At 50.9% G+C, this 280,508-nt stretch overlaps 10 protein-coding genes and 1 long non-coding RNA gene across 24 annotated transcripts in view; 6 read left to right on the top strand and 5 right to left on the bottom strand.

Moving 5' to 3' along the window:
- The window catches only part of OSGIN1 (oxidative stress induced growth inhibitor 1), a 27,701-nt gene extending 6,133 nt beyond the window's left edge, over positions 1-21,568 (top strand). For 2 of the 4 annotated variants that reach the window (XM_084757502.1, XM_084757500.1), the window contains 7 exons: positions 9,828-9,909; positions 12,715-12,800; positions 16,244-16,330; positions 17,560-17,696; positions 18,047-18,238; positions 18,379-18,470; positions 20,243-21,568. In XM_084757502.1, the coding sequence (XP_084613628.1) occupies positions 16,264-16,330; positions 17,560-17,696; positions 18,047-18,238; positions 18,379-18,470; positions 20,243-21,191 (1,437 nt within the window). In that variant the 5' untranslated portion in view covers positions 9,828-9,909; positions 12,715-12,800; positions 16,244-16,263 and the 3' untranslated portion in view covers positions 21,192-21,568. The remainder of the gene's footprint in view (positions 1-9,827; positions 9,910-12,714; positions 12,801-16,243; positions 16,331-17,559; positions 17,697-18,046; positions 18,239-18,378; positions 18,471-20,242) is intronic. The other 2 variants (XM_084757501.1, XM_084757499.1) reach the window with 1 other exon arrangement.
- A 780-nt stretch (positions 21,569-22,348) lies between these two features.
- Positions 22,349-49,335, top strand: NECAB2 (N-terminal EF-hand calcium binding protein 2). 2 transcript variants are annotated; one of them, XM_084757090.1, is made up of 13 exons: positions 22,349-22,573; positions 25,248-25,272; positions 27,166-27,274; positions 29,270-29,295; positions 29,448-29,545; positions 38,343-38,479; positions 41,330-41,448; positions 41,586-41,659; positions 44,180-44,233; positions 44,669-44,781; positions 47,451-47,528; positions 48,301-48,392; positions 48,803-49,335. In XM_084757090.1, exons 1-13 carry the CDS (start codon positions 22,364-22,366, stop codon positions 48,829-48,831), a joined length of 1,164 nt encoding a protein of 387 aa, XP_084613216.1. In that variant the 5' UTR covers positions 22,349-22,363; the 3' UTR covers positions 48,832-49,335. The 2 variants fall into 2 exon arrangements, with proteins under 2 accessions (XP_084613216.1, XP_084613215.1); XM_084757089.1 differs by having other exon boundaries at positions 41,580-41,659.
- Positions 49,336-56,458: 7,123 nt separating this feature from the next.
- SLC38A8 (solute carrier family 38 member 8) lies at positions 56,459-78,400 on the bottom strand. The gene is made up of 11 exons (XM_084755801.1): positions 77,666-78,400; positions 77,199-77,389; positions 75,977-76,175; positions 72,098-72,230; positions 70,044-70,145; positions 68,739-68,796; positions 64,595-64,709; positions 63,257-63,404; positions 62,719-62,927; positions 59,813-59,864; positions 56,459-58,134 (listed from the first exon to the last, which is right to left on the bottom strand). The coding sequence occupies exons 2-11, from the start codon at positions 77,385-77,387 to the stop codon at positions 58,041-58,043; spliced, it is 1,299 nt and encodes a 432-aa protein (XP_084611927.1). The 5' UTR covers positions 77,388-77,389; positions 77,666-78,400; the 3' UTR covers positions 56,459-58,040.
- On the top strand, positions 67,840-72,808 carry LOC311582625. Its single transcript, XR_014774177.1, has 3 exons — positions 67,840-68,108; positions 70,397-70,515; positions 72,468-72,808. It is a non-coding gene; the product is annotated as an uncharacterized lncRNA (long non-coding RNA).
- Positions 78,401-84,447: 6,047 nt separating the features above from the next.
- On the bottom strand, positions 84,448-137,783 carry MBTPS1 (membrane bound transcription factor peptidase, site 1). Of its 2 annotated transcripts, XM_084757447.1 has the most exons (25): positions 137,614-137,783; positions 126,325-126,405; positions 126,001-126,221; positions 125,734-125,900; positions 124,434-124,691; positions 120,917-121,120; positions 119,978-120,088; positions 119,503-119,612; positions 116,511-116,627; positions 116,041-116,108; positions 112,988-113,090; positions 110,592-110,743; positions 108,377-108,538; positions 104,612-104,756; positions 101,862-102,050; positions 101,044-101,216; positions 98,949-99,064; positions 97,988-98,144; positions 97,220-97,344; positions 96,500-96,577; positions 94,346-94,486; positions 92,268-92,399; positions 90,363-90,489; positions 87,280-87,410; positions 84,448-85,275 (listed from the first exon to the last, which is right to left on the bottom strand). In XM_084757447.1, the coding sequence occupies exons 3-25, from the start codon at positions 126,009-126,011 to the stop codon at positions 85,079-85,081; spliced, it is 3,174 nt and encodes a 1,057-aa protein (XP_084613573.1). In that variant the 5' UTR covers positions 126,012-126,221; positions 126,325-126,405; positions 137,614-137,783; the 3' UTR covers positions 84,448-85,078. The 2 variants fall into 2 exon arrangements, with proteins under 2 accessions (XP_084613573.1, XP_084613574.1); XM_084757448.1 differs by lacking the exon at positions 126,325-126,405.
- A 2,876-nt stretch (positions 137,784-140,659) lies between these two features.
- HSDL1 (hydroxysteroid dehydrogenase like 1) lies at positions 140,660-156,171 on the bottom strand. Its single transcript, XM_084755989.1, has 5 exons — positions 156,041-156,171; positions 148,384-148,609; positions 147,261-147,706; positions 146,847-147,074; positions 140,660-142,713 (listed from the first exon to the last, which is right to left on the bottom strand). Exons 2-5 carry the CDS (start codon positions 148,601-148,603, stop codon positions 142,615-142,617), a joined length of 993 nt encoding a protein of 330 aa, XP_084612115.1. The 5' UTR covers positions 148,604-148,609; positions 156,041-156,171; the 3' UTR covers positions 140,660-142,614.
- Positions 156,172-156,248: 77 nt separating this feature from the next.
- DNAAF1 (dynein axonemal assembly factor 1) lies at positions 156,249-176,909 on the top strand. 2 transcript variants are annotated; one of them, XM_084755987.1, is made up of 12 exons: positions 156,249-156,388; positions 159,094-159,229; positions 160,619-160,710; positions 163,734-163,955; positions 164,059-164,225; positions 166,191-166,312; positions 168,510-168,667; positions 169,550-169,699; positions 172,824-172,915; positions 173,820-173,879; positions 174,718-175,078; positions 176,019-176,909. In XM_084755987.1, the coding sequence occupies exons 1-12, from the start codon at positions 156,283-156,285 to the stop codon at positions 176,105-176,107; spliced, it is 1,755 nt and encodes a 584-aa protein (XP_084612113.1). In that variant the 5' UTR covers positions 156,249-156,282; the 3' UTR covers positions 176,108-176,909. The 2 variants fall into 2 exon arrangements, with proteins under 2 accessions (XP_084612113.1, XP_084612114.1); XM_084755988.1 differs by having other exon boundaries at positions 174,718-175,088.
- On the bottom strand, positions 176,425-183,668 carry TAF1C (TATA-box binding protein associated factor, RNA polymerase I subunit C). 2 transcript variants are annotated; one of them, XM_084755985.1, is made up of 15 exons: positions 183,503-183,668; positions 182,238-182,376; positions 181,345-181,426; positions 181,024-181,121; positions 180,858-180,947; positions 180,702-180,775; positions 180,049-180,287; positions 179,825-179,941; positions 179,610-179,727; positions 179,449-179,520; positions 179,179-179,314; positions 178,936-179,073; positions 178,260-178,434; positions 178,026-178,163; positions 176,425-177,946 (listed from the first exon to the last, which is right to left on the bottom strand). In XM_084755985.1, the coding sequence occupies exons 2-15, from the start codon at positions 182,373-182,375 to the stop codon at positions 177,045-177,047; spliced, it is 2,517 nt and encodes an 838-aa protein (XP_084612111.1). In that variant the 5' UTR covers position 182,376; positions 183,503-183,668; the 3' UTR covers positions 176,425-177,044. The 2 variants fall into 2 exon arrangements, with proteins under 2 accessions (XP_084612111.1, XP_084612112.1); XM_084755986.1 differs by lacking the exons at positions 180,702-180,775; positions 181,024-181,121; positions 181,345-181,426; positions 182,238-182,376; positions 183,503-183,668 and having other exon boundaries at positions 180,858-180,942.
- Positions 183,669-190,147: 6,479 nt separating this feature from the next.
- Positions 190,148-194,330, top strand: ADAD2 (adenosine deaminase domain containing 2). Of its 2 annotated transcripts, XM_084756432.1 has the most exons (10): positions 190,148-190,548; positions 191,442-191,582; positions 192,229-192,276; positions 192,390-192,515; positions 192,599-192,749; positions 192,827-192,994; positions 193,100-193,329; positions 193,422-193,665; positions 193,919-194,039; positions 194,129-194,330. In XM_084756432.1, exons 1-10 carry the CDS (start codon positions 190,197-190,199, stop codon positions 194,231-194,233), a joined length of 1,686 nt encoding a protein of 561 aa, XP_084612558.1. In that variant the 5' UTR covers positions 190,148-190,196; the 3' UTR covers positions 194,234-194,330. The 2 variants fall into 2 exon arrangements, 1 of the variants encoding a protein (XP_084612558.1); XR_014774382.1 differs by lacking the exon at positions 194,129-194,330 and having other exon boundaries at positions 193,456-193,665.
- Positions 194,331-204,552: 10,222 nt separating this feature from the next.
- Positions 204,553-217,919, bottom strand: KCNG4 (potassium voltage-gated channel modifier subfamily G member 4). Its single transcript, XM_084757497.1, has 3 exons — positions 217,555-217,919; positions 214,863-215,659; positions 204,553-207,272 (listed from the first exon to the last, which is right to left on the bottom strand). The coding sequence occupies exons 2-3, from the start codon at positions 215,616-215,618 to the stop codon at positions 206,502-206,504; spliced, it is 1,527 nt and encodes a 508-aa protein (XP_084613623.1). The 5' UTR covers positions 215,619-215,659; positions 217,555-217,919; the 3' UTR covers positions 204,553-206,501.
- Positions 217,920-247,862: 29,943 nt separating this feature from the next.
- On the top strand, positions 247,863-268,588 carry WFDC1 (WAP four-disulfide core domain 1). Of its 6 annotated transcripts, XR_014774589.1 has the most exons (8): positions 247,870-248,253; positions 260,441-260,630; positions 261,293-261,376; positions 262,426-262,566; positions 264,999-265,040; positions 266,875-266,948; positions 267,148-267,270; positions 268,219-268,588. XR_014774589.1 is itself a non-coding variant. In XM_084757317.1 (7 exons), the coding sequence occupies exons 1-6, from the start codon at positions 248,134-248,136 to the stop codon at positions 266,931-266,933; spliced, it is 627 nt and encodes a 208-aa protein (XP_084613443.1). In that variant the 5' UTR covers positions 247,863-248,133; the 3' UTR covers positions 266,934-266,948; positions 268,219-268,588. The 6 variants fall into 6 exon arrangements, 5 of the variants coding, with proteins under 5 accessions (XP_084613443.1, XP_084613442.1, XP_084613441.1 ...); XM_084757317.1 differs by lacking the exon at positions 267,148-267,270 and having other exon boundaries at positions 247,863-248,253; positions 261,299-261,376; positions 262,429-262,566; XM_084757316.1 differs by lacking the exon at positions 267,148-267,270 and having other exon boundaries at positions 247,866-248,253; positions 261,299-261,376.
- The last annotated feature ends 11,920 nt before the right edge of the window (positions 268,589-280,508 follow it).

Below are 280,508 nucleotides of genomic sequence, written 5' to 3'. Positions count from 1 at the left end.
GCCTCCGCCCTTGGGAGGGAAGATGCAATGCCATCGGGAGCACCAGTGAGGACCTGGGGACTGACACGGGCCTTTATGGAGGCTATGTGGCTCTGCTTACATGACAGACACTGTCAATCTGTATGTTGCTTGCCTTTTAAGATAACCCTGATAAAGCCGGGAAATGGTGGTGCATGCCTTTGATCACAGCACTTGGGAGGCAGTCAAGCGGCCTCTGTGAGATTGAGGCCAGCCTGGTCTACAGAGTGAGTTCCAGGACAGCCATGGCTACACAAGAGAAACCCTGTCTCAAAACCAAACCAAAACAAAAACACCTTCCCCAATGGACCCTGCCGACCCCCAGCATCTCTTCTGTTCTGCACTACTCCTGGGTGCTGTGGAAAGCCACTGTGCCCTCCAGCATAGGCTTGGGATTAGTGAGTCCAGGGCTGGTTTGCATCGCCCGCATGCTGCTGATGCTGAAAGGGACCCACCTGTCCCTGCCCACTCTCCTGGCAGAGGCACTGTGACATCAGGCCACCCAGCACAGAGGGTGGCCAAGGGTGTTCTCCCTGTGGAGTGTGGTGATCGTGTGTACCGCAGTGTGTGATGACTACAAAGCCAAGTGAAATAGTGCATGACCACAGGGTGGCCTTCAGTGAGCAGCTGTGACAAGTATTATGACTCTGACTCAATATTTCAAGGATGTTCTGAGGCCCGGAATGTCAAGGACACCTTGTTGAGAACAGGAAGCTGGGGCCTTGGGGCCTGTCTACAGAAATCTGGAACTCCGTGCAAAGCTTTAGTGAGGAAGGAAACCAGAAGTCAGAAGCCAGGACAGAGCAGCCAGGCACAGTCTAAGGAAGAGTCCAGATGTCAGGCTGTGCTGGCCAGGCCCAAAGGATCTGCTCCTCAAGAAAAGAGCCACAGACCAAGGGAATGTTCTGGTCTCTGCAGCCCCATTTACACCAACAATTGAGAAGAGGCACTTCCAGCTGCTGGGGGAATAAACAGAAGGAAGATATTAAAAACAAAGTGAAGGCCTGAAGAAGTCCTCTAAAGGGCAGGCATCCCCCGCCCCCAATGCAGATGCACACACTTTACCCCATGGAATTAATGCCCCATCTTTTTGGACCTCTTCTTCCTACACTGTCCCAGAGGAGGCATGTGGCTTGAGAGTCGGCCAAGGGACACATGATGCCAGCTGTGCCTTGACCCACAAATGCCTGCAGAAATGGCTGTACAGGGCTTGTAGTCCATGTCTCCCCAGCTGGCATCAAACCACACTGAACCACACAGACTGGGAAGATGAGAGAGTCTCCAACTCTGGGCCACACCAGCATGACCTTGGTCCCCATGGCATATCCTGGTGCTAGAACTCAGACACTGCTGCTGGCCCACATACGTTCTTCACACACACAAACATGCTCACACCCACATGCATGCCACATGCACCCATGCACTGACAAGCTCACACGCAAGTACATGGGAAGTACAAGCCCATGAATAGGTTTAAGCATGTGGAACTCCCTGGAAACCAGCCTTCCCTAGGTAAGCTCCTTCCACTTCTTTCTGGGGACAATAAGTGACTGTGACTTTGAGGCTTTCTTGGGACAATCGCCAAAGCTCCTGACCCACACTGACCCTCCTCTTCTCCAGTCTTCAAAATATACATGACAGTATGTCACCTTCCTGGGCTCCATGTTTTACCCTTAGAAGAAATGGAAAGCTCCTCTAGTGCCTACTGGGTCTCATGTTATCGCAATAGCTCCCAAGCCTCACTTGACTCCCTCTCTCCAGCATTTACCTCAGCAAGTTCTCAAACTGCCAACCTCAGGGCATTTGCACTTGTGTGCTGTTAACTTGGCAGCCTTTTCTCTCCTCTACTCTTACCCATCTTTCTATCCTAGCCCAGCTGCTGACCCTCAGAAAGGCTCTTCCCAACATGGCCAGCCTGGCCAACTGGGGTATCTTCCCATTCTTACATGAGCAGTTACCTCCCTAGGAATCAGGCTTGAGAGGCACAGCACCTCTCAGGGTTTGAATTCCTTTGAGTTGTGGAGGAGAGAGCTTTATGCCTTTGTGACTCAGGGGAAGCACATAGGGCTAATTTGATCCCCAGAAAAGATTTCCCTGTTTAGACCTCAGCTTCTCTTCTCAGGAACTGGAGTATCACCTCCCTATGGGTCTAGATGTCCCTATGCCCAGGACTGTGCACCCTGCCATTGGCAAGCAAAGTTTGGGTCTCAACAAGCTCAGAACTCTCAAAGTAAGGAGGGCACAGGGTGAGGGATGCAATCCTGTCCTTGGCTGGGGAGATGGAGACTGCCCTCTTGACAAGGAGATGGAGGATGGTGGAGGAAGTAGGTCATGGAGGTCTGGAGTCAACCCAAAATCCTTGACAGCAGCAAGCAGGCCTGCTCTGGAGCACACGCTCATGGGAGCAGAGCCAGGCCAGCAAATGGTACCTCACCTCCATGCCTGGGTAGCAACACCCTGAGCTGGGAATGGACTGCAGAAGAGGATGGCTGGACCAAGTTCCTTTACAACCCCCAGGGCAAGGCTGCTCCCGCTCTCCACCCATGCACCAACCCTGCACTGCCTCCAAGCTTGCCCAGGCCCGACTGAGCCGCTGGCACGCATCTGTAGAAAGCCACAACAGCCAAGGCTGTAGGACAGGACAGGCTTGCCAGCACACTGCAGGAAAGCAGGCCAAGAGCCTGGGCCTGCCTGATCCTGCCTAGTGTGGCCATGTCAGTAGGGCAGGGGGTTCCGTTCCTCATCTAAGCGCCTCTTGTTCCTGCAGCCTCTAACTCAGCTCATCATAGTGTTCCTGCTGAAAGATGGGTGTGTCCTTGATCCCCAAGGGAACCTTGCAAATAAAGCTCAGACCAGTCCCCAGAGTTCTCACTGTGCATTGACAGTGACCTGGACAATGAACGATGATGGTGATGATGAAAATGAAGGTGATGGTGACAGTGATGCTGAAGGTGACAACTGCTTAGAAAGCTCTGTGACTGCACTGCTTCTGCTTAGGATGATGTGAAAGGAGACACATGGGTCTCATTTCCTCCTAGACCAAAAGCACCCTCAGAGAGGCCATGGTTTGAGTTTGGAGAAGGAACTGGGGAGCCTGGAAGTGGAATTGGCAGCTAGTCCCCCAGGGGCCAGATCCTCCCATCTCAGGTTTCCTTCTGTTTGGCAACCACAGCCTTGGTGGTGACCCTGTACCCCAGCCCAGTTTAATCTGCTTCATCCCAGTGTCTCCTTCCCTGGGCCAGCAGTCACCCTGGTCTGAGCCAGCAGGGCACTTCTAGGTCACTTAAGAGACCGGTGTGGTATGAGGACCAGGCAATGCCAGGATCACAGCCAGGGGGACTCCTAAGCCCTGGGAAGTACACTGAGGTTCCAGCAACAGACATTTTCCCAGGGTGGCAGGAATAAGCCACCTCCCAGCTCCATACGGCCCCCTTCTCTTGACTCTGGTGAGGCCTCGTGCCCCATCTCTTTGCCAGTGACTCCAGCACTCACTACTACAAGCGCCATGCTCTCCATGCCCTGGACTTCTGGACAGGTGGAAAGGTAGACAGGCTTCAAAGTCCCCATGAATGTGACCCAACTTCTGATCTCTCTCACTCCCTCTTCCTCTCCCGATCTGCCTTGCCTCAAGGGAGCCCTCCTCCCCACTTGCTCAGCCTCCCCTCCCTCCTGCCCACACCACCCATGAGAGTCATGGCTGCCCCACAGATTGCTCCACCCATCCACAGCTTGTGGTCAGCCACAGCCGACAGGCCAGTCACAGATAGTAGAGTCTACACTACAGGAGTCCGTGGTGGCCACTAATCTGGGCTTTTCTTTTGGGACATTGGTTGTACAACGTATTGTAGGATACTACTAACTACTCATGCTTGACCTAGTAGTCCATCCCCAACTCCACTGGTGCAAGCCACATCACTTTCTCACTGGCCCGCTGGAATCCACTCCATTTGTGGTGCCATGCCCACCTCTTAGGTCTAGCCCCCACACGCAGGCATCCCAGAAATTTCAAGGTTATTTTCCAACCTGGAAATCCCTGCCAGACTCAGGTTTCCTCTAGTGATCTGCCAAGCCCCAGCTGGAGCTTGTCATAGAGAGCCTGCCCTGCTGCCCTACCCACCCACCCTGCCCCTCCACCCCACCCCACCCCGCCACCTGGCCCTACACCACCACCACCTCCTACAGAACCTTCCCCAGGGCTTCCCACCAACCCACCACACTAACTCCTAACTCTCCAAAGCTCCCTTGTCTTTTTATCATCCTAACATACAAAATGTACGCATGACGCCCTTGTTGGCTTGCATGGTCTCCTTTGACAAAGGGGAGCCTGCTGGGTCATCGTAGAATGTGCTGGTAGATGACTTGGCATGAGCCCAAGGCACAAGCATCTGGAAATGCCACACCCGGGGTCATCCCTGCTCATCCCGACAGAAGAAACAGAGATAGATCCAGACAGGTGTGCCCAGAGTGTGTGAGGCTGGGCCTCTGAGGGCAGCAGAAGAGTGCAGGGGAGTCCCTGTGTCACCCCAGACAGCCTTGAGCAGTGGGGCTGGGCCTCTGGGTCCACTCCTGTGCATCTTCAGGGAACTACTGAGCTGGAGGTAGTCTAGAACAGAAGGGATGCTGGGGGTCAGCAGGGTCCAGTGGGGAAGGTGTTTTGGGTTTGGGTTTGGTGTTTTGTTTTTTGAGACAGGGTTTCTCTTGTGTAGCCCTGGCTGTCCTGAATCTCACTCTGTAGACCAAGCTGGCCTCAAACTCACAGAGATCTGCCTGCCTCTGCCTCTTGGTGCTAGGATTAGGGCAGGATAAGCCTCTCTTGCTTCCCACATCCTCCACAGGAGCCTGAAGCCTTCTATGCCTGGCATCGAAGCTCTTCTGCAGAGAGATGGGGAGGGCCCTAGAGCTAATTCCAACCCTCTCTGTGACCTCCTGCAGGTCACTGGCCTTACCTGTCCTAGAAGGAAGGTCTGCTGGGTTTACAGAGGCTGATAAAGGCAACAAACAACAGGCTGTGTTTAACCACCACACGTAAGACCAAAACAGGAAGGGGACCAATGGGCAGCAGTTGTGTGGGCTGGAGAGCAAACAGCTCGATGGCCCAGCTTCTTGGAATCTCTTGGCAATGAACTTGAGCAAGTCATAGCTTGTTAGCTGGGAATGGAAGTGGGGGAGAGATGCTGGTCAGAGAGCCAGCAGCCTAAAATCTGTAGACCCCTCATTTGCAAAGCAGCCACCAGCATGCCTAGTACCTGGATCCTCACTGCCCCACCCCTACCCCTACCCCTACCCCCACCCCCAGCCACCGTCTCGCTACTGAGGCACACACAGCAAGACCCTCAAGGGTAGGGACCAGTGAGGTGGGAGGCCTGCACTAAAACTTCAGGCCTGGAAGCTGATGTCGCTTCCAACAGAATTCCTTCCCATGGCCAAGACCAGGAACTATCATCCTAGGGCCTAGCCCATGTCCAGAGAGTAACTCAGTCAGGCAGCTGTCACTGTTTTGCATTTTGTCACAGATTGAGGCCTGTGGCTCCCATATAGCTGTGGCTCTCAAATGCTATGGAGCACCAGAACTGCCAAGAAAGCTTAAGACTGCGTGAGTGGCTGGGTGTTGCTATACCTGCTAGCCCACTAGAAGAAGGAAGGCCTAGGGATCCAGGGGCTGCCAGGCCTCCCTGGGCTAGGTGTTGGGTCACAGGGGGCTGGGGCGAGGGGTCATGTCTCTACCCTCTGCTGAGAACCTGTGGTGTGCTAGCCCGAAACCTGCCACAGTGGGCAAGCAGGTACTGCTGTTGCTGTCTTAAGAATGAGAGCACAGACATTCAGAGAAGTAGGCTGCCCAAGTGCGCACAGCCAACAAGACCAGAGCCAAGCTACATAGCCTAGGTTCTCTGACTTTACAGACAGCCATTTCTACTCTCCTGTGGCTAAAACAGGAGGAAGCACCTCATGGTGTGCCACAAAGCTGTCTTCACCTTTGGCCAATTCAAAATTGTTGCCAAAGATTTAATCATGGAAGACATGTCAATGTGACACGACACCAGCAGGATCATCCATACTCAGGAATGCTCTCGCACTCAACCAGAAAATCCAGAAAGGCACAAGACTTCTAGGGATGTGGCTCAGTTGGTAGCATGCCTGCAGCCTGAATTCCCTCCCCAGCATGGCATAGGGGTACAAGCCTGTGATCCCCAATACTCAAGAGGTGGAGACGGGAGGAGCAGAAGTTAAAGGTTCTCCCTGGCTCCACAGCAAGTCAAAAAACAGCCTGGGCTACATGAAACTGCTAAGAAAGGACCGAGGGCCAAAGAGGCAAGGCTGACCCATTTAGTCAGTGAATTTTTGATTGAATATTTGCTAAAGTACTACTCAAAGAAGCAAGGCTGACCCATTTATTCAGTGAATTTTTGATTGAATATTTGCTAAAGTACTACTGAACTTCAGGTCCTGAGTTGAGCAGGTGAGATACACCACATGAATGAATCTAACCAAAGGGCAGAAAACGCTTGTCTGACCAAATCACTTTTGCCTTTTTTTTTTTTTTTGGTTTTTTTCAAGACAGGGTTTCTCTGTGTAGTCTTGACTGTCCTGGACTTACTTTGTAGACCAGGCTGGCCTTGAACTCACAGCGATCCACCTGCCTCTGCCTCCTGAGTGCTGGAATTGCGCCACCGCTGTCCAGCTTGCCTTTTGTTTTAAAATTCTATTTGGGCCTGTGATTTCAGCCTCTAGAGAGACTGAGGCAGGAGGATTCCAAGTTCAAGGCTAACCTGGACAGTTTAGGGAAACCCTATCTCAAAATAAAAACTTTGAGAGAAGGGCTGGGGCCATGGCTCAGCGGTAGAGCACTTGTCCAGCATGGTGAGGCCCTGGCTTCCATCCTCATGCTGGGGGGGGGGGAGGGGCGGGGGAGCCAAAGCAATCCATGTGGAAGCTCTCAGCACCAGCGAACCACCCAGCTGCTCTCTCCTTCCTTCCCCTTTTTGACTCTTGGCATGTGGTACCAGTGCAGTTTCAAGATCTGTGCCTCTCGTGCCTGTAGCGAACACTGCGCTGCTGCCTCTGCCTTCATGCTTGCTTGTTTTGGTTGGTTGGTTGGTTGGTTTTTGTTTTTCAAGACAGACTTTCTCTGTGTAGCCTTGGCTGTCCTGGACTCCCTTTGTAGACCAGGCTGGCCTCGAACTCACAGAGCTCCACCTGCCTCTGCCTCTCCAGTGCTGGGATTAAAAGCATGCGCCACCATGCCCAGCTTGTGCTTGCATTTTTAACAGTTGCAAGACCCTGGCATGTGGACACAGCCAGTAGTGAGTGGCCTGTTTGCAGTACATAGCTGGGAAGTGGCACACAGTGTTTGCACTCAGTGGCATGACCCCAGTGGCTCGTGGGTCACTGCCCTTTCTGATTGGGGCTGCCCAGAATGATGAGATGCTCAAGAGGGCATAAGCTTTCCATTGAGTTCAGAATTCATTGTCAGGAGAACCAAACAGCTCTTGGAACCTTCCCCTAAGGCCTTTGAGTGACCCGTGACCCTCACTGTCAAGCTGGCCCAGCTCACAGAAAATGCTTTTCTTTTCGACCCCATTACTTCCTGTAATCTGTGTATGTGGTTGGCAGGGGGTGGCCTGCAGGAGGAGGGTCTGGCGCATGTGTGACCGCCTCCCCGGTGATTGCTAAACTGCAGTTGCTCATTCCCTGAAGCCCAGGCCTGTGGCAGGAGAACTCTGGAGGATTAGACATGAGCTCCTGGGTCTATCTGGTAGCACTGCCCCCAGTTAGGATGTGTGCCTGGGGGAGTCAGCATGCCCCTGAGTCTCTCCATGTGACTGCATGGACAGGGGAAGCAGCCTGGTGGAAGGCAGGCTCCCATCTCACGGGTGGGATAGCCCAGAGAACTTAAGCCTCCCTGAGGTCACACAGCTTCAACTGAGGGGACCAGAGGCCACAACGGAAGGCTTTTGTACACCTGCAGCCTTCCAGGCCATAGACCAGTCTCCTCACGCCAGTATGTCCTCCTGCTAAATAAGGGAAAGAGGAAGGAACCAAGCCAGTAGAGGAAGCTGCTGCTGCTGGCCTTGGAGCCTCCCCACCTCCCTGCTGTGTGGATAAGCCCCTGGGGCTCAGCCTCTCTCCTCCTCCCCCTGTGGGGGTCCTGGGTCCCCATCTTTGGCAATCTCCCTAGGACCCACAGTGGTTATCACTAAGTAGGCTGTTCTACCTGGGGCCAGGCAGGGACTGGCCACTCCCCCTGGGTCCCAGGTGTCAAGCAGTGTTCTGCTGGCAGGATAGGCTGTAATGGAAGCCCTGCGCCCCACTTCTGGCCTTGGGAAGCTTCTGTGGGCTTCTTTATCTGTAAACTATTCGTTGCTAAACTATCTGGCCACCTCCGGGTCACTGAAGGGGTTAAAGAATTTGAGGCTCAAGGCCAGCCAGACACCGAGCCTGAACAAATATTGGTAATGTGTCATGTGCTGGAAGGGCCTGGGATTTTTGTGACAGAGCCCAACCTAGGTGAGGTCACAGACCCAGCTCTGTCCCATCACTTCCATTGCTCTGGGCCTCCGTTTCTGCACTGGGGACTTAAGTAGAATGCTGCACCTGCCCCCATTGCTGGGCTGGCGTGCACCACGCCCAACCCACCTCGAATGTGGCAGTGCGTGAGCACAGCTCTGCTCACCCATCCGAGGGACTGGACACCCAGGACCTTCTGCACTCGCCCACCTAAGCCTCTTACTTTCTTCCTTTATTCCACCGGTGCTGTGACCCTTTAATACAGTTCCTCATGCTGTGGTGACCCCCCACACACACACACCATAAAATTGTTTTATTACTTCATAACTGTAATTTTGCTACTGTGAATCATAATGTAAATATCTGACATGCAATTCACAGGCTGAGACCACTGCTTTCTTCACTGTCAGCCTCTCCTTGGAGATGCCAAGCTCTGCCACCATTCAAGCTGTGTGACCTTGGGGCTTTAGATGAACTTCTCTGAATAGCCTTGTATAAGAACTATCTATTCACAGTGCCTGGGGCCTGGGAACAAGAAATGATAAAGCTGGGTGGAGAGAGGGTCTGCTGGGTGGTTCTGGGATTGGCTGGGGAGAGAGAAATAGTATAGTAGCCTGCGGGAGTGATGAGAGCAGCCCCCTCACCCCTCACCCCTCACCCACACCAGGCCCTCCCTTCAGCGCACACCCACTGACCTTTGCTACCTAGGAAGCTCCATGCTGGCTGCATTAGTGCTCACATAGGGAAACTGAGTCTCAGAGGTCACTCTACCCAGCCCCTGTCATGTTCCAGGTGGCTCACACTCCTGGGACTAAGAGGGTGTTAAGCACCTACCACCCCAGGTCAGATAACCTGAGGCCAACGAGGTCTGGGATGCATGCAGCAGGATTCCAGAACAGAGGGAGATACTTCACCTGTGTGCGAATATTTCCCTTATTTTATGTGTGAACTTTTTTCCTGTGGCTCTGGGGGCAGAACCCAAATCCCCAGTGTGCTGGGCATGTACTGTGGCACTGAGCTACAGCCCCAACATTCCCCCCTTTTTACTGACATATGTGATCCATAGTGGTGGATGTATGCCTAGCATCTACAAAGCCATGGATTTGATCTACAGCCTTGCAGGGGAAGAAAGAAATCTGTATGAAAAGTATTAACAACATTTTATGCTATTTGTGGGTGAGGTGTGAGTGTGCATGCGCACATGTGTACAGGTCCAGAGGCAGAAGTCAACATCAAATGTCTTTCTTCATCGCTTTCTACCTTGGTGTTTTGTTTTGTTTTGTTTTGTTTTGTTTTTGAGACAGAATCTCTCACTTTGAGCCTGGGGCGCGGCCTACCTGGCCAACAAGTCAGGATCTGCCTGCTACCACTGTGCTGGAATTTCAGGTGTGTGTCACCAAGTAGTTTTTACATAGATGCTGTGGAACTGAACTTAGGTCCTCATGTGCTCATGGTGAGCCATCTCCCCAGCCTTTTCCACCCAGCACTTATGCTCCCTCTTTGGGCTGTGGTTACCTTATGCACATTTTGTAGTTACAGAATGGAAGCCAAGTTCTCTGAGCAAGCTGAACCTTAGCTTCCTTCCCCGTGAGCTTTTAGTGTAAGCGGGTCTTCCAGGATGCACCTGTCCTAACGTCTCATTTCTCATGAGTCTGGAGTTTGAGTTTCCTAGGACCCTGTGTGGATTTCCTGGATAGTCTATTTGTCTCCCCAAGCAGGGAGGACTGTTAGGGATCCAGACACTCCCAGGAGCTCTGAGGAGCAGCCCATTCCTGTCAGCCTGCAGGGGCTGGCTACACAGGTCCCCTCTGCACCCTCTGACAGTGCCCTTTCGCCTGTTTTCTGTGGCATCAGTATCTATCTTCATCTTGATAGTGCTACTGCTGATAACACTGGACAGGTAAACAAGGAAGGGGAAAGTCCACAAAGTGCTTGCCATACGAGGGACCAAGGCCATAGGCAGGGCCAGCCTGGAGAAAGACCAGTCCCTTCTTTCTGGCTTTCCAGGTCATGGTCCCCGACCTCTCCCAGTTTCCCCCTTGGCAACTGAGGCTCCAAAGTAAGAATCCCTGACCCTGGGTTCATGCTCTCTCTGCCTCAGTTTACATATCTGAAAGCATGGGCAAGTTGCAGCCAAGCATGGGGAGGGGGCAGGATGCAGCCAGACCCAGTGGCACACGTGTGCCCTGCAACTGCACTCCAGCCATTGGGATCCCTCACTGAACTCAGGGCCCCACCCACCCCAGGTCCTGGTGTGTGAGAAGGACACTTTAAGACTGCCCAGGTCCTTCAGAGGGAGTTGCCTTACCTTGTCACAAAGCACACCTGGCCCTAGGGGCCACTGCAGCTGAGCCCTGGTTTAAACTAAACCTCTGTGGGGAGTGTCTCAACAGAAGAGCTAAAGCCAAGGCAGCTCCCACTCAGGCTGGGGAAAGTTGCTGGGCCTAGTGCAAATGGAAAACACAGAATGCATGTCCTTGTTCAAGAAGGAGAAGGAAGACGCCAGAGCACTAAGCCAGGATTCTCATCCTAAGCAACAATTGCATCCCAGAATCCTCCCAGAGGAGGATGCCAGGCAGGAGCTGTGGGCTTGCCTGCAGCCAGCCTTGCCCACCCCACCCACCACTGCCTCCTACCTACTAACCCAAGATGGCCTCCCTTTTCACCCACTCCTGCAAGAGGTGCCCCTCTGCCAGTTGTGGTTTGGACCATATACTCCTTGGGGAACAGATTCCCATTGAGACAGTGCAGACTAAGGCTTACAGTGTGTTTGTGTGTGTGTATGTGTGTGTGTGTGTGTGTGTGTGTGTGTGTGTGTGTGTGTGTGTGTGATGGGCAAATGTTCTGTCACTGAGCCATCTCCCAACCTGAGCCCAGGGTTTGAACATTTACATCTGAGTACATGCAGGGGTTTGCGGAGGGCCTATTTGCTTTTTAGTGGTATTAGGCCTTGAAGCTAGGGCCGCATGCGGTGCTACGCACAGGCTCTAACTGTACTATTCCCCTAGACCTATACGCAGTATTTTGAATAATATTTTTTTAATCCAGAAAAAACAAAATATCAAAATTTTAAAATAAAAATGCTGTGCTAGCAGCCAAGCCTCTCACAGCTGGAGGCTGTTCACAAGGTGGGCCTAAGGACTCTACCTTTCTTTACAACTCTGAAGAGTTCTCCATCTGGCATTTGTATTCGTCTTTATTTTTTATTTTAGAAAATTGCATCAAAGTGTCATTTTCTTGATTAGTGAGTGTTTGAAGTCCTTCTTAAAGTTGGTACTTAGAACAGGAGCCTGACACCCCCAGTCCTGGTCCTGGGGCAGAGAGGACCATGAGGGTGACAGCTGACAATGACATGAATAGGTAATGGCCACTGAGGTCCGTGCTCAGACCTAAACCCCTGTCCAACTTCCTTCTGTTGAGCAAATACTGAACACCTGTGTGGAAAGTGCTATTCCAGACCCAGTGTGAAGCAAGCAACACCTCCCCAGGACCCAGCTCCTGCCCAGGGAGCACAAGAACAGTGTAGCAGATGGGTGTGGCCCCCTACAGGAAGAGACATCTTTGAGAACCAAGGAGATCACATACATACACATACATACATACATACATACATACATACATACATACATACACACACACACACACACCGCACACAGAGGAGGGAGTCAGACTCAACCCCACTTTTCAGATGGGGGAACTGAGGTTTGTCCCGAGCCTTCAACCAGGAAGTTTCTGAGTGGGGATTGTGGGGATTGTGGGGGGTCAGGCTGGTGACTGAGGGTATTTTCTGCACCACCACCCCCCATGCCCCACACAAGCTGGGGTGGAAGCTTCGCAGAAGAGGTGCCTTCAGTTCTTCAGGGGCCATTTGGCCTGTCATTTCAATTGCACATGACAAAGGTCACTGTCCAGTAAGGAAGATACCAAGTGGTCTCGTTCAAGGGTCACTAGTTCCTCCTTCAGACTGAGCCTAGAAAGAAGGGAGCTGACCAGCAGGGGCCCTTTAAGGCTGGCCAGGGGCAAGTTCATTCACCCAGGGGCCCCTGCTGACTCACGCTTATGAAAGTGATTTTCCTGGCCCCGCCTCTGCCTCCGCCTCCTTCCAACCCCGCTGTGAAATACCCCTGCTAGCCTTGGGCCTCACACAGCCTCTGGGATCCCCAGGGCTAATTGGGCATCCTGTTCTTGCAGTGGGACACGGTGACAAAGTCTCTCAAGTTCCTCTGAGTGTCCAGCCAACCCAGGCTCACCAGCTCCCTCCAGCTACTGTCCATCAGGTGAGTGGCCTAGGAGAGGTTGTGGGTGGGAAACAATAGTCATGGGGCAGGGGCTGGGCAGTAAGTAGTCGGGTCCTGAGCAGGACTCGGGGAATTCTCCCTGCTCCTCCAGCCGTGTCCACGTCCAGGTATCTGAGGCCCTGCCCCCAACAGCCTCCAGCCCAGGAGCCTCATCTCAGCCCATGGAATAGCTAGCTGTTCTGACAGGAAAAAGTATTAGTAGCCTAGCTCCTGCGAGGCAGCCACAGTTACTGTGGCTACAGCCCAGTGAAGTGCTTTTCTGGTGTCCTGTGTAGCTGGCACAGATGGGCACAGCCAAGAGGTCCTGGGCACTTGGCATATGGAAGGTGCTTTGGAGAAAGTAGTGGTGGGCCATCAGGTATTCTCGGGCACAGGTGGGGCGGGCACTCAGAATGAGGGTGCAGTGTGACTAAGGCCAGGTAACACTTGGCTGACTGCGTACTTCCTTGTGCCCCAGGGCTTTGTGTTGCTAGCAGCTGTCACTGTTATTTGGGAACGGAGTGGCCCAACTAGGCTGTCTGAGAGGTAAACTAGATGCCTCCTCCACCCTGCATCAGTCAGTTTGTTCGTGCAGTGGGCATAAGAAACCCCAGCTGTTGGCTGTCTTAGAGGCAAACGGTACATGGCTCCCAACCCTCCCCAGTGTGACAATTTCATAACCTTAAAAATGTCTGCAGTGTAACGCCAGGGCAGCTATCGACACTTCTGAGAAATTCTGCTCCTCATTTTTATGTGTTCATACCTGTGGAGGTCAGAGGTCAATGTCTAGCATCTTCCTCTTTGTCCACCTTATTTTCTCCTCCTCCACCTCCTCCTCCTTCTTCTCTTCCTCCCTCCTCCTCCTCTAGAGCGCATGTGTGGAAGACAGCCACCATCAGGGGTCAGGGGTCAGTTTTTTCCTTCCGTCTTTCTGTGGGTTCTGGGGAAGATATCAGGTCACTATCTTTGTGTAACAGGTCAGCTGTCCCTGGCTCCCCTGGACAGAACCTGGCTACCATCAACTGGCTGGCAGGCAATCTCCAGGGGCCTTCTCTCTGTCTCCAGATGTGATTATAGACATCTGCCTTTCACAGGGGTGTGAGGCATCTGAACTCAGGTCCTCATGCTGTGAGACAAGCACTCTCCAGCCCCTCAAACCAGCAACTAAGAACGTTGACTGTTCCCGTCAGCATTGCCCAATCAGAGGGACATAGGAAGATACCAGCACTTTAAAAGTGGGTTATTTTAAGCTGGAGGTGGTGGCTCGACCCTGCAATCGGAGTACTTGGGGGCGGGGTGTACAGACAGGAGGGTCAAGAGTTCAAGGCCAGCCCAGGATTAGTCTAGTTTAAAGCCTGGACTACATGAGACTGTGTCTCAAATAAACCGGCTTATTCCAGCTGCACAAACTAAGCCTGTGGGTGGAACTGAAGTAGGGAGAAGGTGTTTGGCTTTACAAGTCTGTAGTAGGTATTTGTGGGTGGTTGTGAGGGTGAGCAGCTTGGGGATGAGATCTGTGGGGGGCCTGGTGGTGACCTCATGTGTAAGGCATCCCGCAGCTGCAGGTGAAGCTTCTGCCAGCTGGGAGAGGGAGCTGGTCTGGAGCGCAAAGTCCTCCAATGTATTAGTCAAGCCTACTTCCTGTGACGCAACTAGGGCATCCCCATGGATCTGGCCTGTGTGACAGGGCCTCCTGCTGGCCCCAGTGGGTAGCTGAATGCTGCTGGGGTATTAAGAGAAGGAAGGAGTCAGTGCCTCAGGTCTCTGGGGATGGTTGGCATGCTCTTTTCATGGGTTTTGGAAATGTCTGGAAGGGTTATGCCCACAGGAATCAAATTTCAGTTCTGTTCAGGACCTGCTCTGAAACCTTGGGGAGCGTGAATTTACCCCCCAAGCCTCAGTCTCCTCATCTGAGAAGTGGGTTGGTGTGAGGATTAAAGGAGATAGGAAACACCCTGCAGGGTGCTGATTGGAGGCGAAGCAGGCTTCTTGCAGACTATTGACATCTGTACAAAGCTCCCCAGCCTCAGTTTCTCTACCTGTAACATGGGAGTGATCACAGGAGTACTTTTAATCACCCAGATAAATATTAAAAGCATAAACTGCGGTGTGTAGAGGGTTTGGAACTTGCATGGCACCAGCTCTGCCATGCTCCAGAAGTCTGGAGACGCCTGGCACAGGCTGTTACAATTATTGCCATCGGTTATGTTACCTGGGTATCCTCTTAGGCCTTGTATGGGGAATGCCACGTGGTCTCCAATATCAGCAGGAAGCCACGTGCACTCTCCTGAGGAGGAGGAGGAGGAAGAGGACCCAGGGGAAGCTGGGGACATGGGGCCAAGCCTGAGCACAGCTGAGGCTAGAAAGATGGTTCCTGGGCACCCCAGCTGTGAGCCCACCATGAGGTGCAGGGCATATCCCACTGGCAGGGTCCTCCCTTTGTGGGATTCACCTCTCACAGCCCCCAGCAGAGAGGAGGAGCACTGAATGCCAGCAGGTGCAAGCCGCTGGGAGGTCAGTTGTCCCGTCTGACTGGTTAGACTTGCCTGGTGGGGGATGCACACAGTCACAGCTTCAGCTGTGTTTTGTTGGCCCGGGAAGGATTTGTGTAAAGGTGCGTCATTGTCTGCCCACTCTGAGAGTGCACAGATAACTCCCAGAATTCCACCTCCTCTGTAAGAGTTCTGGGGATGTAACCACAGACCAGTGTGCTGCCTCAAGGTGAGCATGCAGCTCTCAGGGACCACACAATGGCTGGGAGTCTTATTCATCATTAGCCAGCAGCAACCTCCCCAGGTCAGCAAGGGAGGACTCTGCTCCTCCATTGAGGTCCACCCCTATAGACACAGGGCTGCTAGCCTAGAGTGCAGCTCCAATACTTTGAACAATTAGGCATTGTGGCCAGCAGGGGGCCCAGGAACTCCAAAATCAGGGCTCGCTGGCATCTTTCCAAATCCAACTGTCAGTCTCCCCAAGTCCAAGGTCCAGCCCCGCCCTGAGCAAGAGGTCAGGCAGGGCCTTCCGGGCAGTAAATCTGTCCCAGTAGGTGTTCCAGAACTTTCTCCTACTTGCACAGCCTACTGAGGCTCAGGTCTGGGAAAGAGCAGTGTCATCAGAGAGGAAGTGGGGTGGTGGCACTGCTGTTACCAAAGAAGTCTTGCCTTGCCCCCCTCCTGGGCAGAGGCTCCTCTCCTTGAGATGAGGTGGGATATGGATGGCATAAGTCTCAGTGGAGTTAGTGGCTTCTGGTCCCCAGGCTGCTGGGGATGTGGCTGAGGACAGGCGTGTTGGATGCAGAGAATGGGGGAGGGGGGGGAGAGATGAAGCGCGTTGTGGCTGCCCTCAGGGGTCCTGCATTCTTCCCTGAGTTCCAAGGTGAAGCTGAGAATTGGCACATAGTCCTCACCTGACTGCAGGGGCTTTCTCGTTGCTCTGCTTCCCAGGTCAGCTGCCAAGCCCAGCTATGAGCTCCTGGAGGTGTGACTCCCTCAAGTCCAGCAGCTCAGAGCCCCTCCCAGTGGTTATCATCGGTAAGTGCTGAAATGTCACACTGGCAGGGTTGGGGATACACTGGTGCTCCTAGGACCCTGGGTCTGAGACCAGCGAAACCCAGGCTTCTAGACGGTTGTCTCTAAATGAAGCTAGCTGCTTACCGAGGGCCAGCACTATGTGGATAAACATTGTACCGTTGCCCAGTGACTACATTGTGCTAGATGCCCATTGGGGAAGATAGGGCCCACGGTTCCTGTCCTCAGCTGTGAAAACTGAGAAGGAGAATGTGAGCGTCTGGTAGACCCAATGAGTGGGCATTTTAAAAGTTAAAAACCGATGGAGGCAATAAGGACCGGGACGAATGGCTAAGATGGGCAGAGGGAGCTCTGATCCCAGCTAGGGGGAGCTGTGGTCCACTCAGCCTCGGAAATAGCCATCACCACCCCTCCACTCCCAATAGCACCCAACCCCCAACACCACACACACACACACACACACACACACACACACACACACACACACACACACACCAGACACACACATACACACACACAGGGCTTGAAGCAACCCATCCTACTGATAGATTGTCACCTCCAAGTCATTGTCACAACCCTCCTGGCATAGGCAAGCACTCTGCCACAACCCCACCTCCCTTTTACTTTACTTTTACTTTGGGGCTCACTAAGTTGCCCAGACTGGCCTTAAACCTCAGATCCTCCTGCCTCAGCCTCCCAAGTGTCAGGCTTGCGTGGCTATAGGGTCTGTCTCTCTGAGTGTGAATCCCTGCTTAGCTTTTTGTCAGCTGTGTGAACACAGGCCACTTACTTAGCCTCTCTCTGCCCATTTCCTCAAGCACAAAAAGAGGGAAGGCTGGCGCCCCTTCCTTCACTGGTGTCACTGCAGTGCTGCCCTTAGAAACTCTTCACCCCAGACCTGTACACAGGAAGCCTTTGAATATATATATTTTTTTGTTTTTGTTTGTTTGTTTGTTTTGCTTTTCCAGACAGGGTCTCTCTGTGAAGCCCTGGTTCTCCTGTACTCACTTTGTAGACCAGGCTGGCCTCGAACTCACAGTGATCTGCCTGCCTCTGCCTCCCGAGTGCTGGGATTAAAGGCGTGCGCCACCACGCCTGGCTCTGACTACTTTATTTTCTGATCAGTATTACACATGGCATCTGACACAGTTATGAGCTTGGTGAATGAACATTTTATTTCATGAAGGCATAGCCAGCCAGGCTGAGTCGCCCCAACCTTGCTGTCTCTGCAGGCAATGGTCCATCAGGTATCTGCCTGTCTTACCTGTTGTCTGGCCACATCCCCTATGTGAAACCAGGAGCTGTCCACCCACACCCTCTGCTGCAGAGAAAGCTGGCTGAGGCTCGAGGGATCTCTATTCTGGACCAGGTGGGTCTGAGACATGAGTTTGGGAGGGGCGTTCTCTTAGAGAAAAGCCAGGGGTACCTGGAAGAACAAGGGCAGAAAACCATAAAACTGGAAAAAAGACATTGGGCGGGTCTTCCACTGATGCATGTCTGCTGTCTGACCAGTCATTAGACTCACGGTTCTCAATGAGGGATTCCCTCCAAGATACTCATGGAGGACATGGGTTCCCAGAGGGACCACATGATAGTCCCCCAAAATACTCAGCATAGAGTTCTCTATGTGACCAGTCTCCCTCAGCCTCAAGGCGGGATTCTGCTACACTCTGGGGATCCCACTGACCTGTGCCCTCCCCCCACGCCCCGCCCCTTCAGGACCTGGAGTACCTTTCTGAAGGCCTTGAAGGCCGAAGCCAGAGCCCTGTGGCCCTGCTCTTCGATGCCCTCCTGCGCCCCGACACAGACTTTGGGGGCAGCATGGACTCTGTGCTCACCTGGAAGCAGCAGAAGGAGCGTGCTGTTCCCCACCTTGTCCTGGGGCGGAACCTCCCAGGCGGTGCCTGGCATGTGAGTGTCATCTGGGAGCCACTCCTGTTCTCCCTCACACCTTTTCTTCCTGTGTCTCCCCCATGGCCCCCTCAACCCTGGGGAGGGGAGGGAGTGGTGCTGGCCGTCCCAGCTGGGCCTGAGAGCTCTTTCCTCCACAGTCCATCGAAGGCTCCATGGTCACCTTGAGCCAAGGCCAGTGGATGAGTCTTCCAGACCTGCTGGTTAAGGACTGGATGCGGAAGAAATGCAGGTAAGGGGGCCCTGGGATGCTCGGTGGGCAGAGAAGATGTCCCTACACACAGACAGATGCACCTGGCCTCTCCAGGTTCTGACGCTGATGGACTCTGTCCCTGCAGATGAGGAAGGGGTGTCAGGTTTGTGTAGGGACAGAGGCTTGAGCCTCACTTACCTTTTTGCATAAGATCTTATGGTGAAGCCACGGTGCTTGTGCCTTTCCTTTTACACAGCTTTGTAATGTTCCTAAAGGGGCCATGTCCCTGATTCAGCCACTATCGCACTCCAGTGATCCACTACCAGCCACTTGCTCCTCTCTAGTATGCCATCGTGGTAAACAGCTCTGCAGGTAGCCTCGGGAAAGTTCTCTATTACAGTTTTCACACACAGACACAGACACACATGCATGCACACACACACACACACACACACACACACGCACACACAGGTGGGGGGGAGGGGCGGGGCAGAGAGGACTGGAGAAATGACAGACAGAAACAAAGCCTATAGCTCCCTTGTGGCCTGAGCGCATCCTGGCCTTTGGGTTACCCTCAGCCATTTATCCTGCACAGGGTAACTTCAGACATGTGGGGTCATACAATAAGGCACAGGGAAGTCTAAGGTTATGACAGGCCAACTCCCCACCAGTGTTACAGGCCCTGTAGCCACTGTCCCTAGAAAGGAAAGAGATACAACCAAAATGGCAGTGGAAATGATGAAGCAGCCCACACACACACCCCCATGCCCCCATACCCCCCCCATGCCTTTCCTGTGTGGCTCACAACCTGCTAAGGCCTTTAGTGAGCTTATACAAAAGATGTATTTATTTATAGTATACGAGTGTTTTATCTGCAGAAGAGGACATCAGATCACATTATAGATGGCTGTGAGCCACCATGTGGTTGCTGGGAATTGAACTCAGGACCTCTGGAAAGAGCAGGTGGTGCTCTTAACCACTGAGCCATCTCTCCAGCGCCTCCGTGGGATATTTTTAAGTCCACACTTCAATCAGAATGCGATTCACAGGGGTGGGGATTTAGCTCAGTGGTAGACTGCTTGCCCACCAAGTGCAAGGCCCCGGTTCAGTCCTCACTTGAGGGGTTGGGATGGGGGCAGGGACTCACATAGAAAAGGTAGAGAAGCCCCGAGGACCACCGAGGAACGCCTTGCCATGGCACTCGAGGCCACATTCTGAGGCCACCACCCAGCACCCCACAGCCCTCCACTCATCCTCCCTGCTCCTCCTCCAGCAACAGCCTCGGTCTTAACTCTAGCTGCCGTAGACTCTTGACCTCATTCTGAACTTTATAGATGTGAGATCTTACTGCATTTACATAGACCTTTTGAGCTTTGAGTTTTTGAGGCAGAGTCTGTCTTGCCATGAAAGGCTGGCCTTAAACTGTGAACCTCCTGCCTCAGCCTCCTGAGTGCCGGTAGTCACCAGCTTTTGGACCGTTATTACCCATTGTGATAATGGTATTATTGTCTGGCCAGCCCATACATGTCACCTCTATGCTCAAGTTCCAGTCAAGGCACTTGGTTTACACTCAACCTTGTAGGCTCTCCCAAGACCCTCAAGGGATGATCCTGACACACTCGCCACCCTGACTCACACATAGGGAAACTGAGGCACAGGGAGTCTCAAGCTTTGGGAGGTACCCTTGTTTAATTCCATTTTATACAAAGGACACCAAAGCCTGGCCTCAGCTGAGAGTGCTGTCCCCACTGGCCATTGCCCACCTCCCAGCCTGCCCCTGACACCCAGCCCCATATCTGCTTCCTCTTCAGAGGTCTCCGGAACAGCAGAGCCACAGCTGGTGACATCGCCCACTACTACAGGGACTATGTGACCAAGAAGGGTCTAAGTCACAACTTTGTCTCTGGTGCAGTGGTTACTGCTGTGGAGCGGGCAGAGTCCGAACACAGCAGCCCTGAGGCCCAGGCACCTGGCCCCCTCTTCCAAGTGAACGGCTACTTGATTGCCAAGGACCACAGCCGCCAGCCCTTCTCACTGTGGGCCCGGAACGTGGTCCTGGCCACAGGCACCTTTGACAGCCCAGCCATGTTAGGCATCCCAGGAGAGACCCTGCCCTTCGTCCACCATGAGCTGTCAGCCTTGGAGGCAGCCCTTCGGGCAGGCACTGTGAACCCAACCTCAGACCCGGTGCTGATTGTGGGAGCTGGGCTGTCTGCGGCCGACGCTGTCCTTTTTGCTCGCCACTACAATATCCAGGTGATCCATGCCTTCCGCCGGTCTGTGCATGACCCGGGCCTGGTATTCAACCAGCTGCCCAAGATGCTGTACCCTGAGTACCACAAGGTGCAGCAGATGATGCGCGATCAGTCCATCTTGTCACCTAGCCCCTATGAGGGCTACCGCAGCCTCCCAGAGCACCGACCGCTGCTCTTCAAGGAGGACCGTCAGGCAGTGTTCCAGGACCCACAGGGGGGCCAGCAGCTCTTTGGAGTCTCCATGGTGCTGGTTCTCATTGGCTCCCACCCCAACCTCTCCTACCTCCCCAGGGCCGGTGCTGACTTGGTCATAGACCCAGACCAGCCACTGAGCCCCAAGAGGAATCCCATCGATGTGGACCCCTTCACCCACGAGAGCACTCACCAGGAGGGCCTGTATGCCCTGGGGCCACTGGCTGGGGACAATTTTGTGAGGTTCGTCCAGGGTGGGGCCCTGGCTGCTGCCAGCTCCCTGCTGAGGAAGGAGACCAGGAAGCCACCTTAACACAAGCCAGAAACCCTGATACCCATGCCCTGAAGAGGAGGAGGAGGAGGAGGAGGAGGAGGAGGAGCTCACCACAGCCAGATGGAACATGAGCCCAACTAAAGAGTTCCCATGCGGGGACCAGTCTCCCCGCCAGGAAGTGAAGAATTGAGCCCTGTGGATGAACTATCTGCACAGAGGCACGGGGAACATAAACTGCCTTACCCTCAGGCTAGTCAAAGCCCAAGGTGGGAGCAGTAGCCATAAGGCAGAGGGACCTAGGCCCCCTTGAAGCTAACAGGTGTGCTGGAATCCCGGAACCAGCTGAGTGCTCAGCTAGGAGGCTCCAGGCCCAACCTTTCAGAATCAGGTCCATAATAAAACCAGCTGTGCCTCCACTGTTTGTAAGGTGTCTCTGCTTGGGGAGCGGCTATACCGACAGACCCTGCACAGGCCCTGGGTAAGGCCCATGGCTCCAGGGGAACAAGGGATGGGGCCCCAGGGTGGAGGAGCCATGGGCATGTGCCAGAGGTTCTCCAGAGTCTGGGCTGCAGCCCTGTCCACCCTGTAGTCCCCTGGTCTGTTCGTCAGTCTCCTAGTCCTACCTCCCTGTTGCCTGCTTCAGGGCCTCTGCGCAGGCTGGTGTCCAGCCTCGGGGGGGGGGGGGTGGGCGCGAAGGGGGGGAGAGGCCTTATTCGGGTCTCTCTAGTCTAAGTCTCTCTGCCTTCAAGGCAACTGGAGCCCGCGGGTGGAGGAGGGGAGGAAAGGACGTGAGGTGGACTGGCCTGCAGAGGGCGCTCTGGGCTCGCCGGACACCAGCACCACGGGGGAGGGGACCAAGGGTCAGCGGGACCCTGGAGGGGACGGGGGCACCATTCTGGGGGGGCCCACCCTCCTCCACACCTGCCCACAGCCCCACGTGAACGCAGCCATCCCCCTCTGCGGCCGTGCCAGGGTCCGGCCGCCAGGACCCAAGCCCCCGCGGGCAGTCCCCTGCCTCCGCTCCTGGCCGGCGAGGTGGGGGCGGCGGGCGCAGAGCACGTGGCTCGGGGTCCGGGGAGCCCCCCCCACCCCCCGGCACTGGCGGTCCCCGCGGTGTCCGGGCCGCGGGGCCGGCGGCGGGAGCGGCGCGCGCGGGCGGGCGCGGGCAGGGGGCGCGCGGGGGCGCGGCCGGGCGGGGGTCGGCGGGCGAGATGTGCGAGCGGGCGGCGCGCCTGTGCAGGGCCGGCGCGCACAGGCTGCTCCGGGAGCCGCCGCCGCAGGGCCGCGCGCTGGGCGGGCTGCTACGCTGGGTGGGCGCCAGGATGGGCGAGCCCCGCGCACCGCTCGTCCCCGACATCCCCGCCGCGGACCCCGGCCCCGGGCCCGCCGCGCCGCGAGGGGGCACAGCTGTCATCCTGGACGTGAGTACGCGCGGGACCCTCCGCCGAGCGCAGCTAGGTGCCGATCCGCACCCGGGACCCGAGCACCCTCTCCACCCTCCGCTCCCTGATCGGTTCCGCATTCCCGCATCTTCTTCGGAGCGGAGCGCAAGCCCCAACTCATTGCCACTGGGGCGCCTGTCCCCCAACCCAGACAGCACTTTCCCTCATCTCCACATCCCATAGCTAGGGTCTCTTCTTCCCTCAGGGACAACCCACCCCCAGCCCCCAACTCCACCCGGACCCTAACCTCCATCCTCTTCCTCCACTTTCTTGCATTCCCCATATCCCATAGTTGGGACCCTCTGCGTAGGGACCTCGAGAGCGAGCCCCAACCTCCATCTCTGCTGAAGCTCTGGTCCGCACCCAGACCTAGGACCCAGTAGCCTCCCTCCATGTTCCCGCTTCCACTGATTCCATAGCCGGGACCCTACTCCACTCCAATCGTGGCTGGGGTGACTGTCTGCCCTCCCCCGCCCAATAGCCCGGACCCCTAGAGCTTCGGGGCAACTATTCCCCTCTTCTGGTCTTAACCAAAGCCTCTCACTTGAGCCCCTAAGACTGGGATCAGAGCCCCTGGGCACCCCCAGCCCTCTCCTCTCTATCGCGGGTTTTTCCCTGCAATGATACTCGGGGAGCTGCCCCAGGCACAGCCCTGAAGCATCGCTTCTCTATTCTCTGTTGAGTGAGGACGCTAAGCCCCCGTGTTGTACCACTTTGCGAATGAAGCCCCTTCCCCACCTGCTCTCTCTTCATAGAATCAGAACCATGGCCTGGACCAAGGAGTCCTCACCCAGCCCCCCAAGCTCTGCCCTGAGCAGCTGTCTGTCTTTCACTCTCTTCCTGCCACCCTCCCCTTCCTGTACTTTCCTCCTGACTCTTGGACCCCAGACTCACTCCTCACTCCACCTAGCTCCCCATGCACCACAGCGCCCTCCCCACCCCCTACCCACTACAGAGTGAGGGTGCCACGTGGATGGTAGAGGGCTGGTGGTCCATGCATGGGCTTCTGGGGGGTTGGAACTGGTCCTAGAGGGGTGCCTCTACATGGTATGGGGTTCTGGGAGATTTGGGGTGTGTAAGCATGTGTGCACGCATGTGTGTGTGTGTGTGTGTGTGTGTGTGTTCTCCAGCACCATACACCCCTACAAGTGTGAGGAGACTGGATCTCAGAACCCATAGGTGTGTCCTGGCAGATGGGAGGTGGAGATATGGCTGTTCTAGTGCCTCTGTGAACACACAAACAAGACGTGCACACACACACACACACACACACACACACACACACACACACAGCAGGATTCAGGCAGAGTCCAGAGTAGAGGTGGCAGCTTGGCCCTGGCCAGCTCCTCCCTCCATGGTTGCTGTTGTGTGCTGGCTAAGCCTCTGACTTTTCACCTGCAAAGTGGGCTAAGGAGTAGGGGGAGAGTGTCCTTCATGCTGGTTCTAGGAGCCACCTTACGTAGCGTCACTTGGGGCCACATCAACCTAGTCAGTTCGACACCCAGGTCTTTTGGGGTCTGGGAGTACCCAGAGTGCACACAGCTCCCTTGTCCCATTACTCGTGGGGTGCAGGTGAGCAGAGGCACCTGTCCTTTGACTCAGGGATTCTCGTGGGGGGTGGCACCTCCTGCCTGGCTTAGCAGCTTCCCTCACAGACCTCGCTGAGTCTAGGAAAACCCAGGGAGTTGGCCGACCATGGCATGCTGTAGGCTGAAGTTTTCTTCTAGATAAAGGGAGCCACTTTCTCCAGGGTTCTGGGACCATCAGCCCCACAGGGAGCTGGTTTAAAGGCCAGCCTGATTCCGTGGGGCCGGGATTAGACATCAGCTCCCTTTTCCATGAGTTGGGTGGTCTTAGCAAACACCCGTGTCTTTGAGGAACTGGTAGTCCACCTGCCTGGGTTATGGCCTGGTTCTGAGCGGGTTTTGGAAGCATCCTACAAATTATTAGAACAGCTTCTCGGCCCTGGACACCCAGCACCTGCCATCAACTGACCTTGAGGGATTCAAAGGTCAGCAAAACATGGAGTGACTTTGTCTCAAAGTGCAGGTCCTAAGGTCTGGGCTGCTCCTCATCCCATCCCTTGCTAGTTGCAACCAGAACATTCCTGCCTGCCTCTCCCCCATCCCATAATGACACCATAATTCCTGTAGGCTGATCTTGTCACCAGGTTTCAAGATCACCTCCTTCAGAAGGAACCCAGGCAAGCCAGAGCAAGGGGGAGGCGGGTCCTGACAACAGTGGGAAGGCATGAAGCTCTCATGGCTTCTGAGCATGGCTGGGCGCAGCTGTGTGCTCCGCAGTGGGGGAGTCTAGTGGAATGAGTGTACATACACCTGCAGAGATGGCTGTGGGTGTGCATGAGTGTGCAGCACAAGTGTGTGTGTGTGTGCGCGCGCGTGCGCACAGCCGTGGGCAGGCTGGCAGTGCAGTGGGAGAGGGTGTGATGGATACTAAAGTGTGAGGAGGGCCTCTGCCTACTGCAGTCTCCCCATCCTGGGTCGCAGCCTAGGGGTCTCCTGGGGGAAGTTTGGGCTTCCAAGCCTCACCCAAGCTGCTCTCGGGAGAGGGAGCTCAGCTGGGTCAAGAGGTAGCTGCTGAGGGCACCTTCCCAGATTCAGCCCAGATCTGACTCCGGCTCTCCTCTCCGCAGATTTTCCGCCGTGCGGATAAGAACGGTGAGTTTCCTGCCAGGTGCTCCATTACCCACGCTCTCCAAGTCCTGTGCTTGGTGAGAAACAGTTAGGGGTGGGGACATGGATGACGATGAACCTGAAGGTGAAGAGCACAAGTCCAGAGGCCAAGTCCTCTCACTGCTCTGTGCCTCAATTTCCCCCTTCTGTAAGCTGGAGGGGTAACAGCTGTCCTGTGTGCTGCCCTGAGTTTTGGGGCAAGGTGAAGAGATGTGAGTGACCTATAGACACTTCAAAAGAGCACCAGACAGCAGTGTGTCCACCCATGAAGGAAGTACGCATGAGGCCCCTGTCTGTCAGCTGCCTCAGAGGCCCTTCCCAAGTGTGTTTGAATTCAAGGCGGCTCTGGCCTTATCCAGCTCCCAGGCCATTCCTAGGAGCCATTGTTGACTGCCCCCATGAGTTGTGGGGCAGGATGGAGCTCTTTGGGATATGACATGGCAGGGGAACAGGCTTGGGCTGGAATCATTGCAGAGGGGTGTTGCATCCTCCCAGGCCTCGGGGTGGGGTGAAGGGCCACCTACAGATTCCACATGGGACACAGGGATGTAGGGAGATCAGGTGGCACTGCAGGTATGAGAGCATTATGCAGAGCCTGCACTATCCAGGGAGACAGGCCTGGCCCCCACCCTCAACACATGTCTCAGGCGTGTCAGCCTCTAGTGGGCTTTAGACGTTAGCCCCCTGATGCCCGCTACTCCCATGGGCTGGGATTTTGGCCTTGTCTTCCCTAGTGAATTCACTATGCCCAGAGCACAGCAGGTCTTCTGCCTTTCCTCATGAGAACAAGGCTGAGTGTCCCTGCAAGGCTCTCTGTGGCAAAGAGCAGCTTGGCTGTGGTGGACACAGGGTAGCCAATTCCCAGGGGAAAGCTGGAATGAGAGGCCTGACTGGCAGCCCAGGGTATCAGCCAAGAAGACTGGCATTGACAGCTGGCAGAGGGGTGAGGACCAGCCAGCCTTTCCATCCAGGGCTACAGATGTGGCGGCTCACAGGCTCTTGCTATTTGAAAGGTCACTGCAGCAGGCTGGGCTTCTGCTCATTAGTAGCGCCACCTGCAAACAGCCTCACTTAGGTCGTTGGCAGAGGTGATGACGCTCCGGGACAGCTTGTCTTCTCTAATTGGACCAGAGGCCAAGTGCAGGATATTTTCCTCTTAATAGCTCACGTGTGCTCATTAGGCTTGAGGCTACCACCCAAGGCAAATGTCAGAAGGCTTGTGATCAGAGGATCTGCAGACCGTGTCTTCCACCTTCCTGTTCTCTCTGGGCACAGAGGACACTAAGCCTGTGGAAGCAGTGAGAGGGAAGCTTGGTCTGATATTGGCACACCCCATGCTGTGCCTCAGGCAGGCATGACTAATCGATTACAGCACACATTCATTGAGTCTAGTATTGGCCTCAGCTTTTCCATGCAGCCCAGCTACTCCATGAAAGAGGGAGCCACTGACTACCCCTCGCCGAAAGCGTGGGGGACACATGGGGGGCACCTACCATGTGTCACAAAGTCCTGTTCTAGGCTAGGTTGGAGGTCTGCAGACTGCAAGATACCTTGAGGAAAGACAGGATAGAGGGACTATCCCCTTTCCCAGAGCTGGGGTCAGGGTAGGGAGTGATCGCTGGTGTCAGGTTAAGCATGTTACTTAAATAGTGTCCGTGTCAGGTGACTGAGGGAAAAGCAGAAAGGATGATTGCCTAGTAGAGAGCGTGCGACTTAGCTTCCATCGTCTCTGTCGGCTTGGGATCACCAGCCAGCGAGGCCTCGGGCTGACAACTGGGAGTTTGTCAGCTGAGGCAGTGGTTCCGGAACAGGCTGTAGGCTACCATGTGCTCTTCTCGGAGACAAACGGCCGCTTGCTTCCTTGCCTGTTCGTTGCAGATGACGGGAAGCTGTCCCTGGAGGAATTTCAACTCTTCTTCGCAGACGGTGTCCTGAGTGAGAAGGAGCTTGAGGGCCTCTTCCACACCATTGACTCAGACAACACCAAGTGAGCCCGGGCTACTGTGGGGCGCCCTGGGGATGTATAGGCGCCTCCCTTCTCCACGGTGCCCAGGTTTTGTGTAAAGGCAACAGGCCTGGAGCTCCCGCTAATGCAACCAGTCAGATCTCTTTGGCCCCCATTGCCAGGCTGAGTGAGTCCTGTGTGGGTGACTGCCACAAAGTTCGTCTTTTCTGAGCCACCTTGGCCGAGCAGGGAGAGAGCCCCTGGGCTTGACACAGGACACACAAGACTGACGGGACATTGGCAGTGACTCTGTCTGCTGTAGCTCCGTTCTGTTCTAACCCCAGAATCTGCTTTGTAAGATTCTGTCCCCGTGAACCCCCCCATCCCATACCCCCTGTAATGTATATGAATCCTAACTCTAGCGTGAACCCCACTTCTGACCTTGGAGCGAATTGATTTTTTTTTTCCCTGCAACCCAATCATGACTTGGACCTGTAGCTCAGGCTCGCAGGACACCTGGCCTCTAGAGCCAGCGTACGTGCACTACCCATGCTCACGGGCCCTTCACCCACCTCTGTAAGTTGCTCCTGAATTCTGCCTGGGTGGATAAAAGACACCTACCTGGTCACCTTCCTCTGCCCCACTCAGGAACTGAGGACAAAAGTTTCTAGGGGTGCTAAGGCAGGTTGGATCACTTGGGGGCCCAAGACTTGGTGATGATGTGGACAAACAGTTCCTACCAGGCCAGTTTGCAGGCTTGGTACCCCGGAGCTGAGACTGGAGAGCTGACAGAGTGTAATTTTCTGAGGAATGCCACTGCAAGAGTGACTTGGGTCCTCATAGCAGAGCAGGGGACACTGTTTCCAGGCCACATGAGAGCTCGTGGTGTCCCTGCAGCCTCCTGGACACAAAATGAGTCACATTCTCACTGAGAGCCTCAGATGTCAGGCTAACTAGGTGGAGGAAGAGATGGTGCATGCCTGTAATCCCAACACTCAAGAGGCAGAGGCAGGGGGATCTCTGAGTTTGAGATCAGCCTGGTCTTTAGAATGAGTTCCAGGACAGCCAGGGCTACACAGAGACCCTATCTAAAAAAAAAAAAAAAAAAAAAAAAAAAAAATTGCCAAGGTTGACCTGGAGGTTGGAGTGGGAGAGAGTCAACTGACTTTAGGGGAGGTCAGAATTCTGAAAACCTTCTGGATCCCTTCCTCTAGTATTCCTGGAAGTAAAAACCTCAAACGTTAATCAGCCCCTTGAGGTGCTAAGCATTTCTGACCCAGATGCCTTACACATCAGAGGCAACATTCCAGGCTGTTGGAGAAATCCCAAAGCAGTCACTACCAGCCTTGGAATCTACAGAAGAAAAAAAAAAATTACCCATAGGTATTGCTGTGGAACATGGGAGCCACCAAATGTAGTCCTAGGCCCAGAAAGGAGAAGACATCAGACCCCACACAGACCCTGCCTGGTCCCTCTTCTGCAGCGTCTGGTGCTGATGCCTTCACACACATCCCCGAAACCCCAAGCAAGGACCAGATCCCTCTCTACTTTGCCATAAGGAGTGATGCCCAGGCCTAGAATGGAGGCTGAGCCAGGGTCCCAAGAATCCCAGGAAGAGCAGTGGTATTGTTTTGACAACCTGTGATAGTCACAGCCCACCCTGCATCCCTTTCCACCTCCCAGCTCCCAGGCTCAGCGCCCCACTAGTCCCACCTGCTTGTGATCGAGCCCATCGGCTTTGAGAGAAAGTTTGAGCTGCCAAGGTATGGTGGCATAGGTGTGTGACCACAGCACTCAAGACGCTGAGGCAGGAGTTTGAGGTCAGCCGGGATCACATAATGTAACTTTGTCTCAGAATAAGGAGAAAAAAAAACCAGAACATGGTGAGCAGGCAGGTGGCTCCTTTATGAAGTGGGGCTCATAATACCAGTGCCTAGGATGGGTGGGGGTGCGCACAGCAAGTGTTTTAAGGATAACACAGAGGGCCGGAAACAAGCCCACTGACTTTCTCTCCCTATTCCCTCCCTCCCTCTGCAGCCATGTGGACACCAAGGAACTGTGTGGTAGGTACCTACATCTACAGCAACCACGGTGGGAGCAAAAGTACCCAGAGGAGGGCAAAGCAGTGTGGACCTAGGTGGGGCTGGTGGGAGGGCTCCAGGGGGGAAGGGTGGAATCCTCTGTGACCTCTGACCTTTGCAACCTTCTTCCCCAGATTACTTTGTGGAGCACATGGGAGACTACGAGGATGTCCTGGCCTCCCTGGAGACTTTGAACCACTCAGTTCTGAAGGCCATGGGCTACACCAAGAAGGTTAGTGATGCCCTTAAGAACCTAGGACCCGAGTGCCAGTTGGTTCTAGAGTTTTCTGATCATTGTTGTTCAAAGGTATCTGGATTTGCAGTGACAGATGGTGGCCAAGGATAGCCCTATCCTTTAGGGTGTGTGTCAGAGTGTGAGGGCCTTTCCCACAGTCAAGCCTGGTCCTGGAGTGGAAACCTGCCAAGGGCAGGAATCTCTGAGTGGTTGATTGGCTCTTGAGAGTCAGCGCAGACCTAGGGATCTTGGGGTGCAGATTTAGGGTGTATCTATCTGAACTTGACCCAGGAGTGCAATGGTGTCTCCTGACTGGCTGGCCCACGTGCAATGGAGGAAGACCTAGCTGGTCTGGTCTGTTACCATGTTGAAGGACTGGAGTCTCACCTTCTCTGTCTGTGAAGTGGGAACGTCTTATCTTCCAGACCTTGAATGAACCGAAGGAAGTCGGTCCCCTAAGCTGCTGAACTCAGGGCTACATAGATCAACACCACCTCCCTCAGCTTCTCACATGCAGCCCGCGCCCTGCCTGCAGCGACTGGAAAGCCCCTCCTTGCCATGCACCCAAACCTTGCCTCACTGCCCCCTCTCATGCACACACACACACACACACACACACACACACACACACACACACACACACTCAACCACACTGCCCTTCTGGTGTTGCACTGTCAGGGGTCTTGCTGTTTGCAAGCATTTTAAGGCCCTGTTAGAGCTACTTTCAAAGACCGTCATCATTGCAGTTTTGGTGACAGCTTTGGTGGTCCTCTGGCAGCTGGGGCATTAGCAGGGTGTGCTAGACAATGGTTTCAGCCTGCTCTGATGTTGCCGGCTGCAAGACAGAGGGGAAAATGGATTGTGTAGCGACCCCCTCCCACCTGGGAGCAGAGCCCTGTCTCAGTAAAGCTGGAATGAGGCATTAGTCCCACATAGTGGTCCACCTGCACTTCCATCATGGCCATCAGAAGCAGAACCTCATCATCCTTGAGGGGGAGGGGCTGAACTCCTCCCAGGAGGCTCAGCCCAGCCTTAGCCATAGTACCGCAAGGACCTTGCACATGCGGCTTCGTGTGGACATGGTGGTGGCTTCAGGTGATGCAGGAGCATCCTTACAGGGCCTGACAATGGTAGCTGATTTTTGCCCCCTTCTTGGGTATCTCCTAGGTGGCCTGTTGTAGAAAGGCAGCTTGCTGGTGATCCTTAATGCTTCCCCTGTGTGCTGGCCAGTTTTAGTGTCAACTTGACATATAAGCCAGAGTCATCTGAGTTGCTCTCAGTTGAGAAACTCCCCCCAACAGATTGGCCTGTGCGGGAGCCTGTGGTGTTTTCTTGACAGATGGTTGATGTGAGAGATCCCAGCTCACTTTGGGTGGTGCCACCCCTGGGATGGTGGCCTTGGATGCTATAAGGAAGCAGGCTGAGCAAGCTATAAGGAGCAAGCCAGTAAGCTGCACCCCTCCATGGCCTCTGCGTCAATGCCTGAGTTCTCTCAGTGGCTAATGACTTGGAAACATAAGCTGCAATACAGCATTTCCTCCCCAAGTTGCTTTTAGTCATGATGTTTGTCACAGCAAGAGACACCCTAGGACACCTTTTGGTCCCTGGTTACTCTGATTTCTGATGCAGCAGCCTCTGTCTTGGTTAGCTGGGCTAGTCTCCCGCATGCTGGCTAACGTAGGCTCCTCTGGTGACGCTGATGCTTGCGGCATATTCCCCAGGTCCTAACACATTACAATGACACCAGGCCCCAGCTTTTCAAGTGCATCTCTCCCCTAATTGCAATATTAATGCCAGCTCTTATTTTAGAACTCTCTTCGGTTCAGCCTGTACAAAAAAAAAATGTTTTAGCCTCACGCTTTGTTCCATCTCGTCTTGGGTGATGGCAAGGAATCCGCTCAAATGCCTGCAGGATTTTTTTTTTTTTAATGATCAGATGATTTTGCCTCAGCTATCGATGGGTGGATTCTATTTTTAGATTCTCTCATATTGAATAGTCGGCGCTTAGTGATGAACTCTCGTCAGAGCGTCATTCTTTCATCATCCCTCACTTAGTTCTGTCACCTACTGGGTGTCTTCTCTCTGCATCGGGAGTTGAGGTGGGACGATGGCCTGGGAAGCGAATCATATGGCTGGACATCCTGCGTGTGACTCACCCTCCCTGGAAGTGTCCTTTTTTATTTCTACTCAAAAAGAAAATTTATTCAGACCTCTTAGGTCAAAGGGCTCAAGGGCTAGGGGCTCTCGTCATAGGGCCTAGTTTATTTTGTATGAGGTATTTTGCCTGCGTGTGTATCTGTGGGGCATGTGTATCCTGTGTGCCTGGAGCCTACAGGAACCAGAAGAGGGCATTGGGTCCCCTGCACCCAGAGTCACAGATGGTTGTGAGCCACTCTGTAGGTGCTGGGAATCAAACCCAGAGTCTCCTGTCAGAACTCTTAACCACTGAGCCATTTTTCCAGCCCCTAGGACAGGCCATTTACAGCCAGCCCTGATTTTAGTCATCTCCTCTTCAGTGTGCTCACTTCAGTACGCTCTTTAACAAACCTGGGAATGTTCACTTTATGATCAATTATGTACTGCATGTTCGTATGATTATTTTTAAAAGTCTAAGCCATTGTTTGACCAAGACAGATAATTCATGCAGAAAAGAACAATAAAAAGTCCTTAGGCGGTTGTGAGGTTGGGGCTGTCACAGTCTCAGCACTGCAGAACCAGTTGCATTTCCTCCAGAGTTTGTCCCCTCCCTTCCCTCCCTCCCTCTCTTCCTCCCTTCCCTCCTTCCCTCTCTCTCCCTCCCTCCCTCTCTCCCTCCCTCACTTCCTCCCTCCCTCACTTCCTCCCTCCCTCACTTCCTCCCTCCCTCACTTCCTCCCTCCCTCACTTCCTCCCTCCCTCACTTCCTCCCTCCCTCACTTCCTCCCTCCCTCACTTCCTCCCTCCCTCACTTCCTTCCTCCCTCACTTCTTTCCTCCCTCTCTCTTCCTCCCTCCCTCTCTTTCTCCCTCTCTCCCTCCCTCCCTTCCTCTTTCCCTTTCCTTCTCTTCTTCCCTCCCTCCCTCTCCCTCCCTCCCTCCTTCCTTCCCTCTTTCCCTCTCTCCCTCCCCCCCTCTCCCTTTCTTCCTTTCATTTTATTTGTTGACACCAGATCTTACTGTGTAGACCGGGCTGGCCTCTAACTCGCCATCCTTCTGCCTCCGCTTGGTTAGTACTGGGACTATAAGCATGTGCCATTTCCAACTGCTTCATACGTTTTACAAATCTTACATTTGACAGTGTTTTCTATTTTAATTAGCTGTTTCTCATAATCAGCCCCAGACACTAATTTAATATGTGTGTTATGTTTTGTAATTTATTTGTGCTTCTTATTATTATAATTCTTTCCTCTGTTGGGTTGGGTTCATTACCATGGCTGGTCTTTTTTTTTTTTTCCCTCCTCTGGGTAAATGGAATTCTTTGGTTAATATGAAATTTTGAAATACAAAACACTGACCTTTGGTATTCCCATGGCCACCACAGACGTTCCCAGGCAGTGTCTTTGTCCCCAGCATCTTCTGAATTCACTGTGTTGTGATAAAGACGGGTGACCAGTAAGCTTCCTTCCCCGTCATATCCTGTGTGGACCCACCTATTGCCACATGACATTTAGTCAGAGAAGCGTATGAAGGACAGTAGATGTTCCACAGAACACAAACCTGAAAATAGATGTCATGTCTTTGCTGGGAAATGCATGCAGCTGCTGAAACACACCCTTTGAAAAGACAAAGCTAGTCTCTTCTGCACGTGACAGTGACACCTCAGAGATGTTATAGCTGGCTTTGGAGAAGTCAAAGAACAAGAACACATGCGTGTGTGCATGCATGTGTGTGTGCGTGTGTGCATGCATGTTGCTTATTTCTTTCCACAACCATGAGTCCTGGGGATTGAACTCAGGTTATCAGAATTGACCGCAGGAGGCTTTGTCTGCTGAGCCAGCCAGCTCGCTGGCCCTTTTCCCTGCTTATGATTTTCCAGTTCATCTTGCTTGTGGGACAGCAGAAAGCTAACTTCTCGCACTAAATAGTCTCTTGTCATTTAATTCTTGTGTTTCAAATGCTTTTTTTTTTATCTCCTATAAATTTATATCTATTTTGTTTTGTGCATTTGGACTTTTATTGCACTTTTTTATTATATCAGATAGTATATTCAGTAAAGCAAAGTTCTGAAAACAAACTATGAAGTGCCAGGGTCAGATCACTGTTCACCCGGACCCTTGAAGATGGAGAAGGTTTTGGTGGATGATTCTTGCAACTTTTTAATGTGTAGTTCTCTCTCTTTTTTTTTTTTTTTAAATATTTTTTCTGGTACTCAGAGTCCAAAAGAGGGGGTCAGATCCCCTGAAGCTAGAATTATATAGGTTTATCAGCCCCCCTGTGGGTATCTGAGCCTTCTGAAGAGCGGCTAGTGCCCTCAATAGCAGAGCCAGCTCTCCAGCCCCAATGGTTTGTTTTGCTTTGCTTTGCTTTGCTTCTGTTTTGTTTCGTTTTGTTAGAGACAGGGTTTCTCTGGATAGCCTTGGCTGTCCTGGAACTCACTTTGTAGACCAAGCTGGCCTCAAACTCACAGCCATCCACTTGCCTCCTCCTCCCAAGTGCTGGAATTAGAGATGTGTCTCAGTTTGGGTTACTGTTGCTATGATAAAACACCGTGGCCAAAATCAACTTAGGGAGGAAAGGGTTTATTTGGCTTACACTTCCACACATTACTGTCCATCATTGGAGGAAGTCAGGACAGGAACTCAAGCAGGGCAGGAACCTGGAAACAGGAGCTGATGCAGAGGCCATGGAGGGTGCTGCTTACTGGCTTGCTTCCCATCTCTTTCCCAGTCTGTTTTTTGTTTGTTTGTTTGTTTTTGTTTTTGTTTTTTAATAAAACCCAGGACCAGCACCCCAGGGGTGGCAATGCCTACAACAGACTGGGCACATCTATCACTAAGAAAATGCCCATAGGCTGGCCCACAGCCTGATCTTATGGAGGCATTTTCTCATTTGCGATTCCCTCCTCTCCGATGACTCTAGCCTGTGTCAAGTTTCCGTAAGAGTATGGAGCACAAGGCATGTGCTACCACACTTGGCTCAGAGCGTCGCTTCAAATCTTCCTATTTGAATTTGCTAATTTTTCATTTATGATTGGGTGTTTTAATTGATTTCTGAGATTTTACTGTTATAAATATATTCATAATATACATATCATACCACAACTGTGACGCAGTGGGTAGAGATATGTTCACTCCTTACTCTATTCTTTTGTTTGTTTGTTTTCAAGACAGGGTCTCTCTGTGTTAGCCTTGGCTGTCCTGGACTCGCTTTGTAGACCAGGCTGGCCTTGAACACACAGCGATCCACCTGCCTCTGCCTCCTGAGTGCTGGGGTGAAAGGCATGCGCCACCACTGCCCAGCTTCCTTACTCTATTCTTAAGGACCAATTATCCGACCTGGAGGGGCTACTAGGCTAAAGACTATGAACAAGAGGCTGGAGAGATGGCTCAGAGGTTACAAATGCTTGCTGCCCTTCCAGAGGACCTGTGTTCAGTTCCCTGCTCACGGCCTCTTCTAACTCCTTCCTCTTCTGGCCTCCACAGGCGCCTGCAAACATATAAAAACAAAAGGAAAGTCTTCAGAAGAATACAAACAAGTTTAATGGAGACCTTCGCACCCACCAGCCTAGCTACTCCCCAGGCTTAGGCAGGAGGGCTGTCACGAGTTCGAAGCCAGCCAGAGCCCCTTTCTCAAAAAAAAAAAAAAAAAAAAATCAAACCTGATACTCAGCCTACTTTATGTAACAGCTGGGTCCCTGTCCCCAAGGTTAGCACGGCTCACAGCAACCTCTGCCGCAGCCCCAAGGATGTAATAACAGCCTGGCCTCACACGGCGTCCTCCGCCTCCTTATCTCTTGTCCTGTGTTTTCTCATTTAAGCTCTAGCGTCCTGGCGGGATTGCAGCTGGCCCTGTCTGCCTGATTGAGTGTGATTACAGAACCTTGTGCTCCCTCTTCTCGCTGCAGAGCCTTTGCTGCTCTGATGGGGTGCGCCCCGGCTGCCTCTTTTTTAATCAGCTCCTGAACGGTGCCTGCACCGCCCCCCTGGGAGGGGGAGACTGTGGCTGCCTTTCCTCCTTAGGAGGGTTCCATCTCTGCTGACGGCTCTTTCTCTTCCTCAGCTGCGTGCAGTCTTTCTTCGACTGTTTTACGCTCCTCTTCTTGACAGTCTGCTCTGCTTCATTGATGACGACTTGGGAGATAAAAATCTTGGCTTTCATCTTGCTAGTGGCTTCCAAAACAGCACATGGTGACATACACATGTAACCTCAGCATGTAAGGTGCAGAGGCAGGTGGAGCTTTGTGAGTTCAAGGCCAGCCTGGTCTACATAGCAAGTGCAAGCCAGCTACACAGTAAGACCCAGTCTCAAAACAAACAAACAAACGCACACACACACACACACACACACACACACACACACACACACACACACACGAAAGAGAGAGAGAGAGACAGAGACAGAGACAGAGAGAGACACAGAGAGAGAGAATCTCTAGAAGCATCCTCAATCTTATTCTTATCCTTAGATCATTACAATCATTTTCTATCCACTTTGGGAACGAGGGAATTCTGAGATAGGAAGATAGGGTCTCAGTAGTTTACCAACTTAATCTGGAAATTGCGATAACGGCTCAGCTGGCCAAGGAGCTTTACTACCAAACCTAACACCCTGAATTCAACGTCCAAGACCCACACATTGGAGGGAGAGAACAGACATCCACGGCTTGTCCTCTGACCTCCATCACGACACATACACACACAGTCACACACATACCTGAAGCTACTTGCTCACACAGCTTCCCGTGTGTGTGTGTGTGTGTGTGTGTGTGTGTGTGTGTGTGTGTCAGGTGTGGGGGGCGGGTGCTTTCCCTCTGGCTCAAGCCTGGATTTTAGGGGAGATTCTCGATCGGTGTCTGCAGAGCCGTCTGGCAAATGTGAGTGTTCTGCAGGCCCCGGGATGGCTCCTACCATCCTGCAAATAGCTTTGTCACAGGCGCATGCAGAACGGCCTTCTGACCCTTCCACTGAGGAGCTCTTGGCAGAGGAGAAAAGGGTTCTGTCTCCATTGCCCTCCCCACACACACACCCCAGAAGGTGGCCTATCTTTGGAATTCACATTTCTTGCATTTACTGACTGCCTTATCAGGCCCTGGTCCAACTGTTGGGCACATACATCCCACTCCTGGCCTCCTCAGAGCCTTTCTAGCAGCCTTTTTTTCTTGGGGGATGGTGGGGGTTAAGGTTTGTTTGTGTGTGTGTGTGTGTGTGTGTGTGTGTGTGTGTGTGTGTGTGTTTACCATGCCATGTCCCTTGCTCATTTGGAGGTATTCAGGTGTCAGCGTCCATTGCTCTCTAGGCCATGGGTGGCATCAGGTTGTTAGAAAGGCAGCCAGGAGATGCTTGTACCTCGAGCAAAGATGCCTTCTCCAGCAGGGTTTGCCCACAGTGGCCCTGAGCCAGGCCTCGGGACAGAACGTCCACATTCCTGTTCTCGTCCTGTGCTACCCCCTACGCCTTGTTCCTCGGGCTCTATGTCTCCCCATGTGTAATTATTGCTAATTAATTCCCCGTCAGAATGATGGATAGTTTAATTTGCTTTCCTTGAGAGTCTTGTTTTCCCCTAGCCTTGCCAGGGTCTGGGCAGAGTTCCAGTGGTTCCAGAGGGGGAGGTCTCAGCAGCTGAGGTCCAGCGCCTCTCCCCAGTGCCAGTTACCCTCGCTGATCCCCCAAAGCCAAGCTTCTCCCACCTTCTTGGCAACCGTCTGCAGAGGCGGGGATCTCAGTGAGGGATCTCAGTGCTGGTCTTGCCAGGAGAGGTGGAGTCTGCAGAAAACCCCCTCCCCCTCCTCTCTCCAGAGCGTGTTCCTCACCATGTGCACCTGCCCACCGCTCTGCTTCCCCCACTTTTGTCCTCCCACTCCCCTGAGCACAGGCTTCGGGGGATTTCCTTGGGAGCCATCTAACCCTCTTGGCTACATTGATTCTCTTCAGTTATTTGTCTGAATAACAACGTGAAGACTCAGGGGCTCAGAAGGAAAAGGGAACAGAGGCCTGAGGCCATCTCTCCTGGTGCTTTCTGTCTACTGCAGCAACAAAGCCACTGCCACCCATGATTGCCCGCAGGACCACCTTACTGTCACCACCACCAGCATCATCGCCATTACTAACACCATCACCACCATCATAATCATCATCGCCAACAGCTCCATTGCTGTCATCATCATCATCATCATCACTGTCATCACCACCCCCATTATCATCACCATCACCAGCATCACCATTACTAACACCATCACTGTCATGATTGTCATCACCAGCATCTCCATTACTGTCATCACCATCATCGTCACTAGCAACTCCATTGCCATCATCATTTCACCAACACTGCTGTCACCACTGTTATCGCTGTCATCACTGTTACCACCTTTATCACCGCAGCCATAGTTTCCTGTCTGTCCTGTGGTGGACACTGTGCCCACTATCTTATACAGATCTGGTACTGGTGCGTATGACGTAAGATGGTCCCACCGCTCTCTGGGCTTCATCTGAGTTGATCCAGATGAAACCGGAGGTCTAACTCTGAATCTGGGGACCCTGTTGGTATACTCTGCAGCTTCTAAAATGCAGGGCCCCACAGTGCAAACCAGAGACACCAGCCCAAGGGTCTTCAGCCCCTGTGCCAACCCACATCCAGGTTCTCTTCCCAACGCCCCCCAGGTGTATGAAGGTGGGAGCAACGTGGACCAGTTTGTGACCCGCTTCCTTCTGAAGGAGACAGCCAATCAGATCCAGTCGCTGCTCAGCTCGGTGGAAAGTGCTGTGGAAGCCATCGAAGAACAGACCAGCCAGATCCGGTGCGTCAGCGGGACATATTGGGGTACTCAGAGCAGCCTCACTCTTCACGCACCTCAGATCTGGGTGGCCTTGGGCGAGTTGCTGCACCTCTCTGTGCACCCCACCCCCAATCTCACCAACAACAATATGAGGACAAACCTAGGACCTAGTACCTGACTGAGGCTTACATGGGGACAGAACATGCTTAGGAAAATGGCTGGTATAGGACATGAACTACGGAGATTTACCACGGTTCTCTTTGTTCACACAACAGTGTCCTGATCCCTGGCCCGCTTCTGTGTTACCTGGAGAGCTGGGGAGGTGGAGGGATTTACTGAAAGTAGGCTAGGACCAAACTGATGCAGAAAGAGACTCTGATGAGGAATAAAATTCAAAGTGTTGCTCTTTTGGTCTCTGGGTACACAGGCAGGCACCCCAGGGGGCTTCTCTTGTGCACTGTGGGTGCTGTGTGTCTGGTGCCTGGCCTGGGACTCTTTAGTCTTTCCAGCTAAGAAGGGTCTGCTCAGCTTTGAGCCCACCTACATGCTGCCTATAGCTGGCTGAACAAACTCCCGTCTGCTAGGAGCGCTAAAGGGGAACTGGGACCCACACACAGGCGGGCAGCTGCCAGGAAGCCCATATACCCATGGGCTAACCAGCGTTGGCTTTCTCTGTATACAACTTCAGGGTGCCTGGCAGAGAGTCACAGTGTGGCCAGGATGATCTTTTGCTGTGGGGGTGGGGCTTGAGCAGGTGTCATTTGGACAGTGAGGACCTGAATCAGACAGGCTTGTGAGGGTTTTTGTTTTTTGTTTTTTTCAATGGTGAGGAATTCAATGAGGGTGTTTTCCTTGTTTGTTTGTTTGTTTTGTTGTTGTTGTTCATTTATTACACTTCTGTCTGCATGTACCCCTGCACAGCAGAAAAGGGCACCAGATCTCACTATATAGATGGTTATGAGCCACTACGTGGTTGCTGAGAATTGAACTCAGGACCTCTGGAAGAGCAGACAGTGCTCTTAACCGCTGAGCCACCTCTCCAGCCCCTTGTGAGGGGTTCTTAATGACCCTGTTGCCAAATACGTTTGCTGTCAGCACTTGGAAGGGCAGATGATGACTGCATATTTGGGCAGCCTTGCGATACAAGTCCCCAGTGTCAACAGCCACTATTCTGGGGACAGACAGCTTTTCCATTATTGATTTATTTATTATCATCTTAATCAAACTTACCCCTTTTCTCCTGTGTAGAAAGATAGCAGCCTTCAGCAGTTTTCCTGGCTGCCTTCCTACGCTACGTGGCTCCATGCATGGTTCCACCCGCCCGCCCCTACCGGGAGGGGATAACTCTGGGGTGTCAGTGCAAGGAGTGGGTGGTATATCTTGATGGGAAATCTGTTCCACACCCACAGATACCTCAAACTGCCCCACATCTCAACATTTTTGGCTCCAGACCTTGTGTTCCTCGGGGCTACCCCGTGTCCCCACCCTGAAGCAGCCCCCAAGGGTGTTGTGTTCCCAGAAAAAAAGCTGCTATATAGGCCTTGTTGCTTGAGGGGCCCCCCACTCAACTCTTCATGGTCTGAGGGACACTGAATTTGTTGCTGTTTTGTAGAGATGTGACTGACAGTTTAGAGCCTCCACTGCGCAGGGGGAGCTGAGCCTCAACATGGGAGACTTGCTTACACTTTCAAGGGTCACAGGAGACAGATTTCAACTGTGCTGAGGGGTTCAGGGATGTGGGTGGGTTGGGGGGTTGTCCGCCACACACCCTGTTGACTGGTATAAGGAACTGCCTAGTCACCCTGCATTTTTTGGAGACCCTGTGGTCAGGGCCCAGTGTGCCAGATACGTACACAGGTTGTGTGCATAGAGGAAGGACACATGGGACAAGAGATGGGGAGTCTGGTTCAGAGTTTTTTCTTGCTGCCTTGTTGAGGGGCCGGTGTGGGGGTATCTCACTGACACAAACCCAGGCCTTCCATCCCAGAAGTCACTCCTCAGGGCAGCAGCCTCTACTGAGGTAGGCAGGGAGGAAGATATAAGGGGTCTCCTCAGCCCGGGCCCAGCCTGCACTGGCTGGAAGCTATGAGCTATGAGGCCTCCCAATAGGCTCCTGGCCCAGCCTTACCTCAGCCATAGAAATAAGCCTGTGGGGGCACAGGGCCTGGGCTCTAGAGTCCCAGCATTGAGCTATACCCCAGCTGGCCACACGGCCTTGGCCAAGTCACCTGCCTTGTGGGTCCTGTTTCCTCCTCTGAGAAAATGAAAACCACTCTGTAGCTGGGCTTAGGTAATTTGTGGGTTCTAACTTTTCCCACTCTTTCTCTCCCCCCCTCTTTGTTTCACCCCCTCTGTCACTCGATACAAGGATAGAAGGGGGGGGGAGTGGGGGAGAGAGCTCCGATTCTAATTTCTTGTTTCCTCTTTGAACACCACTATTCAAAAAACCGTAACTAAGCCCCAACCAACAACCACCGGCCATACCTTTCAGGACCCTAGCATTTACGGACCCTCTGAACATTTCCCAGAATCCAAAGGCAGAAACTATCTGCAGCTGGCAAGACCACACCTCTGCTAGAGCACGGGGGCAAATCGCAGTCAGCTGCTGCGAAGCAGCCCCATAGCCTCACAAATGGCATTAAAACAAAACCTTTTCTTTACAATATTTCTGTGGGTTTTTTTATAAAAGAAGCCAAAATTCCAGGATTCTCACTACACCACTCTGTCCATCCTGCAGGCGTGGGGCCCACAGGGCAGATCCATGCACATTTCAGGACACGGTCCGTGCTTTGGGTACTTCAGTGCACAGTAAAGGTAGTAGCAGAGAGGCCGCGGCAGTTGCCCTCATCAACACTCTTTCTGTTTCTGCAGACAGGACCACTGCAAACCCAGCCACGGCATCACCGAGAGCCGCTACGGTGGCCCCACTCCTCCCTACATCGTCAACCACAAGCCTGTGGCCCCAGAGCCAGTGAAGAGCCTGCCTGTCGGTGAGCGAGCATCAGTGGGCACTGCCCTCCAAAGGGACCTGAGTAATCTGCCCTAGGGCCTAGCCTGGGAGGTTGGGGCTCAGCCTCCTCAGGATGGCCCTGCACACCGCCAAGGTCTCTTTCTTTCCCAGCTACAGGGGAGACAAAGGAGGAGGGGCTCGAGGGCCAGATAAGCCGGTTGGCCCAGCTGATTGGGAGACTGGAGAGCAAGGTAGGCCCGCCCCACCCCCATCTCTCCTTTCTACCGGCCCTGTCCACTTGAGACCTTGCTGGGAAGTTGAGACACTCCGGTGGGTTGTAGAGAGCTGGACTGAGGCCATGGTCCTGACTGTGGGAGGACAGGCAGCATTCCTGGTGCAGAGAGTGACCAGCAGGGTCTTGTGATTATGGACGTTTCCAAGAAAACGGGCTCCACCACCCGAGGTAGGGGGTGGAAAAAAAGCAGGTGGGAGTGGGAGCCAGGGTCAGGGCAGATTCCAAACAGGAGAATGTTGACAACGTACTATACAACCCGGAAGTGTGGAGCAGACCAGCCTAAACAGAGATGCGACTTAACAGTACCCGAAAAGGGGCTTGCAGGTGGGCGGGCTCGAGTGTTCCTCTGTTGGGGCTGGGTTTCTGCTATTTTTTCAAGTCAGTGCCTTACCCTCTCTGAACCGGAAAGCCCTGCTCTGACGACTGCGGAGACAGTGTTCCAAGTGTCACCAAGGCGCTGGTGGCTCAGGTCAGAGCCTGCTGTCCCAGATAGTGTCCAACATCAGAAGCCGGGGCGAAGTGGCGCACGCCTTTAATCTCAGCACTCAGGGAGGCAGAGGCAAGGCCAGCCTGGTCTACAAAGTGAGTCCAGAACAGCCAAGGCTACACAGAGAAACCCTGTCTCAAAAAACAAAAACAACCCCCCCAAAACCAAACAAACAAAAAAAGCATCTAACATCAGCCATGTTAGCGTTGCTAGTCACCCTTTCCCAAATTCCCCACACGTGTGCTTGCAGGACTCCTACACACCTGCCTACACCGAGCGACAGGTGTGTCAGAGCCTTGAGATTGATGTAACATTTCTTCTCTCTCTCTCTGTGTGTGTGTGTGTGTGTGTGTGTGTGTGTGTGTGTGTGTGTGTGTTTAATGTCTTTTGCAATGAGCGCTGGTATTTAGCGGAGCTTGGGGGTTCGTTCTGAGGGACTCATGGGAGTAGATCATGGGCCTTCTCGATGGGAGGAAAGAATACAGTCCGGTACTGTATTGCCAGCTGCAGGGCTGTGGCTGAAGCGGGGGTCCCCCCCTCCCACACCCCTTTTTAACCCTGCTGCCCGGAGTGAGAGCCGCGCACGGTGGGGACCTTGTGCCCGGTTGTCATAACAACTCAGCGGGGGCCCCAGGAGGGAGGCGCTTTGAACTTTATTTTTAGTACCCCGGTCGCCCTAACAACCAGGCTTGCTGGTAACCAGGAGCACCTAGGCGTCCTGGAGATGGGGCGGGGTCCTCCGAGGTCTCTGATTGGCCTAAGCATAAGCAAGGGCCACTTCAAGCCAGTTCCAGGCTCCGCCCCTAGCTGGCCAAGCACCGCCCACTGTGCCTGCAGGGCCAGGGCGGGCCCCGGGGCAAGGGGAACGGAGGTGCTGGGTAGCAGGTCTGGGTACTTCTAGATTCTCTCCATCTGACTGTGGAGAAGCCAAAGGGTTCCTGGTGGGGCCCCAGCCTTCCAGGATCTGCCCCCTGTGCCTGTTAAGAGCTCGAACGTGCAAGGGCCACTGGGCACTTTCTTGAGTCGTTTGGGCAAGAAGTCTAGGCTGGGGGATGTGATTCAGAGACCACTGCCCACACCCCGCCCTACTGCTTTCTTTATTGGTGGATGTGCCTCTTGGGGGCTTTTGTACAAAGTGCTTGGCACCTCCTGTCCAGGGGCAGAGTAGACAGGCTGGGAGGCAGTGATTGTTGAAGAAGGATGGAGTTCTGCCAGATGAGGGAGAGACGTGGTTTAAACCTAGACCCTAATGCTTAACCCATTGGGGAAACCTTTGAGGCCTGGGGTCCTGTGCCGTGATACTGTGATGAACGAACACCAGTGTGTGCTTGGGTGCCGGGTACTGGTGACCCGCAGAGCTAGCACGGCTTCTGTGTTTCTGGAAGCACACAGAAGGTAGCAGGGGGCCCAGGGAGGCTGGGAAATAAGATGTCTATGGAAAGCTTCAGGGCTTTGGGGGAGGCAGTGTGCAGGCCACCCCGTGCAGCCCATGAGTTCACAGGGAATCCGAAGTCACCACTAGGGGCGAGGTATGTGAGGTATGTAGTCTTAAGGCTAAAAGGGTGGTTTAAAAAAAGAAAAGGTATCCTGACTTAAGGCCCCCCAGTGCCTGTTACTAAGATTTCCCTGTCCTAGCCACATACCCTAAGTTTATTGGGGCCCTGACCTTCTCAGTGCTTCAGAGGCCTGGACCTTAACGAACTCTCTGCCATTTCCCTGCCTTGGATTCCAGGCTCCCCTATGAGGCTTCTCTCTGCCTGGGAGCTAAGTAGCCTTGTCCACTAGGCCTTGCCCTGGGAGCCCCACTTCCAGCCTGGGACTTCTCAGAACCCCCTGGCACACTGGGGCAACGGCTATAACTATAGGGGCATCTGGTGTCCCATGCTCTGGGTGTCATCTTGGGAGCCTCCCTGGAAATGGCCTACATCCCAGGTGCCCCACGCCTTGGGGGCCTCCCTGAGTCCCAGACACCTCTGTGTTTTGTTCCAGACTCTCTGGTTTGACCTGCAGCAGCGCCTCTCGGATGAAGAAGGCACCAACATGGTGAGGCCCTCTCCGCCCCTTTCCTCCGCCCTGTTCCCCCCGCCCTCTGAGGAACCGTGTAGCTCCAGGTCTCTAGCCACCTTTCTTTGCCCTCCCCTCCCCAAGGGGCATGGTGAGAGCCGAGGCTCCAGGACCCTGATAAAAAAATAAAATAAAATAAAATTTGTTCTGGCCCAGAGCAAGCATCTGGCCGGTTCTGTCATCAGGCTCTCGGTGGGACTCCCTGCAGCCTTCTTACTGCCCCATGTGTGGATGCCCCAAGGGGCCTTTACCCATTTGGCCTTGCCTCCTTTAGGGGATTTTCACATGTAAGGCTAAAAAATGTGGAGGTTGTATTCCAACCCTATTGTCTTGATCTCTCAGAAGCAAGGGTATAGGCTAGTGGGATTTGGGGAAGGGCCTGGCACAGATGTTCACACCCACTTTGGCTCATAGTACCTGCAGCTGGTCCGACAGGAAATGGCCGTGTGCCCTGAGCAGCTGAGCGAGTTCTTGGATTCCCTGCGACAGTACCTCCGGGGCACTGCTGGAGAAAGGAACTGCTTCCAGTAAGTGAACGATGGTTTTCTGTGGGGCTTGGGGGGTGGGGGGCAGGGGGTTGGTGACCAGGGCCTCTGGCTGGCAGTGGCAGGAGCTGGCAGAGCCAGCCCTCCCCTAGGGGAGGTACATGACAGAGCAGCTTGAGAAAGTGGGGCTCAGCTCCATCCTAGCTGTAGGAGAAAGTGGGTAAGTTCACCCCCAGGCCTGGGTTTATTCATCTGTCCAGCAGGCCGTGTGTGTGTGTGTGTGTGTGTGTGTGTGTGTGTTAGGAGGGTAAACAGAATAATGTGCTGGCTGAGGCAGGTCTGGCTCACACTCAGCTCACCCAGTGCGACCACGGTTACTCACACAACACAGCCCAACTCAAGTCAGCACCTGCTTGATTAAGGAGAGACCGGATAGCCTCCAGGAGGGTTCTGGATTGCAGGTCGCCTGCCCCCACCCACTCCTGTCCTGCTACCCTGGGAAGCTCAGCAAGGTAGAGCAGGGGCCACCAGTGAGGCGTATGCAATACCGAGGGTGAAGGCGTGCCAGGGGCTGTGGGCCGGAACAGTGTCACCAGGAGCCAGGTTGGTCCTATCTTCTGCATATAGACTGAGGAGTAGCTGGGCTGCTGGGAGAAGCCACATACTCAGGCAAGGAGGAGATCCCTGATCTGACTGAGGATGGAGAGAGAAAGGGCAGGGCAGGGGATGACTCCGCCTTTGGGCTTCACAGACTTGGTAAAGGATCAGCCCACCTATTGCATGGGAGAGGACAGTTCACATAGGCACACTGTCTGTGGATGTCACATCGGCTTCTTGGTGCCTACGGGTATGCCCCGATATCTCTCTGGAGGTCCCCAGTGAGGACACGGTTCTGTGAGGTGGTGTGCAAACAGGTGATTTTGTTCCCCCTGTTGCTGGGGTTGAACCAAAACTCTTGCGGATGTTGGACACATGCCATCACAGTAGCATCCCAGTCCTTGCCATGGCTTTTTAAAGGAAGACAGGGAAGAGAGCTCCACCCCTTTATCCTTACCTGGGCCTTCCTGGTTCTGTTGCCTCTCCCACCGGCCCTTCTTGAAGGATGGCACCATGGGACAGGGTCTGTACATCAGTGCACAAGGCTTCTCTTCCTATTGTGTCCTCCCCATCCAAGCCTGCCCTGCTGTGCCTTCCTGCCGGAAGTTCCCTCATAAGAGGCCATCCTATGGTAGCCACACTTCTATGGACCCAATTGTCCATGACGACCTTTGCTGTGCCTAGAGAGACACCAGAGCAGGCACCTGCACTAGCTTGCTTAGGGCCATGGGCTTAGGCTGGCACATGTCCCACTGTTTGACTCCTGAATGGCTTGACTTGGAATCGCACAGCCTTCACCCTAATAAGTCACTTCTTTGAGGGGCTCAGGGGCACTTCTGCCACATGGTAGGGGGGAGGCACCCACAGGCCAAGAGGAGCTGGGGACAGGGACAGAACTAAGTGAGCCATGGACTCCACCAGAGCCCACACATTCCCACCATCGCCCCAGCCACCAGGATCTGCCCCATCTGAGATGGAGCGACATAGCAGGTGACAGGGACATCCCTGGGCTGCAGGTCATTCAGTCTGGGATGGTACCTCTCGGAACTTCAGTTTCCTCTTGTCAGCCAGGTCTTTTTATTATTATGTATACAGTGTTATGCCTGTATGCACACCAGAAGAGGATTTTCAGATCTCATAGATGGTTCTGAACCACCATGTGGTTGCTGGGAATTGAACTCAGAACCTTTGGAAGAGCAGCTGGTGCTCTTAACCTCTGAGCCATCTCTCCAGCCCCATCAGCCCAGGTCTTCAGGGTGGAAAGAGGCAGGAGAGCAAGTAGGGCACAGGCTGGGTGCTTGGGTTAAAAAGACAGCTGTTTTGTGTGTAAGCGTCCATGCGGGTGTGTGTCTGTAGGTCAGAGGTCAATCTTGGGCGGGTGTTCAGGGAGGTCTGACTCAGGGTTTCTATCGCTGTGATGGACCGCTATAACCAAAGACAGCTAGAGAGGAAAGGGTTTATATTCCATTTATCCTTCGTATCACAGTTCGTCATAAAAGGAAGTCAGGATGGGAACTCAAACAGAGCAGGAGCTGATGCAGAGGCCGTAGAGGGGTGCTGCTTACTGGCTTACTCACACAGCCTGCTTTCTTATAGAACCCAGGAACATCAGCTCAGGGACCATACCACCCACAGTAGACTGGGACCTTCCATGTCAATCACTAATTCAAAAAATGCCCTCCAGACTTGCCTACATTATAGAGGCATTTCCAACTTTCAGATGACTGTAGCTTGTATCAGTCTAACATTAAAAAAACGAGCTAGCACCAGGTCAGAGGACAACTTGCAGGGGTTGGTTATCTCTTCCACATAGATCCTGGGAGTTGAACTTAGGCTTTCACAGTCATGAGCCGTCTTCTCCCCAACCCCTGCCCAGAACAGAAACTTTAAATGCATCTAAACTCCTGCCTCTCACTGTGGGCCGCGGTGCTGAGCCAAGTGGCCTGGTGGCTGCCCCTGGTGTCATTGTGGGCCCTGGTGTCTCCAGCTGCCATTGCTCTGTGGAGGTCCATTTGACCAGTATTTGGGAAGAAAGAGGTCGAAGACGGTGGTGTGCATCTGAGGGCAGTGGGCAGCCGCTGCCGGCCACAGATGTGCGCGTCTCTTCCCTGCAGTGTTGCCGCGGTGAGGATGGCGGACGGCCTGACCTTTGTCATCTATGAATTCTGGGAGACAGAGGAGGAGTGGAAGAGGTTTGTGCAGCCCTGTCCTTACCCTGTGCCAGGGTGTGGGGGCGATGGTAAGGTGGGGCTGACTGTTTCAAGGCTCCTGTTCCGTGACCCTGAGGACCGGCAGAGAGGATGGGGGAGGATGGTGAAGAGCCCGGCTTCTGGTTGCAGAGACGACTTCTAGACAAGCATGGCCAGCTTGTGGCTCTCACCCAGCGACAGCAGGGCTCTTAGAGCAGATATGGTGCCATAGCGAGAGCCGGCCGGCGTCATGGTGTCACTAAGGACTCAGTTTCCCACAGCCTCCCTGCCCTGCCAGCACCTGCCTGTGTCATCAAGCGCTGGGTCCTGGAGCCTTGGTGTCAGGAGAGCAGCTGAGTATCCTGGGACTGGCCACAGGCTACTGGGTTGGTTCAGCCCAGGGACTCTGCCCAGATGGAGGCACAGTACTGCGGCAGTTTCTAGTTCCCTGTGTATAACCCTGTCACACAGGAAGGACAGGGAGGGGTCACTTTTGCCCCCATTTGAGCCATGGGATAAGGACCCAGGTGCTCCGTGGAGTTGTCAGCACACAGGGCTGGCTCTCAGACACAGGGCCTCAAGTCTCCTGGGGCTGCAGCGCTGTCCCCTGATGCTGCGGCTAATTGGGAGCCTTCCTGGATGGATGCTCACAAGGCCACAGCCCCCTCTCCCACACAGAGCAGGACTAGACCTGAGCCCACACCTAAAGTTCCCCTCATCTCCAGCCCTTCCTCCCTCCTCCAAGCCTGAACTAATCTGTGGTCCTGGCTTGCAGGCACCTGCAGAGCCCTGTGTGCAAGGCCTTCCGACATGTCAAGGTTGACACGCTGAGCCAGCCTGAAGCGCTCTCCCAGATCTCCGTGCCAGGTAGAGGGCCATGGACAGACTGGCCACTGGGGTCAGAGATCAGGGTGGGGGTCTTAGCAGCACCAACCGCCCCCTCCTACGCCCCCGCCCCGAGCAGGAGCCTAGACCTACAGGGACTTTTTTTTTCACTTACCGCCATCAGGAATCCTAGTCCAGATGCAAGCTCCAGACCCAAGGCTTGTTGTGTGGACAGGGACAGGGTGAGGCCCGGGCACCACACGGGGTCTGATATGAGGAGCTCACCAAAGACCACCCCCATATGGCCTAAATGAGAAATATGGGGTCACAAAGCCTGGCCTGGCATACTCTGCCCAAACCCTCTGTGCATGGCCGTCTCAGCCCTCAAGGAAGGGACACTGATGCCCATAAACCCCAACCCCTGACCACTTCTTTCTCTCTCCCGCTTCCAGCTGCCTGGTGCACCTCGGGGCAAGACTGACCCCTCCCGAGGCCCTGTTAAGGAGCCTACTGCTGCCCCACTCCCCTCCCCTTCTTGTAAAGGACAATACCCCTTTTTTAGACACTTTGGTAAACAGCTGTCTTTTCAATATACTAATAAAAGGACGCGTGCTTCCCCCTGCTGTGGCACCGAGGAGGCCCCTCCCCTGGCGTCCCCACGCCTGACTTGACCTGGTAGAGTATATTGCTGTGATGCTGGCAAGGCTAGAGTTAGCAGGGATAGAGTCCAAGACTGGCCTTCAACCAACAGCTTCCCACCCCAGCCAACCTCTGGCCTCCCTGACTCTTACTAGCTGAGGCCCAGAAGGGCCCGCCTCCAATGGACAGGCTTCTTCCTTTACCGCCCCACCCCCCCTCCTCTGTGATGGCCCCTCTCCCTAGTAGGAGCTGTGAGACCCTGTAGTACCCAATCTAGGCTTGGGTAGAGCCCAGGTCCCCCAGCACCATGCTAGGACTACAGCCACCAAATAAAGTCTGATTAGGAGCAGTGTGTGTCGTGTCTCTGTCCCATTTCTAGCTGAAGACAGAGTGGGGGAGGTAATTTGGGCAGCACAAGAGCCAGCTCTCCCAGAGCCTCGGTGTTCCTAGTTGTCAGTGGAGCGATGGTATCTTGACAAGTGAGTTTGGGTAGCCCCTGGCTTACCTCAACTGTAGCAGTTCACTGGAAGGGTGCAGTGGAGCTGGAGGGTCATTCACGCCTTGACAAGACCACAGGACATCAACAGAAATCGGTAAGAGGAGGGCCAGGTACGGAGCCTCCAGCCAGGCCACGGGGCACACAATCGCATGTGACCAAAGTGGGACTATGGAGGATGGGCGGTCTTCTGCGTCCTCAGCCTAAATTGAATATCACTACCACACCAGGAGTTAAGCTGGCCTCCCAGGAGCCCAGGGCAGAAACCACCACCCACCCTCACTGCTCACCTGTCAGTCGGGGACTCGCAAAGATTCTGCCCTTAGGGAGCTGGAGGTTGGGTCTGGACATCCCATTCTGCCTCTCTCCTGGTCAGCAGGAAAGACTGTGGTGGAAGCCTCACCCGTCAAGGAAAGCAGCAGGTCTCCCTCTGCCTAGGAAAGAATGGGAGGCAGAGGCGGGCACTGCCTGGCCTCTGCTGGTGAGAGAGGCAGGACCACTACCTGTGCCTCCTTTCCCCTCTGCCAGCATCTGCCAGTAAAGAGCCTGTAGTACGATCTGTAAAAGCCCCGCCCCTCCTGTTCCCTGGCAGTGGCAGGTTCCACCCTCCCCCAGCTGCAACCCCCCTCCTCACAGTCAGAAACCAGCCACTCACAAACCACTCCACTCCTAGGTAGAGCGAAGCAGGTTCAGGTCCCAGCTTCCGGCTCTATCTGGAATATCCCACACCAGCCTTGGAGAATCAGAGGCCTCGTCGTGCAGAAAGTGGGCAGCAAAACTGCCCCGGGATGGGGTCAGGAATCCCCTGGCTCAGTGCAGGGAAGCCTCCTGTTGGCACTGTCAGTCTGAGCAAATATTGCCCTGATGGCCAAGGCTGCTACTTTCCCACTCAATTCAACTGCTTTGGGGGGCAGAGCACGTGACAACTCTTCCACTCACCACACTTTGCCCACATTCTTCTCCAAAGTGCGGCACAGCCAAGTGGCGGGCTTCAGGAGCCTTGTTCTTGGGAGGGGTGGGGACCGGCGCTGAGGGAATGTTTCCCTGACAGGTTCTCCCGCTCCCACCAAATTTACACGCTAGCCATATACAGAACCAAGCACCTGCCAGGCACCACCACCCAGTGTGCTCGCCGTACCAGAGGGGAACATGCAGACACACAGAGAGCAGATTACTCACCAAGGTCACACAATATGGTAGGACCTCAAGAAGATCCAAGCAGAGGCTACTGCCCATAATCCTGGGCCTGGCAGCACACCGCACAGCAGTCGCATCTTGGGAGAACAGCTCCAGAGTCCTGTTAATACCTGTGCTTGCTTCCTCAAAAGGTTCTTGACAGCCGGGCAGTGGTGGCACATGCCTTTAGTCCCAGCACTCAGGAGGCAGAGGCAGGTAGATCCCTGTGAGATCAAGGCCAGCCTCGTCTACAAAGTGAGTCCAGGACAGCCAAGGCTACCCAGTGAAACCCTGTCTCAAAAAACTAAACAAAACAAAAACCGTTCGTGACAGTAGCCATGTGACCCAGCGATTCTACTCCAAATATACACAAAGAAACTGAGATGGGCTGGGAGCATGCTCAGTGGGGACAACATTTACTATGTAAGCATAAGGATCCCAGTTCAAATTCCCAGCGCCCATGTGCAAAGCATGACGGTAAATGCACGCAACCCCTGCACTGTGGAGGGAAGGGGTTTGGTACAGAGACCGGCAGGGGCTAAGAACTCCCTGGCCAGCCTAGCTGACACAGCAAGCTTCTGGTTCCGTGCGAGAGCCTGCCTTGGGCAATAAGGTGACGATGGAAAGAGGAAGACACGGGAAGCCCTGCTCTGCCCTCCAGGTGCACACACTTTACCCCACATGCCGCAGACAGCACCCACACAGAGAAAAGCTATTGAGACAAACACTACACAGCATTCACGGGGAGAACTCTAGAATCATTCAGCTCGTGACCAGTTAAAATCCCATGTACCCTCGGGAGGCAGAGGCAGGTGGATCACTGTGAGTTCAAACCCAGCCTGGTCTACAAAATGAGTCTAAGACAGCCAGGGCTACACAGAAAACCCTGTCTCCAAAAACCAGCCAAACAAAAAAACCCACGTACCGGGGCTGGAGAGATGCTTCAGAGGTTAAAGGCATACTGCTCCTCCAGAGGTCCTGAGTTCAATTCCCAGCAACCACATGGTGGCTCACAACCATCTATAATGTGATCAGATGCCCTCTTCTGGCCTGCAGGTATATGTGCAGGCAGAGCACTGTATACATACTAAAAAAAAATAACTTAAAAAACAAAAAAACTCATGCACCAATCCTATAGCAGACTAGTGCAGTGGCCCTAGGCCCTGGATCCAGAACCCATGGTGTCCTAGGTTTCTGTTGCTGTAATAAAACACTTTGACCAAAAGCAACTTGGAGAGGAAAGGTTTTGGGTTTTGTTTTGTCTTGTCTTGTTTTGGCTTACATTTCCAGGTCACAGGCCATCACCAAAGGAAACCAAGGCAGAAAGCATTGAGGAAAGCCGCTTACTGGGCTTGCCCACTGGCTTTCTTATAAAGCCCAGCACCACCCGCCTAGGGAATGGTGCCGCCCACAGCTGGGCCCCCTACATCCATCCGCAATCAAGACAATTCCTCCCAGGCTTATCCACAGGCCAGTCTTACCTGGGCAATTCCCCAGTGGAGGGCTCCTCTTCCTGGTGATTCTAAATATGTTAAGTCGACAAAACTTGATAAATAACCAGCACACACTGTCCCCATCAGACCAGGCCCTGGTCTTCTGCATTCGCAGTTTCAAACCCCAGGATTCAGCCAACTGCAGGCCAAATAAAAATCCTCATTGCTGCTGACACGCTCTCTGTATTCAGGCTGCGGTGCTTGCCAGAGGTCTATGGGACGTACTCCCTAAACCATGTGACCGTTCAGGTGGTTCTCTGCTGACAATAATCTAAAGAGATAGTAAGTAACTGGCGGATGGGCACAGGTCATATTCTGTACAGTATCTTTTATGTGCGAGATGCCCCATCTACAGACACATCCATGGGGTCTGGAAGCAGGGTCCCATGGATCCAGAGAGATGGATACATTAAGTCAAAGTGAAGGGTGCTGACACCTGCCACAACACAGGTGAACCTGGAAAACACTGCAATAGTGAAGGACGCCAGACACGTGTGGCCACCTATTGTAAAGTCCACAGGCAGGTTGACAGGTTGTGGCTGGGTTGATGAAGAGAATGATCACAGGACAGAGGGAGCCCCAGGAGATGATGTCGCAGAGCGGAGGGAGCCCTGGGAGTGACAGGCTTCATCTCGCGTGATTCCTCAGGACCCCTTCAGCTCGGGAGCGTTGTGCCTGGCTCTTGCCAGCTGCCTCCCCGCTAGACTGACACACACCCGTGCTCTCTGCAGGCGGCGTGCAGGGCCAACCTGTTTGGATCCTGTGGGCCTGTGTCTTGGCCACTCCTGAGGTTGCAGGCAGCAGCTAAGGCACCCTGGCCTACAAAGAGGTTCCCCTGGCAGTTAGCACCGTCCCCTCCCCCCCCCACCCCCCTACAGCCCCATAGCTTGTGATTCTATGTCAGTGATGGCATGGGGACAGGGGTGCTCCATTCTCAACCACATTGTCACCTTCGATGGGGAGCTAGTGACCTCTGCCAGAGCTGTAGACCCTGTAAAGTCACCCCTCAGGGGGTCCTTCGCTGCCCTCAGCTTTGTCTCCTTGGAGGCCCTGAGAATGAGGGAGAGAGAAGTAGAAAGGCCAGGGAGCTTGGAATGCCACTGGCCAGAGCTTTTCTGTGCTTGTGACGAGCGAGGTTCAGAAAGGGTGCAGGCTTCAGGAAGGCCACACAGCCTAAAAGCCACACAGCAGGCTCAGAGGACACAGCCCGGGCCCAACGGTGCCCATCACACCCTTCCCATAGCCAGCAACTGTCCAAACCTGAAAGCCACTTATGGTAGGAATAGGGCGTCCCCTGAGTCCTCGCCCTCCGTTTACTGGTTTGCCATCAGAGTGCAGTGTCCAGTTTGCCTTTCTCTAATTGCATAACGCTATATCCTCTCACTGGGCAGACTTGTGACTTACATCTGATCCTGTTACAGGGTGGAGATGGGTACCTTTGTCCCCAGTAACAACATCCAGTCACCCTCCAGGGTTCCCCATCCTTACTCCACTCCTTATGTGCTCTCCTCTTGGGCAAGCCCTTGCATCCACATTATTTCCCTTTTTCCCTTGGCTGCTAGGAAACTCAGTGTTTCCTACCATTCTCAACCTCAGCTGGGTCCCCATATGACATTGTGCCAGCTGACTGGGATAACCTTTATACACTTATTACACACACATACATACACACACCCCTGTTCCATCTTTCTGGGGAGCGAGACATTACAACAGGAGCACATACCTCTCCCTGGGGAGCAGAGCCAGTGGCTCAACTCCAAAGGCATTTGCTCCCAGCCTCCTTCACTCAGGTACCTAGTACTCCTGCTCTGCCATTACTGATTGTCTTAGTCACAGTCTCCATTGCTGTGAAGAGACACCGTGACCAAGGCAACTCTTACAAAGGAAAACATGCAATTGGGGCTGACTTACAGTTTAAAGGTTTAGTCCACTGTCATCATGGCAGGAAGCATGGCGGGCAGACATGGTGCTGGAGAAGGAGCTGAGAGTTCGGCATCTTGATCGGCAGGCAGCACGCAGAGACTGTGTGCTACACTGGGCATAACAGCTTGACCCTACCCTGAGAGTGACACACTTCCTCCATTAAGGCCACACCTCCTAATAGTGCCACTCCCTATGGGCCAAGCATTAAAAAATGCAGGAGTCTATGGGGGGCCATTCCTATTCAAACACCACTGAGTACAACAAATGGTCTCACAGGGGCCCAGCCTCCCTGGCCAGGGCTGCAAACCTTCACAATGATAGGCTGCCTATCCCAAAGAGCTGAGAAGTCCTTAGACACTCTGCCCAGCTTATTCTGGAAACCAACCCTTCTAGGGTGATCCTGAGCCTATTGCTGAGGATGGAGAGGGACAGAAGGTCCACCCTTTGGGCCACTCACAGTGCAGAAAATCAACGAGGAAGGGGAAGGGAAGTCAAGGCCAAAGCTGTCTCATCTGATAAAGACCTTGCCGGACAGGTGGCTTTGCCTCCCCTGCTTTATTGGACTCTACTGTTAAACTTACGGGTGGGAATACATGACATCACACCAGGGTAGCCACATACGATCATCTGCTGCAGCATTCGCTCATGGGACAGCTAAGCCAGCAAGACACAGAGCCAAAGAGGTTCCTGGGAGCCTGGGGGCCCAAGCACAGGCACGGGGTAGGGTGAGTGCTAAAGGGCGTGGGAGTCTTTTGGAGGTGAGAGAACATATTCACTCAATTGGGCTGCTACTGTGGCTAAATTCTGAATATGCTGAACCACAGTCAGTATGCCTTCCGGGGGTGAGTCTTAAAGCATATGAATTGTCTCTTGACTTTAAAACTCCATGCCTGAGCCCAGCGTGGTGGCGCACGCCTTTAATCCCAGCACTTGGGAGACAGAGGCAGGCAGATCAATCACCACTGTTAATTCGAGGCCAGCCTGGTCTACAAAGAGAATCCAGGACAGCCAAGGCTACACAGAAAAACCCTGTCTCAGAAAACCAAAAAACAAACAAACAAATCTCCATGCCTATGAACAGGTGGGGAAAAGCACAAACCCAGAGACCAGTTACACCAACCTCATGAGGTCCCACACAGTACCTGACACAAGTGGGAAGGGACTGACACAGAGATTCTACCAAAACAGAGACAAGGATCTTGCTCCAGCTACACCAGGAAGCACTTGGGCCCAAGGAACAGCCAGGTCCCTACATTTACCCTCCCCCACCCCCAAGAAACAAGGTTAAGAATATGCTGAGGGCTACACTGAAGAGTTGGTGCCGATTTCACCTCAGCCCAATACTGAGTCTGTCCCATGGTTCTCAGGGATTATGCATATGCAGGTCTACAATGAAAAAGAGCAAACATGACAAAAAGAAACACAACATGTTTTTGTCTGAGGAGAAAAGAATGCCAGGAAATTCAAAGTCCGGGAGCCGTGATTTGTGCTGAAAGAGAGGAGGAGGGGCTGGGCGTGGTGGCGCATGCCTTTAATCCCAGCACTTGGGAGGCAGAGGCAGGCGGATCTCTGTAAGTTCGAGGCCAGCCTGGTCTACAAAGTGAATCCAGGACAGCCAAGGCTACACAGAGAAACTTTGTCTTGAAAAAACCACAAAAAAAAAAAAAAAAAAAAAAAAAAACACAACAAGAACAAAATAAAAAAACCAAGATAGGAGGAATGGTGTGGTTCCCTCAGGGTGAGGGCCCACCCAGATAATTCTGGAGTTTGTCAAAGGAAAAGGCTTGAACTGTTCTCTGTTCCTAAAAATCACCCACAAACCAAAGATTATGCAAATATAATTCACAGAAGGGGGCCAGGCTCCATCCCAAGCAGGCAGCAGAACTTGGCAGCGTTCGTTGTGTGGGTCTGGCGTTAGCCTCATGAAGGATACAGGAGTAAATAAATGGCTTGTGGAATCTTCTATGGAAAGGATGCTGAGGCCAGATGTGTTGCAGGGAGTTTCTGCACCGAAGCCCCAAGAAGCCATTGCATGGAGCTGGGATGGTGCAGCCTGGGTTGCATTGGAGACCCCAAGATGTTGGCGGTGCTAGGGCCATGGATGTCTGCCAGGGAAAGGTGCATGCAGGGAGTGGAACCAGCCAGAGAGAGAGAGAGAGAGAGAGAAGTGTGTGGCAGTTGACAAAGCTGGAAGGAGAGCGCAGCCCAAGCCCTTTGACATCAGACATGAAGTTTCAGGACTTGGAGTTTGCCCTGGTGGGTTTCAGTCTTGCTTCGGTCCAGCTTTTCCTCACTGTGCCCCTATTCCTGCCTTTGGGAACGGCAATATACACTCTGCGCCACTATACGTTGCAAGTACGTACATAAGAGATTGCCTTGGGTCTTGGAAGAGGGTTGGATTTTAAACTGTTGCGACTATTATAAAATATGGGTGGGGCATGTTGCCTGGAAGAAGTGAGCCAGGGAAACCAGAAGATTCGAGGCAGCCAAGCGCTTGAATGCAATTCGCCCAACAAGGCTCTATTTTATTATCACCGTTCCTTTGATAACAGGGTTAGGGGCTTACAGCCGTGGAGAAGCCTGCTTCACAGCCCAGCGTGGTCAAGGTTATAGGAAGCACAGCAAAGTTGTTTGCCTGCAGAAAAATGTCTGAAATACGATGAGACTCCCGTTTCCTGTTTCCTAGAAGTAGAGGGCGAGGTCATGCAAGCATTCCCGTGTTCCTCCCACCTGTTGGCATTCCAAGTTTACTTCCCGAGAAATAGTGATATCAGATGTTCACCTGCTTGTGTCACAGATTCGTTACACGCTCACATAACCTTAAAGCCAACCCCCAGCAACAGGGACTTTTGAAGTTGGACGGGATACATAATTTGTATTATGACACAGCTCCAAGCCTATGGGGGCCAGAAACTGGGATATGGTGGTTTGAACGAAAACAGGGCCCGTGCGTGAAAACAGCTCATATGTTTGGTCTCAACTGTTTAGGAAGGATTAGGAGGTGTGGCCTTGTCGGAGGAGGTGTGCTACTGGGAGTGGCTCTAAGCTTTCAGAAGTCCACACCATTCCCAGTCAGCCCTCCCTGTCTTCGGTTTGCAGATAAGGATGTGAGCTCTTAGCTATTGCTGCGGCATACACCTACCTGCCTGCTGCCGTGCTCCCTGCCATGGTGGCCGTGGATGCTAGCCCTCTGGAACTGTGCACCCCCAGTGAACATTACTCTAAGTTGCCTTGATCATATCTATCTATCTATCTATCTATCTATCTATCTATCTATCTATCTCTCTTTCCAAGACACAGTTTCTCTGTGTAGCCTTGGCTGTCCTAGACTCGATTTGAAGACCAGGCTGGCCTTGAATTCACAGCGATCTGACTGCCTCTGCCTCCCAAGTGCTGGGATTAAAGGCGTGTGCCACCGTGCCTGGCCGATCGTGTATCTCTTTACAGCAAATAGAACAGCAACCAAGACACACATCTTTAGCAACTAAGAGGAGACACAGCCAGTGCAGACAAGTGCTCATTAACTCAAGATGGGCCTAGACTGGGTAGCTGGCAGCCTGCTTGGAAAAGGGGGCTTCAACAGAGACACACAGGACAGGGTTTGACCCTGTGACTTATGAATGCAGAGACTAGAGTGATGCATCTACAAGCCAGAGACACTAAGGACTTCCTATGACCAGCAGAGGAAGATAGTGGGAGGAACATTCCAGAACCTTCTGAACCTGAGTGGCCCACCCCACTCTAGCTCACACCCTGGCTTTCAGTAGCAGGAGCTTCTACTGTCCCGAGTCACCAGCCGGTGGTGACTTGTCACAGCAATCCTTCCTCGACAGGATCCCGGGAGCCATAGGAGGAGCAGAGCTCAGGAGGCAGCCAGCAGGCAGGACAGCACCTCTGTGATGGCAAGAGCCCACAGGGGTCCTCCGGCCCGATGCAGGAGTGACAGGTCAGCCCCGAGGCCTCTCACAGCAGCTCCACCACGGCCACAGCTGTGCTCTGCCCAAAGATGAAGGTGCCCACCAGTATGGAGAGGGTGCCCCAGGCCTCCAGGCAGCACCTACAAAAGCAACACACCTGGTTGTGTGGCTGGCAGTATGCAGTGCCAGGTGGTGCTGACAGGCCAGGAGTGTCATTGAGCCAGACAAAACGCCCTGTGCTGGATAGCTTTATGTCAACTTGACACAAGCTCAAACCATCTGAGAGGAGAGGCAACCTCAGTTGAGAAAATGCCTCCATAAGATCAGGCTGCAGGCAAACACGTTGGGCATTTTCTTAATTGGTGATTGATGGGGGGGGGGGGGTTTCTGGTCCACTTTGGGTGGGGCCATCCCTAGCCTGGTGCTCCTGGGTTCTGTAAGAAAGCAGGCTGAGCAAGCCATGGGGAGCAAGCCAGGAAGCAGCACCCCTCTATGGCCTCTGCATCAGTTCCTGCCTTCAGGTTCCTGCCTTGTTTGAGTTCCTGTCCTGACTTCCTTTAATAAGAAACTATGATATGGAAGTATAAGACAAATAAACCCTTTCCTCCCCAAGTTGCTATTGGTCATGGTGTTTTATCACAGAAACGGTTGCCTTAACTAGGAAATCCCAATAAAGTCCCTTACTAGAATGCTCATTCCTTAATACTTTATCAAGGAAACGGGGAAGGGGAGGCACAACCTCAGAGCATCCACTGGAACAGAGAGAAGGCCAAAGCCCTGAGCCACACATAGTCAAGAAGGCAGTCAGTTAGGGCACAGGACCAGAGGAGCGTGGGGCAACCAGGACAGACAGCCACTGAGAAAGAGAACCTCCATTGAGATCCATAAGGCTATAGGCAAGCCTGTAGGGCATTTTCTTAATTGGTGATCAGTGGACCAGCAAGTGACAGGGTTTCCACTACAGCATTAACAGGAGCTAGAAGTGACCAACACCAGAGGGGGACATCTCTGGCTGAACAGCATTAGCACCGCCATAAGCCCACAGGACACAGTGCCACACACCAACCATGAGGGAAGGACAGAGAGCAGCTTCAGAAAATCATCCTAAGAGCCCATGAATAATCCATGTAGAACTTGGCCAGGAAAGATTCCACAGCCTGTTTCAGGGACCAGCCAGTGGGGACCAGTCAGTCAGCTTAGAGAAGTCCAGAGCAACTCCTGTCAGGATAGAGGGGTCTGAGCCATACCTGCTCCCCGAGGAAAAACAGACCTTGGGTTCACAGGGGTTAAAGGATGGGAACTGAGCACAGGCCTGGAGCAGGCACCCACATCCATGGCTACATAAGCCATGGGCATCTGAAATGGGCTGAGTGCCCCACACATTGCATGCTTACATGGGACTAGGGCCTTACCCAGAACAGGGTCTGCAGGCATGATTAAGTGCAAAGTGCTGGAGCCTGAGTCCATCCCTGGACAAATATCTTCTAAGATGACAAAGCAGATGGGTCTGAGTCCTGTCAGCCACCAGACCTTTAGACTCAGGACCAGCCTGTGCCCTGCTCCTACCCTGAGCCGAGCTTCAGAGGAGGTGTCGCAAGGGCCACCGGAAGCGAGGGAGTATACTTCAAACAGACAGGACATTCCAAGCACAGAGCCTGGAAGCTAATATGTACACACTGGTGAAGGCTGGCTGGAGATTTGTGCTGCTCTCACCCAGGCCACACCCACTGCCTGTAGTTTCCCAGGCCCAGGAGAACACATTGGAGGCCCAGCCCCTCAGTACACCCTACGCATCAGTCTCATCTTGGGGACACTCACTTGACCTTTGGTCCTATGGGCTCCGTGTCCACAGCACAGATGAGGCACAAACCTGCAAAGGAGACATGAGGTCACGTTGGCTCCCCCTTACCGAATTGGAGGTGCAAAGAGCTGCCAAAGCCCCACAGGCCTCAGGTGGCCAATGGGAAAGTGGTGTACCTGAAAAGGTGGTATGGCACAGTGGTTAGGGGGCCAGTTTAGGCTTCAGCTAAGCACCCCTAAAATGAATCTGCTGAACAGCATGGCCTCTCAGGCATATACCTTCCAGGGTCAGGAACTTGGTTGGTGCCTGTAGGCTCAATGTTCTTAACAAATATATTTTATCAGTAACTTATTAACTGAGCTTATGTCACTTATAACCCGATGAACTGAAACAATAGGAAAAGAGGGTTAAAGAACACAGTAACAAAACTGTAAGGCTATCAGTCCTGAGGAAGGATTCTCCTGGCATAATCATCAGGATTTCTTCTGCTGGAACCTGGAGTAACCAGAACCTGGAATCCCAGCAGGAGCCCAGAGCCCCGAAGCCTTCCCCCAGTAGTTCTCTCTAGGAGTATCTCGAAGTGGAGCGATGAACAGCCAAAACTATCCCAAGTCTCCAAAGGCCCCACCTCTTGTTTTTGGCTCATTTTTATACCTCCTCTCAGAATTTGTTCAAGGATGTTTTTCAGCTGGCTAATAACCAATCTCCCCCATGTGGTGGTTCAACTTCTAAAAGGATAAACATCACCTGTTCTCTGTCACAAGTCTTTTTCTCATCCCCAACTTGTGATCTAAACAAGAAAACATGTTTATCTCTCCTTCAGGTACCCCAGTCCTGGGATGCACTCATGGAGCTATAGTTGCCCCCGTTCCTTCTCTTTCCTTTCCTTCAGACAGGGTGTTGCTACACAGCCCAGACTGGCCTGGAATTCCTCATCCCCCTGCCTCAGCTTCTCTATTGTTGGGATGACAGGCAAGTACTGCTATGATCAGCTTCCTCTTCCTCCTCCTCCTCCTCTCCTCCTCCTTCTCCTTTGTTTTTTAATATTTTCAGAGGCTTGGAAGATGGCTCAGTGGGTAAAGCCTTTGCCATGCAAGGATGAGGACCGGAGTTAAGCTTCCTGGAATAGAACAGCTGGTGATACGCTGACCTGATGGCAATCCTGGCACATGGCTGACACCGTGCGCTAGCTAGACTAGCTGAAATGACAAGCTCTAGGGTTAGCAAGTACACAGGACGGGAAGCCATCCATGAAGACACCTGATGTCAGTCTTGGGCCTCCACCTGCATGCACACACACACACAAACACACACACACACATACACACACATCATACGAAGGGGGGACAGGTATGTGACACAGGCAGATTCCTGGCACTATAGCCTCCTTGGTGAGTTCCAGGATAATAAAAACCTTGTTGGGTTACCTGAAGAACAACACTTCAGATTGCTGCTGCCTCTTGCTCTCTTCTCTTATACGTGTGTGTGTGTGTGTGTGTGTGTGTGTGTGTGTGTGTATGTATGTATGTATGTATGTATGTATGTATGTATGTATATTTCTGGGGCTGTATTTTAGCTATAGAGCGCTGGCCTGGCACGCATGAGTCCTGGGTCCCACCTCCAGCATTGCATCAGTTTTGTTCCACTTCAAAGCCTGCCAGTTCTGCCTGGAGCTCCCAGGAAACTGCCCCCACACTGACCCTCCCTGGGCAGTTCTCTTGGGCACAGGCGAGAGCTGGAGCTTTGAAAAGGCTCCCCTGGGGCCTGAGCCAGAATTGAAAGAGGCTGCCTCAGACCAGGGAGTTGAAAGAGACAGGCACCATGAAACTCATCAAGCGACACCCAAAACCAGAGTGAATAGCGATGCTCTCCCACCTTGGCTTCCACACCCAAGGGTGCTGTCAGCCTTGGTGACAACCTGGGTTGGACATTCAGAACATCTGGCCATGGCTCAACACAGGGGTGTGGCCCCCCAAGTTCAACATTTGCCTAGTACGGATCTTCCCATAGCAGAATTGCAGTCAACATGTGGAGATACTACTGTGTGCTGTGCACCTATTGTGTGCCCGGGCTCCTATTGTATGCTGAAGCCTGGAAGCCACTCGGAAGCATTTCCTCAGCCTCACCCCTGCTGTGCCCCCTGGAACTTATCACCTTGGCTCTTGTTCACTGCAGAACGTGGTGTCCGCCTCCGGGTTGGGCCAGTGACAGAAGATTCTCATGGAATGCTCTTCTGGACTGTGAGTCTTGCGAGTTTCACAGAGACAGTATTTAAAATGACCAACCAGCCCTACCGTGGGAGGCCCTGGGTCCTGGGCCTCTGTCTTCCCATTTGTGGAATAGAATGACACAACACATCCACCTAGGATGTGGTTGAGCCACTTAGCCAGGATAGGTCTGAAAAGCCTGGCCCATACCCGGCTCAGTAACCTAGGCCCTCATCGCACAAGGGTCCCACCTCCAGGTCCTATAGACCAGGAATCTCAACCTTCCTGATGCTGAGACTCTTTAATGCAGTTCCTCATGTTGTGATGACCCCCAACCATAAAACTATTTTCTTTTTTTTGGGGGGGTGGGTTTTTTATTTTTATTTTTATTTTTATTTTTTTGGGTTTTTCAAGACAGGGTTTCTCTGTCTTGGCTGTCCTAGACTCACTTTGTGGACCAAGCTGGCCTCGAACTCACAGTGATCTGCCTGCCTCTGTGCCTCCCAGGTGCTGGGATTAAAGGTGTGTGCCACCACCGCCCGGCTCATAAAACTATTTTCATTGCTACTTCATAACTGTAATTTTTCTACTGTCATGGATTATAATGTAAATATTTTTGGAGACCACGAGGTTTGCCAAAGGAACTGTGACCCACAGGTTGAGAACTGCTGCTGTAGGCCAAGGATGGATGCCAGAGGCTGGAAGCAGCCACTCACCAGGGAAGATGAAGATGAAGAAGGAGCTGACACCACCGATAATGCTAATGATCTCGCTGAGGTCCGGTAGGAACAAAGCCATGGCGAGCGTCACTACCACCCACAGAAAGGTCAGTGGCAGCCGAACCCATGGCCCTGACGGGTCAGCCAGCACTGGGGGGCCCCGTGTGGCCCAGTAGCTCTTTTTCCAAAAGTCCTGCATCACAGACCTGTAGATACATGGATACCAGTGCTCAGCCAGCGCCTACGGCTGCTGAGCTCTTGGCTTCCATGAGTCTTGCACACTGCAGGGTCTGCCCCACACCCGGCTGTGTGCTCCCCAGGGCACCTCCCAGTGCCAGGATCTGTAGGGTGAGGGTAGAGAAGTCAAGATTGCAGGCCCAGTTCTGACGCTTACTCGCTGGTCAACATCTAATCTCACCATGCCTATGTGTACCCTGCTCTGGCTACCAGAGGTGACCTCAGCCCCACAGCACACACTTACACACCCGACACACGGAGAACACAACCTGTAGTGCGCTGGGCCGAACACACTCACCTCCCCAGGAACAACACAATGGGGTAGACAGTCACAATGGAGACAGCGAAGAGAATACGTGCTACAATGATGGCCGTGTCATCGCCTGGGTAAGACATCAAGATGTCCGCAGAAACTTCTGTCCCGAAGGTCAGGAAGCCATAAACCCCTGCAGGTGGGAAAGAAGGGGTCAAGCATCTGCAATGAGAAGAATCCCGCACACATACTTTCCCCCCACAATGCCCTAAGGATCCCTCTGGTACAGAGGGAAGGTTCTGGAAGGGTTCCTTCTGCATCCTAAACACTCCTGCGGACTACTTGGTTGCTCATGGCTGGTGCTAGGGTTTGAGTAAGGAAGCACCCAGAGCCTTGGGAAATAGGCACACTTTCCATGTCCCCCACTCCTGGGCAACAGCAGCCAAGGATGCAGCTGGTGGCTCAGAGGGGACAACAGAGTTCTGGACTTCTCCCTGATTCTTCAGTCACACAGCTGGCAGGAGCAGAGAACCAGCTCCTTCTCACAGCACCACACTACCTTCTCGTCACCCAGGTCCCTTGCCCTGTCCTGGGACGTTACCTCTGGTCTAAACATGTTAGGTGTCTCTTGGGGGCCTAGTTAAGGCCATCCTGTGATCCTATGGACCCTGACACTAGGGACATCCAGAGGAGATAATATAGTCACAGCCTTCAGAGCGTAGGGCTACAGAATGACAGATCCACTGTCTGGGGGAAACGTTCCCTGGCGAGTCTCTCAGGTGACTATAGGAGTCCAAGGCTGCACAGCATATCCCCTGCAGCCCAAAGCCCTCCAAGTCAGAGGCTTTGATAGATGAACACAGGAAGGACCACCAGGCGGTGGCCACTAAAAGTCACCTGTACTGGGACTCCAGTCTGTATACGTACATGCTGTGACCTCGGGCCTCTCACGGCCATCCTCTGGGTCCTGCTTTTCCCACCTCTGAGGACCTCTGCCGACCTCACAAAGTTTGTGAGCATTCGAAGCCAGCTACATTTGTGCAAGCATTTTATAAGCCACTTCCCAGATACAGCCACACCCCTCAGACTAGCTGGGAAGGCACCACACGTGAGGACAGGGCCTTTGGGACATGCAGAACGTGGCGTGAGACTCAGCTTTGCATATCTAACTGTGGGGGCCTTGAGAAAGCCACAGAAGCCTTCCTAGCCTCAGTTTCCCCATCTCTAGCCATTTCCTATGGGATGCTATGGATTAAATGAGAAAAGGTGTTGACAGCCCAGAGCATCATGCCAGCATGGGAGGGGGTCCTCTATGAACCTTGTTGCCTTTATCCACTTTCCATGGCCACTTCCTCCCCTCTGGGGCACCTTCTCAGACCCTACCTGTTAGGGAGTAGATAAGGCAACAGGCCAGCAAGGAGAGCACAGAAACCAGGGCCCAGTGGGAGAGGTTCTGGTTCCGCATGCTGCAGTAGATGGAGACAGCGGCCTCGTGACACTGGAAGACAGAATGTGCATCTCAGACCCTCCAGGGATGACTGGGGAAGAGCTGCACCCCAAAGTTGGGAAGTACCTGAGAGTCCACCAGCAGCATAGACAAATGTCAGGATACTCAATGACTGGAATATTATACAGCCCTCAAAAGGACTGACTGACCCTGACTCCCCACCTCAGTGCAGAAGAATCTCACAAAACCATATAAGGTTGGTGGAAAGAGGCCTGAAGTTCAGATCATAAGACAAACATATTTATAGCAGTGTCCAATGTTCCAAAGGTCCAAGGGTGCTGTCAGCACTGGGGAGGGGATAATTCTTCCTGTGTGTTAGAGGACATCAGGCAGCATTCCCTGTCTACACTGCTGGCTTCCCGTGTCTGTTAAAAACCCAAAATAGCCCCAGATGCCACCAAGCTGCTGGGACCCCACCTCTGTAATAACAGAGGACAGGAAAGCAGGCTACTGATGAGAACGTGGTGAAGGCCCTCTGGGGAGGCCATGTGGGACACCCACACTTATGATTTACACTTAAAAAAAAAGCAAGTTCTGGGCCAACAAAATGGCTCAGCAGGCAAAGGAGCCTGCCACCAAGGCTGATGCTCTGAGTTCGATTCCCAGAACCTGCAAAGTAGAAAGACAGAAGCAACTCCTACAAGTTGTCCTTTGACCTCCACACATTCATCGTCACATATGAACACACACACACACACACACACACACACACAAAGCAAGTTTAAAAATTTTAAGATGATATACTATACTATGGTGACAAGTTTCTGTGTAATTTGGCTTTCTTCATCTGGCACAACCCCAGCCCTGGTATCACACAAGCAGGTGAGGGACCCCAAGGAGCCCACAGGGTAGCGATGTACATCAGGATGCACCCTGTTACCCACCACAGTCACACCTCTGCCTTCATCCTAAACAGAACTCTTTCCTCCCACATGGCCCCCACCCCCGGCCGTGAGCATCCCTGGCTCTGTCTGTTCAGCCTCTATCAGCTGCCAAGTCACCATCGCCAGCTCAGAACCATACCTGGGCAACACATGGACATCTCTTGACTCCACAGGAGGCCGAAGGCTGGCAAACAAGCATCACCAGCTCCACCAGCAGCCCTCCCTTAGCCCATGCTTAGTGCCTATTTGATGTGAGGTGGAAGAGTCACAGGGCTCCCAGCAGCCCTGGAGTAGAGGTACAGTGGGGAGGCACATGGATGGGCCTTATTTCTCCTGGCCCAACCCACGGTCAGCACAGACACACTAACCCTAACCCATAAACCTGGGCAGTAGTATTACCCCCACCATCTGCCCTGGGCTTTTCTGGCAGTCAGGAGCCCCCGGGGCCGGGGGCAAGCTCAGCCAGGCAGTGGCAACTATACTAAATCTTTGGCTGACAGTGGTGGGCCTCAGGGTAAACCCCTCAGACCAGTGTCCAGCAGCACGTCTGTGTGTACCCTGTGTACTTGTCAGGACAGCCAATGGATTCTGCAGGACCACTTAACAGCCCTGTGGCTCCTGAAGGGACATCAGCACCTTGGCTCTGTCACAGGTCCTGATTTAGGAACTATAGACAATGCCCCATTTGGGGGACCTAGAGCCCCAGTTCTGCAGGCAGCAATGTAGCCAACACCCTATGCCACCCCCACACAACGTGAAGATGTTCAGGGGCACAAGCATCTCTTTATGCACCTATCTGAAGACAACCTCTGTAGACAGCAGGTGCAGCCAGGCTCCCCAGTCCCTAGTCAATGCACAGGGGAGGGGACACATGAACCAAAAAGTGCGACAGCTTCGGTCCACACAATTGAATGTCACCTGGCCTTAAAAAGGGCACACCTTCAAACACAGCACTCAGGAGGCAGAGGCAGGTGGGTCTCTGAGTTTGAGGCCAGCCTGGTCTACAGAGCAAGTTCCAGGACAGCCAGGGCTACACAAAGAAACCTGCGTTGAAAAATCAAAACCATACCAAGAAGTGACTTGATACCCTATGAGCATATATAGGGGTAGGAAGCCCCCCTCGGTCACAGTCATAGGGGAGGGGAGTAAGGGGAAAATGGGAAAGAGGGAGGAATGGGTGGATACAAGGGAGGGGATAACCATTGAGATGTAATATGAATAAATGAATAAAATTTTAAAAAAATGTTAAACAACCTAAAAAAAAAAAGAAAAAGAAAAAAGAAAGGGGCTGGAGAGATGGCTCAGTGGTTAAGAGCACTACCTGCTCATCTAGAGGTCCTGAGTTCAATTCCCAGTAACCACATGGTGGCTCACAATCATCTATAATGTAATCTGATACCCTCTTCTGCAGATAAAGTGCTCATATGCAATAAATAAAATAAATAAATCTTTAAAAAAAGAAAGAAAGAAAGAAAGAAAGAAAGAAAAATCAAAACCAACCAAACACACAAAAAAACAAAAACAAAAAAAGGAATGAGGCACCAAATGACATCCAAGACTCAGATGACAAGAGGGAAGCATCGCACAAGGCCACAGGCCACCCGTGACAGGAAGATCCACAGACAGAAGAGCCATGGTCACTAGAGGCTGAGAGGAAGGGGAGGGGAAAGAGGAAGAGGAGGAGGAGGAGGAAGAGGAGGAGCCACTCTTCAAGTTGCTGATGGCCACAGTGTGCACCTCTGACCATAGCCACACTTTTGAAGGGCAGTTGTATGAGCTGAACTGACCTACAGTGAGTCTGTCTAAATCAAAACCAGCAGGTGCCAAGGTGGCCAGGGTGGCTAGAGACACAGCCTGTAGCCCTATGCGCCCCCAGGCCCTTCGCTGATGCAGTTCAGGCTGGGATTCGGGGAGGAAGGTGGGGTAGGGGTGGTGGTACCCTATTTTTAAATGTGTTTGGGGAGAGATGGTATTTGAATCCTGTCAGAAGTCCTGACGGCCATAAGCCTTGCTGCCTTGTTTTTGTTTTTGTTTTTCCTCACAGCCCAACCTGCCAAGTTCCTCCACCTTGTCTCCTCACAGACTCTTGACTCTCCAGATCCTTTATCCACCCGTGGCCCCACCCCCACCCCCACACTCACATCCTGTCCTGCCAGGCTCCCCAATCACAGCAGCCCTGGAAACCCTGGAAACCCTGGAAACCACAGCTTGGTTGCTAGGAGAGCCGAGGAGGGAGCTGAGGTCAAGGTGGGGCCTGTGAACATTCAGAAGGGGCCTCGCACAGGCCGCCTGCCACTCCACGGTGACCACACCCAGGCAACAGCCCAGAGCAAAACCAGCCCCGTGTGGCCTTGAAAATATCAGGTGTGAGACCTTCTCAGGAGCCGCTCACCGAACCTCAGAAGTGACAGTGAGTCAGTTAACCAGGCTGAGAAATGGCAGTGTGGCAGCGGGTTATCAAAAACAGTTCTGAGAGAAAATGCAAGCTGGATAACGGAATCGGAAGGTAAGGGGAGGAGGCCCGAGGCCTCGAGGCTACCCTCCTCCAGATTCCTTTGGGTAGCTCTCACTTATCCTCTGCTCAGATCCTACACAGAACAGTGGCTTTGCTCCAGTGACATTCTACTGTGGCTTTGTTCCAGGGACGTTCTGCCTGTTTGGTCCTCTGTCCTGTCACTTGGCTTCCTATCTTATCCCTATACCCTCTAGGCAGTAACACCTCGAGAGGCATAGATCTTTCTTTTAGGCCCAGGGCAGAAGCCACCCACTCTGCAAGCATATGCAGGTGGCTCTGTCCCCAGGCCTTGGGGGCAGTTCTGTGATCACCCTTCAGAGAAGCAAGTCCCAGGTCCCCGCCCCTTCTCTGGATTCCACACCCAACCACCCTGGTAGTGCTGATACTGGGGGGTGTGAGGGAGAAACTCAGTGACAGCCCACGTCCCCTCTAGGTGGCCCAGATGTCACAGCCTCTGGAAGACAGCCCATAAGCACAGCTGAGCACTAAGAGAATAAGCACCCAGACTTCTCCCCAGGGGGCAGTGGCAGGGGGGGCACATGGCGGGGGGCCGGAGTGGCAGAGCAGAGCTGTGCCCTCCAGAGAGCTCGGAAGCCTGAAAATGTCACATTCTAAACGTACCTGAAATCCGAAGCAGATGGTAGGGAAGACGCTAAACACAGAGGTCCAGGGAGACGGGCTGGGAATAGACAGGGACAGGTGTTCATTAGGGAGTTAGAAACAACCTTCGACCTGAGAGCATCTGTTTTAAACAAAATGAGAGGAATGTGATGGAGTGTGGCTGCAAGATGTGCTCTGAACGACCGAGTCTGTGCGCATGCTCCAGGGCTGAAAGGAAGCATGTTCGATGCTGCACTTTTTAAATACATCTTTGTAGACCTTAGGTAACATGACACAGCCTGGGTGGGTGGGGTTTGGCAAGACACAATCCCCATCTTCCCTCCAGAGGCTGCCCATTCCCAATGTTGTGGGGGTGCTAGGGCACACACAGACTGTCTGACACATCTCCCCAGATGCAAGGTTGGTGGCTGTCAAAGGGACTTTCATTCTCCTGTTTGATTGTTGTATTGGAGGCTTACTGCCTCCTTCTGCTAACCTAGGCCAAAACCTCAGAAGGAATGGACCCACCCATGCCATGCTCTGATTGAACATATGATCTGATGTCTGACCCCAACACTGTGAGGGAAGACATACTCCTGGAGAGCCGAAGGAACATTCCTGGCTGTTTGGGCCCCTTAGTTTGTCACAGCAGGCCCAGGAAGCCCACCTGTCTTAAAACCCTACCCAGGCTCTTCCAGCTCCTCTACCTCCTCCCCCTGCACCCCAGCTCCACAGCCCAGCAGCACAGACATCAATACCCACAGCCTCCAACACTGTCCTCTGGACATCACAACTCTGCTCCCCCTAGCTTGGCTCCCTCAAACTGTAGGCACACACGGCTGACCAGCCACTGGGCATCTAGCACATGTCTCCAAGCTACTTCTACCACGCCCTGGCGCTCAGGTTTCACTCTGGGATGCTCCCCCGCCTGGGATGCTCCCCTGCCTGGGATGCTCCCCCACCTGGGATGCTCCCCTACCTGGGATGCTCCCCCACCTGGGATGCTCCCCCACCTGGGATGCTCCCCCACCTGGGATGCTCCTCCATGTGAGGCATCAGGGCTGGGCTGGCCTGGCCCCTATTCCTGCACCTGACTCCCAAAGCCCATTTAGCAATCCTTTTCAGGAATGAGCTATGCTCCATCCCTGTGGTGTTCAGAACACCAAGAGTTCCCCAGTTCTCCCATGGCAAAAGCAACAGTCTTCATAGTAGCTCTGAGTCCCTTCGTGACACCCTACCTCACTTTCAGCTCTAGCCAGAGTTCTGCAGCCCTCAGAAGATCCCTTTTCAAGAATCCTATTCCCACCTGGGTTTCCCCAGACTCACCTTGGCAAAGGATGAGACTGGCGCACCAGGCCCTGAGGCCATAGGTAGTACTGTACTGTGATGACCAAAGCAAGGTAGCAAGCAGCCAGAGTACCTAGGATGCTGGCGCACACAGGACAGAATCAGAGACGCCTCACCAGAGACACACAGCCAGCGCTCACATGGGCATCCCAGCTCTGCCCTGGCTAGCATGGAGGCAGGAAGCTCTCTTCCTCAGCCACCATTTCCTCTGCATATGTGGAGCACCAGGGGGTGGCTGGGCAGTGCTGTCCTGGTCTGGAGTTCAGAGGTATGGGTTCCAGGTGGCCTAGCATCCTTGGGGAGAGCAACCAGGACACCTCTTCTTTCACCAGGAGTGCCAGTCAGCTGCTGAAGTTTGATATCCAAAACAGGACAGTCTCAGACTTGGGCACAGGGGAGAGGAAGAAGAGTCTGGTGTGGCCTGAGGCCACAGGAGCCTTGTGGGCTGCAGGTATGGAGGGACTGGGTTCTGAGGCCTCTGCTCAGAGTCACAGGGTTACAAAGCACATTGCTACTCACACACAAGGCAGCAAAGAACCTGATCTTGGGCCAAGTCTGTCTGTCATTAACTTGGTTTTTCCAACACCATCCCTGGAAGCTTCAAGGTCAAAAATGAACTAAAAGCCATGCCCATCTGACTGTATAACCTGTGTGGCTGTGTGTGGGGGGGGGGGTGGGGGAGGAGCCTGCCACAGTTAAAGGACAACATGTACTATTACAATGGCATTTTAGTCATCTGTAAAGAACAGTGAAATGCCAGGCATGGTGGCGCACACCTTTAATCCCAGAAGTCAGGAGGCAGAGGCAAGTGGATCGCTGTGAGTTCGAGGCCAGCTTGGTCTACAAAGCGAGTCCAGGACAGCCAAGGCTACACACAAAGAGACCCTATCTCGAGAAAACCAACCAACCAAACAAACAAACAAACACAGTGAAATGAAGAAATGTGCAGGAAAATGCCAGGAATGGGATCTGTCTGTATGAGTCACTGGTCAGCGAGGTCCTAGAACACCTCTCCCAACAGAACCACAGGCTATTGCTGCGACTTTGGATGCACTACAGAACTAGATAGGAGGGCTGCTTTCTTGAGGAGGCTGTATACACCTTAGTCCAGGACATAAAGAAATAAATCTCCCACTGACTGGGGAACTTCCTTCTTGGTGACCAGCTTTCAGAGTGCTGGTGGGTGCTACGCAGGCTGCTGGGGAGGGGGAGATGTCAATGCCACACTGTGTGCTACAACACCAACCTGCTGGGCGGGATACATGCAGGCAATTCGTGTTAAGGGAGAGGAAGAGAGAGGTGGGAAGGGGAGGTTTGGGTCCAGGGAGAGAGGAAGGTGGGAACGAGGAGTGGATATAGTCAAGATACACTGTACCAATGAAGAAAATTGTTGAAGAATAAATTTATATCATCATCATTATCATCATCATCATCATCATCATCATCATCATCATCATCATCATCATCTTGGTTTTTTAGAGACAAGGTTTCTCTGTGTAGCCCTGGCTGTCCTGGAGCTCACTCTGTAGATCAGGGTGGCCTTGAATTCAGAGATCTTCTACCTGTCTCTGCCTTCCAAGTGTTGGGATTAAAGGCATGTGCCACTTTTAATCCCGGTGCTAAAATTACTACTGCTACTCTACTAATTTTTTCTTTTCTTTTTTGGTTTTTCAAGACAGGGTTTCTCTCTGTAGCCCTGGCTGTCCTGAACTTGCTTTATAGACCAGGCCAGCCTTAAACTCACAGAGATCTGCCTGCCTCTGCCTCCAGAGTGCTGGGATTAAAGGCATGTGCTACCATGCTCAGCTAAAATTATTATTTTTTAAACCTACTGTTAGTATTTCTTAGCTTATTTATATTTTATACTGTGGGTACATAGAACCTGTAAAATTTCCAATTTTCTTCTCAAATGGAAATAAACCTGTCCTTCCTTTCTCTCTCCTGACATAGTACTACCCAAAGCTGGGGCCCTGTCCCACAGCTGCCCTGCCCAGAAGCCACAAGGCCACCCCCTCCCCCCTCCCCCCCAGTACCTGGTGTACTTCTGGAAGGCGATTTCCCGCAATGCTGACAGGGGAAAGATGACCAGCACAGAGATGAGGGGCAGGGTGAATTGCTGGGCTGCATACCAGGGCGGTGGGACGCCAGGCAGGAGGGAGTCACACACTGTTAGAGACAGGGATAGGAGCTAGGCTTGGAGCCCACAGGAACCATAAGGCACAGACACATGGGCTGGTGGCTAAGTCAGCCTGGGAGTGAAGGGATCAGAAAGGAAATGGGGCCCATCTCATGTCCCATTGAAGGAAGAAACCCCATATTTTGTGAAGTCACTCAGCATACATATGCTGAGCTTCCTTCTCGGCCTTCGTGGCACTGCGAGCTGACTAGCTTTGCGTCCAACAGGACGGCTACTGGGAAGAGTGAGCCCCTGGGTGCTTGCCACAGCTCTGCACAGCTGCTCAGCTAACTGACCACTCCAAAGCTGGGGGACTGAGCCCTGTAGATCTTACGTTGTGAGTTGAAGGGTAAATGTTAAGGGGGGGGGCCTCTGCTGGCATGTCCATCCCACCAATGGTGGTTAGGACCCTTAGGAGCCACGAAGCTGATGGCAGAGCTGGTGTGGAGGCCCCTGGACAGCAGGAGCCCTCTCCTCATGCCTGCTGCAGACCCTAGAACCTTTGCCTCAGCTTCTGCCTCTCCTCATGGGCCTTCCTGCTGGCTCAGTTTTGCCCATGGCAGCCAGGAGTTCTCAAAGCTGGGAGGAGCTGCCCAGCCTCCTAAAAGCCATACCGAGAAGCCGGGCGTGGTGGCGCACGCCTTTAATCCCAGCACTCGGGAGGCAGAGGCAGGCGGATCACTGTGAGTTCAAGGCCAGCCTGGTCTACAAAGTGAGTCCAGGACAGCCAAGGCTACACAGAGAGACCCTGTCTCAAAAAACCAAAAAAAAAAAAAAAAAAGCCATACCGAGGACCTGCCATGAGGTCTCTTGTGCCATATGCTGCAGGACAAAGCCACACCCGAAACACCTGACTCCAGGACGGGATGCCATCATCAACAACCTCCCAGTGAAAGCACCATGGAAGGGAAGAATGGGAGGATACAAGGGATGGGATAACCATTGAGATGTAACAAGAATAAATTAATAAAGGAGAAAAAAAAAAGTACCATGGAAACCAGCAAGATGGCTTACGTGGTCTAAGGTGGGGGCGGGGAGCAAGGGAGTGGCAGGCAGCCTGAAGCAGGAGTGAGCAGGAACTACAGGCAAGGCGACCAATGGACAGAGGCGAGGCTGGGAGAGGGTCACAGGGTCACAGGGTCACACCACTGTGAGCAAACCCCTTTCAGAGCTCATCAAAGGAAGCCTCACAAAGAAATAACTGCCTTCGATGATCTACCCAATGGACAGAACATTCTCCACAGTTATGTGGAGAGCGGGGACTGACTTTGACATGAGCTCTGGTGCCCCATATTTGACCACCTCCCCTTAGTGGGGAGGCCTGGTGGCACTCAAAGAAAGAATAAGCAGGTTACTAAGATGAGACTTGATAGCCTATGACCATATAGTGGGGGAGGAGGTCCCCCTCGGTCATAGACTTAGGGGAGGGTTATAGGGTGAAAGCAGGAGGGAGGGAGGAATGGGAGGATACAAATGATGGGATAAAAATTGAGTTGTAATCTGAATATATTAATAAAATTTTAAAAAAGAAAGAACTGCCTTTGGGGAACAGCTCCCTCAGCTGGGGAGGCAAGGAAATGTCCTGCAGCCAGGTCACCCTGCAGAAGTTAGTCACCCCTGTGCTACCAAAAGGAGGCAGGTAGAGAAGGGCACATATAGATCCCAGGTGGGTTTTAGAATGCCACACTGGGTAGGGTGCAAACCCTTCACCCCCAGAGTTACCTGCAGCCAGGAAACACCAGCCTTTACATCATCAGTATGACGTCACCTCCTTCACAAACCTGAACTGTCTATACAGCCCAGGAAGTCCTTGGCACCAGTGGGGTCATTTTTGTGCTTAGCTCACACAGTGACTGTCCCTTCGTGCTCAAGCTCTTTTTAGCATCTTCTTTCTAAGAGTGTGGGATGTCAAGGACAGATACATCCCCAGGGGACAGACCAGAAAGAGGTGAGCATGCTCTGTCCCCTTCTCAGTCCACCGAGATCTGGGGTGGCTCATTTCTGGGCACAGTGTTCTATCCCCGAGACTCTGGCTTCTCAACCCAGCCTGGATCTGAGGTGTGGGAGGGGTTACACTTGCCGCTGCTGGTACCTGACTATTCACTCCCTGGGAGATTCCATCCTCCACATTCTTTGGCATTGGACAGTGTCAGAGGTTCTAAAATCCCAAGCCAGTAGCCTTGCCATGCAAAGGCAGGAGAGAAAGACACACACGGCAGTACAGACACAGGCTGCAATCTAACCCTAGCAACAGCTATATTCCAATTAAGCCTAAGTATTGCAATTAAAAAGCCTGAGGTTGTCAAGATAATTAAAGAAAAAAAAATCCCCACAAGACTCAGCCATATGCTGTCTACACAGAATACATTTACAATCCTAAAATGTAGCTGGCTTCAGGGAGGAGTAGGAGAGGCACCCATGGACGCTGACCTTGAGGAAGCTGGTGAATCTATTAACACGGAGAGAGAAGCTTCATGCCAGAGATAAAGCAGAATATTCCATATTAATAAAGGATGTGCCTAATCATGGGGCTTCAAAAGCCGCAGAGCGGAGGCCGGAATTAAAGGGTGAGCTGGCAAGGCCGAAAGTCACAGCTGGAGGTGTCAACACCCAGTTCTTAGATGGCGGTAGATTAACCAGGACATTTAAAAACTCAGAAGAGGTGGGCTGGGGATGTAGTGGAGTGAAGAGAGCACACGCCTAGTATAGGAGGCCCTGGGTTCCATGCCCCGTACTGCGTAAACCAGGCGTGGTGGTATATGCCTGTGATCGCAGTGCTCGGGGGCAGAGGGATGGGGCAGCGAGGAACATGCACTGCCCTTGTTTGGTCTAGTTTGGTTTCTAGGCCCATCTGCATCGGGTGCCTCACATCTGCCTGTAAGTCCAGTTCCAGGGGGAATCTGACACTTCTGGCCCCCATGAGCACTTGCACTCACATGTGCACATACCGCTCCCTCCACCCACACCAACACACATATAATTTAAAAAAATAATAAAAATAAATATTTTTAAGGGAAGTGGAACAGGGCCACTAGGAGCTCAAGGTTATCCTGAGCTCCTTAGAGAGCTCAGCTCTAGTCCAGCCTGGGCTACGTGAAGCCCCGTTTCAAAACGGAATAAAACAGCACAGCATGGAATGAATGGTCACCAAGACTGGGTCCCGACTCAAGACTCTAAATCTCCTCATTGTGCAAGGGGACAGTCTTGCCTGCGCTACAATTAAGACGGGAGCCGGAGAATCTGAATGACTCCCGAATGGAAATTAAGCAAGACAGGTGCAGCGATCCTGTGAGACAGGGTGGAAGGCACTGCAAGGCTCTAACTAAGCTCGTGCCTGTGTGATGCCAACAGAAGGTAGGAAAAGCAGGCCAGGTGCAGCTACGGCCTAGAGGAGAAGACTTAGTAGAGGAGCAGAGGCCAGGATCATGTGTCTTTTCTGTGTCCAGCTGAAAGGTGCTACCGGGAAGCTCTCAGGAGGGTCTGTCTGCAGTTGCCTTAGTTTTCCCATCTGTGAAATGGGTTGTCTCCATGAGCCATCCCATCTGCAGCCATGCCTTCGTGACTGCTCCCTTCCTAACTTCTGTTGGGTTCTCAGGCGAGGCCTTGACTCTGCTGTCCCCTTTGAGGCCCATCAACTACCCGCTGTCCTGTTCATCAGCTGGGAGCCCCCCATCCCCAGAGAGTCATTAACGGGGCCCGCACCCTGGATTAACCCAGTGCTAGGAAAGGAACTCACACTTTTCCAGCTGGTCCCCGATCACCCTGAGGAAGGCCACAGAGATCATGAGCAGGTTGGTCAGGAAGCAGGCTTCACACAGCTTCCCCATGGCTGCCCCACACAGCTCCCGGACCACACCCTGGTAGGTGGTCTGGCCACTGGCAGAGGCTGCGTAGCCCAGGATGACCAGGCCGCTGACCAGGAAGACCAAAGAGACCTGCAGAGGAGACGATGGGGCTTGCGCATTAGAAGTGTGACTCACGGGCCAGCTGGCCCAAGTGTGTCCACCATGGAGCCTCTGCAGAGAGCTGTGCATGGCTTAGGCTTCTAGCAGGGCCCTGCCCAAGAGCTTCAAGGGGGTGGGCACTGATGAAACCCCACAAAGCCAGGGAGTTGAAATTCTCTCCTGTTGGCTTGAGAGGTAAGGCTAGGAAAGTAGGGCAGAACAGGGACTCCTGGCTCAGAGCCTCAGGCCAGCCTGGTATGAAGCAAGTTCTAGACCTTGCTGTGTGACCTCGTGGAATGGTGACAGTCCCACCCACATGCCTCTCAGGGGTGCTGGGGGCTGATGCATTCAGGTGCAGACAGGGTGAGTGCTCTGCAAAGGGTGGGCTTTGTGGTTTGTATGTGGCAGTTGGGGGGGGGTCTTATTGCCTTCCAAAGATCTCTTTATCTTTATAGTAAACAATCTTCACACATACATGAGTTAGAACGCTGCCCCGAACCCACGATCTACGCTGGATCCCACAGACAGGCTCCCATCTGCAGCCATCTCAGTTTACAGGGTGTATGAACGGGCTGCAGGTATCGCTGTAATTCCCCAGGGTGGTTTACATGGAAGTGTCCGTGCGGCCCCAGGATGTGCAAGCCCAGCCCGTCAGCACATGGCCCGGCCCCACCCCCGGACAGTCCCGCATCTAGTACCGTGCCCGTGCTGCATCAGGAGGTACAATTGTGTGCACCTGCAGCTTGTGTCTTTTTCTTGCTAATACTTCAGGGTGGGATTAGTCTCATGCTAACCCTAACCCGTGGAGACTCAGTGGGACGGTACTTGCATGTGACCCACTCAGAGTGGGACATGTCTCCCAGGTACAGAGGCTGAAAAAGAAAATCCCTTGCCCCCCACCCCCACCCCGCCACAGGACAGCCAGCTCTGCAGAAGCAACCAATGCTAAAAAAATCCTGCCTGGAAGAGCCGGAGCCATCGTCCACCTGCCCCGAGACAACCTCTGTGACTTACCAATGTCACTAGGAAGGTGGGCACGGTGCCTCCGGCCTTGTAGAAAGCCCAGGGGAAGTTGAGCAGGCCGGCACCCAGAGCGGACTTCAGGAGAATGAATACGGCGCCCAGTGAGGACAGCGTGGGATTGGGGGTGACAGGGAGGGGCTTCTCCAGAAGACCTCTGCTCCCTCTGGGCTGTCCCTCCATGGCTGGGGCAGCAGAGGGACAGAGGAAGAAGGGCTAGCGTCAATTCTTCCTTTCCAAAGAGGAGAGCTCCAAGGGTGCTCATTCACTCCGGCCTCTAACTTACATTTCTTCTCTCTCCTGCCCTCCCTCTCACCCCAAGGTGACCCTGACTTCATCCCTCCTTCCCCCTACAACTAAAGTCCTGGTTTCCTCTCCCGGTAGATGCTTACTCCCCAACTCCCACCCACAACCGTGCTTCCAAACTCAGGTCCCACAGTGTCTGGAGCCCTAATCCTTACCAGACCCAGCGAGGGGCGCCACAGTCCTGGACCAGCAGATTGCAATTTAGGCTGCCTCTCTGCGTTTCAGCTGCATTGCTGTGGCCCTGCGGACAGAGAGTCTACCTCCTCAGGAATGGGCTGTTGAGCCATTCATTAGGGGGCCCTAAGGGCATGTGTCCAGTTAAAGCTCCAAGTCTGAGGGACAGAGGAGACAGACCAAGGCCACCTGCCCCAAGAGCTTGCAAATTTGGAGGCTTCTGGCCTGATCAGGATGCGGGCATTCTTGTGAGGGGCAGAAGCCCCTCCTTGGGGTGTGGCTTTGTTAGGCTTGCTGGATAGAGTTCAGCTGAGATCCAACAAGACCAGGCACTCAGAGCTGATCCCATCCACTGCAGGCCTGGGGTCAGTTTCCTCAGAGCCCCTGGCCTCAGCAGCCCCTCCTAGTCCCGTGTCTTGGGGAGGGTCATGGCAGGCTGAGTGTGTTTCTGGTTGGCAGTATGTCTCATTGAGGCCTTTCTGTGGACGGGCTTTCTAAGCATCCCTAGTGGGCCCTCTCACTCCCTGCCTCTTACAATTCCAGTGGTGGGCGCTCCTCAAACTAACCCCTGTGTACCTGGGGCCTTGTTGGAAGGCAGGTTGATTGCCTCCATGTTGGGGAAGCCCAACCTTGATTTCTAACAAAGTCCAGGCAGGGGCCACACTGAGCAGAAGGCAACCTTTATTGCTCTCTGAACCAATGTACGGCTGCTAAGCCGGCAGAAGACAACCCCCTGAGCTGGAAGACACACATCAAAATGTCAAGATCAAACCTGGCATTTTTCCTGGGCTTGTCGGTGGAAGCCTGGCCCCCACTCACTTCTTGGAAATCCCTGGGAGGACTGCTGCAGACCAGTGGCCAGTCCATGCCAGGAATTTCTGCCTCAGTGGGCCTGGAATGAGGTCTGAGACTCTTTCTGCCTGCCTAATACATTTCCTGCTGCCGGCCCAGAGACCCTGCTGAGAACTGCTTCCCATCAGACATTTTCTATGCCCAGAGCCCCGCCCTACCAATCAGCCTATCTGCCAGGGACACCCCCAAAGTGCTGTCTCCTCCTGTTTTTCCTAGTACCTCAACCCTGACTTGGTGACCTCCTTGAGGCGTCACACAGCTGGTGCTTACTAAATGCCTGACGGCATCTCAGCATGACCTCCTAGGAAGGCTGTGATTCTGCTTGGCCCCCTGCCCTGTGTTGACAAGAGTTAGCACACAGGAAGTACCAAAGGAAGGAGGAAGGAAGGAGGAAGGAAAGGACTCGAGAAAGATCGGGAAAGTCACTTGGTTCCCCCCCCCCCCATGAAAGCTCCCAGGGCAGCTGGAAGTAAATGCCACAAGCTTGGTGGCAGGAAACATCAGGGAGTTCTCTCTTATTCTGGAGACTCAGGTCTGAGGTCAGCCCTTGGTAGGGCCACCCTCCTTGAGCAGCATCTGGGCGGTGCTTCTTCTGGGGCTACTGGTGCCCCATGGCTATGGCCCGGTTTTAATAGGCTGGCCTGGGGTCCGTGGCTATGCTGAGCCAGATAAGGCTTCCCAACTCCATAGCCTTCTCACTACAGTGAGGCTGTTAAATCTGGGGAAGGTGGAGATGGATTCTTTAAGGTCAGTAGGCAGTAGGGCAGGGCAGGAGCTCAGGTTGCACACACAGGTGGTGGTAGGGGGGGGACACCTTCCAGGAGCCAGGAGGCTCAACACCCACCCCTACCCCGACCTCTGGCCTCCTAAGGAAAAAATATAAGAAGTACTTGGCCAGCCACTGGCTAAAGCTTTGTACTCCTTAATCAGGCTCAGGGGCTCAGGGCACTCCCTGGTCCCTGCCCAGGCTCCCTCATTAGCTGCCCATTAGTGTGCATGACTTAGAAATTGGCCACTGGGTTGTAAAATTCCATGATCTCTTAATTCTTTGGGGCTTTGATATCCGCCTCCTGCCGCCCTCCTGGGGCTCTGTGACCTTTCCTAAGCTGTGGAGGGGGCGCCCTGCAGGGCTCCATCTGCAGCCAGGGAAGGGTGGGTGGGAGGCCACCCTCTCTGCTCAGCCCAGCGCAGCCCTGCCCACAGTACTGGAGCAAAAGACAGGCGGGGAGGTGTGCACAGGCACCCTGGGGATCCTGCAGGTGGTGGCTCGAAGGGCACTGCTCTGGAGCACCCATGCCTTTGGGCTGTCTCCCTTCAGTCTGCTGCCTGTGCGCCTGGGGCTTCCTGAGGGCTGTTCTGCTCTTCCACAGAGAATGTACGACAGAGATTCTCACAGATGCTCAGAATGTCCTGAGTCATGTGAGGCAGCTTGTGGGAGTGGCCACTTTATTGGCACTGGCTCTCTGGCTTGACCACCTACGAAAACGGTGCCTCCTCCTATAGTCATTCATGACAAGCAAGAAAGAGACACTACAGTTAGTGCTTAAGTGTGTGTGGGGGGGTGCAGGTCACATGACATTGCCTATGGTTTGTTTTGTTGTTGTTGTTTTTTTTTTTCTTTTAAACCTCAGCCCCATAGGGCGCTTCTAAAAACTGCCAGTGCCAGTCCATCAGCACCCCAGGCAACACTGGTTTGACAGAGGACTCCTAACAGCTGTCTAAGAAAGCATGAGGTGTTGAAAAGGGGGCATGACACCATGCTGAGTAGGTGGGGCTTCCTGGGGCCCCACGGCCTGCAGAGGCAACCCAACGAATGCAGAGCTAGGGTTCAGCATCCACAGCAGGCCCCTCAGGCTTTAAGTGGCTGGCTGAGGAGGGCACAAAAATGGCTCCATCCTAACCCTGCAGTCCTTGTGATGTGACCGCACATGGCGAGAGGGGTCTGCAAATAAGATGAACACTCTTGAAATGGATGTGAGCCTGGGATGTCTTGGGACCACTGCAGGATACCCGCATGGAGGTCAGCCCTGCTGAAAATCTCCTTAGATGACGCCATCATAAGACCCTTATCTGAAGCCGGCTGCAGTGGCGCACGCCTTTAATCCCAGCACTTGAGAGGCAGAGGCAAGCAGATTGCTGTGAGTTCGAGGCCAGCCTGCTCTACAAAGGGAATCCAGGACAGCCAAAGCTACACAGAGAAACCCTGTCTCGGAAAACAAAAATAAACAAAAACAAAAACAAAAAGACCCTTGTCTGAGGTCCTAGCTACTCAATTCTTCCTGCAGAGGGTCGACTGGGGCAATGCTGGGCTCAGCACCCACACTGGGGTGAGCGGCTGAGTCATCCACACTTCTTTAACAAACTCTAGTGAGCTCACTGGTTCAACTAGGGCTTGGCGTCCTACCTGGGGTACACGGGTGGTTGTGTGTCTCCTCACCGACCTTCACTTAGAACAGGTGTCCCTGTAAGAGTTCAGAGCTCATCACAGATCGAAGCGCCTACCGTGCTGTCCTTGGGAGATGAGGCCAGCCCATAAATCTTTATGTGCAGCAGCCACTAGAGGTGAGACAGGCAGGAGACAGTCCTCTAGGAGCCTCCCCAGTGACCCTGCCACTCAGCCAAATAAGAACTCTCTGGAGCTTCCAATCTCAAGAGCCAGCATCAGGGAACAAATGTTGTTTACAGGCCTCTACCAGGTCCTTTGCCACCCTGATCTCTGAGAAATCTGAGAGCAGAGGCCTCAGGCTCCTGGGCGAGGGCCGGGTCTGTGCTTACAATCCTCCTGGGTCCTCTTGTCCCCCTCCCCTGACCATGAGGTTCCGTCTGCAGGAATAATCAGCAGTCCTGTCTCAGAAGTGGGGGAAGGGGAGGTGCAGGGAAGCCTTAGATTCACTTCCAAGTTCACCTCCCTCTTGCCAACAGTATGTCCAGGAAGAAAGTGGGAAGGCTAGGTAACCAAGAGGCCTGGGCCAGGTCACAGCTGGGGCAGGGCACAGGCATAGAGCTAGAGCCTCTGCCAAGCCCACAGCCTCTGTATCCACCACAGCCTGGTCACAGACTGATGCTCCTACTCAGGTCTGTAGGGCCACGGACCCTTTTCCATGCTCCCAGCTAGCTGCTCCCAGGGGCTGACCCAACCACAAGGATCCCCTGGGAAGGTATGTGGGAGCCTGTGAAAGGGTGGGGTGGGGTGCAGAATTAACGCAACTCAGCACCTCAGCACGTTAACCACGTTAACCACGCTGAATGCATCTCAGGGGCTTAAGTGCATTCCCAGCACGGTGCCACCATGACCACTAATTCCTGAGTATTTTCAACACCACCCTTCACCCCACCCCCCAAACCTCAAGCCCCTTCTTCTCTAGCCCTGGCAACAGTTAATCTGCTTAGTCTCCATGGATTTGTCTGTTCTGGACATTTCACGCCAAGGCAGTCACAGGAGATGCAGCATTTCACATCTCACCACGTGTGTTGAAGGTTCGTCACGCTGTAGCACGGGGCAGAGCATCCTTCAAGGCTAGTTTGCCAGTGGCCTCTGCTACTCAGCTATAGTAGAACCGTGCACATCTCCTGCAGCTTTGGTTCAGCCACTTCCGGCACACCTATGACTGAGGTTGCAACGGTTTTACTGTCTCCACTGATAGACTCTTCCAGATGCATTAGGACAATGGGGGCAAGGCACTAGAACTTGTGTTTCTAGGCCAGTCCTCTGTACTTTCTAGGCACCAGTGGATGAAACCAACATCCAATTAGTATACACAATCGAAAACAAGAACTTCTCTGGGAACCCCTACTTAATCCACAGAGGGAAAAATGGGACAGTCTCCTGCAATATGCAGCCCAGCAGATCGAAGGCCCAGCCTCCCTCACCTCAGTGGGCTTCCTTGCTCAGGCCAACCCAGGACAGCAGAGTACGGCAGGCTGCTGAGCAGCCTCAGCACGCTGCCCACTTCAGCTGGTGCCCAGGGCTTGGCAGGTCCCGTGCAGCAGCTGTGGAGCTAACTGGCCCCCAGGGCCTGTCCTCAGCTTCAGGAGGTACCGGAGTCCTCGCTTTTTGTCTGGTCCCAGCATGGACAAACCTGCTAGTATAGAGACTTGGATACGGGTGTCCAATACAGAGAGCAAACATGGGACCCAAGAGCACATAGCACTCAGGAGCTGGCAGGGCGGGGCTTGAGGGGTCAAATTGTCTAGAGACCCAGGAAGGAAGGAAGACTGTTGGGGACACTCTAATGCGGCGAAGTGATTTTGTGGCAAGCTTGTGGGTAGCAGCTGGGTGCAGGCAGGACCTGTCAGTCCAGCAGCCAGTATGCTGTCCTGAGAGCTGCACTAGTCCCAAGCCCACAGCAGCTCATCTTCACGTCAATGTGGAGGGGCTGTCACTGGCTGCTTCACACACGAATCAAAGTCCAGAGATGTGGCTTGCACTCATGACAAGTGGCAGAGATGGGACCTCAATTTGAAGATCTCATACATTCCACACTTCAGTGCCCCACTGCCTCAGCCCGCGGGCCATCTCATTCCTGCTCTGCTGGGCCCTGTGCACTAGTGGAATAACCATCCCAGTGGTCCCCGGAGCTGAGCGGTGATAATGAGCCCGTACCCTGACAGTGACAAAAGGCTCCAGATTAATCCCTCTTGGGGCAAGCGGGAGTTACATGCAGACAGAGAGTCCACTGTATGCTGACAAAGCCCACGCTGCTTGTGACATCCTGAAGTACCCCAACAGGGATCCAGCACTTCATGGGCCTTAGTGATACCTTCTAGACCAACAGCAGCCATGAGAGCAGCTACAGCTATGAGTAGCCCACTGACCTGCCAAGGGCAAGACACGAGGGGAGTTCTCCTCTTCTCTCCCTGGACTTTCTCTTGTTCACGACACATAGCAGCCCTGGTCACAGCCACAGGCCTCCAGGCAGCTGCTCTCAGCTATGGTGTAGAGCTGGTGCCTGGCAGCTGGCATGCATGGCAGGCTGGCTAGACACAGATTCCACGCTGAGGATGCTGGGACTCAGCATGCGTAAAGAAGCAATCTTAGGAGGAAGCCCAAACCTGACCAAAATTAATAATGTTCATGCTTTAAAGGGCACCGTCAAGAAGAGAGAGGCCTCTCAGGAGGGAAGACACTATAAGTCTGATGAAGAATTCCTACTTGGACATGTCAAGTCAGTAGCAAAGACTCAAATGACCCCATTAAACCAAACACAGGGTGGAAGCTGCACAGATGACTATTCCACCTCAGTCTCCAGGACTACACAGCAGAACTACAGGGATGCCTCTGCAGCACTGTAACCGAACACCAGAGACAAACATGGGCCAGACGTCACACTGCTGGCTAAGGTGTGGACTACTGTACTGTTCTGGCAAGTTTGACAGTTCCTCCAAACTCAGGGTTAGTCATGACGTCATCACTCCTAGGAAGACTCCCAAAAGAAACACAAAGATGCTGGCTTACCTACACCCGAATGAGGACACTGTGAACAGTAGCTGGCAAGTGGTCTACCCACAGCAGGGTATTATTCAGCCACAGAAAGGAATGGCACTGACACCAACTATACCATGAATGAAGCATGATGCAAACAGAAACCAGCTGCCAATAACCACACAGGTTATTTCATAATAGGAGACCACCAGACGGGCAAACCCTTGAAAGCAGACTAGCCGCAGGGCTGGGCAAGAAGACAGGTGACTGACTGCTCACAGGCCTGAGTTTTCCTTGGGTGTGATAAGAATGTTCTGGAGTTAAGGGTAAAGGGGCACTGGCCACATCACCTTGTGAGAAAGTAGGGCTCGCTGAGGCCTAGCCTGACATGGACATTTTTACAGTGTGTGAGCTAGCGAACGTAGACTCCACTCGGGGCTATCAGAGGATGGGAAGGGGGCAGGGCTCTGGTGTACAACACGTTGCAGCTTTGTAAGGTTATGCATATTTATTGAAAATTTCCTTCACCAACAACGGTGAAATCAAGATCCCAAATTACAAAACATGATGGCAGTTGATACTTATAAAAATAAAGCGAAGGCCTGCATTTCCTGGATCTGTGCAAGTTCCCTTCAGTTCAGTCTGTTCTCTCATCAAAGGGAGGTCCTGGAATCCAACTCCTTCATTGCAGAAAACTGCACTCAACTGACAAACAAAAACAACAGCTTTGCTTCCAAGAAGCACAAGCCTTTAAAGTGACTCTCCCCACAATAAATATAGAAAATAGCCTGTCACAAGCATGTCTTTGCTTGGTCAGGGTTGGAGCATTATGTAGAAAGTGTGTCCCGACAGCCCTTCTAGGCTCTGCGTCTTTGGTGCACTGTCACTGGGCAGCATGACACTGGAGGCTCAGCCACTACTGAGTGCCTCCTGCCAGAGCCCAGCACAATGAGGCACTAAGGGATGTACCTCAGAGATGCCTGGGCAGAACACACTAACCCAGCCACAAGCTGGAGATGGGATCCCTTGGAAACAAGCACCACCCAGGGAGCTCTCTGATATCTTGTGTGGCCACCAGAGTGGTCCAAGGCTTGTTGACTTCTGTGGCTGGCCGCTGTGATCACACTGATGGAGTCCTTGGGGGATGGGCCTGCTGTGTAAGTTGTGGGCGCTTTGCCCTGGGTCTCCTCCGCTTCGGCCGGCTCTTGGCCTTGCTGATCTGTACCACGAAGAAGGCCAGGGCCACCATGGCTCCAAGAAAGGCAAAGACAGGAATGGTCTGTCCCACCTCCTGGTTGTAGCGGCCAGGCATGATCCCTGCAAGAGGACAGTGATTGGTCAATGGTGCCACAAAACCACAGCTTCTCAGCCTTTCTGAGAATCAGCTCATCAGAGACCATAGGCTAACTGACCCCATTAGGTAGGCTGGCAAGGCAGATATTACTTCTGAGCCTGAGTGAAGTAGCCCAGGCTGCTAGTCATAGTGTGGGTGAGAGGGTCATGGTGCTTGTTTTCATCAGCTGAGCCCAAGCACACCTCTGTGTGTCAGGAGGGGCATCTCAGACTGTTTCTTTTTTCTTTTCTGTTTTTTTTTTTTGAGACAGGGTTTCTCTGTATAGCCTTGGCTGTCCTGGACTCACATTGTAGACCAGGCTGGCCTCGAACTCACAGGGATCCACCTGCCTCTGTCTCCCGAGTGCTGAGATTAAAGGAGTGCACCACCACCACCCCGCATCTCAGACTGTTTCTAATCCTGGCTTGTGAGGGAGCAGACAGGCCTTGATCCTGTCACTGCCAGCCTGTGTCAGCGGGGGCCAGGGAAGCTCAATGGACATACTCAATGGACTCAACCCAGAGAGAAAGAGGACAGTGCTTAAGTCCTACTAGCTGAAGAAGGATAAGTAGGCAGAGAGGTACGAAGGCCTGATGGCCATGTTCCCCAGGGGACAATGCCTCATGGAGTGGCCATTAGATGAGCCTCAGACTACAAGTCAATGACACTGTAACTGAGCAATGTCAAGGGCTCTGTTCACCAGGAGCTCACTATCGTCAGGCCTTCAGGATCTTGGCTTCATCAAGTTCCCATGATTGGCCTCCAAGGGCTGGGGTACCATTTCCCAGCCAATGCCTGAAACACAAAGAAAACCCTATTGGGAGCTATGAATCTCTGAGGAGGCCACGGGAGTTTCCAGGATAAAAGGGCCACACACAATCAGCTGGAGGGACCTGAGACCAACTCTCCCAGCTAAAATATGGGAACACAGAGTAAGAGATCAGGTCAAAGATCTCATGTGAACTGATGACAAGATGTATCACCTCAGGAGTCTGGTGCAGCTCAGCCCTGCGCCAGTCAAGCTGTCAAGACCCAAAGAGCCAAGGGGCCAGCATAACAGAGAAACCCCACAGAGAAAAGTTGTTCCCCAGGATTCACAATACATACCTGCTTGCAGAACTTTAGCAAAGAGCATCTAAATTACTTCAGAAAAATTTAAGTGTAGTTAACACTCTAAACACTGATATTTAAAACATGTATATAATCACCAGGTATTAATCACACCTGTAATCCCAGCACTCAGGAAGCAAAGTCAGGCAGATCTCTGTGAGTTCAAGGACAGCCTGATCTACAAAGTAATTCCAGGACAGTCAAGACTACAAGAGAAAACCCTGTCTCGAAAAACCAACCAAATAAAATAAATAAATAAACAAAATAAAACATGTATTTAGAGGAGCTGGAGAGATGGCTCAGTGGTGAGTGTAGCTGTTACTCTTACAAAGGACTGGGCTTGCTTTACAGGCCGGTATGGTGGCTCACATCCATGTATCTGTAACTCTAGTTCAGGGTCTGAAGGACAGGGTGACTCATCCTCGTGGGCACCAGGCAACAAATGATACACACACATACACGCAAGCAGACATTCACAGGTAAAAAGAAGTTTGTTTGTTTTTAATTAAAATGTTAGCCAGGTGGTGGTGGCACATGTCTTTAATCCCAGCACTTGGGAGGCAGAGGCAGGTGGATTGCTGTGAGTTCGAGGACAGCCTGGTCTACAAAGTGAGTCCAGGACAGCCAAGGCTACACAGAGAAACCCTGTCTCAGAAAAAAACAAAACCAACCAACCAAACCAAAAACCAAAAAAATTTAAAATGTCTATATAGAATTTTCTAAGAGAAATGGCATCTTTATTTCTAGACCTTGTCTTAACTTTGCCAATTTATACCACAAAGGCAGCCAAGATTACCACACTCCCAGGATACCTGGCTCTCCTCCACCTGGAAACCCACAGCAGGATCTAGCCTAGCAAGATGCCATTAAGGACTCACCTCCAGGAATGTCCCAGGCACCACTTTCTCCAGGGGACAAAGGTCTCACTTGGGGGCGATTCGATCGAAAGTTGGGTAACACTACTTTGTCCAGGTCAATGGAGAGCAGCTTCTGATGTTTCCAAAGATTACTTCCGGGAAATAGATTAAAACAAAAAAGATAAGCAGCTGCCCTCATCTAGGATGCTTAGCTGATACACAACAAACTGCAAGCAGCATAGAGGGCAGCATGAGACCCTCCACCCTTGGTCACCTGGTCACCTGGCCACCAGCAGAGCAGCCGGAGTGAGCATCTGCTTCTAGGTCCTGAGAAAGGTACAAGTCAAATCTATGGCCGAGACCACAGTACCCTGGGAAGGTCTGTCCTACAGGATATAACCCAGCCCACCAAGCCCATTTCTGTTCAACACTGGGAACACTGCCAAGCAAGGCCAGAGGACAGCCAAGCCTCTGCAGCAAAGGAACTCCACAACAACCACACTCGGGCATCTGTGCCAGACCAACCAGTCTGTGGACCGAGAGGTACCAGCACCCACAGTGAGAAGAGGACAGATCTGCCCAAGTACTCAAGCACAGGGAAGCAGGAAACACCTGCCTGCCTGTGATACAACCAACAGAATGTGTGCTGGACTGCGGGTGCTGGGGTGGGGGGGAGTGAGGCATCATTCGTCTTTGCTTCCTCTTTAGGAGGCAGCTTAGGCCAACACAGCTAAAGCTGAAGAATCCAGTGACTGACACATTGCGAACAGCAATGGGCAGCTGTTGGTACCTTAGCGAGAGCTAAGGACACCAAAGGAAGGAAGAGATATGGAAATGAAGAATTCCTTATTTTCCTGTAGTCAGCCCACTTAGAAATTGTTGGTCTACGTCTTCTTTACTTGTGGGAAGGCACAGGCAACCACTCCCAATGGCAGCAGTAGCCAAGCATAAAGCTTGTCACTTGAGACCCCAGAGGCCCCTGGCTGAGCTCAGCTTGGCTGATTCTAACACAGCTGTAGCCCAGCCTGCTTTGCACTACTTAACGCTACTGCTCAGGATTAATCCATCTGAAAAGTCAGTTGACAATGTCATGGAACCATCTTAGGCTTCCCAAGTGTCTCGCTAAGTGGACATTCTAACAGTGTCCTGTGTCCTGGAGCTGCTGCTGAGGACTGACTGCACTTTCTAGTGGAGCACTGAAGTAAGAGCACTCATGTTAGCACTGGAGGCTCACAGCACTCTGGTGAGGGATGGAGGGTCTGCCTTGAGTCAATGTTCCCACAGCAATGACTGCTAAGGACACTTAATGCCCCTCCAAGAACTGGAACAAAGTCTTGCCTCAGACAGGAATTGCCCTTACCATGGCCAATAACAACCTGCAGCTGTCTGACACTGGTGCAGAATCTTCTAGAGATTCAGAATATATCTCGATCTAAGTCTCAGAGGACTGAGAATAATTTCCCTCAAGATGTGACGTGTAAGGTAAGAGAGCAATGCAGCGGTGTGGGAAGGAGAGGGGTTGCTGAGAAAAATCAAAATTAAATTCCAGGAGCTGGGCATTATCAGCACCCTGGATAGACTTAGAGCGCGAGGGATTATCTGATGTGGCCAGCCGATACCAAAGGTACTGTTATCTATTCTCAGAGCCACCAGTGCACACCTCGGAGAAGAACTGGGCTTCTGGCACTCTAGCTAACATGGCTGCTCTTTGAGCATGTCTAGAATATAAAGCCTGGTTTGACTGCTAAGTGAAGGCTATAAATAAATAAAGATTCAAAATTGGAAATCTGTCACAAGTTTTAAAAGATGCAGGGTGACTGGAATGGAAAAGCATTCCTCAATTAAAGGCTCATAAAGAACACTGCTGCTAAAGACCAAGCACCATGTGTGAGTGCACACATGTGCCTGAGCCACACAGGGGTCAACAATGGTGTTTTCCTTGCTCTGCATTTGTTTAGGCAAAAGGTCTCTAATGGCACCCGGGGCTTGCAATTTCAACTAGCTGGCCAGTAGGCTGCAGACACTCTCCTGTTTCCAGTCCCTAACATGTGATTACAGGTGCATGCTGATGCACCCATCGTTTTACAACAAGCAAACAAACAAAACAAAACAAAAACATGGGTTCTAGGGATCAAACTCAGTTCATGGCAAACACTTTACTAATCCTCCTCCATGGTGCCAACTTTGTTTTCTATAACAAACATTCTGAGACATGGTTCTTGAGAGAACAGAGGACCTTCACTCATGGTGATGAGTAAGCATGCATGCTGTGACACCCGGCCAGGTTGTCACCTCCTCACAGCACAGACAGGTATCCAGCCTTTGGTTATACCACATCTGTCCTTCACTGAACCGGAAAGGGGAGAAGGAGAAAGGTGGGACACTGTTTTCTAAAGGAAGCCTATATTGGGAGGGGCTGAGAGAGGAGCACCTGCCCTGCCAGCTAGCTCTGGGATACCAGGTCCTGTTAACTTTCTCCATCTTGTCCTGCTTAGGCAAGATGCCAGAGAGAGAAAAAGGAAAAGGAGCGAGCTGGATAAACAGCTTGGCCTGGCTGGAGAGAGACTGCACGGGAACGCAGGTGTGAGACACTGAAGGGAGTGAGGCAGGTGAAGATTCTGGGTGAGAGAGAGGCAGAACTACACAGGCATACATGACACAGCGCCTGTGGAGAAAGGCCACAGCCTACACGGCAAGCACTTCTGGCTGGACAGCCACAGCACAAGCCACATGTCCTAGGAGCAGCTTCAGGGCTGGGTGCAGGAGAGACGCACCTGCATTCCACATCCAACACCTTGGACAGGGAGTACAGCTGCAAACCACAGCCTCAAATCCCTACTGGAGCCAGAACTGAGCTTCTGCTCAAGTGACAGCATTTGGCTGGACCCCTCCTTTCTCTCTAAGGCATTCTAATGTAGGATACCACCAAAGTATGCTTCTAATGGACAGTACGGGGGTTGCTCATTTCCACAGTTGTCAGAAAAGGAGAGCTAGACCAGACCAGACTCTTTAACAGTGACGCTGGCAAAATTGTATTCGCTCCCATAAAAAAGGAATGAGTCATGGGCCCTGGGGAACAACGAAGAAAACAGGCAGACACTGACCTGGGTGCTGTCTCATTCAAAGGCTGTGGCTTGGCCCATGACAGGTGTGGACAGGCTGGAAGGGGCCGAGGTTTTGGGTCTCCCAAGTGTGCCTCAAGAACTTTGGAGTACCGATGAAGGTGGTTTCCTGAGGCCAGCAGCAGTAATAAGCACAGAGCAGGTGTTCACCATCATAAAAATAAAAGAGAGAAGGTGGGTGTGGGCGACTGTGTACCTTTCTGTCAACAGCTCACCACACCCAACAAGGTGCCTGGCTCCCTTCACACAGCCACACTGTATGTAGGGGTGCTGCTAGTGAACCTTTGTGGACACACACACAAGACCACCAAGGACAGTGCCACAGAAAAACCTCTTTTCTGCAATACTTAGTCCTCTGGCCAAGTAAACAAGTCAATTCCATTTCTAGATTTTAAATTTCTTTCTTTCTTCCTTCCTTCCTTTCTTTTTTTGTCTTTTGGTTTTTCAAGACAGGGTTTCCTTTAGGTAGTACTGGCTGTTCTGGAACTCTCTCTGTAGACCAGCTGGCCTTAAACTCAGAGATCTGCCTGACTCTGCCTCCTCAGTGCAGGGATACAGGCATGTGCTACCCCACCCAACTGGTTTTTACATTTCTTAAATCTGTGCTACCCCACCTATAGCCACGCACACACTGCTATTGAGCAAATGGAATAGGTGCCTCACATCTAAGTAATTTTAAAGGATTATATAGAAATATATCTTCAGAATGAATTTTACCTTTTCTATTTTGTGTGGTACATGTCCATATGTGTTCCTGTGTATGGACATGTATGTGTGGAGGCCAGAGATAGATGTTGGATGTCATCCTTACTCTGAATTATTCTCATGGAATCTGGAACTCAGATTCAGCTAGACTGGCTGGCCAGGGTCTCAGTTCATCCAGAGCTGGGATTACAGACATGCTCTGATGCACCCAGTGTTTAGGGGGATCTGAGGGAGAATCTGAGGGTGTTTAAGTCAGAGTTTCTCTGGGTAGCTTTGGCTGTCCTGGAGCTTGCTCTGTAGAACAGGCTAGCCTCAAATTCATAGAGATCTGCCTGCCTCTGCCTCCCAAGTGCCTGTCCTATGCTCCCAATTAAAGTTGTGTGCCTCCAGTCCCAGGTGCTGAGGGAGGATCTGAACTCAACTTCTCATGCTTTCTGGCAAATATTTTGTCAACTGAGTCACCTCCCCAGGCCTCCTTATACTTTAATGGAGCTGTTGTGATTTCTTTCTTCAGTTTTGGCTTTTATTTTGAGATGGGGTTTCACTATTAACAGGCCAGTCTGGTCTCCATTTAATCTCTTCCCTTAGCCACCCAAGAGCTGGGATTACAGGCATACAACACCACAGCTGGCTGCTACTGTAAAATTCTAAACGACATCATGGCCCACATCCTTATTCTACGGACAGTGCTGCAAGAAAGGGAACATTCAGTTCTTTGAGGACATGAGCACCAACCCACACAGACCCTGAAGTGTAGGGAGCTTCAGGCTCACCTTCTGTGGCGCAAGGGACCTGAGGTACCTGATTAACTTCTCTCCCGCCTGTTTCTTCATCTGCACACAAAGAATAATGCTATCTCTTTTTATAAGATTACTGAGAGGCATAAATGAGCTAATCCTTACAATGTACCCAGCCTACTGCCTTGCCCAAAGACTACTGGAAGATGCTGGGCCTTCAGGCTGGAAGTGACTCGATGGCTCAGAGTACTGCTGTCTTGCTGAGAACAGGAGTTCAGTCCCATCCCCTATGCTGGGCAGCCGACAACTCCCTGTAACTCCAGCTCTCTGGGTTCCAAAGCCTTCTTTTGGCCTCCTTAGGCACTTGCACACATATGCAGATACACAAAAATAAACTATTTTAAAAGATGCAAGTCCCTGCTGAGGCACCGTGAGAGATGCTCACCTTCCATCCTTTCAGGAGGGGCCAAGCCAGCTCCGCTGGGTGGGCGCTGCCGGTTCCCTGAATGGCTGAGGCTGGGAGGAGTCACGCCATATGATGTGTACTGAAGGAGTGCATCCAGAAGCCAAAAGCAGTCTGCAGAGTCAACAGGCACACTACTTAGGGTCCAGTTTTTTTTCTCCCAAGACAGGGGTTCTCTGTTTAGTCTTGGCTTTCCTGAACTTGCTTTGTAGACCAGGCTGGCCTCGAACTGATCCACCTGCCTCTGCCTCCCGAGTGCTGGGATTAAAGGTGTGCCCAGCCTAGCTTAGGATCCAACTTTCAAAATGAAACCCCTCCAGGAAAACTGAAGAACACTAGCTCCCATAAAGAGGGGAAATGGAGGTTCAGAGGTCAGAAATTTAGGTCAATGTGAAGCCCACACCCCGCCAGGCTCTCATACTCTTGACAAGAATGCTCTCTCCGCAGGCAGGGTTCCAGCCCACCCAGGACAGTCTGTTCCCGCACCAGCTGACACAGGTGGGTTTTACTCTATGTCCCAGGGCTCTGGGCAGCTCAGCACCACTGTGACTGGACTGGACGTCCTGCCAGAGTGTCACACAGCTTTGACAGCTCATGGGTAAAGACAGATCAGGGTTCATTCACTGAAAAAAGAATGGCCTCTACAAAAGGAGCTCCAAGGTCATGAGCTGTCGACAACGACCTTGCTCTGGGAACAGGAAGTAAGTCTGCACTATGAGGGAACACACATGGGAAAGTCTATTATTTGAGTCAGCGGTCCAACCAAGACAGTCAACTCTTTTCTGGACATTCAGAGTTTAAGAATACGAGCAACAACTCTCACTCTGAGCTGCACAAAGGCTCCTTTCTAAGGAGGCTGCAGATGCTCCCATTGTAGACATGGTCTCCTTCTGTCTCTCCCTCCCTCTTACCCCCTATTTACACAGCCCAAATCCCATTAACACCTATTTGGACTACAGCAGCTTCAGGAATGGAAAAGGTTGTTAAGTACTTTACTCTCGGAAGAGCATGCACTTCTGGCCAAGTGCCAAAAGCCCCAAGGACCCGAAGAGCTGCCATCTGAAATGTACAGGCACGGACAGTCCCTTCAGGCATTTGAAATTTTAATGAAGACTCTTACCAGGAAAGCTCAGATCTTAAAGAGAATTTCTGTGGAAATAAAACATTAATCTCCTATCTGCTGTGACTTTAAACCTTATTTTTCATTTTTAAAAATAAAACCAATCCTACTCTAAGGATTTCCATAAGCTGCTGAGGTCCCATCAACATCAACCTGAAGCTGGGGAAGAGTGCGACACCCAGCACGTGCTCACCCACCACTGTCTGAGCACCTGCAGTGTCCAAGACAAGACCCAAGACCTGGTTTCCTAGCATCTTCCCAGATAAAGACCTGCGGCATTTCCACTGTCCCCCTCCCTCCAGTATGAAAATGAAGTCCATACCCAACCAAGCATGTGAGCTGCACACTTGGGAGGATACAAGGGACAAGTTGCAAAGGAGGGATAAAAGGGAACCAATTCTGCCCTCTTTGCTTCCTGTCTTCCAGAAAATATCAGAGGCCCCTCACTGACAAAAGCTCTTAGCATCGCAAAGTCTCAACAAGTAGGGCCTCTAAGACAGATGGCTGGGAAGAGAGGCCAGATCAGAGAAGAAACACACATGAGGTCAGACAACCTAGCAGGAAGCCTGAGAAGGGCAAAACCTAGGTCAACTGGGTTAAACGGGTGACAAAGACTCATGCTTGTCACTGTCAGAGGTGGGATACTGATATCTGTGGAAGCTTGTGTATCTATTCCTTGTGTTAACCTTCTGTTCAGGTATATGCAGAAATATCCCAGCAATCAAAGTACCTGGGACTCTTAAGTCTGGCTCCCACGGGCAAGTACCTATTTATTCTTTCTCAGGGAGAAAGGAAAGAGGACCATGTACCCAAACCATTAGGCCCACATGCTGCTGCTTCTCTTTTACAGCCATGCTGAGTACTGAACCCAGGACCTTGCATGTCTGAGGCAAGTGCTCTGCCACTGAGCTGCAACCCCAGCCCTCCTATCTTTTCTTACCCTTCTGTCTGTGACTGTCATCCAAGCAATTGGAGTCTCCATACAGTACGATCCGGCCTCCACCTTCAACTGGAATCTGATAAAGCCCCAAAATGGGAACATTTTCAACAACTGCTGTCTCTTGCTTCAAGACCTCTAATCCTGCAGTAAAAAATGAGAACAGCAGTAAGTTCTCACGAGGAAATTACTGATTTTCTAGTTGCCACTTGACCTGAGATTTGACCTGCCTAACACAAGACTAGCAAAATACAACATTTAATCAAAAGAGTGCAAATCTTTAGAATAGGGAAGCAGTATTTTAAACATTATTAATTTTGATTTTAACAAAATCCAGCTCTCACAAAACTAGCATCCCCAAATGCAGTGTGTACTGACACTGCAGGCTCTATGCTGTATTACAGGAGTGGGATGCATGCAGCTAACTTCAGAACGTGTGTCCGTCCATGTGCCATTTTGGTCTATCAAGCAGACAGCACAACTTGAAATGCTTAAGGAACTGAGATGTAAAAAAGTACCAGTACTCTGGGAAGCTCCCAACAGTGTAGCCACACTGCGTGTGCCCGAAGCAAGGCTTGTCTCAGCACTAGGTGCAGGAGAGGATCAAAACCCAGGACTGTCTGTAAGTCAGCTCTGAGATGACTCACCTCTGTGGAGGTGATACTGGGGCTTGAACCTAGGACTAGGCGAGCACCAATGAACTACAACCAACTCCGTTTCTTTCTTTCTAACGTCTGATAGGACAGGGTACCCTGCGAAGTCACCCAGGCAGGCATCAAGTATGCGATTTCCTGCATCAGCTGTATGATATGCTACCCTGTTCAGCAACTTGAACTTGCTGGGCTTTGAAAGTACAGCCTTGTCTGCTCCGGCGTAGCAATGCACTACAAAGTCCTGCCTTATATCCAAAGACTACCCAAGTTAACACCAAGCAATTGACTTTTTAGATTGTACTAAAACACAAAATAAAGTATGCATCATTAGATCTATTTTTACTACTCCTTTCATGAAAATACTGAATTGTAGGAGGCAGCAAGCAAGCTAGGAGGCCATGGCTCTTAGCCCTGGGAAGCAGCTAGCCTGTGAGAGCAACATTTAGAAAGGGCTACTTTATGATGAGTTGGGCTGAGAAGATAAAATCAGCATGTGCTTAAATTGGCCTCAAACAGTTAAGTTGAGAAACCTAGTTTCACCATTTTCAACTGATAATACTGTCTCTCAATTACAGAAAAGCCATCAGTTTTCAGGAGGAAACGGCTTCCTCAGCACATGCTCACAAGTTGTCACATGAGACATGTCAGTCTCCTAGAACTTAGCAGAGATAAGGTATGTCTTACAGCACAGAATCCCAATGACAGCCATAGGAGAGCTGTAGTTCTGTCCCACTGCCCTGCACCTAAACTTTCAGAACCACAGGCAGCCTAGTTTGTCCCTGCTCTCCTCTCTACTCAGCAGGGGCTCTGTGCACTCAGTGGTCTGTCACCTGCACTAGGGGCCTGGCCCAGGCTTGAGGGATGTTTGCTGATGATGGTCAACACAGACAAACAGCAATGTCTCCTAAAAGGGAAGGTAGCATTTTAACCTTGGAGTTTTCATCAGGTTGGTGTGGCGGCGCACTCCTGTAATCGCAATCAGGAGGCAGAGGCAGGCAGATCTCTGTGAGTTTGAGGCCAGCCTGGTCTACAAAGTGGGTTCCAGGTCAGCCAGGGCCACACAGGAAAACACAAACAAAAAACAAACCAACTCTCAAGATCATGAAAACCATGCTACAGCAGTGCACCAACCACAGACATAAGACAATCTTTAAGCCCATTAGGGAGAAACTGCTTTTTTTTTTGCAGACTGTACACACTTATTCAAATTATCAACAAGCTTGTCTTGCTCATTTTGGGATCCCCCCAGAGCCCACTGCACAGCAGGTTCTATACGAATAATACTGCAGTAAGTTTAGCAGGAACCAGAGCAGATGGAAGGGAAGGCCTGGGACTGCTGATGGTATTCCTAATGCCCAACAAAACACACACAAGGATGCACCAAACAGCGCTGAGCCAGACACTTCACGAGAGTGAGCGGGGTAGGGGAAGTACATAGTAAAGCTGGTGAAGGAGGGAGGGAGAGATAAAGGATGGAGGCCTGGGAACAGCACCCTTTCTTTACCTTGGTCCTTGAAAGTCTGTGTGATCACAACACCATCTTCTGGAAACTTGGCAATGCTGCACCCGGACGCATAATACACTGGAAAACAGTTGCTGGCCATTAAGGGAGCAGAGACGCCCAGCATTCGACTCACTGACCCAGCATGCTTTTCGGACATGTTCTACACCACTTTATTTATTTTTAAAGATATTAACCTGAAGAGACAAACGGCTATTGCCTGTTGCACATCAAGTAGAAGCCATCATTTTAAACTTGAAGTAAAAATGCTTAAAAAAGTTTAAGTATATAAACTTTTGTTTGTTGAAAACAGAATTTTATTATACATCCCAGAGTGACTTCAAACACCTATCTCAGGTTCTTGGCTCCCAAGTGCTAGGATTACAGGTGTGAACAGCCATGCCCAGTTTATGTGGTAAGGATGAAACCCAGGGCTTTGTGTGTGCTAGGGAAATACTCTATCGACTGAGCTACGGAGCCCAGCTCATTTTTTAAAGTGATAGAACTGAGCCTAGATTCTTACACATGCAAAACAAGTAACCACTGAGCTACAGCCCCAGTCCTAGGTATATTCTTTGAAAAGACTGACTGGGTCTCCCTGCACTACAGTGGGCTCATTTATAAATAGCATCTCTTTCTGAAACCTATACTTCAAAAACATGTAGCTCACACCATCACCCTTCTGCCAATTTCATGCCTCTACACACAAACATAAAACCTTACTGTCATGGTTTGCCAGGGCAAATTCCCCTTCATATAAGCCGTCACTGAAGCCCATGTTCCATACAGACAGCAGCTCATTCAGAGCTGGGATGTTGGCTCCTCCAGTATCTGGCATCCACCACTGCCTGTAAAAGTGGCAGCGGGCACAGAGAAGGCAAGAATTAAAATTCTCCCATATACTTCCTCTTCCCTTGACAAAGCATGGTGTCTCTGTCACAATCCTGTGCATATATACATACAGAAGCCTGACCTGAAACAAGCTGCTTGGATGAGAAATATGCAAACTGACTGTTCCAGCCAACTGTATGCCTTTACACAGACAGTACTTCACTCGCATGCAACCCACACAGGCCTAGTCTAGATCTAGCCAGCCCAGCAAAGCCCACAGGAGACAGAAGGACAGATATGCTAAAGAAAATCCACCACACAACACTAACATTTACAGCACTCTAGCTATGCAGTTAACCACATACATAAGATGTCTCGTTGAGTGACAGTTCCTTAGGTGCATGTAAATTTCACATGTCAGTATGAAGGATGCAGGACAGACTAGCATGAAACAGAAACCAAAGCCCAGTATCTGGGCTCAGCAAGGAAGACAATCACCCGTCAGTGAGGACTGAGTCCAGAAACACAGACAAGAGTTTTCTCCACACACACGCCACTAGCTGGAAGAACCACCCCAGTTAAGACAGTTACACGAGAGCTTGCTGGGGAACTCTAACCCTCAAAGCCATACTCCTCTACCAACGCCAACTGCAACTGTACCTTGTGTTTTCATCATAAAACTTCACTTTTCTCATAACAGAAGTGTTGTACCAGTCACTGAAGATGACAAGGGAAAGGCCATTGTCCACGTCCCTCCTCAGCTTGGCAATCTCCTCAGGGAAGTACTCTTCCTCACTGTCTACCATGAGCAAAGTGCCTGAGAAAGGAATGCTTCAGTTGAGAACCGTCACTTTTGAGTGGCAGAAGACAATTCAGAAACGCCATCTCTCCTACCTCTAGGAGTCGAGCTGCAGGCCCTGCACCACTACAGGAGGAGGTGAGCCACATAGGGCCCGGGTCCAGCAAGCCACAAGGACCACCTAACTCTGTTTTTTGGTTTTCATATATATAAATATGTTTCATTTACTTAGGAAAAGAGTAATGTATAGTGATAGAATTAAAAAAAAAATGAGCCAACAGGATGGCTCAAATTGTAAAAGCTCCTTCTACCAACCCTCTGAGTTCAATCCCCAGGACCCATACAAGGAAGAGAACGAACTCCTCCAAGTTGTCCTCTGAGTACAAACACACTTGAAATAAATATAACAAATATAATAAAAATAGTAAAGGAGGGGGTGGAAAGATAGCTCAGAGGTTAAGAGCACTGTCTGTTCTTTCAGAGGTCCTGAGTTCAATTTCCAGCAACCATATGGTGGCTAATAGCCATCTATAATGTGATCTGACGCCCTCTTCTGGAGTACAGGCATACATGTAGGCAGAGCACAGTATACTTAATTTAAACAATCTTAAAAACAACAACAAAATAGTAAAGGGAAAAAAGGGTACAAATATCTCTGACTCAACTACCAGTGAGTATGAGCATCATGGGAGCCTTGCTCCCCACCTCCACTTGGACACAGGGACTAACCCAGGATCCCTTTATTGGCACATCAGTGACCACTGTGGGAGAATCAACACACATCCGGTATGAACTGCAGATCTGGCCAGCAAGGTTGCTCACCATACTGTGTGGCGTCGAAGCATGTGAATGGAGCACCCAGCACCTCCACGAAGTAGCCCATGCTGCGCAGATGCTGGTACATGTCCCTGAAGTTGGTGTGGACATGGTCGCCATTCCTGAAAAGCAACAACCAGTGTTCAGATGACCACTCTCTGCAGGTCACAATAGGACCACAGAGCTGTTCCTAAGACTTGAGGCCAGGAGTCAGCCTTTCCAGGATTGTATCACCATCTGGGTTAGACAAACTAAAGTGGTACAAGAGAGAACTAAGTGCATGACATGTGAGATGATAAATGATGCAGAGACAAGCCTCAAGATGTGCTGAGCAGTATTTAAAGGCACCATTAACTTACCAGTAGCCACCTGCCCATGACAATAACCACAGGGCTGCAGAGGCTGGGGCCCGCTGTGCAGGTGCAGCACAGGGTTCCCTAGCACCTTGGCTTGCTTTCCTTTCCAAACATGCTCCCTGTTCCTCTGTACTGCTAGATAATTGTCTAATTGTCTGGCAGAAAAAAACCAAAGCTCATCTCCTCAGCAATGCCCATAGCCTTGCCTGATGTCAGTTTCCCCTATTTCCCTATCAACTGTCTCTGATCTGGACCCACCACCCACCTTTCAGAAAAATTTTATTTTAAAAGGCAAATCTGGGGCTAGAGAGACAGCACAGTGGTTAAGTTGGCTGTTGTTACAGAGGACACAGGTTCAATTCCCAGCACCCATATGGTGATACATAACCATCTATAACTCTGTTTTCCGGATATCTGATGCCCTTTTCTGGTCTCTGTAGGCACCAGGCATACAAATATATATGCAGATAAAACATCCATACATATATAATTTTAAACATTAAAAATAAGGGCTGGAGAGATGGCTCAGAGGTTAAAAGCACTGGCTGCTCACCCAGAGGTCCTGAGTTCAATTCCTAGCAACCACATGGTGGCTCACAACAATCTGTAATAAGATCTGATGTTCTCTTCTGTTTAATGTTCTGTTCTGTCATGTAGGTATACATACAGATAGTGTTCATATACATAAATAAATAAGTATTAAAAAAAAAAAAAGGCAGGGCCGGGTGTGGTGGTGCATGCCTTTAATCCCAGCACTCGGAGGCAGAGGTAGGCAGATTGCTGTGAGTTCAAGGCTAGCTTGGTCTGCAAAGCTAGTCCAGGACAGCCAAGGCTAACACATAGAGACCCTGTCTCGAAAAACCAAAAACCAAAACAAAACAAACAAAAACAAAAAACAGAAAAAGAAAGAAAAAGAAAAAAGGGCAAATCTGACTCTGAATCAGGATTCTGACCCCCAGAATCCGGGTTAAGCCAGCATGGTAGCACACACCTTTAACCCCAGCACTAGGGAGGCAAAGGCAGGCAGACCTCTGCGTTCATGGTCACCCTAGTACACAGAGTGAGTTCCAGGTCAGCCAGGGCTACACAGAAAAACCCTGTTTCAAAACAATTAAAAACAAAGCAAACAAAACAAAAACAAAATCCTGGTAAAGCAGTCTAATATCTTCCCTCCCCCCTCCCTTTCAACATGGAGCCCAAGCTTCACTTTGCACCAAGAGAAACAAGCCTGAGGCCAAGAGTAAGGAGGCCTAGATGTCCTGCAGGAGTCACAAGCTGGGCAGTGCATGTGAGGGCAGGGAAGGGAGGGAGGGAGCTCCAGCCTCGGAAGCCATGCTGGCCACACAGGCCTGGCACGACAGGCAGTAATTGTATAGTCTCAAGTTGGCTGTGTAGAGTGCCTGCTTACAGATGGTCATGGTGGCCAACACACGGCAGGTGACAAGCAGGGAAGCAAGAACAACAGAACCAAGACTTGTCAGAAGGACAGAGACACCATCCAGGCCTGAGCCAGAGCCAAAGGAAAGCCACACATGGGGAGGATGTGGGGACAGAGCCCGGCAGTGGGACTGACCAGACTTGCCTGCTGACTCAGTGGTAGACAGGAAAACAAGAGAACAGAGGATATCGTCACAGATTCTGCCGCAAAAGTGCAGGTTAGAGAAGTCAGTGTCTTCACCACAGAGTGGCAGGAGGAGGGACGCACAGCCCTATCGTGACAGGGCACAGGTAAAGCTGCCACTCACCAGTCTAAAGGATCGTTCTTCATCCGCAAGTTGTCCCTAGGGAAGTAGCCAGGCGGGTAGCGGAGGTTGTGGTACTGGTCCCAGAGGACTCGCTTGCTCCGAGGAGGGGTGGGAATGATCTTCACCTTGATGGGAAGCTTCACCGTGGAAGTGTGCTCTGCACCATTTTTTGACTTAAAAAAAAAGGATAAAACAAAAACTTGAAGTACATCCCCTTATGGAAAAAAAAAAACCTTAAAAGTTTTAAAATACCTTTTCCTTTTTCTTCTTTGTTTTTAAGATCTGAAACTCAGGATCTTTCTGCCTCAGCTTCCAGATGCTGGGATTACATGCAACAGCACCATACTGAGCTACAAAGTTTTCTATTTACCAATTTAACTCACATAATTTAAATGTAAAAATGTGTGACATAACATAATGTCTGTGTGCTGCAATTAATTCTGTTCAAACTCAAGAAGAGTTGAAGACTTAAAATTCAGGCATTTTGTTCCTAAAAGCCACTAGAGCCATGAAAGGCCAACCCCATATTTCCTTCCTGGGAGAACAATTTCAGATACACTAATTTTGAGCTTAAAATTAGGCCCAAGTAGGTCTGTTCTGCTGTGATATAGCCGCAGAACATGAAGCAGAGTAGGGTTGGAACACAGCTGCGCTGAAGGCCCTGGTCCATGGCGTATGGCCAATGAGGCTAATCCAGCAACCTCAAGTGGCCTGTTAAATGGAGACCCTCTGCTCTGAGTCTAGTCCCCACATCCACTCTCTTGGCAGGAGCTGGTAAAGGATAAATAAGAGCAAGCCACTTCCTGGTGAACCCTTACTTCCATCTCTGCTGGGGAAGCCACTGTGATCATTATGTGGCCCTGCGCGATGCCTTCCCAGGAAGCAGCCTTCTTGGTCACAGAAATAGAGATGGCCAGGTAGCCTGACCAAGGCCATAACACCGAGGAGTAGGAGAAGGCTACTTCAATGTTGTCTCCGTTCTGTGGTAAATAGGGCCGCCACTCAGGCTGCAGGAAAAAGAAAGCAGGCCAACAGTGAAGTGAGTCGTGTGGAAGAGAAGAATGAGCTAAGCTGCCTCCTGAGGACTATCTCAGGACTAGGGGTGGATGGTGTCTTGGACACAGACACGGCATCTGCAGTCTGCAGCAGCCACTGCTATGGGTGTTCTGCAAGGTCATAAAACTCCACCATTCTGTAAGAAACAGGATGCACATGTCAAGAGTTCTCTGAGAAAGAACTTGTATCAGATGAAAAGAATTGACACAAGTGACACCCTCAGACCTGTCCTCAGAGAGTCACACTAAAGTGTCACAGATGCCAGCTATCATCAACCAAATCCTGCAACCACTCAGAGCCCCCTGGAGAAAGGTCTGTGCACTGGCGGTAGGGGATGGTCCTGCTGTGTGACACGCACAGCCCACCATGGGCCAGAGGGGAGATAAGAGGGAAGCATGAAGAGATCACCTGGAAACCATACAGACCCAAACTGCTGACTCCCTCACAAGCCACAGAGCCGCAGAACCAGGACAACTGCCCAAGTGACTTGGCATAGCAAAAAAAAAAAAAAAGTAACTGAGAAAAAAAATTAATCTCCATCCATCTCTTACGCAACAAACATTAACAGTTGAACAAATTAAATGTTTAATCATTGAATTAGTATAGTATTCGTATTAATCTATATATAATAAGTATAGAATTAGTATAAATATAAAATTGACTTTTATTGTACCTCTGTAAGGGGGCATTCTAATTTTTCAAACCAGAAAAAAAAATCACAAAAGATGAAAATTCAACCATATCAAAATATAAAACTCTTATAGAAGTTATGATTAATAAAGCAACCACAGTTAGTCGTATCAAAGAACAAGAAAACAATGGCCTAGGGTGGCATCATGTGGGGAATTCTACTAAGATACAGAGACAATGTAAGAGCAGCACACAAACTCCAATTCCAGTAGAAAGTAAGCAACAAAACACAAAGGTAACGCGCACAAAAAGATAATTAGTAAACACACATAGCCCATATAGTTGTTTTATAATTTTCACTAAGCAGAGCACTTATCTCTGAAACACACACACACACACACACACACACACACACACACACACACTCACTCACTCACTTACTCTAGTGGTAACATCCATACACCAGAGTATCAATCAGCCTTTTATAATAAGGAGTAAAGCACTGAGTGATGCATGAGGAACCTTGAGACCATTTGCAGTGAGAAAAGCCAGTCATAGCAGGCACACATCATGAGTCCTCTCAAATGGACTGTTTAGAGCAGCAGATCAAGAGGGGAAGCGGACTGAGCAAGGTGGTGGTGCCTTGCCTTCACCCCAGCATTTGGTAGGCAGAGGCAGGAGGATCTCTGTTGCGTTTGAGGCCAGCTTGGTCTATATAGCAGTTCTAGGACAGCCAGGGCTACACAGAGAACCTGTTTCAAATACAAAAAGGGAAAAGAAAAGAAAAGAAAGAAAAAAAAAAAGCAGACTGATGGCCACAGAGACTGGGAAGGAGCAGAAGAGAGGATAGAGAAAATGCTGGTGAGCATAGTGTCTTTAGAGGTGACAGAAATGTTCCTAAATACAATGCTGGCATAGCCATGTGAATACACTAGCAACACACTTAAACGTTTAAAAGATCCTCCTGAAATACAATGAGAAAGAGGTGTCACGCAGTGCAGGCATGGTGCAGACGTCTCCATGGAGGGCACCAGCAGCACTCTAGTGGAGCCAGTTCTCTGGGAGGGATTGTGATGTATGCGCCAACAACTGTAACATCCACACTCTTGCTCGAGATTCTCATCTAGGGAGTACATGCTGAGGAAGTAACTCAGAAGATAAGGAAACTGTGTAACAGCAGAATACTTAGAGGTGAAAGCCACACAAGTAAGTGCTCAAGCAAAGGCACACAGTGACCAAATGATAATCAACACTCCATCATGCCAAGACATTGACAATACACTGACTTTTCAGATGCTTACAGTGCAGGATGTGAAATAAATTTTTGCTCAACACACAATGACAACAAACATGACATGCTGTTGCAATAAGGTCTGGTAAAGAATATGTTTTAAAGAGTAGCTAGGTACTAAGGTGCAAGTCAGTTTTCTATGTCTTCCCTCTGTCCCTTATCACTATGATGTCTACAGAGTGAGTAGTTAGAAAATGATAAAAGTTAAATTTAAAACCAGAACGAGACCTTCTAGTGTTCAGTAGAAACAAAGTCATTTTCATTGTTCAGTGGCTGTGAAAATTAAAACTTACTCCTCCATTCAGGAGCCAAAGCCACAGAATAAATTGAGCCCTGGCTTTTCTGTATAGCAGCAAGTATAACTTTCTGTACAGGAGCTGTCCACCACTGATCAGGTGAAAGCAGTGTCCCCTCTTTCCAAGACAGTTTCTCTCTGTAGTCCTGGCTGTCCCGGAACTCAGGCTGACTCTGCCTCCTCAGTGCTGGGACTAAAGACATGCATCACCACTCCCAGCTTAGCCCTTCTCTCTTAACTGCAGGAAAAATAACTGAGGTATGGAGTCTGGGCCATGTCATACTGAGAAGTTTCACCTTATCCACAATTCTTCCTGTGACTCCCATGCCATTGAGGATGGTGACATTAACGATTGTTGGCATTCCTCCATAGTAGATGGGCTGGGAACAGTAGGGCCACATGTAGGGACACTCGGTCAGGTCGATGTAGCTAGGACTCAAGCTGAAACAAGGAAGAGAGTGTTACTGAAGACCCCACTAGAGAGCAACAGGAAAGCAGGCAGTAAGCTGGGCACAGGCAGCACAGGGGAACTGCACATCAAGAGCCTGCTTGTAGGGCTGCCCTGGCTAGTACCAGGGGTGTGTCCACCGTGCTGCTCCCTGACGCTGTGGAGTGAACAGCACAGATGCACAGGAAGCACCTTTCACCTTCTGTAGTCTGGGGCTCTGTCAGCTACTATGGCAGCAAACCACGGACTGAAGTTGCAGGGAACTTTCTTGGACAGAAACACATCCATGTACTGATGCAGCCTGCAGCTTAGTCAAGGGGACAGTTCTGTGACACCCTGCTTGGGGGCTAGGCAGGGGCATAAAGGCCAGGAAGCCTAAGTCTGGATCCCTGTAGACTCCCTGCCCATCAGCAGGTTGCTCTGCTATAACCACCCACTCAGCTGAGGCCCAAAACCTTCCAGCAAAATGCTGAGTCTGGTGATGTCGGGCCTGGCCAAGATGGTGCACGAGTGCTGACATTCTTTCATCTGTGTGTCTGATGCACCTCTGGCAGGTCAACACTATTCCTAGCAAATGTTGGTGTCACATATCTATGTGCACGTAAGAAGACACACAGGAAGCAGATGCGGCAGACAGACAGTGGATGTACAGCTCTGTTCCTGCTTCGTCTAGCTCACTCATATTGAACACATCTGGGCAATTGAGTTACTACACAAAATCCTATCATTTTCTCTGTGTACTGTTCCCATGTGGAAGTGCACATGTGGGTATGCACATGGAGGCCAGAGTCAACCTTAGATATCTTTCTGCAGAATGAACACTCAACTTGTTTTGTGGGGTGTGGTGCCTCACTGGAACCTGGGGTCTAATAGATGCAGATAGACTGGCTGACCAGCAAACTCCATGGAAGTGGGCCACTGCATTAGCTTTTTTGTATGTATTCTGGGGACTGAATTCGTGACCTCATGGCTTGCATAGCAAGCACTTTACAGATTGGGCCATATCCCCAGCTTCCCAAACAACATCTTCAGGGAGATTCTGACTTCTATGGAGAAATGACTTCTATAATGCGCGTGTGTTAGGCAGCCATTTCTGATAGACACCACCTAGTCTCATTCCTAGTGGCCGGCTGTGTGTGGCTATCATTGTCTGAGTCAGTAAACATACTGATGCTTCACGAACAGTTTAAGCCAACTATCATGACTCACCTGAGAATTCATGACCTGGCACAACTCAGCATCACAGAGCAAACACCACACCATGGCCAAGCAGTAGTAGTTTCAGGAAGCAAAGACTAGTCTCATGTTAGGAGGGTTATGACTGTTGTCGCATCAGTAAGTCTAAATGGCAGGCATCTTGTCAACACCAAACCAGTTTACAAAACTCTAAGCGTAGTCTTGTATGAAACACTACAGAAGAGAGCACCTAGGAATTTCTGCCATGATAAAACCCATACTGAACCCCAAGGCAGCACTGTACTTAGTGGAGAAATGCTGAGTAGCCACATGGGGGATCAGCACTATGCTGGAGACATTACCCAGTCCAAGCAGACAGAAGAGTCAACAAAGGCTTTATATTTAAAAAAAAAAAAAAAAAAGTTTTCTGTGTCTGTGTGTGAGTCTGTGTAGGTATATGCAACAAATGCAGGTACCTGCAAAAGCGAGAGCATCAGATGCCCCTGGAGCTGGAGTTACTGGCAACTGTCACACACCGTGGATGCTGGGAAGCACACTCGGGCCCCTCCACAACAACAGTACATACTCTTAAACACCAACCATGGCTCTAGCACCAACAAATGCTTAAGAGTTGGTAAGAAAGACAGAACTACCTCTGTTTCCAATTACATGGTATATTAGTATACTCAAAAGTTAGACAATCAATAAGCAAACTGAATCAAGCCATAATTCACAAGACAGCAGGATATTAATTATAAGAATTACATCAACCAGTTAGAAGCTATAACAAGAGAGGAAAGCAATAATGAAAATAAAAAGATAAAACACTTAAATGTACCAAACAATATGCGAGACCTATAGGAGGCACTGTAAAGCCTCTTGGGAGACAAAAACCTTGAGGAAATGAAGACCTTACAGCCACGGCACAGCAGTTATGAGCACATACTGGGGGACTAGAGAGATGTCTCGATGGTTAGTTAGCACACTGGTTGTTCTTCTAGAGACCCCGAGTTCGATTGTCAGCACTCTCATGTGAACTAACAAATGTCTCTAACTCCTATTCCAGGGGACCCAACACCGTCTTCTGAACTTCACAGGAACTACACACAAGTGGTGGACAGATATACATGAAGGCAAAATACCCATACACATAAAATAAAAGAATGCTCTTGCAGAGAACCCAATTTTGGTTCTCAACACCCACGTTGGACAGCTTGCAGTTAACCTGACTGTTAACTCCAGGTTAAGGGGACTGCATCTTCTGGCCTCTGTGGGCACTGGCGTCACAATCACTCCCCGCTCCTCCCCAAAAAACAATTAAAACAAACCATACCTTCTTGGCTGATTTAAATTTGATATAACCTAATATAAATGTCAACAAACTTTCTTATGGAGAAAGGAAAACCCTCCAAGAACAGCCAAAAAGACAAACAGCAGGAACCAGCCCTACTGCATATTTTAAGACACATATAAAAGCTCTCTGAAGAAGAGAGTGGCAGTGGCACATGGAGAGAGCAGCGGACTGTCACCGAGAGCACAGAGAGAAGTCCAAGTCCACACAAAAGTCACATGAAGGACACTGAACAAAAGTGCTCCAATGGATCCTAGAGCAGAAGGGCCTGTGTGGGACCACAGGTAACCTGCAGAGCAGTCTATGGTGCTGTCCAGGTCGTATGGCTGGCTGGGCAGTTTAAGTAAAGTGATGCTGCTAACCTGCTGACATTAGGGAAAGCTGGGAGAAGAACTTCTGAGTCCTCTGTACTATTTGTGAAACTTTGGTGTAAATCTAAAATCATTTCAAAATAAAATGTGAAAAAAAATTGGTGAAAAACAGCCTCAGATCAACCGTAAGAAAATACATAAATTCTTCTCATGAAGACAATCTGTAATGTAAGCAACCAGCTCTTTGCTCCAAGAATCAAAGCATAAATAATAAAACACAGACAAACTGTCAGGGGCCAGCGACCAGAGACCAGGCCAACAATCACAAAATAGAGCCTGGAGCCTCAATAGGGCAAAGAACACAAGAGAAGCGTGGAGTCTGAATGGCTGTGGAAGCCTTCTCTACGGAGCCTTACATGTGCCTTCCAATAGCTGTGTCAAGTCAGCTAAGCTGTCACCCCTCCCTCATCGGGGAAGCAGAACAAATAGTTTATCACAGTTCTACTTTTGCAAAATTTCTGCAAACTTAGGTTGTTTAAAAAATGTTAAAGAAATGGAAACACTTCTTTTTGTCACATCCATTAAGGTAACGTAGTACCAGCAGGTCAACAGGAGCCAGGGTTTTTGCAGGCAGCACCTGGTAGAAGCAGCTTACAACTTCACAATAACCTGAGTGTGGGGTCATCACTCCTGATGCCAGGCTACTATTATGTGCAGGAGAGCCCCAAGGGCCCAGGACAGGAAAGGCCTGCTGAGAATGCCAGCACATACCTACCTCGCCTGTGGTTTGTAGCTGCTGAGAATCTGATAGGCTCGCAGCAGATCCAGCTTGCCATGGCCTTGCTCAAACATGTTGACACCAGGAAGCCTCCGGGCTGATGCTATCAAGGCTTGCTTCACACTGGCAGGATTCACCAGCTCCCTCTTCTGTACTGTGCTGGGGGAGGAGAAGCAGTATTTGCTCACTTTTCTCTCAGTGTAGGATGAAAACCAAACTGTCTCCAACTGGCAAAAGGGCCAGCATGTGGCCTGCAGTCTGTATATCTAGCAGGACTTCCTGATCCGGTGGAGCCATGAGATGAGAACACTGTGACCTCAATGGGTCCTTGTGGCAGGCCTGATCACGCAGTAAAGCTCCACATAACTTTTCTCAACAGTGACTTCATAAGCTCATGCCGATTTATACAAATCTCATAAGTAATACAGTTCCTAATAATCTGAATAATCAGTCACACAGGTGGAAAATCATCAAAGAGGTGCAGGGTCCCCGGAGAGGGACACCTGCTGGCTGGGAGAGGGAAAGAAATACAGGCAGATATTGGAGAGGGACCTATGCAGAGTGGGCAGGAGGTGCAGGATGAGGGGAGACCACTGCCTCCAGGGCCTGATGGCACTGCGAGCATGCTGCTATTAGACCGAATCTCAACACACTAACACCCAGCCTTGATTGGCCAGCTTGGCTCACTCTAATTCTAAAATCTTCATGTTTTCACATCGATGAATCATACACAAATAAGTTTTCATGACTAAATTGTGAGAGCAGTTGCTAGGCAAAAATGGAAACCTTACTTCCCTACTTAGGCCCCTAAATACTAACTAATGGTGGAGGTTAGTCAGAGAGCCAAGGCAGGATTTTTTTAAGAGGCAACAGTAAAAGGAGACAGTGGGAGCAGCGCCTCATAGGAGTGAGAGCACTATTAGAAGTCAGGTCAATAGACTGCACTTCCTCTCTGGGCAGCACTGCCCACACTGCACAGGCTCCTGTAACCAGCTCAACTACCACAGTGGCATCTGATGTGGAGAGCCATAAGGTGAAGGCTCTCTCCATGCTGAAACCACTTATGCTGAGAGAGCTGCTACTCTCACCTTCCCACTCACTTGGCAGGAGACTGATGACGGGCTCTATAGAGAAGTGGGAAGCCCAGCTTCCTGATGATAACTATGTGACAGGCAAAAAAAGACCAGTATTTTGCTTCCAGAATCCACAGTACTAGAAACAAGAGCCTGCACACACAAAGTGTGAGTGAGCCAGGCATGTGCAGGTCTACCTTCCCTCCTTTGTTGTCTCACAGGAGAGAGGGAAGCAGTTCCCAGAAGGCACACACTTCTGAGCAATGCAGACACTTTCAAGACCCTGGCTCTGACCTATAAAGGAAGGTCAGGCAAGAGACTGATTGCTCCCATCAACTTTATTAGTAACATAATCTCTGCTTTAGAAACTAAACATGCAATTAGCTTAATTATAAAATGAGCATAGAATGCAAATTTGAAATATGTAGGGGTGTGTGTGTGTGTGTGTGTGTGTGTGTGTGTGTTATTACAACATAGCATCTCAACAAAGACCTCAAGTAGAGAAGGAGAAAGCCTGATGTCAGGAGAAATGCAAGCGCATCAGAGACATAATTGAGAAAAGGGAACCTGCTTCAAGCCTGCTCTACCGTGTCTTAGAAGCTGCTCTGGTCTCCTCGCCTGCAGGAGGAAGGCTGAGGACTAAGCTCCACTCCAACTACACATGAGACTCCACACGACAGAATGTGTGGCACAGAGACACTTGTCAGTCATCAAGGAAACTGGCTGGCTGTCAGGACCTAAGTGGCTTCACGGCTCCTTAGCTAAGAGCATGGAAACAAAGCAGGAGGTGACGGTTAACGTGCTTCACAGCAGAAACCAGTTATTCTCTGTGTCCCATGGTGTAATGTTGCATGCTAAGTTTGCATAGAACTCACTTAATAAGAAAAAATATGTATTGCTGAGGAAATGGAGGGTTCAGCAAGGAAACCTGCATGCTCTGTGCCCTCACTTGACACACATGTAAGAACAACTCCCCGTCCAGCACACTATCTCCATCATGGAACCATGGAGAGCGACAGAGGTGTGCCCTGCAGGACTTTTTGGTTGACTTCTGCTTCCAGCTAGCACACAGAGGGAGCCCTGCCTCCTGTGGGAGATTAGGGAGCAGAGGCAGCGAAGGTCAGCTGTGCAATACTCACCTTACTAACAAGGTGACAGCCCCAGCGACGACTGGGGAAGCGACACTGGTCCCTGAGAGTGCCCGGCAGCCCCCTTTCACACCGGAACCCCGCACTCCAGCACCATACGTGACAATGTCAGGTTTCACACGACCATAGCCTCCTGGTAGTTCCTACAAACAAGGGGTAGCTTGGTTTCTCATCACATCTGTAACCCTTAGCCATGGAGGGTTGGTTATGTGTGAATAAAACCAGACAGATTTAAACAGTCATCTGAGAAGATGCTGCTTTGAGCCTGAAATACACTGTGAACTAAAGACAAGCTTTAATGGTAACACAAAAATATAACTGCTTTAGTATGTTTTATAATAGTAAAATAGCACACTTATAAAAAGTAATTTTGCTAATAGCAAATAACTGCTCAGATCAGAAAGCAGTCACCGACTTGTCACAGAGAGAACCAGCAGCCCACTCTATCTTCTGATAATCAAGAAATCTGTCATAGAATTAGGAAACTAAAACCAAAAAAAATATTTGTAAGTCTCTTCACAGATAAAAACAGAACATGGTTATGATTAGCTGTTTCAAAGGGTAAGGCACCACTGAGGACAGACATCACGAAACAGACATCACTCTCTTCAGAGCCCTAAAAAGTGGGCCCATATATACAAAAGGGTTTTTTGTTTGTTTGTTTGTTGTTTTTCGAGACAGGGTTTCTCTGTGTAGCCTTGGCTGTCCTGGACTCGCCTTGTAGACCAGGCTGGCCTCAAACTCACAGCAATCCTCCTGCCTCTGCCTCCCGAGTGCTGGGCTTAAAGGCGTGCGCCACCACCGCCCGGCACAAGAGGATTTTAAACTAACTCTCTCCCTGCATCTCCAGAGCTTGTCTTGCTGGGTAGCCCAGGCTAGACTTGAACTTTTTTGTAATCTTTTTGTTCCAGGCTTCTTAGTGCTGGGACTACAAGTATGTGCTACCACCCTGGCCAAAAACTTAAATTATATTCTGTGAGAAAAACTATACCTATTTGAAATGAAAATCATTCCCTGGCAATCAGTCATAAAGAGTGTAGAAGCATGGGCAAAGGGTGAAGACACGTTGGCCACAGCAGCACAGGTAACTCAGGGACATTTCTCAATAGTACTAAAAAGAAGCCCTTGAGGAAGGCCAAGAACATGGCATCATGTACAGCTGGTGCAGGGAACTACAGACTAATGCTAAGAGATGCTCTTTTTCTTGCTACCTGACAGTACAAAGGCGTGCTGAGGAACACAGAGAACACAGTACAGCGCAGGCCTGATTCAGAGTAGAGTCTACCAGACCAGACCATGTGTCAAGGCACTGAATGGGTCAGCTCTTGAGATGGCATCCTGTGTGTGAGGGACAGAGACCTAGCAGCTAATGGAGCACACACTGCACAACTGAGGCTGGCATGGAAGGTTATTCTATAGAGTGCTGCGGGGGCACACAAGACCTGTGTTCCCAGAAGCTGTCAATTTTTCTGGGCCTTCTTTAAATCTCCCAGTGCAGGCTGGAGAGATGGCTCAGCGGTTAAGAATACTGTCTGCTCTTCCAGAGGTCCCGAGTTCAATTCCCGGAAACCACATGGTGGCTCACAAACCATCTGTAATAAGATCTGGTGCCTTCTTCAGGCTTGCTGGCTCACATGCAGGCAGAATACTGTATACATAATAAATAAATCTTTAAAACAATAAATAAATAAATCTCCCAGAGCTTAGCATGTAGTCAAATTCAAGCAAGGAGATAGGTCCTGACCCCAAAGAACACCAAGGACAGTGCTTCTTAGTCACCTTTTGACGATTAAAGGGCCCAAGTGTTGGTTGTTCTGAGAGAACCAAACTAAGGTAAAGAAGAGTGAAGTGATACACTCAAACCCCATGAAGTGCAATCATGAACATTCTGACTGGGGAACAACGAGTGCACTGGCTCTGTGGGCAGAACTGACTTCAGCTATTCTTACAGGGCTTTCACTTTCACTTTAGGGCTGGCGAAGGACCCTGGGGTCCAGCACTTGCCAGCCAGTGTTCTCCATGAAGCTAAATCACCAACTTCGAAATTTACTTCTTACGGCCAAAGATAAATCTAAGCTCGTACTGAGGAAAATTGCTGTCTTCCTCCCAGTTTGAACAACTGAGCCTGAGTCTACTTCACCTACTCACACGCTTCAGAAGATGGTAAAAAGGCTGGAATCTGAAACTGCTCCTCAGAATCCACCCAGGATCTTCATGACAGCTCAACTCCGGGAACTACGGTAGCTAACACCGACGGAGCCTCATCTCTTGTCCTCACAGGGTTGCACATACCCACAGCGCTGGCTACTTTTCTGCCTCTGCACTGACAAATAGGCTCTTAGACCAAGGGCTCCGGAGTCACATTAGGCTAGTACAGAAAAGCATACCCAGGTAGTCATTCCCCTGGAAGAAAAGCGGGCGATGTTATCTTCAAAGTCAATGCCACCTACTCCAATCACATCCATCTGATCAGCAGGGTTATTCAGAGTGCTAGATTGAGACACACAAAAGAGAAAGAAAAGATAAGGGAAGAAAAATAATTTAAAATGAATAATTCAAGCCAGGTCAAGCATTCCCAGAAAATCTAAGGCCATTTCCTAGGTTCATCTGTATGAGGGTACACAGCAGTGACAGGAGGCCGCTCCTTAGCGTTGGCCTGTAAAATGCCATGTTCCTGCACCTTCATGCTACAGCCTCTTATCCGGAAGGCCATTTTGCTCCCTTAGCACTCATGGATGAGTCTATTTTGAGGATGTCTTTTCTCTGGGTTCCAGGCTCCCCCAATCTCTCCTGGGCATGGCCTTCTGCAGAGCACACTCACCTACACACTCTCACACCACTCTGGGGTTCATCTAAGTGCGTCAATTCTGTCTCTTTCACCAGAGCAAACATTGCCTAAGGTGAGTCCAGCTCCATAGTGGAGTTCCTACAATTAAACCTACTAATTTATGCATGCCACTTCCTCAAGAGAGTGTGAGGACAGCTACCTGCACCCTGCAATCCTGAGCCCTTAGATAACAGACACATGCCAGGACCTTAGGGCACTAGATCTGCACAAAAAGCTATAGTGAAATGACTGACAAACAGGTTTAGTCATAGCCAGGCATGGTAGTGCACACCTTAAATTCCCGTCCTCAAGTCTCTGTGAGTTCGAAGCCAGTAGCACAGGTGGGCACAGTTGCTTCTCCCGGGGCACAGGTGGGGACTAGACCCAAAGAGGATGTGTACATGTCAATGGTAAACAAGGGCAAGCCAAAAGTTCTGGCAAAGAGCTGGCAAAATGCCATAGCACAAGTCAGATACCACATCTGTTTCTATACAGGTAGCTTTAGTGGAACATGGCCAAGCCTGTCCATTTTCCCATCTCCTATAGTTGCTGTCACATCGCAAGGGAAGAGATTATCTGACCACAAAGTCTACACTACTTACACTAACATTTCAGAAAGTTTGTAATCCCAGAGTGTATCAAAGAGGAACAATGTGCATATGCCTAACATATTTGTCTACCAGAAAACTGCTGCAATGTTGGCCTGCACAGCAGAAACAGAGACCCAAGGAGAGAAGTGGCAGCAGCCAGTCAGGGCACATCTCCTCGGTGGCCCCCTGTGTGTCAGCATCACCTGCACCACACCTGAAGAGCAGGCCCAGGATCCTGGGATAAGCAGTGAGCCAAGGCTCAAAAGGAAAGGCCTGTAGCCTGGACAGGCTCCATCATGCCTGCCTGGTCATGCCTGGTTCCACTCCTGTCCATGTTAACACAGCCCAGGACGATAGCCTAAATGCAAGAAGAGGGTCCAAGAAACCAACAACCTGGGTAACTGAATTGAGTGGGGGTTGTCAGAAATGGGAGATGTGGCATTAGGAAAAACACAAAAAAGGAACAAGAAAAGCTGACATCAGATGCCTCAAGAGCTGGTGCTTCCTACAGAAGAGGCACTTAGGGCAGTTCATGCCATTTACATTCATGAATCACAGCACAAGAACCATGGACCCTCAAATGGGATGGTTTGCATACCATGCTGCACCACCAAACACCAACTTCACATTGTTGGCCTTGTCCTATGCCCTGGTTGCTTTGCCCGCCTCCTCTCAGCAAGAGCTCCAAGGACATCTCAGCCAGATTCAGAGTGAATATGTGCACACAGCCAGTCTCCCCCTTACTGCACACAGCATGTAGAACACATTCCCTGGCATCTTCTCTTTCCTGAGGTGACTTCATACTCTTGGTTCCAGTATTGAATTGCACCCGTCCTGAGTACTCTGGCTGAGAGTGACAAGCATTCTATTGCAGAAGTGTGCCCAGAGATTGCTTATGAATGCCATCTGCAGATGGAACACATCAACTACAGAGAGAAGTTAAGAGGCCAGGTTTTGTTTGTTCGGTATTTTTAAGAGTCCTGACTATGCTGGAACTCACTATGCAGACCAAGCTGGCCTCAAACTCACAGAGACCTGCCTGCCTGAGATTAAAGGTATAAACCATCATGCCCAGCAGGTCCTATTTTTCAGTGGGGAGCACTTCATGCTGACATTGTTGTAACTCTTGACACCTTAACTCTGTCCCTTGTTGCTCTCCTCACTGACTTTGTATTCCCATCAGGCACCTGCTCTATTTGCCTCTTGACTACTCTGTTATGTACAGTGAGTCTCAAAGAATACTCAGAATTCACTTGTCCCTAACGAGACCCACTATCTTAATTACTATCTTGCTTTCTATGAAATAGGGTCTCATATAATCCAGGCTGAACTTGAACTCCTGATCCTTCTGCCTCCAAAACCTCCTAAGTACTAGGATTACAGGTTTATGTCATCATAGCCCGCTTCCTGGTTATCTTTCGTGTCTGTGTGGAGCATATGTATATTTTAGCATGCGTGGGCATGTACATACTCGTGTTGGTGGAGGTGAGAGGTCAACATTAAGTGTCTTCCTGAATTATTTTCTACCTTATTTTATGAGGCAGGATTTTTCCTGACCCAAAGCTCATCAACTAGCTGGCCAGCAAGCCCCAAGGATCTTCTGCTCTTCATTCCTACCCCTAGTGCTGGGGTCCTAGGTGCATTTAGCCACACCTGGCTCTTTATGTGGGTGCTCAGGGAATCCAAACTCATTTCCTCATGCTGGCCTGGCAAGCACTTTACCAAATGAGCCAGCTCCCAGACCCATTCTATTTTGGGGGTGAAGGCCTCTAAAATACAAATAAGCTTTTTAAAATTAACATAAAAAGACTGGTTTTTTCCATTTATAATTGTTTATTATAAATGATGGTGAGGACTTGGGGGTCATTATGCATTTTATTTTTTAAAATTAAAAACAGAATACCAAATTTAAGACAGATATAAATAAACAAGGACACACACAGAAACACTCAGACAGGAGACACAACTTCAGTTACATCAGGGGAAGAAGAATCCCTCACATTACCCTGCTGGGGTGACTTACCCATAAAGAGGTCCATCATTGCCGATAGCAGAAACCATGATTACATTGTTAGCAGTTAATTCCCACACCTACAAAATAATTAAGCAATTAGTTAATGAATGCTGCTATCAAGAAGTCACTGTCCCTCAAACTGTGGAACTTCAGCAAGTATGCCCAAGAAAAAAGTCCCCTCCAAAGCAGTGCTAGGCCCAGTGGAATGGGCACATTGTGACAAGGGTTTGGAGGACAGTGCACTGCACACTGGCCCAGTGGCCAGGCTCAGGAAAACAGAGTACAGGTTTAAACAGAAAGCATCAAGGCACCAAGGAGGCAGTAATGCTCCTTAAAAATATCTGTTCCCAGGCATTCATGTCATTAGCCATCTGTTTCATAAAGCTGTCATTGCCTCAGTGGAGATGACACACAACTCAGGGTATAAAAGCACAGGAGCTGTCACCCAACACAGTGCCCTGCACAGTGACTTGACCAACCTTGTCAACAAAGGGATGATCCATGAAGTCGGGCCCACCAATGCTAAGGTTTAGAACATCAATCTTCTTTAGGATGGCATAGTTGAAGGCATCCAAAAACCATGATGTGTAAGATACCTGGTTAAATGGAAACAGTCCTCTGAGGGCCTCAGCAGAAATGTAAAGGGCTATGACAGAGCTGGTTTCTAAGGACAAGCACACTCTTCAAAGCATGGGGACAAATCCCAGGTAAAAACACTTTAGAATATAAACATTACATCCACAAACTAAGTCCTGGAACTAGGCCCAAGAAAGAGGGCTGTGCTGTATGCTCTCTCTCCCCTACAGGGCAACAGGCAACTGTCTAGCTTACATCATGCCTTCTAGGACGAGCCTGAGCTGTGAAGTATCCTTATAAAAGGACCCGTCCTAACTGTCACAGCAAGCATGTCTACAGTTTAAGGTATCTAATGTCCCTCATTCCTAAAACACTGAAGGACAAACAGGAGCAACCACAGTCACCTCACAGATCCTAACACCAGCGTTCATCTGCTACTTTCCTTACGTTATGTTCATTAAATTGCTTTCTGGGATGCCTTTGTTGTTGTTTGTTTGTTTTTATGTACAAGCTAAGCCAGGCATGGTGACTCACAACTAATCCCAGCACTTAAGAGGCTGCAGCAGGAAGACTGCCATGAGTTTTAGGTCAGCCTGGGTTATATAGTGAGTTCCAAACCAGTCTGGGCTACAGAGTAAGACCGTGTCTCAAAAGCAAAACCAAAAACCAACAACAAAAACACAAAATCATGTTCAGAGTGGGCAGAAGAGTATAGTAAGGAGATGATTTTTAAAGGCTTTTAAAAGTTAAACTGCATGCTGACATGTAAAAGAAATTCTAAGAGGCAACATAAGAAGCTCAGAACACTACCTCAAAGAGAGGTGGGAGGAGTGAGCTGAAAGCCACCAAAAAGAGCGGGTGTCATCACTGTGCTGCCTTTCGATGTGCTGGAGAGGTTCAGTGTTGTGACCACTAGTGTTAATTGTCAATCTGAAGACTCTAGAACCAACTCGGAGATGGGCCTCTGGTCATGCCTGAGGGAGTCACCTTCGTTATATTAATTCACACAGGAAGACCCATTTTATTGGGTCATCCTGGGAGAGAGAACAGAACATTGGTTTGCACTCACTACTTTTCTGCTTTGTGACTTTGGGTCCTTGTGACCAGCTCCCTCAAGGTCCTACCACCACTTCCAGTCCGTGATGAGCAAAACTTTGAACTGTGAGCCAGAATCAGCCTTTCTCCATTAAGTTGCTTTTGACAGAGTATTCTGTCACAGCAACAGGAAAAATATTAAGTGGGTCAAGAGCTTGCTATGCAAACATGAATCTGGTGCACACATTAAAATCTGGACGTAGTGGTGCATGCCTGAAATCTCACAACAGGGGGGGCAGATCCCTGGGGCTTTTTTGCTAGCCAGACTAGCCTAATGAGGAAGCTCCAGGTCCCAGCTGTTTCAACACAGGCCTTCATGTTTAGACTGGACCCTAAAGCCTGAACTTGGCCAGGCCCCCCTGCAGCGCCCTTTGGAACAGAGTTAAACAATCTACACGGAGACATGACAGCTCTCAATTTATAGTACCAAGCTGCCTTGTACGCTACTCTGAACTAAATCACATGATATGAAACTTACTGCCAGCCTGACAATTTCCTTGTTCTTGGGATATGCTTATCAGGAAGTGCTTGGAAAGCTGCTCTCTAAAGAGGCTCCTCTGGCCTCCCCACAACCTGTGGTAGTGAGCTCCTTGTTTTTCCATATGTCTCTTAGTCTCATTCTTTTTTGTTTTGTTTTTCGAGACAGGGTTTCTCTGTGTAGCCTTGGCTGTCCTGGACTCATTTGTAGACCAGACTGGACTTGAACTCACAGTGATCCGCCTGCCTCTGCCTCCCGAGTGCTGAGACTAAAGGCGTGTGCCACCACGCCCGGCTTTACTGTCACTCTTAATGATGCTGTTCTCCAGGCCTTAAAGGGAAGCTTCTCTTTCCTCTTTCCAAGATCCTATAGTGTTTAGCTCTCCACAATCTGTATTGTTTCTGCCTAATGTTTTCTCTCCCACCATAAGGTCTTTTCTCCTAATAAGCGGCATTTTATGAAGGGATTGTGTGTCAGCTCCTTCCTGGACCTGCTGCTGCTGCTCTTCTCTTTCTCTAGTACCAATGAGAGAGCCTGTCTCAAAAACAAGGTGAAGTTGGGCATGGCACTGCACACCTTTAATCCCAGCACTCAGGATGCTGGGATAGGAGGACCTCTATGAGCTCATAAGTTTGAGGCCATCCTGGTCTACATAATAAGCTCCAGGCCAGACAAGGAAAAAAAGTGAGACCCTGTCTTAAAAGCAAACAAGCAAACAAACCAACAACAAAAGCAACAAGGTAGATGGTGTTCAGGCTGTCATATGGCCTCTACACATAAATGAGTACCATGAATTATACACACACATATTCATATTCTCAGATTTATTCATTCTTATCCTTCCTCCCTCTCCCTCCCCCCCCCTCTCTCCCCTCCCTCTAAACTCTCCCTTTTCTGTTTCTAGATGAAACAAGGGAACAAAGCCATAAACCTTAGGTGCTAAGATACAGAGGTCAGTAACATAGACCCCATTCTCCAGCAGTGGGGACTGAGCTGGGAGGCAAACGTGCCATGAACTTGCCATTACTTTATCATGGAAGACCTGGACAATGGGCCAGAGGGCTCAGGCAAGCCTGTGAAGGACAAACTGACCAAGGAATCACCATGGCTTTGGAGAAAGGTCTTCAGGACAGGGGAAAGCTGATGAATACAGTGCTGGGGGAAGGACACAGAAAGCAGGACAGTGAGACACACGTTACAGTAATGAAGATTTGTCACAGCAGCATGCCATCTGCAGTGGCCATGCAATGGCTTTTTACTTCATACCTCAGCTCTGACCACTCACATGTCTCAAGGCCCCTCAAGGCCCCTCAAACACCTACCTGATTGTTGGTAAAGACCCTGAAGATGTGCAGCTCTGCATCTGGGGCAAATCCCTGGCACTCCCGCATGCTGGCAATTACACCTGCAACAAACGTGCCATGGCCCAGGCCTGAGCCACAGAAAAAAAAGTCTCATGAGACAGCTGAGGATGCACAACAAGGGAGAGCACTCAAAACCACTGACCATACCTACCTAGTCTTGGAAACACAGCAGCAGCCTCTGCTGAGTCTGCGCCCCAAACTCTAAACACCCTTGCTCTTACTTACTTACTTCTCCCCCTTGTGGGCAACCCCACAAATAACCTTTCTCAGCAGGTACTTCCTCCTCCTCCAGCCTCTACTTCCCCACATCATCTGAGAGCTTCAGCAAAGTTTCTGAGTACCTGGGCTTGTCTGTGCATTAGAGGCCAGCTCACAAGCACTGGCCTCCAGACTGAGAGCCTTGCCCTCATGCCCTCATGTGACTGGGACCTACCATCATCCAGGGTCCGCTCATTGGTCCAGTTGGTTCTTTCCTTCACATTCTTGAAGTGCGGATGCTTCTCACTGAGCCCAGTATCAAAGACTGCAACCCTGACATTAGCACCTTATCCCAAAAAAAAAAAAAAAGAAAATAACAATCACATTGGGAGAATTACTCTTTCTTGATTCCTACCCATAAAACACCATTCCTCTGAGGGAGCCACAGAAACAGGAAACCAAGGACAGGTCCTTTGGGTAGAACACAGCCCACAGAAACTCATACACCAGTGAAGACAGAACTCTTCTGCCTCATAAGCAAAAACAAAAGGATTCTCACTAGTTCTGAGTTTCCTGAAACAAGTGGCCAGCTAGGGGGAAGATCACTCTGTCACTCCACAAAACCAAATGAGTAAGTCTAATGGTCATGCGGCTGTCCAAATCCAGGTGTCCATCTTTCAATGATATGACCTTCCTAGAAAAATGCAGCTTTGCAGGTGTGGCCGTGATGTGGCACTGCAGCACATGGTGGAAGATGTGAGCTGCTGTTTTGTGTAGTGTTGACAGCAAAGTAATAGTCAAACACAATGCCCTGCATTCCATTCCCAGGTCTCAGAGAGTTGGAGAGAAGAGATACCTACAAGTCATACTGATTTTAACATGCAAGTTATGGCACATATTCACTTACCCTCACACATGCACTCCTATATGTATACACACATATACACATACACGTGTGTATACATGTGCATGCACACACACAAAATGTTTACATGTATAAATAAAAGCCACAGAAGCAGATGCTAGAATTAAGAGGCAGATGCCAGTAGAGTTAACTGTACCCAGCTCCATACATGGTGAAAAGGACAAACATACATTGTGGCAGAGCTGTGGAGGGCAACCCAGTGGATGGCATCCCTGATTGCTGTCTAAACCCCCAGCCTGCAGCACACACCTGTGTATCCCATCTGCCACAGCACATCTGCCTGCAACGTCTGGGCAACCTGGCGAGGAATGGCTCTCAGCAATCGTCGACTTGAATGTCTTCCTGTTGCATGCCAGAATCCAGAACCCAAGGAAAGACTGGCTCTTCTCAGGGGACGAGATGACTGCCACTTCTGGCTCCACCGGGTTTCATTACAGGGCACAATGGGTTCAGCTAGAGTCAAGGAAGAGCGTGGTCAGAGATCAAGAGGAAAAGTGCACACAATGCTGTAAGGCAAGGCCACTTCCTGCAAGCAGCAAGGTCACCTTGAAGTCATGTTTCAGGACTTTCCTCAAGGCAACCACAACTATGAGACCAAATTTACTTGCTATATTATTCCCAAATGATTCTTAAAATGTTGTAGACAAGGGAAGGCAGAGAAAGATTTATAGTAACTTTTGCAGAAGCTCTGCTGGCTGGGGGCCATGGTCATGCACATCTGTAACCCAGCCCGAACAAGGCCAAAACAGAGGACTACAAGTTTAAAGCCAGCCTAGGCTATCCCACAAAGCCCTATGACACCAAAACACTAAAGCCAAAAACCATTCCCACCAGTGTCCTGCCCTCAAGAAGCCAGAAGAAAGGGTGGCTTGGAGCTGCCCACTGGATTATCAGCAGCTTTTACAGTGCTGCACCCTGGAGAGAAAAGAGATGTCTTGCCTGACTGAACACCTCTGGCCAGACTTCAGCAGGATTTTAAACTAGGTAGGTACTGCCTCAAACTCAATAATTTCCTTACTTTCTAATTTTCTCTTTAAAGTTTTTTTTCTCTAAAAAAAAAAAACAAAACAAAAAAAACCTAAAAGAACCAGGAGGGCAAGGGTCGGAGGTGATAGAATACTCTGTACCTAGCCTGTGTGCTTTTGTCACGATCTATCAAATTGTACATTTAAATGATGAATTTTAATAGCTGAAAAATCCATTCATTAAAAAAATAAATAAAAGAGTGCTGGGCGGTGGCGGCACACACCTTTAATCTCAGCACTTGGGAGGTAGAAGCAGGCAAATCTCTGTGTTCAAGGCCAGCCTGGTCTACAGAGTGAGCTCCTGGACAACCAGGTCTATACAGAGAAACCCTGTATTAAAAAAATAAAATAAAAAATAAATGAATAAATAAAATAAAATAAATATTATGAGTTTTCATTTTACCTTTCAAAGTCTGTTATAATGGCAAACAAATCTTATCTTTAAAACCTTATTTCACTTATTAGTGTGGGGGAGCACACACAACTTTATATCATTAGTTCTTTCCTTCCAACATCCCCAGAGACTGAACTCAGATTGGAGACTTACATGCAAGCACCTTCACCCATGAGCCACCTTGCTAGCCCTCAAATCATTTTAAGAACAAGCCTGCACTCCTACAGTACTGGCTCTAAAGCAAATGACTCACATTCTCAAGACTTCAAGACCAACATATTAAAACATGGGACCTGGAAAAGAGAGACTGTCAACCCTAAGGAGCAGCTGATAACCCAACTCAAGTCTATCTGCACTGAGTTTCCCGCGTGACTCTAGTCTCTAAGTCAACAGCAGGGACAGCCCCAGAGACACTGAGTAAGAACACGTAGATGATGTACGTAGTCTGCTCTGCTTGACCTAGAACAGAACAGAGCACTCAAAGAAAATCAGAGAGAGGCACAGAGTGTCATATGAACAACTGCTGAGAAAACTGGGAACATTAGCGTGGACCAAAGGAACTGGCAAAAAGAACAGCAAGACATCTACAAACAACGGAGATGATGTCCTGGCTAGAGTCACTAATGATGAAACACTATGACCAAAGCACCTTGAGGAAGAGAGAGGTTATTTCTGCTCACAGTTCCAGGCAACAATCCATCACCAAGAGAAGACAGGACAGGAACTCAGACAGGACAGGATCCTGGAGGAGGAGCTGATGCTGAGGCCATGGAGGGAGGGGTGCTGCAGTTTACTGGCTTGCTCCCTAAGGCTTGCTGTGCTTTCTTATAGAACCCAGGACCACCAGCCCACCCACAATGGGCTGAGCCCTCTCCAATCAATCACTAATTAAGAAAATGCCCTACAGGCTTGCCTATAGCCGGTTCTTATGGAGGCATTTTCTCAAATGAAGTTTCCTCCTCTCAGATGACTTTAGCTTATATCAAGTTGATGTAAACAAGCCAGCACAGGTGGACATCTTCATGATGTTATTAAATATCTCTTACAGAAAAGATGTTAGCTTTGTCTTAGGGCCAGTGGGACAAAACTCAGTGGGATCCAAGGATCCAAAGCAAGACAGCCCAACACCAAGCAAAACGAGCTCAACTGCTGTCACCCACTGTGAGCAAGCTGCTAAGCACTGCACTCTGGCACTGTGTCGCTTCATCCTCTGAGAACCAGTGGGTCAATACCTCTATGTTAGGAGAGAAAAGAGAAACTTAGAGTGAAAAGGGGCTTCCTGCTCAAGACTACAGCTAGCCACAGGAAGAACGGGCATGTGGGGAGGGAGCTTTCCTTGGGAGTGTCAGGGGTAGTATGTGACAATGCAGTACAGACCCCATAGAAAGAAACCCCATCAATCTAGGCTTAGTGGCTAGGATCAGGCAACTCCAAGTCTCCAAAAAACATTCTTGAGCTCTAGAGGTCAGTAAATTGTTAAATCTAGCAGTGTGCTAACCTGGTTTGACAAACAGAAAAAAAAAATGTTCCTCTGGTAGCATCAGGTCCTCTACATTACAGAAAGCACTGCATCAAGTTTGTAGTTTGTTACTTAAGGATACCTTCAAAGGCCCAACTGGAGGTAATACTAGGCCAAGAAATTGAGAGCCAGACTCCATTGGCCATACTCAGTGTCAATGCCCACAGAGTAACAGCCACCTCTGGTCAGAAACAAAACAAAGCCCAGGAAAAAGCTATGTTATAAGAGGGCTGTAAAAATAAAAACCTGTGTTCAGAGGCAAGGCACATGGAAAGGTGGAGTGGCATACCTCTATAATGCCAGCATTTGTAAGGCTCAGGAAAAAAAAAACTGTCTCAGTTCTAAGCCTGGGTTATAGAACAGAACTGACTTTTCTTTTTTCCTTTTTAAAAAGACTTTCTACTCTACACATACAGGGCTGGTAGACTCAAAGTTAAGAGTCCCATGTGAACACAGACAGATACAGGTCACGACCATTGTCCATGACAGACACTCAGAGTTTCTTCCAAGACAGCATGAAGCTGCTTTTCTCAAGAAAGTGCTGTCCACTGGCCATGGCAGTGCATGCCTGCAATCACAGCAATGGGAGGTGGAGGTAAGAGTACGTGGAAGGCAGGAGTTCACGGCCAGCCAGTCTTAGCTTCATAGTGAATCTGAAGCCTCAGCTATAGGAAACCCTGTCTCAAAAAACAACACAAAGGAATTGCCTGTCAGGACAACATTCCCTCCTGGAGAATTGTGAAAAAGGACACAGGTGTCCCCAAATCACTCTTGGTGTCTCTGTGGTGAAAGCTGAGCAGTGGCGCAGCCTGTGCTCCCCATACTCACATTCAACAAACTTCAGGGAACGGAAGACTTTCCGCTGGGGTGTCACTCGCTTAATGTTTGGGTGATCTTCAAGTGTGAGCAGCCCGGCCTTCTGTTTTTCTTTTATCTGAATCACCTCAAAATCACTAGGGTAGTCACTGGATGGGTTGTTCCGAGGTATTATTCTCCAGTTGTCCACTTCACTGCTTTTCAGGGCACTTGAAATAAATGAGTTTCTAGCTTTGGCTGTGAAGTATCCGTTGAAAGCCACAATATATTCTGCAATCAAAGGTCACAGTAGAAGTAAGTACTCACATACATAACAGAGTATACCTAATCTGAACCTTCGTAGGCAAAAGAACAATGTACCTTAAAGCCCACAGCAAAATAAAAGCAAGAAGAAAAAGTTGAGTTTAAAATGCCAGTTCTGGGTAAAGCTGACTCCTATGAATCTCAAGCACATAAATAGTTCAGAACCAGATACCTGTGCGTTGTTGTTTTTTAAGTAAGTGGGTCTAATGAGACCGCTCAGTAGTAAGAGCAGGGACCTCCCTTGCAGCACTCACCAGGCAGCTCACAGCACCTGTACCTCCAGCCCCAGGGAAACCTATGCCTCTAGCCTCCGCAGGCATTTGCACACACATGCACATATCTGTACACACATATAATCAAAATACATTTTAAGATATATAAGCCAGGGGCTTGGGGAGAGGGCTCAGGCGTTCTGAATGCATAACGTTCTTAGAGAAGACCCTGGCTTCAGTTCCCAGGACACACATAGTGCTCCACAACCCCCAGTTCCAAAGGAGACAAAACTCACTCCGGCCTCCACAAGTGCCAAGCACTCATGTGACCTGCATGAGTGGCAAAACATGCAGGCAAAACATTCATACACACAAAACATTTGCAAATTGGAAAAAATAAAGTAAAATCAAATAAGACCTATCTACTGAAATTTGACTACAGTACTGAAATATAGTTTTCCAACAGGGAAAGGAGTTCAGAGAATGTACAGCTGTTTGTTCTTCAGAAGGTGAGGACAAAGCTCAGCAGCAAGTCACAGACTTCTGGCCAGCTCTTCTGACTGAGTCTTGCTTGACTGCTGCAGTGTCAGCCGAGAGCATGCATCTGCACCCTCCCAGCTCCAAAGGTGCAGTCAGTCCTACTCCACAGGGAAAACACTTTAAGCAAAGGTTAACACCTATGTGGCGTGCACTCAATCCATTTGAAATTTACCACAGAAGTGGAGTGGAAGCTAATATTTATATTAAGTGTGAAAACAGTAAGATGAGAGGGCCCAACTTGGAAAACAATTCATTACCATATTCTACCACAGTTGAGGAGAATTCCACCTTCAACGTCAGGTGGGAACAGCTAGGGCACGGGACCTTTTCAAAAGCTTTCTTCCCCAGCCTGTCACCCAGATGCTTCTTCCCACAGAGCAAAGCCACCAGCAGAAAAAGCCAGATGTTGATGAGCTTCATGGTCCTAAGTGAATATGGTCACAAAATTGCATAAATTCAAATCGCACTAGGTTCTTCCTTGATCAGAAGTGAATTTCTGTTTTGGCTAAAAGCTGCAACCTTACTGATTGGCCATCCTACAGACTTGTCCAACATAAGGAAAACCTCAGTCCCATGGTCACCCACGGCTTGGCCCAAAAAGAGGCTTTCATTTCTTTCTCCGCTTCTTCTCCATTTTGGGCATAGGCTTTTCTCATTAGGGCTGAGTCCACTGAGTCCTAAACTCCATTTGCACCACAGACCCAAATCCAGCGGGGACGCCCAAGCAACCACTCTGTGAGACGATCTGAAACACAAACAGCACACAGAGACATCAGTAGCATTCTGACCAAGCCAGACATGACAGTTACAGCTGCAATTTTAACAGAAGGGTCACACATCCCACTTACAAAACAGATAAATGTGAATGCAGCAAGAAGTCCCCATTGTTTTGTTTAGATTTACTTAGTCCTCACTGCTTTCATGGAAACCTAAGAAGTAAAGGGAAAAATCAGTGAGAAAGTGAAGACACTGAGACCCCAGCCTACAGAGGAGCATCAACAGGCCAGCCCCCGTCCCTGATGCTACAAGGAAGAGGAAGTTCTATCCGTTGTGACCCTCCCTTTACTTCTTCCTCAGACGGTGTTTCCTGTCATCAGCAGGTCTCCATGGCCCAGGGTATGTTGCCAACCAGCATCTAATTTTTCAGTCAAAAGTGTAGTCTATAGGTCCTTACTTTCTGTTGTAAATTATACCTAAGTGCAAAGTATTTTCTAGCTAAGTCGTTTTAATAGGTTCTTTAAGAGACACTGGATAAAAATACTCATATTTTAAAATACTTTCTGCCATTTTATAGAAATGACACAGATGTTTTCTGCAGCCATTAAATTTATTTTACCTGAAGCATCAAACTTAAACTGAAGCGGTGTAACCTATCAAAAATCAGATCAGCTCTTCACTGAAAGTAGACTAGAGGACAGTTTGTGAGGCAAGTCATTCCTAAAAAAGTATTATTTGAGTATAAGCTTTCTCATGGGCTCAGCTCTCTCTCACAACAGTGGCAGTGAGGGCTGAAATGCGGTAAGGTGTTCAGCACACACAGCTCACCATCATACCTGTGGGAACAAGTGTGTGTGTGTGTGTGTGTGTGTGTGTGTTGGGGGCGGTGTCAAGGCACAGAACAAGTCTGACTGTTCTGTTTTTAAAAAAATCAGACTCATCAACCAAGATGAGTCACTTAAACTCATCCTTCTAACAGAAACTGGTACTTTAGAGTAATAAAGAGGTTTTTGTTTTTGACAAGTGCCCCTGCTTACTTCCAAAACAGGAAAGGGATGAAACAGTACTGAGCAAGTGAAGGGCTTAGACTTCACCAGTAGGACCTTTCCTGCTGCAACACCAAGAGTCTGTATGACAGGGCAGTCTAGAACCCACAGCAGAGACTGTGGCTGCTGGGATGCACACACAGGACGAACAATTATGTCTATTTCAACAGAGGACAGCAAGGACACAAGAACAAATGAGGAAAACAAAGACCCAGGTAGAAGACCAGAGGTCAGCTAAAGCTACGTACACACTCTGCAGAAGCCAGAAGACCTACGAGATATCAGAACAGAACCTCAGGAAGCAGCCCCTGAAAATCACTGGTTAAAGACTGCACAGCCTGTCGCTGGGGAAGTGCAATAGTTCTCATGCTGGAGTAAGTGTGCACTTTACAAAAGGGGCGGGAGAGGTTGCTCAGTGGTTAGAGCACTGGCTGCTTTTCTAGAGGATCTGGGTTCCATCCCCAATGCCTACAGCCATCTGTCACTCCAGTTCCAAGGGATCCACAGCCCTCTTCTGGCCTTCCTGGGCACTGAAGCACACACATGGTGTACAGACATACATATAGGCAAAGCACCTATACACATAATTTTTTTTTAAGTAACAAAAATAATCTCTTAAAACCCTTCTGCCTTCATAGAGCATCTTAGGCCTGACTTTGTTGAACACTGCCTTTGATAACTCTCCCATAGGTAGACAGCCACTTTCTACCAGGATGTTTTCTGTGCAGAAAAGATAGTTGGTGTTTACCAATTAGGCAGAGGCTTATTCTAAAACAAAGAAATGGAAAGGAACAAAATGAAGTTTTTTGAAAGAAAAGAATCAGCCAAACTTTGTGGCACACGCATAATCCCAGCACTGGGGAGGCAGAGGCAGGAGCCCTCTGAATTTGAAGCTAAGGTGATCTACAGAGCAAGTCCCAGGAGAGCAGAGCTGGCACCCGGAAATCTGCAAGGCAACCCACTCTTCTCCAGGCAGTTCCAGGAAACCGGACACAAAAACCCAACAGCACAGGGCACTGCCTTTATTACTCACTTTGCCATGTCATTGTATAGAATGCTTACCCAGTAAGATGCTTCCAGGTGCTGTGGAGTGTGTATGCACATGGGAAGGGGTGGGGGTCAAGGACACAGTGCTCTATGTGCGAGGAAACAAAGAAGACCGGGTACAAATCAACCACCAGGCCAAATGCAAGAAAGGAAGATGCCAGAGTACAAGTCATCTAAGCTGAAAAAAAGTCCCTTCAGCTGTGACAAGAGGAAGCGGAGCTGGAAAGAGCTGCACGAAAGGCACTCTGAAGGGAGAAGTGGTGCATCTGGCAACAGGAAGAAGACAGAATATACACAAGGACCAATAAGGCATCCTGTCTGAGCAGGAAACGGGAAAGGGCATGGAGAAGGAAGCTCAAGCAGGTACCAGGTTGGAACAAGATATTCCAGAATGCAGACATCACTCCAAGGGGAATGAGCATACAGAGCCAGAGAACAAGGCTGCTGAGCTCCGAGCTGTACAGGCAGGAGGGTCAGAGTGCTGGACCAACCATGGCAGAAACCTCTGACCTCACACAGCTTATCTTCCAGTGTGGGGAGGCAGATAAGAAACAAGGTAAGTAAATGCAGCTTAGCTGATAATAAGTGCTGTGCCTAGAAACAGAAAGGAAGGGAGCAGGACAGCTGAGATGGCTGCCTCCTCAGCCTGAGTGCCACAGAGGTCCCGGAGAAGGGACTCTTGGGTGTAGACCTAAAGGAAGTAGTCTTATGTGAGAAGAAAAGCAAAGAGGCCAGTGTGGCTGAGCAGAATGTAGAAAGGGGGCTGGGCATGGTGGCTCAGCCTTTAATCCCAGCACTCAGAGGCAGAGGCAGAGGCAGGCAGATCACTGTGAGTTCGAGGCCAGCCTGGTCTACAAAGTGAGTCTAGGACAGCCAAGGCTACACAGAGAAACCCTGTCTGGAAAAACAAAACAAAACAAACAAACAAACAAAAAAAGAATGCAGAAAGGGAAGGATGATAAGATGAAGAACTAGGGACAGACCAGGAACAGAGGACACATCAGAGAGGCACATCAGAGAAGACCTCAGCTCTTATTTTGAAAGGGAGAAAGGAAGGTACAGCTGACCACAGCCTTCTAGGAAAAATGAATACTGAGACAGGGGACAGAGACCCCATGGAAGATCGTGGGTATAAGTAACCCAGGGAGAGAAGATGCTGAGTGGGACCTTATGGGTAGAAGGTGGAGCCAACAAACTTCTGATGACCAGTTATGGGAGAATACAAGTAAGGAATCAAAGCCACAAGGTAACTTTGCAGGGCTGGAGAGATGGCTCAGCGGTTAAGGGCACTAACTGTTCTTCCAGAGGACCTGGATTCAAATCCCAGCACCCACATGAAAGCTCACAACTGTAACTCCAAGAGCTGACACTCTTACATAGACATACATGCTATACAGAAGCCAGCTCAGGGAACACCCACACTCACACCCACATGGGAACTATGTTGTGAACACCTGTGTTTAGGATGCTCATCAACACTGGGAAGCATGCAGAGCCTGTCAGAATCCTGGACCACCCAGCCACCTAGCACCTCTTCTTTGGGGAATATGACAGGGGAACAGGAGAGACCAAAAGAAAACAAAAATCAGACTTCCATAAGAGAAGTCTGGCCACTGGAAAGGGAGATGGCTCAGCAGACAAGGGCACTCACTGCCAAGCCTGACCTGAGTTCCACCGCTGGAGCCTACATGGTGGAAGGCACACAGCAACTCCCCCATGTATGTCCACTCTGAATCCCACACTAGTATCTATTCATATACTCAAAGTAAATTATGTTATAAAATGTCACTAATCCCTTCCAGAAAAAGTTGCCCTGGTCTGACTGCACTCCACCAAGCCCCATTTATTCTAGGAACCTGTTCTCCACACCCACCAGTGCTAGAAGAAAGTAAAGAAAAAAGGAAGCTGTTTCAGGTACAAAAGTCTCCTGGGATAAAAGAGCAGGATGGAAATGATTTTAAAAACAAACAAACAAACAAAAAACCCTCAAGCAACTCTGCTGTGTAGACAGATCTAGGTAGCCTGCTGACTGTCCTCAAAGGTGAAAAGTCCAGGCTTTTAGAACTCATTACTGTGACAGGTCTGCAGTAGAAAATTACAGAGCCCAAGGTAATCATGGAAGAGGGTCAAGTCATTTTCCTTTATGGCTTTTAACCACCATTCAACTGTTAGAAGACAGTGCATAGGGCCTGGGTGCAGGAAGCCAACCACTTAGCACTAACCCCTGTGTTCTTGGGCCTGTGCATTTGGAGAGATCCTGACCTACAGACATTTCCAGGGGGACTGTAACACACCTACCCACCTTCATCAACAAACCATGGTGCCCAAGATACCACCCCAAATCAGTAAACATGAGCCACAAGACATGCTCAGCAGCTAGTGGCAAGCAGGAGCACAACAGAATTAGTTACACAAGTGTGTTTACACAGGCTCACACAAAGAAGCCACTGATTTGTCCTTCCCTTCTGAGTCAGGTTGCTGAGAACAAGAAAGCCACAGAGACCCAGTGAGAGCTAGAATCTAGAAGGTAGGAAAGTATGTGAGGCAAAGCCATCGAAAAAGAAAAAGAGTGAGCCACTCAGGATGGAGCTGGAACTGAAATGCTGGTACAATCTCAAAGTTTTCAGATGTGCGCAGAGATGTAGAAGTAAGCGAGTGCCCATCTGAACACACGGCCACCTACCCAGAGGGCACAGCAGCAGGGCCATATCATGGGCTCCACTTGGGCCCAGCCTGCTGAGTACCACTCTCCAGGGAAAGAAGTCAGAGTCCTTAAGAGTCAGCTCACAGGCGGGTGGGACTAGGTAAGATGTGACTACAGAACCCCTTGTACCAGACAGCGAGGCAGTGCTCACGCAGAGAATGGGGGTGTGCTGCCAGAAGCCAGGGTGGAGGGACTCTCCCTAGCCAAAGCTGGGACAATCTGAGCTTCACAATATGTAATGAGTAACAGATCACAACTCTTCAAAAATTCAAAATGGGCAAACAGACCCCAACACAAAGTTTCAAAATGCTGCCCATTAAAATGCACATTTACAAAGAAGAGTGACCTCACCACATTATCCACACCAGCCAGCCACAGGCAAGAGCCCAGCCTGTGCCCTCCAGCAGAGGCACTGAAAAGAGCTTGCCTATTTCTGAGGTTCCTTCCAAAACTCCACAGCAGACAAATCATGATAAACCCCAAGGGCCATTTCAAGAAGCAGCTTCCACTCACCAGTTGCCCACAGCACCCACAACATGGCAGGTGACAGTACTGACTCAAATGAAATGGGGGTGTAGCCGGCTATGGGGATCTACCGAGGACTGGTTCGAGGTCCCCAACCTCGATGTGCAAATATTTTAAGATGTGCAAATATTTTACATAAAACGGCACAGCACTTCCACAGAAACTGTGCACATATACTTTAATTTATACCAGATGACTTACAATACCTAAAAATGCAAATGTTGAACGGTCATGGCCATATTGTTCAGAGAACAAGGCAGGCTCAGTATGGACACATCCTCGATGTTTTAAAGACTTACTTTTATCTTGTGTATGAGTGTTTTATGTGCACATAAATACACGTACCATGTGTGTGCAATGCCCTTGGAGGCCAGGAGAGGGTGTGGGATCCCCTGGTGCTGGAGCTTCATTGGGTTTGTGAGCTGCCATGGAGGAACTGGGCTCCTTGTAGGAGCAGCAACTGCTCTGAGCCACTAGCTATCCCTCCAATACCCCAAACAATTTCAATCAGCAACTGGCTCAATAGTGAATGTGGGATTGGGCTACTGGGGGAGGGGCGCTTCAGCTCCCATTCTGTAGAACTGTCATGTTTTCTGAAAAGCTTCAGTCAAAAACATTCTGTTCAAATTAGCTTTAATGTTTTTATCATTTACATTGTAAATAAACATAAAAAACTAGTTTTCTGGGGCAGGAGGTGATGCACTCAGAATACAACTCATATTAAATAACTCAACAATCCCATGTATTCTCATGTTATCAATAATTTTTAAAGTATCGAAAGCACTTGTCAATATGCACTAAAACCCTTCAAAGTGGACAGGAAAGCTTCTTGAGCCAGGGATAAAACTCGACAGTCACTTACCCTCCCACGAGCAGACAGGACTCTAATTTGCTACCGTGTAATAACTCACACAGCTGTCATAACATCTGGTACTGCCCACACTTTCGGGTAAGGCCTAAAGGAGGGACGCCCTTGCTGCCCCTGCACCCTGCCCTTGAGTGGGAAAGCTGTGGAAGAACCCCGATGTCTTCACATTCTGCAGAGGAAAGCAGCCTGCTGTTTTAAAAATGCCCCCTAGGAACTCAGTCCAACGTGCATGAACCTGAAAGCACATATTAAATCCAAGGATGTACAGGGCAAGACTGTAACAGGAAAGAATTAGAGACTATCTAAACACGTAGCAATAGGGGATGGAAAATGATCATAGTTGGTTTGTACCATATAATGCCCTGTAGCAATTTTTCTAACTATGTCCCAAACCAGACTGAATCATGGTCCCCCAAAGATGTCCACATCCTGACCCCCAGAATGTGGACATGACTTTTACACAAAGGCTCAGCAGGGTATGGCGGCTCTAAGCTGGGGAGGGCATCATCCACCCTCACTCTGTACATCCGGGTGGGTGGTTCAGGGGTGGGAAGGTAAAAAGCCAGGGTGTGGTTTTGTTAAAAAGAAATCAAGGAGCCAAGGAACACAGGTGGCGTCTTTAAACAGAGGGAACCGGATTCTCTGCTGAGAGCCTCCAGAAAGAATCAGCTGTCAACACCTTGACTTTAGCCCTATGACGCTCATTTTGGACTTCTGACCTCCAGCATGACCAAACAGGAAACAGTGTCAGTTTGCGCTGGTATAGGAGAATGGACTAGTGAAGTATTAGAGAAATCAGTTCCTGTACAGAATGATCCACACTTTGCACATACACACACACCCTTTGCAAGTCAGGGTCTCTCTAAGAGCCCTGGAGGTCCTGGAACTCTCTACATAGACCAGGCTGGCCTCGAACTCAGAGACCCAACTGCTTCCACCTACCTCCCAAGTACTGGCAAACTTTGATTTTTAAAAATGTGTCTCTGGGGCTGAAGAGATGGCGCAGCGATTAAGAATACTTGCTGTTCTTGCAGAGGACATAGGTTTGATTCTCAGCACCCACATGATAGTTTCTAAGCAACCCCAATTCCAGTTCAAGAGGATCTCTCTCTCTCTCTCCTTACCTCTGTGGACTCCAAGGAAGGACAGGGTGCACATACATACACTTAGGCAAAATAAAAGTTAACCTAAAAAGTTGTTTTAATGCATCTATGTACACAAGAAAAAAATAACACTGTAAGATAACTAGTAAAATAGTAAAAGTGCTCCTACTCTACCAAAATGACTCGTCTTTTTCCATTTTATTATGTTTTCTTCATAGTTTACAAAGAGCTTTTATTATTTTTATAATTAGATACATCATATTATTTGTTATGTTTAATAAATCCTTTAAAATAAATTTTAAATAAGGAAGCTACATTTCTGGTAAGATAGCAGAAAATTCAATTCAACTGTGTGCTGGATGTGATGGTGCACACCTTTAAATCCAGCACTCAAGAGGGAGAGGCAGAGGTAGGAGGCCGTCTAAAAAACAAAACAAAACAACAACAGAAATCAACCATGTCAGACTTACTTATTTTGGTACAGAGTGATCTTAAACTATTTCTGAGAAGCTGTTCCCACAAATCTGTCTACAGTGGCCTTCCCAGCTAAAGGAGAACCTGTGGCTCCTCACAACTCCTTCCAGAAAGTTCATGTGCCTGCCACTTACTTACGGGCCTCTTGAGGCTGCCCCTGGATTCTCCAAGTGCTGATCAGACTTAATTCCTAGGCATCCTTGTAGAAGACCTGGATATTTTCTATAAGAAGCATACCCTAAAGACAGTCTTTCCACTCACGGCTTCCCCTGAGTTTATCTGCACCACTCATTTGAGTGGACTCAAGATGAGCCTCACGTCAAATACTACAAAGGGAAGACACATGCACATCAGGAGTGGGTGCAAGGGGTCCATGTGTAAGAAAGAGAAGGAGAGGGAGCAGCAAGGGGCAGCTGATGGCCCTTTCAAGATTGAAACTCTATTTATAACGTGCACAGTAAGAGAACATCACCAATACTACATTTCTGGGGATAATTTTAAAATATATAAAGTTATTTGCTTTACTATAACTTTAAAATCTAATTCAGGTGAGAGGAAATGACCCGTATTACAGTCGTCTAATTATGCCACCATGCCCTGCCTCGGAATAAACTAGTTTACTGAAATACCTCCAGCAAAGGCTGCTTAAACCATGAAAGGGTACTATTCAATTTAATTAAAAGTTGGCTGGAAAATGATCTCTTCTGTAGCTCAATTGCATACTTGGCTGTATTCCCACTGTTTAACAGGCTAACAATTAAGCAGTGCCAGAAGATACTCTTAAAATAAGGTGCATATGGAGGCCTCTGTGAGCCATCAGCTGGTGTCGTGTGTAGAGAAGTGGGGGCACCTACTGCCTGTCCCCGCAGTTTGCTCTTGGCTCCAAGCAGTCTCTCATGGTCTCTACACAGCTAACAGGTTCCAGCCAGCCACAGACCATGCCACCAAACTTCTTACTTTCCAAATTTTATCTGAAATTCATTTCCTTAAGAAAAAACAAAAGGGGCTGGAGAGACGGCTCGGCAGTTAAGAGCACTGACTGCTCTACCAGAGGACCCAGGTTCAGTTCCCGGCACCCACACGGTAGCTCACAACTGTCTGTAACTCCAGTTCCAGGGGATCTGACACCCTCACACAGACATACATGCAGGTAAAACACCAACACACATAAAAATACATACATACATGCATACATACATACATAATTTTTAAAAAGAAAAAACAAACACAAACAAAGACAAGATTAACAGGGCCTGGGACGGAAGCGGTGACTCCTTGCTGCTGTTCCAGAGAACGTGGGTTCTATTCCCAGTATCCACATGCTCACAGTCTGCTCCAGGGATCTAATGCCCTCTTCTAGTCTCTCCAGGCAAGTGGTGCACACACACACATGCAGGCAAACCGATTAATAGGGCTAGTCAGACAGCTTCACAGGTACCCGGACTTGCTGCGCTGCCCTAATGATCTGCGTTTTATCTCTGGAACCGTCATAAAGGTGAGGAAAGAGTGCTGACTCCAGAGTTGTCCTCTGACCTACAGACATCACACAGACATGGGTTTCTGAGACACAGCAAGCACCGTGTAACTAGGAGAGAACGATCCACTCTTTGTCACCTCTTTAACCTGCCTTAGTCTACCAAAACCGTTACCTCCCAAAACAGCAAATGCAAAGCCTGGACTCCTTAGCATTTCAGATCACTGGGTTCTGATCCTATCTATACCACTCTGAAAGGCTGAAGTACTTAGCAATCAAGGGTTGCTAAGAGGGGGCTGGAGAGGTGGCTCGAGGTTAAGAGCACTGGCTGCTCTCCCAGAGGACACGGGTTTGCTTCCTGGCACGCACATGGCAGCTCCCAACAGCCTGTAACTCCAGTTCCAAGGGATCCAACACCACCACACGGACATACATGCAGGCAAAACAACAATGCATAGGAAATAAAAATAAATAAATCATTTTTTAAAGGGTTGCTAATAATGTACAACTTCTTCCCCAGAAGAAACCACTCACAACACTTCCTGGAGGAGCTGGGGAGGAGATGGTCCAGGGGGCATAAGGACTTGAATTACGGTCCCCAGATAGTAACACAGCTGAGCAAGCCAGTGCATACCCATAATCCCAGCACTGGGAGGCAGAGACAGGTCGTCGCCCTTGGGGCACACTGGCCTAGTAGTCTTAAGTCACTCAGTACGCTACTCTAGTTCAATCACTGACTGAACAGGGAATCAGCGATAAGGTGGAGTACGATGAAGGACAACGCCTGCAGGGCTCTGGCCTACACGCGCGCACACACACACACACACACACACTTCCCCTTTGGTCTCTGGTCCAAAGACTGTCTACCATCGGGCAGGGAATAGCACCAAAGAATACAGAATATAATGGCAACAAGAAGCGGGGGGGGGGGAAGAAACCTAACTACAAAAACAGCCTCCTTCAGTCCTAGGTGCCTGGGGGTGGGGGGAAAGGGGACAGAGGGGAAAGAAGGGAGGCTTGTCAACATTACATCACATTTTTAAAAATAGTAACAGCCACCTCTTGGTTCTATGGGATGTTTGAGGGCTGCTCAAGAGTCCTAATGGGCCAAAGTGTGGTCCAGATTCCAGTATGGCCAACATATACTGCAAGATAAAACCTTGGCAAAAGGTGTTCCACATGAATGGGGGCAAATGTGGGCTATTATATAAAAAATAAAATAAAATAAAATAAAATATTGATTCACTCGACTAAAAAGAAAAAAAAAAAGGTACTGATTTCTGCTACAACATAGATGAATTGGAAACGAGGCACCAAGACACCAAGAAACCAGACACCAAAGGCCACTTGTGACTCCTGACCGATTATTCCCAAAAGGAAAATCTGAGGAGATAAGTTAATACTGGTGATAAGCAGACTGAAAATGGGTCCTAATCCCAAAAGGGTCGTGGTGATGGAGGGCTGTCTTGGGAGTGGTTCTCAAAGTGGGCTGTGGTTCCATCTGAACTGCTCAGCATGCTAGCACAAAGTCACGGGGCAGTAACTCTTTAAAACAAGCAACCCTGTGATGCGAACATTTTATAAAAATTAGGTTCTTAACGTTTAAAAAGTAACGGTAAGTGGTATGACGGTTCACGTTTTTAATTTCAGCAGCAGAGGTGAAGGCAGGAGGATCAGGAGTTCAAAGCCAGCTTGAGCTAATTAGACCTTGTCTCAAATATTAACTTTTTTGGGGGGGGGGCCACATTAAAAAAACAACAACAAAACGTTTTTGCAGACTGTAAATGGACGAACTACTTCTCTCTCCGTCTGGTTTTTCATTCGCTTCCAAATCTATAAGGGTTAGCGAGGCTGGGCCCCAGAATCAAACCTTCAAGTGTTCCTCGTGTCACTCCAAAGTGCCACTCAGAAAAAAAAACAAAAAAACAAAAAAACCAAACCCTATAGTAAATGCAAACACGAGCCCTGACGTGCGCGGAGCTGCAGGCCCGCTCCCTGGGGCTCGCGACCGCAGGACCCTGCGGAGGAGAGCGGCGCGTGCGCACCGCGGCGCGCAGGCGCGGGCCAGGCCGCTGCTCCGCCTGCTCCGGGCCAATTTCAGGGGAAGCGGCAGCGGTCGCCGGCGGCCTCCGTGCTGGGAGCGAGCGGCTGGGCCTAGGGCACGGCCGGCTTGACGTACCTGCTGCGTCCACCTCAGGCTCGGGGTCGGCGGGCCCGGGGGAACGGCGCCTCCGCGGCGAACACGCCTCGGGTCTCCATTCGGGGGATGTTTACTCGCAAGTCTCGCGAGACCACGCCGCTGGAAGGGGAGGGGGCGGGAACAGGACAGACCAGGAGACACTGCCTGGCGTGCCCCGCGCGCTCGCGACTTGCGTGCGCGCTCCTGACGTCCCGGCACCGAGGCGAGAGGCTGTCCAGAGATCTCGCGACATTTGAGGCCCAGAGGCGGGGGGCGGGGGCGGGGCCCGAACTCCCTGTGGCTGTGGGGAGCTCAGGCTTTTGGGGGTTCTCCAGGAAAAGGAGTACGCGCCTTTACGTAGGCTCCTACCAGTCTGTGCGCGCTCCTAAACTGCCCCCATAGCCCCAGCTGCTGATGGCCCGGGTCTGTGTATCCTGCTAAACTACCCACAATGGCCCCAGTCTGTGCACTCTCCTAAACTAACCCCCATTGCTGTTGGGAGGGCTTCCCGATGAACCAAATCTTTGCGGTCTCCTACTCCCATGGCCCCCAGCTGCTGAGAGGGCCTCTGATGGACGGCCTAGTAAGGCTCAGAAAAACGTACCTGAGCGACATGGACACCAGTCGGATAGGCCCATGCTTAGTACTGACCTGGATCACACTCGGCCCTGGCATAACCTAGGTGCGAGCGAGCAGCCCCAAACGCGCTTGCGTAAACGAGACTGAAAACGATAAAGGATGGTGGAAACCAGCAAACCTCGGGTCCTAGGCTCACAACCTCAGGTGATGGGCCTTGGCTACCAAAACTCGTACCGAAGGAACTGGGTTATTCCCTGGACCTCCAAGCTGAACAAACTCTTCCTCCTGAAAGAGGATCTGAACCCCGAGGTTTGGGGCGGTGCAGAGGAGAGACCCTGTGCGGGGCTCTTGTTGCCCTGTTCCGCAGGTGTGCACCCCATGGCAGGCCCAAGTGGGAGATGCTGGGTAGAGGCTCCATCTTGCTGTCGGCCTGCTGTCTCACTACTATTTCACTCTCCCAAGATTGTTGTCAGTCAGTCAGTAGCTCAGCTACCTGGATCCCAGGAACTAGAAGCCTCTTCCTGGTACAAGAGAGACTGGGAATAATAAACTGATGTTCTGACGGATCTGTTAAGCCTGCTGAGAAAACACTAAGTGCCACAGTCAGCTTTAGCTAAAGGAATGCTCAAGGCTGAGTAGTATACCTACCAACCAGGCTGAGGGATAGAAACAGTTGTCCCTCGAACACATTAACTTTAGGTTTTTCTGAGCATTTAAGATTTGCTGAGATAGTGGCCTATTAGAGCCATCACAAAAGGAGACACCCCTGGCTCACAGCTGGCCATCAGGAATAGTCCCACATCAAAGAACATGCATCTGTTGGAAAGCTCCAAGGGAGCAGCACTGGGTCACAGTGCCACTGAATTCTGGTCCTCTTCAAGTCCAGGTCCCTCTAATCAGCAAGAGCAATACTCTGCCAAGCAGGCGTGCTGACCCTGGCTAACAGCTGCCTAGCAGTTGTCTCAGGATGACGACAACTGCTTTATATTGCAAATCTCCCCCCCACCCCCCCGTTTGTTCAAACAACCCAACGTTGGGATTTCTGTGTCTCTGACATCAATTTAACTGTTCAAAGAATAACTGTGGGCCCTGAAACTGCTTAAACGGATGGGGATTTCTGTCCAGGACTGGGTCCCTTCTGCCCAATCGCCAGAACCAGTCCCATGCTATTGTTAGTTTCCCTTACTGATCTCTAAGTGCTGGAGTGACTTCTCACTGGGAAAGCACATTGAATCTATATCGCTCTGATCACAGTGTCTGGTGTTTATAATCTAGAGAGGACTTCAAGTGGGCAGAGGACCTGTTTGGTTACATACAAATGCTATTTCATTTTATCCAAGGCACTTAAGCATCTGCAGATTTTGGGTGTCCATTGGGCTCTAAGAACCGATCCCTCGAAGGCACCAAGGGATAACTGCTTAGTAACCATGTGACCCACACTGCCTAAGCTGAGCCTTGCTGTCACTGTCCAGCACTGAATGTGGAAACCACACATACCACTCTCCTGGGAACACATCATAACTCAAAACACAGAGGAGGCAGGGTCAGTCCTAAGTCAGGGAATGTACCAAGGTCCCTGTGGGTAGATAGGGGCAGAGGCTCGGGGCACAGTCCTCATCAGGACTGAGGACACACCATCAACCCGCTAGTTCCCAACCAGGGAAGAGATTTTACACCACTGAGGTAAGCAAAACAAAAATGGCTGCCCAGGGGGCTGGAGAGACAGTTCGGTGGTTAAGGACACCTAACTGCTCTTCCAGAGAACCTGAGTTCACGTCCCAGCACCTACATCAGGTAGCTCCTAACACCTGCATGTCCAGGGATATCTGACTCTTTCTGGCCTCTGTAGACACCTGCACACATGTGGCATACACTCACACAGATGCATCATAAATACGAAGGAAAAGAAAAGGGGGCTGGAGAGGTGGCTCAGCTGTTCAGAGCACTGGCTGCTCTTGCAGAGGACCCGGGTTTCATCTCCATCATCCACGTGGTGGCTCACAACCATCTGTAACTCTAGCTCCAGGGAATCTAATCCCTGCGACCTCCAATGGCACCTGCATGCATGTGGTGCATATAAACACACAGCCTCACATACATACATGCGCGCGCGCGCACACACACACACACACACACACACACACACACACACACAACTAAACTGAAAGAGAAAACTTGAGAACAATCTGCTAAGAACTCTCTGCCTGCTTTCCTCTCCCCGAGCTCTAACCCTACAACTGGCTTGCGTACTTCTCATACAAGTGAAGTTGCTCATGGGTCACCCCACCCCACCCACACTGCCAAGTTCACAACCATCCTCACCCACTCAGCCAGAGGAGAAGGCCCCTCAGATGGCCGCAGGCAGCGGGCACAATGATGTTTAATCAGTGACAACCATAAGGGTCAACAGGTCAACTTCTCATCATGTCTACAAGGGGAAAAAAGAACCTTAAGTGGCAGTGACACCTGAAGGAAACAATGATGCTTTTATTGTTACATTTCAATTCACAGGATAAGTTATAAACCATGTCCACAGTGGGCTGACTAACTCAGCAGAAAGGGGCTGAGGATGAGAGCTAGGAAGCCTAAGGATGCCTGGTTCCGGTCTTCTGTTGGACCCGTGGACCACTGAGTCTGCACAATGAGCAAGTTCTAGCTGAGGGACCGTCACCGACAGCGCTGACCTCTTCCATCACGTAGCAAGAACTCTGCCCTTGACTGACAAGTCTGAGTACTGGACCACAGGACCTTACTCAGAACTGACAGTGTGTTTCTGCTATTGTTTTTGTTTCCTGAACCAGGGTTTCACTGTGTGGCCAGGCTGGTCTCGAACTCCTGAGTCTCCTGCCTTCCTCCCACTAGTGGGACCGTGAGTGGTGATGTTTCCCGTGGAACTGCTGCTGCTTTTCACATATCTGCCAAGGTGCTCATCAGCATGACAGTAGTCTCCACCGATGCTCTTCGGCCACTATCTCCAGGCATGGAGCTCTGCACATGTTTTGAGGATGTAATCACTGATCTTCTGGAAATGCTACAGGTGACAGAATGTCACCACAACAAGTCCACACAAGTCCCAGCATTCCGCCCATTCTCAGTTCCCAGGTATGGCATCGGCACCACAATGCTAAGTGCCACATTCTCCACTCTGCACAAGCTGCCGTGACTCCTGATTCCCAAGTGCTGAGAATGAGACCCTTACAGGTGGTTGGTTTCATAAGACTGAGTTAAAGACAGTGAGTTTCAACACGCACCCATATTGTGGGATTTGTGTAAAGTACCTTCAGGCCAATATAAGCATTCCCTATAATGTACACATTCATTACACAGGCCAAAAATGAGCTTCTAACATCATTTCAAAACTACCTCGTACCACACACAAAAGTTGCCCACATTTTAACCACTATTCTACAAACACTTGATGGTTTTATCAACAATGCTCCTGGGACGAAATTGGATTACACAGAAAAGGTGTATGAGAACCTGCCATAACTAGCTCTGAAGGGGTCAGTTAGCACATGGGTGTGCCGAGAAACCACTACCTAGTCACAGCCTTAGAAATCAAAGGACAAGCCGTTATGTATCTAGGAATAAAACCCACCTATAGAGCTGGAAAGACAAAGACCACTCAAAGGAAACAGCGTCAGCATGGTAAGCCCAGCAGGCTTCCCCATGTAAAAAGAAAAGGAGTAACCCAGACTTTACGCCAGGAAGGCTCCCCATTACCTCGTCTCGGCAAGTCTCTTAAAGTCTTATCAATAATTTTGCTCAGACACACAGCATACACATGGTTCTACAGCAACCTTAAGGAAAGGCAGTGTGCACACACGGATGCCCCATGTGGCACACATGTCTACTGCTAGTACCACCTGCACTCACAGTTCACAGTTAGAAAATAACACTTTTCTGTTGTCTTCCTGATAAACATTAATTTTTTTTTTTTGAGATAGGTTTTAACTACATATCCCTGGCTGGCCTGGAACTCAATATGTAGCCCAGGCAAACTCAGAGATCCACCTGTCTATATCTCCCAAGTGCTGGGATTAAAGACATGAGCTGCCACACCCAGCGTGATGAACATCTGAAAGCCAATACTATAATCACCTTCACCTATAAAAGAAAAACAGATGATTTCCCTAAAAAACAAAAAACAACCCAACACAAGAAGTTACAGGAGCTGGTCGGTCACATTCAAAGTGTTGGGGAAGCATTCCGCTCTGTTCTTAGGCTTCGTGGCTATGTGCCCTGGGCCACCTATGTGGTCCCTGAGGTTTTCTCACAGACTTAAAGTCGGCCTCATGAGGGATGGCAACACACTATGTACTCTGTACAAGACAAAACACGGGTGAAGTGAATGTGTTCTTCCAAACGCCGGAATACTGCAGGTTACTGTGGCTTGGCCAAGCCGCTCCCGAGCTTCCAGGTTCAAGCTTGGCATGATAAGGCCTCTTTCCGTAAGGAGCGGTTGAGGAGGTTTGCGCCCCACACCCAGAGCCACTCAGGCATATACTGTGCAAAAAGAAACTACAAAGAAAGAAAAAGATGTGATTAGAATCCCAAGCCATCAAAGCGGACATCTACTGAGCACACTGAACAATACGGAGGAGCCTGAGCCCTTTCCACACTGTGGTCAGCTTCCGTACCGGGCACTCACCTGGACTGAGCACACTGAACAATACGGAGGAACCTGAGCCCTTTCCACACTGCGGTCAGCTTCCGTACCGGGCACTCACCTGGACTCACTGAAGATGGGAAAAGGACACAATGCCCCATCACGATGCCCACCATCAGCACCTGCTCCCTTCCTGTGTGTTCCTGGGAACATGTATCCTTAGTAAAACACTCTAAATCCAAGGAGAGGGGGCAGAGAGATGGCTCAGTGGATGGGAAGAGCACTGGCAGCTCTTCCAGAGGACAGGGTTCAAGTCCCATAACCCACATGTCAGCTCACAATTATCTGTAACTCCAGCTCCAGAAGACTGGACACGCTCAGACATGCAGGCAAACCACCAACACATGCAAAGTTAAATATATAAATCACTAAATCCAAGAGGCTATGCTGGACCACCCTGAACAGGATCTTGTCTAAATCCAAGGAGACGAAAGGATTCTTGCGGGGGTACCTTGGGAGGACCTGGGACTTGGTTCATACAAAACCAGGGGCACCTGAGACAGGCGAGCCCCTGGGAGCCCTTGGGTAGTACTCGTTATGCGCGTTTCAGTGTTTACTTAGTGAGAAGGGAGCTAAGTGGAGCCAACCAGGGAACAGTTCTCCAGCCCCGCAGTGAAGGGCCGGAACCCTTGGCAGCTGTCTGTGGGAGCTCACGGAAGAGGAGTGATGGACTTCATCCTCAGGGTGCAGACATCAAGAGCCCTGGAGGCGGGATACCTTCGAAATGTCCTTCCCTTCATTTCCAGCTACACTTTATGGTGAGAGTGCCCAGAGCGTCACTGTCCATCTCTTTAGCCTCTTAAACCGAGCATGCTCAGGAATGGACCAACCTTACATGAGTATGTAAAGACTCCTTGATTAAGACCCCTCCCCCCTCTGCTATGGGGGGCACTCTCTTGCCCTCTGCAGGTCCATCTTTCTCTGCTCCTGCATCTCGGCTGTGCTCCACTCACCTAGCTAGGAAGTCACTGCACTCCTGTTAGACAGGGAAGGACCTCACCACTGAGCTGGGATCCTCAGGTCTGGTTAGCACCGCCGCAAGAGGGGAAGCAGAGGCAGGCAGGAAGGGGCTGCAGGCTCTTTAGACTCTTTAGGACTTGAGTCATGTCATGGGTGCTAACCCATCTAGGTTTAAGAAAGCGGTGCCCTCAGGGCAGCCCCAAAGCGATGCAGTTGGAGAAGACACTGGAAGGATCTGACAGTGACTGTGTCTGACGCCACCTCAGCAGTAAAGAGATCACACTGAGCCAGGCAGGGGGAAGGCAGGGGGTGGTTTGCAGGGAGGCAGGCCTGGAGAAGCGGGCCCATCTCAGCAGTTCTGCCCTCACACTGACGCTCTCTCAGGCAGGACTGAGCTGCTGGGAGCTGGGTGCACTGGCACCACCCATCTCAGCTGCAGTGAACGCAGCTGAGGAACGCTTCCGGTCAGTCTCCACGTGGCTTCCTCTGTCCCATCCCCATCTCCGCTAGACCTCCTTTCTCCATTTTGCCCTGCCATGCTTAGACTCTCACCTAGTTCTTCTCACACGCTCTGTGGTGCTGCCGAATGCTGCCAACCTGAGAAGCCGCCTCCAGCAGAGACCCCTGACCTGAAGTCCCACCTGCACAGCTGCCGCCTCAGCTGCCCTGCAGCAGCAGTGTGCAGCTCCCACTAGCTTTCACCACACCTGATTCCCTCCACTCAGGCAGCCCCCCATCTGGACCAGAGTAGCACCAATCCTTCTGCCCTTCCTGTCCCATCCAACACTGGGGGGCCACACACCTCCAGCTCAGAGGCAGAGGCACCTCTAATGCAATGTTTCCTGCTGGGGCAGAAATCCACCAGAGCCCATATGCTATCAGCTCCCTCCTCCTGGCCACAAACAAAGGCGGGACACCATTCTCACTAAGCTCGCAGCATAGGAGGCCAGCTGAGGTGAGACACTGCTCCCTTTGTTTGACATATTCCAGATCTGTTCCTTATAGCTAAAGAACAGCACGAGTATTGCAATCTTCATCAAACTGGGCCCTTATGACCCTGGGAGATTGCACTCAGCAGAAGCGATAATTACACAGGAACAATCACAGCCAGAGCTGCCAGAGACTGCAGAGTGGCCAGGAGAGTGGTGTTTGAACCACACCTTGGCTGTAACACAGAAGCAGGAGCTGCAGAGATGGCTGAGGTTAGGAGAGCTGGCCGCTCTTGAAGAAGACTGGAGTGCAGGTCCCAGCATGCACCTCACCAGCTCACAACCACCTGGAACTCCAGTGCCAGGGAACCTGATGCCCTTTCCTGGCCTCTGTGGGCACTGCACTCATGTGCACCCACAGAGACATGCATATACACATAAAAGTCAAAGAATCTTTTAAAAAGGGCACCACTCTAAAAATTACAGTTTAAAAGAAAAATGGATTGGCCACGGTTAAAAACCAAAGTTTTAACAGCTCTGTATAGAAAACTACTCTGGGCACTAAACCAGCTTCATAGAATTTCTTGGCAGAAAAAAATACACTTTTGCTGCTGATAGTGATACTGGGGGTAGAAGCCAGGGCCACATGCTTGCTAGGCAAGGACACAGGCACTGACAACATCCCCAGCTCATTCATGTGTGCACACTCACACTCTCTTTCTCCCTCTTGCTCCCTCTCCCAATTTTAAACTTTTGAGACAAAGCCTCGATAAGCTGCCCAGGTTGGCCTTGAGCTCACTCTGTAGCGCAGGCTGGCTCGACAGTCCATCCACCACCGCAAAGCAGCTGGGACTAGCAGGCTGCAGTCCCAGGCCTGGGTGAAAAAGTCATACTAGAGAGTTCACCAAATTCCCATGTGGCTGACACGCCGTTGTGTCACAGACACGGACAAATAGCTCACCACTACTTGTCCTTGCAGCTGCATTTCTAAGCGAGCTTCAAGACCTTGGAGCTATTGTTTTTGAGAAAGAAAAGGTCTCGCTACATAGGCCAGGCTGACCGTAAGCTGAGATCCTCCTGCCCCGGCCTCCTGGTGACCAAAGAGGTGGCCAGGCTACCAGAGCCAGCCTAAGGCTACGTCTCAGACGTCTCCGCTCAGTTCTCAAGCAATTACGAACTCATAACAGCTATGTAGACAGCATTTTACACAGACGTCTAGCTCTGAGCCTTTAGATGAATGTAAGAATTCACCACTGATTTGCTCACACATTTATTTTGTGGTGGTAAACTGAATTATCTTTATGCTCAACAGCCCCCAAAGTATGTACCTGGTAGTCAGAAAGTGTCTGGTAAATCTAAATTTGGTCACATCTATTTCTATTCCAGATAATAAGAAACAATTACTATAAATCATTTAGTTACTGGACTAGTGATTAAAATCACTATTCTAAATATCCTACAAATTTCAAATACTTTTCAAAATATTTTGACTACATTTATTTGTGTGTGCATGTGGGGTGGGGCATGCACACCTTGTAGAGGGCAACTTGTGGGAGGCAGTTCTCTCTTTCTACCACGTGGGACTTGGGGGTCAAACTCAGCTCATCAGGCCTGGTGGCAGGCACCTTTACCTGCTGAACTATCTGGCTGGCCCCCCCAAATACTCTTACATCTTTGTTCTTTCTGAAGGACAACAACAAAGATCTTAGGAAAAATCCTAGGTTTCCTGAGTAAATGAGTCCAAGAATAAAATACATGGAGACTTAGCTAACATGGTAAGTTATGTGCTTCTGGCCCTAACTCACAGATCTCTGGACTGGACCGTGCATGTAGCATTTTGTCTTCAAGCATCACCAGGGCCTCTGCACTGAAATCCCTATGGGGCACCCATGATCCTCACATCCCCACACGAAGCAGCCTGTTTCACGTCATAGAGGTGACAAAGAAAATCTGCAAACTTTTGCACTGACCACCCCACAAGAGCATCTATCCCTGGGAATGTGAGGTAGGCTGACCCTTGGTCCTTGGCACAGCGCGCAGAGCTTTGACCTGACAGCGTGGTGCTGCCTGAATGGGGCAGCGGGACCAGGAGCTACCTGAATAGAGTGAGACCAGTAGCCTGTGGTCCTTTTTGAAATGCCCAGGGTTGACACGGCATGTTGAGCATACACTCTCGGCGAAGGTGCCAGCCACGGGCATCTGTGCAGGAAGCTGCCGGGCGCAGTCATACTGGTGGTCACGCAGAAGGGGATCAGACTCTGCACGAAGATCCCTTTAGAGGCATATTCATACTGCAGGGCTCGGCTGAAGTGGTCCAGATAGGCCTGGAGGGCAGAGGGGGAGGACTATGAACCTGGAAGGAACTCGAAAGAAAACCCAGGAGCAGAAAGACTTGCTTGTCCCCATGTTGGGGGGTAGTGGGGGAGGGAAGGGGCAGGGCAGGGCAATGCTAGTATAAACAAATGGGAGCTGACTACTCCCTGACCACCCCACAGGAAGAAGAGCCTAACCTTGGACGCAGAAAAGGCAGCCAGCTGTGGAGTGGGCTTGCAGCAGGAGCCAGAAGACACAGTGACGATGGCACCCCTCTTTCTCTCCACCATCCCTGGAAGCACTATGTGGGCCATCAGGCTCGCGGCCGCAATGTTCACGTTCACAATGTCCCAGAGTGTGTCCTCCGGAACCTCGGTGAAATACTGGGGGTAGGGGTAGAATGCGCCCACGTCATTCACCAGGATGCCAACGTCTCTATCTCTCAGGGCTTCTCGGATGGGAGCATAAATCTCCCGGCCTCTGCTGAAGTCTGCCACCATGACAACTGTCTCCACCCTGTAGGTGTCAGCTATGTGCTTGGCCACTGCCTGCAGCTTCTCTTCTTCTTGGCTGACCAGGATGATGTTGAGTCCGCGGCTCGCTAACTCCTCAGCATATGCCTTCCCGATGCCATCTGTGGCCCCTGCAAGGCAAGCCAGGAGCCATGAGCATGCTGAAGCATCATATCCACAAAGAACCAGGATGACTCACTGTGGATCTCACCAGAGAAAAACACATCTGTCAGTTGAGGACAATGCTGAATTGATAAGGTGAACCCTAATACTAAAGATCCCCAGGCAGGGGCTAGTGAGATGGCTCAGGGGATAAAAGGTGCTTGCTGCCAAGCCTGCCGACCTGAGTTCAAACCCTAGGACCCACATGGTGGAAGGACACATCTGACTCCCAAGAGTTGTTCCCAGACATTTTCATGTATTTGAGGGCTGATGCTCAGCCTGCTGGATAAGACACCATAGAAACCTGTTTCCACACGCGCACCTGGCTTGCTCAGGTGTCAGGATGAGCTTTCTGGTTTGCAGAGATAAATCACAACACAATTCAAAACAGGTAACGCGTTTCTGAGAGCACCGACAGCCTCAGAGGGTAATTTCAAAACAGACAGCAGGAAAGACACGTGAGGGGAGGGAGGAATGAGGAGGATGCAAATCTGAGGATAGGGCTCCCTGAAGCGAGGCGGGAAGAGCACAGAATGAGGTCTCAGCAGGAGGCAGAAGACTCCCATTAAATCCTACTGTAGCTCCTGGTTGGAAACACTGACTTAAAATACAACCCAAACAGAAATGGTACTGGAGCTGAGGTTACCACTGACGACCGCCCATCTTCCGTACTGCTTGATCAGGTCCGGTCTGCTCCCCAGGCGAGGGATGAAGTGCAGTCTGACCAGGCTGTAGAAGTCACAGATGACCGTGATGCTCTTTCTGGCTGTGTACCAGGCCCCCACCAAGGCCAGTGCTTCCATATAGCAGTTGCAAGACCTAGCAATTTCCCTGTACAAGAGGTAGAAGCTGTCAACAGCAGCCATGGCAACCTGTGGGAACAAGAAGAGAGAGCTGCTCTTTGGGGAAAGAGTAAAACCGGGAGGAAAAGACATCCTCAGGGCGAGGAAGGAGAACCCTGGCCTTTCATAACTGCATTCAAATGACATTAATGCCTGGGATGGCAGGGCACGACCTCACTGTTTAATATCTGTGACTTGGAGAGCCCTTGCTTTCCAAGGAGACTGCGCAACAGAACTACTCAGCTACCGAATTCCTCCAGAGCGCCTGACTCCAAGCGACCAGCAGCCTAAACAAAGATAAACATGAGTGCCCCACTCCAGAGCTCCAGGAGGCACAAGCATCCCTGGGTGGCAGCCTGGAATGTGTTTCCCCTCCTGGCATTATTCAGTCAGCAAGTACCGAAGACCTGCCGCCTCAACAGTGACTAGCGGGACAAACACAGGTAGTGACAGCACATGGCCCCAAGAAACATCCATATTATACAAAAGGAGCAACCGCCCCCCCCCCCAAATGAGGAGACGGTGCTCTTCCACGACAGCACAGCGAGCACCCTCCTGTTACTCACTTGGTTTGTTTGGCATCTTTCCTCCTGGCCTCCAGGTCTAAGAAAGTCCCACACAGCTCTTGTAAGTGAGCACAGAGCAAACACTAAAGGGCAGACAGCGCCCAAGAATCATGACAGCTGTTCGGAGCCACGACAGAGGCAGGCATTTAACAATTAAAACGCAATCCTGTCGGGTACCTTAGCTTACAGAAGTGACCCAGGAGAGGTGGGCAGAGGCCGGGCCTGGTCCTGATGGCATCACCAAGGGCTGAGCTCCATCCTGGACCATGACAGAGGAGCCGCTGCCGTCAGACCCAGAGTACACTAAATGGCCAGATGAGCCTGATGGCTGGCGCACACATAGTAAAATAGCTGAGATTACACACAGGGAACTGGATTTTAAGTACCCCCCTCCCCAATGTAAAACTTGTGGGGATGATTTCTGGAATGAAACTGCATTCAAGTCAAAGGAGGGGAGTCCTGAAAACAGCAGAGTGGCAAAAACCGGAACAAACTCTGGGGGCAGGAGCAGGTACCCCTGTGTCTACTGTGATCTGACTCAAACACTACGGAGTGTCCCAGAGGAGAAAAATGAAACAAACTAACCACCAAGCAGGAGCCTGCTAGCTCACAGCCTCCCTAGTAAAAGGCCCAGGGAAGCATAAAAAGACAACTGTGTAACAGTGTAACAGCCAGGGGCCACTGAGATTATCCAGCCTCAAACAGAGGAAATGCACAGCCAGCCCCATCACACCACGCTCTCCTCAGAAGCTCCACATTTATAGGTGTGTCTGTGTCATCCTCCCTTGGCCCCCTCAACCCCCACAGGAATTCTCTGTGTAGTCTTAGCTGTCCTGGCACTCTCTTTGTAGACCAGGCTGGCCTTGAACTCACAGAGATCCACCTACCTCTGCTAGGATTAAAGGCGTGGGCCACCACACCGGGCTTCCTGTTCTTAATCAAGCTGACGTGACACTAAGTTTTGAAAGGTTTTCTCAGCCTGGAGTAGTGATATGGACACATAATCTTAGAATTTGAGAGGATGAGGAAGGAGGATTCCAAGTTTGAGGCAAAAAAGCTGGGCTATACACACAGTAAGAACTTGTCTCAAACAAACTAACAAACAAATAAATTAGGACCCAGCCAAATCCAATGACACTTTCACTTTAATCCCGGCATTGAGGAGGCAGAGGCAGGTGGATCTCTTTGACTTCAAGGCCAGCCTGGTCTATATAGTAAGTTCCATGGTTCAATGGCTGTCCAAGCTGAGGTGAGGTCCTGGCTACAAGCACTGGCATTGTTAAAAAAAAAAGGGGGGGGGGTAGAAGGAGGTAGAGGGGAGTGAAGGGATGGAGCTACTAAGAGTGCCTGACCTCAGGGGGTTTCCACTCCAGTCATCATCAGCCCAGCCTTCTCTTACCTTTTCACTGCCAGCTCTGGGCTTGGTACCACAGAGCTCTGTCCTCTCTCCTAACAAGCCCACGGCAAATAAATGCCCAGCTCAGCTGAGAACACTTTATGCAAAACTGAGATCGATGCTTTTGAGACAAAGCAAAACTTTTCATGCATGGCAGCAAAGGAAAGAGCGCACACCTGGGGACAGTCCCCTGGCTTGGAAGCACAGTGGAGAAGGCATTCCTTCCGTGTCCTGACTCTTTTCTTCTTAGGGACACATCATTAAATCCATCCAGGTGAGCTTGGGGACCGAGGGCAATCTATACTAACCTGACAGCACCGGAGCCGGAGCGGCTGGCTGCCCACATCCACCTGTCTCTGCATTTGACCATGGCAGGGTCACCCTCTCTCTCTGCACACTACCGACCGTCCTTGGTCCCCTGCAGCACCCACTTGAACTCTCACACCACAGTGGCCAGCCTGTGTGCTCCAGGCCCAAAGCCTGCTAGATGCTGGCTGGCCTGCCTGAACCTGGGCGCCCAACACTTTCTCATCCCCAGGCAGCAGCAAGAAGGAGGGGGGCAGTCTGGAGGTCTTGGCATTTTCCCCCCTAGAGACCTTTCCCCAGCTCACCACTGTCATGAACTGCTGAGACAATGGTCCCTCCACCTATGATGTGTTGCTCAGAAGCAGCCACTGACAGCCAGCCCTGGCACTCTGGACCCTTGAAATGAAGACACGCCATTCAGTCATGCCTCCCTGGCAGGTCAAAGCAAGATCTGGCTCATACCAACCAAGCTCACAGACGCCCAATGTAGTCCAACACCATATGTTTATGAATAAGCACAAAGCCATCAAAAGACCTGAGCTGATAGTCACTGCCCTGTGGAGGGGGACCTCACATAGGACACTGTGTATGAAAAAAACGAAACCACTCAGACAGGGCTAAAGATAGCAACTAAATGTCTGAGACCAAAGACAACTTGAGAAATAAGCTAGGCGTCCCCTGGTCCTATATGCCTGGGGACCTACAGAAAGATAACTGACCATTTCTAAGAGATGAGAAAGTATCCCCAGGACAAAGAAGGGGGCTGTCCAGCCACCCAGCCCCAACTCTAGGCAAAGTCCTGAGGCATGACTGGAAATTCTCATGTGTCCTACGATGGGACAGCAAGGTCAGAGGCAGAGTGAGTGCCATGAACACAGTCTCCACAGGGTTCCAGTCAAGGGTTGTGAATGACTCTGGGAGCCAGCAAAGGTGAGGACAATCTTCAGTGGGGTCTCCAGAAGGACCCTGTTGGGGACTGTGACTTCAGTGTGGTGACATTAACTTAGTCTCTAAACTGCTGAACCATATAACGTAATAAACACTTAGGTCACTTCTGTAACTTGTTACAGAATAGAGTATGGTGGACACAGGGACAGACACTGGGAAGATGGACAGATAGACAGTGTACTGCCAGTCTGGAAGACCCAGCAACAGGCCCTCAGCTATAGCCACCTAGTTGATCAGGGAGCGAGCCCCCTGGTCTTAGACTGGAGCGTGACCCCGTGGGCTGGGAAGGACTGACAAGGCCTCCTTGCCCTCTGCAGCCACACACCATGCAGGCACGTGCTCCTGTCTGAGTCTGGGGTTCCCACTGAGTCTGCCTTGAACAAGGAACCTCAAGTCCTGTTCAGCCTTCTAAGCCAGCTCGCACCTACTCTTTCTTGGTTCAAAGCCCCAACTCCCACTGGCCTTGAGGGTCATCCTCCTGCCGCTTGAGGTCCCCTCTCTTCTTCTCCCGGCTTCACCCGCTGCTCCTGCTGTGTCTCTAGCACATTTCACTTGTCTCTGACTCTGCAGCTAGAGCTCAGGCCTCCGGAGGTCAGGACCTGTGTAAGAAAACTAATTTCTTCATAATTAAAAAAAGGGAGGTGGTGGGTGTGACAATATACACCTTTGATCTCAGCACCCGGGAGGCAGAGGCAAGCAGATCCCTATGAGTTCAAAGGCAGCCTGTATACAAGTGAGACCCTGTACCCACCCCCAAACAAGAAAAAAAAACCAGAAAACACGTTCAAAACATATAAAACCTAATATGCACAGTTTGAAGGAAAACAAAACAGCTACTCAGTGACCAACCCAACAAAAGCAGCATCTAGTGGGTTCCAGAACCCCGGCTTCTTCCTTGTCCCTCTTCTCCACAGCAGGGCACACCCTCCTAAAGCTCGTTTCGTTTTAGAGGTGTTTTTTGCTTTTGAGACAGGCTGGCCAACTTGTGATCTTACCTCAGCAGCTGGCATCACAGACTGTACCCCAAACCTGCTCCTCTGGCTCTTTTTCTGTCCTGAGAGACACTGAGTGCTGCTTGTTTGAGTGGCTCAATGGGGACTCATCCAGAGTCCTAAGCTGACCTGGATCCTCCTCCTGTTCTGGAGACTTCTCTCCTGGCTGAGGACTTAGCTTCCATATAGGCTGTGACACTGCCACATACAATCCCTGTGCGTGCTACCTCCAGGCCTGGGTTGTTCCGTGCCCTCCAGGACGGGATCACCGCTCAAATCCCAATCACGTCTCTTGGGCAATGGTGTAGGCACTCGTGAAGGAATGTGTCTCACAGGGGAACTGCTGAGCCACAAGGCACTCAAGGGTGCCACTCGCCTGTGCCAATCCTTTCCACGGCGGCAGACCTGCATCACCTGCCTCACCACCTCCTCTGTGCCACCCACTCACCAGAGTGCCCAACAGTTCAACCTCAAACAACGGGGTATATAGGAGTGGTGAGCAACTGGGCCGAGATGCTTTGGAACGATGTGTGCTGCTGTTCCTGAAGCTCTGAAATGCCTGTTCCCATCCACTGCCCAACCCTCCTCCTACTGTACTGTGCTCTTTTTCTCTCCAAATGACAAGAATTCTAGACACACATCCTCTGCTACCTCTTTCTAACACTGTTTTTTTATTTTTTGTTTGTTTGTCTGTTTTGTTTTTCGAGACAGGGTCTCTCTGTGTAGCCTTGGCTCTCCTGGACTTGCTTTGTAGACCAAGCTGGCCTCGAACTCACAGCGATCCACCTGCCTCTGCCACCTGAGTGCTGGGATCAAAGGCGTGCGCCACCACGCCCTGCTTCTCGCTAACACTGTTGATGAGTTGGATGTCTTTGTTTCCAAAACCCTTCCTTTATGAGCACTGCTCATCATGTTTTACTTCAAACTGCAACCCCTGATAAGGAATTGCCTCATGGTATTTCCTACAAGTTCTTCTCATGTAAGCCAGTAATCCTGGATTCTGTAATGGTGAGCACGGGCTTTCACGCAGCTTCTGCGTGATCCCACAGCACCAAAACGCTGTGTGGGCAATACTGTCTTAGTAAATACAATATTGCCTGAGTAAGTACAATATTGCCTGAGTAAGTACAATATTGCCTGAGTAAGTACAATATTGCCTGAGTAAGTCCCATCAGATACTGTCAGTGCCAGAGCTCATATTTCACTCTTGAAAACACTCAAAACGTTGGGTGGGTATTCTGGCAAGGTTTTCCCTTAAGGATTATGACACTTCTGGGGCTCCTTACCTTCTTCTGCCTGGTTTTGATCTTTGATTGAATCAGCAGTGAAGATGAGGGGGGGGAAAGAACAGCAACAAGGGAACTGAAAGCCAGGATTCTTACCCACGACCCAAGCCCCCCTGATATCCAGGTCTCCACGTAGGCACCAGGAATTAAGGAAACAGCAGGCCATTCCTAGGCACGTACCCAAAATACTTAACAATCTCTGCTTGCATTAAAATTTTGTAAAGCGGTTCCTATCAGCTTTATTCACACTAGCCAAAAGATGAAACTGCCGAAACGTCCATCGGATGATGAACACAACATGGACCATGAGTAACACGGTGGAAAATTACTGAACTCTAAAAAGGAATGGCATGAGTACATGCTATGACATGAAAACATTAATGAGGTTGAGGGACAGAAGCCAGACGAAAAAGACCACTCAACATAGGGCCACATGTATAAAACATGTTTGCAATAGAGAAATCCAGAGACACAGAAAACACACTGGGGGCAGGATGGGCCCAAACTGCAGCTGATGGGTGGAATTTCTTTTTGGGGGTGGTGGAAATTATTCGGAACTGGGCGTGGTGACAACTGCCTAACCCTGTAAATATACTACAAAGTTGTACGTTTCAAGATGGCTAAAATGACAGATTCTTTGTTATGTGAATTTTGTTAGGAGAATTTTTCCTCAATGGGGGAAAAAATGTACTGGGGACTGGGAAGATGGCTCATCGGATGAAGTGTTCACTGTGCAAGCTTAAGGACCTGACTTGAGACCCCAGTGGTATGTAAGAGTGGATAGCTAACTGCTGAGCCAATTGTAACCTCAGTAATGGGAAGGAGCAGACAAGAGGATCATGGGGGCTAATCAGTCTAGCCTGAAGAAAACTGAGTGTTTTCACTCAGTGTGAGACACTGTCTGAAAAAATAAGGTGTAGAGTGATAGACACTGACCTGTGGCCTCCACATCCACACATAAATGAACAACCCTCTCCTCCCAAGATACACACACACACACACACACACACACCCTCCACTAATAAAGTAATGTCGAACTCTGCGTTTCTGAAATATTTCCGCAATGACTAAGGTCACTCTCAAAAAGAGATCCTATCTTTGGATGAAGTTACAACACTCCAACACACTGTCCTTTGTCCACCAGCTGCAAAGGGGGCTAACACTTCCTGGCCACAATGAGAATTAGAACAGGTGACACATAAAAAGGACATATAACTGTATTCCCGCAAACGCTCAAAAACCTTAGCCACCAGCCAGGATTATCACTCAGGGTTCGATGTCAGCTACCGCTATTGTACAGTCACGACTTTATGGGAAAAGCTGCTTAAAAGCGCTATCCCTAAGGCCTCACTTTATCTGCTTCTTCAATCTTCCGAGGCAGTACTACACATCAAGGAAAAGGACATAATGTGACACCCCAGGATCTCACAGCTAAGACCTGAGTCTAAGGCATGGGCTGGAGCCCTGGCTGCGTGGTCCATCAGATTCCTCATGGGAACCTGTACCCGCTGCGGTCACCACCCAGGGTCCCGGCAGTGGAACAGTGAGTCTCCTGCGTGTGTCTCATCTCTCCCCTAAGGGCGCCCGGGCACGGCCCAGCGACTCTGCAGAACCCACCCCGGTTCTGCAGGATCTGGGCGCTTTCTTCAGCAGCGCGGCCATTCTGCAAATCCTAGAGCCCACTCAAACCCAGCGGCTGGGAAAAGAGGATAAAGAGGCACCGAAAAAAAAAAAGGCGGTTCCGGGGCGTGTCGCGTGTGCGAGCAGCTGGGCGAAGGCGAGGCCTGGAACACCTGCTCCTGCAGCTGAGGGGCCGCCCGCAGCGCGGAACCAAGAGTTCGCGGCTTTGGGGCGCGACGAAGGGGCCGGGATGGGGGGTGGGGGTGGGGGGAGAGCGTCCCGAGGGTCGGGGTCCCAGGGGCGTGGCCAGGGCCGGAAGCGGGGCTCCAGGGGCGCGGGCGCAATACCTGCAGCGAGAGGCGCGGTCTCCGAAGCCCGTCCCGCCGCCTGCACGCGCGGCCGCCGCCCCGGACTCCGCAGGTCTGTTACCCACGTGACCCACGCACGCACCCGGGTGGAGCCCCAGCTAGGCCCGCCCTCGGCGGGCGTAACCGACTGCGCGTGCGCACTGGTTGCCGCGGCAACCGGGGAAGCGTTGGCCAGCCAACAACCGTAGCGCTGGAGCTGAGCAGCCGGGCAAGAAGCAAGCATGCATCCCGAGGCCTCAGAGCCGCCAGGGGACAGCGCGGTGGAGTCCAGACTGGAGGAGTCGGCAAGTGATCACGGCGACGCGGGCCCGACGGTCTGCAAAGAAGGTGCCATAGCGCTGGGCAACCGAGGGGGCGAGGGGCTGTGTGTCTCAGAGGTTCCCATCTACGCAGCTGAGAGCAACCAGCACCCCTCACATATGCCCATCCATACAGTATCTATCAGGTACCTTCTGTGTCTGGGAATCGTTTGCAATGAGTGTAAGACAACAGTTCCCCAACCAATGTTCAGCATCATCCAACAAACCCTGGCAAATACAGAGAGCTCATCAGCTCTGGCAGTTACATTCATCTGAGGCTTCTAGAGGTGCCTTGCTGGGGAAAAGTGCTTGTAACATAAGCATACTAACCTGCGTTTGAGTCCCAGAAGTGCAGCGGTTCCTAAAGTGAGACGAGACTAGGAGACAGGGCAATTGCTCAGAAACTCAGAGGCAGCTGGCCTAAAGTATGCAGTGTAGCAGAGAAATGAAAGATCCTGCCTCAGCCACGTGGTAGGAAGACAGGAATTGACTTCCCAAAACTTGTCCCCCAGATTTCCACACCCATATGTGTACATACACACTTGGAATTTTTTATGTATAGAAGTCCTCTATCTGTATGTACACCTGCAGGCCAGAAGAGGGCACCAGATCTCATTATAGATGGCTGTGAGCCACCATGTGGTGGTTGCGGGCCATTGAACTCAGGACCTCTGGAAGAGCAGACAGTGCTCCTAACCTCGGAGCCATCTTTCCAGCCACCCAACTTGTAATTTTTTAATTACATACATTTGAGGCCTGGAAAGAAGGCTCAGTGGTTAAGGGCACTGTCTGCTCTTCCAGAGGTTCTGAGTTCAATTCCCAGCAACCACCACATGGTGGCTCACAGCCATCTATAATGTGATCTGATGCCCTCTTCTGGCCTGCAGGCCTAATGCAGGCAGAACATTGTATGCATCTTTTAAAAAAAATCTTTTAAATCTTTTTTTAATTACATGCATTTGAATAGACCAAATTTTATTAACATCTTTAAATGTGTCTAAAGTACTTGTTTTCTTTGTAACAAAGATATCTCTTTTGTAAAATGTTGTCTTTAGGGAGTTGGGTTTTTGTTTCGTTTTTGAGACATAATTTGGAATTCACTGTGTAGCCCAATAGCCCCAAATTGGAGAGCCTCCTGTTTCAACCTCCTGAGTGCTGTGATTACAGGAATGCGCCGTCACACTCTGCTCTTCCTGGTGGCTCACATCCAGCTTTTACGGGAAAAAAGACCAAAGAAGAAGGCAGTATAATGAGCACTTTTGTCGTAATTTTTAGTTAAGGAAATAAAACATTTCACATAAAATCTGCTGAAGTGTCAGATTAATACCCCACCCGGTGAGAATTTACTCCAACCCCCAGGGAATAAATAATAAGGAAAATTTCCTTAATAACAGGGTACATCAGGTTCCAACTCTCGAGGAGGAAGCAGCCCAGAACAGAGCGCCCTCCTTTCACACGGTTTTCAGCTGTCACACTGTGCTCTTGTGTATGCTTTTATCCATGAGCTGTTTTTAGGTTGCCACTCCCAAGTGACACTTTGAACAATTAAACATGTTTACAGAAGTGCAAACTGTAGGTTCTGATGGAAATCTGGCAAATGGGAAGATTTACACAGCAGACTGCAACACGGTTATCTCTAAACCAAGTTGAGACAAGACGGAGATCTTATCATGTCCCAGAGCTGCCCTTTCCGGGTGACTGTCAGCCATGGCCATTCCCCTGCCTAGTGACATCATGCTGCCCCTGGTAAGAGCAGCTGTTCTGGTGAGCAGATTTTAACAGAAACATCTAAACTATAATTATGTTTAAGAACAACTCTTCCTAACTTCCTGTTTTCTGAGGGTCTGGTTTGGATGGGGTGTCTGGTTTGGATGGGGTGTCTGGGTGCCCAAGGAGGCCAGAAGAGGGCATCAGATCTCCTGGAAGTAGCGTTACAGGCAGTTGTGAGCTGCCGTACGAGTGCTGAGAGCTGAACTCTGGTTTCCTGGAAGAGTAGCAAGTGTTCTTAATAACTGAGTCATTCCTCCATCCCTTGTATAGCAATGTTTACATTATTTTTTTTGCTTGTTTGTTTGTTTCAAGACTGGGTTTTTCTGTGTAGCCTTGGCTGTCCTGGACTCTCCTTGTAGACCAGGCTGTCTTCCCACTCACAGAGATCCACCTGCCTCTGCCTCCCGAGTGCTGGGATCAAAGGCGTGCACCACCGCATCCAGCTCGATTTTTTTTCATTATTAGTGACTATGTAAATGTCACTTTAAGGCTGATCCTCTATAAAAACTGCGCAGGAAAAACATAAAGATGGGGACAACGATCTTCATTTTGTGTTGTTTGTAACAGCTGGAATCTGTTGACACCAGAAATGTCTTTAAGGAATTGCTTGCAGAACATAATGAATAACTCTGCTGCCTCAGAAACAGTGCACGAGCAGCTGCACCCACCAGTGGGGTCATTCTCAGCAACACACATGGGTACAAAAGACAAGATCCACAAAAGCACAGGGTCCCATTTTACATGCATCAAAAACATGGCAGCCAGGTTTGGTTTGGTTTGGTTTGGTTTGGTTTGGTTTGGTTTTGGTGTCTCACTACGTAGCCCAGGCTGACCTCAAGCCCGAAACCCAGTGGAGCATCTCCTTCCCCGACTGCCTGGGTGCTGGATTCATAGGCTTTGGATTACCACACCCATCCTTAAATTGTTTGATCTTTATGAATTTACCCTTTTTTTATTTTACAGAAATTAATGAGACCAAGGAAACATGTGTGAGTCCTCCTACGACATTCTGCCAAAGTCAGCAGCAACAGAGTGGCGACAGAGGGTCAGATGGTCACTTCGCTATTACAAGAAATGACAGAGATAATGGGAGCCCCAGGTGTGTGTTGTGTGGCACATCAACCAAGCTACCAGGGAAGGTGCATGGTGATGGCCCCTTGGCCCCTTGCACAGACAGCACCTGAGGAGCCTGCCCAGTCATTAGCAGGAGAGAAATGGCAATCGCTCTTTATTTATGTGTGTGCATGTGTGTGTAGGTAGCCGTGGAGGCCAAAAGAAAGTGTTGGGATCCATCGCTAGGGCTTGTATTACAGGCGGCTGTGGACCACCGGAAGTGGGTACTGAGAACTTGCCTCATGTCCTCTGCAAGAGCAGCAAACACTGTTAACCACTGAGCCATCTTACTACATCTCCAGACCCTAGTGGGTTTTTTTGGGGTGGGGGGAGGAGGGAAAGGGATTCATCATTAGTCTCTGGAGATAAATATGAAAACAAACGTGTACAGGCATGTACCGTGGCACACGTGTGGAGGTCAAGGGACATTTTTCAGAAATGCATTCTCTCTTTCCACCGAGGAGTCTCGGCATCAAACTCAGGCCTTCAGGCTTTAATTTACCCACTGATCCATCTTGTCATCCCTCTGCCCTTGCATTGAGACAGGGTCTCACTCTATAGCCCAGCTAGACCTCAACCCCATGAACCTCCTGCCTCAGTCTCCTGAGTGTTAGCATTACAGATGTGTACCACCATGCCTGGCACACAGCAGTCTTATTGATGACATTGCTAGGATATTTATTAGGTCAAGCATTGCAGTTTTTAGAATGCTGAAAGCAACAGTACTGGGTAAAGTCCCAAGGGCTATAAAAAATAAATAAGGGAGGAGATGCTGCTGGGTTGGCTCTGATGAGGACTTATGTTAGGATCCCCAGGGCCCATGCAAACACCCAGACACCTTATAATTCCACCACTGAAGCCGAGACAAGCAGAGCCCTGGGGCTTGCTTGCCAGCCAATCTGCCCAAATCAGCAGTCTCCAGGTTCGGGGGAGAGACCTGTCTCAGAAACTATGGCAGACATGATAGCTGAAGACACCTGATGTTCACCTCCAGCCTCTGTGTGACCTTACACACACACACACACACACACACACACACACACACACACACACACAAACACACACAGACCAAAGGAGAAGAGGGGGCAAAGAGGAAGATGTGATGTGAGGCTTCAGATTTAGAACTTTAGGCAGAACGGATGCAGGAAAGAACCTGAGCTGGTGCCATGGCTCACAACAGCAGTCCTGGGGGGTGGGGAGCAGAGGCAGGAGGACCGCAAGTTTGAGGGAGGCCAGCTTAGGCTGCGTAGTGAGTTCTCAGATGGCCTCGGCTATTGAATGAGACCCTGGCTCCAAACCAAATGCAAACCTTTAACCATATCTCACAGCTGACAAGCTGAAAGGAGCCTCTTGTTTGTGCCTTGACTTTGAACAGGATGACTAAACAGTTCCTCCAAAAGCTCTGCAAGCAACACAAGCTGTACATCACCCCTGCCCTGAACGACACGCTGTATTTACACTTTAAGGGTGAGTCCCAGGCGAGCCTGGAGCCTGTGCTGGAGGAGAAGGGTGAGCAGAGCCTGTAGAGGTCGTAGCTGTGCTCAGGGGCTACTCAAGTGGAACTCGGCCTTGACTGAGTTCGCACAAGGCTGTGTGAGTACATAGGAGCCGCCCTCACTCCTTTGGTTGCTTGATTTTTTTTTTTCTCCTTGCAATATAAGTGGCAGAACCCAGAACCTCCCACATGCTAGGCAAGCACACTGCCACTGAGATACTGCCCTACTTAGCCCTCCTTTCCCTTTTCATTTTCAAACAAGGCTCACCAAATTGTCCAGGCTGACCTTGAACTCACTTTGTAGCCCAGAGGGATTGTGAACTTTCCTTCTTCCTGCTTCACTCAGCCAAGTGGCAAGGACTATAGCAGGCACACAGTTAATTTAATCTCTCTCTCTCAATCCTCCCCAACCCCAACACACATGCATACGCACACTATAGAGGTAGGATCTTGTTATATAGGCCATGATAGTCTTGAACTTGTGGCCTTCCTGCCTCAGTCTGCTGAATGCTGACAGTTCAAGCTCCAGTCAGCATAGCTGGCTCAGGACAAGGCTTTTTTTTTTTTTTTTTTTTTTTTTTTTTTTTTTTTTTTTTAATTAGCAGTAGGGGCAGTTGTGAGCCCTGGGCTTGGGACAGGTTTGTTGTGGAGGATGGAAGATCACAGCAGATGACAAGGGATGAGGGTCATTAATTCTCTCTGAATGCAGAGATGCTGAGAATAGCATCCTGTAGGCTTGAGCTTGGCATCCAGCCCCATGTCTGCATCTGAGCTCAGGACCCTGGTCAGGACCATGCTGACCAGCGATGGCCAGGATCCCCAGCTCTCAGGAGGGGCCCAGAGTGAAGTGGCTGACCTGCCCTCATACCTCATCTATTTGTTTGCATAATTTATTCAGGAAATCTTTCCAGAGAGCTTGCCATGCATGGGACTGCCGCTGTGCTAGAAATCCAGAGGTACACATACGGCAAGGATGGTTTAGGAGTCCTGCAAGGTGGGGCAGGCAGGCGTAGGCAGCTATGTAGAGGAGGATGCTGCTCAGGGAGGCTCACCAGACTCAGCACCAGCTAGGCTTAGGCTAAGGTCTCCCACCTGTCTCCTACTTCTGCTCCTCTGGAATTTTCTGGCTAAAATTGGAGCATAGCAGTAGTTAGAACAACAGACTAAAGGGGAGGGAGGAATAGGAGCCAGGATGTCAGGCTAAGTGAATTCAGAGAGAGAAGGGAGCTGGGAGAGGTGTCTACCTTAGCTCTGTGTCACTAGGTGGTAGATGACCTGGAACTTAACAGCTTCAAATCCATGATCGCACACGTTCTGAAGAGCAGCAGCGATCTGTGTGTGATTGACTGGGCAGCTCAGGCTCAAGGTCCCCCGTGAGGAATGGTGGGATTGCCAGGTGCCTCAGTTACCGCAACACTGGCCTGGGGCTGGAGAATGGCTTCAGGCCACAGCCTCAGTGCCCACCATGTAAGCCTCTCATTGGCTGCTGGCCAATGAGCAAGAGAGCAAGAACAGGATGGGAATAGGGGACAAGGTCCAAAATGACACATGCCATGCTTTTGCCTGTCCCTCTTCTCCCTGTTCAGTTTTTTGTTTGTCTGTTTGTGGTTTGTTTTTGTCCCAAAATAAAAAAGGAAAGGAGGGCTAGCTAGGATTGTATCTCAGCGGCAGCACAAAGCCCGTGATAAGCTGAGGGAGAGGTGCCAGGTCAGAATGGAAAAATGGGTCTGAGGTTAAGAGATCAAGGAGGGATAAGGCTAACAATATGACTTAGCAGTAAGGATGTCACTGGGTACCCCAGCTTCTGCTTGTAATGGTGGGAACAAAAGGGAGAGGATGGCTTAGAGACTTGCTGCTGAGGAACAAGAGAGAGCAAATGGGCAAATGGGCTTTTCCTAGTGGCGGGGGAGGCATGGGACATAAGCTGGAGGGTGGGCCAGAATGAGAGAGACAGAGGCAGAGACACAGAGGCTGAGACTTGCCTCAGAGTAGCGGAAAGAGGCATGTAGAGGCATGGAGACTAGTCCAACAATGACTTAAGAGGGCTTGAGTGCAGCTTAGTGGAACAGCACTCACCCACCAGGTATGAGGCTTTGGGTCCAATCTCCCATTCTAGAAGTGAAAAGGGGGAGGTGGCTTTGCAAAGAAAGGCTGTTACTATCTTGGCATGCTAGTGCACGCCTTTAATCCCAGTACTTAGGAGGCAGAGACAGGCAGATCGCTGTGAGTTCAAGGCCAGCCCAGTCTACAGAGTGAGCCCAGGAAAGCCAGGGCTGTTACACAGAGAAACCCTGCCTAGAAAAAAAATTTTTTTTAATTTAAAAAGTGACAGGCATGGTGGTACATGCCTGTAATCCCAGCACTTGGGAGGCAGAGGCAGATGGATTGCTGTGGTCTACAAAGTGAGTCCAGGACAGCCAAGGCTATACAGAGAAACCCTGTCTCAAAACAGAAAGACAGACAGACAAACAAACAAACAAAAATTAGCATTAGGAAGGTTGAGAACCATTAACATAGAGAGACCCAGTCTCAAAAACCCAAAACAAAAAACAAACAAACATATTTTTGTTTAAAAGAAAGAAAGAAAAAGAGGAAAGAGATGTGGGTGACTTAATCTCTCAAGTCCAAGACCAAGATGCCAGCAGATTTAGTGTCTGCTGAGGGCTGCTCTCAAGTTCACGGTCTGTAGCCCAAGGTAGCTTTGAACTTGTGATCCTCCTGCTGTAGCCTCCAGAGAGCTGGGATCACTGTTGTGGGCCACTCTGCCAGGCACTCTTTCTCCAAGAGGGTACTAACGCCAGCAGGTGGCCGGACCTCAGGAACTCCTCACCCTACCCGACCCCGGGCCCCTTCTCTTACCTCCCTAAAGGTAATGGCTTTCAACATCAGGATTTGCAGAAACTCAACACACACAGCCTCTGCCAACAGACAAAACCAAGTGTCCAGGCTCCGCCCCTCTGAGCACACAGGCGCCTCACCAGCCTCTCCCCACCAGGCTTTGACCGCATTGAGAATCTGGAGGAGTACACAGGCCTGCGCTGCCTCTGGTTGGAGTGCAATGGCATCCAGAGGATCGAGAACCTGCAGGCCCAGAGTGAGCTGCGCTGCCTCTTCCTGCAAGTGAACCTGTTGCATAAGATCGAGAACCTGGAGCCACTGCAGAAGCTGGACGCCCTGAACCTGAGCAACAACTACATTAAGACCATCGAGAACCTCTGTAAGCCTGGCAGCCCTGCTCTGTGCCACTTCCTGGCTGAGATTCTATAGAGTGGGCCGGGAGCAGGTGCCACTGTAGCTCACTTGTGCTGCCTCCCCTCCAGCCTGCCTCCCTGTCCTGAACACACTGCAAATGGCCCACAACCGCCTGGAGACTGTGGCAGACATTGAACACCTTAAGGAGTGTCTGCAGCTCTGTGTCCTTGACCTCTCCCATAACATACTGAGTGACCCCGAGATCCTGAGTGTGCTCGAGAGCATGCCCTGTCTGGTAAGTGCAGCATGGCACAGACAGCGTGCTTCAGAAACATCACCCGCTCTCCTTCCCTTCCCTCCTTCCTTCCTTCTCCCTTTCTGTAGTCATATGACTTCTCCTGGGGAGATTTGGACAAGTATCTGGATGCCTCTAGCAGGGCACTGTCAAGAAAGCAAAGCACGGAGGCCACCTAAATCATAGTAAACCCATGAGTTTACTGGGCTTACCTACAGGAGCATGGGCCACTCAAAGCCTGCATCGCTGGGAAGCCTGCTCAGATGGTGACACTCTTGGAGCTGCTCCCTGGAGCTCCCTAGATGGCTTGCAGGCAGCTCGCAGCTGTGGCTGAGTAGCTTCCACATACCTCAGTGGAAAGCTGGGACCTTACGCAATTTCAGCTTTTTTGTTTTGTTTTGTTTTTTGAGACAGGGTTTCTCTGTGTATCCCTGGCTGTCCTGGAAAACTCTGTAGACCAGGCTGGCCTTAAACCCACAGAGATCTGCCTGCCTCTGCCTCCCAAGTGCTGGGATTAAAGGCCTGCACCACCACGCCTGGTTAAGTTTCAGCTTTCTGAGGCTGGGAGTCTTAGTTTTGTTTACTTCCTGAGCCTTGTGTGTTTCCTTCTTTTTCTTTTCTTTTCCTTTTTTTTTTTTTTTTTAAGATTTATTTATTACATATACAGTGTTTTGCCTGCATGCATGCCTACACACCAGAAGAGGGCACCAGATCTCATTATAGATGGTTGTGAGTCCCCAAGTGGTTGCTGGAAATTGAACTTGGGACCTTTGGAAGAACAGACAGTGTTTTTAACCTCTGAGCCATCTCTCCAGCTCTCCTTATTTCTTTTGGTCCCCACCTCCCCCAAGAGGAGCAGTTTCAAGCTGGAAGAAATAGCTTCAGAACAGTGGTCTTAGCTGAGTTTCTCAAGTGATTTGCATACTGCCACGCTTCCCACCACGATGACAATGGACTAAACCTCTGAACTGTAAGCCAGCCCCAATTAAGTGCTTTTCTTTGTAAGAGTTGCATGGTCATAGACCATAGCAATAAAACACTGACTAAGACACCTGGCAAGTTCAAAGCTAACCCATTTATATATAATATGGATCCTCAACAGCATAAACCATTTTACATATGTAAAGTGTCTAGTGCAATAAGGCAAACAGATTGCAAAATGATTGATTCTCATTAACCCTTTCAGACTCTTCAGACATAGACCAGAAGGTGCATAACTGGCCATGGGAGAAGGGTGCTGACATTGCTGAGCCAACTTTTCCTTGCTGTATTCTGACTCCCAGGGGATCTGATCCCAGTGAAAAAGCATCACCTGGTGGCCTATACATCCATCCCAGTCATGTGTGTTTCATCATTGTTTGTTTTGAGACAAGGTCTCATGTAGCTAAGCCTGGCCTCCCTCAGCCATTGGCTCTTATCTGTTGCCCCTGCAAATATTCTCTTGAAATGAGTCCCAGGTAGGAAGAATCAGAAACAATTAGACCAAAGTGTGTTTCAGTAAGAGATGTTGAGAGATGAAGCTAACAGAACGACAAGACTCAGAAAGAACCTCGGTGTTCTTCCAGGATAGAAAAGAGGGTGCTGAGCAGTCTGTGTGGCTCCAGTGTCACAGCACAGGAGACCTTTTCACTGTCGTGTCACTTTGTTTTGCTCAAGAAAATGAATGGTGGTGTTATTTTGAGGGCACATGATGTGACGATGCCATCATCTTGTGTGTTTTATTATTGCATTGTGTGATGTGTGTGTGTTGTTTGCCTGTGGGGAGGCATAGATACGTTAGGCAGGCAATGCATGGAGAGGTGAGAGAACAACTTTCAAGAGCCAGGTCTTTCCTACCATGTCAGCTCTGGGGACTGAACTAAGGTCACCAGGCTTGGCAGCAAGCCCCTTTACCCACTGAGCCCTCTCGTGGGCCCCAATTGTCTGCCTTTGACAACCAGTTTGACCCTGCATGTTGCTTTGTAGCGTGTGCTGAACCTGATGGGAAATGCAGTGACCAAAAATATCCCAAATTACCGCAGGACAGTTACTGTTCGTCTGAAGCAATTGACTTATCTGGATGACAGGCCGATTTTCCCCAAAGACAGGTAAGCAAGGAGACCTTTGCATTTGCATGCTTGCTAGTTGAGCACACTTGTTAGACTTTCAAGCTTTTTTATTTTTGAGTATTTTCACAAATCAGTAAGTACCCTCTGGACCCCATTAATGGCATCCTCACTGCCTACCACAGGGTCAGGAGCACTTGCTCACAGAATAATTACTTTTTTTTTTTTACAACTAGTGTGTGTGTGTGTGTGTGTGTGTGTGTGTGTGTGTGTGTGTGTATACACACCATGGCACACCTGCTTACACAGGAGGTCAGCTTGCATTGTGTAGGTCCTGGGTGGGGACTGAACACTGAACTAAGGTCATCAGGCTTGGCAGCAAACTCCTTTCCCTGTTGAGCCAACTTGCTGGCTCTTGTCTTCATTTTTTACAGTCTTGTGAAGAATGCTTTTGTGGCTGTGTGTGTACACATCCTTGTGCAGACACAGGCTTGATTCCTCTAGGTAAATATGGAGGAGTAGAATTGATGGGCCAGATGACCAAATGGTTTTCCAAATGGCAATACTATCTTTCTTTCTTCCCAGCACATTGTGAGAGGATCTAAGTTTTCTGCATCTTTGCCAAAATTTAGCATTTTGATTCCTGCTGTGGAATGCAAAGTGGGGCTTGTCATGCTTATGATCAGATCCGTGGTGGCTCTTGTTAGGTGGCTTTTCCTTATGCTCTGGCCACTGTCACCTGTTTTTTGGGAAATGTTGGTTTTGTGTCAGCTCACTTAAAATAATAGTGTGCCTTTCTGAAGGAGCAGCTTTGGCTGAAGGGAAAGCTAAGCAGGAGTACAGAGTTCTCAGCTCCCACCCCAGTTTCCCAGTACAAGCATCTTGGGGACACTTGTTACGTCTGGTGAGCCAAAGTTGACGTAAGATTAGTAAGTGAGGGGCTGGAGAGATAGCTCAGAGGTTAAGAGCACTGTCTGCTCTTCCAAAGGTCCTGAGTTCAATTCCCAGCAACCATATGGTGGCTCACAACCATATATCATGTGATCTGATGCCCCCTTCTGGCGGGCAGGCAGAACACTGTGTACATAATAAAAAGATTAGTAAGTGAACTCTAAAATGTTTTTGAAGTTTTGTTTTTACTTTTATGTGTGTGTGACCAGAAGAGGGCATAAAATCCCCTGGAGCTGGAGTTACAGGAAATCGTGAGCCAGCCAGGGTGGGCCTGGGAACTGAATTCATGTTCTCTCCAAGAGCAGCAAGCCCTGAACCATCTCTCCTGCTGCTGCTGCTTCTTCTTCTTCTTCTTCTTCTTCTTCTTCTTCTTCTTCTTCTTCTTCTTCCTCTTCTTCCTCTTCTTCTTCTTGTTCTTCTTCTTCCTCTTCCTCCTCTTCTTCTTCTTGTTCTTGTGACAGGGTTTCTCTGTGTAGCCTTGGCTGTCCTGGACTCACTTTGTAGACCAGTCTGGCCTTGAACTCACAGCGATCTGCCTACTTCTGCCTCCCGGGTGCTGGGATTAAAGGCGTGTGCCACCATGCCTGGCGTCTCTCTAGCTTCTTAACTTTGAAGAAATGAGTGAGTTTGGGGCGGGGGGGGCGGGGAGCTGAGGAGATGGCTCAGTTAGTAAAGTGCTTCCCTCAATAAGCATGAGAGTTAACTTAGGCTCCAGAGCCCACATTATAAGCTGACCATTGTGGCTTGGACCTGGCATCTTGGCTCTGTGGGTGGTGCCTGAAGAGGAGACACACACAAGGTCATACCCTACCTCCCTGCACACACATGTATACAGACACAACACCAAGGACTGAACAAGTTTGGCCAGACAGCAGATGTTTATAATTTTCTTTTAAGTTTTACAAGTTGAGAGGAGCCTGATAGAGAGATGGCTTAGAGGTCGAGAACATTTGCTGTCCTCGCAACGGTCTCTAGTTGGGTTCCCAACACAGCTTATAACTACCTGTAACTCCAGCCCCAGGTGATCCGCTGCCCTCTTCGGGATTCTCACGTCACCTGCATGCTTATGGTATACATACATGCACATAAGATGAAATGGAAAGAAATCTTTAAGTAGAATAGTTAACTCAGCCCTGAGCCCTCCCTTCCCCCAACCCCTTCCCTGCCTCCCAGGCTCTCATACTGTTTGGAACTCATTATTTAGCCTAAACTCATGGCAGACCTCCTGCTCGGGTGCAGACAGCATGTGCCCGTGGCCAGCTCCCCTTCTGTCCTTGTCCTTACCTAGAGCGTGCGCAGAGGCGTGGGCCCGAGGGGGATATGCAGCTGAGAAGGAAGAGCGGCGCCAGTGGGAGAACAGGGAACACAAGAAGATAACAGACAGCCTGGAAGCCTTGGCCATGATCAAGCGGCGGGCTGAGGAACGGAAGAAGGCAAGGGACAGAGGTGCGCCACAGACCACAGCTGCACATGCTGCAGTGTGTGGCCCTTTTCCCATGATCCAAGTGCAGTGGTCTAGAAAACAGACTAAAGGCCAGACACTCACTGCAGATAGATCACAAGAAATTAATGTCAGCCTGATTCTGTGGTAGACATACAGTGTTCTCATTTAATGAGGAAAGCTGATTTGCACACTAACGGAATAGAAGTGCTCCATTATTATTACATAAAGAATTAAACTTTGAGGGCTGCAGAGCAGATGGTTGCTCTTCCAGAGGACTCAGGTTTGATTCCCAGAACCCACAAAGTGGCTCACAAGCATCTGTCACTCCAATCCCAAGGGATCTGACACCCTCTTCTGGCTCCTGTGGTACATAGGCATAATTGCTGGGAACACACACATACCCATAAAAACAAAAACAGAATGAACCTTGGCTGACTGCTGGGTATGTTAGCATGTAGAGCATCCTCTAGCATTTACAGTTGATTTGTGCTGTAGTCTCATAGTTGCCAGTGCTGGGGGCTCTGACTGGTAGGAAGACATAGCATAAAAGGACAGAGCATGCTCGGGACTACTTCAAAAGCTGGTGAGAACTCAGTTTTAACCCTAAGCCAAAATTTATCTGATTAGTGTGTGTGTGTATATGTGTGTGTGTGTATGTGTGGTGGCACAGGTGTGTTGAGCAGGGCAGGGCCTTTCACAAATCCCTGGGTCCTTGCTGAAGCAGGGCCTTGTCAGCAGCTGTCAGCCTGTGTGACCCTGGGGACATTCTCACAATGACCTTCCTCTGCAAGACTACCTTCCAGCCAACCTAGGAGCATGTCTCTGTCAGCCCAGCCCAGCCTCAGACAGAGCTCCTGGTTCAGCTCTGGACTTCACTTCTCTAGGGGAGACACCCCTGCCTGACAGTGAGGAGATTCCCTCCACCAGCCCGGAGGCTCAGGAAGACCCATGCACGGGGGAAACCCAGCAGAAGATGTTGTTTTTTGTGAAGGAGAGCTTTGAAGCCAAAGATGAACTGTTCCCAGAGAAGCCAGGTAGGGAAAAGGAGCTGCCTGTGGTGGTCAGGAGCGGGACAGTGGAAGCTCCAGGTCTGTCTGGGAGCCTGGCTTATACTCAGACACCCATGGTGGTCACCCCTGAAGGTAAAGCAGCTGAGACCATAGAGGGGAGCCCTGGCCCTGCACAGCTATGGCCTCTGTCCCTCCACAGCTATGGTGCCTGTCCCTGCACACAGCTATGGCCTCTGTCCCTGCACACAGCTATGGCCTCTGTCCCTGCACACAGCTATGGCCTCTGTCCCTCCACAGCTATGGTGCCTGTCCCTGCACACAGCTATGGCCCCTGTCCCTGCACACAGCTATGGCCTCTGTCCCTGCACACAGCTATGGCCTCTGTCCCTGCACACAGCTGTGGCCCCTGTCCCTGCACAGCTATGGCTCAGACTTTGAATTCACTGCCTTGGTTCTCTTTCTAGAAAATACAGTCCATGGGAAATCTCATTTCCTAGAATTATGCACCCTTGAAAACACAACAGGTCACATTAAAACCAGATTAAAATTATATAAGCAACAGAGAAAGCTATTAGCAGAATATTTGACTTGAGCCAATGGGTCATCTGGAACCAACAGAAGGAGCAGTGATGGTTTACACTGGGTTTTGGATGAGGCCATCCTGGCCAAATATGTACAAAGGGAACCGTGCTACCAAACAAGCACACAGGACCAGCTCACACCCCGGGGAGGCTTCTTTCATTATAAATGTTAGAATCGTTAAAAATGCGGAGTTTAAGAGACAGAGAGCTGGGGCCTGGAGAGATAGCTCAGTGGTTAAGAGCACTCGCTGTTGTTTTAGAGGACCAGGTTCAATTCCTAGCACCACAGGGCAGTTCACAACTATAACTCCAGGTCCAGGGATGTGACACCCTCTCACAGACATACACGCAGGCAAAACACCAATGCACTAAAAATAGAGAGACAGAGAGACAGGTGGGTCTCTGAACTCACTTGCCAGCCAGCCTGGCTTTATGCATGAGCCCCAAGTCCTAGAGAGAGACCCTGTGCTAGCTTGCTTTCTGTTGCTGTGATAAAACACTCTTACCCAAAGCAAGTAGGGAGGAAAAGGGTTCACTGGCTTATACTTCCTCATCATAGTCCATCACTGAGGATGTCAGGGCAGGAACTCCAGCAGGAACCAGAAAACACACTGCTTACTGGCTCGCTCGAGCTCCCTCTGGGCCATACTCAACTAGCTTTCTTATACGGCTGGGAAGCCACCTGCCCAGGGAATGGTTTTTGCATAGTGGGCTGGATCCTCCTATTCCAATTAGAAATCAAGACCGCCCCTCACAGACACGCCCACAGGCCAGTCTGATGCAGGTGGTCCTTCACGGAAGGCTTTCCTCTCACATGACTCTAGACTATGTCTACTGATAGGTAACCCCAGACTTTCTCAGAGTGCCATGGGGACTGGCTTGGAATGGTGCCATGGACACAACATTTTAGAGTCCCAACCTGACAGGGTGTGAGGTCCCTTCCTCTGGCCCTGCCCAGGTATTGGCTTTTTAAATTTTTTTGGGTTTTTTTGTTTGATTGATTTTTTTACATATAGATTTGTATTATTCCACATATATACAATAAACTACTTATAGCAAAAAAATAGGTATCAGCCTTTTATTGGTCAAACGGATGATTTCTTAGGCAAGGCTTAAACAGCAAGGAGTAATTGCTTGTCTGGGCAGCAGCTAGATCTTGGAAGCCAGCAATTAGCATCAGAACACACATCACCAGACCAACCCCCAACAATCAGGTGTGCTATGCCTCTTTGGGGTTTGATGAGGCTCTGTGCCACAATGTCTGTCTGGGGACTGGGGACATGCCTTGCTTTGGTTATTATTCAACAAAAGAAGGCTGCTGTCTCTAACTCAGGATAGGCAGCCAGACCCTTGGCCTACCTGTTCTGAGCTTCCGTAGACCAGAAAAATGGTTCTGTTTAGCAAGGGTCTTGCTTGTCCTGTAGCTTTCCACATATGGATGTGCTGGCTCATATTTGAAGGTACAGGGCTCCTGGGTTCAGCATGTGGTGCTGTGTCACCACCTGTGATACAAATGTCACAAATGGACGAACAGGTCAGGATGGACTTCTGGCTCAGCCACTCCTCTCCTGTGCCCAGCTGGAGTGAACAGACCACACGGGACAGGGCTAGGAACTTGGCAAGGAGGGCCTGGCAGAGGAAGTCCCATAGTGCTTCTGCCCATCCAGGCAGCCTTGCTGTGTTAAGTGGCACAGGCCCCTGACCTTAGAGAGCAGGCGCCCCTGAACTTGATGGACAGGTGTGCAGGCTGGCAGAGACACCTCCATTGGGCTGCAGGGCTGGCCTCTCTGGGCTCTGGAACCAGCACTTGTCCTGGGTACATCCCTTGCCTTTAAATCAATCACTATGATAGGTTATTCTTTAGGTAACAAGAAAGGTAATGGTGGGCGTGGTGGCGCACACCTTTAGTCCCAGCACTGGGGAGGCCAAGGCTACACACATTACACACATAGAAACCCTATCTTGAAAAACTAAAAAACAAAACAAAACAAAACAAAAAAAATCCCACAAAAAAACCAAAAAAAAAAAAAAAAAAAGAAAAGAAAAAAAAAAGAAAAAAGAAAAAAAAAACAAAACAAAAAAGAAAAAAGAAAGGTAATGAGGAATGATTCTGGACTGTAATGATCCCACTGGCTGAATGAATTTTATCAATTGCTCTGAGATCTGTTAACATCCTCCATTTGCCAGATCTCTTTTTGATGACAATACAGGAGAATTCCAAGGGCTGGTGGGCTCCAGCTGCTCTTGGGCTAGTTCTTCCAGTGGCTGTACTTTCTCATAGACCACTGTCCAGGCAGGTTGGCCAGGGAACCATTCAGGCTCAGCTGCTTCTGCAGTCTCCAGCCTCATAGCCTGTCACAGAAGGGCCAGCTTCTTCCTGCCCTTCCTCAGCTGGGGGTAGGGGTGCAGCCCTGCCCTGAGCAGAGGACTCCTGTAGTTTCTATCTTGGTGGCTACCCAGCCACATCCAGGAAGGTCTGTCCTTCCACTTTAACTGCTAGTTTGTTACCCAGTCTTTGTATCTGAAACCAATGCCAGGGCCAGTAACCTCTCACTGCTGTTCCCCAGAGTCTACACCCCCAGTGGAAGCTACCGATGGGGCCAGAACAGAAGACACAGAGGCCACCACCCTGGAGACCAAGGAGAGGCTTTTCATCGCTGTGAGCAAGGGGCTTCAATCTGAGGGTGGGGTGACACCTTTGTGGTCCTCACTGTATCAGGAGTTCCAGGAGTTCCCCAGGGAGCAGGTACAGCACAGCTAGCAAAGCACACCCCAGCCAGCCTGCTCATTACTCAGTTTGGGGGGACTGGTCCATTTACCTCACCTGGACTGTGAAAGCCACACTGGAGTCCGCTGGGCCTCAGGCCTACAGTCTGGCCCTAGCCACCTCATTGGCTGGTCCCCACTCTGGCTTCCTGATGGCTCACCGTGGTATGATTGTCCAGGGTCCCTCCCAGCAATGTTGGGTTACAGCTGTGTTACCGCCCCTAAGGCTCCTCCCATTTGGATGACAGTATTTCCTGCATGCAAGGCATGAGAAACTACACATTGTCCCAAGGACTGCAATTCAATGGAGCGATAGCTCAGGGTCATGCAAACCCACGTAGCTAGGGCTGTCTGCCTGCCCATGGCCTAAGCTTTGCATTCAAGAACTACCATGCAGAACACAGGAGCATGTGGTTGAGTCTGAGGCTGCCTTGCCTGAGATATGTGGAGTTATACCATCATCCTATTATGGAGTAGGAACTCGTGATGTGGTTTCCAGGTTTTCAGGGGATACGTGAGACCCAGACTAATGGGTAAGAGGTACTCTAGAGTTTGGGTTCCCTGTGACAGAACAAAGTGAAGAAGTGGTGACAATCTTCCCGTGCCCAGCCTGCAAGCCCTCTTCCATTGGTTAGATGGCTGGACTTGAAGTAGCAGTGTGTCTTTGAACATGCTGAGGTCTTCTGGTAGGTATGGGTGGGAGGGCCTTGGTGATGGTTCCTTCATGTCATCTTGTCTCCTGTTGACACTGTCTTCCACTGTGTCTCTAGATGACATGTGGTAACTGGCTCTTTCAGGATCTGCCCGACTTGGAGGATGTTGATGGCACTGACATGTCTGTGGAAGACGAGACCAAGGTCAGCACCCGCCTCCCCTAGCCCAGAATGGTCGCCACCTGTGGCAGCCCTCCTCTGCCTCAGCCTCCCAAGTGGTGGGATTGCAAGCATGCACCATGCCTAGTTCTGTTATTTTTGAGAAAGGGTTTCACTCTGTAGCCCGTGGCTAGCCTAGAACTCATTCACTAGACCAGGCAGGCCTTCAACTGGGCTTACCCAGTGGACCATCATGCCTGTCCCTTAAGGGCCATTTCCTCTTCAGGAAAGTGAGCTGCACCTTGGAGCGAAGCAGACACACTTCCACCTCACTGAGGAGACAGCTGCTCTCTGGCCCCTTGGAGGGCTTATTTCAGCCATTTGGGCTTTCTGAAGCAAGTTCTACTGGTGGCTGAATGAAATGAACTGTGTTCTATTCACATCTCCCAAGCTTGTCTGCTAAAGCTGTACCTAGAGGGCAGGAGCGTGCATGAGGCACCTGACTCTCCTTCCTGGGCATAACCAGGAGCCAGCAACCAACTATGCCAGACCTCATCCCCAGAAGGCTTTGGAGGGAACCTCTGCCCCAGTTCTCACACCCCCAAATAAGCCCAGAGGCCAGAGCCCTGTGGGGACTGAGGTCCAGGAACAAAGTCCTAAAGAGTTGCTGTGCTACAGGGCGGCACCAGAGGCTGGAGTCCAGGCTTTGGTATGGTGAGATATAGGGGAGCTGTGTGAGTGGGGAGCAGAGCATGGAGAAGCTACTTGGTTGAGGTGTCCTGGTTGAGGCCTCGACCAGCCTGATTCCTCCGTACCTCTCTGCACGTGCTTTCCTGTGTTGTGACCATGGGAGAAGCAGGCACACTTCACACTCTCTCTCCAGGAAACCGGCATCCCGAAAATCCAGGCCATTTCCAGCTTGAGTGATGACAGTGACCTCGCCCTGGATGACTGTCCCCTCTCCGTCGGCACCACGGGTGCGCTCTCACACATATTTGCAGTCTCCAAGGACCCCTCGAAGGCTGCCTGGGTGCCTTTCTCAGACATATGTAAACCAACAGCAACAGCGGAGTTGGAAACCCAAGGTCAAGACTCCAGCAGCACCTCTGCAGGACCCCTCATCCAGGAGCTGGGAGAGGGAGAGTCAAACCAGTCACTGCCACTCCAAACTTGCCCAAGTGACCCTGCACTTGCCCAGTCTCGGGAAGATGGAGACAGCCAGCAGCTTGCAGACATTCCACTAGGTAACACTAGGTAGGGAGGCAAACTGCAGACCCTCTCTAGCTGGCCGGATCTCAGGGAGAGGGTAGCAGGTGGGGATTTCTGCACCATTCATAGGTGACCACCTGCCGTGGTGTATCACCTGGCTTTCCGTTCCAGGCCAGAGGCTCTGGAGGAGGGCTGAGTGACAAAAACACTAGTGTTAGTCAGCTCAGCCATGGCAGCTGCAATCATGCACCTGGCACTCTGTGCAGACAGAGAGAGCAGCCTGGGCAGCCTAGTCAGCACAAACAGAATAACGGCCAGGGCTGGATGTGCATTGTAGGCGAGTACTTGCCTTTTAGGTGGCTTATATCCCGTGCTTCTCTTGCCCAGCTGTAAGGGTCATTTCTGAAGGAGTCTGTGGCTGGCCTGGACTAGCGCTCAGCACGAAGGGCAGCTTTACCCAAGTGTAGGAGAGCGAAACATGTTTTTGTGTTGATCCCAAGTGTGGGATGGGGAACAGACTTGTGAGAGAGCAGGATGTTTATCCCCAGCTCTTGGGGGAGCTTGGATGTTGCCCAATGAAAACATCCTAGTAGAGACTCTGAGAAGAGATATATATATATAAGAGGCCAAAACAAGAGGCTTGGGAGAGAGGACTTGGGATTGTTTTGGCTGTTGACTGCAACATTTCAGGAGATGCTCCTAGAGAGAACTGCCCCAGGGAAAGCTTCAAGGTTTTAGACTCCAGCTGAGGCTTCAGGTTTCGGCTGCTGCTCCAGGTTCCAGCAGAACTTTGGTGGGATTGCTGACTATGCCAGGAGAATCATTCCTCAGCACTAATATCTTACCAGGTGCCTCCACCATGTCCCAAGCTGTTAAGGCTGCAGCACGACATTGTTCAATCACTGTATCATAGTATTGGTCTTGTTGTCTTAAGTCAGCACCCAAATACTAATTTGTTCTCTCCTAACCCTTGAGGAGCTGGAGCTGAGAACGAAGCACGGTCTTCATTGGCAGAGCCCCACATCAGTGTACGCCTGGAAGATATTGAACTTGACGTGGACTGAACCGACAAGGCAGTCTACACTTAGGCTAGCAGTGAAGTGGATGCAGGGCACCCTTTCCTGAGCATTGCTGATATACACTCTGGAACCCTGCATGGCAGGAACTGTGCAGCCACACCTGTGTGCCTTGTACCCAATGCATCTGTTCCCCCTGGTTACAGATCCCACGAGTATATAAACATTTTAAGACCCACACAAGACAGTATGTTACTGGGCTGCCAATCAGGCTCTTCCTATGAGGTCAGAAACCCAACCGCACTGTGCTATCAAGTGTATGTGTGTCCCCAAGGCAGAAGGAGTGGCGCTTCACACAGCAGACACATGTGCTCTGCCCACACGACCATCCAGCTCATGGCCATTGGACACGTTTATTCAGTCCTTGAGCCAGTGCCAAAGTGTCAACTCCTACAGAACCTATGTGGACTGTTGGACAAACAACTCCCAACAGTAGCTGCTGACCCACTGTGCCACTGCAGGAGGCAGGCAGGGCCTCAGCCCCTGGAGGCTAACACTGACATAGTGGCTCTATTTTCCAGCAACTCATCTACACTGAGGTGCAGGAGGTGGCTCTGCCTTGGGGAGTGTACCCAGATACCCAGGCCGCCGAAGCTGCCCCTTGGCCACGGCTGCACGGATCCTCTGTGACATGCTCTCCCGGCTCTTCAGCTCTATGTGGCCCAGAGAGTGGCAGCGGGAGAAGGCAGGGGTGATGCACAGTGGAGTAGGGAACTTGGGCCCTGCAGGGTCCTAGTGTCAGGGACCCTGAGGCAGCCTCTGCAGCCGGCTCTCTGAATAAAATAACCTGCATACATGAAACAGACATTGCTTCAGCTCAGCTCTCAACCGCTCAGCTTCCCACAGGCGCGCTGTCCCTGGGGTGGCTAAGCTCACTGCAAGGCCCTAGAATGAGGCCTGGGTTCCCAGGCATGGCTGTCCACCCTCAGAAGCCCATTCGTGGCCTCTTTCGGGGAGGCTGGGAGCCAGAGAGGACAGGTGTTTTCTGCGTGGAGGGGATGGCCCGCTGGCTGGAGGACTGGGAGGGTGGCGTGGCCACTGGTCCTGGAGTGTCGTCCTCAGGTGGCAGCTTGGCCTTGTAGGCCTGGAGTGTGTGTGGCCACTCACGCCCCTGTGTTAACTCCTGGGAAGGAAGGGTCCCTGGTGGTAAAGACAAGGTCTCTGAGGTAGAGAGGTCTTGGCTACAAGCGGCACTGCTGGTAGCTGGGAAGTCCAAGTAGCTCGTGAAGGAGGAGAAGGTGCTAGACAGCTGGGTCCGGTGCTTAGGCCGCTTGGTCCGTTTCTGGGGCTCTGAGCTCTGACCTAGATGTCTTTTCCACCAGGCAGTTGCCTGGCCTTCCCAGGCTTCTGTCAAGCGCTCAGAGAGCTCATCCTGATGGCTGCACTCAGGTGAGGGGGGCGGCTCTGCCTTGGGGAGTGGACCCAGATCCCCAGGCCTCAGGAGCTGCCCCTTGGCCATAGCTGCTCGGAGCCTCTGTGACATGCTCTCCTCGCTCTTCTGTAGCTCCATGGGGCCCAGAAAACGGCGGTGGGAGAAGGTGGGGGCGGTCCACACAGGAAGAGTTGGGGATAGCTGCAGAAGGCCCTCCAGCCAGCGGCTGCAACGGGCACTGGCCTGAGGGGTCCAAGAGGGTATAGACTGCTGCTCCACAGAAAGTGCTGCTGCCCTGGGTGCATGGCACTCTGGTGCTAGGTGGTCAGGTGGCTCTCCTCCAAGACTGGAGGCTGGCTGGAGGCGTAGCTGCTGGTAGAAGACGTCTCCAGCTGCTGAGAGCTGGAAGAGCAACAGCCCTGGGGCAGAGGCACAGGGTGGGGCAGCGGCCAGACCTAGACAGGGGGTGAGAAGAGCTGTAGGGCCTGACAACACCTCCCCACAACAGCCCCAAGGCCCTTCTGCCCATCATACCTATGACTGGTGCCTCCAGACGTTCCTGCAGCTGCTGCTGCTGCTTGGGTTCCAGCAGGGGAAAGGCGGAGAGGGAGTCCATGATGGAAGGCAGAGACTGAGGAGGCCCTGCCAGCTTGGGTATGGAGGTCCCCTCTCCTGGAGAAAGGACAGAGCTAGGCATACCAGGCCCATCCCTAGCATGTTTCCATGAATCACCCCACCTCAACCCTCACCCCTGCCTGCCTGGCTGACCTGTTATATGCAGTAGTTGAAGCTGTCCACGCTGTCCCCCCAGTAGCAGGGGCCGTGGGCAGCCAGGGCTAGCTGGGGGTAGCAGGCGGGCAAGCAGGGGTGCAGACGGCAGGCCATGGTCCCACTTGAGCATTGGCACCAGGGGGAGGCGCTCATCCATCAGGTAGATAGAGAACTGAAAAAGAGGGGAGAGGCGGGCATGGCTGATGCCTAGTACCAACCTCCCAATACCTCTTCCCAAGCCACGCAGCCTTTAGGAGGCACCCAACACCCAGAGGAGGGCACTTCCATCAGCCCTCAAGCCCCTCTCAACTTGACCTAGCAAACCAGAAACATGTTTCCTGGGCAGGCAGCACCATCCCAGAAGGGTTCTCATTAGAGGCAAGAAGAAGCAAGTCCCTGGCATCCACCCTTACACTCCCAACAATAGACACTTGTGCCACCTGGAGAGCTGAGCCAGAGTGACCTATGCCTCCTTGCAGGTCTTCATCTGGTTTTGCAGATGCCCCAGTCCACGTGCCCCTATGCCTCCTCGCAGGTCTTCATCTGGTTTTGCAGATGCCCCAGTCCACGTGCCCGTAGTGAGGCCCTATGCATGGGGACCCATTACTGCCTGGTTCTTCTGGCTGTGCATCAGGCCTGCTGGCAGAAGCCCAAGGAGGCGGCGGCTGCTCACCTGGGTACAGATGAGATGCAGGGGAGTACAGGTAGGACCTGGCTGACCAAGGTACTGGGCGAGCAGCACCCGCTCTCCTTTCTGGCAGGCAGCCTCTGCTCCAGCACGGAACAGCATCAGCCCACAGCCCGGGGGGCCCTATGGAAAACACAGCATGGTCAGCCTACATCTTCAGGATGGAGTTGGGCCTCTGGCAGCCCATCATTTCTGGCACTATTGCTTCTCGTCCCCTGGCACCAATACCTGAATGTCGATCATTTTCACACCCGTGCGGTCCCCAACAGTCAGCACCCGGGGGTGGGCAGTAAAGTCTGCCCAGCGCCAGGGAGACGGATCACGGAAGGCAAGCGTCTCAGAGTCCTTGTAGACTAGCTGCAGCCTTGAGGAGGAAAGGAGGCCATGAGTGTGGCCCTGGTGGGGGCGGGGGCACAAGGGTGTTCAGGGGCTAAGCTGGAAGGAAGACTGGGCCATGGAGCAGAAGGAGCAGAAGGTTTGGGGGGAAAGGGAAGTTACCCATTTTGTGGGGTCCACAGACACACAGCTCCAGAACGGCTGCAGATAGCTAGCTCTCCTGAAAGGTGAGGGCTGCAGGGCACAGGATAATTCTGTTACGATCCAACAACTCTGCCTTTTCCCCAGACCCTTGTCCATGCAGGGACACCCACATCCCTCACCTGAGGCTAATACCAGTGGCCCCCTTCTCCACCTGCAGCACCTGCAGGGGTGCTGGTGGCCTCTGCTTGTCAATCTTCCACATGGCACAGTGGTAGTCAGAGCGGACGGCCAGAAGCGCTGGGGAAGACAGGGAGGTCGAGCTTGCAGTTTGTGTAGAGGACGGTAGCTACTTGGATAAGGAGGAGGGAGGGGGAGAAAGGAAGGAACTTCTTACTTTCACCCTGGACAGTGCTGGACACCACCTGCCGTACGGGCCCCTGAAGCTGGATGTGCCCAGGGTCCTCCAGGACCCGGGGGTTGCCACCTGACTTTACACTGACATCCTGGAAATCTGAGCCCCTAGTTAAGGATTGGGGTAGAGTCTGGTCACACACTGTATTCTTTCCCTGGACCCGTCTGTGGATGGCCTCAGGATCCCCAGCAAACCAGAAAGGATACACAGCTTGTCCAAGGCACCTCCACTGGGAAAGACCAGCTGTCCAGCCCGTGCTGTCCTTCCTGGCAACCAGGCCAAAGCGCCCCCAGTGAAGGCCTCATCCAGCAGCGACTGTTCCCACCGCAAAGCCAGCTCTTCGTGCAGTAGCTTCCCCATAAGCAATGACACTGACCTGCTCAGGACAGGACCGCCGAGGATGGAGAAGCGACGTAGCCGGTGGCTAAGGAAAGCCCAGGGACACCTAGGGACAGAGCAGCGGAGGATGGCATTGGGACAGTGAAAGACAAACAGAGAACCTTTTTCATAGCTACCTAGAATACACCCTACCTCGATCCTGGACCCTAACGTGCCTCCTAGCAAGTGGCTCACAGATGATTCCAGCCAGGGCACACGAAGTCTTTTCTATGATTTGTGGTATTTTGGACACTAATTTTTTTTTTTAATAAGTAGAGTCCTGTTAACATTCTGAACACCTGGATGTGGCTGTGGCTAAGGTCCCCCAAGAATTGGTCCCTTTTTCCCTTAAGTTGTTTAGAGCCGGAGATTTTGTGGACTCATGGCTCCTGACTGTGTGGGGACACTGTGAGGAAAACCTGGTCAGTGTCTCAGCTCCTTCAACATCCCACCACAGGCTGCTTTCTCACTGGCTACTTGCCCCCACGGCTGGTGTCCACCGAGGTCCTGAAGCAGCTTCCTCACGCTGACTATGGTCATCTTTTTCGAGTGGCCCTGCAGGGAAGGGCTGTCAGGTTTTCACCTTAGGGCCTCACCAGGGAGGTGGCTGACCACCCGACCAGCGGTGGCTGCTTACCCGGCTCCCGGCCAGTCTGAAGTTCTCCAGCATAAGTTTCCCCAGGGGGGCGAAGGCTATGTCCCCGTGGTCCCACAGGAAGCGGCTGAGCTGTGGGGGTTAGGGGTTGGCTGTGTAAACCAGGGCAGCACAGGCCGAGACACAATCCCACCCAGGGACTACTTACCTGCTCAGCGACATCCAGTATAACTTGAGACCGGAACTGGTAGCAGTGACCTCCCCGGAAAAGGAGGTCCTGAGCTGTCACACCAGGGTCCCAGGGATCTGGGGGGGTGGGGGGGGAGGGATGTCAGAGAAAAGCCTGAGAAGGCACGGAAGCAAGGTATCCAGAGGTCTGGTGTGTGTGTGTGTGTGTGTGTGTGTGTGTGTGTGTGTGTGTGTGTGTGTGTGTGTGTGTGTGTGTGTGTGAGAGAGAGAGAGAGAGAGAGAGAGAGAGAGCGCGCGAGCAAGCGCTGAGGTCCTTGGAGGGAGCCCAGGAGACACTTACCAGGACCAGGAGGCAGCAGGGGCAGGGGCCCTGGTGTTGTCGGTTCCCACAGCAGGTTCTTGGCCAAGGGCAATGTCTGGTCCTAGGGGGAACAGGGCAGCAGGAATATGGCAGGTGTGCACTACCTGGCTGTAACTCAGCCTTCATGACAACTCTGAGAAGCTGGTCACTTCACTGATGTAGACACTAAAGGACGAGGTTGCTGTCACCTGCCTCAGGTGACCTGAACCCAGGCAGCCAACTCCAGAGTCTGTATTCTAAACTACTTCCCACCACCTTTCAAAGAAGGAAGCGCCTCCGTCCTGACTGTCCCACCCAGAACTCAAGGAGTTCTCACTTAGTGAGCCACTTCCTCTGAGTCCTGCCATTTGGTGTGCTAGGGAGGCTCCAAGAAGATACCAACAAGGCTCCCTTGTCCCCAGGTCCAAGGACACCCCTCCCCCAGCACCCTCTCTTGGACCTACTCTCCTGTGTGTACTCAGTTCTACAAGGCAAGTTGAAGATGTTCCTCCCAAGATGCCAGCAGAAATCCTGCCCCCTCCCCCTGCCATCCCATTGTTCCAGGAGAGCCAAGGCCACACCACACAGGGGCGGCCCGCTGGTGATAAGCTCTCCCACTGTAACTGCCAGGCCCCGGGGTGGGGTTGTCTGACTTCCTTGTGCTGGGCCTCTGGGCCTGTTAAGGACCCTGACACAGAGACACAGGCCAATGAACACCGGCTGAACCTGGGGAGAGGGAGGAAGGACAGAGGAGCCATCGCCTCTGTTGAGTGACTCCAGATAGCAGGGTGGCCCCTGCACAGCATCCGCTTGGTCCTCTTTCCCTATCATCTGTCCCACAGGCCGGGAGTATAAGGACGGGACCAAGGAACAGGCCCTATTCCCATCCTCACCTTGCAGTTCTGAGGCTGGGACCATGGCACGGTCAGTGCATCCCTCCAGCTGCACATGAAGGACAGGTCAGGGCCATCGGTCATGCCAAGTGGCCCAGCCATAAACAACGAAGGGTTCAGAGCACTGGGGAAGTCCATCCTGGAGAGAACGTATCTAATGTCACCTTAATTAGGGTTCTGAGGAGTGCACCAGAGAACACAAAGTGACAGTCAGTGGAGCCCGCTACAAGGAAGCAGATTAAAACCCGGACTATGCATCCTAATGCAAGAGAATAAGACGGGCCTCAGGAGAATCGCTCCCTCACTCTCCCCTCACAGGGGAGGGAGCTGATGGGCAGTGAGAGCTCCCTAAGGGCAGCCAGGGAGATAGCTCTGCACACACCTTGGAAGAGGGTCCAAGGAGAACGACCAGTGAGTGAAAAAGGCTCCGAGGCAGGGAAGGTGCCAACGAGATGGGCAGCCACACAATACAGAAAAAAAGCAGGGCCCGGTGGTGCACGCCTTTAATCCCAGCACTCGGGAGGCATAGGCAGGCGGATCGCTGTGAGTTCGAGGCCAGCCTGGTCTACAAAGCGAGTCCAGGACAGCTAAGGCTACACAGAGAAACCCTGTCTTGAAAAACCAAAACCAAAACCAAAAGAACATACGAAGACAAGAGTGTGGAGGATGGCGTGGGCTGCTGCTGAAGGTTGCTTGTCCAGCAAAGCGCTGCGCATGACAGCGCCAGGCAGGCTTTCCTCCGCGCCTCTGTGGACAAGGGCTGTGGACTATTCCTGTCTTCCCACTGCCAACTACAAGCTTCTCCGAAAATGTCCATGGACTGAATAAAAGCCTTAGCTGGGCGGTGGTGGCGCTCGCCTTTAATCCCAGCACTACAGAAGCAAAGGCAGACGGATCTCTCTGTTGAGTTCGAGGCCAGCAGCCTGGTCTACAAAGAGAGTTCCAGGGCAGCCAGGACTGTTATACAGGGAAACGCTGTCTCGCAAAACCAAAGAACAGGAACTCTCTCTAAAAGCAACAGCTGTCAATCAGCCCTCATTTTTAGTAAAAACTAAATTGAACACCAGCAACAAGAGCACCGATTAAGCAGCGGCACCTGATGGACGAGGCATCAAGGCTCTGAATTTAGAGTTTGAGCATCTGTGGTATCTTGCTCACAGGTGTCCAGAGTCCGCTCCCCCTCATCGCAAGCGTTCAGGACAGGAGTCAGAGCGGAAGTCGGCCCGCCCCTGGTTTTTGTAGCCGGTGCCTAGCGACAGTCTCACCTGATTTCCAGGCCACAAAGGAGCCGGAATGCCACTCCTCAGCTCCACCACCCACAACCGCTGAAGCATCCACACCCGAACTGAACTGTTTCCCGGGACAGGGCCGGAAGTGCTCCCGAGAGACAGGAAGTCCCGCCTCCAGCCAGGCCTCACTGCATCCTCCAGCGCCACCTACAGGCCAGACAGGGAATAGGCGTGGCTGTGGCGCCTGCGCTGTGGAATTCCCATCACATCTTGGCGTCGGAGGGATCCTGCCGCTGCTTCTTATCTCACAGAAGTGTAGTGAAGCACTGAGCACCTTACAGATATCTCTAGGCGCATGCGTGCCTTTACCAAGGGCCAAGAAGGAATATTGCTCATCTGCTTCGCTCTAACCTACCTACTTGATATCCTCGTCAAATGTATTTGAAAACTGCTTTGAGTTATGACTTTTCCTTTGTTCTGTAACTATCGAAACTTCCTAAATCCGTCTCCAGAGTGGAGTAGGTTTTCGGGGAGCTGAATCTGTGTTCCTGAGTGCACTAGTCAGGATTCTCTAAAGGAATAGACCCGATTGAATGAATGTAGACTAGAGGAAATTTTATTAGACTGGCTTACAGGCTGTGATTCTGATAGTCCAACAATAGCTGTCTCACGAAGGAAAAGGAAGGGAGAAGGTGGTAACTGTGCAGTCTATGAGGCTGTCTGGTGCTGGAGTCCTGGATGAGTGCTGGGGAACTGCTGATCTTCAGTCTATCCTGGAATCCCAAAGAAGTTGGCTCAACTACTGGCAAAGGAGTGCCTGAGCAGTGGCGTAATTAAATGGTCTTGCACCTGCGCAGTTTTCAGCCGCGGAGACCGTCTTGCCCTGGCTGTCCTGGGATTTGTCCTATAGAGCAGGCTGGCCTAGAACTCTGAGATCTGCCTGTCTCTGCCTCCTGATGCTGGGACTAAAGCTGTGCACCACTGTGCCTGGCTGTAAACTACCCTCTATTCTCTGTAAGATGATGCTGTGCTTGAGTCAACATCTCTTCCATTTCCAGGCACTACAGGAATTCCCTGCTTGTGGCTTTAGCACCACTGTCCAGTCAGAAATCGCACTAGTATTCCTTGACAGCTTAAGTGCACATGAGAGCCACCTGGAGGCATATGAAAACAGTTTGCTAAGCAGCTGGGCATGGTGATACACTCTTTACTCCCAGTACATAAGAGGCAGAGGCCGGCAGGTCTCTGTGAGTTTGAGGCAGCCTGGTTTGCAGAGCGAGTTCCAGGACAGCTAAGGCTATTACACAGAGGAAACCCTGTCTCAATAAACAAACAAAACGAAAACTCATAACAACAAAACCCACTTCGCTGGACCCACTTGAGTTTCTAAATTAGTGGGTCTGGGATAACATTGCTTGCCCATAGCCCACAGGAAGAGAACCACAGCTTTTTTATTTATATTATTTTACTCTAATGTGCCTTGGTCTGAAGGTATAGCTGGAGTTACAGACAGTTGTGAGCTGCCATGTGGGAATTGAACCCTGGGTCCTTTGGGAAAGCAGACAGTGCTCTTAACCACTGAGCTATCTTACCAGCCGGAGAAGCACAGCTTTTTTGTTGTTGTTTGAGACAGGGTCTCTTTATGTAGCCTTAGCTGTCCTGGACTCACTTTGTAGACCAGGCTGGCATGTGCTGAACTCACCTCGATCTGCCTGCCTCTGCCTCCCAAGTGCTGGGATTAAAGGCGTGTGCCACTATCCCCGGTGAGAAGCATAGCTTTAAAGGATCAGTTTGTGTAGGGCATGGTGGCATACACCTTTATTTAGTCCCAGCACTTGGGAGGCAGAGGCAGGCAGAGTTTGATCCCAGCCTGGTCAACAGAGTGAGTTCCAAGACAGCCAGGGATACACAGATACACAGAGAAACCCTGTTGAAAAACAAAACAAAAAACAAAAAACCAACAACAACAAAAACCCCAAACCAAAGGCTGGGCGTGGTGGCGCACACCTTTTAATCCCAGCGCTTGGGAGGCAGAGGCAGGCAGATCGCTGTGAGTTCAAGGCCAGCCTGGTGTACAAAGCAAATCCAAGATAGCCAAAGCTACACAGAGAAACCCTGTCTTGAAAAACCAAAAAGACAGAGACAAAAACAAAAACCAACAACAACAACAAAAAAAAACCAAAAAACCAAACCAGCCAACCAAACAAAAAGGATCAGTTTGCAAAGGGCTCAGGGAGGTAGCTCAGCTGCAGGGTGATGGCTTAGCGTGCACAAAGCCTTGGGTTCTACACCCAGCACTACATAAACCAGTAATTCCAGGACTCTGCAAAAGAGCCAGAAGTTCATGGTCATTCTTGGCTACATAACACATTGAAGGTCAGAATTGAATAAATAAGGCCTGGGGGGGGGGGTTTGGGTTTTGTTTGTTTGTTTGGTTGGTTTTCATTTTTCTTTTCTTTTCTTTTTCTTTCTTTTTTGTTTTCTTCTTCTTCTTCTTCTTCTTCTTCTTCTTCTTCTTCTTCTTCTTCTTCTTCTTCTAATGCAGCGCTTTGGCTACCAGCTACACAGTTTGAATTTGGAAGGTGCCTGGAGTCAGATGCCTCCTATCCACTTTCTCTTTCACAGTCGCCATTTTCCCTCACGGAGTGCTGCCCCTAGAATAGGTGCCAAACAGGAGGCTGCCAGGAGACAGGAGATGCCCTGCTGGGAGGCCCTGAAGGAAAGCTTCATTAGGAGATGAGGACAGTCGAGAATGAGGAAGGGCTTGGTGGGATGCTGGGCCTGCGTCTTCACGCAGGGTGTTGTGTGCCAGCTGGTACCTATTCACCTTTGCAAAGGAGGCAGTGGAAGCCCAGAGAAAGTAGCGCACTCAAGTCCAGGTCAGTGAGCCAGTGAGTTCAGTGGAGTTACTTACAGGAGGATGCCCCCTCCTCCAAACAGCTGCACCACCCAAAAGCCCCATTGCTGCATGGGAGCATAGATAGAAGTTCCCCACCCTTCAGCTACCCTTCCATCTACTGTACACACTCCAGCATCTGCTGAGAGCATCTGCTGAGAGCATCTGCTGAGAGCATCTGCAGCCAGGCAGGATTGTGTGCAGCTGGGGTAAGGGTAGGGGATACAGCTGTAATTTTAGGTGAGGGCCTGATGGCCCTCCCCACACTTTCCTTCCATGAGGGCACTCTAACAGGCTTGATCGGGGGAGGGTCTTGTGTAGGCAACCACAGCCAGCCTCTTTTCCAGGTGACAAAAGCCATGCCCATGCCCAGAGAACTGTGTTCCACGACACAAGGGCATGTTCAGCATGAAGGGTCCGTACCGTTTTCTGTACATATGTTATAGTTTCACAAAAGTCTTCTCAAAAAAGAGGAAAATAAAAAAGTTCTATCAGCCCTGTTGTCCCATTTTGTGGACACTTTGGCTGATTGGTTAGGTCACAGCTTACTTAGTTCTCGGGGTTAGAAACCGAATTGAGAGGAGAAGGGCAGAGCTCTGTCTGTCTGGCACAACCCCACAAATGCAAATGAGATGAGGCAGCTCTCTCAGGGCACTGTCAGCACACTTATTCAAATTGAAAAATGAAGTCAGGCTGTTGCTGATAGGATGCAAGTCTGGCTTAGCAGACTGTTTCCCCTCTGAGGACCAGCTTTGGCAATGAGGTCATCTGAGGATGCACTTTTCATAAATGAAATGACCTAAATCGACATCTGTATAGTTTAGGTGAAATAGATTTAAAAGTGTGATTATGACATAGTAAAAAAAGAATGATATCTCGCCAATAACTTTGGCATTAATAATTGGGGCTACATATGTTTTTTAAATTAGCATAAGGGTGAATATATGCAAAACCATTGGAGACTATTCATTTTGAGGCAGGGCTTTGCCTGTATAGCTCAGGTGGGCTCACACTCTTAAATTTCCTGTCTCAATCCTCTGAGAACTGGGATCAAGTGAGTATTCCTACACCAAGCTCGAAGATCATATAAGCCTGCCCCTCCCCCACTTCCCAGCCTCCCCTCCATCCCCTCACCCCACCGAGACAAATTTCCGAAAATCTAACACAATAAGATGTCTTACCGTTCTAGAGGTCAGAGGTCCAACACAGATCCACTGGGCTAAAATCACGGTATGACTAGGGTCTGCTGATGAAGGAGAAACTATTGTGTTTTGCTTTTCCAGTTTCTGGAAGCTTCCTGCATCCTATGGCACATACTTTCATCCATCTTCAAGCTAACAATGGCTACTTAAATCCTCCTCATGATGTCGGGGGTGGGGGTGGGGGTGGGGAGGTGGGGGTGGTGGTGCACGCCTTTAATCCCAGCACTCAGGAGGCAGAGGCAGGCGGATCTCTGTGAGTTCGAGGCCAGCCTGGTCTGCAAAGTGAGTCCAGGACAGTCAAGATAACATAGAGAAACAAATCTTCCTTATGATACTGTCTTTGATTCTCTTCCAGTAAGGATGGTTGTGGTTACACTGGGCCTAGCCTGGATAATCCAAGATACATTCTTTGTTGTTTTTGTTTTCTTTTCAAGACAGAGTTTCTCTGTGTAGCAGCCTTGGCTGTCCTAGACTCACTTTGTAGACCAGGTGGGCCTCGAACTCACGGAGATCGGCCTGCCTCTGCCTCCCAAGGGCTGGGATTAAAGGCGTGTGCCACCATGCCAGGCCCAAGATACATTCTTTTAAAGTCAGTTTACTAGCTGAATGGGTGAAGGAAGCCTGTAATCCCAGCACTCAGGGCAGAGGCAGGAGGTCTCTTGAGAAACCGAGTCTCAAAAATGTTGGGGGTTGGTCTGCTGCTATGTATTGGGCAGAAGAGAAGTAGGCACAGCTAAGGTTCCCCGGCTTGTGGTCTGAGAGACATCACAGACCGGGAAGGGGAAAGAGAGGAAGCAGAAGATATAGCAGGTGGACAGGTAGCTAGAGAGAAGGAAGTCGCCAAGGGGCAGTATGGACCATGAGCATATGGCCAAGAGGAATAGCCTGATGGAACAGAGGCAGCCCAGGCGGGGACAATTATGACAAGTAACTTGGATGTGTAGCTGGGAAACAGTGAAACAGACCAGTTATGATGCCTTAAAGCTTTTGCAGGTTTTTTGTTTTGTTTTGTTTTTGCAGTTTTAAAAGCTCTCTGTGCTGGTTATTTGGGAACTAGCTGGAATAGAGAAGCCCTCTAGACTCTTAATATCCATTTCCACAACACACATACACACACATACACACACACACACACACACACACACACACCCCATAAGCAAAAGTAATATAAAATTAAAGTCAGCCTATTCAAAGCTTTGATTCCTCCTTGTCAAATTTCATCATATATTCCTCAGCTCTGGGATCTTGGGTGTGGACATCTTGGGGAGAGCATCATTTTTGTCTATAACACCAGTATCCTATATCATCCTCATTAGACATTTATTTCTGCACCATGAGGCCAATTCCATCTCCTCCTGACTTGCTCTGAGTAAGCTGCATTATGATGCAGTACACTCAATAAAATGCACAGGACTGAAGTGTCAGCAAATATTTATACAGCTATAAGCCCTTGATATCACCTTCCACCACAGACAGTATGTAAATTGCCCACACCCCTGCCTCCATCTTATGTCTTTCTCTATCTCCTGTTCATTTTATTGCCCTCACTTAAAATTACATTTGGGGGCTGGAGAGATGGCTCAGCGGTTAAGAGCACTGGCAGCTCCTCCAGAAGACCCTGGTTCAATTCCCATGCACCCACATGGCTGCTCACAACTATCTGTAACTCCAGTTCCGGGGGATCTGACACCCCCCCCCACACACACACACAGACATACATGCAGGCAAAGCACCAAAGCACATAAAAATAAACAAATAATTAAAAAATATTTTTTTAGATTTATTTATTTACCATTATGTATACAGTGCTCTGACTGCATGTACACCTGCAGGCCAGAAGAGGGCATCAGATCACATTATAGATGGTTGTGAGCCACCATGCCGTTGCTGGGAACTGGACTCAGGACCTCTGGAAGAACGGTCAGTGCCCTTAACCTCTGAGCCATCTCTCCAGCCCACAAATAATTTTTTTTAAGTAAAATTACATTTGTGCGTTATGTGTGTGAGTGAGCACGTCACAGCAGGTATGTAGACCTAACTGAAAACCTCTGGCAACTGAGTTTCTGCACTTAACATGTGGGTCCCGGGAACTGAACTCAGGCCCCTGGGCTTAGAGGTAAATGCCTGCTGAACCATCTAGCTAGCCTTACCCTATTCAACTTAAAATAACTGACATCTTGTGATGATTTCCTATCCAAGCGAAAGTCCGTTCTGAGAAGGGAAGATAGGCAAGGGCTAGTCTGCGGCTATCTTGCACTTTCGTTTGGCTTTAAGGGCCAGTGGGAGATTAAAAGCATGATACGTGGCTGTACAAGGGACAAAGTAAAGGGGTTCAGGTAAGGGGGCTAGGATGGGCTGTAGTCTGGGCTAAACGCCTCCAAACTCTCAGTGTCAAGGTTATCGCAAAGGCTGATGGCGCGAGCGGTCACGAGATCCACCCTCGTGCTGCACAGTTGGCGGGTGGCCGGTAGAGCCACGCCTTACGGGAGACAGGCTTCCTCATTGGTTGGTCACAGCATCCATCACAGCACCGCGGTCTGTCATTAGCCAGCTCCAGGCGGAGGCGGAGTTCATGATCCGCTCTGTGCCACATGCTCGCTCCATGTGAAATAGTGCGAGAGCTTGCACAGCCATGGCGAACGTAGAGGAGAGTGGACGCAGGAGACCTCGACTGGCAGCGTCGCTGCAGATCAGCCCCGGGCCTTGGAGGCCCTCGGGAGGCCAGGAGCCTACAGAGGCTGGAGATGGGTCACCCACGACTGCTGAGCCTGGGGTGGCTGGGGTACAGGAGGGCCATAGCGAGGCCTGCAAGGCCCTGGGTGGCTCAGTCCTGCGCACAGGACCCGCGGGCAACTTCCCTATGGCCTTCCAGGGACTTAGCCTGCTGCCTAAGGACCCACCCCCGGTCCAGGCTGTGTCCCTGCTCACCCAATGCATGGCTAACCTGGGTGTCTCCCTGACCTTCCTGGAGGACCAGACTGCAGGTGTGGCCTTGTGTGGGGGCGGGGAGGCTGGGGCAGGGTGTGTGTGTGTGTGTGTGTGTGTGTGTGTGTGTGTGTGTGTGTGTGTGTGTGTGTCTGTGTGTGTGTCTGTGTGTGTGTTTTGAGGGGGAGGGTCTCCCCAGTGACCAGGCTGCAGGTGAGGCCTTGTGTGGGGGCAGGGAGGCTGGGGCAGGGTGTGTGTATGTGTGTGTGTGTGTGTGTGTTGAGGCGGAGGGTTTCCCCAGTGGCCTGGGATCCCTCAGAGAAGCAAGGTGAACAGTCTGTTGCCTACAAGGCAGTTACATACAATCACAGTTGCCTCTGTAGGAGACTGCACCTTGCTCTCTCTGCTCTTGCTGAGTTTGGTAGCAGGCTCATATGTGTTCATGGGGCATGCCACTACGGGCTCCCTTTCCAAAGGCCTACACACACCTGCAAGGTGCTTAAGCATGCTCTTGCCTTCAGACCAGTGACCCAATCCTGGGACTTTTACCTGCTCTTGGCCTTTTGTACCTGAGATGATGGTATTGAACAGAAAGATCATTTAAAAGGAGGGTCCCTGGAGGAGAAAAATTAAAGGTTGTGTCCTATGATCCTATATAGGGTGGGGGTGCTGCTTCCTAGGCCTTCCCCTTCCTCCCCCAGAGTGCTTCTCCTTCCTGTCACTCATGCTCGTTCCAGAAGACTCTGTGAAAGCCAGCTTGACTTAGCAATGGGAAAGCACATGCTGCCTGCTGTCTGTAGTCTCCCCTCAAAGCTAACCTGTGTGTTGGTCTGGTTGTCGTCTGTTGTTGTCAGCTGTGAAGGGGAGGTTAGGGTTGATAACCTCTACTAGAAATGGTCCAGATGGGGCTGACGGCCACGAGCCTCCTCCTTCCGCAAGCTCTCTTCCCCAGGTCCTGGCTCCTCTTTCTCCATGTGTGCAGAACTGGATGGGTTGGTGTGCCCTGCCGGAACAGGGAGAAGCAAGATGGAGGCCAAACAGCAGGCAGCACTCTCTGCCCTTCAGTACATCCGGAAGGAGCTGGAAAGACCAGGTAGCCAAGACCCAGCTGTGAGTGTGCCTGTGTGTCTGGGTGTATGTGGCATGTGTGTGTGTTAGTTATATGTGTGTATATGTATGTGGCATGTGTGTCTGTGTGTGTTGTATGTGTGTGTGTTGTATATGTATGTCTCTGTGTATATTAGTTATATGTGTGTGTATATGGCATGTGTGTGTTAGTTATATGTGTGTATGTATGTGGTATGTGTGTGTTGTGTGTGTGTGTCTGTGTGTGTTAGTTATATGTGTATGTATGTGGCATGTCTGTGTGTCTATATGTGGCATGTGTGTCTGTGTGTTGTATGTGTGTTGTGTCTGTGTGTGTGTTAGTTATATGTGTATGTATGTGGCATGTCTGTGTGTCTATATGTGGCATGTGTGTCTGTGTGTTGTATGTGTGTTGTGTGTGTGTGTATGTATGTGGCATGTGTGAGTGTGTGTAGCCCCACCTGGGCGTCAGCATGGCGAGGTGTTCTGCCTCTGCCCTGATGTCCCGCAATGGAGGCAGGCAGCATAAGAGCAGCTGCTGGGGACCCTGCCTGGAAGGTGGAGAGTACCTCCTCCTCTTCTTGGCCTCCCAGAGGTTGGGAAGACCCAGCTTACACCCCCCCCCCATGCAACTATCTCCTTTTGTCTCTCAGAGCCCCCTGTGACTCCTCACCAGCCTCTGCTCACCTCCCTCAGCATAGGTAGGTGGGCTCTTGGTTCAAACCCTGGCAGCTGCTCTCAGGGCAAAAGGGATCGGTGGAGGGAGGGAAAGCACGGCCCGTGCGTCCTGCACTGTCCTCCGGTCGTTGTATAGAGAATATCCTGACACACGAGCAGCGCTGCGCAGCTGTGGTCAGTGCCGGCCTGGACCGATTGCTGAGTGAGAGTTCGCCATACCAGGCCTGCAAGGGGACGGTGGCCGCAGTCATCCTGGAGAGGGGTAAGGATTGCCCTGCCCCCACCCCAGCTCTGCAAACTCACTCAGGCTCCTGGCCTGAGTTTTCTCTGTCCCTTCCTGCACAGAGGTCCAAGGCACCATTGGTCACTCCAAAGAGACCTACGAGCTGGTGGCAGTGGGCACAGGCAGCAGCAGCTGTGCTGGCTGGCTGGAGTTCTCAGGCCGACGACTCCATGACTGCCATGGTCTGGTCATTGCCCGCAGAGCGCTGCTGAGGTGAGGGGCAGGCAGGTGGGTTCTGTGGCAGGCTGCCTAGGACCGCTGCCCCAGCCTCCTCTGCCTGTCAATCCCAGGTTCTTCTTCCGGCAGCTCCTGCTGGCCACGCAGGGGGGTCCCAAGGGCAAGGAGCGGTCAGTGCTGGCCCCCCAGCCTGGGTCCGGGCCCCCCTTCGCACTCAAGCCAGGGGTCTTCCTGCACCTGTATGTGAGCAACACCCCCAAGGGGGCAGCCCATGACATCTAGTACGTGGCCTGCACTGAGAGCCCCCTGGTTTTATTATGGGAGAACCAGGGTATAAAGAGTACACTGATTCTGGGCTTTTGCCCCCTCCCACTTCCCCTCCACAGCCTCCCACTGGCCTCAGAAGACAGTGTCCTGCACAGCCCAGCCTTCCGCCTGCAAGCCCATGTCTGTGGGCAACTGAAGCCAGTATCCTATGTAGCGCCTGCCCTCCGCGATACCCACGTGGGCTGCCTCTCGGCCAGTGACAAGCTGGCACGTTGGACCATCCTTGGGCTGGGCGGTGGGCTGCTGGCTCACTTCCTGCCACCACTCTATGCCACCAGTCTTGTCCTAGGTGAGGGACACAGAGTCTAGGGAAGACAATGGGCTGTAGGTGGTACGGAGGATGTGGTGACTCTGGCCATGTCCTGTGCTTTCTGCCCACAGCTGACCCCTGCCATGACCCCCCAACTCTGAACAGGGCCATTCATTCCCGGCCTAGACTGGACAGTGTCTTGGGATCCTGTCTTCCGTGTCCGTATGTCCGCACCACCTTGCACCTGTTTGCTGGGCCCCTGGTGGCCCCTTCTGACCCTATGCCCAGCACCTGCCATGACCTGAGCCTCAACTGGAGCCTTGGGGACCCTGACATTGAAGTTGTTGATGTGGCCACCGGACGTGTGAAGGCTGAGTGAGGAGGGCCCTGTGGGACTGAGCCTTAGCTAGGAGCTCAAGGATAGGGCCCTCCCCCGGCCCCCCCCACCCCCTCCCTCCCCCCCCCACCCCTGCTCACAGGACAAGAGCATTTATTTGGGTGGCCGGTGCCTCCTGTGACTCTTGTGGCACAGGCACTGAGTAGGATGGGATTGTGTAAGTGGCATGGGGAGACTGGACTGTTCCCCCCCCCTGCCCCCCCCCCGTGACCACGGTATGTCTTTTCTCAGGGCCAGCATTGGGCCCCCCTCCCGCCTTTGTAAAGCGGCCTTTCTCACAGCATTCCGCCAGGTTGCCAGAGCCCTGGAGAAGCCCCAGCTCCTGTCTCTGAAGACCTATGAGGCTGCTAAAGTAGGTTTCTCTTCTCTTCAGCCCTTTCCAACACCCACAAGGCTCTCAGCAAATCCCTCACTCACCCTGTCTCCTCCCCTCCCCTCTAGGCTGTGCCCTACAGGGAAGCTCGCCAGCAGCTCTCTCTCCTCCTGGACCAGCAGGGCCTGGGGGCCTGGCCCTCAAAGCCCTTAGTGGGTAAATTCAGACACTGATCCAGACTTCGAGGGACAAGGACCCTTGTGGATCTCCACAATGGGAGGACATACTGGGTGGGGGCAGAGCAAGGGGAGATGAGAAAGCATAGTGGATGAGGGCAAGGCTAGAATTAGGGGGTGGGGGGGTGGGGGGTGGGGGGAGTCTTGTAACACCCAACCATTGAGAAGTGGAGGTGCTTGTCTGTCTAGTTTGAATAAAGAAATGATCTCTAGTGGTCTATGTCTTGGGGTGTACTGAGGTGGTGGGTCGTTGTGGGGAGCCTTTCATGCCACCATAAATGGGTGCTCACTTAGTTTGCAGACCTGGTAACAGGGTGGGGGTGGCGCATGTGCTGGGTCAGGTCCAGGAGGGGCAGGAGGGCAGGCTGGGAGCATTTTCTTGGCTGTGAAGGCTGAATTCCCTCCTTTCCAGGGCTTAGGCTGGGGGAACTTGTGAATGCACGGCTTTTGTTGCCTCGTCAGAGGCTTCACCTGTCCTGGCTGTTGGGTTGTTTTGTGGGTTAAGTGCCCATGTTGAAGGTGCAGGGTGGTGGCAGACACCACCAGGAGCCCTTACTCTGCTGCCCACCGTGAGAAGCCAGCAGTCGCCAGGTGTGGAGTGGACACTGCTTCCTCCCCTCGCTCCAGGGTGGCACACACTGCAAATACGCCAGTAGATGCCACATCTGCAAACCTGGGGCCTTGCCAGCCCCGGCTGGGAGCACAGCAGCCTTGTCAGGGAGCACTGGTTTGGGCCCTGTATCCCCATTCTACAGTCCAAAGCTGTCTGCATCCCTACCCCTTTCCTGGTTCAGAGCCAGAGTGCTGCCATGGAGGGGCCAGGTGGAGCTGATCAAGGCGGGTGTTGATGTCCGGTGTTGTGTGGGACCATGGCCAGCTGCGGGGTGCACTTGTGTCCTGGGCATCTGAAGTAGTTCTGGGGAGCAGCGTTTGAGTTGGGGTGGGGAGGGCAGGCCTCCCTCCGGGTGCGGGACATGGCGGAATGGAGTAGCGTGTGTTAGAAGGTATGAACTGCCACCTTTGTCTCAGGTGTGGACACAGGGTGGTTTCTGGGCCGTCAGCTGGAACCAGGGTTTGCCGTTGGTGCTCTGGCCTTGGCTTCAGGGTTAAGCTGGCATTTAGCCTGCCAACCAGACGGCTCCCCAGCCTCCACAACAGTCCATTCTAACAGCCCCGTGACTGTCCTGTTGGCCTCTTGTCCTGTTTTCTCTATTGACCGTTGACTGATACAGATGTCTCCTGTCAGAGCTATCAATCATGGCCAGGCTGGCCTCTCTCTCTCTCTCTCTCCCCAACCTGTACCCCCATAGTCAGCCTGTGAGCTTGTGCGCACACACTGGTAGATTCTTGTGGAGAGAGATGCCAGTCCCTGAGTCTGTAGGCCACAATCTGCAGAGACAAATGGCAGCGGATCAAAATTCTCATGGGAGAAAAATCCACGTGTGCCTGATCTGTAGACCCCATTACTTCCTAAGCAACCCGGCAGGACCTCTATTTCTGTATCGTTCATGCTTGATTCTGTATTGCAGGTTCTGAAGCTCCCGGGGCAGAGTGGGGCGGGGCGGGGTGGGGTGGGGCGGGGCGGGGCGGGGCGGGGCGGGGTGGGGCAGGACACTCAGTGGTTGAGCCACCCCAGCTCCCACCCCATGCCAGGCTGTGCCTGCTATACGGGAATACTGCGGTATGTTTGGTTTGGTTTGGTTTTTTGAGACAGGGTTTCTCTGTGTAGCCTTGGCTGTCCTGGACTCACTTTGTAGACCAGGCTGGCCTCAAACTCACAACGATCCACCTGCCTCTGCCTCCCGAGTGCTGGGATTACAGGCGTGCGCCACCATGATTTGTTTTAATGTGTATTTGAGTATTTGTAGTTTAAGTTGGTATACAAAAGCTTTGTGTTGATTGATTGATCCTCTTCCTCCCCCAGCCCTCTGTTCTCCCCCCCCACACACACAGAATGGTCCCATTCTGCCAGCCCCCATTTCTACCCCAGCCTTACTTCCTCCTCCTGTTGCTTGCATTTTGTTGCCTTCTTGTCTTTTTAACCCACTTCCCACTACCCTAAAGAGACTTTGAATCTCTCTTGGATTGAAAAGTTCCAGTTACTAAAGAAATCAGTACAGTGGCTTTCTCCAAAAACAACTGCCATCCAGCCCAGCTGTACACTCCTGGGTATTTAGTCAGGAGTCTGAGTCCCACCACAGAGGGACCTGCTATCAGTGTTCATTGCTGATCTGTTCACAAAAGTCAGGAAACGAGCCAGTCTAGATGTCTGTCAAGTGATGAATGGATAACGAAAGAAAGTGCGGGACATGGACACAATGGAATGATTTGTAGCCAGAAAGAATAATGAAATGACATTTGCAGGAAAATGGGTGGAACTGAGAATTGTTTTAAATGAGGTGTCTCCACCCAGATCTAGAGGACCAATGCGTGCTTGCATGCTTTGCGTGTGTTTGCACGTATGTGCAGGTGAGAGCAGAGATCAACACTGGATCTCTTCTTCATTCACTTTCACCGTGTTTTGGGACAGGGACTCTAATGCAGTCCTGGGGTTCTGTGACTGGCCTGGGCTGGCTGGCCATTGTGCCCCTAGGATCCTTCCCCTGTCTCCACTCCACAGTGCATGCACTGCCACAAAACCTTAATTAAAATCAAAAACAAAACTGAAGCTGGACGCAGTGGCACACGCCTGTAATCCCAGCACCCCGTAGGCAGAGGCAAGTGGATCACTATGAGTTCGAGGCCAGCCTGGTCTACAAACAGAGTCCAAGACAGCCAAGGCTACACAGAGAAACCCTGTCTTGGGGAAAAGAAAATTGTGCAGATGACCTTCCACAAAGACAGCTTTCAGGAAGAAGGTCTGGGGAATTGAACTTAGGTCCTTGGGTTTGAAAGCAGGTGCCTTTGCCTACTGAGCCATCTCACTGCCCTCATGCTTGTGTACAGTCTACAGGAGAGATGTGGTCATCTCTACACAGTAAGGCAGGCCTTCTGGAAAAACATAGTGAGGCTGCCTGCTGTCTGTACTCTCCCATCTCAGGACTGCTGCCTCTTTACCATGACCTTGGATTTGACATTTCTGAGCCCTATTTTGCTGGCCTGTAAAAAGAGGGCCGTGTGAGGGCATTGCTACAGTTCCCTCCTGTCTCAGCTGCCTCTGCCTCTGCTCTACAGCTCCTGGCTGCTGCCAAGATCAGGACAGCACCCCTGCCAATCAGGGCCAGGATTATAGGTTCACATGACTGGGAAGGTCACAGGTAAAGGTCACAGAGGTCATCAGGGTAAGTAAAGGCCAGAAAGAAGGCAGGCAGGAGATTAGAAGGGGCTACAATGGCGGAAAGCCAAGCACTCAGGAGCCCACACGGTAAAGGCCCCTGTGAGCCTCTTGCTGAGAGAGGGGACACAGGAGGCTGGAAACTGTATTTCTTGCCACTTTCGAGATCATTTCTCATGCTTATAATTTTCCAGAGATGAGGGCTCTAGAAATCCCGCATCTATTCATTAGCCCACTTACTACACACTGTTTACCCCCAGGAGACAACCTGAGTTGATTAACTATTTCTACCCCAGTGGTGATGGCGGCAGCCAGGCCCAGAAATGCACCAGCCGCTGTGCCTCGGCTTTATGTCCCCGAGCCTGCGGTATCCATTAATCACATAATCACTGAGTAAACAAGTAATTCAAAATGACATTAACTCTGCTGCGATCTGCCAAGGAGTACTCTCTGTCCCTTTGCTGTGCCTATGGGCCTGCCCATCCTTCCTCCCCAGCCGGTCTTCTCATTACACAGTATCTGCCTAGGCCCCCTGGACTTCATTATCTCAGGGTGATGGAGTCTGTTAATGTCTTCTTGACCTGATCCCCCTGGGTGAAGATTTGCTGACAGTAGCATGTTTAAACCGGGAGCTGGTGTAGCCTATCCCGGCTCGCTCCTGCAAGGCTTCATGGGTGCCTTCTCCAACCTCCCTCCCCATCCCCCACAGCCCGTGAAAACTTTTCTAGACCCCAGCAGGCTCTGCACCTGCACCATGCTGTCCTCTTCATTCCATAGAGTGCGCATCTAGTAAGAGCATGGGCTAGGGACCAAGGCTCTGCTGTGCCTTTCCAGTTCTCAGGGTCCTCGTGTGACAAGTGAGTATAGATCCCAGCCGTCCAGGCTGCAAGCTGATGATGGGGTTCATCCCGGAGTGGATGAGGCGACTCCTGGCTGTCTTCCAACCCTGTCTGTTGTCAGTCCTGGAGGGGAGACCATTCCTGTCATCAACTTGTCCCCTTGAGTCTCCTGCACAGATAAGCTATAAATGGAAAACCAGCATTGTAGGATCTCTTGACAGAAATGTGTCTGGCTGAGGAGAGACCCCACCTCCAAACAGGACTCTGTAGGGCTGGAGACTCACATACAAAGCACCTGTATATAGCCCTGGGGAGGCAGAAGCAGGGACATTCCTGTCTAGCTGGGTCAGTAAGTGCCAGGTCAACTAAGAGATCCCGGGACACAATGAAGCTAAGCGGAGGTAGACTTCCCAGATGTTCCTGCCTTGTCCCTGTTCCCTTAGGGATGTACATGCCAGGTTCCACCCCCACCCCACCCCGTCTCAAAGTATTGAATGGAGTGCTCCATCACCAGCATGGACCAGAGTGTGTCCACCCACCCACCCCCCCACTGAAGGACATCTCAGCCACTCATTCCACAATTATGATGAAAGCACTGTGAGCCACCCGTGCCTGGGCTTTGTGGAGATTTAAATTTTCATCCCTGGGAAGGTAGATTTTTTGTATTTTAGGACAGGGTCTCACTATATAGTCCTGGATGACCTCACACTTGTGGGGATCCCCCCTGCCTCTACTTTCTGGCACTGGGATTGCCACCATGTACCCCCCCACACACCTACTCTCCATGGTTCTGGGACTCAAACCAAAGGCTGTATGCATGCTAGGCAAATTATCAATGGAGCTACATCCCTAGATGCTGGCTACTGTTAGGAGCAGCCCACCATACAGAAATTAGATGCTGATGCTGTGTTTGTGGTGAGACGACCATCTGGATGAAGGGGCCCTGGGGGTCAGTGAGAAGCCAAGAAGCTAAAGCCATGAAGGCTGGGCTTAATTCCTAAATCCATCACCTGACGACCTTGGCATATCTACCTCAACTCCTTGTGCCTCAGTTTCCTCACAAAGCAGAAGGAGGCTGTGCTGGCATTAGGTGATGGTTAGATGTGAAGACACGGGGCCCAGCATCCCTGATGGGCACTGTGGTCCTTGCCTGTGGATGCCACCCCACACATTCCCCTCTCTGGTGGAGCAGCTCTCTCGTCTTCCCAGGACCCTCACTGTCCCCATGGTCAGGTGGGTGACTGAGCCTATCTTCTTCTCCTGGTTGAGCCTAAAGCCTCATGGACCAATTGGTGTCACAATAACAGGTTTAAGATGTGCATGTAACCCACTTAGGGCCAGTGAGGCATGCCTGGGATTCTGGGACAAAGAGAGTTTTTTTCTCTTCAGGGCCCCTGGTGGGATGAAAGTGTGAAATTTGGAGCTGGTGCAGCCATCTTGTGGCTGTGAGGAAAGCCGAAGGGTGAGAGCGATAGACCCACAGAAACACAGAGGAAAGATATAGAACGCTCGGAAGGAGCTTCTCCTGACGTCTACATGGATCTTTAGTTCTTAGAACTAAAACTACTCCTTTATTTACTTGGGGATTCTGACTGTTTGTTTCATTTTGTTGTGGTGGTGGTTTGGGTTTGGGTTTTTTGAGGATTTCTCTGTGTAGCCTTGGCTGTCCTGGACTCACTTTGTAGACCAGGCTGGGCTCGAACTCATAGAGATCCACCTGCCTCTGCCTCCAGAGTGCTAGGATTACAGACATGTGCCACTACACCAGATTTATTTATTTGTTTAATGAAATCCAAGAGTCCAGATATGTTCCCTAAAGTGGTCAGAGCTGTTGCCATCACTGGGTCAGGAAAGCGGCAGAAGGCATGGTTTTGTCCAGTGAACCCTTGGCTTTTCTGGGTCTATGCAGTTGTTCAGGGACCCCTGTCACCTCCCAAGCTCTCTAGCTCCATTTGCCCAGACACAAGCAAGCTGGATCACACTACTGCATGGGCGCTGCTTTCCCTGTGGTCATGCCTCTCCCAAGAGTTTTTCCAGGACTTTGAGAGATTGTGAAGGGATCCTGACTCTGACTTTCTGCAGAGGTGGGTGGTTGTCAGGGTTGTGCTCACACTCTTGCTCAAGGCTTATCTGAAGATTCTCTTTTTGGATATGGAGTTGGAATTTTCCATGTATCCCAGGCTGGCCTCAGAGTCTTTATGTAGCCCAGGTTGGAATCAGATTCCACTTCTGCCTCCAAAGTACTGGGATTACAGGCATATACCGCCACACCCTACTCCTACCTAAAGTCTGAATTTAGTCTTTCAGATAGATAGCTTGGGAAGGGTGGCCTGGCTCCTACCATATTCCTCTCAAAGATCCCTTCCATGTCCCTAAGGCTGACTCCCAGCGTCTGGGTTAGCCCTGATATACCAAAGAAGTCATGTACCTCTTTTTAAATGTCATTTAATGTTTAATTCAGAGGTATGCAGGGTCCTAAAAGCTCAACCAGCAAGTGCAGGTGGCACCACGAGCCTCCCAGGGGTCTGCATCAGGCACGTCATTGCAAATACTAGGGTGCCAGGGAAATGGGCTATTTTTGGTTCAGGGCCCACGCTGTCCCAAGTCATGTCACATGGTGCCCATGCCCCCTTGGCTGTGTCCTCCTTACAGAAAGTCCCAAAGCAGTGTGTCCAAGTTCTCTGTGCGTCCTCAGAAGCAGACTGCTGCAGGGCAAGGCTGCCACCGCCTTTTGTTTTATTTTTAACTGACATTGTACTCCGGGAGGTGCCCCTGGGCTAGATGTCAAAGCTGTGTAAAGACAGGCGTTGGGCAGAGGCCAGGCCACCCAAGGCTGAAAACACTGGAGCTAGGAGCCCAGAGCCTGGCTGTGCCAACCCTCGTGGTATGCCTCCAAGTCACAATCCCCTCCCAGTCCTTCCTGTCCATGCCTACAAAGGCAGACGTAGGACCCCTGAGACCATTAAGGTCCCACTTTAGACTCTGATGCTGGCCATGGTTAGGAATGCTGTGTCTTAGGGATGTAGTTACCCACAAGAAGGGATGCTTTCCTCACACGGGCCCTTCAGTCTGGCCAGCCAATCTGGAACATTCCACCTGGTCTGGTATAGGTAGGCAGTAGACAAGAGCTCACATTACTGCTTTATTTCAATCTTTGGACTAAACCAGCTCTCACTGACTCCTTCCTCCTCTTCCTCAGCTTCTCCTCTCCAAGTTTGTCCTGGGTCCACCACCCACAGAAAGGGACTGCCCCTCATGGACAATAATGTTCCCTCTCTCCTTCTTTTCCTCTTTCTTCTAAGGAGGAAAGATTTACTGGGGCTCATGGCATCTAACATGATCACAAAAACCGTTACAAACTCACAGGCTGGGTGCCTATGACCACTCACCCAGAAAGCATCCACCGTCACAAGTCTCCATGAGGAGTGGGAGATGTGGAGAGGGTCCACAATGGGGGCATGCAGTGCATCATGGGAAGGGTTGGGTGTGGTACCTGGGATGGAAATCTGGTGACAGGAAAAGACCTCTGTGGACAGGTCTGGTGGACAGCGAAGGGGCTACAGACTAAATGCAGCATCCGTCCCTTTCTGTGTGGTCTTCCCAGCTCACCTCCAGGTGAGTTCACAGAAGCCCAGTTGCCCTGGGCTGGGAGGGACCACAGTGGCCTCCTGCAGGATTTAGTGTGATATGTGAGGAAGGGCTAGTCAGGCCCATTGATCCCCATGTCTCCTGCTGTACAACATGCCTAAGACCAGCCACAGTATCCCAGCTGCTCAGCTCAGGATGGTGTGGCTAAATGCTGCTTTCTTTTCCTTTCAAGCACATTCTCCAAGGCCCTGCTTTCCATGAGCCAAGGGTGACAGTAGAATGTACTAGAAAGGGCTCTGCTGGGGGGTCAAGATACTTGAATGTGATGGGATGAGCCAGCTGTGTGGCCAGAGACAGGTGGCTTTCCCTCTCTGAGCCTTGGCATCTGCATCTTCCAAGAGGGAGTTGACTGATGCTAGAACTCCTTTCCCTTTGCTGTTTGGATGACCTTCCTTTGAGGAACAAATGAAACCACTGGACACTCTGCCCTCTGAACTGCATGCTCACCAGGCACGCGCTGATTGTTTTCTCATGGGATAGCTGGTGACCATGCTGTCATCTGAGAAGCCTTGGAAGTAGCTTGTGGTTTTGGCCTTTGGCACAGTCCCAAATCAGGACTCTTGTGCTCTCTCTCTCTCTCTCTCTCTCTCTCTCTCTCTCTCTCTCTCTCTCTCTCCCTCTGTTTTTTTGAAAAAGGGGTTCTCTTGTAGTCCTGGCTATGCTGGACTCACTTTGTAGACCAGGCTGGCCTCGAACTCACAGAGAACCACCTGCCTCTGTCTCCCGAGTGCTGGGATTAAAGGTGTGCACCACCACACCCAGCGTTAGTCGGGACTGTCCTTGGATCCCTGTCCTTGTATTGAAGAAATAACTCATTTTCCTACTTACTGCTGGGCTCAACTCTGCCTGGCTAGAAAGACCTTCAACCAACACTGTTCTTCCCTCTGGGAGCCAAATCTATGACACAGCCCAAAAGTTGCTCAATGTTGAGGGTCCTCTTTGGCTACAGCCACAACAGCTGGGGGTCACTGGGCTCCTGTGAACCAATAGGATGAAGACATTACCTATCAATATACTTATTGCTTCACCTTACCCAATCATGTCAAAAGGGATGCAAGGCAACTAACACCCATCTCCCAGGTTGGTACCCAGGAGGGAAAAGACCCAAAAGTGTTCAATTAAGCCCCACATCAAGTCATCGCTCCCAATTTTCCATGCCTTGTGTAGTGAGAGCTTTAACAGAAGGAACTGACTGGTTAGTGTTTTGTCTAGTATCAGCTGTAAAAATATTACCTTAGAAAGTGGGAGGCTGAGGCAGGAGGATTACATGTTCAAAGACAGCCTGGACTACACTGCGACACACACACACAGTCAACACTGGAGACACTGACCCTGGCAACATCCACTGTCTTTGATGGGTTCAGCTAACACTGCCTTTTTTTTGTTCGTTTGGGCTTTTTGTTTGTTTGCTTGTTTGTTGTTTTGGTTTTTGGTTTTTTGGTTTTTCGAGACAGAGTTTCTCTGTGTAGCCTTGACTGTCCTGGACTCACTTTGTAGACGAGGCTGGCCTTGAACTCACAGTGATCCACCTGCCTCTGCCTCCCAAGTGCTGGGATTAAAGGCGTGCACTGCCACCGCCCGGCCTCTAACACTGACTTTTGACATTTCTTTTTGCCCTGGAACATTTTGGTGGCACAGAGAACTCCGGGGATTTCTGGTGAGAGCCAGGCTTACTCCTAGGAGACATCACACCAAGCATGTGGTGCGGAGGAAGAAGATCCCCTTCTTCAGTCAGAAGGGAGGGGCAGATGCCGAACTGACAAGGGGCCAGGTCCTCAGCGGCTTCCTCTCTGGTTCCAGGGTGAGCGCAACACCTCAGATGGTGATGTGTGGATGGCCCTGGCTTGGAGGGGGAGGAGGAGTCTAGACACCATGTGAGTATGTGGTCATCACTGACCAATCGGAACGCTGCTGCCTATTTGGCTGGTCTTGCCCCCAACAACAGCAACCCCCAAGGGTATTCTGTAGAACCTCAGCCAGAGAGCCACAGATCTGGCCCAACCCTGCCATTTACAGGGAGGCAAAGGGACATGCTCACAGTCATAGACAGAGTGAGACACTCAGGCCTCAGAGTACCCGTGCTGTCTGTCCTTGAGAGCACAAGGAAAAGCTGTTCATTGTTTTGCCTAATTACAGCCCTACACATGTTAACTTGAGGTGGGCTGGAGAGATGGCTCAGTGGCTAAGAGCACTGAATGCTCTTCTAGAAGGCACAGGTTCAATTCCAAACACCCACATGGCAGATCACACCTGTTTGTAACTCCAGTTAAAGGCCTTCTGACACCGTCCCCCCCCCCCCCCGATATGCACACGGGCAAACCACCAATGAACATTAAACACAAATAAATTTTTTTTTTTTTTAAAAATGTTAACTTGAGAACTAGGAGGCTGAGGCAGGAGGGATTACAACTGTGAGACCCTGCTCCCCCCCCCCAAAAAAAATTAAATTAAATAAAACTATAAAAAACTAGCCTGGAGCAAAAGGTAATTATAACTATTTTTAATGCAATCTGGGAATACACCCAGGTTACCCCCTTCCCCCCTCCGCCCGCCCCCACGCACTCTGCTAGCTGGTTTCTGAAGCAGAGCAGCATGCTGTGGGCCTCATTAGGGCATTGGCCCTCCTGGTGTGATGCAGAGGACTTATTTGAGACATGAGAACGTAAGGACCAAGGCTGCTCCCTGGACCTAGAGGTCTAGAGAGATGGGGATATGTGTGTGCATCTACTGGGGGAGTCAGAGGATGTGAGAGTTCCCACATGGGTAAGATGCACTTTACATGAAATGCTGTAGCTTCTCTGGGTGGAGCCAATGACCATGTGCTATAGTGAAAATGTGGGCCTGGCACCCAGCAGGGCTCAGCGCAATGCTGGCAGAAGGACCAATAGCCAGGTACGTGCTAGCAGGGCTGCAGTATTGACTGTATCCACACAGGAGCCATGTCAGATTCACAGGGTCCCATCTATCTCGCTGTCACCTTCTTGGGTCCCTTGTATTTTCTCTGCGGGCCTTGACAGCCAATACTGAATGACAGTGGGGCTGTGTCACTCCTGAGAAGCACCACAGAGATGTCTCCCAGGTGTTCTGTGCCAGATTGGTAGCGTCGTGAAGGAGATCAACCCACAGAGAGCGGCTGTTACTCCCACCTCAGCTTGGTCTCATGAACCCTTAGACGGTCATCCTTATCATCACTTCCTGTACAGCCACAGCCCTCTGAGGTCCATCACTTCCTCACCCTAGCCTGCCTTAAATCCCTATCCCCGACAAGTGCCCCTCCGGCATCAGCACCCACGTCTTAGGAAATGTTGGAGCGCGGGCTTCTCAGAGGTCGCTGCTTATCTCTGGTTCATCTCTGTAAGTCAGTGTCCACAGTGTTCTTCCTTCTCTGTGGACAGATGAGCATGTGGCTACGTGGATACACACAGACAGACACCAGGAATGTCCATCCTCCGTCAGTGCTGGTCACGTGTGGAGAGCTAGAACCAGACAGGCCTAAGGCAGGCCGGCCTACTGAGCTCCGTCAGCAATGTTTAGTTGGCTGAGGTTTCCTCCTGGTGCTGGTGCTCTCTGAAGAGACATTGTATAGATCTCAGAGCCTCCTTGTCAAGACCAAGGGCTGAACAGCTAGAGAATTTCTACCAAGAGTCCAGCTGGACAACTGAGTACTTGCAGGTGGCACCCCTGCCCAGGTCACCACGCACGTCATCGGTGACAACAGCCATGAGACCCTGACAAGATTTGCTGTAATGGCCAGAGCTGCCTTCTTGGCTAAGAGCTTCTAGAACAGCAGGTGCTTCCATGGCATTTGGAAATGTGGTTGGCACTGGAAGGTAATAAAAGAATACATGATCTGGGCTGGAGAGATGGCTCAGAGGTTAAGTGCACTGGCTGCTGTTCCAGAGGTCCTGAGGTCAATTCCCAGCAACCACATGGTGGCTCACAACCATCTGCGATGAGATCTGGTGCCCTCTTCTCGTGGGCAGTCGCACATGCAGGCAGGACATTGTATACATAATAAATAAATCCAAAAAGAAAATGGGGGGGGGGGGAAGAAGCCTTGCAGGCTGCGTGGAGCTTTGAGCAGGTCTCAGTACCCAAACCCTCTGGTTCCCATGAGTGGTGTGGTCCAGGACAGGGCATCTGAAGGAGAAGATGAAAATCTGCCGAATCTGTATTTGGCTATCAGTGGCAGTCAGTTCTGTGAGCATCCAGAAGCCAGGGTGGAGAATCACAGAGTTTGCAAGGAAAGGAAAAGAACACAGGAGCTCTGATGCAGCCTGGCAAGATGGGCAGTGCCCAGTGACTGGCAGGGAACTGGGGAAAGACAAGGGATGGACCCAGCCAGGATCACACCAAGGATGCTGTGGCCTGGCACCTTTTCCTGCTTTGGAAGTCGGTCAGTATTCCGAGGACACGCCCCTAGGTGGTCCATCCACGAGGTACAGGAGCGTGTCTCAGCCGCGGCCTGGGGTGAAGCGATCGCACACTGCTAAGGTGGTGGGAGTTACATGTAGCGGACCGGGGAGGTCAGGCCCTCAGGGACGAGGTCATCTACGTCGTTCAAGAGCTCCCGCTCGCTGGCCGAGTTGGTGTTTTGAAGACGGCGGAGGCGGGCCTGGATCTGCTCCTGCTCTCGCTTTAGCTCCAGGTAGGAATGGGAGAAGGTGTGAAAGATGGATGTGGCTGGAAAAGCCATGATGAGGATCCCACTAAGGATGCTACTCAGAGCCACCATCTGGCCCGGCACGCTGCGAGGGACCATGTCCCCATAGCCCACCGTCGTCATGGAAATGATGGCCCACCAATAGGATGCGGGGATGCTAGTGAACTCCAGGACCCTTCCGGACTCATTCTCAGCCACGTAGACCAAAGGGGAGAAGAGGGTAACCGCCACACCCAGGAAGAGAAGCAGGAGACCAAACTCTCGGGCACAGCGTCGCACAGTGAGGCCCAGGGTCTGCAGCCCTAGCGAGTGGCGGGCCAGGCGCATCACGTAGAGGATGCGTAGAGCACGCAGAACACGCAGCACCAGCCCCACTTTCTCCAGGTAAGAGCTGCCACTCGGCCTGTCGCCTGCCTCCGGGGCCTCCTCAGACACCGCGAGCGACACGTAGTACGGGGAGATGGCCAGAATGTCGATGACATTCAGGGGTCCTCGGAAGAACTGACACTTGTTCGGGGCCTGGACAAAACGCAGACAGAACTCCAGGGAGAACCAGGCCACACAGATGGTCTCCACCACGAAGATGTAGTAGCACTTTCTAGCGCATTCTCCCTGGGATGAGAGCCACAGAAGCAAGGAATTAGTCAGCTTTCCTCAAACGCTGGCACAACGGCTTAAGGAAGGAAGGACTTACCAGGGCTCACAGATTCAGAGGGACAGCCGTGGTGGAGAAGACACGGTGCAGTAGCTTCATGGTGACTACGTGGTGTGTGAGAAAAAAGATGGCTTCTTCCCTCTGAAAAGCCTTCCTAGGTGGACTGAGTGTGCCAAACCCAGAAAACATCACGCCCGTCATTCATTGTTCAGGCTCTGCCCATCTTGTTTTGTGGGGATTTTGTTTTTCTTCTAAGACCGGGTCTCAGTAGGTAAGGCTGACCGGCCAGCAAGCCCTAAGAGTCTGCCTGTGTCTGCCTCCCCAGTGCTAGGATTACAGGTGACGTCATGACACCAGCTTGTCAATGTGTTCTGACTCAGGTGCTTTTCAAACATCTAATCAGCTCAGCCATCTTCCCAGCCCCTAGAGCAGTGGTTCTCAACCCTCCTGACGCTACCGCCCTTTAATACAGTTCCTCATGCTGTGGTGACTCCCAACCATAAAATTATTTTGTTGCTTCTTCATAACTTTAATTTTGCTGCTTTTATGAATCACAATGTAAATATCTGATTGGCAGGATATCTGATACACGGCCCCCCTATAAAGGGGACCCCCCCAACTGGGTCATGACCCCACAGGTTGAGAAGTGCTGCCCTAGAGGCACAGTTTGATCTTAGTATACGTTGTGGGCTGAACTGTCCATCCGCCCTCTTTTCATGTGGTTGTTGGGTTATAGCTGGACACATGCAGATCAACCTGGTGGAAACTGGGATTTCCTGCCTCTGTTGCAGTTAGATGCAGCCAAATGGTTGTCACGCGTGGAAGGTGCAGTGCTGACTCAAGGGCATCAGACAGTGTTGCAAGGTCCATACGAGGACCCCTTTCCTGGCACCAGGACCCTAGAAGGGGCCTGCAACAGAGGACCAACTCCCCAGGGGAGATGAAATGTTCAAGTAGAGAAACCAGGATTCAGAGTGGGAGCTGCCGCTCACTTAGCTCCCTCACTCGAGGGACTGATGCACGAAGAGAAAACAACTTCCGTTTTGTTTTGAGCTACCTGTCCTGGGCCTCCTTATTATAGCAGTCAGCCCACACTTTGACAGACATAATCAGCATTGCTCAGGCATGTCTACAGCTCTGGTGCTGTCCCTTAAGCCACACAGCCATGTCCTGTGGCCACATCTTAGATGCCCAGACATGGGTCACAAACCTGTGTTCACTACCTAGAGGTGTAGAGGTGGTCCAAACAGAGGGTCCCGAGGCCACAGTCTAGCCTTTAAAAGATGTGATTGAAGCTGGGCATGGTGGCAGACGCCTTTAATCCCAGCACTGGGGAGGCAGAGGCAGGTGGACCATTGTGAGTTCGAGGCCACCCTGGTCTACAAAAGCGAATCCAGGACAGTCAAAGCTACATAGAGAAACGCTGTCTCAAAAAAAAAAAAAAAAAAAAAAAGGCGTGATCGAAACCCTTTGCCCAGCTACTGTCTCCTAGCCACAAGGGTCACCAATGCGTCACCCACTCCTGGCCCCACCTAGCTCCTGACTTACCTCAGCATCCCCTGATCTTCTTCTGCATGGTCCTTAACCAAAGCCACCAACTTCTCCAAGCCTGAAGAAACAGAACCCTGCCCTTTTCCCACCATGGCCAGATGCACAATTTACATTTTAACAGGATCCTACTGGAGGCCTTGGGCAAAGGCAGACCACCTGGGGAAGCTCAGGTCTCATGTTTAGCTCTGCCCCTAAGGACTCTAATTTAGTTGACAAAGGTTTTGAGCTTGCATTGTAGAATTTTCCAGAAGTCCCTTGGATGAGTCCAATGTTGAGAACTTGGCTTTAAATATTTTACATATATTTGTACACACGTACACACATGCATGCACATGAACTCACACATGCACATGTACACACACACACACACACTGGCAAATGAGCAAGTATATGGCTGAGCTATGTGCCTATGAGCAGAGCAAAATGTTGACCACTGTGGAGGTTTGGATTCAAATGCTCTGAAGTGGAAAAAGAAATTGTTTCCAGGGTCCAAGCCCAGAGGAGTGAAATGTTTTTATGTCTGTCCATCAGGAAAAAAGAAAATGGCCTGACCACTCAAAGCCCTGTTGACCTGCCCAGGCTGGAGAAGCTTTCTCTCTGTCTCCCTGACTTCTGTCTGGTCGTCCCAGGGTCAGAACGGATGAAGCCTCAAGTGTGTGTCCCAGGGTCACATCCTAATCAACAAGCTCACTCATTCGGGAAGTTGCTGGTCCTCCCTGGACTTCCAGGGGTCATCACCCTAAGAGGCTGCTGTAAAGGATGGAATCATGTGTACAGCAGCTATGCGGAGGCTGAGCCCAGCAGATACACATGGGACACACCCTTACAGATGCTGGCCCCTGTAGGAAGCTAGCACTCTACAGGAAGTAGAACGAATTTTCTAACTGGCTGAGAGGGCTTCCTGGGAGGTTTGCCATCAGGATTCCGGGATGGCTTCAGAGCTTTGGGTCTGGGTACTCCAGATTTTCTACGAACCTGCTGTGCAATCTGGAGGTGATCCCTACCTGTCTCTGGGCTCCCGTTTTGGATGAAGAGAGTGGAGGGTGGGATGCCCCAGGGTGCCAGCTACAGATTCCTGGGTCCATCACGGACCTAAAGTCTTGGAGCTCAGCTCGGGCATGGGAACTTGGAGGGGGGTCTCTCCCCACAACTTTGGAGCTCTCAGAAGTCCTAGAGTCTGGGCTACCTTTCCCACAAGGGCCTGTTTCTTTGCTGACATCTGGGGATTTTCCTTAGCTCTAGAGAGTCTTGTAACCAGGGAATACCACACGTCCAGCCCACCACCCAGCAGCTCGGGAAGGTGACTGACTCTGCTTTCTGCCTCTGGTGTTTGGTTATTCAAGCCATGTCCACCTCCCTCTGCTGGTCTGGGCTGCCAGCCTCCCTGTACTGCAGCAGTCTGGCTCTGCCTAGTCACTCTATCTGCATCCTGCTCTGCCCTGCATCCTAACCAGCCTGATGCTGGCCCTCAAGAGCTGACATCTCTGCAGCCATGCTGGGATACACAAGACAGAGAGACGGAGGGGCTACAGGCTGAGGGCGTGAAATCCAATCCAGCCCTGCCAGTATTTGAAGGAAATGAGGGATGGGAGGAGGAAACAAACAAAAAAACAAACAAACAAAACAAAAGCAAAAAAACAAACAAACAAAAAAAAAACCCCATAAAATAAAGCATTTCTTTCTCTCTGGGGAAGACTCTGTCTATAGGGCCTGGGCAGTCTGGTCCACACTGTTCTTATCATTCTGAATTTGGGCATGGAAAAAATCTGGTATTGGGGCTCCCTCCTGCAAATCCCAGGTGAAGGAGGGAGGTATCCACCATGTTGTGTGCCTTGTCCCTGGTGGTAGGTGAGTCAAGTTGAGCTAACCCTGAGGAGGCTGTGGTAGAAATGACAGGACCACAGAGGCATGTGGGACCTAGCCGAAAACCACAGACAGGCAAGACTGGGGACCAGGTAAGGCTCACCTCCAGGAACCCCACCAGCAACACAGCTGCTCAGGGTCCCCTGGGTTGACTGGGAAGAGGCCTAAGGGAACTTTCAGGGTGAGGGAAATAGTCTAGCTTGACAGGGGTGGGGTGGTAGGGGTGTGTCTGCTTTTTTAATGTGGGTACCTGAAAATGGTACAATTAAAGGAATGGGGGCTGGTGAGAGATCGTGGGTTAAAGCTCTTTCTGCCAGGCCAAGCTGGACAAGCTGCTGGGACCCACATGGTCCCAGCTCCTGAAAGTTGTCCTCTGACCTACACACACACAGAGAGACACAGACAGACAGACAGACAGACAGACACACACACACACACACACACACCACACACCACACACGCACCTGTGCACACACACAGAGACACAGACATACACATAGACACACAGAGACATACACAGACACACACACACATATACACAGAGAGAGAGAGAGACATACACACACAGAGACACAGACATACACATAGACACACACACAGAGACACAGAGAGAGAGACAGACATACACACACACACACACACACACAGAGACACAGAGAGAGACACACACACAGAGAGAGAGAGAGAGAGAGAGAGAGAGAGAGAGAGAGAGAGAGAGAGAGAGAGAGAGAGAGAACCTGCTGGTGGGCTGGTTTGCAGGGCACTTGAACTTAGAGAACAGCCCGGCAGCTAAGCCCCACACCTAAGACTCAGTGTGTATACCTGTGTACACACCCAAGAGGAATAAGACCACAGCATTCCATATTCTCTCTGTAGCCAAAGATGACTTTGAACTTCTGATTCTCCCGCCTCTACTTTCCTGGGGCTGGGGTTATAGGTGTGTGCCACCACACTAGACTTACATGCTGCTAAGACTTAAAGCTTCCATGTAGGCTGGGTGAGCACTCTACAACTGAGCTCCAGCGCTCAGCCAAAAAAAGTAGAAAAGCCACAAAGGTCATCAACCAACCTACCTACCAATAGATCGGCTGGTCAAGCATGGCACAGCCAGACGGATGGCAGCTGCGACAAAGCTGCGACAAAGCAAAGGAATCTGGGTTTCCTTGAGTCACATCCCCAGGGTCTAGGTCCTTCAGAGTGTCATTAAGCCGCCAAGCCCTGTGACTCTCCTCAGGAGAAGCTGGCCAGCCTTAGCAGCTGGCTAAATAGAGCCACTCTGGGCTTGCCTGCTGTCCCCTGGGACAAATGAGAAATACAAGGCGCATACTAGAGAACAGCCTGCTTTTTATGTAAATGTCAGGGGCACTGTCTTGAAAGAAAAAAGATCCTATGGTTGGCTGCCCTCAGCCTCCCTGGTTCTCTGAGTTAGTACCCTCAGTAGGAGCATAAACCATCACAACTCTCGGCATGGAGGCAGCTTGTACAAAGGTGGCTCTGCCTCTCAGGGACAGGTGTGTGTGTGTGTGTGTGTGTGTGTGTGTGTGTGTGTGTGTGTGTTTCTACCCAGGACTGCAAACTGGTGACCTGCCTCTAATTTGATTTCCTCAGTTAAGCCTGGCCTGGGCTTGTGCTCTTGGTAATTTTCAGAGCCTTGGGCCTTACCAAGCCATCACCCGCCTCTACACAGGGGGAAGCTCCTGCGCCCCCCACCCAAATTTTCTCTCCTTCAGCAGCTGGGCCCAGGTGTCCTTGACTGGGATAAGGACTGCTTACTCTGCCCTACTCCTCAGAAGAAGAAAAGGGCTTTTCCATTTTTTGTGCTAAAGACTAAGGGGATGGGAGGGGTGGGGCTCCTAATCGCAACTACAGTCTCAGGGGGGCATCTGCTGTTTGGATGACTAAGGATTAGGGTGCTGTGTATCTTTTTCTTTCGGAGAAAACATTGGTCAGTCAGATAAAACACATTTTGTTCAACAAATATTTGTGGAGAACTTACTGTGTGTGAGGCACATGTTGGCTCTCTGACTGGAACGTTCTCTGGTCCTACTGTATTGTGGGGGCAAATCTGTAAGGATGCAGCAACATGTGTGTGCGTATGCCCAAGTGTGCCTGTGTGTGCGTGCATGTGCATGAGCGAGTGTTAAATCTGCTTTCTTCATCTGTTATAATCTAAGTGACGGAGGAGCAGGTGAAAGGGAGCTGAGGAGGAGAGGAGAGTTGGAGAGCGGCAAGGTTCTACCTCGGGCAACTGTCTGGTTCTAGTTAGCTTCAGCTGCCAACTTGACAAAGCCCGGAGGAGAGTCTCAGCTGAGGAATTGCCTGGATCAGATTGGCCTACTGATGTGACAATGGGAGCATTTTCATGATTGCTAATTTATGGAGGAGGGGCCCGACCCACTGTGGGCGGCACCATCCCTAGACAGGGCTGGGGGTGGGGTGGGGGGGTACTGTGGGCTAGGAGGCTGGGGGGGGGGGGAAATGAGGGAGTGGGAGATGGGGGATTGGCCTGGGCTGTGTAAGAAAGCTGGCTGAGCAGCAGCCAGGCAGTAACTAGCCTTCCTCCTCCTCTGTGGCCTCTGCTTCAGACTCCTGCTTGACTTCCTGCCCTAAAGTCTCCCATCGATGGCCTGTGATCTGGAAGCAGGAGCCAAATAAACCCTTTCCTCCCCAACTTGATCTTGATTGGGATGTTTCATCACAGCAACGGAAAGCAAACTAGGGTACAGACCATCTGGTTCCTAGGGGCTCTTGGGGTCTGGCAGCTCTCTGCAAAGAGAGTGTAGGTGTACACAGGTAGAATGTTTTCTCTGGGACAAGTCATCTTAGGGCAGCCAGGGCCCAGGCTCTAATCCCAACGAGCCAAGTGACAAGGTAGGAAAAGAAAAGGCTTAAGCCTGGGGCCAGCCCTAGGAGGAGCTGGTCCCCTGGGGAGAGATTTCATGTGCCCTCTCCAGCCCTCTACGAAAACCTCAGACCAGTGAAGATGGCTCCGCAGGTAAAATTGTGGGAACAAATATTGGCTGCCACTGGGCCGCTTTATTTATTTCTCTTCTCACAGTGTGGCCATGCTGGTTAATTGCCTCCCTATTGTTCGCTATTGGTCTGTTGTGGAGGATGGGTGGCCAAGCCTGGGTTGCTGGGGCTGCCAACGCTCAGTCTCTGACTTATCCCCCAGTGACACTGACTAAGAGTCTTTCGGGGAGGTGGCAGCAAGAAAGAGAAAGGCCAAGCGCTTCTGCTATAAGCTGTTTCTTAGTTTATAGCCAGAGGAAACACATGTCCCTCTGTCTGAAATAGGGTTAGCTCATGGGTGGGGATCTGGGTGCTGAGCCAATACTTAGCACGAAGTAGTTGCTCAGTAAACGTTAAAGGCACCAAATATGTGGACTTTCAGTGAAATGTCTCCCAGTTTAGCAAGGAGGAAACTGAGGGTCAGTGAGGGCCTCATCACAGAGCCTGGAAAGCAGGGTCTTCCTGGCACCCTAAACCAGACATGACTCTGTCAATGTCTAGGGTTTTCTGTCAGAGTCAGGAACACAGAATGACTTTAAGGGCCCTTACCCCTGCAGTAAAGATGGAAATGTTATACTCGTGTCTAGGCCCGCCTAACAAATGAATATAAACCCATAGGATAACCCAGAGATTTGTGTCCTCGTGCCTATTTAAATGAATTCATTTAGCTTGGTTATGGCTACGCATGTCTGTTATCCTCGTCCTCAGGAGGTAGTAGCAGGAGGATCAGGAATTCAAAGGCTAGATTGAGAGTTCTAGACCAGCCTGAGTTGCATGAGACATCCACACCCGCCCCCCATCTTAAAACAACAATCCAAAAGGGGCTGGAGCTATAGTTCAGTGGTTAGAGAGCTTGCCCAGCATCCAGGAAGCCCGGGGTTCAGTTCAGCACGACATAAAACAGGGTTTGGTGGCACATGCCTGTAAGCCCAGCATTCAGTAGGTGTGGACAAGACGATCAGAGGCTTAAAGCTAATAGTAAGTTGAGGCCAGCCTGGGCTACAGAAAATCCTGTCTTTTAAAAAAAGAAAAAAAAAAAAGGAGAGAAGAAAAGAAACCATTTCTATGGTTTCTGAGTGTCTCTGGGCTGCCCCCACGGTCCCTGATGGGCAACCACTCACCTTGTCCTCTTCAGCCCTGAAATCAGGCATGGTGCTCACACACAGGCTGACAGCCGTGGTGGCCACGAAGAGAATAGAGAGGCAGGCAAAGACCTTCCCGGGCAGCCCCGACTGTGGGTCCTCCACCATCTCACGCAACTGGTTCATGCTCCGGGCCCAGCGCGAAGCGTGCACTTCAGAGTGGCAGGCCTGGCGCTGCTGCTGGCGCTGCACAGCCTCCTCCCTGCGCAGCTCGGCCATCTCCTCCAGCTTCTTCAGCAGCTTGCGCAGGCAGCAGCGCTCCAGGTTGGCTTCCTCGATGCCCCAGTAGCTCAGCTCCTCCTGGAAAGACAGTGCGCACATCTCCCGCAGAAGCACCAGCTTCCCAGCGGCCAGGAAGCTCACGATCACCCCGAAGGCGCTGGGGTTCCTGTCAAAGAAGAATTCTTGGTTGGTCTCGTCGTAATCATCGCAGAGCTGCGTGATCTCCTCATAGCTGCGGCACAGCCGGAGCCTGCTCAGGCGGCTCAGGGGGAAGGCATCCAGGGTGCTCCAGGGCAGCAGGTACCGGCGGCCACCTACGTTCACTAGGATCTCCTTCTTCAGGTCGGCCTCTGGAGAGGCGTCTAGGGCGCCCACCTTTCGGGCCCTGCGGTAGTAAAGGCCCTTGACAGATTGAGGTTCCGGACCAGGCCACAGCTGGCTCAAGGGGCTGCAGGTGCCAAAGTGATGGTGTCCAGGACGCCGCAGGTCTCTGTCTCTGGAAGGCATGGGCATTGTCTCAGACTGTCAGGCTGGGGAGCAGTGGGCTCACCTCTCTGCTTCCAGAGGAAGAAGAAGGAGAGAAGGAAAGAGGATGAGTCTCAGCCAGCCTGCCAGTGTAAACATTGTTGCACTGGTGTATGGTAGCATTTCTGAACTTTTGGTTTACTTTTTTATTGGGTAGCTATTCTACACTAGGGCTGTACAATTGGATGCATCCATACCCCAGTGATACAGATGTGCTGCCCACTGCACTAAGGAGGTTCCGCACATCCATCCCCACCTCCCTGACACAGACACTTTGTGGATGGATATGTGAGGAACGGGCCCTGAGTGGTGCCGCTACACACTGTGTGGTCTTGGGCACGTGGCTTCCCCACTCTCTTCTCAAATGATGTGGCTTGTGTCAACCCTGTAGGGTGCCCTGTGTGGTTGTGGTCTTTGCAGAGAACCACAAAAATGTGACTCAGTTTCTTTGGACCTTCTGTTTGGTCTGTGTGAGTGGGGAAGTTTGAGGACCGGTCAGGGGGCAACACACATGCAGTACTGTATTTTTTGGACCATGAGACACATCCATTTTTTAGAGCAGTAAAACAATAAAAACAGCAATTATTCCTAACATCTCAATCGTTATCCCATCCCTTGTATCCTCCCATTCCTCCCTCCCTCCCGCTTTCCCCTTGCTCCTTTCCCCTACGACTGTGACTGAGGGGGACCTCCTCCCCCTCTATATGTTCATAGGGTATCAAGTCTCGGGAGTGTGTCTTATGGTCCAAAAAATACGGTACCTCCAAAGGTCACTTCTAGAAGCTCTAATGTACCCAGTGCCTTTAATGGACTCATGCCAACCACCCCATGGAGTAGATAGGCATAGTTCACCTTTGCAGATGAGGAAACTGAGGCCCAGCATCTTGCCCACTGTTTAGCAAGTGCAGTTCAGAAAGGCTCAGTGAGGGTCGGCCACCAGACGCCCAGGGTCTGAGGAGCATGACAGCATTGCAAGGCACCTGCCATCAGGAGTGCCCCTTGAGGGCTTCATTCCTGGGTCTCCGTCTAATTAGGAGGACCCTGCGATGAGGGTGGAGGACTCCCCCCCCCAACTCTGGACAGCTTCTTCCTACTCACACATGCATTTTGTGTTGGTCTCAGCCACCCTTGCTGTGTGACCTTGAGGTGGTTACTCCCCTCCCTGGGCTGTCATCTTTTATCCGCAAAGCAAAGAGGCTTCTAACGCTCTCTATATTGAAGACCTATTTAGGGGACTTTGATTAGGACGAGCTTTTTTTTTTTTAATTTTAGTTTGCTCACGTATTTTTAAAAATTATTTTTACAATATGTCTCATCCTCTGGATTGTGTGACCATTTCTTATACTGTTCATTCCAGCCAGAGCCGTCTCCAGACACCTATAACCTTACATTGAGAGAGGCATTCCAATCAGGCGCCAGTGGAAATAAAAGTGCCTTTCAATTTCAGGGCCAGCTGGATTCAGGCGGACAGCGAGGGGGCCAGTCAGGGCCGCTGTGTTTCACACTTGCGCTGCAGTGCACTCTGCTATTCTGCGTGTGTTACTTGGTTCACAGCACACACAGTGGGAGGAGTGCAGCCTGCAGGGAGAGGAAATCCAGGGAGCTCTTTCCAAGCTTCCTCAATTGCCAGTGCAAAAACCAACAGCCAGAGCGCTGAAGGGACTCATCCAAGGTCACACAGCAAACCCAAACCTAACCCAGGACAGAGCCGGAATCTTGCTCCCTCTCCTCTCACTGAACAGATCTGATTTTGCAGTCTTTGCTCCCCCTAACAGCTGGCCAGGAAAAAAAAAAAAAACCTCCTCCAAGAGCGCAAGGAAAGTAATTCACTCCAAACATCCCTTCTGCCAAGCTGTTTCACCCAGTCGCTGCTCCAGAAAAATCCCACCCCAGAATGAACAACTTCCTCCCAAGTCCAACTCACCGCTTGTCTCAGGAAGTGTGTTCCCAACCGGTTCTCGGCCAGCCATGGGGAGCCCATGTCTCAGGGACCAGGAAAGAGATGGGTTTGTGGCAGAGGTACGGGGGGGAAATGAAAAAAAGAAAACACAAACCAAGCCCAACTCCCAACATAGCAGCCCTGGTAGAGAGTCAGCGTCCAGTCCTTCTCTGGCCTCCTCTAAAGAGAAGTTTATTCATTCCGAATCTGCAGAAGAGCAGGGGTGCAAGGTGGCTTTCTAGAAGTCCCCCCCCCCCTTCTCCCGAAAGTCAAGGTCCGGATGCTGCAGGGAGCTGGCCCAGCTCTTCTGCCTCAGCAGTGGACTTAGTGCTCCAAGTCCCATGGGGACAGCCAGCATGGTCCTGCCTGAGGTGGGGGGTGGGGGTGCTGCCGGGAAGGGTTTAGGATTAATCTCTCCATCAGCCAGGCAGCAGGCGGGAGGAGCAGCTGCTCTGCCAACCACCGGGGGAAGGCAAGGAGAGTGTCTGTCCTCTCTCCTCGGTGAGGAGGAGCTGAGCTCAGGAGGAGCTGGGGCATCTGGGGACCAAGGGACCAAGCAATTGCAACCTCATGGTGTACTAAGCGGGGAGATGCCTCAGTAAGGGTCGCAGGGAAGTTTGTGAGTTTAGGGCAGACCAACCCAGCCTCAAAGCCTAGGGTAGGTAGGTATTTGGGAAATGGCATAAGGGATTAGGAATAGAGAGGGCTGAGGCCAGATCCTGGCCTCTGATGTAAGTGCCCTTAGGCAGGTGGGTTAGTGCCTTGATAGTTGGGTTTCCTTATCTGTAAAACGGATATGAGTAGCAGCGGGCTCTCAGCATATAGAATCCAAGCCACGAGCTTCTCCTTTCCCGAGAGCTTGGTTCTGGGTGTAGGTGGGGAAAGGAAAACAGGCGCTACAAGCAAACTTCTTGCTGTGTGCTCTCGGTGAGTCGCTTCACCTCTCTGGGCCTCAGTTTTCTCATGCGTTAAATGAGGACAGTAGAGGCTGAATTGCAAAGGCATGTTAATGAAGGGCTTGCAATGCCTGGGTCCTTCGTTTCCTTAAGAGGTTTTGCAGCCAAGCGACCTTCACAACTTTATTCTGTCTCTGAGGTCCCCAGAGGCTTGTTCAAGGTCACAGTGCTAATTGGCAGCTGAGCCAGGTTAGGGCCATCTCTGAACGCAGACAGGATCTGATGTGGGGGGGGTCCAGGAGCGAGGGGCATCAGAGGCTGGCCTTCCTCAGCTCTCTGGAAGGAGCAACAGAAGGTGTCTATGGTCTGGCAGAGGGGTGGAGGAATGCAGGCAGGAGTGAGAAGCTGGCAGGGGGCAGAGGTCCTCAAGGGGGGTATTGTGGGAACCCCAGGGCTTGGCAGAAGTGCTGAGGGACCTGGCCTGTGCCAAGGCAAAAACTGGAGACTCAGCCTGTTTTCTCTGCCTCCCCACAACCCCTCCCTGCTGCCTGCACCACAGTCACTGCCGGAGCCCAAGGCAGAGAGAGAGAGAGAGCTGGCATCTTTATGGGGGGGGGGGGCTGCTGAAGTTCTGACTATCCAGCTCTCTTAGCTCCCTTTAAGCAAGGCTCCAGAATTCTCCATCTCTGGAGGGGGCTCTCTGTTCCCCATCTGATTTAGTCCTGTCTTAGTCAGGGTTTCTATGGCTGGGATGAAACACCATTCATTACCAAGAGCAACTTGGGAAGGAAAGGGCAGGCAGGAACGCAAACAGGGCAGGAACCAGGAGGCAGGAACCGATGCAGAGGCAGTGGGTGAATGCTGCTCATTGGTTTGTCTCTCATGACTTACTCAGCCTGCTTTCTTACAGAACCCGGGACCACCAGTTCAAGGAGGGGAGTGTATCCCTACCCACAATGGCCTGGGCCCTCCTCCATCAATGACTGATTGAGAAAATGCCCTACAGGCTTGCCTACAGCTTAACCTTACAGAGGCACTTCCTCAAATGGAGTTCCCTCCTCTCTGATGACTCTAGCTTGTGTCAGCATGAGTCCCTTAGGTTAACCACCCTTCCCAGAATCCATCTGTCCTCTCTCAATCCTCCCTGGGCATGCAAGATCCCAGTGACAATCTAGACCCCTCATTCAGGGCTCAGTCGGTAAGGTGCTTGGCCGCACAAGCGTGCAGATCTAAATTTGAGCCCTCATAACTCATATAAAGCTGGCAAAACATTCCTGTTATCTCTGTGCCAGGGAGGCAGAAACAGAAGAATCCCTGGGTCTTGCTGGCCAGCCAGCCTAACTTACTTGGGGAGTTCAAGGCCAGTGAGAAGGCTTTTGGTGAGGTGGCCCTGCAGCTCTCGCTCTGGGTCAGGATTAGGTTCTGCCTTGCCTATCCAGCCAGGCCTGCTATGCCATGGCTATGTGACCCCAGGCATGTTTTCTTTCCTCTCTGTGCATCGGGGCAGCTGAGTGACTGAGCTTTTGAGCTCCCTGGTCTTCGTGAGGAGCAAGTGAATGATTGGTCCAGCACAGGCCTTGTCTCTGTCCCTCCTTATAGCAGTGTGAGCATCTCCAAAGGAGCATGAACATACAGGGATATCCAGGCTGAGGCAGCTGCTGGTCAGTGGTATGTGGTGCACTGACAGTGGCTGGCTTTCTAGGGAGAACTATCCCTCAGATCCGGTGTTTGCAAATTACTGTAGTGTAAGTACTCTGGCCGATGTCAAGTGAACCACATTGCTCTGTGGAGGGCTAGGGAGGAGAGTGAAGGATAGACTCTTGCACACATGTGCTAACGGGTTGTGGGATATCACTAAGCTTGTGGCTTTCCGGCATGAAGCGGACAAAGGCTCCCCACGGTGGGATTCTTGGGTCACGCCCTGGCTGAGCAACAGCTTTCAAGCCTTGGCTGAGTACTTCTGTAATGGGGATGTGCCCTGCGGGGTCTCCTGGGGGATTCTGATGGGCAGCTGGGATGAGGATGTGAGCCAGAAAAGGCAACACCCTGAGGGCAGTATTCAGAGAAGGGTTAGTGGTCCTTAGCCACACCTTAGGGTTCTATGCTGGTGTCTTCCCTATGGCTCCTCTTCGCCCCAGGACATCAGTCCTCTCATGACTGTCCTTAGTGGCTGCAGGCCTGATAGGAAACCATTGCCATAGGGCATCCGTGCAGAGCCTGTTCTGTCTGGCTTAGAGCGCGCACAGCCAGGCAGGCTCCCTTCCTGGAATGACTCTCCCGTCCCGCAGCTGATACACAAATGCCTCTCCCGGGCCATAGTGGACAGGTGGACTGTGGCCTCCAGAGCAGTCCAGCTGGGATCCGTATCAGGCAGTGTCACCTAGGTGCCTCTGGCCTTCAGCAGGTTACGGAACACAGACTACCAGGCAGCGCCTGGCCTCACCAGGGGATGAACTAGAGTTTCGGGGATACCCATAACATGGTGAAAGGAAATTTCGGGCTGATGTCAGTCTCCAGGAGAGGGATCTCTCAGGGTAGGGGGTGATGGTATTGTGGGTGTGGGTGTGGGTGTGGGTGTGGGTATAGGTGTGGGCCAGATGGCAGGGGGCAAGAACTGCCAGGCCAGGAGACCTAAGCTGTGAACAGCAAGGTGCCACCTGCTAGTGTGCACAGCAACAAGAGCCTCAGACTCCTGTGGGGTTTTCGTTTCGGCATTTCTCATACCTTGGTCAACGTTTCCTATACCCCTGAACAGCACATCAGTAAGTATTTTGCTTTGTAAAGCTATGGGAACATTTTTATCATCTTGCCTTGGGAATCTTGGCCACGAGCTGTTCATTTGTTCATTTAATCTACAATTGGCACCCAACTCTGGAGAAGAGACAGTACCTGCTCAGAGAGGCGACTGCAGTGTGACAAAAAAAAAAAAAAAAAAAAAAAAAGGACAGCTTGTTTTCAGTGCAGCAGTCAATTATCTGTATTTGGAACTTGGCCTGAGAAAAACAGATATGCCAAACACCTGCCTATAGGATTCACATTGCTTTTTTCCCTCATTACTTGGAAGCTTTGGGGGGGTCTTACAGAATTGTCTTTTTTTTTTTTTTTTTTTAAGACAGGCTTTCTCTGTGTAGCCCTGGCTGTCTTGGAACTCTGTAGACGAGGCTGGCCTCGAACTCAGAGATCCACCCACTTCTGCCTCTGCCTCCAGAGTTCTGGGATTAAGGCATGTGCCACCATGCCTGGCTATAGTTTCCCCTTTTTTAGAGCACAGGTATCTGGTGGAGATCAAGTGCTCAGGACCCATCCTACCCGGGTTCAATGTCCAGGTGTTAATTTCTGCCTTTGCCATCGGGACCAGGTGCCTCTGCTTCTCTGGAGCTGTTTCCTCATCTGTAAAGTGATAGGTCCATAGTAGCTGCCTCAGAGGGAGGCCATAATTAAGACACGCATTTAAACGAAGCACCTGTTAGGCTTGAGGTAAGCAGCCTGAGGACCAGTTTTATGATTTTTAAAGAAGGAAGATGAATGTTAGGTGTTCCTGATATTTGACCACAGCATTGTGTGTGTGTGTGTGTGTGTGTGTGTGTGTGTGTGTGTGTGTGTGTGTGTGTTTCTGCCTCCCTGAGAGCAAAAATCCCATTTTCTTGCTGGAAAAACCTCCTGACTTGTTTTCACGCTTTTTTTTTTTTTGAGAGCTGTTTGCTCCAGACACATTCTGCCTTCGTGAAGGTTTAAAATCTAGGACAGAGCTTTTCCTCAGGGGGAGGGGGGGGAAGGTCACAGGGAACATCTGCCGTCCTTGTCCTCGGTGTTCTAGATCGAGAACTTACTCGGACCAGACTGAGACACCAGAGCAATAAAATAATTGACCTGATTCTCTTTTTAATACAGACTCCTCGTGCTTTGCTGAGCCACGGAACTCTCTATTCTAAAAGGCGACGCTTGCCCCGCCAATTTTGCTGGCAATAAAAATGTTGGCTTTTATGCCCAGTGTCCCTCCTAGTGAAATAAACGGGAAGGACACACAAGAGCAATCTGGTGTAGATTTAAAACAAGTCTGGCTGAGGATCCAGCAGCAGAGGATGTAGTCCCAGCAGGACTAGCAGGCTGAGACACCATAGCATGGCTGTGCTGTGTTAACGGGGTTGATTAGCTCCACTGCAGAGGGTAGGCTTGAACCAGAGCCTGAATTTCACTTTTTACACACTTAGCACAAGAGCTGGCATTGACTCTGACGGATGGAGGATGGAAAGATAGATGGAAGATGGAAGGACAGATAAATAAATGGAGGGGGCCACGGAGAACACACTCATATCTAGCCTTTTTTTTTTTCCCTGCTGTCCCAAGGTGTTTGAAGTCTCGGGTTTTGAGGGTCTTGAGCTATCAATTTGCTGCTCTGTGCTTGTACAGATTGGCTGAGAGACACTTGTAGTTAGGTTCAAGACAACTTGAATGTGGTCTCGATAGCAGACAAGATGAAAACTTGTGAAAAGGTGAGAGACGGGACTCGCTGCATCAAAATAAAAGATTTACAATAGAATCTCATTTGGCTTCAAGAATATGTCTACATGCGGGGCCGGAGAGATGGCTCAGAGGTTTAGGGCACTGACTGCTCTTCCAGAGGTCCTGAGCAACCATACGGTGGCTCACAACCATCTAGAATGTGATCTAATGCCCTCTTCTGGCCTACAGGCAGAACACTGTATAAATAATAATAAATAAATAAACCTTTTAAAAAAAAGAATATGTCTACATGCAAGTTTGAAATGCTACTTTCAAAAATACAGCCTGAATACACTCCCGAGAAAGCAAAGCTGCCTTAGTATTCCTGCAAATAGCTCCCCCTGTTTTCTGCAACAAGTGTGAATGATCTTAGTTTGGGTTGATAGAAAAAAAAAAACCAGCAGAAATTTATTTATCACTCCTCTGGAAGCTCAAACCCAAGATGAAGGCCTTGGCACAGCTGGGTTCCTGGTACATCGCATCTGGCCCTTGTGTGACAGAGAGAGCCCAGGACAGCTGGGGTCTCTTTCACATAGGTACTATAGTCAACCATGTAACCTCATGGCCTCCTGATCCGATCCCCCTGGACTTAGGGTGACCACCTGTGGCCCTGTGGAGAGAGGACACAAGCATTAAGTCTGGAACAGTTCTCTCACAGAGCTGTACAACGTGTATGTGTATATGAAATTCTCAAGGCAAACTTCAGCTCAACAAGTAACAAATACATAATAATTTGGTGAACGAATGTTCAGATCCATTTGGTAATAAACGCCTGGGAGCTTGAGGCATCCTCTCCAACACAAACTCAGTTTCCCCAGGAATGTAGACAGAGACAGAGGAGACAGACGGCGTGACAGCTGGTTTTACATCAACTTGACAAAAGGTAGAGTCATCTGAGATGAGAAAACCTCATTTGAGAAAATGCTCCCTTAAAATTAAAATTGGGGCTGTAGGGCTTGCTTCTTCTTCTTCTTTTTTTTTTTTTTTTTTTTTTACATGGTTTGTCTGTGGAGCCCTGGCTGTCCTGGAACTCACTTTGTACACCAAGCTGGGCTCTAACTCAGAAATTCACCTGCCTCTGCCTCCTAAGCACGGGAACTAAAGGCTAGCACCACCACCACCTGTAGGGCATTTTCTTAATTAGTGATTGGTGGGGTAGGGGGAAGAGGATAGGGCCCAATCCACTGTGGGTGGTGCCATCCCTGAGGAGGCTGTCCTGGGTCCTATAAGAAAGCAGGCTGGCCAGGCGTGGTGGCGCACGTCTGTAATCCCAGTACTCTGGAGGCAGAGGCTGGTGGCGGATGACTGAGTTCAAGGCCAGCCTGGTCTACAAAGTAAGTCCAGGACAGCTAAGGCTACACAGAGAAACCCTGTCTCAAAAAAAAAAAAAAAAGAAAGAAAGAAAGAAAGAAAGAAAGGAAAAGAAAGAAAGAAAGAAAAAGCAGGCTGAGCAAGCCATGGGGAACAAGCCAGTAAGCAGCATTCCTTCATGGCCTCTGCATCAGCTCCTGTCTCCAGGATCTTGCCCTGTTTGAGTTGCTGTCCGGACTTCCTTTAATGATGAACAGTGATATGAAAATGTAAGTAGAATAAACCCTTTCCTCCCCAGGTTGCTTTTTGTTTATTTGTTTTTTGTTGTTGTTGTTTTTCGAGCCAGGGTTTCTCTGTGTAGCCTTGGCTGTCCTGGACTCACTTTGTAGACCAGGCTGGCCTCAAACTCACAGCACTCCGCCTGCCTCTGCCTCCCTAGTGCCGGCATTAAAGGCGTGTGCCACCACGCCCAGCCCCAGGTGGCTTTTGGTGATAGTGTTTCATCACAGCAATAGAAGCCCTAAGTAAGGCAGACAGGAAAGAAAAACTGAATTTTGTCTTTCCACAGACAAGAACCGCAGCCCAGAGAACATTGTCATCATGTCACTTGGCTTCCTTTCACTGTGGCAAATCCCCAAGAGAAGTTTTTGAAGGAGGAAGGATTGATTTTTTTTTTTTAGGCTGTGGAGACCAGTGTGATGGAAAGGAAGCAAAGAGAGATCAGGGTAAGACACACCCTTCAAAGAAACATCCCCACACACTCGCTGTCCCACTGCTTCCAGCCAGGCCCCACCATCTAAGATTTCTGTCACATCAACCAATTGTGAACCCATTGACTAAGTCTAAGCCTCCACCCCCTTGACCACGCTCTGCCATTTGAGTCTTTGTGTGAGGGGTGTGAGGGGCAGGTGGGGTGGAGGTACGTCATATCCAAGCCCTGGCAGTCCCAAAGCAGCTGGGGTCAGTGTGTGTCTGAATACGGGCATCCTAGGCTGGTAGCTAGAAAGGCCCATTGTGCCGCCTCATCCTTTCAAGACAGAAAAATTAATTTGCGAATAGGTTTGCTGATTTGCAAAGCGAACTCTCTCTCCAGGGCAGAGATGACAGCTTGTTGGCAGGTGCCCACAGGCTTCTGATGCCTGACTGGCTTATTCCTGGTGTCCAGGAAGATGATGGGGTGACAGCCCTGTCTGGCCTTCTGGACACCCTGGCAGGTACTCTAGGGTCGCTGCAGCAGTGTGCTCTGGTCAGTCCAAAAGACCCTTCTGTGTAGAGTCTTTGCAAAGTACAGCAATCAGGCCTGGTATGGTAGCACACACCTTCAATCCCAGCACTTGAGAGCAGACACAAGTGAGTCTCTGTGAGTTCAAGGACATCCTGGTCTACACAACAAGTTCAAGGCTATCTATCTATGTAATAAGACCCTACCACCCAAACCAAACAAAAGTATGGAGAGCAACTTGCTCTAGGCCTTTAGGCCTGGAAGACCAGGCTCTTCCAGAAGACCCTGAATCACTTCCTGACCCATCATGCTGCTCTGTGTCACCTTTGAGAGACCCTTGTGTTCTTATGGCCACCAAGTATTATGGTATGCAGGATGTCCTTGAGTGGGGCCATCTCTAGTGGGCCAGCATGCAAGTGGGGAAGACGGAAGTCTGGATGATGAGGAGGGTATGCTGACCTGAGCCAAGACCCAATATGTTCTGGTTCAAGGCGAGCCCCAGTCCACCACAGACCTGGCCCCAGCAAGCCAGAACCCTGGTTACAGTGGCTCTGATGTGCCCAAGAGACAATGGGCACAGGGGTCCATGGCCACTGCTCAGCTCTGGACCCCAAAACTTGTCTCTTGTCACTTTGAATACCCGTGCCCAAGCTGCCTGGCACCTGTCTGAGTGTGTTTTCCATTGCTGTGATAAAACACCATGGCTATGCAGGTGTTACATGCAGGCAGAACACTGTATACATAATAAATAAATAAATAAATCTTTAAAAAAAAAAAACCACCATGGCCAAAAGCAACTTGAGGAGGAAGTGAGTGATCACATCTTACAGCTTGTGGTCCATCATCCAGGGAAGTCGGGAAGCAGGGACCTGAAGTGGAGGCCATGGAGGAATGCTGCTTACTGGCTAGGTAGCCCTCTTTCTTATAGCACTCAAGATTACCAGCCCATAGCAACCATCAATCAGGAAAATGGACCACAGACTTGCCTACTAGCCAGTCTTGGGGGCGGGGAGGAAGAGGGGCATCTTCTCAATTGACGTTCTCTCTTCCAAAATGACCCTAGCTTGTGTCAAGCTGACATAGAACTAGTCAGCACAGCTCACCGGGCTGCTCCACCCCCCACACCCCCCTGCCACCAGCCACCACCAGCTCTGGGGAGAATTTATTTATTTATTTATTTATTTATTTTTAATTTTTTATTAATTCTTGTTACATCTCAATGGTTATCCCATCCCTTGTATCCTCCCATTCTTCCCTCTCTCCCATTTTCCCCTTATTTCCCTCCCCTATGATTGTTCCTGAGGGGGATTTCCTCCCCCTGTATATGCTCATAGGGTATCAAGTCTCTTCTTGGTAACCTGCTTTCCTTCCTCTGAGTGCCACCAGGTCTCCCCCTCCAGGGGACATGGTCAAATTTGAGGCACTAGAGTACGTGTGAAAGTCATACCCCACTCTCCACTCAACTGTGGAGAATGTTCTGCTCATTGGCTAGATCTGGGTATGGGTTTAAAGTTTACCGCCTGTATTGTCCTTGGCTGGTGCCTTAGTTTGAGCGGGAACCCTGGGCCCAAATCTGCCTATCATAATGTTCTACTTGTAGGTTTCTAGGACCCTCTGGATCCTTCTACTTTGCTATTCTCCCATGCTTCTCTCATCCAGAGTCCCAATAGGATGTCTTCCCCTCTGTCCCAGTTTCCTGGTAAGTGAAGGCTTTCATGGGACATGCCCCTTGGGCTAGTATGCAGATACAAGTGAGTATATACCATTTGAGTCTTTCTGCTTCTGGGTTAACTCACTCATTATGATCATTTCTAACTCAATCCATTTGTCTACAAATTTCGGGAATTCCTTGTTTTTAATGGCTGAGTAGTATTCCATAGTGTATATGTACCACAGTTTCTTTATCCATTCTTCTACTGAGGGACACTTAGGCTGTTTCCATGTTCTGGCTATTATGAATAAGGCTGCTATGAACATGGTTGAGCAAATTTTCTTGTTGTGTGCTGGAACATCTTCTGGGTATATTCCAAGGAGTGGAATAGCTGGGTCCTGAGGAAGCCCTATTCCCAGTTTTCTGAAATAGCACCAGATAGATTTCCAAAGTGACTGTACTAGCTTGCATTCCCACCAGCAATGAAGGAGTGTTCCTCTCTCTAGGGAGAATTTAATTGCTTTCATACCCAGCACCTTGCTAAGTCTGCAGGCACTGAGGGCTTTGAAGATTAAAGTATAAAAAGAAGTTAATTATTTAAAGAAACACATTTGAAGTGGGGCAAACTGAACTTAGGTTAAAAACCTGGAGGTCTAAATTGCCAATTACCAGTAGCAAGCTCTTTATATGCAGCAAATGATGGCGGGGGTGGGGGAGGTGGGGGGAGGGGGTTGGGGGGCGGTTCTCTACTTCAGGTACCCTGACAGGCCTTGACTTGGGTGTGATGTTCCAGTCCTGTCCATAAGGAAAGCTAGGCACAGAGAGAGGCTGGTAAGGTCACATCGTTTCAGAAGGCAAGAACAGAGACTTGAGAGAATTTTTATTTACCTATATCTCTGTCCCCTCCTCGGGGAACTACTAGGGTAGAAAGATGTATTCGTTCCTGGAGAAATCAGTCCCCAGGGCTCTCTGTAACTCTCCGTGTTTCTCTGCCGGTTGCATCAATTTGTGGCTGAGAAACAATCGTCTGAAGACGTGGAGAGGAAGAAAAATAGGTTTCACGGTGTCAATGAGGACACTTAAGCGATCTGAAATTACAGAACCAGCTCACTGTGGCTCTAGGAGGACTCGGTCCATTAGTCATGGAATCAATTGGCGAGGACCGCGCCAGGAGGAGCCTTTTCGATGCTTCTCCCAGCGTCGTGCTGGGTCCCACTCAGCGGAGCGCTATGTTTGCATCTGGCTGCAGCACCACCGCCGCTGCCGCCGAATCTCATTATCCAGTCTGCTCAATGTTATTAAACACCCGGCGTTGATGAGCTTTTTTTTTGGAGGACAAAACAGTAACCGTGGCTTAATGGAGAGCATCAGCAATCACAGTTAAGCACTGAGTGATTGTACAGAACCACAGGGCAGCCCAGTTCTGCCGTCCCCTAGCGGCAGGTAGCTTTCTCCTCCATCGAGGGCCCTTTATCCAAGCCTTACAAGGCACAGTCGCTGCGGAGAGCATGGCCTGTTGACACCTCTCAAGTCAGCGACAAGCATCCAGTAAACTTGTAGTGTTAGAACGGTCACAGACGGCTGTGGGTTAAAAGGCAGCCCCCAAATGATGCACCCGCCTGGAACCTCAGAGCGTTTCTCCCTTCCAGAAAATACCTCAAATAACATTTGACCACATCGCTAGGTAGCCAGTGGTCCAATCAAGTTAACAAATGAAATCAGCTCCTGTGTGATGTAAAAAACAAAACAAAACTGTTGAGAATAACACGAGGTCTGCATCTCACTGTAGCACTAAAGTTGTCTCCTGATCTCCAGGCATGTGCTATGGGCACGCGTGTACACGCGCACATGCCTGCCCACACATTCCTCCTTCACCTGAGTGCCCAGACAAAATGTTTGAAACGTCAGACTCAGGACCCTCCAGTGTGGCTCTGTGGCCTCAGAAGACCCCCACCCCTCCTCCACACACATCCAGCATTACCCCAGACAAGGGCTTCTGAGCGTCGGGCGGGGAAGGGCGGGGCCGGGCAGGGCGGGGCGGGGCGGGGGTGTTGGGAGATGTTGTCATCCTTCTTATAACACTCTTTTAATCTCATCTCTCTTTCATGTCCTTGTTGCAACCATGATGCCATAGAAGAGTCAGGGGTCTATCCTGGGAGGAGGGAGGCTGCTTGCCCACCTCCAGCTCCCCAGACTCCAGCCAGCTATTACACCAGCCAAAGCCAACACTTTCAGGCCAAGGACTTGGGGAGGGCTTGAATAGTGTAGGAAGCCCCTGAATGTTTCTCCACAGTAGCTGGCACCGCAACCCCACCACGCAGGCTGGCATCTCACAGTGTCTCTCCCGGCAGATTTTGTTGAGGGCGAGTTCCAGGATCTTTGAGATACTTCAATTCCTTTTTCCCTTAGAATTATTTAAAATTCTGTGTGTGTTACCCACGCTTGTGTCTGTGGGGGGGGCGGGGGGTATTTGCATGAGTGCAGATACTCACAGTGGCCAGAAGAGGGCAATAGATTTCCCCTGGAGCTAGAGCAATAGGTGTTTGTGAGCCTGACATGGGTCCTGGGAACAAAACCCAGGTCCTCTGTAAGTGCCCCTAACCATGGAGCCATCTCTCCAGCCCCACTTAATTTATTATTGTGATGACATATGTGTAGCATCTCTTTTGCCTTCTTAATAGGTCAGTGGCACTATTGAATAGAGAGCTGTGTCAGCAATTTTTCTTGTCTCGGCGACCAAACACCTGATAAGAGGCGCCTTAAGGGTAGAAGGGTTCATTTGGGCTGTTGCTTGAGGAAATGCAGTCCATCGTGGCAGGAAGGTAAGGGGCCACAGCCATGGAAGTGCACAGCTAGGCCTCCTCACCTCCTGAACAGGAAGCACAGAGCAGACAGGACGTGGAATGAGGCTCTACAACCTCAAAGCCCATCACCAGTGGCCCACTTCCTCCAGTCCTCAGGGCTCCACAACCTCCCTCAACAGCACCACTACCCGGGGAATAGAGTGTTCAGAACATGAGCCTGTGAGGGACATTTTGCATGCTGCTCATCTCTAGAACTTTCCTCACTTGCAAAACTGAAACGCTGTCCTTGTCATCACCAAGTGGTGATGATCGGCCTCTGTCTCCTAGGAGGACCCCACCCCATTCTCTCTGTGGGCTGGATCATGTCCACGGAATATCTTTAAAGTTGCTTTCAACAGCAAAAAGCCTTGAATGGAATGTGGCATGGTGATACATTTTTATGAAATACTCATCACGTTCTCAAAACCTGTAACTTTTTTTTCTTTTTCTTTCTCTTAAAAAAAGTGTTTGTTTGTTTTTTAGACCGTCTGTCTATGTAGCCCTGCCTGTCCTACAGACCAGGCTGGCCTTAAACCCCACTCCTGAAGGTGTGTGCCACCATACCTAGCTAAGAGCCTGAAACTTATGCTGGACCTCAGAGCCAATAATGCACTGTAAGATCACTTAAGACAGCCTGTGCCTCATGGCGGAAGCACACATCTTTAGTCCATGCCCCTGACCCAGAGCGTCACATGTGTGCATGAGTGTGTTACAGAAATCACTTGCTGAAAGCAGCAGACAGGTTGAAAGCAGTCCTATAAAGGAAACATCTACCATAAATATTGTTAGCAGCATGTATGAAGGCTAAGAATGTTTGTCTGCAGCGCCGTTTACTGTTCTAAATCAGCTGGGGTCAGTACATGACTTGATTCCTTGTAAATCTCTGCTAAAGAATTCTGTCAGGTGCCGCCTCGTTCCTTCCTTGTGTGATGTTTCCTGCTGCCCAATAAACACAGAGCAAAGCCCTACACACACAAAGACCCAGGTCATAGGGACAGGTCAGACACACAGACAGACTGCAGACAGATGGAAGACAAGGGGAGAAAAGTGGAGGGTTCAAACTTGGGTTTGCTCTTGGTCAAATTAATCCAGGGTGAGCCGAGTTTTCTCCCTTGACTGTGACACCCACACACTATGGTGCCTCTGTGGCTACCTTGCCTGTGTCTAACCGACACAAGGTGTACATGTCCGTCTGACAGTACTGTAGACTGTGCTACCGGGACAGGTCGGTTCCCTGCTTCCTGCTCTCTCAGGCTTATGCTCAGAGTGGAATTGCTACAGATGTGCGAATTCCATTTTTATTTGTTATTGTTGGATGTTTTGGAGAAACAGGGTTTCTCTGTGTAACCCTGGCTGTCCTGGAACTGGATCTATATCTATAGACCAGGCTGGCCTTGAACTGAGAGGTTCGCCTGTCTCTGCCTCCCAAGTGCTGGGATTAAAGGTGTAAGCATCACTGCTGGCTCCATTTTTAAATAATAAGAAAAGTCTTTATTGCATTTGTGTGTGTAGATGGTGTGGGTATATGTATTGTGTGTTATGGTGAGTGTAGTATTTGTGTATGTATGGTGTTTGTGTATGATATATGTGTTGTGATGTGTTTATGTGTGGCATGTGGTGTGTATGGTGTGTGGTGTATGTTTGTATCTATGGTATGTTATGGTGTATAATGTGTGTGGTGTAGTGTGTGTCTATGGTGTGCCACATGTATGTTTATTATGGTGTGTGTTAAGATGTGTTTATGTATGGCATGCGATGTGTGTATGTTGTGTGGTGTGTATGTATGGTAGGTGTGCTGTATTGTGTTCGTGTGTGTATGTGTGTGTGTAGCATCCACATGAGTGCACAGGTGCACACGCCCTTACATACCCATGCAGAGGCCAAAGCACGCCCTCAGATGTCTTCCTCCGCTCCTCTCTGCCATATTGCCCTAAGACAGGGTCTGCCATGAGCTGGAAGCTCTCAGGCTCCTCCCTTCAGTTCTGAGGTTATAGGAACATGCGGCTGCGCCCAGCTTTCTACCCACGCGCTAGGACTCAATTCCAGGTCCTCCTGCTTCCAAAGCCAATGCTGTCACCCACTGAGGCATCTCTCCAGTGCCCCAGGGCCTTCTATGTAAAGACAACTGCCGTGTTGTGTCTCGCTCCCGTGCACTCTTCAAGTGTTTTCTGGCTAGCAGTTTAACTTGTGCCCTGGTGACCTGCTCCTTGGAGGAGATGCTGGCCGGCACCTGGCTACGTCAGGCCTGCCTGCAGCTTTTCTGGAATGTTCCTTAACTTTTCCTACTTTATGGGGATCTGGGTTATCATTTACCCCAGTCTCCAGATGAAGCCACTGAGGCCAAGGGAGACTGGGCACCGCTGTTAGGTTTCCAAGGCTGGTAAGTGAGCTCGGGACTTTATTTGCACAATAGCAAGCAGGAAGGGAATGAAATCGAGGTTCTGCATTTATCTCAGTTCTGTTGAGCAACCCTTAAATTCAGGACAGGTGTGTGTGTGTGTGTGTGTGTGTGTGTGTGTGTGTACGTGTATATGTGCAGCTGGTCTGCCAAATTGCTTCTTTGGCCTAGGCAAGCTGCCAGCCCATTTCTGTTTGTGTCCACCTCCCAATGCCTCCTCCTTGGCCACGGGAACCACCTGCTCCATCCCACATCGTTGGCAGGACGTGGCAGGGGACCTGGTTTCCTGGTGCCCCACCCCACTAAGCTCCTGAGAGAGCAGGCAGGCTTAAACCACTCTGGATTAGAGAGGTGCTAATGACTGAATATCTCAGCAGGGGATTTGATTGATTCCCCTAGCTCAGTTGGAGGAGCTTAGCTGGATTTATCTCCTGGGGTGCCATCATTTCAATTATGCTAAGTGCTCATCAAGGGAGAATTAGGGGAGATAAAAGGCAAGCACTTAGGGTGTTGTGGACTGCCTGGGACACAGCTGCAGAATCTCACCCCAACCTCAGCTGTCACCTGCCAAGGAAAGGTGCCCCAGCCCTCCCTAAAGCCTGATTTTCCCCGGAGTCATAAACCCAAGGTCTTTGGTGGTCTTTTACCCTCCAGCCTCCCATTTGCCTTTCTAGCCATTGGTGCTAGCCACAGGGCAGGCAAATCCTTTCCTGTTTCCATCCCTCCCCAAAGCTTAAGGGTTCCACAGTTATACAAAGCTGGGATGGCTGCTAGACCCCAGTCCCACTCCTTGCCCAGGAAGTAAGCTCCTGGGCTCACCTACCTGCCAGTAGAACTCTCTGGGCCTCAGTTCCCTTATTTAGGGAGTTGGGCGAATGGTACCATGGGCCTCCTCGAGGTCACTGAGGAAGTTTGAGACATGTCACACCATACCGAGGACCACCGGATTTTGAATGTCGTCAGCCTCTAAGCCCTCTCTAGGTTATCCAAGTTGCAGATGCAAACGCCCGAGGCTGACTTGATGACACAGGTAGCTCTTATTTTAACAGTAATTAAAGCACTATTGTTTGCATACATATTTGCTATTAACATAAACTTCGCCTTGAGAAACTTAGAAAACCAGAAGTTAGAACAGCGAAACCAGGCACAGGACTCAGAAACAGGTTTGAAAGGAGAAACGTGTGACCTGCACGACAGGCCATTTAGGGCCAGAGCTCGCCTTAGAATGCTAAGGGCGGGTCTCAGGCTTTGGGAAGACATAGCAGGGCCTGCCCTTTGAGGATTTCTACTTAGACACATGGGTGGTGAGATAAGAAACCGCTGGTGCAAGCAGGGTATCATGGGGCACAGCTGTGATCAGGCGAGGGTGCTGGCGGGTCAAAGCCAGCCTGGATCTATGAGCTGTTCTCTCAAAAGGAGGAGGGAGCAAAGGAAGGAAGGAAAGATGGGAGGAAGAAAGGGAGGCTAACCTCCTGCACCGCAGGCTGAGCAGGTAGGAGGACCAGCTGCAGCCGCTAAGCCCGGCCCTGGACACTGTGCTTCCCTGGACCATTTCTCTGGATCCAGCTGGCACTGGTCATTGGTCACTTGTCTCATCCCATTTCCCAGCTGAAGAAGCCGTTTGGCAATTCCAGGAATTTGTCCTGGAGCTTGAGGTTCTCAGCCTGCTGCCGCTGCCATCCGTGACTGCGGAGGGTGGAGGTGCCTTTCAGACAGAGCTATAAAGCAAATACAGAGATTTGATTTAGATACTGGCAACTCTCAGGCCAAAAAACAAACAACCAAACAAAAAAACAGCCCGTGGGTGTGACGTGATTTGGTCTGAAAATAATGGCAACCCAGTGGGAGGAAGGCAGGTTTGCACCGGGCTCTTTGGAACAGTGTCTGCTAAACTGAGCACGTGCCATGTGACTGGCAACAGTCTGGGGCTGTCCCCGTGACAGGAGCGTCTGCTTGAGGCCTGAAGATAGTCGGCCTGGGTGGATCTCACAGACAGGCTGAGTAGAAGCAGGCATGAAGGAGTGAGCATTCTGACTGACTCTAGATTCTGCCCCTGAAGTCTGGGCCATGGTCACCTCTCAATGGTGGGGGACAGGAGTGGGGGTTGAGATGGAGCCTGGGACAGCGTTTTTTAGGGGCTACATTGCTTCACAACTAACCCTGGGTTATGGCTTATTGTTTTTAAATTATCAGTCTTATTAGTATTATCAGTAGGCCTGGCTAGTGATCAATTAAGACACTGACATTTGTTATATTTTAAAATAGCCTTAATTAACCTGAGGCAGGGCAGATATTAATCCTCTAAACTACCTCCCATAGTGGGGCAGGCATGGGATCCCTGCCTCAGTTCCATGCCATCTGCTTCTAATAACTTCTATCAAGCTACCTCCCATCGGTAATCCCAAATACTTGCTAATGTTCTTCACCTGGGCCGGATTCTCCATCCACACTGGCCATGTGCTTCTCCTCCAGCTAACCCATGGCGGCCTTCCTCTCCTCTTCAGGTCTCCTTCCTCCTCCTGGTGATCTCTCTTCTCCTTCCCAGGATTCCTCTCTGTCCTCTTTCTGGAACCTTAGCTACATCTCTGGCTCCTCTGCCCTGCCCAGGTGGGATGGCTTTTTATTAATTAGCATCAAAATACACCATACCATCCCCCAACAATGGCTACCTTGATGCATCTGATTGTAAAAATCCCCTGGATTTTCCCCCTTCTTCCTATCAATTTGCTTTGCTTGTCTGTTGTCAGGGTCTCTTGTAGCCCAGGCTGGCCTCAACTCACTATGTAGCCAAGGATAACCTTGAAATTGTGATTCTCCTGCCTCTACCTCCCTGAGCTAGTGCTGAGATTATGGGCTGACTCCGTCTCATCCAATTTGTGTGGCACTGGAAACCCAGGGTTTGGTCCAGGCCAGGCAAAGCACCTGACACACCAAGCCCCATCCCACGATCCATGTTTCTTTTACATTAAAAAAAATATGTATTTATTTATTTTATGTGTGTTAGGATTCTGCTTCAGTCCGCCTACCCGTGATGTCATTGCTTATCTGCCATGGGGGTGTGGCCCTGCCCGGGGTCATATAAAAGAACGGACCTTCCACGAGGTCCCTTTCTTACCCCTCTTACTCTTTCTTCCTTTTCTGATTCTTCCTCTGTCTCTGTCTCTCTGGGGTACCTCTCTCCCCTATTCTTTCTCCCCCCATGCTCATTTAATAAACTCCTCCACAACACAATATCTGCTTATTATATTATTATAATCTTATTATACCTTACTACCTTTATTACCTTATATCTGACTGCCTTAAATATTAAATATAAAATTGTGTCTATGTGTATGTATGTGCAGCAGCCTGTGGAGAGCAGAAGAGGGCAGTGTCAGAGCCCCTGGAACTGGAGCCACAGGTGGTTGTGAACCTTCATGCACATGCTGGGAACTGAACCCTACTCCTCTGCGAGAGCAGTTTGGACACTTTAAACAGTTTATGTGCCACAGATCCACTCTGTTAGAGCCTGTGACTCTGGGACTGATCTTCGGTATACTCAGAGTTGTGCAGCCAACTTTTCTAATTTGGGGACATCTCCAACCCCAGACAACAAACGATGCACAAATACAAAGGCATTATTGCATAATCCACAGGGTAGTGGGGATGGGGTGGGGGTGACAGTTAGGTATTGGGGGTGGGGGGCGGGCATGGTGGCTTCATGCTGAATTCTTGGGCCTCCACTGTCTTGCACTTGCCTGCCTGTGCACACTGTCAGCTTCTTTGGTGACAAGGACCTTGGCAGTGTTCTCAGCACAGCAGGCCAGAGCCAAAGTCATTCATGAGTACTGTGATTATTCACAGTATGCAGATGTGCATATGAAGATTGTTTTATTGCCAGATGTGAGAGCTTGTTCACATCTGGATGGGATAAGTCCTCAGAACCTGGGGTCTCCAGAGCCTATGATCACCCTGCCTGGTGCCATGTGCCCAGCACCATATTGGCCACAGCCATAGGGGATGACACAAGGGAGGAGCAGAGGCCTGTGTTCCTGGGTCACCTGAGGATGGGACAGCGGCCTGGACTTGAGTCACAGCGCATGGGGTTGTATGCTGGTCCCAGGTTAGAAATGCCTGAGCACTCACTGCAGACCATCTTGTCTGGGGAGGCCACCCACACTCAGTCCTCACAGCAAACCTGGGAGGTAGGAGGCACTGTTTCTGCTTTTCATATTGAGAAAGAGAGGTTTGGAGGTGAGCTGAGGGCTGCGAATCCCTGGGCTCCACCCCTAGCACTGAGTAAAACCTGCTGTATTGGTGCTGCCTTTAATCCAAACACTTGATAGGCAGAGATGGTAGAATTAGGAGTTCAAGGTCAGCCTGGGTTACCTATGGACTTCAAGGCCAGCCTGGGCTACATGACCCTGACTGAACAAAACTTCCCAAACAAAATAGAACCAAGCCCAGGACAGGAAGCTACACACAGAGAGACCCTGTCTCGGAGGGGGAAAAAAACAGCCAGAGGCATTTCCTAAAGCAGTGGTCCACAACCTTCCTAATGCTAGGACCTTTTACCACAGTTCCTCATGTTGTAGTGACCCCTAGCCATGAAATTTTTGTTGTTACATTGTAAGTGCAATTTTGCTACTGTTGTGAACCAAAATGTAAATATCTGATATTCCTGATGGTCTTTTTTTTTTTTTAATGGTGTATTTATTATACAGTATTCTGCCTGCATGTACACCTGCATGTCAGAAGAGGGCACAAGATCTCATTATAGATGGTTGTGAGTCACCATGTGGTTGCTGGGAATTGAACTCAGGACCTTTGGAAGAGCAGCCAGTGCTCTTAACCTCTGAGCCATCTCTCCAGCCCTTCTGATGGTCTTAAATGGGTCAAAACCCACAGGTTGAGAACCACTGCCCTAGAAAGACAGAATAAAAGCAGTGATCTAGGATGAGATAACAGCACGTTCAGATGCTCAGAGGAGGCTGTGCAGTGGGCTAGCTTGGGGTCACATGCTGTGAAGGTTTTAAATGAAAAGCAAGCACAGGGTAAGGGATGGCGCTAGCGAGGTAGGCTGGGACCAGGAAGGGAAAGTGTCCTGCCTGGAAGCTGCACTTGCCTAGAAACAGTGTGCTCAAGTGTCTTGGAAGGAGGTCAGTGCATGGAAGTTACCACTTATGCTTTGAACAGGTGTTACCCAGATCTGGGGAAAAAGAGGCTGTGTCACAGCTGCACAGGGAGCCAGGACCAGGGAAAATCTCAGTAAATATAGATGGAGTTAAGTTGAGTTCGGCTTTGACAGTTGGAGGTGCTAACAGCCACGTCTTCTGCCACTTGGCAGTAACATCTATCAGAAGGTAGATCCCCCTCCCCTGCCACGCATACATGCATGTGCACACACACTCATGCACACACACTCTCGCACGAATGCACACACATGCACATACTCACATGCACACTCATGTAACATGCACACATTCACACAAGCACATTCATGTACACACACTCACACATGCACACTCATATAGCATACTCATGCACACATACTCTCACATAAACACACATTCATGTGCACACAGTCACACATGCACATAAGCACACACGAGCATATGGGCAGTGTGCAGTGTCAACTCAATGCAGTAGAGGCATCATAGAGAATTTTGCATGTATCCTTCCTTCCCTCCCCTGTCTGCTCTCCTCCACTCACTCATGCCCTTTTTTTTTTTTTTTTTTTTTTTTTTTTTTTTTTTTACTGCTGTGAAGAGACACCAGGGCAACTCTTCTAAAGGAAAACATTAAATTCAGAGGTTTATTCAGTCCATAATAGCAGGGAAATGGTGGCACGCAGGCAGAACATGGTGCTGGAGACGGAGCTGAGCGTTCTATATCTGGATCCACAGGCAGCAGGAAGAGACACGAGCCACTGGCTTGAGCATCTGACACCTCAAAGTCCACTCCTAGTGACACATGTCCTTAAACAAGGCCACACCTCCTAATACTGCCACTTCCTGTGGACCTGTGGCAGGGGGGCTGTTTTCTTTCAAAGCACCACACCAGCCAAAATCCACTCCCACTCTCACAAGCCCACTCCTTTTTTTTTTTTTTTTTTTTTTTTTTTGTTTGGTTTTGGTTTTCTCTGTGTAGCCTTGGTGTCCTGGACTTGCTTTGTAGACCAGGCTGGCCTCGAACTCACAGAGATCCGCCTGCCTTCGCCTCCCGAGTGCTGGATTAAAGGCGTGTGCCGCCATGCCCGGCTCATAAACTCATTCTTTACGAGCCAGTCCTACTCCCCACCAAACGTTTGCCACCCGTCCATTCCCCCCACTCAGCTGTCCACCACTCTTTCCTTCCATGCTTCCACTAACCCATCCTCCCACTCTCCCTCCCGCCCATCCTTCCCCCCATCCGGAAGTCCTTCCATCTCCCTATCCTCTCGTCTCCCTGGCCATATTGACATCCACCCGCATTATCTCGATTCACCCTTCCAGCCACCTCTTTTTCTTCCCAGCAGCCCTTGCGTTTCCCCGGTTGTCTAAAGGAACAGGTTTCTACCCGTCCACCCTCCTTTTCTCCCTATACTTCTATCCTTCGATGAATCTTCCCCTTCCTTCCGCCCCAACCATGTGATATCCGAACATCTGCCGTACTCCACATCCTGCCCGAGAGTCATTAGCACGAAAGGCAGGCAAGGTCACTGCACCCCTGCGGGAGACAGACCATGGGCAAAGCAGACAGGAAGACACAGGGGTCCTGGTGCTGTGGAGAAGGTTGAAATTGAGCAGTGACGGGGGCTGCACTAAGTGAGGTGGCATTCGGACTGACGCCTCCATGGGTGAGAAGGGAGGCATGAAACTTTCTCTCTAGCAGAGGGAGTCATTCTTGGTGGCACGCTCATGGAGTGTTCATGCCTTAGAACAAGCAAAAGGGCCTGGTCCAGGGAGGCAATGGGGCCAGGTCTGAAGGAGGAGGCAGTGAGGACAGAGGACACAGCCAAGTCTGAATCTTGTTTGTCAAGGAGACACGAAGCGGAGGACCCCGTGAGGGGGAGTGCAGTGGCCCTCGGAGCATCTCCAAACTGATGTACTTCCATGCTGGTTTCCTCGCCAAAGTCACAGGTGCCTTTCTTACCATTTTAGCAACTCACCTCTAGGAAGCTTAAATAGCTTGGAGCTAGCACCACACTATGGTTCTAGAGTTCAGTGTGAAATAGGTCTCACAGCTGGCATCAGCTGGTTCCCACTGGAGGCCCACTGTGTCCTCCCAGCTCCCTGAGGCTGCCTCTCCTCTGTTCACAGCCCCTCTCTCCATCATCCAAGCCAGCAGCCGTGTCCTCTCTGTGTCTCTGACCTTTGCCTCCAGCCTTGTGTAGGTTTCTCAGGCTCCCACGTTCCTATATGTCATACATCTTGGGACCACAGTGGGCCCACCTGGGTCAGGCAGGGCCATCTGCTATGGCCAGGTCTCAGTCATACACTTTGTGTGAACTGTCCTCACAATGGCATGCTTTAAAAATCGGTCCCTCCTAGTAGCGCTGCTTTGGGAGGCTGCAGGGGTAAGGGGTGAGGTTTAGGAGGTAGAGCCCAGCTGGGAAAAGCTGAGGGTTAGACTCGGCATCCCTGGACCCATTGTATCTCTACTTCCTTGTCTGCCATGTGAACAGCCTTCATTTTTTTTTTCCATTTAATAAATGAATCCTTTCCAGAGGACCAGAGGGTACTGACTGGGACCAGCAGGTGGCACCACAAGCCAGCTCTATAGAGAGAGACCCAGGCTGGTGCCTGAGAGGCTCCTCACTACCCTCAGTGCGGGTAGGCAGTCCCACATCTCTTTTCTTTAGGCTTTCTCCCCCTTCTCCAGCCCAGCTCAGCCTTCCCCAACTTCTGCCCAGCACATACATCATCAGGAAGCACAGGTCCAGGGCCCCAGAATGTCACGTGACAGATGGAGGCAGCCAGGGTTCGCAGCCACCCTGTGAGCAAAGTGGGGCTGGTCTGGTCAATATGGCAACTTGTTTATTTGCTTGTTTGGTACAAAGAATGTTGTGCTGCCTTACTTGGTTTTCTGTAGGTCCCACGACTCGGGTGACAAAGGGTGACCAGCTTCCTCCGTCTCAGGCAGGGGGCACTAAGGTTCCATTTTCATTCCCAAGGGATTTTCCTTCCAGGACCTAACACCCCAGACCCCAAACACACACACAAGAGGCCTAAGCAAAAGCAAAGGTGTTGTTTTAAAAGATTTTATTTTTGTTTGTTTTATTTATATCATTTATAAATTATTTTACTTGTGTTTTTGTTTGTTTGTTTGGTTGGTTGGTTTTTTGAGACAGGGTTTCTCTGTGTAGCCTTGGCTGCCCTGAACTCGATTTATAGACCAGGCTGGCCTTGAACTAACAGTGATCCACCTGCCTTTGCCCCCTGAGTGCCTGGATTAAAGGCGTGCGCCGCCACGTCTGGCTTTACTTGTGTTTATATGTGTAAGAGCATTGAGCATGTAAGAACAGGTGCCTATATAGACCAGATGGGAGCCTTGGGTCCCCCGGTTGCTCTCCTCAGGTCAGGCTGGCTAAAGACAAGGATGGACCTCAGGTCTCATCCTGGGCCTGCTAGATGGAATTAGGGGAGCACAGTGGACACGGGGAAGGAAAGGATGTCACTCTGAGTTCTGATCTGTCTCGTGCTGTCTTCTACCGAGGAATGTCAACATAACTGTACATATTGACAGTGTTGCTACGGTGGCTTACGACCCAGGCCTTCAGCTCAGCCTCCTCCTGGCCTCTGTGAAAGCAAGGCCCTGGATGGGTGGTCTCCCCCTGCTCCTGGCTCCAGCGGTAAGCTTGGATGCCGTGCCTACAGGCTCCTCTTCAAGGGCAGAGCTCTGTAGATAAGAAACAGCACTAACACTGGCAGATGGAACTCTATGAGTTCAAGGCTAGCCTGGTCTACATTGAGAGTTCCAGGTCAGTCAGGGACACGCAGAGAAAACTGTGTATCACTGTGGGAGTGTGTGTGTGGGAGAGATCACAATGCTGGTGGGAAGGCGAGTGATGCAGGGGCCTTTAGGCACCCCACAAACCCTCCCCTAGGCTTGTCTTCAGAGAGGAAAGGCCTGTCCTAGGCCCCTCCTCTTAAAGGAGCCATCACCTCCCAACATCCCCCACACTAAGTACCCTGTAAGACAAACCATATGGACCAATGGTGGGTGGGGGCGGGGCAGGGCACTGTGGTGGGGGGACAGGTGGGAGTATGGAGGGACGGTGAGGCCCAGTGTAACAGGTAGGGAGAGGTCACATTTCTCTGCTCTGTCCTGGCACTCACTCTGTAGACCTGGCTGTCCTTGAACTCACAGAGATCTACCTCCCAAGGTTTGGAAGTTTTATGTGTGTATAACCGTACTCAGGTACACGGCTCTGTTTTCACGGAATGGAGTTCTGGTTCCAGGGGCCTTATTGTGGACCCAGAGGTGGTGTGGCCTCAGCCTCTCCCAAAGGGGACACTGAAGTGCTGCCAGGGTAACAGAGGCACTGCCAAAGCTGTCACGGAAGCTGCCTTCCTTGTGGTTTAGCTCAGATTTGCCTCCAGAGGGAAATGTACACAAAGGCCCCCATCACCCACTGAGTTTGGGGATGAGTCAGGAAAGCATGGTTGAGGCCTGGGTCTACAGTAGAGGGACCCTTGGCTAAGAGCCCAGCCAGGCCAGCCTGGCCTTGGGACTTCAGTGCCTTTGGCCTTGGGCCGTCCCTTGGCTGAAAGGGGGGGTCCCCTCCTTGCGACAGTTCTGAAGGCAAGGGCCCAGAGCTAATGGTGGGACTAGTTCCTACAGACTGGCCCTGGGTGGGTCAATGTGAGCTAGCAGGAGGGAGGGCCCTGGATGGGTCAATGTGAGCTAGCAGGAGGGAGGGGCAGGGTGCTTCTGGCTGGGGGGGAAGTGGGGAGAGCTCCCTGGTTGGGAGGACAGTGAACTTTAAGTGGAAGGATGCTAAGTGGAGGTCAGTGGCCGGGCGGCCAGGGTCTGGCTCTCGAAGGACAAGGCTGTCCAGGGCAACATCTGTTTCCATTTCCAGGCAGGAGTGGAGCCAGTGGGGCGGGCACACCCTGTGCAACTGGGAAGGCTTTTCCCATCCCTCTTTCCACCCCTACCCCCAGCCCTCGCCTCCACAAGGGAGCCACAGTGGTTACAAAGGGCTCCAGGGTACATCATGGGGCTGCTGTGTCAGAGCCCAGATACTCACAGCTCAGGGAGGTTAGAAACTTGTCAGAGGTCACACAGCAGTGTGCTTGGACACAAGGCCCAGGTTCCCAACAGACAGCTTTTAACATGTCTGAATGTCTCTTTATCTCAAGGAAAGGGGCTAAGGCTGTGCCACATAAACTAGACATGGTGACACATATCTGTAATCTCAACACCCAGGAGGTGGAGACAGGGGGACCTGAAATTCCAGGGCTGGTGAGACGGCTGGGTGGATAAAGGCCACACGTCTGGCCACTGAGTCCACCCTCTGGGACCCATATGGTGGACTCTCAAAAGATGCCTTCTGACTTCCACACCCATGCCATGGTGCCCCCTTCCAAAATAAATAAGTGTAATTTTAAAGAAAGTTCAGCTATATAATATGGAGTTCAAGCCCAGCCTGGGGCTGCACGACACCCTGTCTCACAATTATTTTTAAAAAGAAAAAAGGATGTGATGTGGCTTGCGTTTAATCTGCTCTTTTTTTTTTTTTAATCAATGCACCAGAAGAAAAATGTTGTTAGTGTATTTTTAATGCAGGAAAGGTTCACGGCTGCAAGCCAGCCTCGACCTGGCAAAACAATGGCTCTGTATGGCACCGCCCCAGTCATTTGGGGACACACAGCCAGGGCTGAGGTCCCCTGCCTGCATTCTCTCTGCCTTCCCCACACTCCAGGCCCTGAGGTCTCAACTTGTTTCCCCCAGCCTGACCCCCACTAAGCCTCCTGTGGCCTCTGGCTTCACCCCCCACAGTCTCCCCAAAGTGCCTAGACCTCCCTTGGTCATGGGACACAGCAGTTCTAAGCACAGGCTCTGGTCCCCGTCTGCTCCTTTCTGCCTCTCTGCTGTGTCCTCTCTGGCCCTCAGGCCTCCTCTGCCAGATAGAGGCAGTGTGCCCACCCACCTAAGGCTGTTGCTACCATGACTGGGAAACAAGCACTGTCCCTTGGAGACACAGCACCACTCTGCAGCTCAGACCGATCTCTACCATGTAATCCTCCTGCCTTAGCCTCCCAGAGGCTGGGGTGACAGCTGTGTGCCACCATGCCTAGCTTTAACTCAGCCAGGTGTTATCCTGAGATAAGACGCCACCGCCGAAGGGATCCAGTGGACAGAGTGGGGCTGACCAAGCGGGAGGCCCTTGTCTGAGTCCTCAGAATGGTGGCTGCCACAGATACGGTTATCAGAACGCCTGGTTAGTATCTGACTCCTCCACTTGGTAGTAAAGCCCCCAGAGGCACAGAGGGGGCTTGGGCCTTCTCCCTTGGTGTTCTTAGGTCTGACAAGATACACAAAGGCTTGAGTAGATGGATGAACTACCCAATGAACTCCATGCCTCTTACTGTTGGCATCTTTACTTTTTAAATCTTTTTTTTTTTTTCTGGGATTCTTACGCCTCTGCCTCCCTTCTCCACCCCAATCCCTTCCAACACCCCAACACCAGGTAGGAGAGAAAAAGGTTAGTGGGAAGAAGGAGGGAGCGCCAGTCTCTTTGGCTACTTCCTGCTGGTTAGGGTCCTTGGGTTCCTGGGTGCCAGCCCTATCTTCATTTTAGGGTACCTCCAACTACTACTACTCATCAAATTGCATCAACAGCAACCAGAAGCAGCAGGGGGGGGGGGGCCTTGGCATGCATTCTCTCTCTAGAGTCCTCTGAATTAAACCCTCTGCAGCTGGCAAAGATCACATCCTCCTCAGAGCCTGCGCAGGGCAAATCGTCTGCTGCTGTGGGCAATCTGAAGCAGCCCCACACCCCACGCCTAGGATTAAAACAGAAACATGTTTGTCTAACCGGAGTTTTAAAGATACCAAGACGCCCGCTACATCCCACGCCATTATATTTCTCTGTACTGGGAAGTCATTCACATGGTAGTGTGAGTCAGTACCAATTTTGTCTGGTCGGATCAGCATGCTTGAAACTGTTCTGTCTCCCTGGAGGAGTGTGACTGTTAGTGATCCCTGTGCCCTCTGCCTCCTAACCCTGAGTCGCCAAGCACAGCATTAGCCATCTCTCTCTCTCTCTCTCTCTCTCTCTCTCTCTCGTATGTATTGGTTTTTTAAAGACTGGTAACTCACTCTATAGATCAAACTCACAGATCCACCTCCCTCTACCTCCTGAGTGCTGGGATTAAAGGCATGTACCACCACCACCACCACCCGGCTATATTTTAAAGATTCAGTTTTTCTTCTTTTTCTTAGAGATAGAAGCCCTTGGCAGAGAGACAGCCCCCTGGGTTCCCTGGAGGAAGCCCTGCCCCCCTTCCCAGCTCCAGTTTTCAGGAAGGGGCACTGAAGGTCAGAGACTTCCCAGGAGGACATCCCACCAGGCTGGGGTAAAGGTTCAGACTGCCTGGGTCACATAAACTGGAAAGGCTCTGCAGCTTGGATGTCAAGTTCTGCATCTCAGCAGGAAGCTGAGGGTGGGACTCAGGGCTCTGCTGGAAGCATCCAGCGGCTGTCATCCCGTAGCCACATCAAATCCATGATCAAAAGAGGTGCTGGCTCCCCAGGCAGATTTGTTCCGTTTGCCTCTTGGGCCTTTTTCCTTCTACACAAAGTGCTCAGTGTGTGTGGCTCAGTACCCTGAGCAGCTCCCCTTTCTTGTCCTGAGACTCTGCAGGGTCCCTTTATGACTTACCATCGTGAAGACTGAAGCGTGGGTCACATTTCGGAGTCTCTGAATACCACTGTCAGACTGGTGTCTCAACCCAAGAGCATTTATTGAGCACCTAATGTATACCCAGCCCTTCACTGTTACCCAGGGCCGAGAATGTTAGCTTAGTTACACCTTGGGACTTCGGCCTACAGACCTAGTTTGGGGGACCATCCGTTACTAAATCTGAGAAGATGAAGAATCTTTGTAGTCATGAAGATAAGTGCGGCGGTGGTGGCGCACACCTTTAAGCCCAGCACTTGGGAGGCAGAGGCAGGCGGATCTCTGTGAGTTTGAGGCCAGCCTGGTCTACAAAGCGAGTCCAGGACAGCCAAGGCTACACAGAGAAACCCTGTCTCAGGGTGGGGGTAGGGTAGGGTATGGAAGGGGATTAAATTTACCCCATCAGCAGCAAGCACTCACTGGGCACAGGCCAGGTGTTGGGAGCAGCTGGAGGAGATGCAGTCGTGGTCTTGGTGAGCTTGGGTCCCAGATGGCGTTCCCTGCTTGCTCTCCCCAGAGTGACAAACGGCCACATGTGGAGCAGCTTATGGCATCCTGGGCCAGCTGCCTCACAGCAGCGCCAGGGCTCAGTTCCAGATGTTGACAGTGCGTAGAGGCATCCCAAAGCTTTGCTTTACTCCCCATTATTTCCAGAATCTGGGTGGATAGACACACAGAGCTTGTTTGGAACAGTATCTGATGCATTCAGTCTCTTAGAATTCCGAACTGTGGGCCTCTTGGAGAAGGGAGTCCATGGGCGGGTTTACGTCAAGGTCAAGGTTTGGATAGGCAGTGGTGTCAGAGGTTGAGACGTCACAGAGCAGTAACTGAATGGGCTAGTAGCCGTGTGACCATACAAGAAAATGGGGTGCAGGGTAGGGGGGGTCAGATACAGGCATGGCTCCATTTGACCCAGTGAAACAGTTTTCAGTGCATGTACAGTCAAAATGTCAAGCCCCGCCCCCCATCCTGAAATGATCCCTTGCAGGACCTTGATCCCCAGGATATACACAAAAAGGTGGGTGTGGGAGTGTGACAGAAGCGTCCCTAGTGTTCACTGGCTGGCCAGCCCAGCCATCTTAGAGAATTCCCAGCCAACGACAAACTATCTGAAAAAGCAAAAACAAAAACAAAAACAAAAAACAGGTGACTAGTCAGTTCCTGAGGAATGTAGGTAAGGTTGTCCTCTGGCCTCTGCAAATAGCATGTGTTTGGCACATGGCGTCTTGTTTATACTTAGACAGTCCTCATTTGGAGCCACCACATGGCACATGTTTGGTGATCCTGTGACTACGTATGGGGTGCCATAAGGTGTCAAAACCTCCATCAGGCACAGCAGGGCCAGCAGCACCCACCTACTACACGTGGGCACAGCCTTACGCATCTGTGACTCCAGAGTGCAGAAAGAGGCCAAAAGAGCAAGAAAAAAACCTCACCAGGTGGAGCCACCTGCCTGGTTCAGAAGACAGAGGCTCAGTGCTTCCAATCAGTGCAGATGTGCCACATGGTGGTGTCCCCATCAGCAGTCACACTGGGAAAGCGGGTTCCCCCCCCTGCCCCCCGGCAGAGACTTCAGGGGTTGGGGGTGGGATAGGGACCTGCTGGGAGTAAAAGCCTTCCTGGTAGGGAACTGGGAAACTGGGAGACCGGGCCCAGCAAAAGCAGAGGGAGGTCAAGAGGGCGTTTTGTGGAACATCATCCCAGCTCAGGCAGAAGCCAGGCCACCCACGGAGAGACCCAGGAGCTGGGCCAAGAGCCTGCTGTCCAAGAATGTAGTATAGGCACACAAGGACGAGAGCATGGGGGCTGGGAGCTGCCGTAAGGGCCCCGTGTCCCAGGTGCTCCGGTGGTGGGTGGCATGATGGACTCACTTTTGTGGGCACCCAATCTGCCAGGGCCACCCTGCCAGCATGCCACCCAGCCTTACAGAGTGTGCCTCTGAGCCCTCTCATAGGTGGCAGAACTGAAGCACATGTCCTGGGGCCCCCTGTGCCCTGCAAATGCCACTGAGGTTGCAGGGAGAGCCGACCCCACCTTTTTCAGAGGAGCCCCTCAGGTGGTCCTCTGAGACCCAGATCGCACCTCCACCCCCAAATAGTTGCCTGATGTCAGAACAAGCACAGAACCTCTTTCCACCTCTGGGTCCGCATCTGAGAAATGGGCATGCAAACTGCATTCACCTTGCATGCACAGGCAGGCAATCTGTTGGTGACAGGCTAGATTCTGCTTCCGGTTCCTGCATTGGGACCCTCGGTGCAGAAAGATGCTTTGCTGTGCAATTCCGCTTTATCCCAGAGTCACATCAGAGCAGAAACCCAGAGCCAAGGGTGTGATCTGCTTCCCACCCACCCCCAACCCCAGGGCCACAGGCTCCTGCCCTATCCCCTCCCTACAGCACCCCCCCCCCAAACAGTTCCTGGAGCAAACAGTCACAGGCAAGGCTGAGAACATCAGCAGCCAGCAGCTCAGCCCATCCCAACCGCAGCAGCAGCTAGCTGGTTAGAGAGGAGTGGCAGGCCCCTCCCGGCCAGGCCACGTCTCAGCTGGTGCCCCCTCCCTCCTTCCCTCCCTCCCTCCCTCTGCCGGGCCATTCGAGCTGTCCGGCTTGCGGCCACCCTGATCACTAGAGCTACAGGGTGGGCTAAAAATAACCTGGGGACTAGGCACCGCCCAGGACGCAGGTGCTGGCGGAGGATGAAGGATCCCAGGGACCCTATGTGGAGGACCAAGCCTGAAGCAGAAGGAGCACTCCTGTTCCTCTTTCAAGCCCCACCCAGGCTAGCGTCCCTCCTCCCTGTTAACCCCTCTTGCCTCCTCTCCCCAGCCTGCGGAGGTCACTCGCGCTGGAGGAAACTGTGCCACCAGCTTCGGGATGGGCAGCTGCAGCAAGGAGATCCTTTGGGCTCTGGGTTTCCTGCTGCTACTGGGCACCAGCTCTGCCCAGGGCACCTGGGGGGCAATGCTGCGGGCCAGGCTGGCTGAGAAGTCCCGAGTAAGTGCTGGGAGGTGTGGAGGGGCGTCTGCGGTGGGGAGTAGTCTAGGGGACACCCGTCCCTATATGCTGTGGTTTCTCAGAGGGGCAGGAGTCTCCTGTGTGTGAGCTATAGCGGGTGGTGAGTAGACAGGACTCAGCGGCCCTCCTGAGGACCCGTTCCTGCCAGCAACGAGTCAAGAGACAGGTCCACCCCTGTGGGGAGACTTTGCTTTTGAAGCTTAAGCAAAGCATCCTTCTTCCTGGGAAGCAGAGTCTAATGAAAGGGTCTGAGGACTGAGAACTGAGCGTTTGGTCCCCTCCCGTGCCTCGCCTCGTTCTGGCAGGAAACACTTAGAGGAAAATATACTGGGCAAAGATCTATACGGCCACCTGCAGGTACAAGATGAGGAGGCTTGCTCTTCCCTTGATAGTGAGGCAGGCTGCCTGGGGACAAATGACACTGGTACCCAGAAGAAAGTCAATGGGAAAGCAGGCACAAAGCCAGGACTTGTCTTTGCCTGTGTGACTTCAGGCAAGTTGTCTGACTTCTCTGGATACCAGCATGTGTGTTTAAAGGTATGTTCGGTGCATATGTGTGCACATACGTGTGTGTGTGTGTGTGTGTGTGTGTGTGTGTGTGTGTGTGTGTGTGTGTGTGTGTGTAGGCTGGCAGTTGGTGTCAGCTCCCTATCTATCTTGATCACTCCATTGCATTTACTGAGGCAAGGTCTCCTACTGAGCACAGAGTTCCCTGGATGAGCTAGTCTAGATGGCCAGCTTGACCTGGGCATTCTGCCTGCCACCCGAGCCCTTGGGCCACAAGTGGTTGCCACCCCTGCCAGCTTCTAGATGCATTCTCGAACCTCACACCTGTGTGCCTTGAGGGGCTGAGCCATCTCTCCAGCCCCCTGGTGATGGTTTTATGATGGCCACCATTCGTCAGGCACTATCCTGGGTGGGGGACTTGTCTGCCCATTCTCTGCCTGAGGTGAGTAGCAGAACATGAATGAGAGGAAGGAAGCCCTGGGGTGTGTTTGCTTCTAAGCACTGAGGAGACAGATAGTGAGGAAAGGACCCGGCTGAGTGTAAGATGGGCACCCTCCAAGGCAGCACAGGTCAAGGGGACTGTGCCCCTGCAGTGACAGCGCACACACCTGGCCAGATGGGCAGATTGGTGCGCAGAAAGCTCTTAGCACTCAGAATGGTCAGCGTGTCTCACAGTCTCCAAATCAAAGGATGGTAACAGTGCCAGTGCATGGCCTCCTGGGAAGAATGCCGGTTCCTGGGGCTAAAGCCATTCTATACCCTGCCAGGTTCCTGCCAACAAGTCAGAGCCTGGGGCATTCTTGCGTGTGACGTGAAAACAAATGCAATGGGAACAGAAAAGTAAGCATGTTCAGCTCTGCCCAGGAGCAACAGGGAGGGCCTTGTAGGGTTGGGGACACTTGACCTGGGGCTTTGAAGGGTGTATATGAGTTTGCTAGATCAAGAAGCATGGAGCTGGGAACTCATTCTGTACTGAGGCTGATCTGAAGCCAGAGTACAAAGTCCATCTAGAGACTGGCTGGGAGGGGTGGGGCAGAAGGTGGTCCAGCAAGAGGGAGAGGGCAGGTTGCAAGGAAAAAGGCTTTTCTGCTTTTCCCAGGTCTAAGATCTTTGTATCTTGCAATATCTTTGGACACAATGCCTGGGCTTTGTGTTATCCTCAGACATTGGCCCCTACCTGGTGCTCAGACAGGCCTATGTGTCAGAGAGAAAGAAAATGGGGGAGGGGAGAAAGAACACACCTTGGTAAAGGCCAGGGTGTGATTCAGAGGCTAGGCTTAGGCAAGTTTAATCACCTCTCAAGAGCTGTGCAGCCTTGGGCCACTCACTGCCCCTCTCTGGGGCTCAGGCCGTCCTTTAACAGGGACCCCAGGGTAAGCAGAAGAGATGCAGCCCACAGTTTGCAAATGGTGTCATGTGGCGCAGCATGTCCTTTTGTGTCTAGCCTATTTTAATTAACACAGTGTCCCACAGATGCACACATGTTGCAATTGCAGGTGAAAAGAGTTGCTCATTTAAAATGGCTGAATTACCATTCTGTTTTGTGTACATTTGGGCTGGTAAGATGGCTTAGCAGGTGAAGGTGAAAGTGGGATGTGAGAGTCGACTGAATAAGTTTTCATAAACGCAAACTCCTTTCAAATTCTCAAGTTCCTACTGGCATTATGGATGGACGGTATCATCTGGGTAGACATTGTACCTGGTCATTGTTAGTGTTTCTGGATGTAACTTTCATGTGTGCACACACATGTGCATGTGTAGAGGTGGAAGTTGACTTGGGGTGACTTCTTCAATCACCCTCCACCTTATGCTTTGAGGCAGCATCTCTCACTGATATGGCTATGGTGGCTGGCCATCAAACCCTGGGGACACTTCTGTTTTCACCTCATCAATGTAGGAATCATAGGCACATGGCACCACACTCATGCTGGTAGCCTGGAGCCAGCCATGCTAGGGTGCACGTCCCAGGCCACAGTGGCTGGTGATTAAAATCTGCCTACATCCTTTTCCCAGTCCATCCCACATCTAAGCACACCTTTCAGCAGAGAAGTTTGTATCTTCACAGAGCAAGGCCAGTTCATTTCCTGAGCGACTCCTAGCCGGGGTCAGGCAAGAGCACTAACCTTGACTTGCCAAGTGAGACCCTAAAGAAAGCCTATGCTTGCCATCTGTCTGAGCCTCAGTTTCCCCATCTGCAATGTGGGACACAGTAGCAGGTGCTCTGTGGGGTCAAGAAAAGACTAGAAGTTAGGCACAATGGCACACACATGTAATCCCAGCACTCGGGAGGCAGAGGCTGGCGGATCTCTGTGAGTTCAAGGCCAGCATGGTCTACAAAGTGAGTCCAGGACAGCCAAGGCTACACAGAGAAACCCTGTTTCAAAAAACCAAACCAAACAAACAACAAAAAAAAAATCTAGGGCTAGAGAGGCTAAGAACACTGCTCTTCCAGAAGATTTGCACTCAAGTCCCAACATTCTTATGGTGGCTCAGCACTGAATAACTCCAGTTCCAAGAGACTCAACATCCTCTTCTGGCCTCTGCAGGCACCAGATACACACTGTGGTTCGCAGACATACATGTAGGCAAAATGCCCATACACATATAAAAATAAAAAGACCAGGTCTTTGCTCTATGCCTGGGGTCATTTTGTGTGTGCATACACACACACACCTGTATACATATGTATGTGTGTTTCCATTTGTGTGTGTGTATGTTTGACTGTATGTATGTGCAGGGATATACATGCAAATATTATGGATGTATGCTTTCATACATGCGTATACACACATATACACATCTGCATGTATGTGTAGGGTGTGTATTGCGTGTCTCTTTTGTGTGTGACCCCTATGAAGGTACCTGGGGTGCACAGCACCTGAGACTGTGGGCAATGACCACCTCTGTCCCCTTCGAAGAGGCCCTCACCCCAGGCCCTCCCAGACGTGCGGCATCTCAGCCTCTCCCCTCTGCCTGGAGACTCCCATGCTTGCTTCCCTGGTATCTTGATTGTATCTTTGCTCTTGTTGTTCTTATCAGCAAGATTTGTTTATTTTATTTTATTTTTTTACCAGCTGCTTTTGTAGAAGACAAAAGAAGCAGAGGGCTTTCTCTAGGGTTCGGTCTCACTTGCTCAGTGTCAGGGATGGGCCTGTTCATGTCTGGAACTGGACTAAGTGATCACAGGGGCAGTGTCTTGGTGTCCAGCCCAGAACTCCTCGGCTCCAACTGGGAGCCTGAAGCACGTAGTCTCAGGCAGAGGATGTGCAAAGGAAAACATAGAAAGTTCTAGAGGGCCTTCATGTGTGAGAGCAGCATGGCTGGATCTGAGGTTTCTGCTCTTCTGATCACCCAGCTGGGAAGGGCCCAGGCCTTGCCTGAGTTCTGCGCCCTGCCCCTCACCGCCCCCACCCCCATTGCCTGCCGTGGAGGCCCAGTGCATCTTCATGCTGAACCCCAGCACTGTAGGCCAGGGAGATGCTTATTTTTAGATCTCTGACGTCCAAATTCCAGAGGAAGGGCAAGCGGGGCTTAGAGGAAAGTTGGCTTTCTTCCTCCACCATGCAACCCAGTCCTGGAGGACATTTTTATTAGTCTAGCTATGAAGTCTCTAGAACATTCCAAAGAAGGGCAACGCTCTCCTGTGGAGGGAAGGGGTGGAGAATGTCTAGGAGGCCTGGGGTGAGGGCAGTTTCGCAGGTGGGGTGCCAGCCCCTAGATGGAGGTCATTCCACAGCTCTTTCTGATGGGGGCAGTATTGATATTTACCCTCAAAAAAACTCCACAGATAGCCCAGAGCTGGAGGATTGAAGATGGTCTATATGCTGTTTCCTTCCACACATCACTTGTCTGTGTGGACCACTGCTTTATGAGCACATGTATTTATTTTATTCATATTATCTAAAAATGTTTAAATTGAGTTGAACTGTGCATGGCATAAGGCATTTCTTGACCTTCGCATCTTTCTTTCTCCACCTCCTGAGTGCTGGGGCTGCCTGCAGGCATGTGCACCACACCTAGTTTATCCAGGGCTGGGGCCTGAACCCTGGTCTCTATGCATGCTAGGTGAGCACTCTACCCACTAAGCTGCATCCATAGCCCTAGACAAACCATTGGTGTGTGTGTGTGTGTGTGTGTGTGTGTGTGTGTGTGTGTGTGTATGTGTGTGTGTGTGTGTGTATGTATGTGTGTGTATGTGTCTTGTGTGTATATCTGTGTCTGTGTCTTACCTGTGTGTGTATTTGTGTCTTATATGTGTCTGTCTGTGTCATGTATGTATGTGCGTGTGCCTGTCTGTGTGTATCTGTTTCTGTCTGTGCCCTGTGTGTGTGTCTGTGTATCTTTGTCTGAGTCTTGTGTGTCTATCTATGTCTATGTGTGTGTATCAATGTCTGTGTGTGTATCTCTATGTATGTGTATATCTGTGTCTGTGCTCTGTGTGTGCCTGTGTCTGTGTGTATGTTTCTGTGTATCTATCTTTGTTTGTGTCTATGTGTATATCAGTCTGTGTGAATCAGTGTCTATGTGCATATCTGTGCCTATGTGTCTGTGTATCAGAGTCTGTGTGTGCATATCTGTGTGTGTGTATCTGTGTATCTATGTCTGTGTGTGTGTCTCTTTGTCTGTGTCTTGTGTGTGTGTAGGTATGTGTGTTTATGTGTGTGTGTATCAGAGTCTGTGTATCCATATCTGTGTGTGTGTATCTGTGTCTATGTCTGTGTATGTGTCTCTTTGTCTGTATATTGTGTGTGTGTATCAGTCTTTGTGTGCATATCTGTGTGTGTATCTGTGTATCTATGTCTGTGTATGTGTCTCTTTGTCTGTGTCTTGTGTGTATGTAGGTATCTGTGTCTATGTGTGTGTGTATCAGTGTCTGTATGTGCATCTGTGTACATGTGTATCTGTGTATGTCTTGGTGTCTGTGTATCTGTGTACATGTATATCAATATCTGTGTACATGTGTATCTGTGTGTGTATCAGTGTCTGTGTATCTGTGTATGTGTGTATCTCTGTGCATGTATGTGTATATCAGTATCTCTGTGTGTATCTGTGTATCTGTGTCTCTGTCTCTGTGTATCTTTGTCTGTGTCTTGTGTGTGTGTGTATCTGTGTCTGTGTGTGTGTGTGTATACAGTGCTGTGCAGTAACTAGCTCTCTCTGCTCCCAAAGTGCTTCCTTCCCTCCTTGCAAAGGAAACCCACACCCAGCAAGCACTGGCTTCATTCCCCCAGCAGCCACCCAGGGGCTGTCTCTATGGGTTTCCCTGCTCTGGGTTTCCTTGTGTGTGTGGTGGATTCACCCTGCACACAATCTGCATGTGGCCACACGTAGCAGGTTTGTGGATGTGGCTTATTCTTGTCCTTCCCCCAAGGCCCATATGATGTTCTAACCTGCAGACAACCCATTCCTGATGCATCCGGCCTCCTCTGGCTGTTTGTGGCCACTGAACTTGAACCTCTTCCCTTGCGCGGTGAAGGTGGATCCTTTAGGATCCTGTAGTCGCAACAAGCAGAAAGGGCTTCGTCCAGCTACACAGTTGTCAGAATCTCTCTCTGGGGAGGAAAAATCAGCACCAGGTTGAAGCGCTTAGGGGAGCTGCTCTACTCAGGTCCAGGATGTGGATCTGAGGGACATCTGAGAGGTACCTAGAGTTCCTATCAGGCAAATGTCTGGGGCCACCCTTAAGATATAGCCCTTGGTGGGGGTACAGATGAAGGCTGGACATCATGGGGGCTCAGGAAGGATGCTGTCAGCCTGGCTGAGCTGCTGGCTTCTGCGGGGGCTTTGCTGTGCACCTGTTTCGTTTCCAGCCAGGTGGCAATGTAGGCTGGAGAGACGAGTGTGCTGTGGCCACAAGCAGGGTCGGAATGAGCTGTTTCTAGAATGTACCTGGGTGACGGTGGCAGATAGCTACTGTGTCCTGAACTGGGGATGTTCCCCCCAGAAAATGGAGGCTGGGGTAGGTGAGAGGAGGGACTCTAGGGGCCGGGCTCTAGGACAGAAAGAAAGGCTCTGGAGGAGTCAGAGAGATCCAGTCAGCCTGTGTCTGAAGAGCCTTATCTGGTTGCATGCCTCTGTTTCTCCATCTGCAAAGTGGGTTAATAATACCCTCAGAGAGCCAGGCATGGTGGCGCACGCTTCTAATCCCAGCACTTGGAAGGCAGAGACAGGCGATTGCTATGAGTTCAAGGCCAGCCTGGTCTACAAAGAGAGTCTAGGACAGCCAAGGCTACACAGAGAGACCCTGTCTTGAAAAAAACAAAAAACAAAAAACCAAAAAAACAAAAAACAAACAAAAACAAAAACAAAAACCCTCAGAAGAGCATATTCATACAACTAGTACTTTAGGTCACAAACGCAAGTCAGGTGGCCCAGGTTTTGAACCTAGGGCTTCCTTGGGCGGTGACCGTGCACTTCAGTTTCCTCCCTATGTGACAGGGGCCAGCAAGAGAACCTGTCTGAGACAGACAAGGTCACACCAAGCGATTGTCAGAAAGTGGTGTGAATGCAGAAGCCTGTCCCAGAGCAGGGCCGCCTGTTCCCAAGTGCCCCTCACCGACATTTCCTAAGACCTCTGCCACAACGAGGTCACCATGTTCCCACAACATGCTGTTTGTGGGTCTGTCTCTACATAATTCTCTCTGCCCGCTGGGCCAGAGCTCCAGGGGCCAGGGGCACCTCTCCCTTTTTCATTTATTTATCATTTATTTAGATGTTTAGAAACAGGGTTTCTCTGTGTAGTCCTGGATCTGCCTGCCACTGCCTCTGGAGTGCTGGGATTAAAGGTGTGCACCACCACCATCACCTGACTTTCTTTTCTCTTCTTTTCAAGATTTTGTTTTATTTTGTGTCTATGGATGTTTTTGCCTGTATGCATGTCTGTGTACCACATGCATACAGCACCGACAGAAGCCAGGAGAGAGCGTCAGAGCCTTTAGGGTTACAGACAGTTATGAGCTGCCTTGCAGTGCTGGGTGGACCCTTACTTAGTTCTCTGAGCAGCCAGTGCTCTAAGCGCTGAGCCGTCTCACCAGCCCTGAAGGCTTCTTTTGAGCCTGTCCTGGCGTCACACCATTGCCTATAGTCTTGGGGATGCCCATCCAGTCATCTCTGTGAGTGACGTGTGGGAGGGAGGCAGGGAGAGATGAAGGCATTGGTGTGGATTAGACAGAACGTTACAGAGATGGGAAGGGGACTAGATCTAACTGGGGTGAAGCTTGTGGGTTCTGAGCTGGGCACCTCACAGGCCAAGCTTTACCACAACCATTTTGCAGCTATGGCTCTTTTATACCCATTTTGCAGAGGAGTAAAATGGAGACTCAGGTAAGTTAGTGATTTTTTTTCTTTAGAGAATTGATCCCACAGCTCCAAGGTTCAAGCCCCAACTGGTCTGATTCTTAAACCCTGAGCCCTTAATCTCAACTCTGCCTTGACTGTGCCCTACTTTAGTCCAGTTCTTCTTGAGTCTGCTTGAAGGTAGGCCCCACTCCTGGGCTCAGGTACAAAGGATGAGAGCTAAGCAACAGGTAGAGGGGACAGCCTGTGTGAAGGGTAGGACTGATGCAAGTCATAGGTATTGGCGGCATCATGGCAGCCTCTAGAATATGCCACACAGGCTAGCCCTGTCCTGTCTTTAGAATATGGGGTAGAAACATACAGAAACAGGTAGACAGACATGCATATAGATGCACACACACACACAGACACACAGATGCACACACACACATATACAGATGCACACAGATGCACACACAGACATACACACACACACATATATACACAGATGAACACACACACACACACACACACACACACACACACACACACACACACATATGCACACTGGTATATCCAGGAGTGACAGACTGGGTAGGGTGTTGTATGTGAGCAGAGAGTACACAAGTTGACCAGCCTGGCAGGTGGTGGATGGTTGGCAGAAGATGTGCCAGGGCATCTGGGGAGAGTGTACAGGAAGACAGGAGGGAAGAGGGGAGGGGAGAGGCTGAGGGAGCCAGGCCTGGCCTGGCCCTTGGGGCTGTCAAGCCTTTAACCTGAGCTGGGAGGGGCTGCAGAGCACACCCTGTGTTTCTTCGAGTCCTCAGATCTCAGGAAGCACCCTTTGTTAAGAGCTTATCTAAGCATCACTTTGCAGGACATGGGATGTTATTCAGGACCCTTTAATCAGGGCCCCTCAGTTCTGGGCCGCCAGCAACCATCTGCTGTCCGGAAGGAGTCTGAGGCGCTTATTTCCCTCGTGAGAAACAGATTTCTGTTCCCATGGGACAGCAGTGGCCAGTATAAAACTCATTTCTCCACAGAGCCCTCGCTTGGGTTGTCCCTGACCAACTGATGGGACAGGAGGCCGAGGAGGTCAGAGAAAAGACTCGCCCTGACCCGCGGGCACCACGGTGTCTGCACATGGGGCCTCCTGGGAAGAAAGCCTGAGTGTACCCAGTGGAACTCAGTCACCCTCTGTAGGGGGCCAGCAAGGCTGTCAGGGTGGATCAGGATTAGGGCTGGTGAGGCTGAGCCAAGGGCAGCTCACCTAATCCTGTAGAGGATGACTGTGGGGTGGGGGGTGGGGGCTGTGTTCCCTGCCAGCGGCTTCCAAGCAACCGTGTATGAATGTGGGAGACAGGAGTGGGGTGCTAAAGGCAGATGACTGAGAGGGTCAGAAGCCCCACCCGGCTCTCCTCTGAGTCTCTGGGGATCTCTAGCCTCTGGCCTTCTTCCCCACATCCACCAAGAGTCCCTTAGCAATGTCTTCCTCATCTCATTCATCTCTTTGCCTCATTTCTTTGTTTTTGTATGTGTTTCGGAGGGCAGGTGTGTGTGTGTGTGTGTGTGTGTGGTAAGCTATAGATGGGGATAGATGTGTGTAAGTGTGTGTGGGTAGGTGTGTGTGTGTTTATGGGTAGACTATAGATGGGGGATAGATGTGTATAAGTGTGTGTGGGTAAATGTGTGGATGTATATTGGGACATAGATGTTTTATTTGCTTGTTTGTTTGTTTATCGAGACCGGGTTTCTCTGTGTAGCCTTGGTTGGTCTGGACTCTCTTTGTAGACCAAGTTGGCCTCGAACTCACAGAGATCTGTCTGTCTCTGCCTCCTGAGTGCTGGGATTTAAGGCGTGCATCACCACGCCTGGCCTGGGACGTAGATGTTTGTAAGTACACGGAAGTACAAGTGTGGTTGCAAGTATATACGCAGATGTGTGGAGGCCAGAGGGCAATCTCAGGTCTTCCTTGGGCCCTGGTCACCTTGTCTTTTGAGACACGGAACCCACAAAGTAAGCTAAGCTGGCCTGTTTCTGCCTCCCCAGCACTGGGAAGACAAGTGGGCCTGGATTTTTTTTTTTTTAACAAGCGCGCTGAGAAGAAGAGACAGATTCTGTGGGTGAAGCAGGCTGCAGGTCAGACCACTTCACACCAGCTGCCCCCACCCTGCTTGCTCTTGGTCCCACCTGCACCCCAGCTCTTGCACAGGAAAACCACTGCCTGCTCTGATGCTAACTCGAGGACTGCCTGAGCTGGATTTACTCCCTGTGGCCAGACGCCCTCTGCAGGACATCAGCAGAAGTGCATCAGCCTCAGATAGGGCACTAGAAGGATGTGTAAGGATGTGTCCAGTCGTGACAAAACCCAAAGGGAGAGGTGCTATGTTGTCCCCACACGGAGAAAGGCCACACAGAAGATGGACAGCAGAGCCAGATGCTGACTCTCAGAGCCCAGATCCGAAGCCACCATGACTACAGGGCAGAACTGGCTCCTACTCAAGCTGGAGGAGACAGCTCTGGGGAATGTGGATGGAACTGGCTGAAGGAGCGCACTCTTATACACAGGGAGCGCACTTTCAGTGGTAACGATGGGCTTTTGATGCAAACAACTCTTTTTTTTTTTTTGAAACCTTGTCTTTTTTTTAAAGATTTAGTTTATGTATTTGTTTATTATACATACAGTGCTCTGCCTGCATGACAGAAAAGGGCATCATATCACATTATAGATGGTTGTGAGCCACCATGTGGTTGCTGGGAATTGAACTCAGGACCTCTGGAAGAGCAGTCAGTGCTCTTAACCTCTGAGCCATCTCTACAGCCCCGCAAACAATTCTTTAATTCTTGTTTGTTTTTCCTTTAAATAACCTAAGCCCGTTCAGCACGAAGGTCTCTTGACTCCCTAATTGTTAGACCCTTCCGGGTGCTAGTTGGCTCGCATGCGCCCCAGCTGCACTGAACACTCCGCAGACATGATGAAGAAAGCGTACAAAAACCACACTGCTTGCCGCTGAAGTACAGTGCCGGCTCCAGCAAACACTATCTCAGCCAGAACTTTCGAACAACGTGTGCTTGTCCATCACAAGCCTCGGGGACTCTAGCAGTCCTTTTCAACTGGAAAGAAAGTGCTTGGGGGGTGGAGAAAGTAGGATCAGAAATTCAAGGTTATTCTTAGCTACATAGCAAGTTCAACCGGAATACATGGGACCCTGTATATATATAAAAAGAAAGAGTTGGAAACAATTCATAATTCAATTACCAAGTTAGATTGCTATTGCTGTCTTGACACATATTCTTCCTAGCGTCATCCCTTTATGCATGTACATACATGCACCAAACATACATTCTGACTAATGTGTATACACACAGTCAAGATCTGACTATGTAAGTCACTTCGTGTGTGTGTGTGTGTGTGTGTGTGTGTGTGTGTGTGTGTGTGTGTGTATTATGTCTGTGTGTGTGTGCATGTTCCCTGTGCATATGCCACCTGTGTATGTGCATGGCACCTGTGCATAAGACACCTGTATATGCCACCAGTGTGTGTGCATGCCACCTGTCTTTGTGAGCATGTATTTATGTGTGAATGTGTGTGTGTGTGTGTGTGTGTGTGTGTGTGTGTGTGTGTATGTCTAATGGTGTGCCTTCCTCACATCCCATTTCAAGTTCCATCACTGTGGCCAGCATGAATGAAGTCTTGTCAGAGAGACCCAAGGTGGACTGCCTAGAGTGACTTGCCCTAGCCAGCCAGTCCATGCCACTAGCCGCACCTCTGACTCCCCACACCAGGCCTCTGCTTTGCCTGGCTTTGTGTTAGTTTAACAGAAGAGGGCACACACGCGTTCTCTGATGGCCTTTCTGTGTCCATGTTACCGTGTGAGGTTTATCCGAGGTGGTGTGGATGTACTCTGTGTGTGGTCTGTGGATTCTCAAAGCTCCAAGTACAAGAGCGGACTGTAAACAAAACAAAACAAAACTGTTTATACAGAAATATACATATGCATAGATCTGCATGTGTGTTTACATGTACATCCATGTATGTATGCACAGAGACATATAACAGAAAAGAGTTGCCTCATAGGAGGCCATGCTTAGCATCTAGATTGTTGCTTCAGCACACACTCCAAAAGTGCCTTCCTGTAGCTCCTTCCTTCCTTCCTTCCTTCCTTCCTTCCTTCCTTCCCTCCCTCCCTCCCCCCTCCCTCCCTCCTTTCTTCCTTCTTTGCCATCCTGCTTCCCTCCTGCAGCCATCTCAATCCATCCGGACTCACAGAGAAACAGAGAGAGCAAGTCAGCCCATTGACCTACTCTGGCAGCAGGTTCTGCCCTGATAACTGTTTTCCCAGGGAAGAATTGCAGGCTGATGCCCTTCAACTGTATCCTGCAGGCTGAAGACGCTGTACCGACAGGACCCCGGCAGCCCCACGCAGACCGCTGTCCACCACCCCCACGGACCCTGCCCCCAGGTGCCTGCCAGGCCACCCGCTGCCAGGCTGACTCTGAGTGTCCACGCCACAGGCGCTGCTGCTACAATGGATGTGCCTACGCCTGCCTGGAGGCTGTGCCACCCCCACCAGGTAAGCTGAGCGGAGGTCAGGGGACTGGGGGTCAGGTGGACCCAATGCTGGCCTGTGGAAGAGAAAGAGCTGAGCTGTGTTTGTACTGAGCTACCCACTCACTGCCCAGCCTGGGTGCTCGCCTGCAGCCTTTGGCCACAGCTCCACAGCTCCTGCTGGGTGCCTCTGCCTCACCAACATGCATGGAGCCCCCAGCATGGGATAAACATGTCCCAGGGACAAATGTCACCTCCATGTAATCCTACCCTTTAAAGGGGGCGGGTGATCCAATCTATAGAATGGTTCAGCCCATAAGAGAGTAAGGGAAGAGTGAGGGCACCTGCTATCAACCTGGTGACCCCTATGGTCACCCAAGTTGTCACCTGACCTTCCCTATGTAAACGCACACACATCCCCAAAACTCAAAATTCATGTATACCTATATAGCCAGGGTGGGACACAGCCCAGTTGGTAGGGTGAGATTCTATCTTAGCACTTGGCCTGTGGGATTGGGGGGACAGGAGAGTGAGGGTGGCCTGGATGTGGCAGGCCTGTAGTGTGTCCCACAGGGCAGTGTGCTGGAGCCATCCTCGCCATTTTTATGGGACGAGATGCCCCTTCCCCAAGGCCGGTCACATCACACTGCCCCAGGAAGGCCTCCATCTCACCCAGTTTTCTGTCAGTTCTAGACTGGCTGGTGCAGCCCAAACCCCGATGGCTTGGTGGCAACGGCTGGCTGCTAGATGGTCCGGAGGAAGCGTTACAAGGTACCTGCCATGGGCGCCAGGTCCCCAAGTCAGAGTCAGCCCTCCTTACTAGGCTCACTGGGACCCCAGCTTGGTTCCTGTGGCCTGTGCAGAAAAAAGAGCAAGGTTCTCCCTGATAGCGGGCCTCCTTCCTGGATACAGAATAAGAAGGAAGTGGGTTTGGAACCCCTAAATTCTTTTAAGATTTATTTATTATGTATACACTGCTCTGTCTGCATGTACACCTGCAGGCCAGAAGAGGGCGCCATATCTCACCATAGATGGTTGTGAGCCACCATGTGGTTGCTGGGAATTAAACTCAGGGCCTCTGGAAGAGCAGCCAATGCTCTTAACCTCTGAGCCATCTCTCCAGCCCGGGATCCTTAAATTCTTAAAGGGACTCGTTGCCACCTATGGAGAAGGGTTCCTTGTGTGGACGGAGAACAGATGGTGGTTCCTTAAATTAACCATATCCAGGCCTAAGGCCCAGAGGCTTGTGGGGGGAAGAGTACATGCGTGTGTGCGGCTGGATTTGAGGCTTTGCATGCCATTATGTGAACCATGTCCATCAGGGTATGCCACCATGCACACACCTGTTCTTGTGACCTTGGTGAACACATGTATGTCTGTATATAAGCACATGTGTGTGAAAGCATGTGTATAGATATAGATGTTGATTGTGAGTATGCTATGTATACACATGTGGCTGTATCTGTGAGTGCATGTTTCAGGGTATGCCAGGGTACATGTATTCACATGTTTTCTTTCTGTGATGGCGTGTTCGGGGGCCTGTGACTGTACACGTGCACTGGGTGTTGATGGGAAGTGGTCTCTCGAGGTGTCTGTATACAAGCCACAAGCACAGGCTGGAATCTGAAAGCAGGTGGGAGATGGCCTCTCTAGGGGCCCATGTATGTACAAACATGGCCTTGTGTCTGAGCGCACATGTGTGCGCTGTGTGAGAGGCACACATGGCATGTGGGTGGGGCTAGAAATTGGCCTTTCTGGCTGGGGTGTACTGTCTGCTCCCCAGCTCTGTCCTCTGAGACCCGGCCTGTGTCCCTCCACAGCAGAGGCGTGCAGCACCACCGAGGACGGGGCTGAGCCATTACTCTGCCCCTCGGGCTATGAATGCCACATTCTGCGCCCAGGGGACCCAGCCCAGGGCATCCCCAACCACGGACAGTGTGTTAAAACGAGACGACAAGCCGGTGAGTGCTGCTACCCTCAAACTCTGCCCTGCCCCTCCCCACTGCCAGAGACCACCTGGCTCAGAGTCCCCTGGCCCTGCTTCCTGTGTCCTCTGTATCTTCCTCCCACCTGTAACTCCAGCTATGTCTGTGTCTGCTTACCTGGGTGGCCTTGGGGTGGACCTGCAGATATAGAACCCCTGAAGGCAGACAGTCTGCTGGGGCTACAGGACAGAGGGATGTCTCCCATGAGAGGCCCTGGCTTGGCAAGGGGCGCTTCACCTATTGGGCGCCCCCCACCCCATCCCTGCCTCTTTCTTACAAGATCTCATGTAGCCCAGGCAGGCCCAGACCCTCTACTTAGCATAGCTAAGTGGCCTTAAACTTGAGATTTTTCTGCCCTCACCTGCTGGGATTCCAGGCCTACACTACAGCAGAGGTTTATACCACGGTGCTGGCTTTATGCACAAGGGGGTGAAGCACTGGGCATCTCGGCAACTGGGATACAACTTGAAGGCGTCTGCACTGCATCCCAGGCCCAGAAAGGCCCTGCTGGTCTCCTGATCTCACTCACTTGATTCTATGATTTCTAAGACTGGAGTAAATCAAACCAGTTCAGGCCAGTTCTAGGGAGTCTGAATCCAATTGGACCCATTTCCCGGGCAAGCTAAGGATGGAGAACTGGCTATCCAACATGGCCACAGCAGTGATGTCCAAGCCTGAGAAAGACGTATGATGGGGGCAAGAGTTCCAACTCAGAACCTCAGGACCAGCTCACAGCCTGCTGCTTCCTTGCTGGGTGGCCTTGCTCTGTCACCAGACTTTCTTGGTCTCAGTTTTTCTATCTAAGATGGGGTTGGGGTAGTAGTGTAATAATTACTGCAGGGGCAGATCCTAAGGCTTGAGTTGGGGTCTTTGGGGTGCTTATGTCCCACCTGATACACGGCTGCTCCTCAGTAGCGTGTACCACCTCCAGTTCTGGCACCGGAACGGGGAAGAATCAAGTTGGGAACCTGCCCCACCAGCTGCAAAGCGCATGCGTGTACCTGAGCATGCACCTGCACGTGCCTGTGCCTGTGTGTGCTGTGTAGGCCTCCCCTCCCGCAGGGACCCCAGTCAGCCTCCCAGGTGGAAGCAAATTCTCCCAGCCTTGACCTTAGGGCTGTCACTTAGGAATAATTGGCGATAATTATTTCTGGGTCTGGAAACATCTAAAAGTCCCTCACCTTCCCTTAGGGCAGAGCTCTCAGCGGAGCATAAGAATGCATGTGCCACAGTAACTAACAGACTTGTTTCATTCTTTTTTTATTTTAAGATTTATTTATTTATTATTATATATATTATACTGTGTTTTGCCTGTATGTACACATACAGGCCAGAAGAGAGCATTAGATCACATTATAGATGGTTCTGAGCCACCATGTGATTGCTGAGAATTGAACTCAGGACCTCTGGAAGGGCAGTCAGTGCTCTTAACCTCTGAGCCATCTCTCCAGCCCCAGACTTGTTTCTTTAAGCTTCATATTCAGAGTAATCTCAGAATTATAGAAACATTATAGAATGTTACTGGAGGCATCATCCAGACCCAGTCCTTTTCTCTCTCCCTTTCCCCTCCATAGAAATGGACACATGTGCTTTCTTGGACCATTTGAGAATTAGTTGCTGGGATTGGAGAGATGGGTTGGTGGATAAGACTCCTCACTGAGCAAGCATGTGGACCTGAGTGCACGTTTAAAAAAAAAAAGACTGGGTGTGGTGGCACATGCCTGTAATCCCAGCACTCGGGAGGCAGAGGCAGGTGAATCTCTGTGAGTTCGAGGCCAGCCAGGTCTACAAAGTGAGTCCAGGACAGCCAGAACTATAAGAGAAACCCTGTCTCAAAAAAATAAAAAATAAAAAGCTGAGTGTGGCCAGGTGTGAATGCCCAGTACTGGGGTGGGTCAGGCGAAATCAGCGGTCTGCTGGTCACCAGCCAGGTGCCAGGTTCAAAGAACCCTGACTCAAAGGAACAAGGTAGAAAATGAAAAGCAGGGTCCCAATGTCCTTCTCTAGCCTCGCAGTGCACACACACACACACACACACACACACACACGCACACGCACACACACACACTCACACATGCACTCCTGCACACACACACACACACACACTCACACATGCACTCCTGCACACACACACACACACACGCACACACACACACACGCGCGCACGCACACACACACGCGCACACACTGCAGGCTCCAAACCATCCTAAGGCACCATCTTCTCTGTTACCAGCTCTCCTGGGGCCGTGGTCAGAGAGCTTTATGGTCCCAACAGTAGTTCCTAAACGTTTTGGTCTTGGGTCCCCTTTGACCCTCAAAATAATGCCAAAACACCTGCACTGAGCTGTAATCGGAAACTGACGGGCGCATCCCCCTCCCGAGCTCCTGAAAACTTTCTTGTTTTGCAGAGGGGCGGGTCCTGCGACAGAAGCATCACAAGGACTATTCAGGTAAGAGGAGACACAGGGAAGGGAGGGAGGCAAGCTTTTACATGAGGAAGAAAATGTGAAGGCTCAGACCTGAGCTAGAGAAGACAAAATGGCAATTAAATTTGAGAATTAAGATAAAGCCCTGCCGTTATGATGCTGGGCAGGACAGATGTGAGCCAGAGGGGGGCTCAGAGCAGTCATGTTCCCCATGCCTCTGCCAGAATCTGGGGAGAGGCACAGGTATGTCTTTCCTACCCTCACTCAGGGAATTAGAGAAGATGGTCCTTCATCCATCCTTCTGATTATTCATTTATCTGAGAACCCATACATTACATCCACTCATTCATCCACCTACCTGTTCTTACATCCACCCACCCAACCACCTACCCTCCCACCCACCATCCATCCATCCATCCATCCACTTCTCTTCCCATTTACCTACCCATCAACCCATCCATTCATTTATTCATCCACCTGTCTTTCCACCCACCCATCAATCTTTCTGCCCTCCAATCCACCCACCCACCCACCTATCTTTCCACCAACCCATCCATCTATCCATCCACCCACCCACCCATTCACCCATGCATCTACCTATCATCACATCCATCCATCCTCCCATCCATCTAGCTATCTTCCCATCTACCCACCCACCCACTCATCCACCCTTATATCCTTTTTTCATTCATCTCTTCATCTACCTAATCCATTATCCATCCATCCATCCATCCATCCATCCATCCACTTCTCTTCCCATTTACCTATCCATCAACCATCCATTCATCCACCCATCCACCTACCTGTTCTTATATCCATCCATCTTTCCATCTTCCAATCCACCCATCCACCCACCTATCTTTCCACCAACCCATCCATCCATCCATCCAACCATCCATCCATCCATCCATCTATCCATCCATCCAACCATCCATCATCCATCCATCCATCCATCCATCCATCCATCCATCCATCCCTCTCTCTGATCATCCTTTCTCATCCATGCATCTACCCTTTCTTCTATCCATCTACTGTATCTATCCATTCCTTCCTTCATTCTCTCATCAATCATCTATCCACCCACCCACTCGATCCTCAATGAGTCCAACACCCACCCACCCACCCCCTCACCTGTCCGTCATCGCCCACTACCCTCCCATCCATGCATCATGTCTCTATCAGGCGTTGCTCACCACTCAGGGCATAGAGGCTGTGGCTCCATCTGCAAACACAGTGAACCCAGTGCCTGTCAGCAAGTAGCTTAGACAGGAAATTCAAATACTCAGAAATCCCATGTGGCTATCTCTTGGCCCTGGGGACAAAGGCTCCAGACACCACCATGAAGACCCTCTAGATGAGGTTGCCAGAAGGATTCCTAGGGAAGGATCAAGAAAACTCAGCCTGTGGAATTGGAGGCATTGGCAGTGGAGGGTGTGTGTGACGATCTGGGAGAGGTGTGGCTGTCTGTGTGGCTGCTGCAGCATGTGATGTGTGAGCCAGTGGATTGAGTAGGTAGGAGCAGCAAGGATACGGCTCAGAGGCACAGCACCTCCTGTGCTTGAGGCCCTGGGATCAGCCCCCAGTATACTAAAGAAGAAACATAGGAGTGAAAACAGGAGCCCTGCAGAGGTGAAAGGCCAGCTGCGTGTGCAGAGTGAGTGCTTGAGGAGGGCCCTGGGGACAGCTGCCATGCTGTGTCAAGGCCTCCGGAGTTCCTCTGGTGGTCAGGGAGGGCGTGGGCCAAGGCAGGAATCCGAATGAAACATTTGTTCCGATGGGCTGCATTCTTGTTGCAAGGGGGGGGGGCAAGGCGGGAATCTGAATGGAACGTCTGTTCTGATGGGCTGCACTCTTGCAGAAGGTGACTCCAAGAACGTGGCAGAACCTGGGAAGGGACAACAGAGGCACCTTCAATAAAGTGCAGACTGGCAGGTAAGTTGAGGTGAGACGGTTGCTTGTATAGTTGTCATTCCCGTGTTGGCCACATGAGGGCGACATCAGAATGTCACAATCCCTCCAAATGCCCAGTCGCCCCTAAACCCAAGATCTGGCTGACCTGTTGCCTCTTTTCTAATCTGCAGCGGGTGCCTCCTGTGCTCCACAAATCTTGTCTTCTCTCCCATTCTGCCAGACAGTACTGTAGGGAGCAGCTGTCTAATGTGGCACCAGGACCCCCTTGGCTCCGCACTGGTTGTGTGGCATCTAATGAGTTCTACTGGTCTTCACTGTACACCACAGGGAACAAATCCCATAGGTGGGTCTCACATCCTGGCAGAAGGGAGTCTAAACCAGCCACCGGTAGATCAACAAAGAGGCTGCAGATATCCCGGGGACTGTACAGTGAGAGAGAGGGAGGCTCCAGGAGAGGCACTGAGCCCAGAATTGACGTCTGTAGGTGAGAAGGTAGAGCAGGCTGGGGAATACCGTGTTCCCAGGTGGATGGAAGTGAAGACCATGCTCCCCACAGTGCATGGTCCCACACACTTCATCTGTGAGGAGCCCCAGGGAGGCCGCTAAGGGGACAAAGGGATGTCAAGGAGGACTATATGCATAGGGGGCTGCCCAGCAAAATGCCCACGCTGAAACATATAGAGGTACAAGTTTACGGCCACCAGAGGGTCCTGCCTGCAAGCCCAAGAACCCACCCAGACTTTAGCCATCTCACAAAGGAAATGGCAGCCATGACAGCAGCAGCTTCCCTGGGGTCACTGAAAGAGAAGCAGGTTCCAGCTTCCGGGATATCCAGGGCAAATCCCTGGAAGACTGTGGAGCAGGCAGGCACCAATGCCAGCCTGCCTGCTGTCCGAAAATGACAGGAGCCGAGGCCTGAGACTTTCATCAGGGCCAGCTGGCCTGGGCTCAGCATGAAGTCTTGAATCATAGTGGAAGAGAGGTGAAAGTTCAGGCTCTGGACCAGTAGTAGGGCCTGGCTGTAAATCCCAGCTCCCTACTGTGTAGCCTTAAGTGAAGAACTCAGCTCCCAAAACCTGTTTTCCCCTCTATAAAATGGATGTAATGGTAATGGATGGGTCAGTAGCTAATGAGGGGCTGGGGGGCTTCCATCTTCACAGAAACACATCTTTCTGGTGCTCCTGGGGGTCCAGGGAAGACAGGAATTTAAAAGGCCATGTGCTGTTTGTCCTGCCAACAATCGGTTCATATGTACTCCCCCCCCCCACCCCCCTCTTTGCATCTTTTACAGACTTTGCAGTCTCTTTCCTCTGCTTTCCACATGCTAAGCCTTGGAAACAACAAAAGAATTGGGCCCTAGACATCACACTCGGTTCCACAGAACAGTATTCCAGAGCTCCTGGGAAATGGGACTGCAGACTCCCCAACCTCAGTGTGGCCCAGCCTGACGTGGTGACTTGGTCGACGCCCCTGACCAGCTCTGGGTCCCTGCTCAGCATCCTCATCACATGAACCTGCAGCTTCTAGGTGACTTTTGCAGATATATGCAGATTTATATAATAAATCTGCCCACCATGTAATAGATAATGAGCTCCCTTTGTCAGACTTGAGCCATAGCTGTTTTAAAACAAAAACAAAAAGACAACTTTCTATTACATTTATTTATGTGTGTGCATATCTGTTGGGGGGGTCAGGTGGGGGAGGGTTGAGTCTCCGCAACCACCGTAGCCAGCAGAGTAACACTCTTAGGGAACAAGTGGGCAGTTCAGTTCAACACAGCTAAGTAGCTGGTGTTGGCTCAAACTTCAGGAGTCTGACCCCAAGCGGCTTATTTTAGGCATATTTAAGCACAATGCAATTTGGTGGAAATGTTCCTGGTGGTGATTGGATGAGTCCCGTGTGCACAATAAAGCAGACGTGACTATAGGGAAACTCTTTGTAATGTGGCACCCTTCATAACGATGGGTTCTATAAATTGACAAACTCGCAGAAAGGGTCCCCAATGTGGCCTCAACCGCACAGAGAACAAAAAGTTCACCAGGCTATTAGCCGTGTTCACTTCTGGGCAGATAACAGCTTATGTATCTCTTCCTTTGAAGGACCAACCCTGTGTGTTTACTATTCCTGGGCCCCTTGGTGCTTATCTGTGAGTACAAGACCCTCCATGCCTCCCACAGTCTGCGCGTGGGTGTGTGTATGTGTGTAGGGGTCAGAAGTTGGTTTTCTCCTCCTGCCATATCTCAGAGACGGAACCCAGGCTGTCGGGCAGGTATCAGCACCTTTCCCATTGAGCCATCTCAGGTCTGAGACAGGGATTTAGCGATTTGGTATTCTTAAATGTGCATGCTGGAGGCTACCCACTGGTGGTTGGCTAGGAGTGCAGGGAAGCGATGCCTCCTGGGGCCAGATGGATTCTCTAAGCCCAAGTGGCCTAGTCCTGGATGCATGGTCCCTACAGCAAGGAGGGACACTGGGGAGCTGGGGAGAGTAGGGGAGCTGGGAGCTGCCCCAGGCCAGTGGCCTCCCATGGGCCAAGTCCCTTAATGAGGACTTCTCTGAAAGAGCAGACTTAATTAAATAATCACTTTGTGCTCTGGTCCTGCTGACCTTGACCCAGTCCTCTTCTTTGGGATTTTTGATTAGATCTTCCAGTTTTAATTCCCCATCCGGTCTTTTTTTTTTTCCCCTTGAACATTCCAATAAGATGAGTGGGCTGATCTAAGGAAAGAGCAGGTAGGTCCCCTTTGGGTGGCCATAGGATAGGTTATATTGTACCCCCAGGGAAGGTCCTTTTGTACAGGAACATGGGGCAGGCAATGTTCCTGGGTAAAGCAGACAGGACCCTAAGGCTCAAGAACCCTCCCTCCTACAGGCACAGTGACCTAACCTAGCTGAGTGAAGGTGGGGCACTGTGTCTGTGCCCTTCTGTGTGGGAGAAAGTCATTCATGGGTTCTGGGGGGAGGAACCAGAGAGGGCTTTCCGGAGGTGGGGAACGTCTGAGCTACGCTTCTGAGTACTGGTCTCTGGGGTTGCCACGACGCCACATGATCACCAGCCAAGCAGCAAAGGAGCAGAAGCCCAGCACGTGAATGAGCCCCGCCCAGGAGCCTGACCCTCAGCCTGAAGCTCTGGGCAGCTCCTCTGGGCAGCGAGGGGAATGGCACCTCTCCTTGATGACCATGGGGTTCCTGGAAATGCTGGTGGTGAAAGGTTTAACCCCAGGTTTGTCACAAAGGAAACACTGAGCAGACATGAGTCCCCTGTAGTGAGGGCAGGAGACAAGAGAGTAGTTTAGACAAATCTGAGGGGCGGGGGAGGGGAGGAGAAGAAGAGAGGGAAAGAGGGAGAGAGGGGAGAGAGAGGGAGAGACAGACAGACAGACAAACAGACAGACAGACAGACAGACAGACAGACAGACAGACAGAGAACAGCTTTTGGCCCACATGGCAGTCAAGGCAGTGTCTGCAGGGTCCTCAGTGGCTAACTCCCCTACCTTTGGCTTAGACTTGCTCAGTGTGGTTGTCATGTTTGAAAGCTGAAGTGACACAACCTCCTGGTTGGGACAGGCCAGCAATGGAAGGCTCTCTGAAGTCTATCAGAACCTTCTTGGACCTACACCCTGGGACTCTCCTACCCTGGGACCCGAGACCAGGGAGAAAGTCCAAAAGGCCACAGCCATGAAGAGGTGACACTGGAGCTCCTTGGTGGCCATGACACCTGTGCCCCCCCCCCCCCCCGAGTCACATAGCTAGAGGCAGGTACAGCCACCTCCCCTAACCACACCCAGCCCACACCCGCGTCTCCTGCTCACAGAGATCGCCAGGTTACATTCAGAGTGGTTCAACAGGTGCCTGCAGAGAGCAGCGCCCTACCCATTAGACGAAGGAGTGCTGCCTCAGCCAGTCTGGGAGACGAGGAGACAGGGAGAGCTGCGAATCAGGGTGACTGATCTCATTTCACTAGTCACAGCTGAGCAGTGTCATACCTGGTCACCACCTGTGTGCCATCGGCAACCAGCTGCCACTGAAACACCGCAGGAAGCCGCTTCTGTTACCGAGGCTCCAATCAAGGAGTCAGACGTCCCCCCTGGGAAACCAGTAAGGTTTATTACCAGCACACTTCAAATTATAAACTATTGGATTATGGTTCTGGCCCTTTAAGATTATGAACCAGTCTTCTAAAGATTTTATATATACATGTGTATATATACATATATGTGTGTATATATACATACATGTATATGCATATATATATATATTTAACAGCTAAAGAAATAAGGCCACCAACAAGTTTGTTGTTTTTATTTACTCTCCTGGTTAATGTGTTTGTTTGTGTCCATTTTTCTCAGCTTCACACAAACTAGAGTTATCTGGGAAAAGTAGCCTCAGATAAGAAAATGTGCCCATCAGATTGGCCTATAGACAAAATGGTGGGCCACTTTCCTGATTAAAAATGATTGATGGGGGAGGGGCCCAACTCATTAGGGAGCAACGCCTGGTGGTCCTGAGTGCTATATAAGAGAGCAGGCTGTGAGGCTGGAGAGATGGCTCAATGGTTAAGAGCACTGACTGCTCTTCCAGAGGTCCTGAGTTCAATTCCCAGCAACCACATGGTGGCTCGCAACCATCTAGAATGTGATCTGATGCATACTGTGTACATAATAAATAAATCTTTTTTTAAAAAAAGGAAAGAAAGCAGGCTGAGCAAGCCATGAGGAGCAAGCCAGTGAGCAGCACCCCTCCATGGCCTCTGCATCAGCTCCTGCCTCCAGGTTCCTGCCCTGCCCAAGTTCCTGCCTTGGCTGCTTTCAGTGGACTCTGACCCAGAATGTGTATGGCGAGTAAGTCCTTTTCTCCCCAAGTTGGTTTTGGTCCATGTTTTATCACAGTAATAGAAAAAAAAAAGCCAGACTACTTCCAGGGCATGGGTACAGGGTTACTTATAGGAGCGTGGGAGGCATCAAAGGAGACAGACACATCATTAAAAAGTCTCACCCCAGCACGGGTGACGCCTGCCCCATAGCTGCGCGGATGGAGTTCCTGCTTCAGCTACCTCTACCCTCTGTTTACTCCAGCACCCTCAGAGGCCATGTACAACTGGCCCAATATCACAAGCAGCTGGAAAGGGGGCTGTACAGATCCTGGGGAGCCCAGTCTGACCCAGAACAGGGGCTTTGGGAGGAGGCAAAGGCCTCCTTGCTCCCAAACCCCCCTTTCCACAAACCCAAACAACAACACACAATTGGCCAACATAATGTACATTGCAGCCCCAAAGGCTAATAGAGGAACCGGAAGCTTGTGGGTGCCTGAGAACAGCTCTCTGTTGAGGACCTCACAATGGACAGTGATGTCCCCTCCTCAGCCAGGTCCCCACATGGCTCAGCACTGCAGATGCACGGTAGGGATCAATGCCATCCTCAATCATCAGCTGTGCCCACCACAGCAGCATGTGACGGAGGCCCTGAGCACACTTGCCAAGCCAGTCGGGTCCCCCAGGCTCTGCAGACTAGGGGTGCTCATGGGTCCTTTGTGATAGTCTGTCCCCCGTGTGTACTGATCCCTCTGTAAATGAGAGACTGAGATGAGTGGGGGGTGGGGTAAGGTTATGCAGTCCAAGGTCCCAATGGCCCTAGGAGTCTAGGTGGGGCCGACCTCAGCCCTGCTGTCACATGGAGAGCGGGATGCTTATCTTTTGCTGGAGAAGGAAGGGCTAGGAGCCACCTCGAAAGGTCAAAAGTATTGCCCCGAAGCAGGCCGAGAGAAGCTTGTCAATTGCCTGTTCCCATTCTGGTCCAACTAAGAGCCTTAGATGTTATGTAATGGCCTCTCAGCTAGGGCATCTGCACCTCCCCCAACACGATTCCTCCAAGGTCATAATCAAGCCCATTGTCACCACCTACCCTTTCCTGGGGCTCCCAGAGAGACCAACATGGCCCCATGTTCTCCTCAGGCTCTGCGTGGTGACACTGGGGCCCTTGTCTCATGGCTTCCTTTCTCCTGAACTGAAGGCTCATTCACCTCTGACTCCAAGTGCGCGATAAGTCACTGACCACAGTGTTGAACCAGTGACCAATCAAGAGGTCAGATCTGCTTTCTTCAAAACATCGAGAGCTTCCAAGGAGAGACTGAAGAATCAGCATGGCTCTAGTTCATCTCCTCATTTACTCTGACCGCCAGCCTCCTGCCGGGTCTGTTGGAGGAGTCATTGAACTAGGTTTGCAGACAGATGGGCGCAGAGTCATCCCGAGAGACATGTGGCTCCACCTGGAGGTGGTGTGGTTAGACAGTCTACAGACACCAGAGCCATGACATCTGACTTTCCCTCTGCCCTCACCTGTGTGCTACGGTAGCTACCTAGCCACTCTGTACCTCAGAGCCTGTCTCTGGCTCCCGGAAGGTCTTGGCATGAAGCTTGAAGTGTCCTCAGCAGACATGGAGGGGTGGAAAAAAACAACACCACGGAGCTGAGATTCAGGCCGGGTTTTCAGGCAGGAACACCCTTGAGGTGACATGTGCTTTCCTTCACGCATCTTTCCTACCAGGGTATAGGACACCACTGTCCCCTTCCTGGTGACAGCTAGGTTGGCTCCTGCTAGATGTCTCCCTGTGAGGTGACTGCTTATCCTTTGTGATAGGCAAGTGTCTTGTGGGCACATGTTTCAAGACCTTGTGGAGGGCCTCCTCCTCCCTGACCCCGCCTGCTTTGCCCTAACAGAACTTCCAATGATGCAGGATTTAACTGGAGGTGAGCACACTCTGCAGGACTCCCACTCCCCCCTACCCCCAGGGGACTCTGATTTTATTTGCCTCAGATAGAGAGGGCAGTAACACAGCAAAGATACTAACCCACCCCAAACCACCTGTGAACCAATGACTATATCGGGGTTACCCAAAGAAGCATAGGAGTCTGGGAAGGTGACCACTCTCAAAACTCCGCCTATCCATAGCCTCCTCCACAGTCTGTGGGCAGCTCTCCTGAGGAGTCGCTGATTGCTTATACCACCCCAGCAGGGGCTCTTGCTATGGTTCTAAATTTCTTGGGGTTCTCATGAGCTTTGCCCTCCCTCAGTGAGAGAGGGACCAGTGGCAGAAGGATTCCCAAAAGGCTTCTCTGAGAGTGAACTTTTATGCCTAGGTCTGGAAAGGGAGGAAACCCCACAGATAGCATGGGGAAATGGCGCTTGGCTGAGAAAGCCATGGGTATCAAGGCTGGGAGGCAGGACTGATTGACTCTCCTTTGAACAGCAACCAGGAGTGAGGGCTTGGGCATGGAGCTGGGGACACAGGGACTATAGCCTTAGACCAGTGCTTAGACTTACTGCCGGGGGTGGGGGGCGGGGGGTGATTACCTGTGTCCTGACTCAGGTTTCAAGGTATTCTACAGATTTGAGAAATGAGTCCAGGGGAAGTAGTGAGGAAGACCCATTTATTTGTATTTTTCTTTGTGTATGTGTGTGTATTCATAGGTGGACATGCATGTGTGTGTGTGAGTATTCAGAGCCCAGAGGTCAACCACAAGTGTCTTTCTTTCTTTCTTTCTTTCTTTCTTTCTTTCTTTCTTTCTTTCTTTCTTAATACTTTTTTTTACCTTTATGTGCATTGGTGTTTTGCTTGCAAGTATGACTATATGAGAGTGTCAGATTTTGGAGTTACAGATAGTTGTGGGCTGCCATGTGGGTGCTGAAATTTGAACCCAGGTCCTTTGGCAGGGCAATCAGTGCCCTTAACCACTGAGCCATCTCTCCTGCCACTTTCTCTTCTCCTTCTTTGTGTGTGGGATCGGGATGCATGTGTGCCAGTGAGTGTGAAGGTCAAATGTTAACCTTGGGTGTCAGTCCTCCCCTCTGACCTTGTTTGAGACAGGATCCCTCGCTCGCCACTGTGTAGAGCAAGCTATGGAATCCAGGAACTCCCAGGGGTTCCCTGGTCCCTGCTTCCTATCTTGTTTAGGGGTGCTGGGATCACATATATGTGCTATTGTGCTGAGCTTTGCATTGGTTCTGGGGACCCAGATTCGAGTCCTTACTCTTCCAAAGCAAGTGCGGGGCCCACTGAGCCATCTCTCCAGCCCAGAGGAGCCGTTTATACTGAACCACGAATTCCTACCATACCATGACGCTGGCCTGGGCAGCACGTGTGAAAAGAGAACTCGGAGATTTTCCTCTATGGATCTACCTTCTAGAAGGTTTCTTAAAGTCCTTGCAGCCAAGCTCTCCCTTCTTCCTGTGAAAACCCTTTGGTAAACAGATACATCCATATGTCAGGTGTCAACAATTATGGCGGCTATTAAAAAATGATAAAAGAACGGTTCCCAGGCCCGCCTCACCCCAGTGAAAACGACCCATTGCTGTGACTTTGTGACCAAGTAGAGATGCCTGTGGCTGTGGGAGGAGGGGGAGGGAGCCAGGCATCTGAGCTATGTGCTTACCCCTTGGGCTCTGGTGAGTTCCGGGGCACCTTCCTTGCGTCCCTGGTGTCAGTCACCATGAGCAGGCTGGAGCTTGTCCCTGCTGGTGGGATGAAAGCCCTGAGAGACCACTGACGTCACCATACTATGGAGGCTATGGAGGCTATGGAGGCGTGGCACAGCTGTGCCGTTTGTTACTTGGAGTCTACTGTCACCCAGGACCCCTTCCCTCACTCTCGGTTCTCTGCCCTCAAGTCACCTCCCAAGCATTTCCACTGAAGGCCCCCCATCCAGGCCATCCTGCTCAGTTTCTTCTTGCTTTCTTTCTTTCTTTTCTTTTCTTTCTTTCTTTCTTTCTTTCTTTCTTTCTTTCTTTCTCTCTCTCTCTCCTTCCTTCTTTTCCTTTTTTTTAAGATTTAAAAAAATTTTATATCATGTGCATAAATATTTTGCCTGCATGTTTGTATGTGTGCCACATAGAAGCCTGAAGGGTATAAAGGTCAGAAGAGGGTGTTGGCGAGGTCGGTGTTACAGGAAGCTGTGAGTTGTTCCCTGACGCAGAGCTAGGAACTGATCTTGAGTCTCCTGGAAGAGCAAGTGCTGTTGACTGCTGGGCCGCCTTTCCAGCCTCCACCCCACCCCAGCCCCCCTTGTAAATTAGTATACAGATTTCATTATGGGGTCTCATACCCACTTGGTTTTGAATGACTGCCCCCCCAACACCTCCCTGCTCCCCAGCACTGCCCACGCCATACCTGTCCACTCTGCCACACACACACCCCCCCCCCCCGCCACCATTCTCTCTTCCACAGAACATGTATTCTACCAGCCTTGACACCACAGTCCCTTCCCCTGTCTCACAAACCCTGTTTCCATGTCTGGCCTCCACCCTCACCCACAAACACTCATGTTTGAAGGTGAGAAGCTAAGCTCCACGTGTTAGAGTGAACAGGTGGTATCTGCTTTTCTATGCCTGGGTCACGGCACCTCTCTTAATATAATTATTTTCTTCACGGCACTACTGCTTGTCCCCCGCTCTGGGCTGTAGCAGGGAACAGCACCAACCCCTCATAGCCCCCCAAATCCCAAATATTTGTTCTCCCTGTTCCAGAATCCACAGCCTGAAATCGGCTGCTAACAGGGCCACACTCCCTCTGCAGGCTCTGGGATGGGGTCCTTCTCCCTCCTTCTAGGGCTGGCTGGCGCTCCCCACCCCCGTCTTCCTTGGTGACACTTCAGCTTCTGAGCCTGCCTATTTCCCCTTCTGTTACTCTGATGACATCATCACCGGTTTGGTAGGCCCACTCAGACTGTAAAACTCAGGACAGGACATAGACAGTACCACCTGACAGAGCTAAAACAAAGGCCTAATCCATCCGAGTTCTGTAGTCCTGGGAAAGTCTCTACAGGAATTTACCTTGCTTTTTGACTTCTGTAACTGTTCTTGTTAACTAAGTATGGCAACCCAGAACATGTGTGTGTGTGTGTGTGTGTGTGTGTGTGTGTGTGTGTGTGTGCGTGCATGTGTTTAGAAGCTCACCTTGAGAAAGGCTCGGCACTACACTGGGATCCCAAACATCCAGTGTAGTCGCCAGTCAGTTAATAAATACCTTCTATTGGCTTAAACCCATGTCTGAGCACTCTTCTCAGGTAAATACCCGACAACAAGGACTCCCAGTCGTCCCAGACTGAATTTAGCTTCAGAGGCTTAGACCCAATGAAGATGAGGATTCCACCCTCAAATGTGATGGTTGACATGATAGGATTTAGAGTTACCATGGAAACAAAGCTTTGCGCCTGTCAGTGAGGGATTATCTAGGTTAACTGAGGTGGGGAAAACCAGCCTAAATATGGGTAGCAGGATACCATGGGCTGGGGTCCTGGGCTTTCTAAAAAAAGAGAAATCTGCCGAGCACCAGCAGCATCTGCCTCTCTCTGCTGCCTGACACCCTGGCTGCCTACAGTGAGACCAGCCACCTCACTCTCCTGCCTCCACGACGGGGGTAAAATAGAAACAAGCAAACCCTTCCTTAAGCTGCTTTGTCAGGCATTTTGTGAAAAAAAGGTGATACAGGAGGGGTTAGAATGGGACATGTCTTCACTCAGCCGTTACTTAGCCCAAGACCCTCACTGCAGACAGACATTCAGGGCAACTGTCTCACCCAATAGGAGAGGACAGGACCTAGCTCCTCCCCCTTCCCCTTACTCCCCCCTCCCCCACCCTGCCCACCCAACCCAAGTGATGGCTCAGTCTGTAAAGTGCTTCTCATGCAAGCTTGAAGGCCCGAGTTCAGTCCCCAGGACCCGTATAAAACAAAACAAATAAACAAAAGTTAGGCAGAGCAGTGGTGGTGAACTCCTTTAATCCCAGCACTCCGGTGTGCCGCACTTCCTTCCACGGTTGTATTATTTCGTGTGTGCTACTAGCATACAAGCAGGGGAATGTTTGTACAAGGAGGGTCACTTCCAGCTCGTACCTACAACTTAAAACTGTGAGTGACATATGCCTGTGTGCAGCCCATCCTTTATGAAGAAGACGTCGTCAGTTGCCAACCCTGGGGGGTGCCGTTTATAACCAAATAAATTTCAGGTGCCTTGAGATTGTGTCAAGCCTGTTCTTGGAGCTGCAGTCTTGGGAGCTAATTCACACAGAATGAAAGGACTCCACATTCAAGGAGAGAGTGGAGGGAGGTGACCGGTGTGACCTCACTCGTTGTCGCTCAGGGTGTCCAGAGCAGACATTTCAAGAAAGGCCACATGCTTCTGCACAGCCCCACCCTTGGCTCTTATCCCTGGCTCAGCTGTTAGAGCCATCTCCACCTGCACACCTCACGGGGTTCCCAGCTGGTTGTCTTGTCTGAGGATAGCCCTTAAAATGTGGGTTCTAGAATCTTCCAAGGTGAAGGCAGAAGTAGAATAATCAAAACATCTCAAAGGAAAGATAAAATCCCTTGGAGTCCTGTAGGAGCTACCACGGAATGCAGGTGACAAGACTGAGAAGAGAGGCTGAAAACAAAGAGAAGCCCCAGGTGTCACTGCTGCAGACACCTGCACAAGAGCCCTGCTCACTCCAGAACAAGTAAAAGATGAAAGTCGGAGAGCGCTCGCCTCAAAAGCAGGCATGAGGCATGAGACAGGTGAAGGGAGGCCAGCCACACACACTCATATGGGAAGCGTGAACTCAAGAAGGACAGGAGAGTGGCTGGAAAGGAAACTTCGAAACCCTTCTCTCTGTGTCAGATCAAGTGGCTGCCAATTAAAAAAAAAAAAAAGCACGTGATTACAAGACCAGAAAATTCAAGCTGTCGGACTCGGCTTACAAACAGCACACTTTGCTTGTAGCTGACTGTGCGGTGCAGATGGCCTGAGAACATGGCCTGCAGAGCAGTGATAAGGCTTCAGAAAGCTAAACTCTAGCAGTCGGGGGGGTGGGGTGGGGTGGAGGCGGGGGGGGGGGGGAGGGGTGAGCTACACTTACCACCACAATGCAAACCTCGGTCTCCTAAGACCCAGTGTGCCCACCCAGCCGTTTCCAGGCACCATCCTGGTCTTTCTATGATCAGCTCATTTCAGGGGTGTGCCATGACGTAGATACCACTCAGCGTGTCATCGCACACTTCCTGCACATTCTGCTACCTGCCCACAAGTTCTAGCTTCTACACGTCCCGTGGGACTGAGGCTGAGGTGAGGGGATCCAGGAGCTGGGCTGTTCCAGGGAGTTGTTGACCAACCAGCCCTTTGCTGCTGCTGCTGCTGCTGCTGCTGCCACCACCGCCGCCACTGCCGCCACAGTCTGCCTTGCCCTCCTCAGCAACACCCCGGGAAAGCTGAGAGGTTCCACACCACCACGGCATCCTTCTTCAAATCACGGGAGGCAAGTTGCAGAAGACCCAGGAGATAGCAGAGCCGAGTCCTCCTGTGTTCTCCACAGGAACCACAGGCTCTCCTGAGAGCTCACACGTGGCCGTGCTAGGAGACGGCAGAGGTTTCGCACTGTACAAGCACTCGCAACAGGCCCCTGACATTCCTTCTGGAAATTTCACTACTGCCACCACAGAGTATCTTCTTACCCTGGGACTCAGGGCAGGAGTGGGCACCAGTGGCTTGTGGCTTCTGCTCTGAGCCACTTCCTTCCCCCTGAAGCTCCCACTTGCACACAGTGGCTCTCCCCTTTCTAGGTGCCCACCTGCAGGCTTTCTGTACACAGAGGCCAGTTTACCCTATAGCTACCTCAGGTCCTTTCCGCTTCCTCTACAGGTGTCTCTCACTCCACCTCTCAGTTTGAGGGTGCTATTTCCCTCTGGGACCCCAACTCATATGGGTTGGTGGATAGCATCACCTCACTTCATGGAGGACTAAACTGAGGTGGGGAGAAGCAGAAGTGGGGGAATATAGCAGTTTTTCTCCTGTTTTTGGAACTGGGGGGCAGATAGAGGTGGAGTGAAGTCTCACGCTGGGAATAGACACTGTGGTGGGGGGAAAGCGACTACCGTGGAGATGCTTTGGTTCTGTTAAGAGAGAAAGATACAGGGGAGACCTGAAGCCCACTGACGTGTCCCATCAGGTTGACCAGGACTGCGGTGGCCACCTCTTGGGGGAGCCAGTGAGGCAGGTGGCAAATATTTGCTCAAAGGGGCCAGTTGAGTTACACAAATATGTAGTCAGTGGTCAAAAGTAAACCCAGAATGGAGCATGGCCCAGCCTTCTCCAGGGCTGTCTCGGCTCTGTGACGTTAGGGGCCTTGGCCCACCCTAAAGCCTTATGGCTTTCCTCAGCAAACATTGGGCAGCCCAAAGCATGTGTGCCGTGCCTCTCGTTGCCACGGCGTACCAGTGTACTGCCGACACACGCATGCTCTGTGCTGAGCCCTGCAGGATGCCCCCTTCACACTGCCTCGGGACTCCCAGTTTTCCTGGGAAGGGGTTACTGTCCTGATGGCTATTTGGCAGTGCAATAATCAAAGACTCAGGAAACATATAGCTGTTAGAAATGGGGGATACGCTCTACAAGTGAACATAAAGGTCAGAGATCTTCCACAGGTGGCTGTGGTACCCCCAGTTTCCCCAGTACCCACAGGCACACCCAGGTAAGTGTAGGTAAGGCTCCTGTTGGTAAGGGCTCAGCTTTCTGCTCTATTTCAATTACGGATGCGGCCAGGTGGCTCAGAGAGGCCA

Source organism: Acomys minous (assembly GCF_964271855.1).
Source record: "Acomys minous genome assembly, chromosome: 14".
Taxonomy (NCBI): Eukaryota; Metazoa; Chordata; class Mammalia; order Rodentia; family Muridae; genus Acomys; species Acomys minous.
Note: the sequence above shows the minus strand (reverse complement) of the source record. Positions and strands in the feature narration are given on the sequence as shown.

What these genes read in the sequence shown, in the direction of transcription:
- NECAB2 (XM_084757089.1), top strand. Translation starts at nt 22,364, where the DNA reads ATGTGCGAGCGGGCGGCGCGCCTGTGCAGGGCCGGCGCGCACAGGCTG. An exon ending in CCATGGGCTACACCAAGAAG is followed by an intron (nt 29,546 to 38,342) that starts GTTAGTGATGCC and finishes AACGCCCCCCAG; the next exon opens with GTGTATGAAGGTGGGAGCAA. An exon ending in GGAGAAAGGAACTGCTTCCA is followed by an intron (nt 44,782 to 47,450) that starts GTAAGTGAACGA and finishes TCTTCCCTGCAG; the next exon opens with TGTTGCCGCGGTGAGGATGG.
- SLC38A8 (XM_084755801.1), bottom strand. Translation starts at nt 77,387, where the DNA reads ATGGAGGGACAGCCCAGAGGGAGCAGAGGTCTTCTGGAGAAGCCCCTC. An exon ending in CGGGGACCAGCTGGAAAAGT is followed by an intron (nt 72,231 to 75,976) that starts GTGAGTTCCTTT and finishes TGTCTCTAACAG; the next exon opens with TGTGTGACTCCCTCCTGCCT. An exon ending in ATTGTGTTGTTCCTGGGGAG is followed by an intron (nt 62,928 to 63,256) that starts GTGAGTGTGTTC and finishes ATGTATCTACAG; the next exon opens with GTCTGTGATGCAGGACTTTT.
- MBTPS1 (XM_084757447.1), bottom strand. An exon ending in ATCATCCCTTTGTTGACAAG is followed by an intron (nt 116,109 to 116,510) that starts GTTGGTCAAGTC and finishes ATTATTTTGTAG; the next exon opens with GTGTGGGAATTAACTGCTAA. An exon ending in TGACAGTCACAGACAGAAGG is followed by an intron (nt 92,400 to 94,345) that starts GTAAGAAAAGAT and finishes TTGACTCTGCAG; the next exon opens with ACTGCTTTTGGCTTCTGGAT.
- HSDL1 (XM_084755989.1), bottom strand. Translation starts at nt 148,603, where the DNA reads ATGGCTGCTGTTGACAGCTTCTACCTCTTGTACAGGGAAATTGCTAGG. An exon ending in AAGATGGGCGGTCGTCAGTG is followed by an intron (nt 147,707 to 148,383) that starts GTAACCTCAGCT and finishes CTTGCCTTGCAG; the next exon opens with GGGCCACAGATGGCATCGGG. An exon ending in ACTGGTCTCACTCTATTCAG is followed by an intron (nt 142,714 to 146,846) that starts GTAGCTCCTGGT and finishes CTTTCTTTGTAG; the next exon opens with TTTCTTTTTGCACAGTATAT.
- DNAAF1 (XM_084755987.1), top strand. Translation starts at nt 156,283, where the DNA reads ATGCATCCCGAGGCCTCAGAGCCGCCAGGGGACAGCGCGGTGGAGTCC. An exon ending in TAAGACCATCGAGAACCTCT is followed by an intron (nt 163,956 to 164,058) that starts GTAAGCCTGGCA and finishes CCTCCCCTCCAG; the next exon opens with CCTGCCTCCCTGTCCTGAAC. An exon ending in GAAGAAGGCAAGGGACAGAG is followed by an intron (nt 168,668 to 169,549) that starts GTGCGCCACAGA and finishes TCACTTCTCTAG; the next exon opens with GGGAGACACCCCTGCCTGAC.
- TAF1C (XM_084755985.1), bottom strand. Translation starts at nt 182,375, where the DNA reads ATGGACTTCCCCAGTGCTCTGAACCCTTCGTTGTTTATGGCTGGGCCA. An exon ending in TACTGGATGTCGCTGAGCAG is followed by an intron (nt 180,948 to 181,023) that starts GTAAGTAGTCCC and finishes TAACCCCCACAG; the next exon opens with CTCAGCCGCTTCCTGTGGGA. An exon ending in CTGTGGACCCCACAAAATGG is followed by an intron (nt 179,315 to 179,448) that starts GTAACTTCCCTT and finishes TTCCTCCTCAAG; the next exon opens with GCTGCAGCTAGTCTACAAGG.
- ADAD2 (XM_084756432.1), top strand. Translation starts at nt 190,197, where the DNA reads ATGGCGAACGTAGAGGAGAGTGGACGCAGGAGACCTCGACTGGCAGCG. An exon ending in CCTGGAGGACCAGACTGCAG is followed by an intron (nt 190,549 to 191,441) that starts GTGTGGCCTTGT and finishes TCTCTTCCCCAG; the next exon opens with GTCCTGGCTCCTCTTTCTCC. An exon ending in GGGGCAGCCCATGACATCTA is followed by an intron (nt 192,995 to 193,099) that starts GTACGTGGCCTG and finishes TCCCCTCCACAG; the next exon opens with CCTCCCACTGGCCTCAGAAG.
- KCNG4 (XM_084757497.1), bottom strand. Translation starts at nt 215,618, where the DNA reads ATGCCCATGCCTTCCAGAGACAGAGACCTGCGGCGTCCTGGACACCAT. An exon ending in TCAGGGCTGAAGAGGACAAG is followed by an intron (nt 207,273 to 214,862) that starts GTGAGTGGTTGC and finishes CTCTCATCCCAG; the next exon opens with GGAGAATGCGCTAGAAAGTG.
- WFDC1 (XM_084757314.1), top strand. Translation starts at nt 248,134, where the DNA reads ATGGGCAGCTGCAGCAAGGAGATCCTTTGGGCTCTGGGTTTCCTGCTG. An exon ending in TCCGGAGGAAGCGTTACAAG is followed by an intron (nt 261,377 to 262,425) that starts GTACCTGCCATG and finishes GTCCCTCCACAG; the next exon opens with CAGAGGCGTGCAGCACCACC. An exon ending in TAAAACGAGACGACAAGCCG is followed by an intron (nt 262,567 to 264,998) that starts GTGAGTGCTGCT and finishes CTTGTTTTGCAG; the next exon opens with AGGGGCGGGTCCTGCGACAG.